Genomic DNA, 288,358 nt, shown 5'->3' on the forward strand with positions numbered 1-288,358 from the left:
GCACTCGGGAAGCTGGCACCCCCCCACCCCTTTGGCATCGCCGGCACCTCTATATCTGCACAGACGCACAAGCATCGCCAGACAAGCGCCCTGCATGACAATGGAGAGGGCTGAATTCTGAGGCAGTGTTAAAAGTTCACACGTTGACCGCTGTGTAACCCACAACACTATCTCAGAGATGCGTTCTCGTGCTGACGTTTTTATTGGTGGGCCTTTCTTTATCCCAGTCTGGAGAGCAGCGAGACAGAGAGGGGGTTAGGGCTTTGTGTGCGGCAGGGCAGATGGTGTTCGAGATAAAGGTTTGATGCTGGTTGATGTGGATTTTCCATTCTTTCCCTCCGGGCACATTTACATACTGACGAGGCAAGGTGAGGCTGTATATGTGAGCAGTTACACACAGCATTTAGACGGCAAACCTCGCCGATGTATCCCGTTGCTCGAGCTAAGAAAGCCAGTACTCGCCTCGATTCAACTCTTCCTACACTCATTTAAATAATTGTGGCTTAAAAATAAACAAACAAGCTAAACACACCACACAGTACACTGGTCCTGAGAAAAACTACTCTCTCAGTCCAGGACATCTGCTAGTGGGGAAGTGAAGCTCACAATATCCCCGAGAGATCTGCGATAACCTCCCTGCCCGTTTGAGGATTTCCAGATTAGAGAACGCAGCTCACGAGAGGAGGAAAAGCCCAGGCACTAAACAGTAATGGGATCTTCATCCCGGCCTCGGCTCAGAAGCCCAAGGCGAGGATCTGGATGGAAATGAAGTCTGAGCCCCCTTATCATCCCTGTAATGAAGCCCCCTGTAAGGCACTACACAGGACAGGTTGTGGTTCGCTGCTGCCCTCGGTGAACCTCGCCCAGTGATTCCTGCAATCTGGTTCATTACCCACAAGGAAAGCACCTTGCAGCGTCACAAACACCTCTGGAAGGCCAGAATCAATTAGGTCAGGCATTAAAGCCTTCCCTAGCTGGGACAGACCAACGACACAGATCTAATCTTTTTTTTGCATTGGAAATTAGTTATTTTTCCAAGTCTGTTTTGCCATATCCGAGAATTCCTATTTCATACATCATTTGGTTCCGATCCCTCCCGTTTCTCTCTCTGACTCCATCTTTTGACTATTTGTAGCTTATTTTATGTGTCATAAGTACCGAACATTATTTAGTGCATCTATAAAACCAGTAAAATCTGGGTTCACGACCAACTGAACTTTCCGTATAAACAGCTGGAGTTTTGCAGCATTAGGACAAGGCGAGTCCTGCCAAGAATACTGCACTCCGAAAACATCTTCAAGGTAATCGTTTTACCATCCACTCCCAGTACGCTCTTCTCCTCGCCTGCCTGGGAGCTTCTCAGGTCTAGTTTATTCGCCTTAGTCACTCAGATATTTCTGCTCAGGCCCCAATGTATCCATTTCATAAAAAAAAAAAATGTAATCTCTCGTCTTTTCCAGAGCTGTGAATATTCCTTGAAGTAGAATTTAACAACTTGCATTTCGGTGTCTGTGCTTCAAAAACCCTTAAAGAATGAGGAGAAGGCCTTGGACAGGTCAATGCTATAGAGTGCGGTCATTCAGTCAGTATATAAGGAGACTTTCCTTTTAAAATTGAGTGTTGGATTTAAACATTTAACTGCATTTCTTAACTGGCACTGAACAGTTATTTGACACCAGTGGGGTTCTGCTCTGGAAAATACATTTCACACACGTGCATTATAACATCACACTGACTGCAATAAAATAAATATATATAATAATGATTAAAAAAGGCAGAGAATGCACCCACCCTGGCAGAGATGGCCATCACCTCGCCGATGCCAGCGAGAGTCTGAGTGGGGGGCGCACCCGCGGGGGTCCGGCAGCTGCTTGGAGCTCCAGGGAGCAGCCATCCGCAGCAGGCAGCCGGCCCCTGACCTAGTCCCCCGGAGCCAAGAAAGTGACTCTGGGTTTATTTGTCGGGCCGTTTCCTTCCATAACATTTCCCCTCCGCTATATTTAACTGCCTTCGTGGTTCCATTGTTCCTGCGCGTCCACGGGCGAGTCCTGTTCTCAGAGCCCAGCCGGGGCCTCGCTCAGCCTCAGCGCTTGGCCCCGTGGGATTGTTAGAGGGAGACCTGGGGTGGTTATAATTAGCCCGACTCAGGAGGGCAAAGGCAGGGATGCAGTTTCTCGCAGTTCATGGAACTAGTAGCTTCCTTTGCTACCAGATGGCCTTCAGTCCAGTCCAGAGGGGTCCACTGCACATTCACACTAGATAAGGCACTTTATTATTATTTGAAGTTAATGCTGCAAGATAATCAATTATTCCGATCACTATCAGTAGCACAGTAATCACTGACTCTACTGTCATTGCTATTGTTTTGCTCAACTGAGCCTGGACCTCTAGAAGGGACAGGAAATAAGATTAAGTCACTGTTACTGCTTATTTCAGCTGCCGTTGCGTGCCGAGGGCTAGAGGAAGCATTTTTATATTATTATTATTCTGTACAGATTCATGGCATAAGCTGCACATCAGAGTGGCGTGACTGTGCCATCCTCCCCGTCCCCGGTCTGACTTCTGTCAGGCGTGCATGTGGTCTCAATGTGCACAGGAACGGGTTACACTGCTGTGCATTTGTGAGACTGTCAGCAAACAGCGCTTAAAAATGATTCATCAAGTACAAGCCTCTGAAGGCCAGGGCTGCGAGTCTCATTCCAGCCAGCAGGGGGAGCTGGGTGTAAATGGAGATTGATTGTATCCGATGAAGAGTGCGATGCGTGTGAATCTGCTTAGATATGTGCAACCTGCTGCAGCTTTTAACTTGCTGTATATTTAGAAAACAACAGCAGCACTTATTCAGTAACTCCAAAACTGATCCTTCTGTGCCACTAAACTTTACAGCCTCAAAATGCGCATTTACGCCAATTGAGGCGTTTGTTTGCTCACAAGAACAACACGGCTGGATTAAGGCTCGGGGGGGAAGACGTTATCATGAGCTCTCTCACACTCATGGAGCACGTCAAATAAGTTTGAAAATCAATGGGGGTGTTTATGCTTCTGCGGCAGCACGAGATGTGGTTTTGTCGTGGTTTTACACGCAGCATAATTAATCAGGGATGTGGGAATTACACTACATCCGAAAAGTGTCATTTTAAAAATATTATTTGTTGGTTTCATCTCTGCGGATGAGGCTCCCGGCTGACACACTGGGCCGCGTGCGTCTCAGATCTGCCCACCGCCCTGGTCGCCTGCACTGGATGCCTTCAGCCACATTTTAACGACGCCTAATTAGAAACAATAGTGGATGGACCGGTTTTCTGCCTCCTGCGCTGCAACTGTCAAGCATGCAATTACCGCCTGCATGCTCCGCATCAAAGCAGAGGGTGGACGGGGATTCTGCGACTCTGAGACCAGGATCTGAAACCAGCTTAACACAGCTCTTCCAGACCTTAACAGTAGCTCATTAAAAAATATAAATATTTATATATACACACATACATATCCTTTGCTCTGAGTGTCACGCTATCACGCTATTGCCAGACGCAATCGGCTATTTTTGAAGGCATTTCACAAGAGCGAAACTGGCTTCCTGTGCCCTGACTTTCTTCTGCTCAAGTGCAGCTCAGCTGGATTGAACAAGCAGCCACCTCTCTCAGGTCCCGGTGCAGCTGGCCTCGGGGGGGTGGTGGTAATAACAGGGCAGAGGAGAGAGCACTGCAGTTTAGGAACAGAGGTGCTGAGCACGGGAACCACATCAAAGACCCCCCGCCCGGCTCCCCAGCACTTCCCCTGCCTGGTTTCAGCAACCAGGGGTTTACAAGCTATACGAGCCAGTGTCATTGCTCCTCTATATTCCCATTCACAGACCTGAGCTTTTTAACACAATGGTGGAAAGGTAAGTATCGATAGAAGTAATCAATGCAGCAATCACAGCACACTACCACTACAGTTCGGCTCTGGTAATGGAGCCGGTCTCTTCTGGCACGTCAGACACTCTAGCCAGATGGAGGACAATCAGTCCGCAGCTGCCCTCTGTGATGTCCGAGCGATGGCGGGACCCCCCCCCCCGGGTCCAGATCATCTGTTTTAGCTATAAGCTAAATTTAATTGTGCCGACTCATTTCCCAAAAGCATTTCAGTAGAAATGTTTGTGTAACAGTTAGAAAAATCCCCAACAAAACTTTCCACAAGATTATCTTTTTAAAAAGAGCTGTGCAACAGATTGCAAAACTCGCAGTTTGCAGAGCTCCACACTCACCTCTTTGCACATTTTGGCCTTTTATACATTTATAATGCAAGTCACCTTGAACAGAACCATAAATAAAATGAACGATACAATCCAGAGTCCTTCATTGTGTACTGTGATTTTGGAGCCTTGGTGTCGGTCCTGAGAGTTCACTGTGACGTGTGCATCGCTGTTTGACTGGCGCTCTGGCCGTGTTTGCTTAGCTGGGGATGACGATGTTTGAACAGTCAGTGGAAACACTGCTCCTACATCACAGACAAGTGTGACGTTTGCAGAAGTGCGATTAACGAATCAGAAATACTCACTGCTGGCAGGAGGAAAGGGGCAGCGCCTCCGTATCAGCACTGCGGCTGCACAACCCCGGCCCTCGCATCTCCCCCGATCGGCTCGGCAGAGGCCGGCTTGGCAGGCTGCATGATTCCGACTCTTTGAAACGGACGAGCACACTGCGCTCCTTTCATAATCGCTGCTTTATCACCTCGGCTCCTCAAAGGAAAGTCAGATCAGATGGTTGGACGACTTCCATGGTAAAGAAAAACAAAAAAAACAAGATAAAATACATTATAATAGAAAGAAGAAAGGAAAGTGTCTTTAAGATTAATTAAATATATCCAATAAATCTTGTGCCTCATCTCATTCCTGTGTCAAATGTTTGAGGATGCGTCCTCGGGTCGGCCTACAGAACAGGTCTTGCAGGAAACTTTCAAACGTGAAATGCAAAGAAATCACCTTAAACTCCTCCACCCCCCCATCCCCTTTTCTGTAATCTGGGGCCTTTACACTAATCAGGAACCATTTCTTTATCCTTTATTCCAGATGTAACGCATCACTGTTCGGAATTTACTGGCCCCCATCCCCTTGCTGTTAGGTCACATGTCAGCACGGGCCATCTCAGGTGAAAAGATACCATTTACGGTCAAACACGGAGAGGCTCAGAGAGGTTGTGATGGTGGAGAATAATGTGGTGCGATGTTTACATTCCTGAGAGGCCCGAGATGAGCAGCATCGAGACGGGCAGCAGAGAGAGCTTAGGCAGCCGACCCACGTGGTTTCAATTACAGAGGGTCTGTACGGGAGGGCTGGAGAACGGAGGGGAGGGTGGGGGGGTTTGGCAGAGATGTGGAGCCTGTGGGGCAGCTAGCGAGGTCCAACGGTGGAGATCGGGGATGGAAACTAAACCAGGGAAAGGAGTGTGAATAGAAATCACCTCTCACCCTCCCCCAGAGAGCAATAACAACCAAACAAAAGAATAAACCCATCAACTACAAATACTTTTAAATTTATATATGAGATGCGATTTAACTGTTGCAAAATCCACACTTAAACCTCGCTGAAATTACAGCGCTTTAAACTTCACATGTTCTGGAAAAACAAGAGATAAAGATTAAATTGAATAACAAGGGTGAATGATTGGATGAAGCTTTCCTTGGGGAGATGTTCAAATCCACTTCCTGATCAATCCCCAGCCACCCACGCCGATTGGGATTTGAAATTAATCACTCAAATATCTGGAGGCATCACCCGTTTTATATATCCCCTCTTGCCTGGTTGGCGTCGAGCGCTGGAACATCGCTGGAACGTCCCATTTGATAATTAGGTGTGTGCGGCCATGGTGTCCTCCGAGCGGTGCCCCGTGTGCCAGATTAAGAGTCATCCTGTTTACATGTGGTCTATTTCAGGAAGAATCTCATTGTTTCTGGAAATCCTCACTCTGTTCGCAATCTTTTAATAAAACTGGAACGCAGATAAGTCTCAGAATAAGAGCCCGAGGGAACCGGAAGCGCAGAGCAGCGTGACGCAAGCCCGCGCCGCCCACACCTTGATCTGGATGATATTAGGAAGGAGTTATCACCAAAGAGGAGCATTTCCCATACCACTCCTTGTTTCACTTTTGCAAAATAGGCATGTTCTTGGAAAGTCTCCAATCTCTGCTGGCTAGAACCAGTGGGTACTGGAATATGCCCATAAAGAACATAATTTCATTAATGACAATAGTAGGAAATGGATGGTGGGCAGTTTGCTGGTATTGTAGCTGAGGGTGGTGATGCTCACTGATTAGGAAGAGGTTTTACTCACATCTCTGTGTTCAGGACAGAGCAATCAGGAGGGAGGAGGACCTCGGCCTAGTCAAGTCTGTCTCTCATCTGCTGGATGTCGTTTGGTGCTCCACTCTCACACGCTCAGCAGGAACATAGTCTGGGGGGACTTTTGCAGCCCCATCCTAGATATTCTGAACTGGGGGATTTCCGGTAGCTCCGGTACTGGAGAGACCCTGGCACCCTTCTGGTGTTGTTTTCTGCTCCAGCTCAGTGCTAAACTTAATTAGACCAATTAACAGTTTAATTAGTAGTACACGTCTCAGTGAACACTGGAAACTGTCTGTGCTGTTCTACAGAGGCATGACATCATGGCAGTGTATCACCAATTACATATGACCATATATTACCCTATAGACCCCTAATTACATATGACCAAGTACATCCATGATCAGGATAATCCAGGCACAACAGTCTATTTGTATTTTTGTAAAGATGCATATGATGAATTCTACATGAACCTTTTTAAAATGTATTTTAAAGAAGTTGGTTGAGTTGCCCAGTGTGGGGCAATCCCTTTGTCATGTGAGGGCAGGCTGGGGGGGGCTGTGCCTGCTTGGACCCCGCCGACCCCGGCCTGTTTATTCAGCCTCTTTATGAGACCGACAGCTGGAGACGCTGGATTTTACATTACGGCGCTTTGTTAGTGTTTTTGTCTTGGTGAAAGTTTAAAAATTCTTTCAAACGCTTTTTGGTCCAAATCCCCCCAAGCCCGGGCCCAAGCAGAGGCGCTCTCCTGCCAAAGCAGAAATCCAGTTGTGACAATAATTCAGGATCCCATGTGGCGCGCCAGGATGGAACAGTCCAACAGAGGGAACGGACAAAACAAAATGTTCCTTCACCGGGGCCATTAAAAAGCAGGTTCTCTTCAACTTAAGCGTCAGTCTTTCCCTCCAACCTATCCACAGCCCAGGGCAGTTAAAACACTATCTCTGGCTGCAGGACTTTTGGAAACACTTACCCACCTCCAATTCGTCATATCCCAATCAATCATTCCCAACGCCCCTGATGCACACTCTGAATTTGCAGAAGACACTAATCTTTCTCTCTCTGGCTCTCACTCTCTCTCCCCACCCCACACACAGTTGGGACAGTCAGACTACATTCCTGCTTCCTGACTCTGTCCTTCTCCCCCCTCGTCCCGTAAGAAGGTGGGATGCTACTGTCGTGCAGCTGAAGCCGAAAGTCTACACCGTACAAACCAACAGAGAGGTGGTCTAATGTTTACACCCCACCTTCGTCTTAACTCAATCAATCAAGATTGCGGAGCGCGGTTCTTAAGAGGGTTTTTTAATGATTATTTGGGTGGACCTCTGTGCGTCAGATCCTGATGTGATTCGGTTTGACTTGGATTATATTTGGATTAGTCTCCTGTGAGAGGTAGGGCAAGATTGCAGAGTGCGGTTCTCTCATCACGACAAGAATATACCGTCACGTCCGCACGGACTTACACAATTGTTGCGGTCTATGAACTAGAGCATAAATATAATTGAGGAAATATATACTATATATATTTAACGAATATTTATAGCCTTTGGATAGGAAACATTCCCAAAGGTCTAAAGACCACAGAACTAAACAATTATGCTCCACAATAAGTCTGGATGTAATAGAAGTCTAATTCATCGCTGGAGAGCGCTACGGCGCATCTTCCCTGCCCCATTCATCACGTCCCATTGACGACTGCAGAAATGTCACGGTGATGCAAAACATTCCCGTCTGAGCGGCGCTGCGCAACGCTGATTTCTCCACGGACTGCATGTGCCGATTAGGGAGTCGATTGCATATAATGAGATCCCATTGTAATTACTGGAATCAATCTGGGCTTTTGCTACATTTGCCTGATACAGAAAACAAACCCGACAACACAAGCTGATGAATTTGCGACTTACACGTGAGCCGGAGGCATTTGCGTTCATGGCCTCTTCTGCGTGCACAGCACTCGGCACAAGTCCGGTCTAGGTTTTGCATACTTTGACAATTGAGTGTCGGGGTGAGAAAAAGCGTTCTGGTCTCAATCTGTGAATCCATGGATTTTTTTTTTTTTTCAATTTCTATCGGTTTATACAGGTTTTCAATAAGAGCACTCAAATCTCAAAGCTCTTTCCAAAGACCGTACAATTAAATAAACCTGCAATACAGGAGTAAGGAAAATTCCACTGTGGATAATGAACTCCAGCAGCTTCCGGGGGGGGCAGTACAGTGGTACAGTACCGTGTGTACTAACCTGAACCTACACTACAATTAGCAAGGTCAGGAGTCGGCGCTTACCGAGCACATGATCTGGGTTTAGCCATCAGGAGGCGAACAGGCCCAGAATCACACGGTATCGGGGGGGAGGGCACGGCTCTTAATCAAGGGATCTGTAATTTAAATGCTGTTGCGATGTGGTGGGAGAAATAATGGATGTTTATTATAATTTTCTATTTAGGTGGGTATTTTTTATCACCTGCATGGAGGCCTCCCTGAAGAATGTGTAAAATGTGGATTCGACTGAGAGAAACGAGCCGAGGCCTGGGCGAGCCGCCGCCGCCTCCTCCTCCCCACCCTTCCCTGCGCCCTGACCCCGGCCCCCCGGGTGTCAGCCCCAATCCATCAAGGGCCCCTCCCCTCCGAATGGGAGTGACAGCTGATGGCGAGGGGCTGCCGATGGCTGCTCAATGCCCCCTGAAGGGTGTTCGGTGGGCTGGCAGGTCCGCTCTCAATGCCCAGACAACAACATCCCGAGAAAAACTGATCCACATGTTCAGACACCATTCAAAAAGTCAGAAAAAGTCTATCGGTTAGGCATGTAAATCTTATAGACTTCATATATGTAGACCAAAGCACATTTACTAACATGACTTATCTGGGAAATACAGCACGGAAACTACTACAACTACTGCCACTAGTACTACACAACTACTACTATTAATAATTATAATAATAATAAAGGTTAGTGCAGCAAAATGATATACAGCTGAGTATAAATGTGTGTGTAATGCATACAGATAGATAGGTCGAACACAGGGAAACGTTTCAGAATCGCGCACACAACCCCGATTGTTCACAATGAAACTCGCAGTACTGCAGAACCAATTGGGATTCCAGTAACCGCACGGAGCTACTCGAGATTCCAGAACGAGCCATCTGTTTCTGATATGTATACAAAATATCTTGTCTCTCAATTCATATTTTTTGGACATTCGCACCGAGCGAGCGCAGTGCAGGATTTCATGTTGCATAACCGTTTGGCTGGATGGGAGGATTTTTTTTCCCTCTTAAACAGAATGATGCTTTGTTCTCAGTGTTTAGGGTTTTAAAAAAGCAGAAGTTAAACTCTTCAAAAACAAGGACGTGATTTGTGGTACTAAACCTTAATCCCACTTTAACCTAATTTGAACTGTTGGCCTTTAAAGAGTAAGACTATAATGTTATGGGTGGTAAGAGCTGGGAGTAACAAACTTGTCATTTAATCTTTGCATGGTTAACATCCTGATAATTGGTTCTAGTAAAAGGCTCGATCAGACTTTCGTGTTTTTCGTCAGGAGGAAAAAGTCACAATTCCATAAATCCTTTTTGTTAAAGCCAAAAAACAACCGTTAATTTACCGTTCCCGCGGAAGAGTTCAAAAGGTCACCACAGAGGGTTAGCCCATCCAAAACTGTGCATGGGCTGAGATATTGCAAACCTTTTATTGTGCCTAGATATATTATATACATCTCTGTGCTTGTATGCTTATAAAAAGTCAGGATGTTAACGAGGGAGAGAAACATTTGTTGGATGACTTAAACAGCTGTTGCAACATCTGGAGGATCTAGAACACTACTCTGGAACCTGCATGGCGTGCCTGTGCCTTTAAATCATTCCCTGGGTGCTCGGTCCTAAAAGGGCTCAATTATATTTCACTGTGTTATTTGCCAAAAGGTTCTCAGAGGAGAATATTCTCTTTAACAGCAGGCGGTCCCCGCAAAACAGGTGGGTTAAAGAAAAAATAAGACCATCCTTTCACAAAGCAGGCCCTGATAGGTCACATTTCATCGACACCCTCCCGAAGACTGTATCCGTTTAACCACAAAATCCCGCTTGTCTCGGCCCAGATCTGTGGGATACCAGCTGTGCCGACTCACTCACAAACACACGGAGAGGGAGAGAGATCCATATTGTTTTAACATGCTTTTCGGCCTTCATTGTTTGCGTGTCCTCGTCGGGTCATCAGCATTTGTGCAGGCTGTTGTTTTTAATACCGCGGGTGTCTGAACCGACGTCACGCGCCAAGAGAAATACATATGAACATAAACAAACATCATTGTGCGCTTTTGACTGAAGCATCGCTACATTAAAACCTCCAAACGCACAGTGCTGGGAGCTAGGAGGTAAATGCACTTAATTTCATAAACTCTGCACTCAAAATTTCAAAACCTCATTATCTTGAGCAAACGGCAAATTCGCTCAGGTCTGATTGAAGCTGAACTCTCAGCCGAGAGCCACAGAAACAGATGGGACTCTCGAGAAATTAATCACTTTGCTTTCACTAAACTATTGCCACGTGGACAGAACTATAAAATATGAAGCTGTGCATACGGTACGAGTTAGCAGTGTTACCATGTGATAAAATATCACGGTCCTCCTGAAATACACTCTGCATACTTGGCCCTTAATTGGGAAAAACATTAAGAGCAAATGTTCTGGTTTTATAGACTCTCTCTCTTGCTTCTCTTTGCCTTTTTTAGCTATGTGTTGTTATTTAAAGGCAGCCAATAACTTCCGACAACAAAGAGCGGCAGTGGTAGGTTACGAGAGACGATGAGACGCAACACGAGGCTTGGCCTACAGCAGTTTATTAGCAACGCCCTCCTCTTTTTATGGCCGTAGCAAAGGAAAGCTACTTTGGTCGTCACCTTTCAACCTGTGGCAGAGAACTACGATGTCATCCGTTTGTCTGAAGACAGCGGAGGACAGGAAAAGTGCCCAGGATGGTCCGAATGTCACTGCAGTTTCCGTTGCGGCTCACAGCCCCAGCCTCAGTGTGATCCCAGCGACTCTTGGAAAACGCTCGCCTTCTCCCTCCACCCCCGGGCTTCCGCTGACCTGACCATTAAGGATGTGGAGATTGAGTAGCAGCTCCCATTCGACACGGTGAATATAATCTCGGTTAACGAGCTCCAATTTGACAGCACCCAGCCGTTCATCTCGGACTAAAGAGCTCTTTTTTTTTTTTGGGACTCAGATGGAAAGTACATTGAATGGCATTCGAAGAGGAAATTCAAGACGGGGCGATCACAGGTTATCCAAACAGTCCGCCGAGCTCGAGTCTGCCCAGTTAGCGGGAGGGTCCCAAGCAATCCAATACATTTTCAAGCTGTGAAATGGGATTATATCACTCACTTGTCAGGAGTTATCTTTGAAACTCATATTGTACATATTAGCGTTGACATTTCAGTTGAAAATAAACACGTAACAGCCACACCATTCTTCTCGGCTTATAATAAAAATGGATGATTAATTTAATGTTCTTTGGTTCGTTTGTCTTTTGAACAGTGGATATCGTTATGTTTTAGGCCAGAGAGAGAGCGAGACGCCAAAGAAACAAACAAACATAACCAAACTCCCAAACCGGTCTTCAGAAAACATCACTTTCCATGGGGGCCCATTTACCCGTCCCAAACCGCAGTGTCGTTACAGAGATGATTAACGGATTCTGTTCCATGTAAAGTGCGTTTGGGTTTAATTTGTTATGTAATAAATATGTATCTCATCCTGGCGTTCTGTATTTAGTCTGGAGAGTCTCACTGCTCCATCTATGTTGTGTCCTACAGAGATAACTCAGTTTATCCGGGCCTCGGATTGATCTTCAGAGCCAAAACCACACCCAGCGAACCTCAGCAAGTACGACTCTGTATATCACTGTTTCACAGCTTCAAACAATTACCAAAATAAAATACATTAATAAATAAAAACCTCTATAATTTCTCTAAAAAAAGAGCTTCCCAGTACAATCCAAAACGATCCAGCACTGAAATATTACCAGTGTGACACACATTAGACTTGCCTCAGGCTTCCATCCCTCATAAATACGGGAATTACAATGTCTGAATGTGTCTGAACGTCCCGTAAAACCGTGACAGTTTAGGAAGTATAATATAGCGAGAGGAAGGCAGCCGGGGATGCAGGCTATCAGGATCTCCACCATGTCTGCTGTGTGCGGCCGAATGACAGGACGAGTGGGAAAAACCAAAAGTGACGGGCTGTGGGTTCATGAACTCGTGAGTGGTTTGCGAGTCGGGAAGATTATAGGGTGCCTTAGTGTGAACAAGCACAAATAAGGAAAAGTACCAAAAAAATGAAACAAAATCGCTTTCCCTGCTCAAATCCCTTGACTTTAGAGGCCTGTTTACTCGGGTCTCAGTCGTTTGGCTCCGAAGCAGCGCAGCTCACAGGGACGAACACAAATGAATGCCATATTTGTGCTGTTTTTCATGCATTTTCGTTGAACTCAGTAGGGTTACGCATACCCCCCGCCCCCGTCTCTTCTTCTTTATAATCACCCTCTTTATTCCCGCTTTGATGATCAGCGATGACTCCTGCCACTGAAAACTGTAATGACAAAAATCCCAGGGTCAAAAATCAGGTTCAAAGACATGCAAGTTACTGCTTAAGTAAGTTAGCTCTCAACCTTATAAGGGTCTTTCGACAAAATCACAACAAACGAGAAAACGGAACGAATTCCTGTAAATACCAGGACATAGCGGTTCTGTGGTCCGGCGTAGGAAACTCGACATGAACTGCAGATGAGAGAGAGCAGCCTGCAGGGCCCCCCCACATCTGAAACTCTGTGGGCTGTGAGTCTGAGGACCTTGCAATGGATTGCGAGGATTTAAAGAAGAAGCTCTTTATTGTGTTGTGCGTTAAAGTCCTGGCTGTGTGTTCTGTCACTGATGGATCGAGCGAAGTCAACGCACAGCTGGCAGGGGCAAAGCACTTCACACGAGACAACGATACTCTGTGATGCGTTCAGTTTCATACACGTTCAACCCCACCATATTATAATTTGTCGTTTGTCGAACGCTGAAGTCAGAGCTCTGGCATCCCTCAGCAGAACCAGAGGTCGAAAGCAGCTACAGAAGAGGAGAGAAATGAAGGGTAGGGAATGGTGGGGGGATTATACACCCAACTGCCACTAAAACCCGTTAGCTTTCATCTCTCCTTGTGGACCTCGCTCACAATGGTCTGGTTTATTTTTACTGTGGCGAGAAGAGAAGGTGTTCAGCACTCCCTTGGGACGCTGCAGACACCTCGTGCACATGAAAGCAGAAAGAGGCCCCAAGAGGAATAGCCATCGGGGGAAAAGCTTTAACCCAGGCCTGCCCTGTATGGAGAGCCCGGTGCTCAGCATCGCACCTGCACTGCCCGGAAACAGGCCGGGGCCAGGAATGGGGCACTGGGGTCTGTTCTGCCAGGCTGTGCGTCGCAGCTGCCACACCTGTGCCCCTCAATTACCTCCACAACCCGTTCTCAGGCCTGAGCCGAACTACAAAGAATAACGCAGCGGTGCGATCAAAGCTCTGCCGTTCCTGTTCTCACCTCCGCAATCCCCAGGGAACGGGCTTCGGCACAGGCAGTACAGGATACCACTCCAAATATCATATATAGATTCATATTCAATCAGAAGAGAAGAAATGCAGACCAGTGCTTGTGTGTGTGTGTGAGACACTGTCCGATATACAGCTGTGAAATTTACAGTCCTTTCCCATGGCCTGTAAGTTTTAAAATCACCGGTGGGTGTTAATTTCCAATGTAAGAAATGACCCGGTGTGAAATCCCCGGTATCAAACAGTACTGGAGCGGCAATTCACTGTTATTCACCATTAGCTCTCAGTTCTAGTGATGGAGCTGTGTGACGTTTGTGTTTATTTGTAATGAGAAGGCTAATAACACATCAGATGAACTGATGATAAAGCTGTAACACTTCCCCCAAAACACACACAAACACACATGGCACAGAGTCCTGTTGTTTTTGTCTTTTCACACAGTAATGGATGCAAACTCTCAACACCGCAGTTTACTGGTTCTTATTAAGTTAATAAGGGCAGGACCGATTTAGCTTTTTTTTTTTTTTAATATACATAAATAAAACCTTTTTCTTTCTTCAACATTAATGTTTACACTGTGTTTCCACATCCAGAAACCCAAGCAGGACTTCAATGGCAACATCACAAGGACCACAGTTGTATGTGGCACTGAAAACGAATTTATTTTTTACACAAACAATAAAAGAAGAAGGGGGATGACTTTGGGGGTCTCTTTTTAAACTGCACTCCAAAGTTCCCACAACTGTGGCGATCCTCACTGACAAGCAATATTAAAGAAACGGAATTAGTCTGGATAACGCAATTGAATGTGATTTCATAGGGACCACATCAAGTGAGGACGACATTATTGAATTACAGTTCCACAGAAACGCAACGGGTATGTTGTTGTCGGCTTGAATCTGGCGATGCGAGCGCAGCCCTCGTGACGGCCTAGTGAACTAAGAGCGATGCTGAGAACAGAGCCGAGGCTGAAGGGGAAACGGAACAACAACAAATAAAGGTCTTTTACCACTTGGTGGAGCAATGAATTCTGGGGGCAACGATAACTTTCTTGCCCAGTTTCATAGGAACAAACGCCCAGTGGCTCCACGGTCCCGTTAGCCTGGTCTCTTTTACAAGCCCAAGCATATATGAGCAGATAAAAGCAAGATGATCAGGATTAAAACAGCAAACCAAAGCTGGAGGAGGAAGCAAGAAAAAAAAAAAACGATCTGGTCTAAACACCCCAAGGTTTGTAGATAGAGAGAGAACTCCCAGTTGGCCTATGCTGGTTAAAGATGACACGAACATGAGCAAGAAGAGGAGACCAGCAGCTGCCGGCGATTACTGAAGTTCAAACAATCTCCTGTGCTCACATATGGTGAGAACATAGAAGCAGCCAAACAATGCCAGGGAGAAGCTGAAGACCACCTCACAGTTTGCGATGCGTTACATTAACTTGATCCCCCAGATGAGCTCCATCTCATGAACCATTATGACATCAGGTCTCCACCTTCTCATACTGTTGCGTTTTATTGGCACCACGAGCAGCTTTTGTCATGTGAAATAAACGCAGGATGGCGGGAGAGTTGCTTCTCACTGGGTGAAACACTTGGAAAGTGCTTCTTCACTCATTAAAGAAAGGAGGGGGGTGCAGAGTCTTGTGGACCATACACCAGCTGACCACTAAATCCAGAGGAATGTTGCACACAAGAGCCAGCTGTTGCACCAAATTATCCACGAATGATGGAATTACTCCCGTCAATTAGGTTAGAACTGAAAACCCTCAGCGGCGCAGGAATGTTTTCCCAGTGCCAACGATAGACCCAGTAAACAACGCGCTTAGCAGGAGAACAATCATCTGGTTCTCAGCGCCACCAAGAGCAACCAGAAGTATGCAAGTCTGAAGGATGCTGCTGCTCTGCATTTCACGAGCCTTCAAAAATAATCATAAAACCTGGAATATAGACAGTGTATTTTCAGTCCTAATTCACTGGACATAAAAGAGGAGCTTAAATTACTTGTATGGAAAGATATTTCAAACCATTCTCTCTTCTCTCGAGTAGCATGGTTTGCTGCTGCTGTTTGCAATAAAGGTCACAACATTAATTCACAGAACGTAGGAAACTTGGAAGAGGGACCCGGGCCGTGTCACTCCCGCACAGCACATTCTCTGGACATCAGGGGTTGAATTTCTCCCAATAAAACCGTTCGTGAAGGCGGAAGAGAACGAGGGAGAAGAATACATCCCCTTCTATGTGAAAAGTAGCTTAAGAGCACACACACCGAGCACTAATCTTCATGCATGGGGGACGAGAATAGAAACCCGAGTGGAGGCCTGCGGATTACGGGTCCGTGGCTCGAAACTCTCGACGCTCCAGGAATGCGTCTTTGAAACACAAACAACAAACTGGTAAACAGCTCGTTAAAGTGGCGAGAGGAGTCGACTCAAGCCAGGCCACAGTCTTAAAAAAAATAAGCCTGACCAACACCAAACCTTAAGGAAACCGCTCGCCTGACATTTACAGGTTTATGGCTTAAACTATCTAAACAAAGCGTTCTTTACAAAGCTGCCACTTGTGATGGGAGTGAGAGGAAAGGCGACAACTTCCTTCCTCACTAAGTAGGATCCAATACTTGTATCTTTAAAAGAACCAGGACCTTGGACCGGTGACAGGAAAGTTCTGAGCTCCATTAAAGTGAGAGTTTCACCTCAAGCACACCGAATCTCTGCGCAGCTGTGAAACCCCGGGTTTACGAGAGATTACACGCCAACCGTACTGTGCTGCGGACAGTAGCTGCAGCGCAGAATTCATCTGAGCCCCGACAAACACGTCTCCGCCAGATACAAGAGGGCATATTTATCCAACGCTGGGAACTCGACCGGAGCCGCAGATTAAAACACACATCTCCTCCTGTTTATTGTTCATAGTCAATTATGCGAAACCTGGCCGTAACTTCATGGTCTGCCAGGAGGATCACTCTTAAGTGCGGATTATAAACTGTACTCAAGGATGAAACTCTAAACTAATTCTGTGGGAAAGGGAAAAACTCTTCCAACTATATTGTACATTGTATTAATACATTTGGGATCTTAAATCTCCAACTACCATATTTTGTCTCTTCTAATTGGGGCCTTAATCTCCTTTTCTTTCTCTCCACTCAAAACCTCTGACTGTGCTTTATTTTAATTCTCCAGGAAGATCATATGGCATATTTGCAACAGCTGCATAGTGGCTGAGTAAGTGGCTTCTCTGTCATAATTACAGGGTGAGTTTGGACTTGTGAGACACAGAAGATCTGCACACCTGCAACATGAAGTGAATTATGCAGTAATTATTATATACATTTTTATTGACACACAATAACAATATAAACTTCTGACCGCCACCCCTCGGACTGACAGCGCTGGACACATGGCGAACACTTGTCCCCCTTTAAAGCAGGGGGAGGTTTCTGAAGACAAACTGTGGTCTGTTCTTCGAAACAACAACAATATAACATCATCTGCCTTTCATCCCCATCTGGTGACCCCCGACCCCTGACCTGCGGGGTCGGAGACTACACACTCTGCTGACAGCATGCAGACACGGAGACCCCTCTCCCGCCTGCGCCAGCACCGAGAGGCGTCCAGAACGACTCTGGAAGGAGCGTCTATACCGGCCCGTCCAGCACCGCAGAGTCACTGCCAACTGCAGCACTATTTTAAACACACAAAACTTAGCGTTTTAAATCACTTTTCTATAGAATCCTATAGGGCCACAGCAGCTGAAATGCACATGCAGAATGAAGTGTATGCAGAAATGCAGGAGGGCTACCACGGTAAGAGTTCCAGGCCGCAGTAAACGCTGCTCACATGACGGCTTCTATGCGCCGTTTTCAGTTTTTTCTTCAGCCTCCCAGACCTGCCACCTGCCCCAGTGGGGTCACAGCTGCAGTTTACGAGAGTTCGCAGCGGTTCCTGACACACAGTGCAGCCGCACCTTTAGCCCAATTAAACTCCAATCGAATTATTCACTTAACCACTCACCACGGCCCAGAGAGAGACAGAGAAAAAAAGGAAACGGAGCAAAACCCCCTCTATGAAGAACTGAGAGCAACACCTTATAAATTTCCACCTTGGCTTTCTTTGTAGTCCCGGCGTCTGTCTCTCTCACATACTCACACACACACGCACGCACGCACGCACGCACACACACGAATGTCCCTCTTTGAAGCAGTGAATACCCCAAACCACTCCAGCCCCACTTGTAATGCCACAAGGGATTATTCTGCTCTAGAGCGAAATGAAACAAGATCCCGGGATTATAATAAGGTGAATACACCGCAATCCGCTCTCGGCACACACACACACACACACACACACGAGGAGTGACGCACAACAATCAGTGGTCACTTCAGATGATCAGAGGAACACGCAAACATCCACTTAAACCCCTCTTCTGCAATAAAGAGCAATTAAAATCTCAGCGAGAACAATGAGGGGCAATCACATTAAGAACCCCCTGGGGCCGAGTGAATCAGTGTTTTTGCGGGAAGCGCTAGTTTTACTGGCAGGACACAGACTGGTTATAGTTACAAACCCTGGGAGAGTTTACAGGCCTCGATTATGAGGCTTGGGGGAATAAATCCCTCTCCCTGTGCTCTCGGGTGGCACACCCTCGGAGGAGTACGTTTCTGTCAACCACATCCGGAGGAATCGGTCAAATGGGACAGGTCTCACTTATTAACCAACTTCTGAAGCAGGTGCAACCCACAATGTCCAGAGTTTGACTACATTGAGCACGAGCAACATCAATTCACATTTCTGTGTCTTTCTGTGGGGGTTTTTTGTTTTTCCTGCTTCTCCCAGGGTGATGTCAACGGTCAGGAATGAAACTGGGAAGCATTCAATAAGCAAATCTGCCGACTCCCCCCAGTCACACACTGATTCCTCTCGATGTGCAATTTTTCTCGCTAGAAAAGCCGTCATTGATTCAGCTTAGCATTCAGCGGACGTCCGAGGCTCACAGCGAACCCTCCACACTTGTGACAAAAGGGCCCGTCGTTGCGACCCACAGTGCCCCGAGGGTTACCAATGTCTGCGCTATTCTCCCGAAGAGAGTTTTATTTTATTATGATTATTATGTTTTGTTAAAAAGCTCGAGTGACAGTGACTTCCTGCCCCCTAGGCTGCAGGCGGGGCTTATTCTGGGAAACTTCACTGGCATAAAATTGGGTTTTGTCACCAGCTTTCTCTCGGCCGAAACGAGCGTGAAATCCGCCGTGAAGCGAGTGGGTTCGGAGGGGGTTTCGCACAGCCCCCACAGAGATGTGCAAGAAATACTGATGCTCCAGCTGCGTCATATCACATGACCAGGAGACCGGCAGCGGAAGGGAGAGGAGCACGACTGCGAGTTTGTGTGTGTTGGTAAGCGTATGTCAGATGTTTCCCCCCGCTTATTGCGCCTCCCTCTCCCTGCCTGCTCGGACATTTGTGATTTGTGTGTCCATTGCTCTTATTTTTCCTGTGTTGATTTATTTCTGCTTCCTCCTCGTCCACACACTCTGGAGTTCTTGGAGAGGGTCTCCGGTGTGTTCAGCTGGCAGGATGAGTCGCCACGTTACTGAGAAAGACTCGGGACATCTGGAGAGGAGGAGGAGGAGGAGGAGGAGGAGAGAGAGAGAGAGAGGGACCAGCGCCAGGTTTGAGCTCGGAGGACGGCGAGACCTGAGTGGTCTTCTGCGCACAGACACCGGCAGTGATGTACAGGGATCCAGGGAGCCGAGCAGAGAACAAAAGATATCTGTGTGTGTATATATGTACACACACACGAACAGAATAGCTGGGCCTCCGTTCCGATGCATCATTAATTGAGATGAGATTAATATGTCCCTAAACGCATCATCTGGACACCTAACAGTAAGACATTCATGTGCCTGCAGGCCCGTTTGTGTCAATACAGAGTACATGATTTCAGTCTCTAAAGTTGTTCTGATTTCCACTAATAAAGCTCATTTTAAAGCACCTCCCCGGGTCACGGGAAGTTGTCCGCTGCGCACCTCGGATCGGGACCGCGGTGCATTCCTGCGCTCGGGGCCAGCGTCCTGTCATTAACGACGGTGTCTGTTAGACCTGCATCGCAACATCTGCACGACCTCAGTCTCAAGCTGTTGTGTTATTGTCCGAACGCTTCTTCTTGTGCTTGAAATGTTTCTCTATATTTTACTCCATTTGATAAGTAACACTTGACTTGCTTTTACGAGCTTTTAAAATGCGAGGAAGAGCAGACAAGAAAATCCTAATATCTCCCCCTCAGCTGACCCAATGGTGCAGCACAGGAAGCAACAGCAAGGGGCTCCTAATGGTGACGGGGTGGGGGGGGGCGTTAAGCAGCCGCACGGGGCTCCTAATGGGGGTTCGGGGGGGGCAGGAAGTAGCCGCACGGGGCTCCTAATGGTGACGGGATGGGGGGGGGGGGGGGGGGGGGGTGTTAAGCAGCCGCACGGGGCTCCAAATGGGGGTGGGGGGCAGGAAGTAGCCGCACGGGGCTCCTGATGGTGACAGGGTGGGGGGGCTCCTAATGGTGACGGGGTTGGGCGCAGGAAATAGCCGCACGGGGTTCCTAATGGTGACGGGGTGGGGGCAGGAAGTAGCCGCACAGGGCTCTTAATGGTGACGGGGTGGGGGCAGGAAGTAGCCGCACGGGACTCCTAATGGTGACGGGGGGGAGGGGGGGGCAGGAAGTAGCCGCACAGGGCTCCTAATGTTGACAGGGTGGGGGCAGGAAGTAGCCGCACAGGGCTCTTAATGGGGGTGGGTGGGGGGGCAGGAAGTAGCCGCACAGGGCTCCTAATGATGACAGGGTGGGGGGGGCTCCTAATGGTGACAGGGTGGGGGCGGGGCAGGAAGTAGCCACACGGGGCTCCTAATGGTGACGGGGTGGGGGCAGGAAGTAGCTGCACAGGGCTCTTAATGGTGACGGGGGCAGGAAGTAGCCGCACAGGGCTCCTAATGGTGACAGGGTGGGGGGGCTCCTAATGGTGACGGGGTGGGGGGGCAGGAAGTAGCCGCACAGGGCTCCTAATGTTGACAGGGTGGGGGCAGGAAGTAGCCGCACAGGGCTCTTAATGGTGACGGGGTGGGGGCAGGAAGTAGCTGCACAGGGCTCCTAATGGTGACAGGGTGGGGGGGCTCCTAATGTTGACGGGGTGGGGGGGCAGGAAGTAGCCGCACAGGGCTCCTAATGTTGACAGGGTGGGGGCAGGAAGTAGCCGCACAGGGCTCTTAATGGTGACGGGGTGGGGGCAGGAAGTAGCTGCACAGGGCTCTTAATGGTGACGGGGGCAGGAAGTAGCCGCACAGGGCTCCTAATGGTGACAGGGTGGGGGGGCTCCTAATGGTGACGGGGTGGGGGGGCAGGAAGTAGCCGCACAGGGCTCCTAATGTTGACAGGGTGGGGGCAGGAAGTAGCCGCACAGGGCTCTTAATGGTGACGGGGTGGGGGCAGGAAGTAGCTGCACAGGGCTCCTAATGGTGACAGGGTGGGGGGGCTCCTAATGTTGACGGGGTGGGGGGGCAGGAAGTAGCCGCACAGGGCTCCTAATGTTGACAGGGTGGGGGCAGGAAGTAGCCGCACAGGGCTCTTAATGGTAACGGGGTGGGGGCAGGAAGTAGCTGCACAGGGCTCTTAATGGTGACGGGGGCAGGAAGTAGCCGCACAGGGCTCCTAATGGTGACAGGGTGGGGGGGCTCCTAATGGTGACGGGGTGGGGGGGCAGGAAGTAGCTGCACAGGGCTCCTAATGGTGACAGGGTGGGGGGGCTCCTAATGGTGACGAGGTGGGGGGGCAGGAAATAGCCGCACGGGGCTACTAATGGTGACGGGGTGGGGGGGGGGGGTGTTAAGCAGTCGCACAGGGCTCCTAATGGGGGTGGGGGGGTAGGAAGTAGCCGCATGGGGCTCCTAATGGTGACAGGGTGGGGGGGGGGGCAGGAAGTAGCCGCACGGGGCTCCTAATGGTGACGGGGTGGGGGGGGGGGGGCGTTAAGCAGCCGCACGGGGCTCCTAATGGGGGTGTGGGGGGGTAGGAAGTAGCCACACAGGGCTCCTAATGGTGACGGGGTGGGGGGGGGCAGGAAGTAGCCGCACGGGGCTCATAATGGTGATGGGGGGTTCAGCGGTCAGTGAGGTGATTCTCTGCTGTCTGTCACTTGTGACTCTGAGCCCGTTTGACGCAGATTAGAGGATGAAGAACTGTGAACAGTCAGCAAAGGCCCCGTTAATCTCCGCCAAAATAAAAAAGCTGGACCACACTGAGAAGACAACCAGAGACTGATTGATATCTAGTTTCCTTGGCCCTTTTACGTAATGAGGATAAAAGAGAGGAAGGAATTTCAATTTTGTGGGGGAAACAAAAGATAGAAAATGACAAAAAGGTGAGAGATTAATGTTGGATACAGATCAGGTCAAAGGTCACCTGGAAGTGCGAGACGCATAACGATCACATGACTCATCTGGACCTCGTGCAGCATCTCCCTGTCAGAGTCCATTTATTCTGAGAAATGCTCCCACAATGCACCAGGGGACAGGCCCGACTCTCAGAGCCCGGTACTGGGGTGTCTCTGAAGCTGGACTGAACCATGACCGAACACCTGGACTGCGGGTCAGAGAATAAACCAGGGTCAGTCCGCCCCAACACAACGCCGGCCCAACTCTCACAGTCGCAGTGAGGGCCGCGTGTGTGTTTGGACCCGGCGAACGGGGAGGCGGGTCTCTACTCACAGAGTCCTGGGGGTCTGGCACAAACTTCCCAGCCTTGTAGCTGTAAGCCGGCGCTCTGGGTTCCATCAAGAAACAGCTGGATGGAATTCTGGGAATGATTAGCTACAGGAGAGAAAAAAAAGAAAAGAGAAAAAAATCTGAACTCGTTATATTTTTACACATTTGCGTAACTCTCTGGGAAGATAAAGAGCGGAGCGGGTTGGGAACCCGGGCTCAGATTCCACCGCAGAGAGGGGCGGCGGACCCGTCTCGGGCCGAGGGGACTGGGACACGGGGTGGACCGGGCCCTGAATGTGTCGGGAAGATGGCGGACTCCGTTTCATCGTTGTCTGGGATGCGGCGAGCAGAGACGGAGGACGGGACCGTGTGGACACGTCAGTCTTCTGTTCGGGGAATTAAACCTGGCTCATCGGCCCACTCCAGGGCCGAGAGCCTTGCGTCTTTATCGAGCCGGCAAACCACATTTACGCAAAACAGTGTAGAGATAATGTAGATGTGTCAATAATTATAATAGATCTGACTAAGCACACACAAAAACCCTCACTGGCGAGCTCACAGACCTTACAAACATGTGAAAATGACGGTCTATGACTTCCCCACATGCTGCTGCAGCCCCAGCGCTCCACACCTGCAATGTGCTTCCCACGGCTGACATCCCGAGACCTCTGTGGTTCGGGTTTCAGGCTGCAGCCTCCCTCTCTCTCGCCGTTTCTCAGATGTCTCCTCCGTGCCCTGTGCCCCATTGAGGACGAGTTTTCCACAGGCTCGAGCGGTCAGCATCCTCATTGCGGGTTTATATCTGTGTTTTACAGTTTGGGGATGTAGGGGGAAGATCATCTTGATTTTAGTTTTTGTTTTGTGTTTTCTTGTGTCAGGGCACACACCTCCCCCCACCCCCGTGTCCAGGAGTTTAACCACGCACAGATGTTATTGGACCCGACGCAGCGACACAGAGCACTGAGCATTTCCCTGAATCCCACAGCTTGATTCACATCTTTAAACCAACAGAAACGTCACCTAATTTATGGAGGAAAAAACCCAGTTCATTGACGAGACAGTTTTCGTCTTAGCATTGTTACAGTGACCTCAGGCAGTAGGAATGATGATAACTCAACTGAAACATAACGTAACGCGCAAGGCTGAAGATGGAGTTACCCCCCTGATTGCATAAAAACACACTTGGACGTCATTGTGCTGGTGTTAGTCAGTCCCGGCTACTGGTTCCCAACTGCAGTGGAGAGCGCCAGGCCTCTGCGTTTGGAAAACATTGCATTAAGACGCACATCTCTCTCTCTCTCTCACTCTCGGTTTTGCGTGAGCTGCCGAGCCCAGAGCCCTGGTTTTCATCTGGATGGCTTCCAGGAGATCATTAAATCTCCTTGTAAACCGAGCCTGCTCTCCGGTGAGCCCACATCTGGCGATGGGTGGGGGGGCGTGAGGGAAAGGGGGTGGCAGTGCAGGGGGGGAGGGCAGGCATCTGCAATTCCCGTCTCTCGTTCTCGATCCAATAAAACGACAAGTGTGAATAACTGGGCTGCGTCCTGCACTTCTTCGACCTGAGAAACGCTACATTTTTAATGGCTTCAGCAGGTCCGAGCTGCAGACTGGTTCTCACCGCGCCGGTTCCCACTGTCCTGTGCAGAGAGGAAACATTGCTGAGCTGGAAGGTTCACTGCTTTTAAGTCTCCGACTGGCTTATTAGTTTGGAGGTCCTCTATTTATTTTATGCGGTTTTGTTTTACGTATTTATTTATTTATTTATTTGCAGAAATGCACACTGTTTATTGAAACCACATTGCTGGCATTTCGCAAGACCACATTGAAAACATTACCTTCCACGTTGGCGTATCAGTCTACGGCACGCAGCGCTTTGCCACCCGGTACAATCTCATATTTGCTTTGTGTGAGAACGGAGTCCAAATAATTGTCATATTAGAGCATAGAAAATCACCAGCAAGCAACTACCAAGAGTCTTGGCCAACAAATAGATCAAATAAGATGGAGGTTAAACACCCAGTGAATTATTTATCCTGGTTTTCAATTACTATCTGCTCTGTACTCTCCAGATCCAAACGTATGGAGAGGCACAGTTAAAAGGACGGCCTGATCGATCGGCATTAAATATGCAGGAGAACGGAAGAGTCTAATGGAGAGAAAAGCATGCAGTTGCGCTACTAAATCAACAAAATGAGACCAACGAGTCGAGCGTCCCTTCCCCGGGACTCAGGCAGGCCTTAGCCTCCTGCATTGAGTGTGTACTTTACCTGAAACCCAGTCTTCAGGCATATATATTCAATGGGCCTGTTTGCACCAAAACAAACTCCCCCTGGGCCCGGGTTTTACACCGAAACACGTTGACTACTCTTTTTCTTGCAGCATTACGTTACCAAATGGCTCACTGATGCTCTTTGACACATTTTATGACTTCAGAGCCAGCTTATTCCGACAGACACGGCACAGCGCTGGCTTTTAGAGACGGCTGTTCTCGGCTTCACACGCCAGCTCACGCTACTGAGCGCCTCTACCAGAGCCAGGGCAAGAGACTCTGGGGGGGCTGGGGTCCCCCTGTGTGCGCCCGTGGACTGGTGAAGCTGACTGGAGCCCAGGCCTCCAGGACAGGGGGTCGAAGGTCATCTCCCCCCAGAGAGAGGCAGGCGGGGAGAGGTTGTGCGAGGGCCGAGTGGGAATAAGAGAAATTCAGACCCCGGGTTCAGGCAGAGTTGGCCTAATGCGCGCTGACAGGCCCGAGAGAGACAGCACGGCCTTTGCCCGCCGAATCAGGCCTGGCCGAGATTCTCGAACAGCACATAAGCCCGTCCTCCGCCACAGACACCCCCGAGCGCCGGCAGCTCGCATACACGCTGGCTGTTTATCCCACAGGACCCGCCCCAAAGCCACGCTGTCTAGCCAGGGCTCGGCTCACTATGCTGACCTGCCGACAACTAGAAACTTGTTGCGTTTGTTTTTCTCCCAACAAGGGCCACTAGGTCAGCTCTCAACTGATGCAGATATTTGGACCTTTTTTGTAGGGGGAGTTTTTTCCCTAAATCCACCTCCCCCTCCCCCATCAGAAGAATGTCAAAACAAGGAATCTGGCCTGACTTCAAATGGGCAGAGGTCTTCACAACACTTGACACTGCTATCTCGGGGGGGGATAGTGCCTTGTAAGCAATGAGGTTATTTTTCCACACGGGCTGAGAGATACTAAAACGCCAGCTGACTGTGTTACCGTCCTGATCTCTGGGTCTGTGGGTAACGGCCCAGCGCAGACCGTTCCCTCACCTTCCTCTCCTGCCGAGAGCCCCTTGTCTCACAGCCCAGAGACAGAAAGGCATTCCTTCTTTGCCTGCGCAGAAGAGGAGGCACAGAGAGTTGTGCACGTAGGGCTCTCTGCTGCCTTTGTCTACCCATAAAAGCTCTTTCAGTCTCAGTGTTGCAGAGCTGAAGTAAGACACAATCAAAGGCTGGAGCTCTGGCAGACCCGGGGCCCTGTGTTGAGCAACTTCCAGAGTCCAAGCAACTCCACTCAGAATTAATTACTATAGTTATCTGGAACGGTTTTACTTGGAGGAGCTCAAAGCGGAATAGCTTTGGGGGAGGGGTTAGGTATTTACTAGCCATTATTGAAGTAAGTGGTTGGGATCTTGTATAAAATAAAATAAAAATACTAAATCAAAATTAAAAAACATTTTTGCAAATAAGGACCAGCCAATAAATCCCCTAAATATGAAGAATTTGCATCATATCCTCTACTCTCCTGCTTCTCTCTCTCTCCACAGAGTAGGGTGAGAAGTTTACTCTTTATCTTTCCTCCGATCCTGTTGACGTACAGCGGGAAAATTCGATCGTCGCCCTGACAGGTCGGACTCTGGGCACCGTTTCCAGTCCACTAGCATCCACGGCCAGACACTGACCAGAGACCTTTAAAGGGAGCCGGGCTCAAGGCCTCGTCTGGGTTGTGTCAATCCAAGGTGTCGTCGGGGGGCTTCTCTGAACTAACCTGACCCCGTTATTGGGGCGAAGTTTGCGTCTCTCTGCTGACAGAAAGCATCTCTGCTCTCGTCAGGCTCCAGATCTCCCTTCAGTTCAAAACACACTCCAGTTCAACCAAGTCTAGACTTTTCACATTTATCTTATTTAACACTTACTCAGGAAATAAAGAATGTTCCCAAACAGCTGTTTTTCCACAAAAGGTTAAAGGAAAACAATAACTCAGAATAACGAAACAAACACATACAGATACATCCGGCACACAACATCAAATCAATTACTATAAACCGTGGTTAAAGTAACAAACAAAACCCTGCCCGTTCTGAATCTTCAAACATGCCAACACCCAAACCCGCCCCATGTCCCTCAGCGGCTCAAACACATGCAGTGTCCAGCTTTCACTTGCACCAAGCTCTCCCAGGGACAGGCATGGGAACAGGACAGAAAACAAGCCGAGAGTGGCGGAGAAATGTTACGAAAGACCAAAGTAAATAAACTGTGTCAACACATCGTCCAATACTGGTCCCTTGCAGAGAGGAAATCGCACATTTTAGGGTCCATTTACTACATTTCCTGTAGGACCCAGCGTGCAAGACAAGCGCTTTTTAATTCGGCTGGAGTGTTGTTCCGAACCCTTGGCTGCCACAGCGACTTGGCAAGCCTAAGAAAAACAAACGGACAATGTGTTTTGCGGCAGGATGTTTTGGAGATTACAGTGCCTGTTCACAGTGACCTGGACTGCATGCTGTTGACAGCCTCTCAAGAGGTTTAACTGCTATCCACTCCTCTGAGAGAGAGGGAGAGAGACAGTCCTGCTCGAGGTGGGGCAGGTGAGTGACACACCCTGGTTTCCCAAGCCAATACGTTTCTAGCCAAGCCAGTTCTTTCTAGAATCTGCCCAGTGTTCCACCACAGCTCTGTGCTCTAGATCTACTCTAGACAGCGCTCTAACCCTGGACTCAGGCATGCTTTCAGGGCCAGACTCAAACAAAGTGAGCCCCCCAATCACTACAAACACCCGTGAACCATACAAGAAAAAAGTGACCGGTGCAATTAGGATAAACACTCTGCAGTGCATTAATTTACAGCAATTACAGCGTTACCTTCCACGGGTCCCTGAACCCACCGGAGACGTGCTAATCGGCCCACACCGGTGAAGAGACAGAGCGAGGCCTTGTAGCTTCGCCACAACGAGACATTTTGTGAAAATCGAGAGCGGTTTGAATTTGCGCTGCCCGGTAGCAGTTTAGCACATCGTTCAGAGAACACCTGCTCACACCATCACTGCGAATCCGAGCGGTTGTCCTTGAGATAAAACGTTCTAAATCCCCCCCGATACTGAACCTCATCACCATCTGAACAAGAGGACCATGTGCGCCAAACCTGGACGCAGAAAACTGCTGTTTTGGTAGAGAAATGGAGAACAACTTTCCCTTTTCCCACGATCTGCCACGGAGCACCTGGGTGCCTCGCAGTGTCTGTTATGCCCATCAGTGAAGGGGGTGTCATGTTACAGAGGGAGACTGGCTTTCCATCTTCCTGGGGCTCCAGTAGGAACACATCCAGGCAGGTGGTGGAAACGTCGGGAGAACAGTTACTGAAGCCGCCCATAAAAATAAAGAATAAAAGAACAAACAAACAAAAACAACAACCCTATTTTGTTTCCACGCCTGAAGGCCTCCCATGCCCAGGACTGAAATGACTAAATAACAGGCCAGAACTCATTCCAGCAGCCTTGGAGGTAAACATGACCTTCGCAGGGAACCTGGACACAGAACAGCCATTTGGAAATAGATGACATAATCACCTGTGCGCCTGATTTAGCTTCGACATCTGCAAAGTTTATTAACCCCCCCACCACCAACTCCTTCCCGTGTTTGGCTGGTGCTGACTCTGTTTTTCGGTCTGTGTGGGTGAAAGGAGGATGGAAACTCTCTTACGGGGAGATTTATCTTTCTGCAGAAGATTTCCCAAAACAACGGCCTGCCAAAGGTACAAACCCTGGAGGAAACGTTCACCACGTGACCACAACTGCTGACATCTACCGAAACGACGTGCTGGAGAGATCGACCAGACACGTTGTGCATTTCTGGATCTGAAAAGGTTCACAAAGCCCCAAGCGTTCTTTTGACATGAGGCAATCAGCAGCACAAACACAACACAAAAAGAAAAGCATCCAACTTACAAGGCCAGTGTTGGCTCAGAGACCTTCTGTATTAGTACAGGGGCAAGACAAACCACACCAGAGTTAATATCTGCAGGAATCCTTTTAAAAGAAGTGCATCCCCTTGCCTCAGAGGGCTCTGAGTGTCTTGTTTAAATCAAGAATGTCAATGTTGAAGGCAAACAGACAGATTACACATGGAGCAGGCGGTTTCCTCAGTAAGCAACCCTTCACATTTGGAGCTGAGCCTTCGCTTAAGTTATGTTTTGGATCACAAAAGGCAAGATACATGTCAAACATTTTAAAGTGCTTTTATTTTAACGTGTCACATAAGATTGATGGCCTTTGTCATGTGCGTAGATTCCAAGACAAACAGAGCAAATGTAGATCGGTCTTCATTCCCCCAACTGCTGAGACTGCAAAACAAGCCCCCCTCCCACACTGTGTAAATACTGAACTGCTTATACCAATCCCATCAGGCTGCTATCTGGTGAGGTTTGCAAGCATACAGACAGAATTGAGCTGGTGCCTGAAGTAACCTTGCATGCGTGTCTGTTTCGACAACATGGCTGACTGGCTCGTTCCCATCTCCCACCGCCCTTTGTGTAAAGAACGGACGCTTTTTTCATATACTTAAATGGATCTCCTTATAAAATCTTAAAAAGGTGACCAGTTGAACAATGTGTTGGCGTACCCTTTCTACTGTTTCGGCACCCCTGCCTTAAAGCAACAGAGGCCCCATTTCTCCAGGGTGCATGCTGGGATTGTTTTCAGTTTTGACAAGACTGGGGCAATCCCATTCTGACAATAAATCCCATTCCTGCAACAGGATTAAAAACTGCCTAAAGCTCAGATAAATGTAATCAAAATTGTAATACACTGGAAATTAAAGAAAAGGTAGGTCAATCCAGTATTTCACAATTAAAATAATGTTCTAGGATTACCTTCTTGATGTATTAATACGAGCTGCAGCGCCGGTCCTACTTAACCGAGTATCACAGAGTTACGTGTCAAGCCCAGCAGAGTGAGATCGTTTCTGGTCATCAAACAGTAACTCATTTAAGTATCAGTAAGTAATGTATTGTTTTCAAATTCTACACTTAGCTTTGCATCTTTCAACAGACAAGTATAATAGTTGTTAATAACAGCATAAAACACTTATTTTATATATAGAAAAATATGAAATGTTGTTAACCCAGAAGGCAGTTTTGTTTTTTGTTAAAAAATGTGCCTACACCTGCATAGGCCAATCCTACCAAACTTAGCCGAGAGAAACACTAATGGTCAAACCATATTTTTAAACTTTTATACTTCCTTAAAATAAATAAATCGGCCCTGAATACTACCTGTGCATGAATGCAGCCATTAAAAAAGAGAAATCCCATGACATTACAGTGTGCATGTGTCCATACAAAGACACCTTTGTTGGGGGAGAGGTTAAAGCTAGGCTATCTTTGAGCAGAGACTCTGAGAATACCAGCAGCTTCCTTGTGACACGGAGGGGGGGACATGTTTTCTTTAGAATTTAATCAATATCACTTCCTTTTTAGTGCTAATTTCTTTCCCGCTATTTGCAGCTTTTCTGTTGTCTAAGCATCTTCCCCCCCCACTCTGAACGCAGAGCCCCACAGACGCACAGAAGGACCCAACGCCTGGCCTTGCTGGGGCTGTGAGGAATGTCTACAATTTCCCTTAAGGAAGTGTGTGGCCCTGCCCAGCCGCTCTCTGTTCCTGCGAGGGTCTGCGAGAGTGAAAAGTGGGAGTGAGGCTCCAGGCTGGGCCCGGCCAAACCCTTCCCAGAGGTCCAGCATTCGGTCCCACAGCCATGCACCGCGGGCCTGCTCCCCTTCCCTCCACAGGACCGGTCTTGTCCTCGGCACTGGGGTTGATGCAGCTGCTAACTCGTTCCCAAAGCAATAAGACATCCTCATCTTCTGCTGGGTTCAGAGCCGCTACGCACTTATTTAAACTCATCTCAGCACTCACTTTTTTATTATTTTTGCACTATATTAATGCCTTGTGCATGATAGACAGATAGATTAAAGGATGGACAGACGGACTAAAAAAGTAGAACGGACAATTTAATTTCACATTTTTTTCTCAAAAAGAAAACTGACAGATGAATTTGCTCTTCACACTCGATTGAGTAGCCAATTTCAGGTTTGTCCAGGCTAGCTGGTGTTCACACAGGGCAGCAGAACTCAATGACACCCGCCTCCTGTTTGCTGTACACAAACAGCGCACTGTAATCCTCCACGCAGACTTTAATGATCTGCTGTTTGTGTTGGACAGTGAGAATATACCCCACTTCATTTTCATAATATTGTTCCACAGAACGAATGAGATAAGCCCCAGGCTGCGCTCGTATTATCGGCGACAACACTCAAGGTTAACATCCACAGCTCCTTGTTTTCTCTCCTGTACTCGATTCCAGCCCTCAGCAGTTTGGATAGTAGATCGAAATTATGAAGCTCTTGGGTGGCTTTTCAAAAAGCACCGGCACTAGCGTCTTCTCATAATAGAATACTATACCCGGGACTGGGAGGATGTTTGTTGTTGCTTGCTGGATTCATTAAATGTTGTAATGGTGGAAGGGTTTGCAGAAACAGAACACACACACACACAACTTCTATACTGCAGAAATGTTGTTTATTTGGGACTTCTGCTGAACTAGTGCCGGCTCTTGTGGTCTGATGAAATAGCTCCTTCTCACGTGTGCATATTTACTAAAACCCCCCAAAAGTAAAAAAACTAAAACAAAGGACCCTGAGATTTAAACGCCTGTAACTGTCCCACCACTTTGTGTTGTTTTCCGAGCTCTCAGTCGAAGCTCATGACATAGAGCTAGTTTATTCCACGCAGAGTGCAATCTGGGAGAGTGCTCAACTAGTGCACTGGAGAAACTGACAGCATGCTTCCCCCCAAACTCACAGAAAAGCATGTTGTGTGTATTTATATCTGCATGTTTTTTTAATTAAGATCTGACAAATGTGAAGTCAATGATTCCTTGGCGTCTGCGTTTTAAATACAAGCATGTACAGCCTTGTGGTTTGCATGCTCATAAGAGTTTTATGTAAGTATGCATGCATGGATGTGTGTATATGTATGTTTTCACAAATGTGTGTGTATGTATGTATGTTTGCACAAATGTGTGTATGTATGTATATGTGTTTACACGAATGTATTATGTATGTATGTGTAAACAAGTATGCATGTTAGCATGCAGCTTATTTTATGTGTGGAGCTGTAAAGGCAGGGAGGGACGGCAGAAATAGTGGAAAGCAGGCCCTCATTATTAGTGACATAGTGACATGGCCCCTTGGCCAAGCAGCGCTGAACCCGTTTCACCAGCAACTGCGCTGCGCTGCGCAGGTGTAGACCGCAGACCCAGTCCCGTCGCAGGCGATATTTGCGCGATCTGCCCCGGGAAAATCAGTGACTCGCCATCGATTTCAGGCTAATACAATGGCAGCAGGTAGCTCAAGAAAGGCCAACTTTACAAAAGGTTTATGCGTTGAAGGATACATGTCAGGAGAGTGTTATAATAAAACAAATAGAGCGAAAATGCGTCGCTTAGTATATACAGAATACGTAATAAAACTGAAAATAAATGTTTTTTGTAAACGACACACACACATTTTATATATATATATATATATATATATATATAGCCTATATGCACAACAGCCATGCGAATAAAAACTCAAACTGGGCAAATCTGCAGTCATACATCCTTAATGGAAGCGCAATAGTGTTACAAGTGGCATAATACACTGGATGCTATGAAATCCGGGTTCAATCACAACAGGCTGTAAAGAGGCCAGATTCACCTGCATGCACTGATTTGCGCAAACTTTCCATGTTTTCTTCTGTAAACGTGCCTGGTGGATTTCTATACTGCGACCAATTTTATAAAGTAAAAGACTAAAGTCATACATGCTGTGTCATGCTGCTTTTCGCAATCGGTTATTTAGTTATTAAGTTTGATGAAGCCCGTGGGATGAGAGGCTTGCGTCGCTTATGAAACGGGGCCCAGGTCTGTTTATTTAGGAGCTTATTTTTTTATTTAAACACCAGATAAATCTGTTACGCTGCAGATCAATCGAACCTACAGACAAACGTATATAATTAAAGTGCCGGTTATTAGCTTGTAAACGGTATTAAGAATTGATCGGTCAAACTTTTTAAAACACGGATATTGATTAATTAAAAGCACTGGCGGCAGCACAAAGCATTATACAGTAATACCTCACTTAGCACGGTCTAGAATAATTCGTGTTGAGCAGCGTCATACATAATAATGATTATAAATAAAGAAATAATAAACTCACCGATTGTGCTGTTAACGAGCGGAGTTGCTGCCTCCGACTGACGCGCTTCCGCTTCGATTCTCCCGCCAAACGTTCACTTCCGGGTTGTTTGGTGTTCATTGTTATTATAATTTTTAATTGTAGATTTAATGTTTGTTTTTGGGAGTAAAATTGTGAAGATCTTTGCCAGACATATTGACAAGACTCGAATAATTATGGCTCGGTTTAGAAGCAGACATTGCCGATAAAGAACGAGTCCCCTTTCGCGCAGCCATTTTGGATTCTGACTGACTGACTTACAGGGTAAAACAACTTCCGGTATCTGGTCAGGAGCAGCTATAGCGGTAAGTACTCTTTCACTGTTGCCGGTTATTATTATTAATAATAATGTCATAATAAATTATAATTATATATAGCCATTCATAATACATTAATTTAGCTGACACCAATTAAAGATTGACATAGAGCTACACATTACATAGCTAAAGTTGGACTCTCCCGAGACAAGATGGCGGTGATGTTGGGTGTCGGCATTACGAGCGCATGTCCAGTGTGAACAGGGAGACTGTACACTATTTATACACTATATAGGATTATATACATATATGTCCGCAATACAGTTATATTTCTAAAGCAATGAGGGACCAGTAGGGCTTGTGTCACAGAAAGGTCATAAACATGCATACCGTAATTAGGACAATCGTGCTGCAACGCCACTAGAATGGTATATATAACATAATGTACCTAAAACGTGGTAACCCCTAAAACTGGGTTACTGCCCATCTGCGTGTGTGTGTATGCATGTATGCATGTATGCATGCATGTATGTATGTATGTATTTATGTATTAGTGGTGCATGTGCTGCACACAAGCAGCCTGGGAATAACTGAAGAAGTGCTTCTCAGTGCTGCCGTTATCTGTCCAGTGCAGGCCCTGCCCTGCGGGAGCCCTGGCTCGGGAACCCAGTGATAAGAGGAAGGGGACTGGCCTCTTCATCCTCTCTCTGGGAATATTGTCCCAGCTCCCAGGGCTCTGCACACTGAGCTCCCCAGGCACGAGGATAAGCACACACCGAAAGGACTCCATTCTTGGAGGAACACATTTTTAATACCACTATCTGTTTACTACATGCAAATAGTCTGTGCACTTGAGCGTGGGCGTGCAGTTCAGACCGATGTGCTCGGTTGTCAAGAGCAAATGTAATTGTACATGGCCTCAGAAAAGACATTTACAGTGTAAAATATGTCACAGTCAATAAAATAATAGATACAAAATGAAATAATAAAAGGTTTAGAAGGATTAGACTAAGGGGTTGTTTTTCCAAGCATCGGTTTAGGGAGAGCAGATAAAACTACTCAAAAATAATATCTAAAGGCTACATGCTGGAGAGGGCCTCTCTGAGTTAGTCTGATAAAATGTTGTAACCAAATGAAGGACTGGAATTAAAGTCCTCTTGGCAAACTATCTGAACTCCCCCAAACCCTCATTAATGACTGTTGAATGATGCCATTTAAGTGTGAGACTGCTGCCTGCTATACAGACTGCAGCCCAGCCTCACTAAACCTCAGGGCCAGCTTTGTGAACGTGTGAAAGGAAAAATAATTACAGATTCCTATTATTCGTTATATAAAAAAAGAGAACGAGTAAAAAGCATTGCCAATAAATCAGAACAGGTGCCTACAAGTAAAATAGACACTTTGGTCTGAGGACCACTTCTATGCAACAAATGACATTTGAAGTACAAAACTGTGTTTCTGAGAGAGCGGGGGGTTGTGTGCATTGTGTGCTCGTCAAAGGACAGTTTTCTCCAGCGGACAGAGAATGGGAGCACTGGAGACGTGTCGGCTCTGTGACGACACGGGCAGCAGTGGAGCGCTGCCAAAGCAAAGTTGTGATTAGCTGCGTCTCTCCCATGCTGAGGGGATGTAACCATATCAAAGCCATACGGCAGGGACGTTCCCCTCATTAATCATGGCTGGACTGCGGTGAGCTGGCCTGCCACCGTCACATCTCCGGGAAACACGCCGGGCTCCCCGCAATGCCTTTCTCTCCCCCAGATAACGCCTGAAAGGGCTGTGAGGTGAGGACTGTCCGGAAAACAACTGCATTCTTGCCCTTTACTTGGCAGAGGAGGCCTGTTCTGCAGATTTCGGGGCTCTAAAGCTTAGCTGGTGATGTCTATTTCCAAAATGGTCGGCTGCAGCCCTCCACCCCACTCTCACACACAGGGTCGGTGGGAGATGGAAAAGTTTTCTTGGGCTGAGGCATTTATCCCAGCATGCTCTGCTCTTCAATTTCAATCTTACCAATCCTCTATGAATATTATCTGATGGTCAATCATGCCTTCCAGTAATTGAGAACCTCATCATGAATAATTAAAAGAAGTGTCAGACAGACTGATTGATAAGAGAGATAATAACCCCATAAAAGCAAGGCAGTGAGAGACACCACAGTTCAATACATAAGACAAGAATGACAGATTTGTTGATAATGAGCTTTTTATTATTTAAAAGCACATGTATTATAGCTAAATACATTTAGCAGAAAAACATTTTTGCTAATATTTCTTTTGTACAAAAAGACAATACAAAAATACTACAAGTGATTTTAATACATTTGTAGGTGTAGGTTTTTTTTTTTTTTTTTACTTTTATTAAAAATGTACTATTACAAATCTACAATATTTAAGTTTACTACATACAAAAAATCTGTCAATCAATGCTTTTGTTTAAGCAGCACTTTGTAAATAACACAGGTCATGACACACAACTTTGTTTATTCATAGTGGATATAATAACTAAAAAAAAAAGTTTCAGAAATAATATTTTACATAGTTAATTTTTAGTGATCTATACATTATTTATATATTTATAAAAAAAATAAAACGGAGCTTGTTGTGATTGAAATGAAAGGACGGACTATACATTGAGAAGGATGTGCAACAGAGTGGAGGTTTTTATATCCACGGTTTTGTGTTTACTATACACTGTATGCTTTGTTTCGCAGTTTCCGTACAGCTCCCAGATTGTTAATAGCAGAAGTAACATTTAAAAAAAATGTTAAGATGCATTCATAGCAACGAAAATTCTTCATAAAATCCACAGTTTTTATAATTTTTTTAATATATATATATATATTCATATATATATTTTTCTAACAACAGTCGCTGGCTTATGCTTCGACACTGTTGTGACACGCAGTTCAGGAATTGCATGGGGAGTTCAACGCAAGCCATACGTCACAACCTGTGATCGAGCATCCGACTCCGGGAGTGTCTGCAGGCGGGGGCTTGTCTTTCGTACACCTGGAATGTACTCTGCTGCTGTCTGAGAGCGGGTGCGTCCGAGCTCCCAACCAGCAGGAACCAAACGACACCCGTGTGCCGGCAAACCCCCGGGACTCAACCCCAGGGACTGTCACACCTGACCCCCTACATCCTACGCCCCCCTTCCGACCCCCCAGCCCCCGAGCCCATCCCCGGCACTGTCGATCAGACTCCCGCATGGCACAGCCATGCTCGGACAGTACTGCTGGTGATGGGAGGTGGTGAGAAGAAACACAAAACAGAAACACAACTAAAAAAAAAAGCCTACAACGAAAACAACTACCAACAATAACAACAAGAATAACCCTTCTGATAATCTGCACAATTGTCGAACCCCCTCTCCCAGCCCCCCACCCCACTTGGTGAATTTTGCAACATCCCTCGGTGCTGAACCACTGTTTCTCGCTTGGCGTTTTATTTAAACTAGGATCCAAAATGGTGTCTCTTAAACATCAACAAGCTTTCTTAGCATGACTGCTTCTGGGTGAAAGTGTCGAAAGTGTTGACACTGAGTGTGGATATAGTGCTATAAGTTATTTTTATATTGTTAATATATCTGTGCTAGTAACACTGTAGATAAAAAATAATCCCCACAACTGAGGAATTTGTTGTCAAATATCAAGAAGGCCACAGAGAGAGAGAGGGAGGGAGAGAGAGAGAGAGAAACGGCTGTGTTCCAGATAAGAGACTGTAAACCAGCTGCACATGGGCACCACCGTACTTCATTATATTTAACATATATTCTGTTTTTGTGGTTCTCTCCATCTCTCTTTTTTGTTTTTTAAAAGTCCATTCCAAGTGGCGAGCAGTGGCCTCGAAACTCCACATGTTCAGACCTCATCCCTTGAGGGTGTGGATGAAAACAAACAAAATAAGAAAATAAAAAGAACGAACAAACAAATGAAAAAAAACTCTCTTCCCTACATTCTACTGTCAGATGAGAAAGAGGAGCAGCAGTGCGAGTCTGTTCACAGCCCCCGGGGTCGCTCCCTCACACCATGTTGTGGTGGTTGTTGCGGTCAATGATGTCCGACGACGGCAGCAGCTCCTTCTTGATGGGGGAGGACGGCGGGGTCACAGCCTTCAGTTTGGGTTTAAAGAGGTCCGACACATAGAAGACCTAAGGAGACACGAGCAGACACATGGCGTTAGAGTTGACATTTTCTCAGTTTCCCCTAGAAAATATCATTCCCCTTCTCCCTTTCTTCTGTTGTTTTTTAAAGGGTTTCGGTCGAGCACAAAAGAACCCACTCGACAAATAAAAACATCCCAAAAGATACCAAAAACAAACACACACATTCAACCCTCTGATTTGCTGTGAACATGCGATTCCCACTGCTTTTGGACGGGGAAGCACACTGGGGTTTGGCCGCCATCCAAGTCAGCTTTGTTGCTTCTTTTCCTTTCCTTACAACAGACCTCCAGAGCAGAGAGTAATTGTATATGAGATAAACATTGACGTTCCTTTAAAAGCACATGCTATGCCAGGCACTGTTCGCGCTTAGGGGGGGCCCGATGGTTGCGGACTTAAGTAGGAGAAAATTACACATTGCACTTGTTATCTGGGTGATATGTTATGGCATGGAAAGAAAAGTAAGCTATCTGTTCATATGGAAATACCCAGTGAGTCTTCTCCTATGACATAAATCCCAATATCAGCCCATACGGGGGTTTTGGCACACCAAGGGTATAACTATTCTGACATTATCGCACCCCTGAGCGATCTTCAGGAGGAAGTGGTCGCCCGTTTTCACCCCATGACACAACCTCGTCTGCCTGGGAAGGTCTGATACACTCACAGCTTCTGATTCACCCAATATCTGAGCATACAATATCAATTAGTCAGACCCTATTTATACATATATAATTATTATTCTCGCCTCTTTCCTACATTAAAATAATTAATAAATGGATAACGATAATGCCGTCACTTGGTCTCCCTGCTGAGACAGACTGGCAGGCTGTGGGAGCCGGGACCGGGGAGGGAGGCAGCGAGGAAGGGAGCTTTTTCCTGATAGCTCGATGACATCAGAGTCCGACAGGAAATGGGGGGGAGGCGAGGGTAGGTTACCTGGGAGTGTCGGACAGGAAGTAACCCCATGGAAACGACCTTTACAACTTCCTTCCCAGATACTTGAGAAACTCGACTCGTATCTTAAAGCCTGGCTTTTTTCCGGCTGTGTCCAATTGTGTGATTATTGAAGTATTAATAAGTCTGGGATAAGTCTATTTACGTATATATTATATATATCTGTGTGTGTGTGAGCTGTCAAGTGGATCAAGGCTAGTCAGGCACTGAAGTCAGTCAGTGGATCGGAACTTGCATGCTTTATAAAACAATTACACGTGTGGTCTGTGGTTCTGTGACTCATTTAATACCTACAGGATACACAGACCAACACGAGTGAGTGTGAGAAAGACCATAAAACATTCACACATCCTGCTCCCTTGTCTGGCATCTTGTTTTAAAGCAGGGATGCCCTTTGCACCAAACAGCTCTTCTCCTTCCCTGCTACCGAGACCGAGAAGGCAGCCTAGGGTCTCAGATCACGTGGGTACCAGGTAACCCCCGCCGTCTAGACCCCATGAAACCGCCCAGCTGTTGTCATGAGCAGCTGAACGTGTTTCAGTTCAGAACCACATAGTCACCAGCCCTGCGTGCCAGCAGCGGCCAGGCTTCAGCGCCCCAGGGACAGAGCGGAAACAATAACTATTCTGGTCAGATCGAGGTGTTGGTGTTAATGTGCCCCGAGCCACTTCCTGTTTCATCGTGGCACCGTGGCAGGTCGACAACCCAGCACGTCACACACGCAAGCTAAGAGAGGCGAGCTCGGAACTTCATCGAAGGTCGGGGCAGCGCGGTCACAGCTGCTGTCAGGGTGGGTTCAAATAGAAACTAAAATATGATTCAAGGATATGCCTACCCACACACTGGCAAATGAAATGCCTGATCTGTAGCTTCAGTTGGGAAGCTGTCTGCAACCTTTCTTTTTTCTTCTTCCTGTTTTCCTCTCTCTCAATACAATAAGAGCTTTAATAGACGCATGGGCAGCTGTTTATCTGAGATAGGGCGCTACCAGGGTCTTGCTCTCACAGTAGGTCATGCTGTTTTCTTGATGACCTTTTCTCTACGTTGTGACATTAGGAACCAGACATACAAGTTCTTTTCTCTGTCTCGATGAGTCACAGGGGGGCCCCCATTCCGGCCTAGAGGAAGGCACTTGTCTGTGAATCATTCCCGAACCCGCGGCCAGGACAGGAGAGCTGAGAGCAGCTGCGGTGTCCCTAGTTCATGAAGAGTAACGTCCTCTGGTGGGGCAGGATGTGCCGCCCTCCCCTCCCCCACAGCGCGGCACATGACAGCCAGGCCTGCAGACCCCCACTCACTCACTGCCGCTGTCACTGCAGCCTTATCGGAGTTGCCCTTCCTGAGTCACAGCTCTGACGGCACTAAATACGCAACACGCTGCCCCCCCCCAACCCCACTGTAGCCCATTGTGTTGGAAGTGCACCTTCAGCAGTGTGACCGGGAGCAGCTTGACACACTGTGCTGTGTCAGGGTCCAGCTGGACCCCCTGCACAGGACAATCCTGGAGTTTCAGTGGAGAGACCACACCACCAACCGGCTCTCTATGTCCTGGTTGTCAATGATGCAATATATAGGTGATTCAGGTTCTTCTGCTATCGAGTCCTCGGGCTTCTCCTCTTCAGAGCTTTCTCATAGTGTCCATGAGGCTCCAAGCACATTTTGAACAGATCAATCAGTCTGGTCACTAACGGACTCGCAGACCGAGACCGAGTGGGGCGGTGCACAGGAGCATCCACTGGCTGGGGTCTCTACCCTGTTACTAGTACTGGGAGGAGAACTAATGTGTTTTAAATTTTTTCGGAGGACCATTAAAAAGCCTCCCGTTGACGGATTTCAGAGGTTGAACAGAGAGCGCCTGGCAGATGGAAGTCTTTAAGAGTCAGGTTTTATGGCAGCTGATTCACAGAACAGTTGAGTCAGGCAGGAAATTACAGTGAAAACGAGCGGCTTTAGAGCCATGTTTGGTTTTACTTAAAAGTGTAAAAAAAAGGAGTAAAGCAAAAACATACACCTCTGCTACCCAAGCACAGCAAAGGGAGGAGGACGCTTGAGAAAATGCTTGTTAGATATAGTAAGCTTACAAGCCTGCCGTGCTTTAGGGAAAACAGTGGAGAAAGTCGACATTTGTAAATATTTAAACATCTCGGAGAATGCTTTCAAGATGGGTAATAAAAACCTGGCGCGATGTGAGAGGGGGTTCGACGGGGCTGCTAAGACCGGGGTTCGCGAAGTGAGAAAAGCTCGAGCGTTAGCATTTTCCGTGTTGTTCTTCTGGGCTGCGACTCTCCCTCCCCGGGTTCAGCAGATTCACGCCTGGTCTCGGAGCTGCGTGTGGGAAAGTGTTATCACAGTGAGCCCGAGCACATTGGCAATCCTCTCAAAGATTCGGCGCTGGCAAGTTGTAGGAGCGGAGAAGGAACCGTGCCGTATTTTAAGACATGCAGTTTAGCATCACAGGATTGAAAACTTATTACGTGTTTTGGTTCCAGCCCTTCCCCACCCGTGCTGCATGTTCTGTTTCTGAGTCGCTGTTCCTGGAGGAAAGTGTACAACGCAAAAGGGAAGAGGAGACAAAAGGCAGCCCTGATTGAGGAGGCTTTTAATCATTTAAGCACTTGAGATAGGATATCTTAACGACTGCTTTTCTTTGTGCCACGCCTGACCTCGAAATGCTCGAGCAGGCCTTATCTTGGGAGGAACCCGAACTTAGAACAGGATATTGACAATGACCCTTGCCCTCCCGAGGCATTGTGGGATGTACAAGGTCGGAAATGAAAAGAGAAAGAAAATGGGGAGGTTATTTTGCCTCTAGTCTGGTCAGAGGGGAAGAGCAGCTTAAGTCCACGTCCACACAGCTGTTTCCTTGTCTTGTACCGTGAGACCCAGGAAAATGGCGAGATCAGTCTGCACTCGCCCCTGCCCCCCGCCCAGGGCAATGCGGAGCTGTGCCACCAGCCTGCTAGAGGTGGGGGGGGCAATCCACTGCCAGGATGTAAAGGCTTTTTCTATCACAAAATAAAAACACAAAAACCCCACTGACACACACAGTACACTCAATTCCTCCTTGACTGATCCCCGTTGTTCAGCAGTGCGATGCTTAACACCACACCTATAGCCATCATAGGCCTTAGTTTTGGCACTACAGGGGCAAAATTATGCTCTACAGAGAGTAAAGCCCCTTGCCAGAGCAAACTGAGGAATACTGCTATGGCAATAAGAACCGAAAATGAGCCACTGAGCCACAGCAGCTCGATGGGTCATCTTTCAGAGCGACACATCCAGCAGTTCTCTCAAGCTCACCAAAGAGTGTGGAAAAGGGGGAGAATTATAATGAGTTGTTCGTCCATCGACTCCATGAGTAATCCCAATGCAACACACCTCAAAAAGATCTGACAGGAACGACATCCAAGTATGATGTATTGTACTTCAGCCCATGACTGGTGTTTTCTTTTCTTCTCCAAAAACACGGGCTATAGGATCTCCCCAAAGGCCACTTCTGAACCCGGGTTATTAAAGATATTTTAATTGCGCTCACTTAAGCGCTCACAGATGTGTCTTGCACATGTTTAAAGGGAGAAGTCAAAGCACTTCTAAGTGCTAGGAGGCACATTACAAGCCAACTGTGCCGCGCTGTGTCAGGGTTTCGCCGCTCTGTGGGTCGCTGCTTGTGGAAGAAAGGCCAGAGCAAAGAGCAGCGCTAATAGAGGACCAGATCAAAACAGAAAAGGCCTAATTTATTGAGCTGCAGTTCCCTGCCAAAACAAGCCTCAGCGTCCCCCGTCAGCCGCAGCAAAGTGTGCCCCTGTCCACCGGGGAGCGTGCATGTGTTGAGTGATGGGGGTTTTGTGCCACAGTAAAGGTGCTGTTAGGAATCAGCATCTCTTTTGGCAGTGATGCAGGGATCAGGACCACCAGTAAATAGTCAGGAATCCAGGTCTGTTTTCAATAATTGATAATAAAGTCTATTAAAATAAAAACAAGGTACAATTATTTACACGGAGACACACATCCACACAAACACAAGCATGGGGTTCTGGCCCATGAGGCTCATTACAGTCAGGACCCGGTTTCCACAACTGACCCATCTGAGACCCAATCTGGTGCAAGGGCCACAGTTACAAACCCGAGTGTGGCAGTCTATGGAGACAAGTGCGGCAGCGACTAAGGAGAATGTGTTTGTGTTTGTGTGTGTGTGTATGCACTGTATCAAGATGTCAGCAACATAACAGGAGCTGGGGTCCTTGCCATGGCAAACTAAGCCGAATGCTATTGTGACCTTAATTTGCTCAATAACATTATGTTTTGCTAGTTTTTTTTTTTCCTAAAACGTCTGTCAGGCAGAGAAACAAAAAGGGAACAATTGACTCAGAGCCAGGAGACCCCAGAAAACATCCTGGGGGGGCAGCAACCAGATGGGTGCCAGGCCCGGCCGGAGCGCAGGGGCTGCCGGAGCACTTAGCCTGCAACCACCAGTTTCCACATTTGTTTTGGCCCCCGTGAGAGTGGGCCATGCACGAGGGGCCGCTGCAGTCTGCCATGATGGGGATTTTACAGCTGTGAGAAGGATAGAGCCGCAAGGGTAATGGCTTAATTGTATTTCAGACCCATACAGCCATTTATTTATGTATGTATTGTGTTAAAACCAGAACAGGACAATCGGTCACACCGACTTAAAATCTAAACAGGAGTGAAGGAGTGTGTGTTTGGGGGGGTTTGTAGAATCAGCCCGTTCCGCACATGGACGGGGCCGGGGTCTCTGTGCTCCCCTGGGCTGCGGATTCGTTCCAGGCCAATCTGCAATTCATTATTGACGGATTTCGTTCTCTGAACTCAGCTGGCTTTAGGTTGACTTGATGCCAGTTTGTTTCACGGTTCGCTCTTGGACTCAGCCAGTGAGCAATCAGTAACACACTGTTCCCTGCTCCTATAAGGAAAATAAGTGACACAGCTCCTATTGAATCTGGTCATCATCCTCAGGCCTCGCTATCCCGTCTATAAGCAGGCCAGAGCATTCCCAGCTCCCCGGGAGAGGAAACGATCCCTGACAATCACTCCCAAACTGGGGCCAACTGACAGGGGCTCCAATACACAGTCGGTCCATAGTTCTCTTGTTGTTTATTTGTTTTCTTTATGAACTACATAAACTATGGATTCACAAAGACTTTCAGCCATCAATAAAATAAGTGACGCGAAAACAAAACCGAAGCAGCTGCAAACTTAAAAACATACAAGAAAAAATAAATAGGAAAGCAGTCAGTTTATATGATTTCATAGTTCATCTATGCCCTTGTCATCCCACTTCCAAATCAAAGAAAAAAGAAAGACCATGGTGATTATGCCAGCAGGTAACAACTGATTCGACTTAACAAAAAAATATATGAATCAGGTACACACACACACACACACACTTGGATATTGAGCGTTACGGTGCACTTACTATGCAGTATGCCACTACAGCTCCTTGCACAAAGCCCGCCAGGACGTCGGTGGGGTGGTGCTTGTGGTCGGAGACCCGGGACAGACCGGTGTAGAAAGCCATCATGATCAGGGTGAACTGCAGCAGTGGCCGGAGTAGACGAGCACCTCTCCACGTGAAGCGAGACTGCAGGTAGAACTGAGAGAGAGAGAGAGAGAGAGAGAGAGAAATTCAGCAGGGCAAAACACACACACACACACACACACGCGTAATGCACATACACCTGTTTAACAGGATGGATTACATTGGAGAAAGGAGAGGGAGGGAGATGTACGATGTAACGCTCGACACACATCTCGACAACACACACAACATCCCTTGGAACCAGTAGCAGACATATGTGTCAAAGCTAGCCCATTTCCTAGGTTTCTTCAGATACTTCAGTCCCTCGCGGATGTCTTCTGCCTGACTGTGGCGCTGCTGCCTCTCTCCTCAATCTGCACTCTTTAAGACAATGCAGCTGTTTACCCAGTGACAATACATGACACACAATGCAACTCGGTGGTGACTCCATACAAACTGAAATAAAAGAACACCAGCGCTGCCGCCTGCAGGGCCGAGAGATACACAGAGAGAGGCGGCTGTATTTACAGCGGCCCCAGAGGTACTGGGAACCACTGTAAAGAGAGAAATGGCTACTAGCCCCAGCACGGTGCCAGGCCAGACACACTCGATGGGCCCAGGGTGCCCGTGTTAGCCAATGAGGACCCACACAATCACAGCAGAGAGGCCAGGCAGGTGAGCAGACATGACAGTGCAGAGAGACAGGCCCGCATAACATGGGAGGTCTTGGGATTTATAACCCATGCTTAAATAACAAATAACAAGTGACAATTTGTGTTTTTGGCAAGAAATCGTCCATAGAGTTTTTTTTTTTTTTTTTTCTTTCCACCGCTTCCAACAAGCAGGTAAATTAAATTACTGAGATGGTTAAAGGTGCTAAAAATACAGCCCTTCTCCTTGAACATCACAGCAAGGAGTAGCCCAGGTAAAGTGGGTTAAAGTTGAGAAAACAATCCCAGCGGAAATGAAATTAATAAATAAAAGATATTAGGGACTACTGAGTCACATGCTGAGACGTACGCACTGCGCTCAGCGATGATCCGCTCAGGGAGTTACCTGACCTGCAGGACTTTGTTTAGCCTCTGCTTGTGCCAACATGCTAAAATTACAACTCCCCGTCAGATAACTAAACAGTAGCTTAATTCACAGACATCAAAGCTGATTTAGAAAGAGAGCGCCGTGAAAAATAGGCCTCATTGTTTGCTCATTCACCGTCTGCCAAGCCGCTCCAACCCACCTCTCCCTAGAAGAGATTTATGCTTTTGGCCGGAGAGCCAAGTCCTCTTATATGTGTGTAGATAGTTCACGACTGATAGTGAGGCTCTTGACGATAATCTCTTCACCTTCCTTCTCACGGATGCCTGGGTCTCATTACCTTGTTCCTTGTGGTTTACTTTAGTGGTATTGACATTGACAGAGTGAACACAATGATCCCCCCGCCTTAAAAAGCCACACAAAAATCATATCTTAACAATCACTCTCTCTCAAGATGTCTATGGATTTAATTTAAAACTCATCAGGGTGTCGACAGTGGCATGAATTAGACACAAGTCATTTAAACGGCTGAAGGAACGCGTTTGTCTTGTCTTAATTGTCTTGTATATTTCCACAGCTTGTTCTCCAGCCTGTCAGTCAAGTCGCTGTGGATTCAGGTTCCCAGCTGGCACCACTAGAAAGTTATGTTGTTATGATTACCCTCCAAAGACAAGTATGGTCAATGAAAGTTCCCACAGAAAGCAAAAAGCAAAAAAAATGCTGAAATTCACATGCTGTCCGGAAATCAAAGTTGCGCAAAACACAATGTGGTCGTGGGGTTTCTGTCATCCGTGTCTTTGCGTGTCTCAACTTGGGACTCTGAGGAGAGACGACTTCACCGTGCGTTCTCTCTTTATTTCACTTTTAAGATCATATCAACTCCCATCAGGGATGAGACAACCGCCACATACAGAGAAACAGGTCTCTACTGGACTCAAATATCCGCAAATCTCTGTGACACGCTTGGCAAGGACCTCAGCAATTAGAGGTAAACCAGAAGGGTGGGCATGGGCCAGGGGACGCCCCCACTGGAACACGCAGAACACTAGTGAATAACTAGCGATGTTTTACGTTTTTTCTTTTCCTAAATAAATAACACACCACAAGATAAACAAAGCTGCAAAAGCCTCAGAGTGAAATATGTTTACAAGGATTAATTTGACATTTTCCAATGGGGCTCCTAAGCACAGGGCAAGAGTGGGACAGAAGGAATGCTATGTAGTCGATAGGTATCGTTTTTCTGTGCGCTTTTGGCTGTCGCTCATGATAAACCGTTCATGGGAGAAATGAGTATTACGAAATTTCCATTTGCTTTCCATTATTGCTTAAGTGGAGCTGCATGCAAAGTATTATGATGCTTGTAAGACCATGAACTAGGATTGTTCGAAAAACAGCTGGATCAAGCGTATCATCTTCACGGGTCAGAAAGAGGAACTGGACTCGAGTTGTGCTAAATACTCAGACTCAGACACAAGGAAAAGGGTGATTATATTTTTGCCGAGTGGGCTGGACGTGTTCAAAGCCGATGGGAAAGATGTTTTCAGGTTCGATTATGACAGATTTTTTAAATGCAAGCACAGAAAACAACCCCGCAGCAGAAAAACAGCCCTCAAGCACGCGGAAACGGGTTTCTGTACGAGCGGAAGATGGCCGTGCAAATCCCGAGCTGCCGGAGAACAATGAGATGTTAACGCGGCTCAGTTTTCCAGCGCAGAGTGCAGGGGGTTAGGGCTGTTTGTGACTCACGAGAGGAATACATCCTAGAGAACCTGGGACAGTCTGCCTGCGATAAGGCCAACAACACAAAAGAGGAATGCAGCCAAGTATCACATCAGATCTAAAACCTACAGGATAGGAAACAGCCGTGTAGAAGTCTGGCACCCTCCGCGGCACAGTAACTAGCTATTGCCTATTTCAGGCTTTTCAGTGCGGGGGGGTGCATAGAGCCTGGCATTGGCAGCTCATAACAGAAATACTTGTATCTCATCTCGTGACATGTAAGACTGCAATAAAAAGCAGCATGTTGATGCCAAACGAGAGCAGCGGCTGCAGGAGTCATACTCAAGTGCTGTACAAAGTGCCCTGCCACCCCCCCACACCAATCCCTACCCCTACCTCTATCTACCCCCAGCCTTGGCATGCATCTGAGTCCTGCTGCCCTCCGCCCTCTACTGCAGACCGACCGAGGCAAGGAGCTTGTTGCTTTGTTCGCCGCCCATCATTTCCAGACAGAAAGAAAGGTTTTTCGCTTTCACACCTTTCCTCTGAATAACCAGACAAAAGCAAGCCGGAGCAACCCCTGCATCCTGATGTCATACGTAGCGAAAAAATATAATAAAAACAACAATCAGGCAACGAGCTCGAGGGTTTCTCCTGACGGCTGCTCTATCCGGAGACTGATAAGGAGGTGGAATTTGTGAGAATAATCGGACATGGAGAACGTCTGGTGTAATCTCTCCTAAACTGTACATGTTCTTCCCTTCAGCTTTATCATTCCTTTCTCTCTACTTCAAACAGCAAGTTTGAGGCCCCGTGCTAAGCGATGGTGAGACTGGGGTGGCTGTTGCTGGGGTGGCAGAGAGGAGTGGGTGACAGCTCTGGGGCAGCCTGGCTAATAACCTATCCCTCCTTCACACAAAAACCTCTGAGCCTTTTCGTAGCTCAAAGATATTAACAAACTTATGATTAAAACACAGAGACTCTCCTCTACATAGTTTACAGAGTTTACACCCTCACTGATTTGCTAAGTGTTACCTGCCCGGGGATTTGGTAACACTTCTGAAGACAGGCTGTAATTAACTCTGAAGAAACGCCACAGCAATATTACACGGGTGTCTGCTCTATTTCCCTTTCCCTCTTTGCTCCCAACGCCTTGAATCAACATGGAACTATACCAGGAACCCAAACGTACACTGTATTTGTGTGATGTAAAATCAGCGGGATGAAAGCTGCCCACCTAGAAGGATGCCACAACAATCACGGTAAACCAACCAGGGTCAACAAACGCAGCCCACGTCAACTGTGGAACCCAAAGCAGGGGACACCACAGAGAGGCCATAGGACCAGATGGCTGTCTGGTTTGCGATTGTCCCACCCTGCTGCTCCACGTTGGTTTTGTGCAAGGCCAGCGCTTCCCCACTCCCTGCTATTCGACACTCAGCTTCTGCCTCCCGACTGCAGATTGGAAAGATTGGCAAAAGCTTGCATGTCACTGTGCGGTCAAGGCACTTTCAAGACACCACAGCCAAACCATAAGACATCTGCTGTAATGGTGCGCTGTCTGGCTGGAGGTTTGCACCGGGGCTGGGAAATACCCATCATGCAAGGCTCAATTACCACAGTCATCTGACTGCACTCTTATCATGGTTACCGTAAACCCTACTTAGCAGAATAAGATCAGGGATTCCCACAGATGCAGTGCAAACACGAGTCCATTCCTACTTTCTTTTTCAGTCTTTACTTTCTATGTTATCTTCCTAGTCTGCCAGGTCTGGGAAAAGGAATGCCATATAAGTCATTCGATGAAGAAAAAGACCAGACATCAGCGCAGGCCTTGTTTCGGGACTTAAAATCTTCCAAAACGCCACCGATATTCCCTACAGGTATTCAGCCCCAGTCCACCCATCACGTCTTCCTTCATTCCTCCATTCACTGACTCTACCGATCCATTGTTCACTCACCCTCTCCTTCCTCACCAGGAAAATTAACTCATGAATAGTCCAATCTAATTGCATCTCGTCTGTGAAATTGAAACATGAAAGGAAGCAAGATGCACAGTCGCTGTCCGCGGATTCGATCATATCTTTCTCTCGGACAGCGGCTTTCTCCGTGTCGCTTTTGTCATTCAGTACCCCCTGTGTCAGCATCATATCCCACTCTCAGGGGCCCCCGCTTCGACTGACAGCCGTCGGCCCATTCGGAGGCACCAAGCGAATAATAATATCTTGTATATGGTATAGATTACAGTGCGGCCTTTATGTGGCATTGTACTGGGCCCGGCGCACTAAACAATGGCTTGTTTCATCCAGGCCCCATCCCCACAGAGCGGCCCGCGTCCCTCAGCCAGCAACGGGACGTTTGAGTTATTGCAGGCACTCCTGTCTCCTGGCCAGCGCGGCACTAGCGGGAGCTCTGACCTACTTTCGAGGGGAGAGGGTTTGTAAATCGCGTATTATAGGTTGTGTGAGTGTGTGTGCATGTCTGTGTGTGTGCTGTGGGGGTTCTCTCACAGGGAGTTTAACAGCCACCTTTGACACCACAAACCTCTTCCTGTCATCCCTTCATCACAGCGCTTCCACAGATCACGGAGTCTGTTAAAACAACAACAACAACAACAGCGGCAGCAAAAGTTGGACTGGGTTGTTTTTCTTGGGTTGATGAATAATGTTGAGTTTCAATGAAGAACAAACAGCTCTGCTGGCAAGGAAACCCAGAACACCACGAAGCTGAAACTGAACTCTAAGTTAATGTATTTTTGGACCCTTTAGGAGTTCAACAGCAACACGTACAGAGAAACATTCCTCTCCTTTATTTTTCTCAGGCCCTCTCTCTGTTTTAGCCAGCCGGGAGCGGGACTCTGGGGGTCTTACGTTACATTTCGATATTACTGATGTGCAGCTGTCCACATCTGGTTGCAAAACCTCCCCACCCCCCACCTGTGGCAGGGCGGACAATGACACTCATGCCGGGGGGTCCTGAGAGGTTTTTTTTCGGTGCAGGATTGTTTTGGCGGGAAGCGTGGGAGCCGGCTCTGCAAAGGCAAGGCCCAGGCTTCGGCTTCTTTTCCGCCGGCACTGAACCTCTGATTGAGTCACTAAAGCGCTAAAGAGCAGTGGGGCTAACGAGCGAGCGGCACGGTGCATAACAGAGTGAGAGGAGAGTGGCATTGGACCAAATTCTCATGAAGAGAGACATCTGACCTCCCTGTGCAGTGTGAAGGAGCACAGCCTCTTGCCCAGGGGTTTATTTATTCGTATTTTAGTATTTTCTTATAGAAACAATGCAGAGAAACTCAAAATCTCTGAATACAGCTCTTTAACTGCTATGTGTGAAACTCTACTACAAAAGCCAAGAGCCCTCCCTGTTCACCGTCTTCAAGCTTTCATCACGAGGAATTCCAGAGATACCTGCCAACAGAGCGGCTTTTCACCTCAGTGCCGACAGAAGGGCATCGCCTGCCAACCGAGCGATTTCTTGAGTTGCCAAGTGCCGTGACAAGCGCCGCGTCGGACAGGGGAAGGGAAAGGGGGGACGGGCAATGCTTTAGATGGCAGTGCGACATGTTGACAGATGAGAGCTGGTACTCACCGCCAGATACAGCATGGTGTACATGGAGAAGGAGGCGTGGCCCGAGAAGAAGGATTTTCTGGAAAATAGAAGAATAAAAATAAAAAATGAGAAGGAAACCGTCTTATACCGCTGGGCGTTGTTTTTCTGCTGTTACTCGTTTGCATGGATGGTTTTCATCAGTTTTTTTTAAACATATGAACAAACTATTTGTCTTTAAACAATGGGCACTGTTAGATGCTATTCCTACCTGGCCTCCTGGACTTTGCTGTCCTCTCCCAGACAGGTGTAGTTGGAGATGTAGCCCGACGAGCAGTCGATTTTGGTGTAGTCCGGCTTGCACACATCCAGGAAGTGAGGGCGCATGCGCCCCACTGACACCTTCGCGATGTCCGTGAAGGACTGGCTGATGGCACAGCCGAAGATGAAGACACCCACTTGCTTGTACAGGGTGGAGACGTAGGGGTTGGTGATGAAGGACTTGGACCCTTCATTCAGATAGTGAATTCTATAGCATTCCCCGAGGATTATCTGCAGCGAGGGGGGGATTAGAGAGAGAGAGAGAGAGAGAGAGAGAGAGAGAGAGAGAGAGGGGATCACAAAGAGCTATGTGTGAAGCCACCTCGATCGGGGCAGGATTACAATCTCACGTTATTTAGGGACACAGTGGACACTCACACATGGACACAGACACGGGCAGACAGAGACACATGCAGAGATGGACAGAGGGGTGACAATGGCCTGCCCTGCCTATTATTGAGCTTCCCTGGTTCTCTGTGGTTAGATGAGGGTTATTGGACATGTTCAGGTGCTGGCTAGTGTGGTGCCACAGTTAGGATCTTAGTTGTTAGTTGAAACAAATTAAAAAATAAATTTGTAGGGGGGAAAAAAAATCAAAAACTAATGTTCCAAATACATGATGTTCCCCCACAACAGATGTGTCATCGTAAATCAGTCTTGGCTGAGTGAAGGGAGTGGTCAACCTCAGGTTGGAGCGAGAGTGAGAGAGTGGGAGAGCAGGAGAGAGGGAGAGAGGGAAGGCTTAACATGCTGCTGTATGAATGAACAACCTGATCTATTAATAATGAAGCAAAAATAGCAGCCGAAGCAGATGGTCCGGTCCGGGTGAGCCGCGCTTTCTGAGCACTGAGGTGCACTGTTCGCATGAAAGGCTCGACCTGGGCCCATGGGCAACGCTGCTCAGAACAGGCCTGCGTCAATCAGGGGGTATCGCTCGGGACGCCACCCGCGGCAGAGACGGAGCCTCACAAAGCCTCAGTGTGCTGCAGGAGCGCGGGACCGGCCAGGGCTTATTTTGGAAACCCTCTCTGAGTGTTTCATGTTGAAACCCACCAGGACTTTTCTTTCAGTGCACACAATACTGCACTTTACTACGCTGGCAAGAGTTTTGTTTTAAAGTCTGTTGATACAGTTCATGTTTGTAACAGCAGGTAAAAGGTGCATTACGCTGCAAAACAGAATATCTTCCTTTCTTTCGTTCTCCCTCTATTTATTTTGTAATCTTTTAAAGGGATTGATAAAGCTCTGCTCCCCTGGACCTCGACCACAGGAGCGCGGACCTGCCGGGTCTACAGCAGGGAGCCAGTCAACGGGAACCAAACGGGTCTCTCCACCGAGAGGGGCTCGGATACAAGTGTGTTCTCCACAGCTGGGCCCAGAGTGGACCTGTCAGTCTCTATGTCAAGATCTCAGAGGAAAAGGAGAGCAGCTCCCCATGCCCCCCCCCCAAAATAAAACCCGCATGGGAAGCAGGGGACCGCATCAGGAGTCATTTTCTGTTTTGTTTTTCCTGCGGAGTTAAGCATCTTGGATTTCATCACAACCCACCCCTTGCTTTCTCCTTTTTGTCGTTCTTATTCCAGCAGGTTTAATCATTTCGAAAGCAAAGTAAAAATGAAAGAGAAAAATAAATATGAAAGGAAAGTCTCCATTTCTGTATTGTTTTCTTGTCTCTGGCACTGATATTATCATTAGTCTGTTCTCCAAGGGAACCCTGCGGGCCCTGGAGGTCTCGTGTGGCCGGCGGGAATCAATGACCGCCCAGCGATCTCGCCCTCACCGTTACAGCGAGAACAAAGGCAGCTCAGTGTCTGTCCTGGCGTAACCCATCGATCTGCCCGGGGCATATATGTGGGGGTCTGGGTTCAGTTCTATTAACGTGCTGTAATTGTGTTCGGGAATAGCTCAGTGGTGTAAATATTCTCTTCATCTGGTTTGTGTTTTCTGGTGGCAATGAAAATCGGCCCAGCACTGAAGCAGTGCCTGGTGGAAGGGCCCGTCTCCTCTTGGCAAAGCTCCTTTAAAATGAAGACTAAATATGTGGCAGGTACACTGTTCTCGGATGTACACTATCGCCCTGCTCTGAATCTGCCCTGTTTGTTTATGGCCACGCTAACAATTACTGTATCCGAGGAACATCCGGTACACTGCCCATAATTACACGGATCTCTTTGGCTCCCTCGCCAGGAAAGCCACATTCCTGTCATCTTCAGCGTCTGCTCCTCGCCTTAAAAGGAGTCCAGAGACGAGACACTGGGTTCGCCACAGCAAACGGGCCGTGCCCACAGAGCGCCATGGCTCTTAAATGTCATGGAGAGACTCCACAGGATCCCACGCTTCAAAGTTCACCCGGGCAAAGGGTGACTCTGGGTGGCACCTAGTGGGAACTCTGAGAGCTCTTCTTGTCCTCCAGTTGACCGTGGCGAAGTGTTTCCCATCTGATCTCTGCTAATTCGACTTGCGTAGCTCAGTGCGCCTCCAAGGCAGACAAATATTGCGTACTGTGTGTTTAATTAGCATTTGGATTCCCTACAGTAGGAGATATATACGATAGACCTGCGACGGAAAGTCATGAAATCAATCAGAGAGGAAATCAATCAGGGAGGACAGACAACACAGCATTGATCACAGGGAAGGCGAAAGGCAAAAGCAGGTGCAAAAGCAACCCACTCCCCACCCCTGACCACGATAGGAGACACTCAGAGACAGGCCAAGACGGAGACAGCATTTGGACGCACTTCAGAAAAGTAAAATCTTGTGGAAAAGTTTTTTCAAAATCATGGCGAATGTTTGGGGTGCGGTGTCTAATGATCACCAGTTTTCTGTGCATTTGAAAGATTAATCTAAGCATTGATTTTGTTATGAAAACCTGACAAATCATTTGGCCAGGATTTTTGGTGCTTTTTATCTGTTTTTTAATTTATTTATTTTTTTCCTGTCTGGGCAACTGTGTGCCGCTTTACAAAACTGTCATGGAAAATAAACAATAACATTTAAAATCTGTGGTTGTTATCTATTTATTTATTACCCCCCTCCCCCACCAATTGGTTTTCCGGCATTTCGAATGAAGGCCAGATCCCCTCAACAGGCTCAGAGGTGTTTCGTTGTGCATGCAAATGATGGAGAGAGAAAAACAAGGGGGTGGGGGGGTGAAATACATGGAGTAAAAGACTTACAGAAAGGATGGCAATAAGAATGCCGGCGGCACAAAGCACAGCATCGCTTATGGTGTCTCCGTTTTTGTACGGGTACTTGATAGACTCGTCGTTGCAGTAAAACCCTCGCTGGTATGGCTTGATAGTGCTAGTTTCAATAATCAGGAAGGGCAGGCCAGCTAGCAAGACAAGTGGAAGAGGGGAACAAGAACAGAGATCAATCAGTAACGAGGACACAAACGCAAGACCACAGAGGAGCACAGCGCAGCCGGAGCCGTGGGGGACGCGGGATGTTTTGCAGCTCCCTCTCCGCTAGCGTGTGCAGGGTCCCCTCGCAGGACAGACCCCGCTTCTAAACACCAGATTCACAGAACAAAATGCAATCCTGAGCGGAGACGTTCTCAGGCTTCTCACAGAGGTGTTCTAAGGCTGCCTCGCTTCATTCTGCAAAACATCCGCGCACCCATCGGCCCCCCGGGGCAGCTGCACTGTGGGGCACTTACGGAGGTGACCGGTACGATGAGGCCGGCGGCCAGCAGCACGGGTGAGGGCACCGTGCTCCTCTTAAAGGTGTACTTGATGCTGTCGTCGTCGCAGAAAAAGCCTCTCTGAAAGGGCAGCATGCCGGACTTGTTCAGCACTATCGATGGCAGCATGACTGTCGAACAGACAACACTGCGTCAGCCCTGCCGGGTCAACCCTCGGCCCATACCTACCTGGCAGGCCGGCACAGCGGCACAGGGGGCTCTTGGCTGGAGGAAATGTTTCACAACTCATGCAGCAAACACAACAACATGTAAACATTTATTTCCCCCTTTTCTTTTGTTGCTTTAGCTCAGGGAATCAAAACAATTTAAAACTGTGCACTCAATCACAGTACTGTATAAACTGGAGGCTCTGGTTCATTCTTCATTTGTGAAATACATACGTGAAGATACGTTTCAAAAAGCATATGTTTACCCCCTGCTGTCCTCCCTCAAAAAGCATCAGTCTGTCGAGTACAGTCCATAAAACGACTGACTTCAATGGAACCTCAAACAGAGGGATTTTGCCTTCCGCCGTTAATTCCTTTCTTGTGTTTGCAATGTCCTCGTAATGGATAACATACAGGGGGAACAAAAGCGGTGCTGCACGGCGCTCTGGGGTGTATAAACCCAATCTTCCCACAGCGCCCCGTGGCACTGGCTGGTGGGAACTGCTGCACAGCTGTCGGAGGGCGAGAGCAGTGATTGTGTGGCACAGCTGCAGATATATATGTTTCTCATCCAGCTAAACAGGAGGACCTACTTTGCCAAACCCAGTCTCTGGTCTCTCCTACGACCCTCGCAACATCTAAACCTCCCAGTGGCAGCTGGACTCAAACCCTCCGATCTCCACCAAGACCAGAGACACGCCCCCTCGATGTGTCCACACAGATATCTACACACCGGCATGCCTGGAAGAATCTGTGCGATGAAAAACCGTGTTTAATTTTCCTCTTCCCCTCTAGTGAGGAATTTGTGTAAAAATCAATATGTACCAGAAGGTGTGGTGGACTGTTAATGACATGAAGAGGAACATTTCATATCGGAGAGAAAGAAAGTGTCTCAAAGGCTTATTTCAACGAAGACTTGTCATGTGTCACGGATCTATCGTCACCAGCGCACGGAAAAATACAAACCGCTTTGCCAAAAACGTAACCCATGAAATCCAGAATGAATAAAGAAATAAATACCTAAAAAATACCACTCAGGCAAATCCAGCCACTAATAAGCAAAGTTAATTAGCCTTAATGGTAGTTCGGGAAAGTGAAAACCAAAAGCAGACTTGACAGTCTTTGCGTCAACATTTAAATATTTGTTCCCTGACTTCACTGAACTCTCTGTCAGCCCTGTCTTGCGGTTCCTAAGTTTTGTGTTGTTGTCATACATTTTGTGTTCGTTGTCTTTTCATCCACAGAGTGACATGGGAAGTTATTTTATTGTGAGTGTGTGTGTGTGGTGTAAAATAACATGGGTCAGCCCGGCATAGGTTACAGATAAAACTACAAATCAGAGAATGGCCCCCGCCCCCCGAGGCTTCACTTCGAAACCTCTCCTGGTCTTAACCCCTTATAGTACAAGACTTCAGTGAATGCACTTGGGTGGCAGTGTGTTTACCTGTGTGTTATTGTCTATAAACAAAAAAAAGTCCCAGGGGGAAAAGGGGTTTTAAAGATAAAGATAAAGGTAAAAAAACAAATAATCTAAATCTTACATTCCACGGCCTGTAAAACATGTGGCAGCCGTCACCTACTTCAGATCTCAGGGAAAATAAATACATTTCTTAAAAATCAAAGCTGGCAAAACTGGCGGCCGGCGCTGCAGTCACTACTTTGAAACCCTACACCCCGGGAGCTGCCGAACACTAAGAAAAACAGAGCTGCAGCGGCCACACGGCCTTTCAATCAAGACCCATCTTCTCAGAGGGCTTCTGTTTTGAGTTCAGTTCGCAATAACACGGGCCACCCGAGCCTCCGTCATGGAGCTCGGATCTCAGCCTCGTGGTAAAATTGACAGCCCGTGTTTTGGAGAGGCCTGGGGGACCCACAGCCGAGGCACAGGGCCGGTAGGTTACAGGGAGCGACGGGCACACAACACTGTACAGTGTGTAGTCCGGAAAGAGCCGCACCTTAACAGCCCAGGAAGTTCAACAATGAAGTCCAGAGGGAAGCAAACTCTCCCTCTCTCTCTCTCTCTCTCTCTCTCTCTCTCTCTCTCTCTCTCTAGTGTTTCTCTCTAAGTTACACTGTGAGATATAGATATTCTTTCAAATTACCCACACAAGCCCATATATTTTCCTCTTTATATTCTCCCGCAGTTCCTCACCTCCTCCCCACTCCTCCACAAGATATTTATTTTATCACGTTTCCTACATTCCTTCTCTGGAAAAAAGCAAACCTAAGACACATTTATAATGAGAAACGAAACACCCGGGTTGTTTAATTTCAATAATAAAGGCGCAGTAGCCGAGCGTGGCACAGCGTGATCCTTACAGCGCATTCCAGCACCGCCAGACGCGGGAGTGAGATACGGCACCCAAAGAGACATATTCCTGCTGCCTCAGGTATTCAGATACATGTGAAATTAACTCTCTGTTTTTCTATTTAAGACTGAACAGCTGGTTGGCATTTGCTTGCCCCCCACCCCTCTCTGACTCTCTCTGTAGTACAAGTCCTTCTAAACCGGTAAGACTCACCTAGACCAGAAGGCACACCTGCACAAACATGGGCCGGGGGAATATTTTCTTTCGTTGTTGTTTTAGTTGTTTTTGCAATGAGACCCAAGCCAAGAGAGCATGGGAATTCGAGCCAGTGTGTGTCCGTATCGCTCGCTGCGGACAGCTGGACGAGGACAGTAGCTGAGCTCACTTCACACAGCGGGCAGAGGGCTTCGAAGCGTGTATATTGCACATTCCCGCCTCGACTGAAGAGCAAGAAGCTTCTTCACTCTTTTTTCGGTGTCTAATTTCATAATTCTGCTTTTCCCACGTACACACACCGGGCCCCCACAGGAGTCCACACTGTGACTCTGAGGAGAAGAAAGTCAACACTGGTCTTTTTTGGCAAATCCTCTGCCCCAGCGTAAGTTCAGGTCGACGCTGATAGATTATGATGCAAATGAAGCGTCTGAAAGGAGCCTCAGTTTAGAGTTTTTTAGAGGAGCAGAAAACCAGGCCCTGACCTCCAGATTTCCCTTTTCTCTTGCCGTTTTGCTTTTCCTCTTTCTCTCTGGAAACCCGCGGTGTAAAAGGAACTTAATGAATTAACAGGGGGGGGTGGAAGAGGAGGCTGTGGCAGCGTTGGACACAATAAAGGGGGCTCAGAGCGGACCCTGTCTCTTTAAGATTTCAATGAAAGGCCAATTCCTACTTCCACGCAGAGCCCTCTCCCAACAACGAGAGGCTGAACAAAGACTGAAAAGACTGTCAAAGCCGTTGGAGGGAATGGCCGCCCTCTCTCCACATTGTGGTTCGCCTTTCACAAAAGCCTCGCTGTTTTTTTTTGTATTTGTTTTTTACCCCGCTCCCCGGAGCACGGCCGCCACAATGCCAGGCAGCGTGGTTTTATTCCCCTATGGCATTGCCATGAGAGCAGTCTGGGATTGTGGAGATGTCTTTTTTCTTTCTTTCTTACTCTCCAGAGAAAAAAACACGTTTCTTTGTGCGATTCACAGAAAGAAAGAATAAAACACACACAGACTTATGCAACAACACAAACACAGAGAGGAGGGAGGTGTGTGTGTGCGTGTCTCACATCTCAAAGGTTTTGGGGATTTAGAGAAGGCAGGATTTGCAAACAGGAGAGTAAGGAAGGGGGCAGGGAAGTTGGGTAAGTGTACTGGCAGCCATTTAAGCTCCATTTAAGCTTTATTTGAGTGAAAGGTTTCAAAACTCCCATGGGTGTTGAGAATCTGATTATTGATTGTGAAATGACTTAACGCAGACCTGCTGGAGGCGCTGAGCCCTTGGAGGTCTCTGTACTTGCTGTTCTAGCATATCTGTGCCAAGTCCAGGGCTTTGGAGCTATATAATTAAATACATGAATAAATAAAATACATGAAGGCAAGAAAGAAATGTCAACAGCTAAGATGAAGTCCAGACCTGAGAGCTGAGATGTTGGCTGGATTAGGAGGTTCACATTTCCCCCGTCCGCAGAACGACTAGTTCCTTTCACTCGCTTTTGTTCTCTGCTCTTCCTTTCTGTTTTTATGTGGCGCTAATTAATCAATCCTTTCACACCCGGGTTTGCGATTACATGAAAAGCTCCCCCCAAAAAAAGTTAATGCCAGTCTCAGACCTCAGTCAACATAAATACTGCACACAGGCAAGGGAATCCAAGTCTTTGGAGAGCCAAAAATGCGTCCAGCTCAGCTTTCTCAGGGGCATTGAGTTTACTTAGCATAAACACGTTCCTCTGCCTTCGAGGGTCCCGAAGGGGGTGGCGCGATTCAATTATAATGAAAAACAACTGAGGCCCCACTTTCAGAACCAATGCCAAGGATGCGAGACCGTGCTGGGAGCGAGTGGCAAATCTTGCAACGGTGCAGCATCTGAGTGATTTCTGCATTTGCTTATCAGATGCCGGGATGCAGCAGCCCCTTTGAGCGACCGTGACCCGTGGTGTCCCTGCTTTGCGAGACGTGTGATCTGGGGCTTCGTTTCAAAGCTGCAGACGTCCCCCAGCCATTAGGGTGTCACGCCTCCTTGGAAACACTAAATTCTGAGGCGGGGGGAACTCTTCAGAAATAATGAGGCAAATCAGCCTGGCTTTGGCAGGAATTTCTCGGGTGGAGTCCCGGTTTGGTATGCATGTGGTTCTGCGATATCTTGGAGACCTCCAGCACAATGTGACCCCCCCACCCCTGGCAGTGGACTGATGCGGACTGGGTTAAGATTGGGAGAATGTTGGTTACAGCACTGCTTTGGACGGACCCCAAGACTCGCTCCCCCTCCCCTCCCGAGCAGTCAAAAACCCCTTATAGCAGTTCAACTTATAATCAAAACGCTTATGTGGTAAATAAACCTTTTAGCGCCTTTAACTGAGACTGAAAGTGTCTGCTTCCAGGGATGTTCCGTTTAATCGGGGCGGACCACGTTGCCAAAATGGTGGCAAAGCTCTTTGACAGTTGCAGAGGAATACCCACGACTCGCACCAATCCCCTCTGGTTATTCTGGCCACAACGTGAAAGCCAGGCGCTCGGGAGTCCTCCGCGTAAACATCGCGGCTCAGAACGGGGACGCTGTGGAGTCTGCAGCCTTCACACTAATCCTGCCCCCATCACCACCCCGTCGCGAGGTGCTGAGAAGAGAGGCCATTACCCGGAGCCCTTTCTCTGGGAGTGTTAACGACAGCTCTTCACATTAAGCCACAACACACTGACGGACGGCACACAGAAGAATAATAAATAAAATTACAACGCGGGCCTCGAAAGCTGCCGGCATTATTCGATGATGATAATAAGAAAATAACTGAGTGACCGATTATACTGACGCTCCAATAATAATTATATACACCAGCCTACACAACAGATGGCAAAATACTGCAGACCCACGTGCAATGCTGTGCTGTGATATTAATGCTTGTGTTTATCTGTACCCGGTCCAGATCATTGTAGGGCTCGTGTTTGAGTTTCATGTTAAAAAAAACAAACAACCTGCCGGGATTGTTGTCTCATGAAGACAACAAGAAGAGGGAAGAGGGAATTCAGTTAACAATTAACCAAATGGCGTCCCTTCATTCACACCTCCTCACAGTCCTTCTGTTATGCAAAATCTCCACTACAGGCAAACCATTCCCAGCCTGCGCCGCATAGCTGAGCTACATTAACAAATTAATGACCTGTTTTCTGTGTTTATTTACCCAGGTTTCTATGTTTACTTACTTCACAGACTGGTTAGACTTCTATTGAGAGAATCTTGCCCAAAGCTATTCTGATCACTGCAGAGTTTGGTTCCCAGTTTGTGGGCCATCAGTGTGTGTGTGTTGATGCTGTAGTAGGAGGCACAGAGCGGTGGAGTCCTGCCTCCTCACCTCCGGCCGGCCCACACAATGACAGATTCGCCAGGTCAGAGGTCTGCCAGTGACCTCCTCGGCCTTACGAAGGGTGGGAGGTGAAAAGCTGCAGACTTGGCCAGATGTGTGTGTGTGTGGGACGGGGTAGTAGCCAGAGAGGTGTGCTGGGTTCGCGTCGGGGCTCACCCGAGTGTGGGGTGTCGAATCCCAGCTTGTCAGGATGTTTGTTTTGGCCATCTTGTACAATTTTGTAACAAAATATTTTTTAGTTTTTCTCCGTTTCCTGTAATCTTTCACAGAACAACAGTTTGAATTAGACACAACGGACAAACAGATCACCTCTGGGGCTTCAGCAGCGGCTCTTAGCTTGATTGGCGTTTTTTTTATTACTAACATTACAGGATATTTTCATTATTTTGCCAAGAACTACCACTGCGATGTCCAGGTGTCCTTTCTGTCCAAAATCAAGCTTCTGGGAAACGCTACGAGAGGACATCAGAGAGGGACATCCCCCACCATGCTGTGGATTCCTGGAATATTGGGAAGGTTCTGATACAGCTGGGCATTCTTCTTTATTTATTGTGTATGTATTCATGTTTTATATAAACTTCTGCAACCTGGCACTGGAACGAGCCCTTTATAAAGTGTCAAACGCTACACAGGCTGTCAGAGGCGGCAGGCACGGTTCACAAATACACTAACCAGCTGGCACTGGCAGGAATGTGCTGCTAACTGCAATATCGGACGCCTCTGCAAAAGGGCAGAGCGAGGCTCATCCGTCGTCTCTTGCATCGTTTCACAGGACGCCGAGCACAGCAGACTGGTTAGTGCAGGGGACACAGAGAGGATCTATATCGGTCGCTTGAGTATTTCTGTCCGCCTGCCTCCGAGGCTTTGAAGTCGCTCTCTAGGTTAGTATCTCTAGACGGTCCTCCCGGTACGAGACGTTGTAAGTTACCGCTAAATGTGACTCTCCACTCCGCTCGTTATTTCCAGTTCTCCTTCACACGCTTACTATTTCGGGTTCAACTGAACAGATTCCACTGATCTCTGGAGTAGGAGTTGTACAAGGAAGCACTAGATCTATAATAGCCAGCAACAAGGAAGAGAACAAAAAACAATCCACAAATAAATAAATAAAAAAACCTGCCTGTTTATACAAAACGTGTACACTCCACGCCATTCGAGTATTCATTTAGCCTATTAGACACTTTGTTGCGTTGTTTTCTTTGGTCCATTAATTACAGTTATCAGCAGCGATCTGGGCCTCAGTGGGAGGCCGGTGTCCGCCGCCGATAAGCCCAGGGAATTATTCTGCGCAGAATGAGTGGCAGGGTGCCAGGTTTCTTGTGCGTCTGTATTGTCAAGCCGCACCAACACAACCAAGACTGAACAAAGAGCGAGGCTATGGGAATGGAAGCGGGGAAATGTACATTAATTAGTAAACTTTTCCAGCCCCTATGAAGCAGCTTTGAGGGAGCGGGAGCTGCTAATTATCATATCACCGGGAGGCCTGACCGCAGGGCAATGGGCCGGCCTGGCGCGCCTCCCTCCAGAGGGGCACAGTGATGCTGGGAGTGAGGCCTGCACACTCACACACACACACACTATTGCTAAAACTGGCAGCCCCCCAAAAGTTCTGACAGCACCTTCTGGACACGAGGAAAAACCTGCTGAAACTAAATGGCTTGATATGCATCTTTACTTCTGCAGCCGTGGAGCCAATTTATATATATACATGCATACAGTGTATATAAATAAACAAACAAATCTCTATATGCATGCCTTTTTAACGCTCTGGCTACCTTGTGGTTATAGGAGGAATGTAAACAATTCTGCAGGAGATTCATTTGTGATGTTAAGGATGGCTGAAGGTGCTTTGGCTAAACACAATATGCATCTCAGAAGCTCCCAGCAGTGGACGCTATTGCACTGGGGTATTTTTAGACACTCATCGGACGGTGTTGTTCAGATATGTTCACAAGGTCACTTTCACGCTTGTTATTAGATTTTTCTGCCCCTCGAACACATGTGGCTCACAGCGGCAGGTCCCTGGTATGTCCCCCGGCGCTGGAGCGTGTGCAGAGCCAGCCTGGCACTCCTTCACAGGGGCCGCCCCCCCCGATGCATGTTACGAACATGTGTCATGCATCACATTCCACACGTCAGCTCCATGGTGACCCCCGCACCCCGGAGACTGTGCGGAGATTAAAGCCGCGCATGGAAAACTGATAGCAGCGGACCCATATCATGGAGATAAACGCCGCGGCGAGCCTGAACTCTCACCTTCGACCCGGCCAAGGGGAGATGTCAAGGATCTGTGTGAAGGTCGTTACAGCACTGGATCGCCTCAGATCTTGTTTTTGGTTCGGAGGTTAAGAACAGAAAAAAAGATTTAAAAACAAAACCAGCCAGGACAACTCTTCCTATACAAACACACTATAAGCATTCTGTCCTGCGGCAGAGGAATCAGCACAGTGTGAGGCTGTGCTGCAGAGCGGGGGGGCGCTGCAACGGTCCGGTCCGGTCCAGTCGCTCTGGGGTCTCTGCTCGGCCGCAGAGCTTTGTGTGAGCGCTGCTGATGTCAGCGGGCTGAGGGGACAGAGCCAATCCCTTCCTCTTTGATTCTCTCAATACATTAAACAGGATATGGGGCCAGGCGGCTCTGAAAACATGTGCTTACTCAGAGGATTTTTTAATAGAAATAGACGCTGCAGCCCCTCGCGCTCTCTCGCCTCCCCCCCAGGAGGGTCCACGCCGAGCGGCCGTGGCTTTTCAAGAGGAAAAATCTTCAATGCTTTTCATCCCCCTGTACTTTTTTTTTTACATTTACAAACGGCAGGCTTTATATTTTAGTTTTGGTTCCACAACATGCCAGCCCAGGCGAAGTCAGGAAAGCTTCAGAGAAACGTGAGAATAGATACCGTCCCCCCCCGGCATGGAGCTGCACACTGGCAGGAATAAGACGCTGACGGCAGGCAGACACAGCACGGGGGGGCACGGACACTTTCAAGATGAAGGAAAAGAAACGTGAACTGGGTGGGAGTTTGGGAGACACCTTTAAAGTAAAATCAATTAACTATCAGTAGTAGGAGTAACAGTGGAGTTGCAGTTGCAGTTGTTGACGTTGCTGAATTAGTTAGGAAGTGGGCCCTGTTCATTTAAGATAAATAAATAAACTGCCAAGTGCCTCCTTTAATGCCCCCCCACCTTCTGAGCGAAGCCTATGATCAGGCTCACATCTACGCACACGTTATAATATAGGTCTGTCGATGGTGATATAGACGCACTGTAAACGAGCTGCCCTGCTCTTGGCGGCTGCGCTGCACATTTACAGGCAGTGAAAGATGTCTTTGTTCATCCTTCCTGAAACCCCCCCTCCAGCTCCCTCTGCTACATGTGAACCCCTAACCTCTCGGATATCCCGGTCCCTCTGCAGCGGCACTATCCCCCCCCCGTGGGGCTGCAGCGTGAGAGGCTTTCTGGGGAATAAGACTCCTTTATTAAACAAAACACCAGCGAGACTTGGGCAGGGAGGATAGGGGGTGGGGGGGTGCTGTGATCGACAGCAGCGGCTCAAAATGCTCTTTCCCATCACGAGCACTGCAGAAGAATTTGTAACCTACAGGGAGTCTCAACTGCATTGCGTGGGTTGACATGCAACATCCCTGGGTTTTGCCACACCAAGTCTGAAGAATTGATCACTTATAAACAGTACACATGCAACACGCCCCCGAGAGACACAAAGAGGTCTTCCAAAATGGTTTTATATTGTTTAAGCTTTTAGATTTGCTCTCCTTTAACAATAAAACCACAGGTTGCAATACCTCGGAAGCAGTTGACTCAAGCCAGAATCAGTTATGCAAACCATCAAAACCAAAGGTGTTGAGTTAAGAGCCTATTAAAAAAAAAAAACACACACACAAGCTAGGTCAGATGAGGAGGTTTAACAGAGATTAACCGAGTTACCAGAGATTAACAGAGTCATAACCTCTACAGAACAGACGTCAAACCAACTACTGAGTAAATAAACATTCAAATGTCGCCACGAGACACAGCGAGCGACGGGGAGAGCCGTCTGCATCCTGAGGGGCCGAGGAGAGGCTGAATCGAAGACGAATTAAACCGAACTGTCAACAGAAACACAGAGGGCAGACTGAGGGGGTCTCATCTGGCTTTGATTGTGTTACAATTGTGAGTGAAAAAGTGCTATGATAACTGCTCTGTGCTTGTGTGTGCGAGGGGTGGTGGCAACCGGCCCCTAAAGGATCCTGGCCATTCCTTCAACGGGTGTTGAAATGTCCACAGCTATGGTGGGAGCACTTCTCGTGAGCGGTCAGACGCGGCCCGTGTCAGGTCGCAGACTGCACTGTTTTCCATCCGTCACGATGCCAATAAATCAGGCTGGCTTCAAAGCCCCCGGCTCTGACCCGCCTGCAGTTTCCAGGTAATGGATGCCTGCTAGCTTTCCTGCACTAAATCACCGCACAATATATCCGAGCGATTGAGGAAAGGAAAAAAATATAAAATACACCTTTTTAAATAAACAAAATTCCTTCTGATTTTAATATTCATGCCCGGTGCCGACTGATGATTCGTAGAAACTCAACAAAACTGTGTAAGTGTTGATATTGTTCCTTAAGAACTAAACCTCCTGCAAAGATTGATCGATTGGGCAAATAAAGCCGACACACCCAGGCCGCTGACCCCAGAGAACACCGTTCTTCTTCCTTTCTGTGCCCCCCATTCATTCTTCTCCTCTAAAGCGAACGGGATGTCCTGTCTGTGTCTGAGCGGAGACTGCGGTCCCGAGCCCATTGTCCTCGTCACGGACAGCGTAATCAGGGCCATTACCGATCGGGGGAAACGCAATCACTGGGACGACCAGCCCTGACAGAAACAGCATGACCCACAGGAACGGGAGAGGCTGGAGAAACTGGAGAAAATGACATCAGAAACAAACGCCAGGGCCTGAACTGGCGAAACGCTGCCGAGCTGCTCATCTCCAGCCAAGTTTGCGCTCATTATTTACAGTTTGGATGCGGTTCTGTTGACTGAAATGACTCAAGAGTTACTCCACAACCCCAGCACTGAGATCCCAAAACATGACACAATTCCCCTCTGCAGCATGGATTGACCGTAAACTCACAATACAGCCGTTTCTTCTCTTCAAGAGAAAGGCCGAGCTTGGCACGCTATGCGGCAAATCCCAGCACAGAGCTGCAGGCGAGGGGGAAAAACTAAAAAGAAAAGGCTTCAAGTACAGCAACGCCAGCAAAGCCACAGGGGGCCATTTGCACTTTGCGAGAGAAAGTCATTCAGTGCCTGCGACGCCACAAAAGGAGGCGTTGTGCCTGTCAGCGAGCCTCTCTCGGCGCCCCCAGCTGCTGTGTGGGACCCAGAATGAGCCCCCTGGGATGCAGACAGAGAGGATGTAGCCCAGCGATGCAGGAGAGCCACGCTGAACTTCATCTTCTCCGTGTGTGACCGAGCTCTGCGCGGCTCCTTCACAGATGAAGCATTATCTTAGATTTCTTCTCCCCAAAGGGATTAAAATAATAAATAAGTGCATAATTGGATTGTTAAACCTACAACACGTTAACCTTTGACTTCAATACACAGACCTGAAAAGACAACACGCGCGAGCCGCCCCCAATCAAGATGAGATCAATCAATCAATCGCCGCGAACTCCACAACAGGCCCCACTGTCGCTGGTAATTAAGAGATGCCTTCTCTGGGAGGGAGGTGTTTGCGGAGGGCTCCTCTCTCAGACGCTGGCTAATTAGACGAGGAATGCGGGGCTACCTGGACCTAATCCCACGTGTGTCACATCGGGGGTGAAGCCGGTGAGAGGCTCGGCCAACGCAGGCAAGACATCAAAACCTCTTTGTTAGGGAAAAGCAGAAACTGACCTCGGGTCACTGGTCAGAGGAGGTCAGTCTTCGATGTCCAAACAGAGGATCTTAGAGAATTCGCAAATGAATCAATCATGAGAAAACAGAAGTGAGAGACGAAGAGAGAAAGAGAGAGAGAGAGAGACAGATACAGAGATACAGAAAGAGGGAGAGAGAGAGAGAGATAAAGAGAATCCTAATAAACAGAAAGTGTTTTAAAATAAGACTTGACAGAAACTGCAAAATAACTAGCACAGAAGATGACCAAACCAAAAAAGTGCTGCTGTGAGTGAAACTGAAACCTCAGCAACAGCTGGCGGGGGGGGGGTGAAAGTGAGGCCACTGCGGTCGAGATGGACAGTGTTGGTACAGCAGACAAGAATGAGACCAGAGTCTCAGCGCAGGGCAACTCGACACAGCAGAAGACTTGTTATGCTACCAAAAAAAAAATCAAGCGCCTTCGCAAGATTAACATCGAGTCCCGTCTGAGGTGGAAACTACAAAAGCTGAAAGCACGTGCTGGCCGTGCTGGTGCAACGGTTCCAGGGCGCACACAAGATAACGCAGATCCAACAGACCCTCCGTACGTGACACAGGACGGCCACGTGGGCCCGAGCGACCCAAAACATACCGAGACTCCATATGGCTGCTGTAAATACCCGGTTAATTGGCATGTTAAGTAACTCTGTTCTCCCTCACAAACCTCATAGGTATATAATTTAGTCATTTAGTAACCAGCCTCAAAACCAGAAGGCGTGTTTAAACCGACACGCTGCGGACGGCATCTGTGTGAAACGGGCACATCGCTGGCACGGTCGTGAAAGGGGACTGTGCTATTCGGCCAGGGGGCTCCGGCTGGGTCTCATCCTCGGCCCAGCGACATGCAGTGTAGCGAGTTCCTGAGCCGCATCGGGGTGGGGGGGGGACACGTGGGGCCGTCACACACAATTGCCATTGGAAGAACACACGGAAAACTTTATTTTTAACTCCAGCCCCGCTCCACTTCACAACAGCGCCGATGTACACACGGCACATGAGTTTTACAAGGCAGGCCACGTGCGGCTCTGTGGCCGTGACTCTACAGGAAATTGTATAGTGGGAACGGGCCGATTACTACAGTGGAAAGACACGGCAATGTTTACTATCCGCTGTCCCTGCAGAGGAACTACATCCCCTTTACGGCTGCACAGGTCCACCGCAGGCCGGGCCGGGGGCTATACTCCCTCTACATTGCTGTACATCTTCCCTTACTTCAAAAATAAGAAGGGCCTTGCAGGGGTCTGGGCAATTATTTGCCGATTAAACACGCAAGGGAAACAGGCTGGGCTGGACGGCAGAGTGTCGCGTTTCTGAGCACCTCTCAACCCAGAGCAGACGTTTTATTTTCTCCTTTTTAACCTATTCCACCCTTTCCTGAACCCCACCCCCCCCACCTCTATGCATACACGTCCAAATTGCACCAGATGTCACATCAAGCAAGTTCCCTGCCCACTGGAGACGAGGAATGTCAGAAATCCTGGAAAATATTTATAGACCGGGGCGGCCAGAGTAGCTCGGAGGTAAAGGGAGAAGGGAAAGGGGCTGCACTGGATAAGGATGACTTTGTGGAAGTTGAACAGCCTTCATACCGACACACACACGCTGGGAAATTACTTTGAGGATGTATTTTTCAGCGGCTGAGGTTTCAGGGGGTGACGTTTCAAACGGACGACTCCATCCAACGAAAACAAACATCGATTAATTATCATCGTCGTGAAAACGTTCCTATCATGCCGACGGAGCCGTTGTGTGGGTTTAAGTGCCTCTTAAGCAGTTTGTGTGAGTTAGGAGGTTACTTTCACTCCTTTATTTTCATTGCCTCGTCTCATAGAGCTCTACGAGAGCCACGGTATTGAGGGTCACGGTATTAGATCTTAAGAGTGATGCTAGAGAAGACAGACACCCGTGTTTCAGGTCAGGTGAGCTAGATCCGAAGGGTCCAACCTTGACTTGAGTCCCGGCGCAGACTGAATCGCGTCTCCTGCAGATATCATAAACTTCGAACCCACTAAGCCTGCCTTCCGCTAGACTCTGACAGCCCCGATTCAACGCCCAAGTCCTCAACTGGAGATCGAATGTAAATACAATAATAAATAATCCCACAGGCAGGAATGAGGAGCTGACGGAGGGCAGAGAAACGATGACAAGCGCGCAGTGACCCGAGGAAGAGAAAAACTACCCCTTAAAACCTTTTTTATTGCATCCAGTAACATCATTATATTACAAATACAAATCAGATTTAATTAACAGCTACTGTTGCTCAAAATGCATCATGTATCTGAATTCTGGTTTAAGACCCATTTTTTAACAATTGAACATCTGCAGATGTGTTATTTTAGAAGTAAAACAATAAAATAATTTAAAAATGAAGATATTCCATCAGTCAACTTAAGTAGGTGTGATTTCAGGAGAGGGCATCCTAATAATCCTCAATTATCCCCCCACAAAAAAAAAATGGGGGACAGAGAGGGAAGAAAAGCAAAGCAAAAGAAAACGAAGCTACTAATGTGAAGCGCCGGGGCTCGGCTCCCCTAAGAACATAAACAGAAAGCTGTAATGTTTTGCCTTGTGAAACATCAGCCCCCCCGTAATGAGGACCAGATGCCTGGCCGAGAGACAGAGACCCAGCATTCGGGCCGTGTCCGAGACGGGGGTTTCACCCACAGCATCAATCGCTCGGCATTCGAGTCGGGTTCAGGGCAGGACATTTAGTAAAAATAAATATGAAAAAATAATAATAATAATCAAAGACTGACAGGACAAGGGGGGGGTCGTCTCTCTGAATGACAAGGACTGATTATTAGGATTCATCCATTTCATTATCTGATGGGAGGCTTAGCGCTCTTTGATTACAAGCGGGGGAAGTGGAGCTGAGAAAATGACCTAGAATCTCCTGAAATCCTCTTTATTACTGGGATGTAACCCAGACACGGATCTAAACCCTGTAATGTCTTTTTTTGTTAATGGGTGAGACTTTGCAAAGCCTAGAAAGATGCACATCCAATCAAGTCTGCAAAGAAAACAACAACGCAGAGATCCCTGTGAGTTTTTTTCCTCAATTACTGTTTCTAATGCTGGGAAAGGGAATGTTTTTGTAGTACAGGATATCACATGTTATTGCAATCACCTGATCGCTTTCTCAAACATCACCCCGTGCATCTGTCTGAATGCCCGCTGAATTAAAGACTTAGATCAAGTTTAGCCTGAAAACACTTGAGCTAATGTGTCCAGCATGGCCGTACCTACACCTGCTTACGCTTAAGGGTCCAGACCCCCAAAACTTAATCACTTTAAATTAATTTAATTATTCCTTTTTGCAGCTGCGAGGGTTTTCTCAAGGACTCTTAAACAGCAGTTTTGCAGGGGTCTTGTGTTTGCCCAGATGTTAATTAGCGTGAAGCTCACTGCCTCCTCTCGAATTCAGCGACTCTAACCAGGACCCCAGACAAGAACAGAACCAAAACACAACGGCACAACACAGGACCCGAAGCACGCAGCCGGGACAGAGAGAGACAGGTTTCCACAGCAAACACTTTGCCAGAGTAAAACTAAACTCTGCAGAGAGAATGTGAACACAAATTGTGAACGGATGTGTAATGCTGGCTGGTGTCTCTCAATCCCCTGCCGCCCTGCAGGGATCGGTGACCCAGCGCTGCTCCCCTGGAATGAGTTACGGGCAGAGAGCGATGCCAATGAAACCATCACCACCTCCCTTACCCCTGAATCACCCTGGAGCCCAGCCGTGCCCACGCATCTCGAGACCTGTGCCACATGACAGCCAACTATGCCTTTGATGCTGACGATGATGATGTTTGTGTTAGTGTTGCAAAATATTACAAATTGACATATTCCACAATCCTGCAAAGTGTTGCAGGTCTGCTGGCCAACACAAGCTGCTGTCACACCTCTGATGAACATAATTATAATGCTCTTAACACGCACAACTACTTTGTTTTGGCTCTTTGAATGAATAAATAAATAGATGGCAAACAGACCCTCTTTGCCCACACATGCAGCCGAATGACAGGGCAGAGACATACAGTCCCTATACATTAAACAAGGTGAACTAGACATTATGTGGCGGTGAGGACGGTGCTGGTTCTATTTAAAGGGCTTTAACAACTATTTAAAGACTCGGTGTCCAAACATTTCACCCCCCGGGGGATGCTAGGGCCCGCTGTATAACAGTAATCCAGTTGTTTGCATCCCGGGGGCAACAAACGTGTCTAGAGCTCGGGAGGGGCAAAGCTGCCACTTTTACACCCACCCGACAGCCCAGTACTGTATGTAAATATGTAGAAGAGACATATTGACTGACTGACGTCTCCCTGCTCCTAGTGGACAGACACTGGCTCAGAGACGGACTGCTACACCGGAGAGGTGCTAAGCCGGGTCTCCAGACTCTGTGGAGGAGGGGCAGCTGTGAGACACAATGTTGCATAAACCGAGATGCCCTGTTTCATGTGACCCGCTGCCATATCAGGGAGCCGGGCGGGGATGGCACCTCCGTGGCTCCAGCACAGATAAGACATGAAACGGCGTTATACTCTTGCTCTCAACTGATAATTAAAAAAGCAACTAAAAACCCCTGCGGGCCATTGAAGTTCAAGTGCCGAAATGATCAACACTGCGGGACAATCTGCCAAATGACTGGGGCTCCTGCAAAAGTGACAAACTGACCTGGTGTCCCCAAAAACAAACGGGGCAGATTCTTCACTGGTGAGGTGACATCAGACAACTTCATTTTATTGAGTTTTTTGTTTGCACTTTTGTCAATAAACGAACATATATATATAAACACACAACCACCAGCTGGCTTGTTTCAGTGACAACATACGTCCGCTGCCGCCTCCTGCGCCCTGGTCCACAGACTGAGCCTGCAAATCAGTGCAGCACCGGAGCGAACCTCATCAGCAAAACATCAGCATTTTCTGCTTTGCTGTCCCAGTGTCTGGCATTGCGGATACCAGGTCCCACGTACAACCTCGCCATCAGGGACAGACTGATTTCCCTGAGCTACATCCGTAGAAATGGGACTTTTAGGGGTTGTGTTTCCAATGCAGAAACTTATCTCCACAAGCCCGACCCGATTCATCACCCAGACTGCAACAGTTGCACTTTTGTACACATCGCAGTAACTTGACTGCAGTTGCATGTTGTCACATTAGGGAACCTATGTATCAATTATTATTATTATTATTATTATTATTATTATTATTGCATGTAGTTATCATCCTTTCTCAACATACTGCAAGCTATATGACACAAGAACACCAAAGTATATCCATTGCATGCACACGTCTCTATAGGGACATCAGGACACAATTCAACGGATACTCACCCAAAATCAAGCAGAAGAGGTCTAAACAGATGAGCATCTTCCTCTTGCTGTGGCCTCTGCCATTGTTGTTGTTGTTTAACGTGGCGTTGCCCCCGTTTCTGCTTTCTGGTGCCATCGCCTTCTCGTACAAGTACTTTTGCATCGGATATCTTTCTCTTTCTTGAGTTACAATCCAAGACTCAGCAGCGGAAAACGACACGGTCCCGAAAAGAGGCGTCTAAAGGCACCGCGAACCACGACACAAAAAGCCAAGTTTATCGCGACAAACGCGCAAAGCAAAGCGGCATAAAGTGAGCGCAGTGAGCTGCGGCGCCGGTGGAGCAGCCCGTGTGTGCGCAGTTTGGAGACGCGTCGGTGTTGATGCTGTTGGCCGGAGTGAAGGCTTTCAGTGCAATTCCCGTCCGTCCTAAAGGCTCAGAGTTGCTGCCAAGCTCTGCCCGACTGCGGCTGCTCTCCAGTTTTATGAATCCGTCTTCGTCCTCCTCCTCCTTTACTCTTAAAGTCACCCCCCAACTCCAGGCTCAGCCCCCTTCACCGCCCGGCTCCACCAGTCATCCTCGACTCCATATTAGAGGAAGGAAGGAAGGGAAAACCAAAAAAATGTCTCCTGATTTTGGGGGACAGACTTGGATAGTTCTCTAGCACTCCCACCGGCTGTGGCCAAGTACTAACAGCACAGGACTGGGTTATTACTGTTATTATTGATTGGAAATAATGAAGACAATGAACGAATACTGTTACTACTGTGATGATGATGGTTCATGATAATAATGTAATAACAACAGTAATGACATATTCATCATAATACAAATAATAATAACAAGAATAATGCAGGATAAAACAGAATCATATGCGTAAGAGTGTTTTCACTGTTTTTACTGTCATATTAGTACTCATATTTAGTTGTATCAATTTCTTAATTGTGTTTTTAAAATAACTTACATGCGCAGATGATCTGATATACCCTATTAGGTGACACATTAGAGCAACTACAAACATACAGAAATATGTCTGAAAATGACTATGACTACTATTTCCGATTTTACTATGCGGCTTATATGAATATCGCAGTTTATTAATAGTAGTAGTAGTAATAGTATTTCTTGGCAGACGCCCTTATCCAGGGCGACTTACAAAATATAAGCGCAATACAGAGTTCAAAAATACAGTTCAATGCATCAAACATTACACATTTACATTAAATTCAAAGCAATTCAGAGCATAATACATTTTTGCACTTATGTTGTAAGTCGCCCTGGATAAGGGCGTCTGCCAAGAAAGACAAATAATAATAATAATAATAATAATAATAATAATAATAATAATAATAATAATATTAATAATAATAATAATAATAATAATAATAATAATAATAATAATAATAATAATTTTACAAGTTTATACAATATCATGTCTCACATCCTGGACTGTGAAAGATATCAGGTCACAGTCAAAGGCGAGGGGAGAGGGGACAGCAAAATGATTACTAGTAACGCAGGACGTATGATAGTAATGTATTGCTGTAATGAATGGACTGGCACTTTTGCAAAATGAAGATGAAAACAGTTAAAATAACCGGACTTTGTGTTTGTTTGTGTGTTAGTTGTATCGACTAATTTGGTTATAATTACATTTACTTATTTACCACAAAGCTACTGTACTGTTGAAAAGTGCAACGCCTGCGTTCATCTCGGAGTATTTCTGTTTATTTATCGTCCTGAAAACGAACAAATGCACTTTTTTATTACTCAAAATTAATAAATGCCAATTAAAGTAAATATACCATCAATACTGCGTTTGTGTGCCTTCATTGGTTTTGATCACAGTGCTTTTTAACACATATGCTGATATCAAGGATACCTTTCCTGTCTCATGTTCGCATTTTGAAAAGTAGCCCCGATGCCGTCTTTGAAAGGGAAGCCAACAACAACGGAAAGTTATTACACATTTTACCAAGACCTGCTGTTATTTCTGATAACAAGTACACTGGACTCCATGAACCAATGAACACGCCGACTGCGCCCCCTAGCGGCACCGCGGACACCCTCACTCCGATCCGCCAGCGACCACAGTTGGGTCTGCTGTGCTGCTGCTGCGTGGCGCTATATTGTGTTTAGTGTCTGTGTATTTGGCAACACCGTCCATATTGGTGTAACACTGATCTTAAATATATAACTGCAGCACTGCGTAGCTTGTTTTTCATTCCTTCTTGAGTCTCAACCACTGTAAACTGAGCTGAAATAGAAGCCGCTCCTACTGTCTAGTGTGATATAACACACACACACAGACACACACATGCTTACATACACATACTCGAGCTTGCAGCACATACATATAGGTCTGGATGGTGACCACATTAAAGATGGTAAGATGAAATCATAAACTGGTGTGGAGACACCTTGGGCAGGCCTTCATCCAGCAGTGGGCTGATATGGGCTGATGGTGCTTTTCTAACGTACGGTACAGTAATGATTTATCTATAATCGATATAAATCCCCAGAAGCACCATACAATGTGTAATGAATAATATCTACATGCAGTGGTGGAAATGGGCTGGAAAACAACAGTATGCCATACCGGCACTTCTCAAAAAATGCCAAACATGCTGTACTTTGGCAAATTATATCTATTATTATAATAATAATTATTATTATTATTAATAATATATAACTAGAAGTTGCATGCAACTTTGAAGGCTTCCAAGCTACATCAGTAGGCTTCAGATTGTGGTGTGCATTTGTAGTTTAAATGCTTGTTATTAAATGTGTGGATTTCAATGTCAGTGTAGGGATGGATGCATGCCTGAAGTTGCATGCTTTTGTAATTTGAGGTGTGTATTTCAGTCTCTATGGACTTTAAAGTATTAAATAAAACACGTGATTCTTTCTCGGAGGTGGAACAGTTAACACGGGCTGCAGGAACAACAACCGTTTATTTTTCTTCCAGACCAGTACTTTGACATTTACATTTCAACCACTGTGTCATATATAATGCGTATACAACACTGTATAACTGTGTCATATACTGAAGAGCAGTGTGTAGTTACTATTACACTACACTATTACACTATTTACACTAAACCACACTACCGTAGGGAACATATATAGTCAGTGCTGAGCAAAAGGTCATGTTCCGGCAGAGCACAGTCCACAGTGCAGGAGTGAGCGTGCCATGGTAAACCAGAGTGAAGTGCGGACTGTGCCATGGTAAACCAGAGTGAAGTGTGGAGCGTGCCATGGTAAACCAGAGTGAAGTGCGGACTGTGCCATGGTAAACCAGAGTGAAGTGCGGACTGTGCCATGGTAAACCAGAGTGAAGTGCGGACTGTGCCATGGTAAACCAGAGTGAAGTGTGGAGCGTGCCATGGTAAACCAGAGTGAAGTGCGGACTGTGCCATGGTAAACCAGAGTGAAGTGTGGAGCGTGCCATGGTAAACCAGAGTGAAGTGCGGACTGTGCCATGGTAAACCAGAGTGAAGTGTGGACTGTGCCATGGTAAACCAGAGTGAAGTGTGGAGCGTGCCATGGTAAACCAGAGTGAAGTGCGGACTGTGCCATGGTAAACCAGAGTGAAGTGCGGACTGTGCCATGGTAAACCAGAGTGAAGTGCGGACTGTGCCATGGTAAACCAGAGTGAAGTGTGGAGCGTGCCATGGTAAACCAGAGTGAAGTGCGGACTGTGCCATGGTAAACCAGAGTGAAGTGTGGACTGTGCCATGGTAAACCAGAGTGAAGTGTGGTGTGTGCCATGGTAAACCAGAGTGAAGTGCGGACTGTGCCATGGTAAACCAGAGTGAAGTGCGGACTGTGCCATGGTAAACCAGAGTGAAGTGCGGACTGTGCCATGGTAAACCAGAGTGAAGTGCGGACTGTGCCATGGTAAACCAGAGTGAAGTGTGGAGCGTGCCATGGTAAACCAGAGTGAAGTGCGGACTGTGCCATGGTAAACCAGAGTGAAGTGTGGTGCGTGCCATGGTAAACCAGAGTGAAGTGTGGACTGTGCCATGGTAAACCAGAGTGAAGTGCGGACTGTGCCATGGTAAACCAGAGTGAAGTGTGGAGCGTGCCATGGTAAACCAGAGTGAAGTGTGGACTGTGCCATGGTAAACCAGAGTGAAGTGCGGACTGTGCCATGGTAAACCAGAGTGAAGTGTGGAGCGTGCCATGGTAAACCAGAGTGAAGTGCGGACTGTGCCATGGTAAACCAGAGTGAAGTGCGGACTGTGCCATGGTAAACCAGAGTGAAGTGCGGACTGTGCCATGGTAAACCAGAGTGAAGTGTGGACTGTGCCATGGTAAACCAGAGTGAAGTGTGGAGCGTGCCATGGTAAACTATACTTTACCACATGTTTAACAGCAGTGTCCCCCACCAGGGACGGACCCCCGACCCTCCAGAGTCCAGAGCGCTCCTGCACGCCGCTGCCATCCTGTCAGAGCTCACTGCTGCGCTGCACTCACCACGCTGTCCGGGTTGGTCGTGATCTGACTGTGCAGACGAGACTGGAAACCAGTCAGTGCGGCTTTTACCAGAACCTCACAACCCGAGCGTGTGGCGCCCTCTAGTGTCCGACCCAGGGACACACAGCCGGACTTCAGCCACAGCAGACCCCCGAAACAGCCTGCAGGACCCCCGAAAGCGAGCGGTGACGTCACAGACGCGTCTCAACATTAACACGGGTGTAACCAGCAAGTAACACGTCATCAACATGCGCTGCTAGTGCAACCAGTGCATTACACTAGATTATACTATATTATATTATATTATACTGTATTATATTATATTACTGGAAGTTCATTCTATCTCTCTCTTTATTGGCATGACATGTTCATACATGTATTGCCAAAGCATGTACGATACAGGTGTAAATACATTCAAAAACAACAACGACATATATATAAAGTAAAAATAAAATCAGTCTCTCTCTCCCTCTTTCTGGAAGACTGGAACTCCATACAGTGTCGCGCTGCGAAACCAACAGATGAATACATACATGTTGAAATAAACGAATAAATGAAGCCACAGGCTACACGTTCAGTAATGAAAGCCGTGCTGCGCGCACAATGCGGTGGCGCTGTTTCGCGGGGGTCGCGTCCCGCGTCAGAGGGTCTCGGTGCGGGACTCCCGCATCGCGGTGCACTCTGGGTAAAACAGAGCAGCTGCCCAAATGGGAAAATGGCTGAGAAGCAGAAGCACGAAGGCAGGGTTAAAATCGGACATTACCTCCTGGGAGACACGCTGGGCGTCGGCACCTTCGGCAAAGTGAAGAGTTAAGTGCCGTCGCGTCCTCCGGGCTGCGGGCGGGCGAGGGGCCGAGGGGCCGAGGGGCCGGAGAGCTCTCTATGGGGCACCGCGCTTCTGTGAGACGGGAGTAGCGGGGCGCTCGGTTACGCAGACGGCGTAGCGCGGTGTCCGCAGCGCGGGAGAGCGCAGCGCAAGTGCGCAAGTGCGGTGCAGAATGGCAGTGTTGTCGCGCCGGCAATGTCAGGTGTGCGCAGCGCCTCGCCAAGAGCCAAGGTTACTGGGACTGCTGGGGGCTGGGACTGGGACTGGGGCTGTGTGGCACTGGGATTGGGGGGTGTGTGGCACTGGGGGCTGTGTGGCACTGGGATTGGGGTTGTGTGGCACTGGGATTGGGAGGTGTGTGACACTGGGATTGGGAGGTGTGTGACACTGGGATTGGGGGGTGTGTGGCACTGGGATTGGGGGCTGTGTGGCACTGGGATTGGGGTTGTGTGGCACTGGGATTGGGAGGTGTGTGACACTGGGATTGGGGGCTGTGTGGCACTGGGATTGGGGGGTGTGTGGCACTGGGGGCTGTGTGGCACTGGGATTGGGGTTGTGTGGCACTGGGATTGGGAGGTGTGTGACACTGGGATTGGGGGGTGTGTGGCACTGGGATTGGGGGCTGTGTGGCACTGGGATTGGGAGGTGTGTGACACTGGGATTGGGGGGTGTGTGGCACTGGGATTGTGCAGCTCAGCCTCACAATGACAGAGCTGCCACTAACAAGCAGCAACAGCAAGACATTAAAAACTGTATAGTTAAAGTAATAACTACAATATTGATGCAATACACATAACCTGCCCCAGTCTTACAATGGTGATTATTATTATTATTGTTCTTATTATTACTCGTATTGTTATTGCTATTATTCTTGGTATCATTGCTATTATTGTTATTGCTATTATTATTAAGTCATATTAATTAGAAACCAGTGCTGTTGCCTGTTTGGCTCACATGCCCACCTTGATACTTTGTGTTTTCTGCGGCTTTATGCGATCCTACAATATGTGAATTATTCATGAAATTAATCTTATTGTTGTTGATTTAGCTTTTCCGTGGCTGTCACTCCTACAGTAAAAACAATATCCAGGTTTAAAATGTGAGAACCCTTACAAGCCGAATAAAACCCCATCCAGCTCCGTGTTCAGGTTCCACAGGCAGTTGTTGTGGTATGTTATACTCTGGCTTGTGTTTTGGTCAAGCACAAGAAAAGTGACTGAGAGATGACAATGATGTATGTGATTATTTATTAGGCAAAGGAACTTATAGGAGAGAAGGGAATAAACGACAGGAAGCGCGTTGGACACAAGCTTTAGTCAAAGTCACTGCAGCTTGACCTTGGGGAGAAACCTGAAGGAAACAGTGTCTGAGAATTAGTCAGGCATGTCCAGGGCTCTGAGTTTAGACTATAAACCTTTCTGTTTTGAATTAATATCAACAATAATACCGATAATAAATATGAAGACTTATAATAATAAATATAAGACTTAACCTTAATTCCATGCAATTGAAACTCTGAGCGCTGATGTCTTTTCACCGGGGCTCTTTCTTGATTTGATATCCCATGCTCATATCACAGTTTGTGCTTATCTTTACTCCCTGTAACTGTTGTATCTTGCTTCTGAGGTGTTCCTACTGTTTGTGAAAGTTTGATAACTGTAAATGTAATTATCATTATTGTTAAGTTAAAATAAACTCCAGGCAAGAATAAGAGAAACCTGTATAGACACTCATTTGCAATCAGAGCCACACATGAGCTTGTGTGTGGCAGGAAAGCTAGACTATAATTAGTAAATATAGTATAACTAGGAAATAGTAGAAACAGCCTATACCTCTGGGGCCCCTCTGGCCACAGCATAGCCGGAAACTCCGAGACAGAAGGAGAGAAGAGAGTGACGTCCCGGAGTTTTATTTATAGACTTCACTTGACTCTTCTGCGTTTGTGACAGTAAGCTGTGGACATCTGTAAAATGCTGCTGGAACAGGACTGAAAAAGAGGGCAGGCAGGGGGAAAAATAATCACCCCGTGTTCAAGACAACAGTTAATCCCGGGCAGCCTGCACAAGCAATTTAGTCAAATATAACTTTCCTATTTGTGTTTCAAACTGCATGTCAGTGTGTGAAAACAGAGTCCGCCGGCTCTTTCCCGAGGAGGCTGTACAGAGTATTGATCAGCGTCTGGAGGAAGGGCAATAGCTGTGCGTGTGCAAACTGGATGCCTCCTTCAAATACATACACACGGGCACACAACTTACGCATGCATATTGAAGCGTGTGCGGTGCATCTCTGTAACTGTGTCTCATGTGTGCGCCTGCTGTGAACCGTGGCACACGGGGGAAAACCAGGATTTGTTTCCTTCCCCGGCAGTCAGGGTTAACGGCAATAAACTGTCTACAACAGTCGCCGTGCCAAGCCACACTGCGCAGGATAACGAGCTCACGGAGGCTAAATTAACCCCCTCCACACACACACACTTTCACATGCTATCAGTAGGTGTGCAATAACTATTATTAGCTGCCCGAGTATGTTAAATCAGCTGCTGAGAAGAGAGGCCGAGATATTACTGGAAAATAATGTTCTTTTCAAAGATAATCCATGGAAAATTTACTGGTAAGCATTAGAACAAAAGACAGTCGAGAGGAGCCCATTCGCCCCATCGTGCTGGTTTGGTGTCCATTAATAACTGAGTGATCAAGGATCCTATCCAGTCTGTTTTTGAATGTTCCCAAATTGTCTCTTCAGCCACATCGCTGGGGAGTTTGTTCACATTGTGACGCCTCTCTGTGTGAAGAAGTGTCTCCTGTTTTCTGTCTTGAATGCCTTGAAGCCCAATTTCCATTTGTGTCCCGGGTGCGTGTGTCCCTGCTGATCTGGAAAAGCTCCTCTGGTTTGATGTGGTCAATGCCTTTCATGATTTTGAAGACTTGAATCAAGTCCACACGTAGTCCTCGCAATTAAAGTAATTGAAGTGCAGTTTGCTGGAGTTGAAGGGTGTCGGTACTGAAGTCGGTGCATTAGTGTCGGAGGAGATGAAGCGCTTAAAGCCGCCCTGTCTCAATGTTGCCGCTGCTCTGTTCCTGTCTGCATTTTTTATTATATATTTTAATCCAAAAAATCGTTGACGTGCCGTGAATTTTATTCAGAGCTGTAAGATGGGACTGGAAAAGCCGAAGAGTCTTGATTGAAACTGCAATTGAAAGTCAAGGTTGGCTGCATCAAGGAGGAGAACAAAAGTCATGTTTTGAGACACTATTTTTAGTTTAGTGTTTGTCTTTTACACAAAAGATGGTTAACCAAATGATTTGGCTCACAAAAAATAATTCTGTAGATAAAATGAAACCTTGTTGGGAAAAACACAAAGCAGGCCAGCTAAGAATCTACAAAAAACATTTCACACGAGCAGAGTGTCTTCTCTCTAGGCTTTAGTAACATTGTTAGCGATTCTCCACAGTTTTCACAGTGGCAATTCTTCGGTACATTAGTGCAACACATGGCATGAACTCTGGAGCAACGCTGGCAACATCTGACTACCTGTTCAAACAAAGCATCAGGCAACAAGCAAGAATGCAACAGTTGATCAGGTTTATTCCAGCAGCAGCTGAACAAGTTAATACCTGCGTCCGCCAGGTCATGTGAAGGAGTGTTGGATAAAAATAGAACTTATTTCTGAGATCTTAATTAATAAATTTATTAATAAATTAATAAAGTTTAACACACCGATGTCATGTAGCAGGAGCTGAGTTGTTAATATAAAGCACACGTCACTGTGTGGCAAATAGTTATGAGTATGAGATCTAGACTTTATCAAGTGAAGCCTTCAATCTCGTTCATTCAAATCAGTTTTGTTTGTTTGCTTATGTTTTGTTTAGTCTTGTCTGTTCTTTTACTGACTGGCCGTTCAGTACAAACACACATGGGGGGAAAAAAAAGACTTCCCAGCGAAATTCAGGAATTTTGAATTTTATTTATTAGGCAAAGGAACTGATCTGGAAAAGCTCCTCTGGTTTGATGTGGTCAATGCCTTTCATGATTTTGAAGACTTGAATCAAGTCCCCACGTAGTCCTCGCAATTAAAGTAATTGAAGTGCAGTTTGCTGGAGTTGAAGGGTGTCGGTACTGAAGTCGGTGCATTAGTGTCGGAGGAGATGAAGCGCTTAAAGCCGCCCTGTCTCAATGTTGCCGCTGCTCTGTGTGTTTGCCAGTTGGGGAGCACCAGCTGACCGGGCACAAAGTCGCGGTGAAGATCCTGAACCGACAGAGGATACGCAGCCTGGATGTGGTGGGCAAGATCAAACGGGAGATCCAGAACCTCAAGCTCTTCCGCCACCCTCACATCATTAAGCTGTGAGTAGCGCCGCACCCATGCCGAACTGGGAGGGGTTTTCCTTTTGCTTACTAGCCCGGGCCCTCAGTCCAGGTGCCAGGTGAACGATTAGACCTGGTTAAAGATTAGGAGTAATTCTCTCCTCTATAGAAGGTGTTGGAAGGCTTCCCAGGATTCCCCCGAGGCCTCTTTCTCAGGAGGATAATACCTTCACGCTGGGATATATTTAGACAGAACCCACACAGACAGAAAACCCTTCCCGGGCTGAGAGTGACGCCCAGAGTGCTGCTGGGTAAACAGAGTCAATGTCCCCCTGACTACTCATACCCCCCTCTCTTCCCTCCCCTCTATTTATACAGCCTCCTTCAAGAAACAGATTTATCTCAGAGCTGCAGTCAGCTGGTCTTATTTCCACCAATCAGAGGAGCTGGTTTGCTCCCTAGACTTCCTGACACAAACCAACCAAACAATCGGGGATAATAAGTTAAGTGTTAGGGTTACAGTATCTGAGTAGGCCTGGGTATGTGGTAGCAATATTGTAGATATGCCTTTGTGTTTTGAACCGAGTGGAGTTTTAATTCAGCTTTTTTCAGCGATGTTCTGTCGCCTCGGCCCGTGATCAGACTCTCTCTGTCGTAGGTACCAAGTCATCAGCACCCCCACAGACTTCTTCATGGTGATGGAGTACGTGTCGGGGGGGGAGCTGTTCGACTACATCTGCAAGAATGGACGGGTAGGAACCAGCGTCTGTGTTTTATTTATTCGAATTGTATGGATTTAAATTGTGTTCCAAAAGAATCGACTGTCTGGAATTGCTGGAGTTTATTTTGTTTGTTTTTCATTGAATGTAAGAGTTATTCATTACAGGATACAAAGTAATCACTTAAGCTAATAAATGTAACTGTTTCGATTGTATTTTGAAACGGGAAGGAGCTTGTTTCTTTGTCCTCATCTCTATAACAGATCAGGGATGGTCAACTCATCTGATCATCCCTGCCCGGCTGTTTTCATGGCCGTGTCTTCGCAGGTGGAGGACAGCGAGGCCTGCCGGCTCTTCCAGCAGATCATCTCGGCCGTGGACTACTGCCACCGGCACATGGTGGTCCACCGCGACCTCAAACCCGAGAACGTGCTTCTGGACGCCAACATGAACGCCAAGATCGCCGACTTCGGTACGAGCCCCGTGCCGGTGGGGGGGGGGGGTTGGGTACGAGATCGACGGTGGCTATGTGACGGCAGGGTGTGCATTCCGATCTGGCAAGTGGCGCGGTGTTAGAAGCACGCTCGCTCTCTCTCTCTCTCTCTCTCTCCGTTATCTGACACCCCTCAGTAAATCACCCCCCCCGCTCTGGGCCGGGTCCTCAGAGAGCAGGGGTGGACGAAACACGATACGACAGACCTGAACGAAAAACATATTTAACTAATCAGTTGCAAAAAAGGACAGAGGTGAACGAGAGGAGTGCAAGAGGACAGGGACAGTCACAATAGCTTTTTTGGTTTGATTACTATTTGTCAATTTTATTTTTAAATGAGGGAGGATTATAGGAGGGGGTTGCTGAGCTTTATTGTAATGTCTAGTTTTAATTCATTTTAAACAAGTTAAAGTCCTGATGAGAATCTGCTTCTGCACGCATCCTTGTCAGCCTGGGGGGTCGTGAGGCAGGTGAGGCTCAGATCGGGCTATATAACTCCTGCAGCCCCCCCATGCCGATGACCGAGTTGACAGTGACCCCACGGTGAGGGGGGTTCTCATCTTGTCCTCCGGGGAACCTGCCGTAAGGCTCGGGGCTGTGGCACGTGGGGTGGGTCGGAGCGGTGATGTGGCGGTCCGGTCAGTGGCTTCTCCGTCTTCACCACTAGGGCTGTCCAACATGATGTCGGACGGGGAGTTCCTCAGGACCAGCTGCGGCTCCCCGAACTACGCCGCCCCCGAGGTCATCTCTGGGAGGTGAGGAGGGCTGGGGTGGCGGTGGACGGGACGGGACCAGAAGGGGAACTAATTGGATGATGGTAAACTCGTTAAGGAGAACATGACCGGGCGTTTCTCCTGGGCAGACTCACAGGAGAGGTCACGGCCCAGTGCTTTAAACCCAGCGGTTTGTTTACATCGCTCCTGTGTAAAGCCAGTCCAATCAGATAAGACTGCCTGTCAGCTTCCGTTATAAGCCAGGCCTGTGCAGCACGGGCACTCAAATGGTTTGTTTTGTTTAAAAAACTATAACTTTGTTTAGAAAAGGAGTGTATTTATCTCCTGCTCTGGCAGTATGAGAGATTAGCATCACGTCAGTGTTCTCATTGTTTGGGTTTCGCTTTTTATTTTCATCACTGTCTGCCGTGGTGTTTTGTTACAACGTCTCGGACAGGCACTTGTAATCGATCCCAGATAGTAATAAAAAGGAGAACGACAACCACATCAGCAGTAGTTGACCGTGTGGCGTCCCCCTGCCCCCAGGCTCTACGCCGGCCCCGAGGTGGACATCTGGAGCTGCGGCGTGATCCTGTACGCCCTGCTGTGCGGCACACTGCCCTTTGACGACGAGCACGTGCCCACGCTGTTCAAGAAGATCCGCGGGGGTGTCTTCTACATCCCTGAGTACCTGAACCGCTCCGTGGCCAGCCTGCTGATGCTCATGTTGCAGGTGGACCCGCTGAAGAGGGCCACCATCAAGGACATCAGGTGAGGCGTCCGCGGTTAGATGAGTCGGGGCCTGATGGGACCAGGAGCATCTCTGCTTTGGAGCCCAAATTTGGCTGCCAGTCTAGCTGAGGAGTAGAAATGTCTGTAGGTGTCTTGTGGCTCTGGCAGATGTTGGTGGGTTCCCCGTGTGTCTGCATCGCAAATGATTCCTGCCTCGTTTCTGACATTGCCTCTCAGCCTCTTGATTTCCTTTCGATGGTCGTCTCCTCGCAGGGGCGGCTGCTGCGAGAGAAGCAGTTTACTGTCATTAAGTCATTATAGAGAGGCAGAAGGGCAGAAGAAGATAAGGCAGTCTGTAGATTAGAAGAGGACGTGCGTGTCTTGTCTTTCCTGAACTCGTGATCGGCAGGGTTGGGTTTTTTTGTCCTCCATTTTATCACAACCACTTCTGAGAGGTTATCGAGGACAACACGTAAAAATAATTAAATGAACTTGATGGATTCTTCAAACATGAACATCTGTTTCTAACGAAGAGCAGGGGAGCCAAGGATGCATCCGTGTTGCCGAGGGGTCCGACTGCTGTGGTCAGGTGGGCTTCAGGCTACGGGAGACCCCCAGCTAGCGCACAGTTGGGGGACGACACTTCCTTTTGCAATTGCCGTCGTGACCTGTTCCCACCACGGTGTTTGTCTTGCTCTGGCAGGGAGGACGAGTGGTTCAAGCGGGACCTGCCCGGTTACCTGTTCCCGGAGGACCCCTCGTACGACGCCAACGTGATCGACGAGGAGGCGGTGCGGGAGGTGTGCGAGAAGTTCGAGAGCACCGAGTCGGAGGTGACCAGCAGCCTGTACAGCGGCGACCCTCAGGACCAGCTGGCCGTGGCCTACCACCTCATCATCGACAACCGGCGCATCATGAACCAGGCCAGCGAGTTCTACCTGGCCTCCAGCCCCCCAACCAGCTCCTTCATGGACGACATGGTGAAACCGCACCCCGAGCGCATGCCCCCGCTCATGGCCGACAGCCCCAAGGCGCGCTGCCCCCTGGACGCCCTCAACACCACCAAGCCCAAGCCGCTGGCCGTGAAGAAGGCCAAGTGGCACCTGGGCATCCGCAGCCAGAGCAAGCCCTACGACATCATGGCCGAGGTGTACCGCGCCATGAAGCAGCTGGACTACGAGTGGAAGGTCAGGACGCCGGGCTCGGGAGTGCGGGGGGGTGAGGAGGATGATTAGCGTACCGTTAGCGTGTTGCTTGTAGTCTTTCTTGTTGTCGTTGTGATGAAGGAACATTTGATGACGCGTGTATCCCGCGGCCGGTGTCCTATGGTGCTGTGTAGTTAGGTCAGTGTGCTGTGCGTTGCAGGTGGTGAACCCCTATCACCTGAGGGTGAGGAGGAAGAACCCCGTCACGGGCAACTACGTGAAGATGAGCCTGCAGCTCTACCAGGTGGACAACCGCAGCTACTTGCTGGACTTCAAGAGCATCGACGGTAAGCAAAGCCTGCCCAGTGCCCGCTGTAGCCGGTTCTACTGCTGGTGGGCCGGTGGATTGCGGTGCGTCCCTGTGCCGGAGAGTTGGACGCCTCACTTTCTTCTTTTTCTCCCGTATGGTTCTGTTTTTTCTTTGATACCTTGTGAAGTTCAAGCCTCACTAACCTGTCCAGTGTGTGTGTTGGTGTAGTGTACACATCGCATTGGAGTACAGTGCGCTCTCCTCTCCCCTCTACACACACCCCTCTCTCCTCTCTTTTACACTCATCCCTCACCCCTCTCTCCTCTCCTCTTTCCTCACTCCTCACCCCTCTACACACACCCCTCTCTCCTCTCCACCCCTCTTTCATCTCTCCTCTACACTCACCCCTCTCCTTTCTTCACCCTTCTCTCCCCTCCCCTCACCCCTCTCTCCTACCCTCTCCTCTCCTCTCTTTCCTCTCTCCTCCCCCTTCTCTCCTCTCACCTCTCACCTCTCTCACTGCTCTCCACAGATGACGTGCTGGAGCAGAGGTCGGGCTCCTCCACCCCCCAGCGCTCCTCCTCGGTCGCCGGGCTGCACCGGCCCCGGCTCAGCATCGACTCGGCCGCCGCGGAGCTGCCCCTCCTCAGCAGCTCGCTCTCGGGCTCCCTGACCGGCAGCGCCCCGCTTGCCGCGCCCCGGCAGGGCAGCCACACCATGGACTTCTTCGAGATGTGCGCCTGCCTGATCACCACACTGGCGCGCTGAGAGGCCCTGGCGCCGGCTCGGTCCGTCTATGAGTCCCCGACACGATCCCTTCGAGTGCAGCGTCTGTTTTCTTTTATATATATATTTTTATTATGATTTTTTTTTTTAAAGAGAACACCAAAGTCGTTGTGTTCGCATTTTCAGGTATTAAATTATTCAGTTAATTAATGAATTAGTTTTGCTGTATAATAGAATATATCATCACTTCCTTACTTGCACTGGTAAATGACTTGTTTTAGGCGTTAAGAAAGTAAGCCAAAAATTAAGTGTATGCATAAAGGATATTGTTTTTTATTATTCTCTTCGGAGAGGTCACAGAATTATTATTTTTAAATTATTATTTTATAGTTTTGATCAAGTGATTCTCATGTTTTCTGAGCCGCCGTTTGTTCTGCTGAATCGAGACAAATCTGTCCGCATTACAGGGGTGGCCAGGCTGAACAAAACAGCCTTTGAACGGGTTCTCATCAAAAATAAACTGAGGAAAAGGAGACAGGTCAGTAATTGTCCATGAGACACGCTGTCAGTGTGCTGAGGACATTGAGAGAGAGAGAGAGAGATAGAGAGAGAGAGGGAGAGGCTTCCATCACCTTCACAGCATCCCGTGAGGATTGGAATTAAGGAATCTCTTTCAAGAGCTGTGTTTTCCAAAGCCTCTGTTTGATCAGTAGTCACTCTTGTAGCATCATGGGGAGACACTCTCAACCCCAGCCTTCACCAAATGCTTGTGAACCTGCAATAAATCCGATCTGTAGTGGTTTAAGGTCAGGAACTGTATTCTGACTCTCTGACCTGCTTTAACGACTCCCTCTGCATCGAACCCAAGCATGTGCGTGTCGGAGAGCAGTGCTGAACCGTTAAACCAGTCCGCGTTGGCGCACAGGGCTTTTGTGTTGTGCGCTTATAGAAATAAACCGACTCAGAATAGAAAATGTGAAATGAATTACTGTACTTGGCAAATTGATGTGGAAATCATGGAAAGCTGCTTATGGGATTAGGTTCTTTAGAATTTAGACGTGATTTTATAAACGTTGAATGTGGGTTTGTGACTGCCGTGTGCGCGGGGTGGGGGGGCGCAGGAGAGACATCGAGAGAGGAGTGAGGAGTCACTCACGTCTGGTCTTCCCTGTCTTCCTTAGTTCTTAGCCCGTTTACCAGAACGAGACAGTGGTTCCGTGTCACAGGCCGTGGTTCTCTCTAATCCCAGAGTGGTTAGTGTCATCGTGGCTTGGAAAGTCCTGGACGGACGATAGTTTGTGTCTGAAATTGCCTTAAAATCTGTCGTTTCTGTACTCATGTGCGCTCGACTTTAAACACTGTAGCCGACTCCTGTAAACTCACTGTAACACGTTTGATCGTCTGTCCAACATCTGGCAGTGCAAGTGACTTTTGTTCGATTGTGGGAACCCTGAAACAGACTTTAATGCTGCGATAATAGCAGACAGCCCCATAATGAAGCCATCCTGTCTCACGCAATCACTTTAATTAGCAATTTACGTTCATTACTGGAACTACATTTTCCTATTGATTTGTGCGTCACGCTGCTGTTAAAGGTGTTTAACACCAGCCTAACTTGATAAGAAGTGCCGTGAGGGTGATGTTCATTGTGCAGCCGTTGTGCATTTGGATTGTTTTGTGAAACCATCCTCAGTGACAATCAGTGTTCCTATGAATGTGATTCGATGCCCCCGCAGTCTGTAATAATGCCGATAACTGGCACGGCTGTGTGCGGCAAAGAAACAAATACTTGCATGTGAAATAATTGCAGATCTGATTATACAGTCGAAAATGAGTTTAATTCTGCACGCGAGTGTGGAAGACTTGAATAGCAGCAAATTAAGAGTTAAACGCTAAACGTGCTTTCGCTCAGAGACATTTGAACAAGAATGTAGCGTCTTACGTTTGAGCCGTGGTGCCCTCTACTGGCCGAACCCTGCGGCTCATTGGGGCAGGACGACCGTGGCAGAAAAAACAAGGCAATTCAAAGACAACCATATACAATTAAACGCACAAAGTATGATATGAAACATTATTTGCAATTTAGTAAAAATATGACTACTGAGCCCGGAACACTAAACAGATCCCCATTAATGTACTTCTCATTTATAACCACTGAACAGTAAAACATGGCCTACAGCACTTATGATTTATACATCTCTTGGACATCCATACCCACCCTGCGTAAGGATGTCCAAGAGACGCATCAGGGGTTCCCAACCCTAGTTTGGGACGTCATCTCGCCAGGTTTGGGAACCCCCACACTACACAAATCGGAAAAGAGCTTCAGTTTTGACATTGACAGGGCCCGCGTGGAGAGAATGTAGGATTCAGTGACCGTTCACGCGCTGGGAGCCACCGAGAACGCGCCTGCGGACCAGCTGACGGGCGCTATACTGCTTGTCCTTATGCAAGAAACGGACTGGCTGTAAATTACCGTGTTGGACCGTGCTCGATCGTCTGGAGCTGCTGAATGGGCCGCGGCGCCGTCACCCAACGACTCCTCAGTGTCACAGAAAGACGCACAAGCCGCAGTGCGTGGCGTTTGACCCCCGGGCGGCGCTCAGCTGCTGTGGAGCCCCAGGGTTTCAGACACTGGCCTCATGTGCGTTAAGCGACCGGCTCCGGCGGGCCACACGTCTCCGTTTTGTTTTTACGCTTGTTCTGCACTGCATGGTGTTGCTGTAATGATTTGCACTTTAATAAATATTTATTTATGAAATATGTTTTAAGAAGTGTTGATTGCAGTGAAATGTTAAAGTATTTGATAGTTTACTTCTGTCGTAACTGCCACAGATTCAGTCCACTAGAACAAAGACTTAAATTAAGACATTTATTGATTGGAATACAAATGACAGACATCTCAGAGCACAATTAATAATTTAATAAACAATAATCAACTTGGTGCTAGGAACACTGGACAATTTAATAAAGTTTTTCAACCATGATACTGAATGTTTTTAGGTGGTTGCAATATCTATGTTAACAGAACAGCACTGAAAAACATGTAGCTATGAAAGCTATTTCACAAACGCACACAAAAACCATATTCTTTGTTTAGCAGTATAACAGTTGCAACTAAGAGCTGAGAGAAATAAATCCATTTCACAGACTCATGTGAAGCGTGCTTTTCCATTTCCTTCATTTTGCTTTAATAAATCAGGAGTGTTCTTTTTATTTTGTCATCATTTTAACAAAGCCCCTCATTAGTGAGACACACGTGAAAGTGGCCAGCTACAGCGTGGAGTGGCAGGTGACCTCATGTGAGCTCCTCGTGAAAACGGCCAGCTCACTTTGTCCAAACCACAGATTGTGGCTAGATGTCCTCAGACCTGTACTGGAGAGAATCTTCCTCTGTGAAGTAAGTGGCAGCACAAACTAACTAGTGGTTAAAATCAAAGCAGAAAATGTAGGATTTTCTGCAGATCCATTATGCAAGCAATCCATTATGTCACCCCGTCCTTTTCTTTCATCTGAAGCGCTCTCTCTCCAGCACCGATACCGAGACCCAATCACAGCACCGATCACAAGGTCCTGGTCAGAGTAACGCTAACTGAATAAAGTGGGAGGGATAAAAATGTAAATAAACGTATGCACCATGAAGCAATTATTCGTGACAAAGACTTGATACAGAATACATTTGAACGAAGGTTGTTTTGCATTAAAATGTACATGTGTATGAAACACTAGTGTTCATAATATAACCTACATACATACATAAACATTGTGCCAACACTCACCTGAATATTAAGTTTTCAATTAATACACTGCCATCTGCAAAACAAGAGTCAAACAATCAGTCTCCTCACATTGATGTGAATGAGGGCGTTCTCCCAGTCGAAGGCACCGGGGAAGAACCGTAATCCTTTCGCGTCCAACAGGACAATGGGGAAATACCCAAGCACAGCATCGAGGGCTGTTGCCATGGAAAGCGGGCCGCACCGAGCTCTACTTACACTTCCCCGCCTTGTTCCTGCACAGCAGTTTGTTGTTGCCGGTCACGTCGATGACGTCCAGGGTCTCCCCGGGGTGGATGGGCAGGTCCCTGGCGTCGGGGAACTCCTGCGCGATGACGTCACTGACCACCGCCTGCCTCTGGACCTCGATGGGCTTGGTGTACTGAAACACACACACAGACAGACCGTCAACCAAACCAGATACACAACAGCATCTCAGATCACCCAGGTCAGAGACGCACACCACCTTTGTGAAGAGCACACCTTTGTAGTACTGAAAAATAACATTTGTATTCTGCAAACACAGAAAAACAGAAGAGCAGCTCTTTCCAGGTGACTGAGAAAGTCTGATCTCATCCTGCATTGACAGTGTCAGCAAGAACAGTCCGTCGAGAACGACACAGAGAGGATATTATAGCAGGGCTGCAGTGCAGAAACCCCTCATTACAAAGACAAATGCACATCTGAGAGTTCAGTGGGGCAAAACCAGTCTACAGAGATGAGAAGTGATCTGGTGAGAGGAGTCATCCTTCACCATATTCTCGACAAGTGGGCGAGTGCATGTGTGGGACACCAAGAGAACGGGACAGGCCTGACTGCTGGACCCCTACAGTGAGGGGGTCCGGAGGCTCCGTTATGCTGTGGGGGCATTTTCCTGGCATGGTTTGGGTCCACTTGTCCCCTTAGAGGGAAGGGTCACTACAAATCATGACAGTTATTCTGAGCGATCACCTTTAATCCTATGGTGACACATTTCTATCCTGATGGGAGTGTCTCTTCCAGGATGACAATGCCCATCCACAGGGCACGAGGGTCACTGAATGGTCTGATAAGTATGAAAATTATGCGACTCATATGCTATGGCCTTCAGTCACCAGATCTCAACCCAATTGAACAACTATGGGAGATTGTGGACCGACGTGTTAGACAGTGATCTCCACCACCATCAAAACCCCAAATGAGGGAATATCTTTTGGAAGAATGGTGTTCATCCCTCCAGTAGAGTCCAGAGACTCGTACAATCTGTGCCAAGAGCATTGAAGCTGTTCTGGAGCTTGTGGTGCCCAACACCTTACTGAGACACTGTATGTGGGTTTTCCTTTCATTTTTCACCCATCTGTATGTATGTATGTATTGTACACCCACCCACCGAATTATTTTAACTTCAGGGGAAAAGCTGACAGTTCACCTGAAACTTCTTCCTGAACTCCTTCTCCTCCTTGGTCCCTTTCTTGTTCTTGTTGCGCTTTGCTCGGTCTCCACTGCCGCGCTTGACTTTGAGTTCATCGTTCTCTCTGCGTTTATGAATGTAAAATAAATACATTAAGGAATAGAAAAGTACAGCAACATAGATATAGATGTGCCACTAGTCTGTCCTGTGCCTTTACATTTTGCATTGTACAGAAGATTTAAAGAACAAAGTAGTACTGGGACTGTTTTATGAACCCTAGACACACCAAGTTTAATACACAGTGACCAGCAAAGGTGTGTGAGGAGGATCGTACCTCTGAATGGACAAGAGGACATCGATGTAGGGATTCACTGTTTAAATACAAAAACAAAGTATATTCAGTAGGTTAAGAGTGACGTTAAGAGTAATGTTCAGAGGAATCCTGTGTGTTGAAAACACTTACCTATTTTGGTTGCAGGTCTTTGGGAACAAACACAGGAGACAAAAACAAATGAACAAGTTAGAGATGGACAAAGCACAGACCTACTCCTGATCACTGGATATATTCAGTCCGTTTAACTGAGGACGTTATCTTTAAAACAGTGAACACCTTGACTCACTGTTTGAATCTATAACTACAAATTAAACCACTTCCCACCCGAAGACACCGATATCTTAAACCCCATCTCAGCTAGCCAAGATCATTACAGATCTTCCTCTCACTCTGAGATTACACCGGCTATGATGGCACCGATGGACTGACCGTACCTCTGCCAGCTGTTGACCGGGAGAGCGTTGCCCACGTTCTCCTTCAGGTCCAGCGGTTTCTGAACAGGCTCTGGCTGCTGACTGACTTTTGTCTGCCACCTGAAGAGAAGGCACAAAGATGACTATCAACACAACCAGGACCGACACACAGACGGGCAAAGACACGGCACACTGACTGAAAACGACAGCCATCGCATAAACGCTGAAAAGTCTCGGCAACAAACACAATTAAAAAGGAATAAAAGCATCGTTACTGGTGACAGACGTCCGTTTTAACGGTAGAGGATGTTCCGTTACTTACTGGTCAGCGTCTTCCTCAGCGGGATGCAGAGCGCCTATCAAGACAAATGCATTTATATATTTTTATAATAGTCAGCTTGATTCACAAAGAAAATACTCCATCTAATTTCTTTTATCCGGTTTTCTTAAATTAAAACTGTTGTAAAATGTGGGCTTTGCAGTTTAACATCTCTACTTCATTGTGTTCATATTAACTTTCAATTAAAAACTCATTTATATTTCTTGAATAGTTTTAGCAGTAATAACACCCCCCGACCACGACTAGTGCAGAACCATAAGTCTGATTTTCTCCAGCAGAGTATTTCAGTTTACTCACTGTGTTGGTCTTCAGTTCTTCAGAAACAGATGGGGTGGTTGGCGATGAAAAAAAACAAAAGTTACACATTTAACTGAATAAATGATTTTCATTTATCTTGTGCACTTCCCTCCAAACACAGCCCGAGACCCACACCCCCTCCACGATGTCAGAGGTGTGGTCAAAAGGCACTAAAAAGGTTTTATGATGTCACTGCAATAACAAGTGCATTCACTGCACGAGTCCAACACCGTTCAAACCCAGCGGAAGAGATTCAGGGCTGTGTATAGTAACCCGACGATTACCAAACTAATCGTGTGTGTAGATACATTAGAGCACATTGAGCTATAGGACATAATAAAGGCCTCAAGTGTACACATCAGTGACAGTGATTGTCTCACACAGATGCATTGCTGTCACTCAGAACTGATCAGATTAAAAATAAGACGTGTTGACAGATCCCCTGCACTGAGGAATGGTACAGCACAGTACTGGGGAACGAGTCTTACTTTTCAAGACCCTCGTTGCCATTGTCTGCGTCCTCATTTGACTCCTTGCGACCTTGAAAGAAAATGGCAAGTTTCTGAAGAGCCTCGTTTTGCAACCTGGAGGGAGAAAGTAATTTGTCACCAAGTTTCCAAACACCGGGGGGTGGAAGATCTGGAAACATCTACTCAGGAAGGGAAATTCACTCCGGCTTAAAATCGATTACCTTCATAGAAGAGCCAAGGCTTTCATTCAACTGGTATCAATTCCAAAAACAAACACCTTGGCATCGGCACAGATTAACAGGCTTCCAACATGATATACACAGATGGGCGACACATACGTCTGCTGCTTTGCCCACTAGAGCATGACAAACATTTTTTATTTTCTGTGTTCCTTGTCAGCACAGATGGGATTTGTGGTTATTAAACTGAAATACTGTTTTCCAATCTAGAGTTATTGGACACTTTGGAACAGAGGCTTTAAAGGACAACCTTGACTAAGTATTGGTGAAATTTCCATTACAGACATTTCTTTACGAATAGGACAGCACTGCTCTCGGAATTAATAGCTTCACACTTACTGACTTCGACCGTCTTCCACGACGGCATCTTCATACAGACAATCGCCACTCATGTGTACATAGGCTGTCGAGATAACAAATACCAATTAATAACTTGTAATGTACAAGAGAACTTCCTTTAAACTGCTTAAAATAGACTTCAATCAAAACATGGATACAATACAAGCCTTTAATATGACTACATGTAATATAAACATGTTTATATGGCTCATGCACCCAAATCCCAAAAGGAACTCTTCCCATAACTTCAGATTACACATGTAACTCTTATAGAATAAATAAAGCATATGCAATACACATAGACAACTGGTAGAAAACATTCAATATTATCATGAAAACAGGAGTGATTGAAAGGAGAAATTCACCATAACCATCTTACTCACATGTTTCAGGCGCTGACGTAGCGTTAGAGTGTCCCCTGAAAACAAACAAAACTGTCTATAAACATGCAGGACAAAAGCACACAGAGGAGGCACCTCATCCCTATAGTGCTCCCACAGAGCCGGGTCTAATTGGGCTCCTCGGTTCCCACAAAACCACGGGAGAGCTGGTGCAAGTGTCTCGGCACGCCCCGACCCCCTGCACCTTCGACCAGGGGTATCTGGGGTGGTATTACAACCCCAGTGGTGAAATTAAATCCGCTATTGCACCCCCCCAGCCCCACACCACTACGATCTGCAGTCCCCCTTCACAGCGCTGGCAGTTTTCCAGCCACACACCTCTCTCTCCAACGTGCGGGACCCGGAATAACCAATCTCAGTCTGCGTCCGCCATAAAGAGTCAAGTTCTCCCCGGAGTCGCATCATACTTTACGATCCCAGCTGCCGCAGTGGCGTTCGGTTGATGGCCGATGTGGAAAACGAGCACTTCCAACCACCCGAGGATTTATCGCGTTGGCTACAGCTCCCGTGAGAACCTCCCTCCCCACCCCCACAATGGTGAATCCTTCACTTCACCCACCCCCACCTATTAATTCCCCGTCTGTACTCACTCATTTCCTGGGGGAGAAGGTGTGAGCTCATCATCACATGACCATTCCTCACTGTCATCTGTAACTGAGCGAATGCATACCACAGCAAGTCAGTCACTCACTCAGTCACTCACAAAAGACATCACACCAACACACCTCACTACACAAGGATGAGAAGAATGCACCTCGGGCTGCGACTATGGCGTATGCTGTATTGTGTTGCACTGGTATAGTCAGTTCATGGATAAAATGCAAATTAGATCGAAACACTCACAGCTGTCTATGGAAACGGGATAGACCACCGAAGACCTGCAAGAAAACCCACAAGATCAGGATTAAAACTCCACATTACCACACGAGAGCTTCTGGGGGAAATGCAACAACGTAACTACTGAAAACAACAACCCCCCCCCCCCCCCCTCCAAAAAAAAAAAAGCATACTGCATGACTGGCTACAGCAACAGAATCAGGAAATATGCACAGAATGAACAAAATGTGGCGAGACCACCTTCAATCTGCTTCAGGAAACTAATCCAGATTGGCGTTCAAATGGATGGCTGCTGGGAATGGTTATAGAAACTTCTCTGCAGTTCTCGTATTACATTACAGTATTTTTTATAGACTAATCATACAAGGCCTCCAAGGAGAAGATCACCTGAATTGTTCTTGCTATATTAATTACTCCTGTCTGATGTCGTACAGCATGCGTGCTAATTGATTTTTACCGTGTCTCTGCAAGTTTTTAATTGCCAAGCTTACAATTCAGACAGAATTAACTATTTACTTCTAAAAAGACTTGTCCATTTTGAGGAGGAAACCAGTTCTGCACTAGAGAAGTTTAACACCTGGGAGGGAGAAACATTCTGGCACATTTGCTCATCTTATTCTCATTTAAGCTGCCAAGTGAAAAGGGATCAATTTGACCCAGATTCTTTGGTTTGAAACAATACAGAGCACACCGAACCTGTCTGGCCGGGCTGGACAGAAAGCCGAGTACCTGCTCTCCATGCTGAACGTGTCCTCCTCCGCCACGCCACGCCCCTTCGCTTGAGACGCCCTCTTTCCCAGCTCGAGCATTTCTTGGATATCCAGCTGCAGAGCCTTGACCGAGATGTAGCCGTCTGTCATCGCCATCGACAGAGTGATGGAAAAGAATGCATGCGTCAAGAACAGGACAATAGCTTTTTGTTTTGTTTGGCAGCATCTGTCATTCAAGCACAAATGACTGGGATTAAAAGTAGGTCAGGTTAGGTTAGTAAAATCGTGCTCGGTCCCATACATTACAATCAATGCTCAATAAATTAGCCCGGTGGGAACTCACAGTTATAGTCGCAGTCTCTGGCCAGCCACTTCCCCTGTGGGCAGTTGTTGGCACGGATGATGCTCACGGTGTCCCCGACCTTCACCGGCAGGTCGTTTCTCCAGCTCTTGGTCGCCGAGATCACCTGGGCATGGTACAGAGGCTCCTCCAGACCAGTGAGCTACAAATGAGAAAAGCAGCCCTGATGTACAGTCCACCTCCAGGCACACTGTGGAGAATTCAAACGACCGCGGTAGAGACGTAGACAACATACGACCCGAGGCAGGCAGCGGCTTTGCCTCTGGAAACGCCGTTCCCTTCCCGCGCCGATGTCACCGGGCAGCGCTTACCTTAAACTTCCGCTGGAGCTCGTTCACTTTCTTGGCCCTCTCTCTCTGCTCCTTCCTCTCCTTCTGGAGGCGCTGGCGTTCCTTCTTCCGCTGCTCCTTGTCCCCGTGACTCCCGGGACTGTCCGAGCGATCGCTGAAGAGGAGGAGGTGCGGAGGACGGGACAGAAGGTTGGTGGAGGAGAAGGTTTTGACCGCACAGTAATAAAAATCACCCCCAAACCCATTTTTTTGTAAAGCACATTTCCTGTAAAGCAAACCCCCCATTGAACCCAGCATGCAACCACTAAGCTTGCTCTTTAATACTATTCTTAAGCCTGCATGAACACACTGTGCTCGACAATGGGGTGGCTCTTCAACACCTTTTAAAACCGGTGTATTACCCGAACAATTAGGTAACTGCTTAATAAACCTTTATCAGAACCACTATAAGGTAAGGGCTTGGAAAGAACAGTGAGACAAGCAGTCATTTATAACGCATTACCCTGTGATTTTATTGTATATAAAGGAAGAATTCAGAACTGCTTTTCAACAATAAGACTGTTTTACCTGTTGGCATTGCTGTTAGAGTGGATTTCCTCAGTGCTATCAGACCTGATGAATAAAATTAAATGGGTTGTGAAAGGTTTACTCGTATTTAGAGGAAAACATGTATATGAACAGATGTTTATGAATTTGTTTAATTTTATATAGAAGAGACCAAACCATCTGCAATTCTCCGTTTAAATATATTCAAATAAAACAACTATACTAAATTAGGAAAGCATCAAAAACATACCAAGGATTTCGAAACCACACGCTCTTCTTTGGGTCTTCGTTCTGTAAACGAAACAAGGAAAACAAGATTGTCCAAAATGCTGGATACTTGACATCTTACTGCTCTGGGGAATTCACTCAGTAACAATCCAGAAACCTCTTAAATAAAAAAAGTTAAAGTCTTGAGACTTAGATGGGAGCTGGTAATCCACAATTTGAAAGGTACGAAGTTGTAGAAAGTTGAATTAATGAACTAGAATAAACGTGAAGATCCATGTAGACAGTACTTGTAATATTAGTCCTCTATCCCTGCTAGATAGCACTTCAGTTTAATTATGCTTCTTGCATTCTTGATTGTTTTCCTCCGTGCTCCCTTTCCCATAACCCCCGACTGTGAACCTACATCTTGACAGCACTTAGCTTTCACCATCTAGGATGTAGGACCTCACTTACTGTACTTGCCTGTGTAGACTGGAAGTTGTAAAATGTATTATATTTTGAATTGCTCTGTCTTATGTAAATATAATTTGTAATGTTTGATGCCTTTACCTAACTATTTTTGCACTTTGTTTTGCACTTATGTTGTAAGTCGCCCTAGATAAGGGTGTCTGCCAAGAAAGAAATAAAATAATAATAATAATAATAATGGGAGAACGACTGTCAATCGAGGTAGCGTTTGCCATACTGTGGGGTATTTCGGTCAGTGCCGGGGTTCAAACCCATTCCCCATGGACAGAAATCCCAGGCAAGGAGGAGATCTGATGCATGAGCGCGTGGATGTGGACAGGATGGGCGCAGCCAACAATGCAAGGAAACAAAATGGAGGCCACCTTACCTTCAGCTGGCTTGCAGAATCCAGATCTGCTCAAGGAACAAAAAACAAAACAGAATGACTGATTACCTTCTGTATTTGCAGATTTAGCTAAATTGTGCAGAACCAGGTTTCTTTTGCGGTCAACATGGTTTTACAACAGCTCGGAGTCGTTAAGATCTGACGATTTCTGAGGCACGTTCCTAAGACTGATTGATAATGTAACCAGAACATGAGTCAAAATTAAATGTCAACAAAATACAGCAGCTACAACTACGAGTTTATCCAAGAGAAGTTTCCCCATTTAAATCTGAATAAGCATTAGAGCCTATTTCAGTCAGACCTCAGGACATGAGCATCAATCATTTTAATTTAATAGCTTTACAGTACGGCATCCGAATCATTTTAGAACAAGCATTTCAATAACCATGCGCTACACAGACAGACTTAATTCGGCACAGAAACCCCTCAGAGCTAAAGGCAATGTTTTGTCTTCTACAGCGAGCAAATGGACTCTCGTCACCCCTCACCGGTTTGGGCTCCTCCATCACTCTGGGCATTTTCACTCGATTGAATCTGCGTTACTCCAACTTCATCATAGATTTCGCAGGTCTCGTAAATGCTGCTCACAGACAGGACACTGGCGAGGCTAACGGAGGGAAGGGAATGGAAAAGGAATACATTCGGTCACAAGAGCTCAGACAACACACATTTAACCAAAACCCCCCTTGAAAGTGTGGCCCCCGTGGCCCTAATGTGCAGGAAGGTTCCTAGTGAGCACATTGGGCTGCAGAAGTCTCCAACTTTAAGCGATACAGAGAAGGTGAATAAATCAATAGTCCACGTTCTTCGTTCATTTATTTTGTTCCAAAACGGCAGTGCACGTGCCCACAGGGAATATATATACACATTTGATCAAAGATATCTTCGATATACCTAGATAACACCAAGGAACTACAAGATAAAAGGGACTTAAAAGATAAGACAGCATTTATTGATAAAAAACACACTTTCCTTGAACAAAGTAGGTAGTCTTAAACCATTAGTTTGGAGGTGTTGAAAGAAAAATACATAGCTTATCAGTTTGTGAAGACCGTTGTTTGAGACTTTACCTGGTCTTTGGGTCAATTTCGGAATCGCCAGGAGGGTTCGAGACCGAATCCGCAAGATCGTGTTCTGGGGAGAGGAAAAACAAATGGTCTGTAAGGCTTCAATGGGGGAGTTAACAGCAGTCAGTTCTCTAGGGTTTATAACGTCAACATGTTATGGGCTTTAAACTAGTGTGAAATCAAATCCAACTGTGCAGCGGCCAACCTCGGACCTGCAGGCTTTTCAAACGTTCGGACATCAGCCACAGAGCTCAGGAGAAAAGCCTCAACACTTGCCAAACGGGCAAAGCAATCTTTTCAGTTAGAGATACCAGGGGCTCGGGTACAACCAGCGGACCCTGCGCCTCCGGAGAACTGGGGCTGGTCTACTGTGCCATCGGATCTGCATAAGCAAATATTCAGTATCGCAGAGCAGTCATGTCTCCAGAAAGGAACCATTAAACCCCCCCACTGAGGGACAAAAGGCCCACGTCCTCCTAACAGGGCGGCAGAGATTAGTCTTTTTAGAAATTTTACACAAAGGGTGGGACAATGTGCCGGGTAAGTTTTCTCCCTCGGAATGCGAGACACAGAAGAGCCTGTATTTCAGAAGAGCCCCGAGGGAGGGCAGCCACCCTGCAGCTTCTCAATACCAACACAAATCAAGTTCAAGCGAGGAATTAAAAAAAACACAGAAATGGCACAAACTGACATCCGGAGCTCCCGAGACAGTTGTTACAGCACCCTAGTGACACACACAGCCCAGGGCTCGACAACCACAGCCACGACACCATCCGGGACTAGAGAACAAACTCCCTCCGATGTCTGTCCCCTCAGCGCAGACTGCTGAACGTCCCCATCGGTTTGGCAGCTACTAAAACCACAGGAGACCCGTCTGGAAACCTCTCTCAGCTGGGGTCTGCACAGTATGGAACTGCTTTTCAATTACCCCCCAACTCCCAACCCCATCTGCCTGTTTACACTTTTAAAATTATTTTAAAAAGGGTGAAAAAAAGGTGAACGCCGCCACATGACTAACAATATACGCAACGTTTTATTCTAAAAATACTGAATTCTAAAGAAGAGCGCCAGTCATGGTCTGACAATCTCTCACATGAGTTTAATAAGATTCTTCGCTGTGTTTCTCGCATGGCTTAAGTAAGCTCGAGGACTCCAGCTCCTCTTCTCTCTGTGCCGATCCAAATGAGAGCAATGACGACACACCGGACGAGGAGTACCTATCGTCTCTCTCGGAGCCTCCTGTCCGGCTGGGCAGTAGGCACTCAAGTCCACGGTCCTCGGCCTGGGGGGCTTCGTGGGAGGATTATTGGGGTCTGCTGGCTCGTGCAGGGCTCTTCTGACGGGGGACCGGTCAGCCTGCAGGTCTGGCTGCACATCACAAGGCTTGTCCTCACTGCCCGTCACGTCAGGCACACTGAGCCCTGCAATGACATTAAACCCAGTGTGATGCCACTTCTAAGGGTTTCTCTTTTTGGACCAGCACTTAAGAATTCACAGCAGCAAACAGACAGAATAATCATCGTACAGGGGAGATCATTATAGTCACTCTACTTCTGTCAGTTACATATTGATTTAATAAAATACAGAGTAAAAAATCTTCATGATTGAGGTTCGTCACACATTACTCTACCACACAACTTTCTGGAGAATGCCAGGTATTTTGGAAAGCGCAGGCACCATGGTATGCCGTGCATTTCTTGCATACCAGCACTGTTCACAAACCATTAATTACAGCCCGGCACAAAGCCCTGTGCACTTTATTACCATGACCCATTTCTCTCAATGTAAATTCCTGCAGAAAATCCACAGAATCAATTTTTCTACAGTGTCCCTAACATGTGCACTCATTATATCATGCATTTGCGTGTATAGGTTTCTCTAATCTATATTTAGATATAAAATCTCAAACTATATAGATCTATATTCACATGCATACATATACACACACATTGATAACAGACTTCTTGCAATCAGTGTGTATTTTCTTTGATAAGTTACTTCAAAGATGCATTAGTTCATCAGATGGCTTTTGGGACACTGTTGTTTCAGGGACGTCTCTCGACAGCCTGCCTGTGTGTTGAACCCAGTGGTCCGGCCTCGTAGAAGGGGCTCCACTAAGGCTTTTCCACCTCCGCACTTTGACCCCCTAGGCAGTTCCCCTTCTCAGCACACCATCCCCCCAGTGAGATGTTCCTGCAGACTCACCGTAAGGGGAGCCCTGGGTCGGGGAGACCGGCTCAGCACATGCTCCAGTCGGCCCGGGGGGAACCAGGGTGTGGTGCTTCTTGGAGTGACCCGTGTCCATCGCCAGGGGTCTCTCAGAGTGCAGGTAGTCCACCGGGGGGAGCCGAGGGAGAGGGAGACCGCTGCTCGGCGTTGGAGTCTCATCGGCGTCTCCTTGGGACACGCTGGGAAGTTTGTCTGGAGACGGGGGTGGAGTTGACTGCACTTTCGGCTTTGTGTTTTTGGACGCCCGGTGCCCGTGCAGGAGGGCGGCCAGTTTACCACCGGCCAGGGTGTGGCTTTCTGGTTTCACCGGCAACGGGGGGCGGAAAACAGGCCGGTTGTGTTTTAGCAGGTGAGGAGGTCCGCTCAGGCCAGTCTTGGGCGGGTTGTTTCTAGCGGTCTGGGACCAGTGTCCTGGTTTCGGGGCTGTGGGTGGGGGAACCGCAGATGGTCCAAACTTGGGCGACTGGGGGCGCAAACCTAGGTCTTGCTTTGGCAGGTTCCCATCGACGTGGGACAATTTCTCAGTTCTCTCAAACCTGGATGGAAGGACACGCGTCAGCTCGTCTTTCAAGGCTGTAGGTGAACTGGGCTTTGAAGAACCAGAGCTCGTCTCTTCAGATGCGTTTTGTGGATGCTCCTGAATGGACCGATTCTTCTTATTCCTGCCAGGGAGCGCGAGGGTCTTTTTAGCGGGGGAAACCGAGCTCGGCTTCTCTACCTTGTTATGCGACTCAGGCAGCACTTTCTTGTCTTTGAGGGCTTTCTTCACTCCCTGCCCTTCATTCTTCTTGTGCTTGTGGTCCCCAGTGGGGGAGATGGCCTCTGGAGAGCCGTGTCCGGGGGTCCCCGTGTTGTGCAATGGGTCGGGAAGGACAGTGTCGATTGTCGCCGGGAGCGAAAGCAGTCTCTTTGGGTCGGTTTCCCTGCCTTCTCCGAGGTTCACACACACGGCTCCCTTCTCTGGTGGGGCGATTGCTTTTGGTTTTTCAGCCGTTGGGGGTCTGTGGTGCATTCCATTCTTCAGAAAAGCAGGATTGTCCTGAAACTTGGCCAGTAATGATTTAAAGTCTCTTGCTTCCTCCTAGGACAGAGTGAAAAAGAAATGATCATCTTGAGACCAAACTCTGACATCTGGCACAGAACACCACAACTAGTAATGTTTTCAAACCCTAACCCCCGAAGTAAAATGAATAAATAGGCAATGCTTTTTTTTTTTGTTCTAGTTGGCATAAATAATATAATTAAAGTTAAAAGCAACGTTTTCAAAAGATGCTGCAACATACAGTTTAGCATGTTTGATTTCACGTGAATTGAGAGTGGCTACAAATTAACGCTATGTATGTTCAAATCAAACATCCCGAAGCAGTCTACCTATTTAACACAAGTGTGTCATTAACGCATGAAGTTTATTCGCCACTTGTTATAAAATTGCATTAACAAGACGCTTATTTTATTAATGAGTATATTGATAAATCATAACGTGACAGAAAGTTCTTTGCATTGAATAATACAGAAAGGTGCACAAACTTCGAGACCTTTTTAAACCAAACTAAAACGCCGACCCCAAACTGTTCAAGAATCAACAAAGCAATTGTCCAATACCGCAGTAATATTGTCTACAGGTTCAGGCTGGGCTAAAATCAATCACTGATCACCGATAAAACGTCACACACAATCAACAGATTCAAAGAAAGAAAAAAAAAAAGTATTTAAAACTTTACAAACTAGAAGGAAAAAAGCGCTTTACCTGCTCCATTGTGAATTGTGTTCGTCCCTCACGGTCGTTATAATGTTTCCATATGAGCTTTAAACGCAGTGGCTGCGCTGTCGGAGCTGCGCACCTGCGCACCTGGGCTGGGCGGGGCGCCTCTGGGGGCACAACAGGAATTGGGAAAAGACAAGCACATCCCCTCCCGATGATCCGGCCAAGCAAGTCCCGGGTCACGATCTCCTCCAGCGAGCTGTGCAGAGTGGACCCCCGAGTCACACCAACAGCCCAGGAATGCGGCTGGACTTGTTCCGGTACCCTGGGGTGCCAAAAGATAGATACCAGTATTTATTGTATTTATTTGTAAACTGTAGGCTAGTTATCGTGGTTTTATAGGAAAGTAATGCACGGCTCCTGACACACCAGCTTCAAAGTATGTGTGTGTTGTATGATAAGACATCTCCTCATTTCCCGCATGTCGGAATCAGCGCACACCCACAATGCAATACCTATTAGTAACCAGCTGATGGCAACAAACCCGTTGATTTGCCCTCCGTTTGCAGGAATCTTTCTCACAGCATCTCCCCTAGATAAGAGACAAACTGTGCATTTCGTTGACACATGAGTGCTTATGTTCTCTTGACTCCGTTTTTCTTTAAATAATTGGCCCCCAAGCCCTGCCAAAACAGTTCAATTAAGGGTTCAATTAAGCAATTAAGAGCTCAGTTGTGGAAACCAGCAAGCTGTCTTCCCAAGCCCCTCACTGCCTGGTCCGGCCTCCTCCCACGTCTGGGACGCAGTGGGACAGATCACGGAGGGTTTTATTTATAGTTGCGAATCAATTTTTATATCGTACTTTTATCAGTCTTGCTATTATCTTTATTTTATACGCTGGGCGTTGGTGGCAAACAGTTGGTGCGCTCTTAAGTTCCCGTATGATAAAACTCGCCTGCTGTGAAGTGTGGAGTGGGAACAGCATCATTAAACTGATCTCCCGGCTGATGACTGTCCATGAGCCTCCAGTTGGGATGCCCTATTCGCAGAAAGTCTCTGATTGGTCATTGTGTGTGTTTTTTAGAAGAGGAGAGGAGAGGGTTAAGTGTCCACCTTAATTGATCTTTTCTTTTGACCCCAAAATACTCCATTTAATCATGTGGTAACGAGCCAAACACAACACTTGATACTTTGAACCTTGTTGAAACCAACACAAAACAAACGCACCAGTGTTGCTCCAAAGCTGTGTTCCCAGTGTGGCTGAGATCCCAACACAGGGCCTGGTTACACAAACACAAGTCCGATCAAAGTCCCCCCAGCTGTGTGCTCCTATCCTGTCAGCCCCAAATGGACATCGCTGCTCTCCAGTGAACTGAGATGGGGGCGTTACAGCCGTGTGGGGATTGTCTGCTGGGTGATTCCCATTGCGGCAGTGCATTATTATTATTATTATTATTATTATTATTATTATTATTATTATTATTATTATTATTAGTAGTAGTAGTATTAGTAGTAGTAGTAGTAGCAGCAGCAGCACATTTAGGCTTCTTCTCTCATTGGTTTGAGCTTGCTACAGCAAACACTAATGTGTGATACAGTTTGGCCAGCAGCGTATCAGTATTAGTGGAAGAGCAGCCGTTGCCAGTGTTGACCTCCGATCAATGATTGACTCTGTCCGCCATCGATCGGCTCTGCTGGGACTGGCGGGTCATGCAGCCGGGACAGAGCTGCTCTGGTGTACAGGTGCCAGTCACTGCCATGATCCTGAGAGCGATGTGTTCCCCAGGGGGCTCCTTTTTTCTGCTGCTGTGCCTGAGTCAGTGGGTTTGGGTCCAGGCTGTTGACACCCTCTGCAGTCCAGCTGAAGGGAGGTACAGTACAGGCCTTTCCTTGGCTTTTAAATCAGTTTAGCTGCTCTCAGAGGGGGGTGTGTTGGGTGTCTATTGGGTGTGTGCAACAAAACCGCACAGTAACAGAGACTGGAAACCGAAGATTCATTAAAACGTCGTCTTTGCCGCAACGCATGACTTACAGGGTCAGATCGGATAAATAATCAAGTCTGTAACAGAGATATCATCCTCTCCTTCAACTCCCCCCACCTCCACGTCATGCTTTCCGAGGATTTTCCATTATTGTATATTTTAATGCTGTCTCAATTACAATATGCGTTTTACAATTTGTCTTTTTAATATATATTTTTATATGCGGGAGCCATTATTGCGCGCACAAGATGGGATTTTCACAATGTTGTGACTCAATTTCTTAATTGTTGGTTTCCAATTACTGTACCTGTAAATGTTCGCATAAAGATTGTACTAGATTTTCGGTATAAGGTTATAACTTATGGATTGCAGGGAAAGTAGGAACTTCAACTTCTTCCAATTCATATATATTCAACGTCCTAAAGTACATTTCTGAAACATCTTAATCAAAGGTAAATAGACATTAAATATCTCAAATCTCTTATTTGAAGATGCAAATAGTGGAGCAAGAAAAATAAACTTGCTTTCTGTACAATTTAATAGTTAACTGCATCATATTACCCCCCTAATTTAGATCTAAATGAAGCTTCACCCCTTTTTTAATGTCCATAAAATTGCATTCTTACTAATCATAATAAGCCGTTTAAATGTATGCAACTCATTTAGAGGTACACACTCTGTTTTAATACCATAATTGTGCAGTGCATTGCAAAAATGTTTTAATAAACTCTGCTTCAGTGTTGGCCAGCTATATAACCTCATTTAATTTCACCTGCACCCCCAGGGTCTTAACTGATTTATTTAATGAGCTAATTGGAAATCTGTGCGACGGGACCCTGGGCATCAGACTCCAGCACTTGAGGGCCTCGGGGGGGCGGCTGCTTTTCTTTGCGGCCTAAGCTCTCAGTTACTCAATCGATCTCATTATTTGCTAACCTGGAAATGTCCGTGATATCCGCTCCCCTGGATGTTTAGCAGCGGACGATTTGAGCAGATGCATTCAATTCAAGCTTGTTGCAGTATCTGGAAAACCGAGGCCTGAAGATGTGTTGGTTGTGCATTAACCCGGTCTGTTAGAGAGCCCGGCGTGGGTAGTTTGGTGCCCAAGAGGATAAGTTGGTAAATAAAATGCAAACAAACTAAAATATAACCAAAGGCACCGCTGGGTCTTCAGTTCGATGTAATCTGACAGCCTGTGCCTCCCCAGCAGACAGAACCACACCGGGAGGACACCGCGGTCAGTCGGCCGACCAGCTGCGGTGGACTGTAGTCTGGGCCAGTGGTCACCATGGACCATGTGTTCAGCCTGTGAAGGCAAGAAGGTACAAAACCTGTATCCCCATCTCTCTCTCTCTCTCTCTCTCTCTCTCTCTCTCTCTCTCTCTCGCTCTCTCTCTACTGTGTGCCTGGGTAGGTAGGGAGATCAATAGATAGATAGATAGATAGATAGATAGATAGATAGATAGATAGAGAGTGGGAAATATATAGATATACAGATAGATAGACTGTGGGATACATAGACATATAGGAGGAGAGCTTGATCTGTAGAGCAACAAACCCGCTACACCAAAGCCTGATCCCCCGATGGGGGGCGTGTGAACACTCTGCCACGTTCAGAGAGGGATGACGTCACCGCAATGAGCCCAGACACACAAAGACAGATGGACAGATAGAGACAGACAGGCTTGTAGAAAGTAAGGCACTTGATGTGATGTCCATGGAGTCGATTCCTCAAACCAAGTTTTCGATCCTTGTTTTCCCTCATAGTTGCCAGAAGTTTCCTCAGAGCGATCGCTTACATGCTGACTCACTTCAGCTCATCTGTCTTGCTGAGCACCAGAGCTTAATGAAATCGAATATGTGTCAATCCCGGGCCCCAGCACCCTCTGTTTGAAGTTTTAAGCAATTTCTTAGCGCCGGCGTGATGTTTCAGAAGATCGACACTGACGGATTGTACAGGGAGGTTAGGACCAGAACATTTCATAAAACACGTGGTGGCCGATACTTGCTACGAGCCTGAGCAGTACATTTGCTAAAATCACTTTTGTATCGATTTGGAAGAGGACTGCGCGCTTGTGACAGCGCCGGAGCGGCCGTGCCTCACTGTACCGTGCCTGGTGCACCACAGAGCCTTGAGTTTAAAGTGTTATTGATAGACAGACAGCGAATGCTTTAGTTAAGTCAGTGCATATAATCTTCAAGGTCCCGGCCGCGGTCTGGTTGGCTGGCGACTCTTCCCTCGAAGCTGCCCTGAATTTTAATCCTCCTGGTTTCTCTGGGCTGTAAAAGAAGAAAGGGCTGCTAATGTGTGCTGCTGCTCAAGTGAAACCGCGCTCTTAACCGCCTCTGCGCCCTGCTTGTTATTCACCGGGTTGCCGGGTCTCTTTGTTGTGTATTTGCGCAGCCTGCATTTACATGCACAAGGAGTGAATCGCTTTGAAGCTGATGTGTTGCTTTTGCAAACCCCACTTGAAACAGTTGTGTGATGGTTTACATGCTCTAATGATTCTGGGATCCAGAAAAGCAATTTACATATCAAAGCCCTGGGAATCCAAAACTTTCCCCTCCTGCTTCATCTCTCCCTGTTATGGCACAAAACAATCAGTGTTATATTAAGCAAAACCACAATAAACATAAATCTGATTAAACAGTGGGAGAGGGTCTTCTTCCAGAGGTTGCAAAGCAAAATGATTCCCCGAATCCTCTGCCTGTATTAATCCCATGCTATTCTTCAGGTGATATTTATAGACAATTGCATAAGAAAATGTGCTGCTTCCACTCGAATTACATTAATATGCGCTGTACACAAAGCCACGATTTGTTTATCAGCGGGGGGAATGGGTGTCAGCCACCTCCAGCCCCCTGATAGTTGTTAGACATGTTTACATGAAAAGGGAAGTGCAGGGGCACAGTAGAAATGTTAAGTTAAACCACAGCACATTATTCACGGCTGCAGGGTCATTGTTTACAGCGGAAACATCCGAGCATGTCTGATAGATGTGTGCCAACAACCCCAGCCCCGGATCCAACTGTACAACTATATTTTATATTCCCCTGTACACTATAGCCCTTCCCTTGTCAGCCATCACACCCTGCGCTGCATTACTGTGTTTATCTTGGCTTCTTCCTGTCCACATCCTCGTCTCCAGCACCAGTACCGGTCTCTGGAGCGGCCGGCCCAGTTCGGCGGTGCCCAGTGTGCAGGGGTGCAGTGGGCGGAGAGAGCCTGCACCGCGGACACACCATGCCAGCGCCAGGATGGGTGCGGGGACGCCTTCTCCTGCAAGGAGACAGGCAAGTTCAACTCTCTCAGTTTGTGGGGACAGGCTTCAAAATAGGACCAACAGCGGCCTTCTTCTCCTTTTATGTATTCTCCTTATTCTTTCTGCTTCTTATCATTCTTCCTTGTCTGCTCTTTCTTCTTCTACTCCTCCTCCTCCTCCTCGTTCTACTTCTCGTTTCCTGTGCCGCTTGTGCCGGGCGATTGGTGGCGTGTACAGCCTCCTTGGCATGTGTTGGCGGTGTGTGAGAGTGAGCGGGCGTGTCCCGTGCTTCCGCAGGGCGCTGTATCAGCCGCAGGTTGCTGTGTAACGGGGACCAGGACTGCCAGGACGGATCGGACGAGGATGACTGTGGAGACCCAGACGAGCAAGACAGCTTCTGCAAACGGCTGTTCCCCATCCCCGGCTCAGAGAGGGTCGTTCGAGGGTAATTAAGAGTGCAGCATAATGCAGCAATACAGAGTATGAGGTTTGGATATTGGCAGGGTTGGGGAACAGGGTCCGAGAGTTGTTCTTTGAATGGTGTGACTTTTACCCGATATATTAATCCTTTTCAATCCATACAGCGCAAACATTGACTGATTGTGTGTGTGAAGAGTTCATGGATCTCATTGTTATTTTTACTACTATTTATAATAATAAATACCATTAACATTAACGATCTTCCTGGAAGATTCCAAAGCACACAAAGGTTGGTACCGCCCACTCTGTTCGCACAGCAGAGAGATAATTAATTACCAGAAGCAAGTTAAGGATCTTAACTGCCCACATTTCCAAGGTGAAAAAAATGAATAATTAATAATAATCTTAAACTTTCACAGGTTTAAAAATGTCGGCAAATTTTACCTATAAAACCTTGAAATATGAATGCTATATTTATAACCAAACAAAAAATGCACTGAAAACATCCCTCTCTCATTTTGCAGTTATAATGTTTTAACCGAAGACTTCGTCCTCAACACCATGGACCCGGTTTACTACGGGGGGTTTTGTGAATACGTCTACAATGGCGATTGGAGGGAGCTGGTCTACGACGCTTTCTGTGAACACATCTACTACAACGACGACGAGAAGTATTATCGGAAGCCCTACAACTTCCTCTCCTACCGCTTCATGGTGAGTGTGAAGGCATGTCAGGTTGTGAGATCGGGAGCAGCTCGATCCTATTGGCCGTAACTTTTTGACGTCGTCTGAAGGCGAGAACTGGAAGCAAAACAGATCTGGATGCAAAACTGTGAGAAATGTGTGGGTCAGTTTACGGTTGGGCATTTCCGAACTGTTGTGCGTTTTCTCGCAGGCCCAGGTGGACTCCGGAAGCTCCTCCGAATTCTACGACGACGCCGTGAGCTTGTTGAGAGCGAGGAAGCAGGGGGATTCCTTCAAGATCGGATTCACCTTCGGAATCGAGAAGTTCGAACTTGGCGCTTCTTATCATCGGGATTCCGAGTCCCTGAGGAACCTTACGCGATACACCGATCAGGTAAAGTCCACCTCCTAGCAGTCCTGGGTCTGAGTTCTGTTCACGTTCTGGAGAAGTGCTTCATTTATCAAGAAGATAATTCATGCAGTCGTACTAAAACAAAAACCACAAAACCAAACCACAACCACAATACAACACACCACAAAAACAAGAGTTAGTCATGGCTGTGCAATTTTGTTCCAGAACATGGGATTTGTACGGATTTTGTCAAAAGTCCAAACTGCGCAGTTTCGGATGAAAAGCGATGGTTTGGTCCTGACTGAAGACATGCAGCAGGCTCTAGCAGAACTCCCAGATCAATACAACTATGGGATGTACTCCAAATTCATCAATAACTATGGGACCCACTATGTCACCTCTGGCACCATGGGGGGTGTTCTCGAGTACATCTTGGTTGTTGACAAGAAACACATGGAGCAAACCGGTATGTTTTAGCTTTCCCCAATCATTATCATGTTACAGTTGTTTTAGAGACCAGAGTGTATAGTTGGAGACGTACTGAAACTGTGGGACATAAGGGTCTCCATCTTCTTGCGTATTCAGTTTCAACAAGAAAGAAATAGGAGAGAGAGGTCAGGGGGTTTTCTGTTTTGGATATGTTGGTGGTATCGAAATCTATGAACGGTCAAGTGATGATCTGTCTTTTGTGTCGTGTTGCAGAGATCACAGCGGACCAGATCAGACACTGCGCTGCCTTGTCTCTAGGATTCAATATCAAAGCAGGACTTAAATTGTCTATCACGCCAAAGTATTGCAACGACAAAGCTTTCACGACCTCAGGTAGGTCTGCCTGCCTTCAGATTCACAGTAGATCCCTTTATGGATTGTATCCGGGGTTCGTTGTGTTCAGAAGCAGACCACACCCACAAATCGTTTGTTTTATGTGAAAAAGTAAAGAAATAACATCTCATTCCAAAGACGAGCCATTTTTCATGCATATTATAAGAAAGAAAATGTTTGTAAATCATTTTGATAAGAAGTAGTAATTTGTGTGTCTTCCAATACACCAAGCCATCGTTCTGCACTCAACCAGTAGGCGAAACTCACAAACTTTGTGTGTCCCTCTTATCAGCACCTGTCTTTAAATCCTGTCCTTTAGTAATACAAATCTCATCTACTTATACCAATATACATTTACTGTAGTATAACATGGTACCATCTGAGCAGACTGTGAGAGCATCGACACACCGCTGTCCCGTCTATGACCTGGGTCCCAGACTACGCTTTGTCTTCTGGCGATTTGTCCCAGCTTTGTCCTTGGTCACTTACCTCTTACTTGAATTCTCTACAATCATTTCACAACATACAATAATGCAAAAGGTCTAATTCAGCAAATTATAAATTCATTAGTTTAGGTCAAGTCAGTTAGAGCTCAGCTGGACGGTGATCAGATGTTGTTTTTTCTCCCTATTGAAACAGCGGGGACGTCGAGCAGCAGTTTAATTAAAGACGGCATCAGTCTGGTCCGGGGCGGAGACATGGGGAGCAGCGGGGGGTTGCTGGCCGCCTTCAATGAGAACACGTACAGGCACTGGGGCAAATCGCTCAAATACAACCCCACGCTCATTGAGTTTGAGGTAAGGGGACTCATCCCACTGAAGCCGACTGCATGTACACATAACGTTACAGATGATATGGGTTTGTGTGGTTTTAATTGTGGTTTTCTCGTGTTTCCACATCCCAGACGCTGCCGATATACGAGCTGGTCCGCGCCAGCACGGCCGTCGCACTGGGGGCCAAGGTGCAGCACCTGCGGCGGGCATGGGGGGAATACCTGCAGGAGTTCAGTGCCTGCCGCTGTCAGCCCTGCCGGAACAACGGGCAGCCCCTGCTCGACGGGCAGGCCTGCCGCTGTCTGTGTCCGCAGGGCTACGACGGAGCGGCCTGCCAGGAGACCCAGAGGACAGGTGATGGACAACGGACAGGGCATTCATATATAATTAATACTCAATGTCTTGGATACAGAGCACCTACAATATATTTATCATTAGTCAGTTATCATGATAACGATGCAGTATTGCAGATTAGCTCTGACTGTGAGGTAAAGCAAGGCGCTGTAGGGACACTAAAATATGAATTATCACTACCATGGGAAACCAGGGAATACTGTAGGGGCGAATATTATTAATAATCAGTCTCTGGGACAGGAAGGGACTCCTGCATATTCAACTACTGTTCTCCTACTTGGACAGGAAGTGAACAGAAAAAAAAGCAGGGCCAGTTTATTGTGCTTGAATGTTGATTGATTTCCACCTGCAGGCCCCACACACGGACAGTGGAGCTGCTGGAGCGGCTGGTCGTCCTGTCAGTCGGGACAGAGGACGCGCAGCAGAGAGTGTAACAACCCTGCCCCTCTTGCCGGGGGCCACCGCTGCCTGGGCAGGGCCTCGCAGACGCAGGGCTGTTAGGAGACGCTCTGGACTTTCAGCATTACCCCGGGGCAACTGACATGTACCTGTTACTGAATATTATTATTAATCACGGTTAATACTGACTCTAATAGTAATAAACAGACCGAAGCTTTGAAACACAAGTGACTTCCTTCATCTATAACCCTTCCTTTCCAGTGTGAATTGGTAAATCGGCCCCGGGACTCACTCACAGCCCTGGGGGCCGTCCTGTTATCTCATGTTATGACGCATCTGCATCAATAACCTACTGAAACACTTTAAGTCTTGTAGTGTTTTGTCTGTATTATAAAACACTAATGACGATGATGAAATCTACACGTTTTGAATGCAAAGTGTTGGAAACTGTGTCTTTCATCCTTTATTATGTTTGGTGTCAATGGCTACATGTGAGCACCATATCTGTCGATGGTGACTCTCTCTACGTCTTCTAGAAGAAAACAACCTGATGAAGGAAGCCTGGCAGTCAGAGAATAAGCTCAGCCGACACCGTCTGCAGGGACAAGCAGCTTTATTGGTGGACAGCAGCTGAAGGGCGAGAAGGCGAGAGTGCTTTGCTTTTGTCCGTGAATCACTTGCACGTCCCCGTCTCCTCCTGTATCCCCGAGCAGGCCACCCCCCCGTTCTGCGGGGCGGGGTTGGTGCAGGTGCGAGTCCGGCGCTGCGTCTGGCTGCTGCAGGCTGACCATGGAGACCAGCAACTCCAGCTGCCGTCCACCGCAACCCCTGCGAGGTCAAAGGCAGTTCAGGTCAAAATACCGCCCTCGCATGGGGAACAAACGCAGGGGCACAGGTAACAACACACAAGACAACTAACCAGTGGGGAAAACAAACACAACACCATCAAGTTGTAGGTTTATAATCTGCTGTAAGTTAACAGGTAGGTCAAAGCTGTGTGTTAACATCCAAGTTTGGCAACACATCTGTTCTGCCACCTTGATCAGACACTTCAAATCTGACGTCAGCTCCTCCCACATGGCTTTGCCTGCTCTTGTCACATTGAATGACAGTGAAGGACCGTCGATGGCAGCATCAGGTGTCAATAAACATGTGCCTACAACGATTATATTCTCTAAGCTTAATTTAACCCTTAGCATGGAGTTTGATCTATAGAAAGACTGTGTGTTTGCGTGTGTGTCTCAGTGTGAGTCTGTGTGTGTCTGTGTGAGAGAGAGAGAAAGATGAACCATGATGTGGGAACGATGCGATGGCTGGGGGATTGTGTGATTGGCGCAGACTGGGGGATCACCTGTTCTTTGTGTCACTTCACAGGCCTGGCCCTGGAACCCCACCGGACACACGCACTCGCACCTGGTGCCTGTGGGTAAAAACACACACACCCGCACACACACACACACACGCACACACACACACACACACGCTGTTTACAGAAGCAGGGTTCAAAACGTAGCACCTTACAGCTACTGTACAATGAACTGATTGTAAAGGTCTCTACGGTAACTCATGGGTACAGTGATTTCATAAATGAACAAAAAGGATCAATCACAACCCATCAGGTTACAAAAGAGACACATGTTGTAGTATTTCCATTGACTCATTCATATAAGAATCTCCGAACAGTCCACTAGGACAAACATTTCCATTTAAAATGCGTTTCCTTTGAGATTATGTCCACCAAAACAACATCAACACAAACGGGCTGTGAATGAACCCCACGTTAAGTGTGCAGGAGCCAGTTACCCTTCATGACTGCCAGGCCGTTATTGAGACAGGGGAGGCAACGGCAGCTGCTGCTCTCCGCCAGGTACTCCCCCAGGGCTTGGCGCAGGTTCCTCTTGAGGGTGATGGCATTGGCGAAATCGGAGGACTTCACCAGCTCGAACAAGGGCTCGATCTGCAGGGAAGAGGAAGGATGCCGAGTGTACGGATTTCACACCGCCGTCTGAGTCTGTCTGCGGGGGCGTATTGGCCACGGGACACCTACCTTGGTCTCGATGAAGTCTGGGTTGTACTGCACGGCGTCGCCCCACTCCTGCATTAGCTCGGGGGTGGGCAGCTTCTTGTATGCCAGCCTGGACGTGAACTCGCTGGCACCGCCCTTCACCACCACGATAAAGTCTTCGACAAACTTCTTCTGCGCGGTGCTGTCTGTAAAAAAACAAAAGGCAAAGGAAGAGGGCAAATGAGACTAATCCGTTTCATCATTACAAAGGAGAGGGAAAAATAGAAGAAAGGGATCTGGCATTTGTTTGGTTGCTTGGCAGGGCTAGTCCCGTGGTGGGGAATTGATCACTTCTGACAGAAATTCATCAGAATCGCTTGACAAAACGCTGGCCTCGCTGAACCCGGAGAAAATCTTGACAACTCTCTCCCGATGTTTGTGTCAGATTCAATAATAACTGCGTGCGGGAGACTTCAAAGGCATGCGGGCTCCGTCTTCCCTGGACTATTCCCAGGGAGCAGAAAGGAAGATTTGCATGACAGATAAAAGATTGTCCTTAATGGTACCCGTTCGTTTTCAATGAATGTAACAATCAGACTTCGTTTAGTGTTAACGTAACCTCTACCACATCAGCAACAGTTACCACCTGCGCCCGCTAATGCAGACGGAGACAGAGCTGCGGTCTGTGCGGTGAGACCGACTCTAGACTATCTTCTTGTGCGACAGAATAATTGACTCAACAGAGACGCAATCACTTAATTAATCGTATTGGAGAATTCAGGTTACTCTTAGAAGTGGGTTCTTAGAGAGAAAATCCCAGTCTAGGAGAGAGATAAAGCAATCGCAGTCTTAGTAAAGCCGCTGTGTCCAAAGGGAAGGAATCAGCGATGGCAATTACAGAGATAACATTGAAGAGGAAGAAACAAAAGTACGTATTTTAACTCCGGGGCCTTAAATCCAGCTTCCGAATCAACGGATTGTCTCGTATCAAATCTCCCACTTGGTCCTTGTACAAGTTTATGGTAGAACCAACTCCTTAATTGGATAATTGAATTAACCACTTCCCGATCGCACAAGTAGAGAGTTCTACAGAATTCAGAATTCCACAAAGACAGAATTCCACTATGGATTGCATAGGACGGCCCGATCCATTGAGTATCTCAGCTCTGAATGAGACCAGACCCAGGACGGGGTCTCTGATCTGCAGGGGAAATGGACGCCGCAGAGTGCCATGCCAGCCCACGGCTTCTTACCTCCCAGTTCCTTCAGCAGGCTGGGGCAGCTGCCACCCATCATTCCGAAGCTCACGTAGACACCCTTGATTTTGGCGCCCACCTTCACGCCGGCTTCCACACAGTTCTTGACATCACTCAGCTTGTACCCTGCAATGAGCCACACAGATAAAACTCAAAGCGTGCACAGCATCTCACTTCACTACCTCCAGTTGAGTCACAAGGAGAACTGGAAAGGAGAAGACATTTCATTACAAAAAAAGAAAAAAAAACATAATCGAGCGATGAAACACACACCACCAAAAGCAAAGATGCCTATCGATGTTGTGTTGCTGAGGAGGGGCCTCAAAATCTCTGAGATCCCTCTTTCTTTACAGGATATTGTCTGAAAATGTGAGGAAAGAAAAGAGATGATACCAAAACCATATTTTATTGCATTTTCCCCCCTGATTAGCATCTCGCACTGCCCCAGACGCAGCCCGAGGAACGATACCTAATGTGCTCAGCCAGAGCCGTGCCTAATTGATTCTGATCACTACTCATTTCCCAGCGATTTCTGGAGGCTGGGAGTTTGCAACGAGGGCTGGGAGTTCAAGTGGTGTTTGCTGGATATTTCCCACAGCCATATTTAAATCTCTCCCTCTTCCCTTCCAGCGAAATCGTTTCTCGGACAAGCCTGCTGATAATCGAAGCACACGGTCCTCGAACGCTGCCTCTCTCGCTCCAACCCGTGTCGGATATCTTCCTCACCACCGATCTCTTCTAACGAGGTCTGTCAGCCTTTTAGAGCTAAAGAGCCATGGCAATTATGTTTGGGAAAAAACAAAACAACAACAACAAACCTCAACATATATCTTCATTAAAATCGGAGGAGCGCCCTGTAGCAGGACTCACAACGACTGCTCCTCAGATGTGCATCATAGGCACAAGGAGACAAAGCGGACACAGAAATATGCTTTCATCCCGGTAATGTGGTGTGTTATTTTGTCTTGTTTCATCATCTCAATGTGGTTCTGTTTGTTTGTGCGTCTCTGACACAGCTCTCTTCTCTCACGCCATTAACTTCATATTCCTCTGTGTGAGCAGCTCTGCCTGCTAATGGAGACTCGGGGTGTACACAACACACTAGGCTTTAGCTCAATTATTACACAGATTACAGCACAAAATGACACCCGAGTTTTATGTGTCTCTAAAAATGTTCCTCGGCTGTGTGACATCCTAAATCATCAGGCACACTTATTTTCTCAGTGGTATTATCAGGCTTTGTAAAGGTTTGGTTTTGCCATCGAAGGACTGGTGGACACAGCCATTCGGACAATTGCCATTTTCCCGTTCACTGCAAGGCAAAGCTGGTGGTGTCGTTCCTGAGCAGTACCGGGTGTTGTGCCCATACCGTACCTAAATGCTCGATGTTCTCCTGGTTGACCACAACCGTGTACTCGTACTCGCCCCCCAGCGTGGCCTCGGTGATGTAGTGTGTGCCGTAGTCCCTGAAGATCTGCCGGTACTCCCCGTAGCTGTACTCCACCGGGAGGGCGCGGAGCCGACGGAAGAACTCGTAGTGCAACATCAGATCCCGGGACTTCAGCCTGTACTTGGCCACCTCCAGCTTGGAATAGGCACGGATGAAACTGTTTTTCTGCAAAAGAAACCAGACGAGGGTCTTTGCTTGAATCAGTTTGAATCACCTCCTTTCCAATTTTTTAAGAATTTGAAAGTGGTAGATTTGAAACGGACACGGATACTGCGTCCCACAGTCCTGTTTCATATCAAGCCTTCATCTTATATGCAGTGTCTCTGAGGTGTAGCTCTGAGGTTGCCAGGACTTTGCTACACAGCCATGTTGGGCGCTTCAACTGCACTTACTGTTCCGGAAAAGCGTCGTGTCTTCTCCACCGTCGTCCTGAATTTAGCGTCTTGGTAGTTGAACCCAAACTCGAAGACACCCGGAAATGAAATCCCGATGGAGACACTCTTCTGGGAGCTGTGTGCTGTCAGTGTGTCTTTCTCGTAACTGGAGTATGACTCGTATTCGTTCAGGACAAACTCGTGTGTTCCTTTTGTCTTACAACACAAACAGAAGATGTCTTATTAATCTGACATTTTTACAAAGAGCGATATTGTATTACTATTATTATTATTACTACACAAAATAATAGCAATTTAATAGTTACCTCAAGGATGTAGTCCTGCAAATTGAAGGGTTTTCTAAACCTTGTATTGTACATATACTGGGGTAAGCAGCTGCCAGCGTAGTATCTGTTATCAATAACTACGCCTTCCAAGTTACCGTTCAGTATATTTAACCTGTAGAAAAATGACAACCAGAATTACAATTGTGAGTACAAAACACAGCTTGACATTATCAGGTTTATATATGGTTACTAGCAGATCAATGACCATTCGAGCCCCAGTCAATCAATCTTGCATGGTGCAGCGTCACAGACGAGCAAGTGTGTGTGGGGGATGGGAGGCATGTTAGCGATGATGCTGGCGTGTGCATCTCTGTGTCCACATGTGGATTCGCACAGTCGGGGATGGGACTGACCCTTTGCCCAAGTTCTCGATGCCCCAGTACTCCTCCACCTCAGTCTTGCAGGCCTTGGACACTTTCCTGCAGTCCCGCTCGTCAGACTGATCCCCGCAATCATCGTCTCCATTGCACTTGAGCCACAGAGGGATGCACCGGCCTGGAAGACAAAGCACGGGCTGGTGGGGGCCAAAGGCTCAGGAGGGGATACGTCAATGCCTTCGCACTGTTACTGTCTTTGTGGCACATGTCGGTGTAGGAGTTTAGATGTGTGCTTGTCTTTTGAAGTTAGGGATAGGGTTAGGGGAGAGGTTTAGGATTAAGGTTATGGTTAAGATTTAGGTTTAGGAGCTGGGGTGAAGGTTTGGCACTGGTTTAAGTAACGAGTTTAGGGTACATCTTAGGATTTCTGATTAGGGTTAGTGTCAATGTGAAGGTTAGGGGTTAGGATTCATGTGGCGGAGATATCTTGGGAGAGGGTTGGGATCCAGGTGCGTTCGAACCTGTGACTGAGCAGACGAAACCCTCACACCGTGTGCGGTCCCTGCAGGAGGCCGTGGGGACGCAGGACTCCTCGTCTTGGCCGCTGCTGGTGCAGGGCTCCCCTCCGAACTGGGACAGCTGCTGCAGAGTGGTGTAACGGTACTGCACGAGGGGCAGGGAGGGCGGAAACGCAGAATGTAAAAAACACAACTGAGAGTAAAACCTTACCTTTGGCTGCTCTGCAGGCCCTCCTGTGAAGACTCGAGCAGCCTTGCCAAGATCGTACAGTTGATGGGCAGATCACTAATCGCAACACAATATCTTCGTGTTTCAGAATTTGTCACTATACTAGTTTAATTTGCATTGACCACACAACCACGCTCACAGGTGAACTATCTCAGCACTTGTCTGCCATGCTACTTCCATGTGATGGGAACGGGTCCTTCTAGGGCCAGTCGGTACTCACTCTCTTCTTCTGGCACGGGTCACAGCGGCTCCACTCAGACCACTCAGAGAGCTGGCAGTCCACAGGCTCGGGAGGAGATTCAGCTGACCGGGTCCAGCGCCCTTTGTACAGAGCCCTTCTGCTGGCGTTGTAAGGGTGCCCCTGGACCTCCTTGCTGTTGTTTGAGGAAAACAGAGGAGCACTGACAACACTGCGCCGAGCCGAGGAACCAATGGCTGTGCTAAAGCTCTGCAACATGTCTCCCTGGAAGAATACGCTTCACAGGACTGAGGAGAGATGACACTACGTCTGTTTAACAACATTTATCTACAGTGCAGCTATAGTGCAACTACCTATCATCTATTCTTCTTCTTCTTCTTCCTTCATGTCTGTTATTGTCTATCATCTTTTATTACCTGTTGTCTATTATTGCCCTTATTGGACTGAATGTGGTGTATGAATAATTCTGAATGAAAGCGAACGCAAACTCTCTCGGCACTAGAAAGCACTTGTGCCAGCGCTTCCCCGTGCTTTGAAAAAGAGATAAGAAAATAAAAGAATCAATCAACAATGTTATACAACTTGTATTGTCCTGACCGGTTCCCCCACCATAATGTTATCTTCCTCAGCGGAGACCACTTGACTTGTGAAATTGGACACTCATTCTCGAGATCTCACCAGAGGCCCCGATTGGAGGAAAAGGCCGCTCTCCGAGTCAGAGCGCTGCACCTCTGGGTCCCTCTGTTTGCATTAAATAATCATCAATCACACCAAACATGGGGGCACTTCGGTTTAAAACAGGTTTTTTTAAGACTCCTGTAATTAGAAATTATAAACGAAGGAGCTCCCTTTTAAGTCTAACCTTCATTAGTATGACAAGAGGATTACCTTGTAATAAAATTGCATCTTTCAAATAATTAGAAGCGACAATAGTGTTACTACAGTGCTTACTGTGAAGGGAATGTAAATCATTTATTTTTATATATATATAAAGTCACTGTGAGCTTGTGTGTAGAACCAGGCAAAGATAACGCAACTCTGGCATGGCTTTGAATTCAATGCAACCCGACGGCAAATGAGAATGATTAGATACAGAAAATGTGTTTTCCTTCTTTGCCCTAACCTTCACTGACAGAGACGTGGAATTATAAACATCCGTAGCAGATTGAAAATCACACAGTAAAGGTCTAGACCCACAGCTGCATTGATGCAGAAATAGAAAGAATAATCCGAGACAGAGATAGATGAGGACGCTGTAGTTTTGTTCTGCTGGGTAGCTGTGATTAAAATGGTACTGGAGTTAATGTTACTAAGGATTCACACACAGAGGAAAGTCATTTTTCAACGGACTTACCAGCAAGAGGTCAGATGTAGCAAATAAAGTAATGCCAAGAAGAAGATTGAGAGTTTCTTCAGAGAGATGTGCAGCACAGACATAGTGAATGGTAAACAGAATAACTGCTGGATGGGAACTACAGGGGCAGTGGGTTAGACCTGGACTGTTTGCACAATGGACACACAATCAATACATCTGCCTTTTAGCGATGTTAACCCTTTCCTGCAAACACACACAGGCTGAATTGTGTGATTTTTGGCAAAGAATCGTGGTAGAGAACCTGTGTAAACGTAATCATCTGCTCACGTTTTCATTTTTTAGTTTTAATAAACGCATATGCTCTCACAATATGTGTGTGTGTGTGTGTGTGTGTGTGTGTGTGTGGGACCGTTAATAAATGTGGCCTTCATTTGTCTCTCTGGATCACAAAGAATGCTCTCTCTGAAAGATACAAAAAGAAAACAGAAGAGAAAGACAAACAAAGCAAAGCGAAACGAGACCGGTGGCGTTCTTGTCTGGATGCAGAACATTTCCCAGCAGCTCTTATCGGTGATTTTCTGCTGCTATGTACTTTACGTCCTCGAAAAAAAAAAACTGTATTGAGCCCGGCTGGAAAGCAGAGGGATAAGTGTTGTCAAACTCGATCGGTCATTGAACTCAAGGCAAACATCGCTGCTGGACGTTACCTCACCTTCACCGCATGTGTCCTCATGTTCGCTACACAAACCCACATATCTTGAGCAGTTTTTAACTCTTTAATGACACAAGGATGACACAAGAGTCCGCAGCCTCATTTAGGATGTGTTTATTTGTAACAGTATTACATGGTGGGTTACATAAATCAAGAGAAAAGAAAAATTGTCTAAAAATCCACTGTTGAATGTTGTATTCATAAAGATAAAAATAATGTGTCAATCGACATTAACAAACTGTTAGCTGAGGTAAAGTTAAAACAGGTCTAGAAATTTACTCAAACAGTCATTTTTTCCCTTTATTTTCCAGTTTTTTACCCCCGATTTCTTCTTTTTATTTTTTTATTTTTTTAGGTTCTTAGTCCAAAAATTATTCAAATCAAAATGGGACTCTGGCCATAAAATAGGAAGTGGAGGTTTTTACGAGAAACAGATCGACCTTTGACACCTCAAAACAATTACAAGCCACACACACGATTCAGTATTTGTTTGGGAACAGGCCAAGTATATCTTCCTGTGAGTATTTTTGTGTTGTTTTGTTTCTTGTATCCTCCTCTGAATCTCAACCTGTAGTAGCGGATGGCAGGAGCTCCTGAAAGCCCCAGAGCGCATGTTCACAGCACTTACTGTCTCGCAGTTTGCATTGGCACTGAAATCAGTTTTAAAAACATAAAGGTTGCTGCTTGTGAGGACGCTGGCTGCACGGAAGTGCTCGTTAACTATGACACAGATTGGCGAGAGGAGGGTGTAAAAGCTGGGATTTGTTTGTGTGAGGAGGACACAGTGTATCGCAGGGCCAGACTCTCGATGCTCAGACAGGATGCTTTTATCCTTGAGAGTGAGCAGGAATCACATTTTCAGGACAGATACAAAAAACCAGCTAACTGTTTTTGCTGTAAGGCTATGAGAGTGTGCACGCACACACACACACACACACACACACACACACACACACACACGCTCTCAAACACTCTCACATGCTTTCACACGCTCTCACACACTCGAGTCAGGACAACACAAACATGTGGTTCTACGACTGATGGAGAATATATATGTTTATATATATGTTTTCCAGTCTGACTGTCCAGTTTAGAAGGTGCAGATTTAAATGCATCTGATTAATACAGAGTGGAAAAACAAACACAACTCCTGTCTCTCGTCTCTGGACACAGGTCTGCAAAAATGAAAACAGGAGCCTGTCATTCCCCTAATGAATCCCCCGCTCTGTGTGATTTCTCTCCCCACTGCTGCGTGCCTGACATCTGTTTCTCACCACGGCAGGTAAATCAGTGAAGGGGGAGTTGATTCGCTCTTACACACGACACAATACACATCGCAATATAGATCTTTATCTCAAGGCCGATGCATCTTGTCTTCCAGATGCATTAAAACCAATTAGAGAGATTGTCCTTACAGGGAGCGAGTCTCTGTGACTCAGAATGCAGTCGGCCTCCTCGGCCTGCTCTGACAGGAGGGAAGAAGCACTTTCCCAATGAGAGAAGCTCTTCCCTCTCTGTGCTCCACATGCAGTCAGAATGCAAAGTGGATAAACCACTGCACTCTCTGAATACATGTGTGTCCCTGCCGGGGCGAGGCGCAGGGATCTGGGACGTCTCTCTGAGAAGCACTTTAGTGTCACATCTACGAGTCACATCCCCCCCTATCCTCACATCAAACCCTCGGTTCAGCGAGCAAATCGTATTCTGGTTGCATCGTCTGGCAGGGGAGTGAAACGCGGCTGAAACAAAGTGATAAATAAATGATGAGGCGAGAACACTGGCAGGGGGAGGCTGGCTTTTCATGTCAATAGCTTTCTTCCAGATGGCAGGGGGGACAGACACAGGCTCAGATGGTGAAGACGCACTGGGGCCACACACTTGGGCCTACGCACTGTGGCCTTCCCACTGGTGCGTCTTAACAACACTCTCCCACAGGATGACTGTTCTGGCACTTCCTCTGACGAAGCCCCACTGTTGGCCACAGATGTGTTTAGGAGTGAGAGAAAGAGTCTTCATATTTTTTTTAACTAACGGTGGACAAAACAAGTTTTTGAGGGCCTGTGCAAACCAAAATACCAAAAACAGCGTGTTTGGAAACATACTTCAGGCAGAAGTGTTGGTAAATGCAAAGGAATTCATGCGGTGTGTTTCGAGAGACTCTAGGGACTTTATTAATGAAGCCAGGTTCTCTCTGAGGAGTTTCCATTGAAGACCCCCACACTGGCAGCCGGCCGCTCGCTCAGAGAGATTACCGGCCATTTTCAATGATGGCTATGGTGATCACAGCTAGAGAGTTGTTTGAAAAGACAGTTGTGTTGCTTCATACATGAGATTGGTGAAATAAAGAGAAGAAATAAAAACAACAAATGGGCACAGCTAACAAGCAAAAGAAAGTAATGTCGATATTGCTTGGGTTCCACGGACAGCTTGCATCATTTACACCTGCATATTTTATGGCAGCAGAGTCCAGGTGAGAGAATGAACACTATTATTTACAAAATAAATTTGGCAAACCAAAGTTCAGATGCCTTAAAGCCATTTACCCTAAAACACACACAGAGCTGACCCCAACGGCTGGATTGACTTATAAAATAAAAATTCCATTTCGATTTGTCTTTTTTTTCTTTTTAATTAGTATTGTACAAAAGCTATATGAATGAACAGTTCGATCACAGAATCAGTTCAGCAAAATCCATGCCCCTCAGTGTCCGACCGAACTCGCAATCCACCTCTTCTGAGTCTTTACACGAAGAGAAATTTGGCAAATAATTCCTTGTCTTCAGTAAGGGGCGCACAGAGCAAGTTTTATTGTTTTTTTTCTGCATAGCATTCTAGCAGCAGAAACTGAAACGAAAGAAAAATTAAAAAGAAAGATTCCTTTTCTCCCTTCCTTCTGAATGTATCTTACTCAAGGGGGATCATGTCGTCCAATAAAATAACGTATTACTCCACGGAAAAATCACATGTTTCGTCTGTGTCCTAATTGTCGCTGATTTGTATCGTATCTCATTACATTTTCATTCCTCTCGAATTCTGTCGCTTTACGGCCATATAATTATCTTTTTATTTTTTATTGTATTTAATCTGGAGGAGAGTGATATCGTTCTGCTTTATCTCCCACACGCCGCGATGCCATTCTCAATTTCGGCATACATACGCCAACAAATGAGCGCGGAGAGACTTCGGTAAGACCGGACATTTTCTGTCTAAATAAAGATGCTCAAAGCATGGAGGCTGTAGACACAGTTGTTTGTTTGTTTTCCTCTGGTTGGTTGTTTTTCATTCGAGAAAGGGAACAGTTTTGAGTGACAACAAAAAAGTAAAGGGAACAAAAATTTAAAGAAAAATAACAAAATCTCCCTTTTCTCCTGGAGTTCATGAGAACAACAGCACACAAGCGCACAGATCTGCTCAAGTGAAGAAGGGGCTAAAGGTGGAGACCATCCCAGTATGGAGAAGCCTTCGGCGGCGCAGTTTCACAGTACAGAGAGATAGAGCCCGAGGATCCCACAGAGACCAGCTGACAACAAGGCCGTTTAGATCCACAGCGCCAGTGAGACAGATTTTCCATGATACCTATTTCTTCCATTTGTTAATCTGGGCGTAGAGAGGATCTTTCTCCTGTGGACAAGTAAAGACAGCGTTAGCCCAGTGTCGACTCCCCGTGACCACAGACAATCTCCCAATGCCGTGTCAATCGGAACAGTGTCGGGACAGATATGATAGCCACTGTGCTCTTGAGCTTTCGTTTTCATCTGCGACAATACGGCGACACTGTAAACCCCCATTTAGAAAACAAACAGCACCCTCTTCTGTGCAGCGGCTGGAACCACATACAGATTGTGAGTAAATGCAGGAGAGAGAGACATGGAAAAGGAAAATAATACGCACAGCAGAGAGAGAGAGAGAATTAAAGAACAAGTGGAAAATACCCTAGAGATGAACATAAATGTGAGCTGCTTACTCTGACCTTTTCCAAGCTTCCTGATTCTCTTTCTATGACCTTCTGTACCGCCAGCACCGTCACATAGCCAGGTACTTCACATCAGAGAGGATTCTGGGTCATTCAGTGTTCACAGAGCACCCGACCCACGCTGAGCTGAGTGAGAGAACACTACCCGAGTATGTGTGCGTGTGTGTGCGTGTGTGTGTAAAACACTTGGGAAGAGCACACAGGTGAGCAAAGTAATCAGGATACACTTTTAGTCGGCACATTAACACCGGTGCTAAAAGCCTCTGTCGTGAACTGGACCTTTGAAAAGATTTACACGTCCTCTGTGGTCCCTCCTCCGATCGCCCGGGTCGAGTCCCTGACAAATTCTGGCACTTGTTGCCAAATTAATCTGGCCCCTTCACTCTGCCACTAAATTGAGCCTGTTACTCAGATGGCACGGCGGCCGGCTGCCAAGTGAGTTCACAGCTGCTCGGCAGGTCTACGACGGGAGATAATGACTCCGAGCCGATGGTATGTGGATGCCGAGAGTGCTCGGAGTCAAGGAGAAAGACATTAGGGAGAGTGGATGAAATCAGTGTTAATTACACGGGGGGAGGAAACGGTGCCGTCGCTCTCGTTGTGCTGACGACAGCACGGAAAACTGCAGGCGGATGGTCTGTCCTGTCTGATATCTAGCTGCCGAGATCTCACATATCTGCAGTGAGTTTAAACAAGGAGGGTCCCGGGACACCTCTCTGACACCTTTTCAGTGCAGCTGGACGTGTTCCTGAGGTGTGCGCCTTTGTCAATTTGCCCTGGTCCAAGTGGCCTGACAACACATGTATCTGTGTTTAAGATGAGGAAGTGTGTTGATTTGTTTTAATTCTTTACCTTTGGTAAACACTTGGTTGATGTAATGATTTAATAGAACAGTGTGTTCTTGTGCACAGTAGAGATTATCCTTTTATTAGCAGAAAGAGACTGAACATAAACAGTCATAGGTGGCCAGGGGTGTCAGATATCTTATTTAAAATGAGCAGGTAGGTTTGCTTTACTAAAAGTGTCCCCTCATCCTTTGACCCTAATGCATAAAATACATCAATAAAAACAAGCTTTAGTTTCCCTGTTGCTGAGGATAATTCACGTCTGCATCTGTTTCTGTGGTTACCGGAGGCGACACGTGACTGCAGGTCCCTGGCACACACACTAGATGGCAGTGCCATTCCCTCTGCCGATCGGATACTTGGTGACTGCTGGCTTTTGGTGGGCCGGCAGGTCGCATTTCCTCAACCCACCGTGGGTCAGGAGCCCATAAATCAAACCCAAGCACTGTTCGGCGCTTGAAAACACAATTAAAAAGAACAGTAAATATTTACAGCTCCGGTGCCACTGATAAACAAACTGGTGGACAAGTAAAGCAGTGTTAAACATGACTAATTTTCATTACTCCTTGACGGTGTTCTGTCTCTTGTGTCGGGGCACAGCTAGGACGGAGTCGTGGACGGCTGGCTGGTCCTTTCAACAATTTTGCTTGTTACCACACTTATCTTGTGAATGCTGACTGTAGCCATAGTCACCCATGCTAAGAGTGACAGAAACCCGGCGTCCCCCGTTTCGCGTGCATGAAGCACTGTCTGAAACGGACCGTGACGTTTTTATGACAGTCTCTTCCAGGAATCGGACGCCCTTTTTCCGCCTCCATTCGCCCTTCTGTCACTCACAAATCCTCCTCAGATCAACTAGCGATTCTCTCTCCCGGTATGAGAGGCAGTCTGCAGATGGGAGGGAGGAGGGAGGACTGCAGTGTTGGTGTGCGTGTGTGCGTGTGTGTGTGTGAGAGTGTGTGTTTGAGTTTATGTGCACGCGGGGAGGGTGGGAGGCAGAGAACACGGCCAGATGCACAGCAGAGGGATGGTGCCAAGTGCGCTAACAGCCCCATGCCAGAACTCACAGTGACAGCCAGCGAAAAGATAGCGACTCCAGTCACTTCAGATCATTTGTTTCTTAGGGACTGAGATGGGGGGGGTGCGGCCTCTTGTTTACACCGCTGTCCTGACGCTGCAGAACAGGAGGATTCGATCTGAGACATCATTGGTGGTTGTCGTTGGGGGGCACTTTAAGGCCCGGTTTACACAGAGAATGTTATGTTTTTATGGATCCAATCCAGGCCGCTCACATTGGCGTTATAAAGCAGCCCGTGATCCGTAAGTGATCCGAAACAACACACTCCCTCGGCTCCCTCAGGACTTCACTGTGTGTTCGGACAAATACATCGACTCCCGGAGCTGCAAACACACGTCACTGCGGATGACACTGTGCGGTCACTGATGCCCGGCTCACAGTCGCCTGGTCTGACAACGTTGTGCCGTTGTGTGGCTATTCCACCCATTTCCACCAGTGACCACTGTGCTGCAGAGACGGACACCCCCCACCCACCAGAGAACATGATTATGTATATATGTATTTATTTATTTATCTATCTATCTACACTGCCTGTGAAATCATATTTGACCTTTGCTAAGGGTCTGTGAGGTAGGAGCAGTTTTGTGATGACAAACGTGCCCAGGATGAAATATTTTGCGGAATTGGTCAAATATAATTCAATGAATAAATACATTAATGTGAAGTTGTTGTGTTTCCAGCCCTGGCTGAGAGGCTGTCTGCCGCGCACTGGGGTTCTGGCTGAATCTGAGCTATAAAACACACCCCGGCCCAAGACTGTAATCAAATAAACAGACGGTGTTTAAATTCGGCGGCGGACAAACTGGAACACTGACTGGCACACGAACAGCCGGGGAAAAAGCCCTGACAGGCTGCCGAACATGGGGCTGGACCTTCTTGAAGGGTTCGTGGTTTGAGAACCACCGCCTGACCCGGTGGGTCGAGGTGTGCCATCGATCGATGTGTGTGGAGTAGCGCTGTCTCTCCTGCTCTCTGAAACAATGGGCTTTTTAGGGACAGAGGACTTGAGGATTCCCACTGCAGCACAACAACAGACAATGACTGTGATGCACCTTCAGCACTGAGCGATTTCATATATCTCCCCCCTTTGTTATGACCTATATAATTACCATGTTCCACCAGAACGTATAATTATTTAGATCAAAACTAATCACCATTAGCGTTGGCCTGACAGACAAGGCACTTGCACTGAGACCTGGCTTCCCATCCCATCAATGTTTCAGAATAAGGTAACAGCCAATCGCAGTAGAGCAGCAAACATTGGGCACGAGAGACACAGCTCTCCCCATTGTATAACATCCCCGGCCAACTGAGTTATGTGTGTGTGTGTACGGGGTGACCCTGGCTGTGGTAAAGCACCCCTTCTGATCGACAGTGCTGTGAACGGGACTGGTCCGAGAGCATCGCACCACTTTAACCCACTGGACAAACGGTGGCATTCAAACCCACGGGGCGTCCCTGAAGGAGGACTGCTCCAGATCTTTAACCTTGTGTAACTGCAGCACGTGGCACTCTTTTAGTAGTGGAATGGAAGCATGAAAAATAAATACTTTTATCACAGAGAGAGAGAGAGAGAGAGAGAGAGAGAAAGCAGAAGATGAATCCCTATTGGCAGCAGTGACAATCTCATTACAACATGTTCAATAAAGCAGAGATACTCACACGTTTCTGGTAGCTTGAAATAAAACTTAAAAAAGCCCAACCCATCTAGGTACACTAGAGGACCATACCAGCAAACACACACTGTACACACACAGGTATCACACACACACACATGTCAAAGGGCACGCCGCAATTGCAAGCAGGAGCAGCAGGCAGGAAACGGGGTGAAATAAGGGGGAGAGCAATGAATCACACAAGGACAGACAGCGGCACCGTGGAGGGCAACAGAGGAAGGATGGGGGGGTGCAGTGTCAGCTGAAGGGGAGGGGGGTGGAGCAGGCCAACACCAAGAGGAGGAAAGAAGAAGGACAGATACCTACCCCGACCTGCGCTATCTAGCTACCGACCTGTGGACTGGGGCTATCGACAGGGGGCTCTGCGGGGGGTTCGCTGGAGGAAGAGGCCTGAGACCCACCGGCCTGGAAACAGAGGGAGAGAGAGAGGGAGAGAGAGAGCTAAGAAAGCAGAGAAGAGCGAACAGTGCGGGGACAGGGGACAGAGGACGAGGGCAGAAGGAAGAGGAGGAAAACAGCAACAAGCACAGCAACCAGGAGCAAAGAGACGCGGATTCGCTGAGAAGAACAGCTGACGTCCCAACAGTCTGTCCCCATTGGACACCACCCCCAGGGCTATACCTGTCTGATTCTCTGACTAACAACATGTCTTGACTGTCTTTTTTGTCTCCAATCTAATTCTGATTTATGTATTTATATATTTGAAAAAAAACTAATTACTTTCTTTGTGTCCAGGAAAAGCGTCTGGCGGCTCATTGCCATGACATTTAGGCCCCGTCAACAAGTGCCATTTCCCATCGTACGTTTCTAATCAATGTTGTGTGAGAGCAATACATTTGGGTGCTGGTGTCCACCCAGTCGTTTTAATCATTTACAGTCTGTTAGCGAATCACATTTAATCTCTTGCAAATAAAGAGCACAAAATCGTAGGGCGGCCGCAGACCCCCTGGCTCGGGTTTCTGTGGGAGGGTCTCTGTGTCAGGCGTTTGATTGGCAGCTCATCGTCACAATCCCACCTCTCCGCTCATTAATATACATCATGAAAATTCTATAGAAAGCACATGCTCCTCTATAGCAGAACCTGTGTGACTATTTATGATGCATAACGCAGCCGCTGTTACTAATAGGCTGCCGTCACAGTGAACGCCTCCTGTTTCTGCAGGACACAGATAAATAGAGAGTGTTTTGGGGGTTTTTGGTTTGCAGAACAGAAGATATCTTCATGCAATCCTCTCCCTCCTGTGCTACAATAGCTACTGTTTAAATCTTTACAAATCCAAACACCTTGTGTTCCCTCTCAAAAGAAAAAACATCTCTGTGTGCAGCTAGTTGTGTTATTCACAATTCGATACAGTTCTGACCAGAAATAAATACAAAAAATAACTGGCTATTGCAAAACTCAAGCAATTATAGAAAAGCTTAAAACAAAAAACAATCAAAACAAACAAACAAACAGTCAACTGTCCTCTGTGGGCTGCAGGGGATGCCTCTCGGGGCCCCGTTGTCTCGCTCCGCATACTCACAACGTCCTCCTCCCCGCTCTGGCTGGGGCTGCCCTCCGCCTCCCCGAAGGAGTCGTCCATGGCCGGGTCGCTGGCCGGGTCGCTGGCGTGGGACGCTGAGGATTTGGAGGGAGAGCTCTGCCGGGGCGCCGGGGTGGGAGCTGCGTGGAGACAGAGACACGGAAACTTGATCTCACCTGACTGTGGTTTAAAGAGGTGAAAACCACTAAAAATCTATAATTCCCAAGACGCGCTAAATGCTTTGTATTGGAGAGGTTGGTTAGAACAAAAACCAGCAGGGTATGGGCTCCTCGCGGACCAGGGCTGGGACCCCCTGCACGATACTGTCACACTGCCATGCCGAGGGAACTGTCGTGGCCAGATATGTATTAAACCTGAGACACATCCTCCCAGTTTACTCCTGCTCGTGCACGGGACTAAACAAACTCACACTGACTTAGCGCAACTTTGAGGAACACCTAATCTGACAATTACAGGCAAAACACAGAAGGAGAAAACATAAGCTCTCTCTGGAAGACACTAAACATAATCTGGCTGCTTTCTTCAGATTTATCCTGCTTCCAGACAGCTGCTCTTTGGGCGACGCCGACTCTCACATCTCATCCCCACTCCTCTCCCGTGTCTCGGCCGCCTCATCGCGCCGGCTCTCAAACTGAGCCTCTGGGCTGCGGTTTCACACCCCTGAACTGAACAGCCACTCTTGTCTGGCAACGGCGGTTTGAAAAGAGCTTCTCTGGGTTTGAGTGTGTCTTAGTATTTCAGATTCATTTTCCATCGGAAAAGGGAGCTAATTGGCTGTGATCACAGGCCAGCGATGACGGACGCTTTAAAACTAGAACAAAACACTACACTGGAAGCATTGTGCGACTGTCACTCTGCGGCGGTGTTGGGGGTTCTCACACCGGCCGGCCTGCGCAGCTTGGTGCCCCCCCGAGTGAATGCCAACAATTACAACACGGCTACTAAGTTCTCGCCTCCTCCTACTTTAATTTACACGCGAGGAAGGGCATCCTGACAGCCTATCGCTTTCCCCAACAACAATTAGCACAACACGAGCTGATGAAATGACTCCGGTCTCGCAGGATTGAGGATAATTAAACGATCCTAAATACCTCACAGGGGAAGGTGGCACAGAATTCCTCATGACACTAAACAAAAGCAATACATCTCTCTCTCTCTCTCTCTCTCTCTCTCTCTATATATATATATATATATACACATATACACATATACACATACACACACACACACACATATATATATATACAGTGAAGGAAAAAAGTATTTTGATTTATGATGATTTTGTATGTTTGCCCACTGACAAAGAAATGATCAGTCTATAATTTTAATGGTGGGTGTATTTTAAAAGTGAGAGACAGAATAACAACAAAAAAATCCAGAAAAACGCATTTCAAAATCAGCCAGGGCATTGAAAATGGGTCGTGGATGGGTATTCCAGCATGACAATGACCCAAAACACACAGCCAAGGCAACAAAGGAGTGGCTCAAGAAGAAGCACATTAAGGTCCTGGAGTGGCCTAGCCAGTCTCCAGACCTTAATCCCATAGAAAATCTGTGGAGGGAGCTGAAGGTTCGAGTTGCCAAACGTCGGCCTCGAAACCTTAATGACTTGGAGAGGATCTGCAAAGAGGAGTGGGACAAAATCCCTCCTGAGATGTGTGCAAACCTGGTGGCCAACTACAAGAAACGTCTGAGCTCTGTGATTGCCAACAAGGGTTTTGCCACCAAGTACTAAGTCGAAGGGGTCAAATACTTATTTCCCTCATTAACATGCAAATCAATTTATAACTTTTTTGAAATGCGTTTTTCTGGATTTTTTTGTTGTTATTCTGTCTCTCACTGTTAAAATACACCTACCATTAAAATTATAGACTGATCATTTCTTTGTCAGTGGGCAAACATACAAAATCAGCAGGGGATCAAATACTTTTTTCCCTCACTGTATATAGGAAAAAAATAAGAGACCACTTAACATTGATTTCTGAATTTGGAGTGGTCTAAATTCTTTCCAGAGCTGTATATATACACTCACCTAAAGGATTATTAGGAACACCTGTTCAATTTCTCATTAATGCAATTATCTAACCAACCAATCACATGGCAGTTGCTTCAATGCATTTAGGGGTGTGGTCCTGGTCAAGACAATCTCCTGAACTCCAAACTGAATGTCTGAATGGGAAAGAAAGGTGATTTAAGCAATTTTGAGCGTGGCATGGTTGTTGGTGCCAGACGGGCCGGTCTGAGTATTTCACAATCTGCTCAGTTACTGGGATTTTCACGCACAACCATTTCTAGGGTTTACAATGAATGGTGTGAAAAGGGAAAAACATCCAGTATGCGGCAGTCCTGTGGGCGAAAATGCCTTGTTGATGCTAGAGGTCAGAGGAGAATGGGCCGACTGATTCAAGCTGATAGAAGAGCAACTTTGACTGAAATAACCACTCGTTACAACCGAGGTATGCAGCAAAGCATTTGTGAAGCCACAACACGTACAACCTTGAGGCGGATGGGCTACAACAGCAGAAGACCCCACCGGGTACCACTCATCTCCACTACAAATAGGAAAAAGAGGCTACAATTTGCACAAGTTCACCAAAATTGGACAGTTGAAGACTGGAAAAATGTTGCCTGGTCTGATGAGTCTCGATTTCTGTTGAGACATTCAGATGGTAGAGTCAGAATTTGGCGTAAACAGAATGAGAACATGGATCCATCATGCCTTGTTACCACTGTGCAGGCTGGTGGTGGTGGTGTAATGGTGTGGGGGATGTTTTCTTGGCACACTTTAGGCCCCTTAGTGCCAATTGGGCATCGTTTAAATGCCACGGCCTACCTGAGCATTGTTTCTGACCATGTCCATCCCTTTATGACCACCATGTACCCATCCTCTGATGGCTACTTCCAGCAGGATAATGCACCATGTCACAAAGGTCGAATCATTTCAAATTGGTTTCTTGAACATGACAATGAGTTCACTGTACTAAACTGGCCCCCACAGTCACCAGATCTCAACCCAATAGAGCATCTTTAGGATGTGGTGGAACGGGAGCTTCGTGCCCTGGATGTGCATCCCACAAATCTCCATCAACTGCAAGATGCTATCCTATCAATATGGGCCAACATTTCTAAAGAATGCTTTCAGCACCTTGTTGAATCAATGCCACGTAGAATTAAGGCAGTTCTGAAGGCGAAAGGGGGTCAAACACAGTATTAGTATGGTGTTCCTAATAATCCTTTAGGTGAGGGTATATACATATGAGCCAAGTTGCCTTTCTTGACAAAATGCATCCTGATTTCTCTGCATTAGATTACAATCTGTTCTTGCTCCACAGGGACCCCGACAGCACTGCTGTGACTCCATGCCGGACCCCCAGAGCATCGCTACCTGTCTCCCGCAGAGACGAGCGGCCCACAACAGGTTCGCACCGAAGCAGCACATGACAGGTTGAATCACAATCACACGAGGCAGAAGTGAATACACACAAAAAACGCACCGGATAAGTAGGGCACAAAATGTTTCTAGGACAAAGCGCAGTGGAGAAAGGGCGCTTCGAGAAACAAGGAGAAGAGAAAGCAGAGGCAGGGGAAAGGGATGAGAAAGAGAGGGAATCAAGGAGGAAGAGGAGAGAAGGTTCATTGCCTTGATTGGACAAGCAGCTTTTGTGCCATTTCTGCCTTAAGCAAGAGAGAAAGGCGTTGGTTGGACACAATGCCTCCTCAGTGGGGGGGATTATTCTTAAGCCAACGTTACATTTTATTCCTGGCGTGTTTGGCTTGTTTGTTATGTTTGGGAGGACCCTCATGGTGCACGTTTGAGCCATTCTGTCTTGTAAATAAGCGGTGGGAGCCAATTTGCATTTACATAAGCACGTTTTGATTAAATTACAACTGCATTTGATTAATGGAAAGTTAGCATGAGCCACTACATGACACTGGACATGCAGTGCTTCATAATAAAGTATTTTCAGTCCAATGGCACAGACAGAAAAGTAGAGCTTAACACCAAACTATTTGATTTTAATGTTCTGATCGGTACCATTCAAACAGCCTGGAACCACAGCACCAGGGAAAGGCTCAATCTGCATTGCCCCAGCAGCCTGGCTTCGGTCAGACGGGCAAAAAGCCATGGAGGGGGATGGGGGGGATGGGGGGACTCACGCGAGTTGGTGGAGGGCGTGGTGGAGGTCACAGGCGTCAGGGTCATCTGGGAGATGTCGTAGTCGTCGCAGTCGTCCGTGTCCTGCGCCATGCCCACGCGGCTGAAGTAGGAGGAGAAGGCCTCCGAGGTGCAGGCCAGGCCCGACTGGTCGCTCTTCCGTGTCGGCACGGCCGGCGGCTTGGCCATCTGGAAATCCTTGAACATCTCCTTGCTCATCTTTTGCCGGGACCGGTCCCCCTGCTGGGGGCTGGACACGGCCGGGGGCTCGCAGGAGGGCGGCACGGCGGCCACTGGAGCCGCCGCCGCTGCTGCCGCTATGCTCTGGAACATGGCGGCCGGCATGGGGGCAACAGTTTGCGTCGGCATGAAGGCAGCGGGTGGGAATGCACCTGCCATGGCAGCCCATTGCTGCTGGGTGGCAGGGAAAAGGTTGGCTTGGCCCCAAATCATTGGCTGGGCTCCTGGGATGACCTGAGCGACGGGCATGCCCGGCTGCACCCCGAAGGCCATGGGCTGCTGGGCGGCAAACGCCTGCTGTCCCCAGTGGGCCGGCTGGACAGCTCCCATTGTGACATAACCTGCAAAGGATAAAGAGCAAAGGTCAAGGGTGAGAGGCGCACTCCACCGAGAGCAGGCCGCGGCATTGCCTGACAGTCCTCTCACCACCGGCGGGTGAGTTGTGCTGATTATCAAGTGAAACTGAGAAAAGGGTCACAGTACCGTCCGACAGCTAAATTTACAGCTAAATTACACTTGCTTTTGTACTTGAAAGCTGACTGTATTTCAAATCATCTTGTATGAGCAGCTGTACAAGCTGTACAAATGACAGAAAAATCATATCCCTCAACTCACATTTCTGTTCACTTTTCCATGCGATCAGTGGGACTGTGGAGTGGCAGAGATTTCGGCGGTGTTCGAGCACCGAGTAAATAACTCTCCCTTCAGGATCTCACCTTGCACAGAAAAACAGGCGGGGGAATAATCTAGACTAATCAGACTGCTGGGGAGACGGAATCGGTGAAGAAAGCGTCAGGACAGTACAGTAAGGAATACAGTTATTTATTATTATTGGTGTATTTACCAACGCAACGGGGAACTCTTGCATGTTTGGAGAGGTAGACAGCAGAACAGCGAGTAGGAATGGTTTTGAAAACAACAACTTGATGTTGAAGTTGTCTGACCTACAGAAGTGAGACCTCAAAACCAACGGCAGACATTCTCTTTCTCTCCATTCTCAGCAAGGATGTGAATGGAGATTAGCAGATCAATCAAGACATCAAAGAAGCTTAGTGGCGCAATCATTACTTCCTCAGAAAGGTTTGGCTGTTTACAATTAAAACAAAACGAATGGCATCGAACGAATCCCTGGTTCGGAATCTAAAATGGTCACCATCCTTCCCGAGCACAATCCGGGGGTGTGAAATCCAGCGCGGGCAACAGAGAGGCACATTGTGTTGGCGAAATGAGAAACAAACCTGTGTTGTCTTACATTCTGCCACAATGCGCACTAAAAACTGTGGAAATTAAATCCCTCCATTAAATGTGAATGTTGCAAATTCGACTGCCAAGGCAGAGGGAGAATTATTCACAACTAACTTAAATTAAGTCCCAGAATTCAATAGCCAGCTACTTTGAATATATTAAAGATAATCATGTTATGGAAAACGGCCTATAAAACATTCATTTGGGCAGGTAGGCTGTTGCTGAGCACACATTTACTATTCCGAGTTTACTAACAATCGTATTAGTACCCAGAATTCAGCGGACATGCTTGTAAGTGCTCGTGTGACTCGGTGCATTTCAATGAAAGACTGTTTACATTTATAGTGCCAGTCAATCTGTCACCTCCAGATGTCGGCAGAATCGGCAATTACCAAGAAACTGAATATGCATGCGTGTTCACACTGCACACACTCGATCGTCGGTGGGAAACTTTCTCGGGCTCCCTGGCTTTCATATTTATCCTATAATCCAATTCCAATAAGATAAGTCGTTCTTAAATATAACTGCTGGTCTCTGGGTCTCAGCATCGCTCACCTATCGCTTTCCCGAGAGGATAATTAAGTGCTGTTTACCCAGAAATGAAGTGGGATTAACACATTTTAACAGAGGCACATCATACGCAGTTTACAAGACATATTGCCACTGTGTGCATCTGTGCCACACGTTTTCCCGCATGACAAACCCACGGAAGTCTTTATTTCTACATGATAACGCATGTCTTTCACCCAGTATAGGTTAAGAATGATATTGTATAGATACGCAGGCACTCACACGCTTGATAAGGGTTGGAGTGAGAGGAAGGGAGTGATAAGGCCAAGGGATTTGAGTAAAATCAATCCAAACAATAATTATTTGACAAATATTAATAGTTAAAACAGGCTCAGCTGCCCAAATTAAAAGAATATACACTTAATCACTTGGAAATATAAATCTGCATGTTTCAAAAGGCTTGGGTTTGTCTAAATAACCTCTACCCACCCTATCAGATTTGTCGTATTGTATTCTCAGTGATTCGACATTTCACAGTAAGCGTTTCATTGTCACGCGCCGGGCGGCACAGACGGTCTCCGGATGGCGCCGGTGCTCGGTTTTCAATTTGAGACTTGCCGGGTCTGCCCATTATGAAAAGGGAATTTCAATGCGACATGAAAAGGTTAATTAATGACTCCGCAAAGCACACCCTGGAGTGCTGATCAGCTGCAGATAGATACCACACTGTAGCATTAGATAAAGACTGATTGAATCTCCTCTCTGCTCAGCCAAGGGTATATTTTATTACCTCACCCAGGAGCAATATATGGGAAGTTAATCACCGAGGACCTGGCGCACCGCGGTGGTATGCCGGCAGAGAACTCAATCAGAAGTTTCATATTGATTTGATTGCTAATACAGTCGTGTCTGCAAGACGTATTCCTGACTGCGAGGTTCATTATAACCAATTGTGTCGGTGGGACGTCGCTTCCGTCCACCTTGCTGGAGAAAAGCATTTGAGTCATTGAGACGCAAGCTCGCCGTTTTACTCCTCATTGCAAAGGAGAACAAGAGGAGGAGAGAGCAGTTCTCTTCTTTTATACATGCACTCAGATATCATCAGTAACCTCTTACATTTACTGGGATATACACTCACCTAAAGGATTATTAGGAACACCATACTAATACTGTGTTTGACCCCCTTTCGCCTTCAGAACTGCCTTAATTCTACGTGGCATTGATTCAACAAGGTGCTGAAAGCATTCTTTAGAAATGTTGGCCCATATTGATAGGATAGCATCTTGCAGTTGATGGAGATTTGTGGGATGCACATCCAGGGCACGAAGCTCCCGTTCCACCACATCCCAAAGATGCTCTATTGGGTTGAGATCTGGTGACTGTGGGGGCCAGTTTAGTACAGTGAACTCATTGTCATGTTCAAGAAACCAATTTGAAATGATTCGACCTTTGTGACATGGTGCATTATCCTGCTGGAAGTAGCCATCAGAGGATGGGTACATGGTGGTCATAAAGGGATGGACATGGTCAGAAACAATGCTCAGGAAGGCCGTGGCATTTAAACGATGCCCAATTGGCACTAAGGGGCCTAAAGTGTGCCAAGAAACATCCCCCACACCATTACACCACCACCACCAGCCTGCACAGTGGTAACAAGGCATGATGGATCCATGTTCTCATTCTGTTTACGCCAAATTCTGACTCTACCATCTGAATGTCTCAACAGAAATCGAGACTCATCAGACCAGGCAACATTTTTCCAGTCTTCAACTGTCCAATTTTGGTGAGCTTGTGCAAATTGTAGCCTCTTTTTCCTATTTGTAGTAGAGATGAGTGGTACCCGGTGGGGTCTTCTGCTGTTGTAGCCCATCCGCCTCAAGGTTGTACGTGTTGTGGCTTCACAAATGCTTTGCTGCATACCTCGGTTGTAACGAGTGGTTATTTCAGTCAAAGTTGCTCTTCTATCAGCTTGAATCAGTCGGCCCATTCTCCTCTGACCTCTAGCATCAACAAGGCATATTCGCCCACAGGACTGCCGCATACTGGATGTTTTTCCCTTTTCACACCATTCTTTGTAAACCCTAGAAATGGTTGTGCGTGAAAATCCCAGTAACTGAGCAGATTGTGAAATACTCAGACCGGCCCGTCTGGCACCAACAACCATGCCACGCTCAAAATTGCTTAAATCACCTTTCTTTCCCATTCAGACATTCAGTTTGGAGTTCAGGAGATTGTCTTGACCAGGACTACACCCCTAAATGCATTGAAGCAACTGTCATGTAATTGGTTGGTTTGATAATTGCATTAATGAGAAATTGAACAGGTGTTCCTAATAATCCTTTAGGTGAGTGTATATTCCAGGTATTTCAGTGCTGGTGTTTTGGATATCTAGTCCAAACCTCACACATACCGACAAACAGTTATTCGAGTGGCCAATTGACCGCAGGATCTGTGCATTTTAAACCTGTTTCACTGTGGTTTCTACCGTAGTTTTAAGATGGTGTCCACTGGAACCCGTTGATAACTCACTGCCTTCAAGACCTACCCTGCCTTCCCCCCATATGGTTGATCTAAACTGGGAGACAGCACCTCTTGATCCCCCGACAGACCTGCGGACCCAGGGCTCATCTCAGTCGCTTACCTGAGGGCACAGACGCGGGGTTGAAGGGGGCGAACATCTCTGAAGGGGGCTGATGGACCAGGCTGGGGTCCAGCGTGTTGGCCGGAGAGGCAGGAGTCTGAAGGAAAAGGCAGAATATCTCAGGGACAGCTCCCTTTTCCCCCAAAATGTATGTTTGAGAAAATGCCAGGGCTCTAATCTGTTTGCTTTGTTCATGAGCTGGTTTGACTGTCTGTTTCTTTCTCACTGTCTTCGTTTATTGATCTTTCTTTCTAATTTATTTTTAAATCACTTTTTAAGAAACTAAAATGTGATGGTATGATTCTCACAATCGAGTCAAAGACCGGAGGCCACGGAGGCTCAGTTACTCACAGATGGGGAGGTGATGTCGGGAGGAGTGGACATGTCCCCAAACAGCTCCAACTGGTTGATGTTCTGGAAGGAGAGAGAGGTTTTACTGCCAAAAACCACCAACGAGAAACAAGGCAAGGAAAGAAAACGGTTCTAGCTTTTAACCAGCCTCACTTCACACGGTACATACCTGCCACCCACGGCTCATAACACGCAAGCCACACGGGTGAAATGGACACGCTCGTGCCGTGATGCGAGATGGGACACGGTGTGGGACAGAGGTTAGGGGATGGACAATGATATGTCGATGGGGTGTTAAACTCATGGGTCGTGACATACCTACCCACAATGCCCCATGGCCTCTGAGAGAGAGGCGAGGACGGGCAACTCCTTTCTTTGGGAGAGTTGTGGAAATACAATACGTTCTCTGCTCACTAATTGATTTTGTGTTTGTTTTCCTTAGCTATCACGTCTCTGTAACAGGTAGGGAACTCGTTCGCCATACTGTTAAACGATTCCCCTGTACAGAAATACGGGAGAGAAGAGAAAAATCTATATAATGCATAGTGGTCTATATTTCAAGCCTCACATATCTGATCAAAGATTTGCATAAATTGAGGCAAATTTCTGAGATCAGTGCATTTCTGAGAAGAGCCGAGTCTATTTCATATCAGTCCACGAATTGTATGTTAATGTACTGTGTCGTCCGTGACCCTATTATTTCCTTATCAGAAAATGTATCTAAAACCGTGAGTTATACAGTCTATTCTACTGCATGAAAATCAAGCATTTTAAAAGAAATTAGACCTAATAAGACTTTCAAATGTATTCATAATGTCTGCCAGTGAGGCCCATTGCTCACATTGGTTATTAAGCTTGAAATGCTTTTATTTCTCTTTAAAATCAGTTTCTATCCAATTCCGTTTGGAAAAGCAATTAGTTTCCACGGCTCCGTGTTGTTGTAGCGGCGCTGCAGTGTGTGCTGTCGACTGCATACGATTATAACGGCCCTCGTTACATAAGCTGTTGTCAAACCACGTGCCCCGTGCTGTGCGTCGTGTTACGAGAGTGGCACGTCCTCAACACACACTACAGCGAAGGTGAAAGGGTTGCTCTTCGGAAATTAAATGTCACTTTATATTAAGTGCCCTCAATTAAAGTAGGCCTGATCTGTATTAGACTGTATCGGTTATCATTACAAATATAAATATTTTTTTTTATGCAAACAGGCTAAATGAGTCACAGTTCACGGCCTGCGACTCAACTGTATCAAAGCTGACGGTACGGTGATCGGATTCAATTAGCAGCCACTGCCGGACCACTACAGCTCCTCGGCGAGAAACTGTCTGTTCCGATCCGTCTGTGCGGTCGGTCCATAGGAAATTCAGCCTCCGAGGCGTGCCTGAGGGTATATGTGAGGGAGAAGCGCCTGTGGGCAGAACACATGGTGGAGCTATAACTGGGGTTCGGACCCCCGGGAGATTCAGCGACACGCCGTCTAATATGCATGAAACACGGCGGCTTCGTTCCCCTGTTGATTAATGACAGCGTCCATATGAATCTGTTCCGAGACCACCATGATGGTACTGAGGTAAAATAAAGAAAGGAACAAACCAAATAGACAGAGGAACGATCCACAGCACACATGTGTGTAAATACAGACATGGTGAGCACAGGTGACAGGGATGAGACGGTCCTGAAGGCTTGTGACCAAGGGAAACGCGCTTTGGACATCTCAATCAAAAGCAGACGCGCACTTAGCGTGGAGTTCAGATCTCATCAACCACCGCCCTCCCCCCCTGCCACGTCTGATTGGGCCCAACACAGTCTGGTTCGACTCCTCTGAGCGCAGCCGCCCCGCCTCCCTCTCCGCGTCCTCGCGCCGCCCTTACCTGCGTGACCTTGCACAGGTCCTCGTCGATCTCCACCAGCCGCTGCCCACTCTGCAACGGTAAAGCGGTGTTTAATGGGCGGTGGGGGGGTGGTGAGAGAGGATGGGGGGGCAGGGACCACCGGGGCCAGAGTCCCGCTGGATGGCTGGACGGATCTGGGTCAGGTCCGGCTGCCGGGGGTTGGGTTGAGTGGGTGGGTGAAGATGAGGATGGTCAATGAACGATACCTATATGCTCTCATATATATATATAGAAGTGTGTGTGTGTGTGTGTGTGTGTATCTAAATAAACACACACACACACACATAGTTGTACAAATATACATATATGAAAAAAAACAGATCCTTTTATGGCCGGTACTCTGTTAAGCCTTCTCCCTCACGCTCGATTATAAACTCTTCTCCGTAAGGAGGTAAACAGTGCCAGTATTCATGATGATGGCATTCAGCTCATCCATGAAAGACCAGTTTTGTGAAAATGTTTCCTGCGCTCGAGACAACCGTGTTTTAAGATGTCAGGGTTGCTATTTCGGACGCACTGTAATTTTCCCTCACAGTCGGGAGAAGGCGAGTGTAGGAAGGCCATAAAACTGATCTGTTTTTGTTTATTTATTTATGTATTCATTTATTTCCAAACCTCCCTCAGTCTGACAGTTTTTTTGAGTTTTTTTTCATGTCCGTACAAGAATCCGTGACTGGGGAAATGTAATATGGAAATATAAGCAACAATTAAAAATGAACTCATTATGCACATATCCCAATCAAACACACACACACACACACAATACATCAGAACAAATATGTACATTGAAGAAACAAAAGCAATACGCAGCCCTGTCACATGTGTCAAGCCCCACTAATCCGCAGACAATTAAAATACTGATTTTAACTCCATTCCCTGGTGTTAGAAGAAAGCATGTCATGAGAATGAATGGAAAGGATGCAATTAAGTGATGTCATTGTACAGCGATAAGGATTAATTCTGGGAGTAATTAAAAATAAAATAAAAGGAAGCGATGGACATGCGGTTGCCGTCACAGACTACGGGAAGGGGTTGAGAGATCGCCGGAGGAGAATGGCTCGCTTCAGAGCGACACGTGGGAAACACAAAGGGAAAGAAAAAAAATAAACGTGTTTGATTAAAACAACCAGAACTACCCTGCCTGGCATCTCTAAAAATACTGTTGCCTATTTCAACCTTGACTGGATACAAAATAAATGAATCAATTAACAAAAATGTGATGATTCAATTTAAATGTTACGTCTGGATGTCCGCCAAAATTAAAAACTAACAATAAAATTAAAAGCTATACAAAAATAAAACTACACCACAGAAAAGCCATGATTTATTAGTCCATGTACTGGCCGGTATATTCGGGCCATGCGTGAGGGAAATGGCTGCTCTGAATTTGTTATCCTACGGCTACATCTCCTGGAAATCCCCAGGACGACGTGGTGTTAAGCGTGATTTTCAAGAGGTGCCAAAGCTGAGGCCCCGTGGTGTCGGGACGTTTCCAAAAACTCACATGTCCCTTGATAAAACTCCTTTCAAAGGGTTTATATAAAATGGATCACATGAACAACACAATTAAAAACGGACACATGAAAGGGGTCCTGTTACTGAAAGGGGGGGGTTACAAATCACTTCTCGTCTTGGCCCCTGAAAATCGTGCAGGTTTATCTTCAATGCAATGTATGTTTTCTAGGATTGTAGTTGCCTAGAACTATAATAATCTCCATGATAATTAACCATCACAAGTCCCTCACTCTGGTAGGATACATCACAGCCATCACCCTGAAAATGGCCTGCCGAATCAGAACTCTGAACCATATTACAAACCTGCACCCGATCACGAGTGTCAAAAAGTGATTTCTGACAAATTAATCCGTGCCAGGGTACGCGCTCGGGATTTGCGATTCGAAGAAAGGGGAATGGTTTGCGGTGGTCCAAGCCACAGCCGTTCTGTATGTAAGACACTCTCTGTCTGTCTGCCTAATTGCAGGGATTTATTATTACTATTATCATTATCATCATCATCATTATAATTATTATTATTAGTCCCCATTCCTCCCCCCACAGCCTCTCTTGCTCTTCTTGTGCACCGGGCCGATCCTCTGCACCGCCACGCCTACACCTCCATTTGCCCTCCTGTGGGAACCGTGTAATTATTCATGTGCATGTGTTTTGCATACATTAATGCAGCCCAGGTCGTTAACACTGCTTCCCCAGTCTCCAATTGTGAGGTCTGATCATGCCAATGAATTTATTCGGAGAAATAAAGTGGCAGTATATATAATAATACATGCTTGTGAAGGTGTTTGCAACCCGTGCTGTGTTTTAGATACGGGGGAAGGGCTGGTCTGCCAACCCCAGGTTTTGTGTGTATATTTTACTGTATATCACCTTGGATAAGGGCTTCTTCAAATAAATAAACAGACAGACATAAATAAATTAAAATATATAATATTAACGAGGTATTGTGTCACATTAATGCAAGAGAAACTCAGCATCCCAGCAGATGCTAAAGCATTCTGAAGGTCCTGAGATGTTCAAGTTTTTAACAGCGTGATAATGCTGTAAAACAGGCCCTTTCTATTCCAGTCTCTTAATACCGTATTGATTTATGGCACGAGAGAGACAGGCCCTGGCGCATCGTCTCACTGCCGCAGGAGTCCCTGTGACCCCACAGACAGGCCCGCTGAACAATATGATCAGAAGATGGGTGTTTCTGAAACATGTGAGGACTGGGGGTGAACTGAAAGCTGATCAGATAATAAAGTGATGAATGCAGAAGTGTCTGTGTGTTCTCTGAAGAAACACGCTTGATCTTTTGCTTTAACCACAGTCATGTGGTCCTACAGATGTCTGAGAAGTGTTGTGATGGCTGCCTTTTTCTCTTGTCTTGATTTCACAAAGCTCATCTGTGATTTTGCTAATGTATTATTCAATGCTAGGCTTGCTGGGGGTGTGGGGTGGCACTAGTAAACATATTTGATCATTTGTGTTTCCTACTTTAACTGTAGGCTACCACGATTATGGTGAATGTGTGGCTCTGGGCTGAGGAGATTGGAGTAATGTGCTTTGGAAAGGTTTGTGAATGAGTTGACTATGACTTTCTGCTGCATGGCTCTGCTTTTACACTACCAGTCAAAAGCTTTAGAACACCTACATTTTTCCAGTTTTTGTTGAAATTTACACAGTTTAATGTCACAGTGAACTCTTAAAATTAAAGCATTGAACAAATAAACAACTGGAGATAAAAAAATCAATAATTGAACGGTTTTGTTTAACAAAATTTAAGCCCTTAAACTGACCCCTCTGGTACCCTTAAAAGGGATTCTATTTAATCTCATGTGCACTCTTCACTGTTGTGTTGTTTCCCAAGTGTTTGGTATCCCGTGAAAGGTGAGACTCTCAGCTTTCTAATGATGTAAAGCATTCTCTGATGTAAAAAAAACGTTTTTTATACCACCCTCGCAATTACGCCCCCCCCTCCGCATTCTGAAATGGGGGGGTGGGTGGATACTTGGTCTGAGTAGGAATACAAAATCTCAGAAAATATTGACAATTATGACATATTCTGGAACCAGACCGTCTACTGATCAAAACAAGAGCATCCACGTTTTGGTAGAAGCAACACACACCCGTAGAGAGCTCAAAATGTCAAGATGGAAAACTGTTTAAAGTTTACTAATACACAACAATTTTACATCATTGGATCTCCTCTGTATTTAATAGAACATCAAATAGTATACTCTAGATTAATTTTTAGGATGTTCTGAACAAAACAAGCCTATTTGCAAAAAATTCCGATCGAAACTGAGTGATCTGTGACCGTCTGAATGAGACCCCCCTGGAGCAGACTGCGCGTTTACCCACAGGGCTCTGAATGATGGCGGGCAACACGGACACTGTGAATCGGATGTGTTTGAGAATGAAACGCACTGGTAACCAAGAGAATGAGCTTTCAAACAATGTGCGCATTGTAGGAATACAGTGTAACTTCTGTGCACAGGAGCTGCGCGTAACACTGCCAAATAATGCTTAAGAGGTTGTGGTAACAGTGTATAACTCTGAAATCTACATTATTTTTCAGTTTTTGGTAACCTAAACTTTTTTTTTAACCTCTGACAGTTTACCGCTTACCTTTGTACCATTTCAGGTTATTCACTGGACTTGAACTGCTTACATTTCAATACAAACTGGAAACATGGGGGTGTTCTAAAACTTTTGACCGGTAATGTACTTCAAGCTTAAAAATGCTAACAAAGACCAACAAACAAACAAACTGAAAAATAGAGACATAACAAATTTAAAGATCCTATTTAACCAAAGGTATGCATGCAGAGTGCAGAAACTGCCCGGGTGCAGAAACACGATTGGCTGAAAGAACATGATCAAAATCCCTTCCATAGTCTCCCTGTTTCATATCTGAGCATCTGAAGATGTTCTAGGAATGTGAATCTCTCTCTCTTTACGAGCAATTGTCATGAAACTGATGCACTATGCAGCTTTCTGGGGAGGGGGGGACAGGACAAGAAAACAATGGATGACTGAGCTGCGTGATGGGCAGACAGTAACAAAGGAAGGAACACGGAGTAGCGACACAAGTACGTTGCAAGATAAAAAATAAAAGCTGGTAACAAATATTAAATAAATAAATAAATAAAATAAAATAAAAGCATTGTGGGGTGTGCTGAGGAGTGATAATACTAGATCACGTCAATCTCGTACGCCTCTTTACATTGCGCCTGATAACATGACAGGTTTGTAAGCCGCTCTCTGCCCACAAACTCCACAGACTATATTTTAACATGCGCACCGGAGGAACGCACGGATCTGTGGCTCGTCCGTGCGCCACCTTGGCCGGACAATACGTGGGCGAGGAGACCTCAGCCCGACACGCACGGCGGGGATAGGGAGCTATAAGCACTCAACAAGCTCCGACTGAATGAACAGACCAGCAGTAACACCCAAGGAATGGAACCAAGCCAGTGATTTTGTACCCATTTCAAGAGAGATAGCAAGCTTCGCTGTGATGACCAACGAGGGCAACAGGAGGTTTGGCAGACCAGAGAACATGGGAGCGACCAGGAGTTAGAGAAAGCCCTCTGCCTTTTCTTTTGCTTCCATTTCATTTTCTTCCAATAGACAATTCAGATGTTTTTCCCCAAGTCAATCAGGCTGTTGAAGATTTGGCGTGCCAACACACCGCAGCCAACACACTTCACTTTTTATAGACAGTTTGGATGGAATCGTTGAATTGGCAGCCGCATTCAAACCCCTCCATCTCCACACGCTAATTTGATAGTTTTTTTAACTGCATCACTGATCGAAGACTTACTCTCTCCTTTAAGAATGGTTAGACCTACCCAGACAGAAAGAAATATATTTTCTGTTTTCTTTTTCGTCATATGGTTCATGTTTTTGATTTTTGTTACCCTTCTCATAGATAAGGCACCTTGGTCTCCATGGAGAACCTCAATTTGAAAACCGGATGTGTAGCTTCCTGGCTTTTCGAGAAGTAGAAAGATCATCAAACAGCACAGCTCTGATGAAAATATATTTCCTATCCATGTGAGTGGTGCGGAAATCATGCATTTGTCACCAGACGGGCACACGGCATGCAGCTATGCCAAGCAAGGGTCTCCCCAGGCAAACCTCTCAATGCTCTTAATCGCCCATAAGAACTGTTAAGAAAACACAGAACACTTTTTATTGGGAGGTGCAACTGACCAGTGGTGTAAGGATAAAGACAGGGTTCTTACTGGGGAAGAAATTGCAAGAAATGATTCAATCTTTCAGCCGGAACGTAGTAGTTTCCCGCAAATTTTTAAACCTGTAAAGACACAATTGTGTTTTCTCTCTCTATCAATTCTTTATCCTTGCACTCCTTGCTCATCGCAACAGCTGAACATTTCCATGTCCCGCATAAAAAATGTAAGCCCCCTCCGCCCCTAATTGCCCCGTTCTCCTGACAGACCAGGTGCGTTTGGCTTCCTCTAGTGTTCCATTTGCTCGAGCGCCAAACCCACCTCCGAAATTATCCAGGAGCCAAGTGTTTTCGGAGAACAAAAGACAACACCAACAACAAACACAGACTCCACAACCGCTTCCTCTGCGGGGAGGCACCAGAGAACTGCAGCAGCTGAATGGACAGACCCCCTCGGTAAGCGTGGGGGGCCCGGCGTCCCCCCGGGGAGGGCGCTTTCGAACAAAAGCCTGGCGCCACACCAACATGGGCAAGTGGAGGAATCCCACACGGAGCATAAAACAAGACAGGAAGAAAGAGGGAAGGAGAGAGCTGTCGCTGCGGGGTTTGTTTGTTTTTCTTCCATGTGAATTTGAAAAGGACTGAGAGGTTTGCCTGAGGTTTGCAAAGAACAAAAGTACAAACACCTACACTCACTGGTTGTCGTTTGGGAACATCATAGACCCCTTCCTTCTGATGACTGGTAGGGACCTAGATTGGCAGTCGGTCAAGCCAAAAATAAGTAAACAGCAAATTATCTTGTGGCAAATGAACACCTATAACCTTCAGCGGACAAACTGCTACTGGGGGGCTGGGGGGTGGTGTAGAAGGCTGTATTTTACCACCACTGCAAGTTAGGCTTACTTTAGTTCATAGTGTTTTACCAAATGTAATATGCCTAAACATGATCGCCACGCTGTCTCAAATGCGTCACATGTGACTGGAAACAAACAGAACAAAGAAACAGACGCACAAACACGCAGGTCTTTTGCATTTTCTCCCGTCGAGATGCTGTACTGCTTCCGGACGCCGTCGGTCCCTTGTACGGATACGTAGAAGGGGCGCGATGAGCGGTCGAACCATATCCAAGGCGCTGCAGTTTTAATTCCACTTTGAGTGTATCATGCGAGTAACGCTGTTTATAAAACATAGTTTACACCGCCTTTAAAGCGATCCCTGCGTATCAGCACGATTATAAGGAATAAGACTACACGGGATCCATATAAGAACATAAGCTGCAGCTTTCAGATCTTAAACTGCTGATGTTGTTCAATGCTTTTCCTCTTATTTACTGGTTGCTATATTTATTCATTCGTGGTGATTATGATTACACTCTCCCCTTCTCTCCTGCCTATTGACATTCAGTCACGTTTCCATTTGAACACATTCCTATGCTCTGTTATTTAAAGATCAAACAGTGTCGCTGGTGATTAATCTTTCTCCTGCTTTCATCTGCGAAGGAGGAGGAGGAGAAGCGCGGTGCTTACTCACAAGCCCGGAATAAATCAGGATCACAATGCTGCAGCGGAGGTCAGCCGCCTCCCCGTGCGGCTGTGGCGATGGTGGCGGTCGCACCGGAGCATAGTCCGGACGTGGATCGTTCCCGTTATTAAAAAATGCTGGCAATTAAAAGCGACTATCTTGCAATTGCATTTGTTTCCCTCTAATCTACACTTGGCAATTGATTCCTGGCCATATTGCTCGCCACGTCAGGGCCATTCGAGATCCTGTGCGCCGACAGATTTGTCCCACTGACCTTGAGTGCCTCGACTGAAAACAGAAGAGAGTACTTAGGTTCGCACATGATAATAAATATCAACAGACCCTCCCCTGTACTCCCCCTGCAATATTGCGAGCCGACTTTGCCATGATGGTGCGCTGGGCGATCTGCCTGTCACCAATTACTGGCTCTGCTAATTGCCAAGTGGGATCCTGAGGAGGATTGGCCCCGGCAGCACACAGGGGCTCAGTCATTCACATTTAATTCCTTGTCTTTTGTGGAGAGCTTGTTAATCCACAGGGATTTAAGCCAAAAAGGTGTCCCATTAAGTATCTTAATTCTCAGTCGTAGTGGAATAGAAATTAGAAGATCCCGTGGCTTTCGATGGGTTTGGAGATTATTAACTTGCATGAAAATAATATAAATAAAGGGATTCCAGCATCAACCTGGATGCTTTATAATCACACAGATCAATCCTACCTCCCTGGAGGCTGAACAGCTCTGTGGGGGAGTTTCCAAATTGCCAAATACGGAGTCCTACAGGAGCTATTCAGAGGATCCGATCGGACAAAGCGTGGGAGACACCGGTCCAGAGACACCGTTCGAATCCCCCCCACCCACTCCCCTTCTCCCCAGCCACACACCCCCCAAATCGCCATCCCCCCGACCCCAGCAAGGGTCTGGCCGCCCGGGTGGAGTAGAAGGGATGTTTTAGTACCTGGTAAATGTTCTCCTCTGAGTGGGGCTCGCGGATGGGCTCGTGTCCGGCCTCAAACACAATGTACTAAACCATCGGCAGCAGAGAGAGGAAGAGGGCAGAGAGAGAAACAGTGGGAAAGCACAACAGTGATTGGTAAGCAAGGATCAGTACAGGCAGGGCCCGAGCGAGGCGCGTCAATCGTCAGCGTGGGGGCCCCACTGCCTCCTGGGAAACCACTCCTCCTCCCCGATTGGAGCTCCGGCATAATTCTCAGCCATGACGCCAATCTCTGACACGTTCAATTAAAACGGCGTTCTGCCTCCTACGTCATGTTAATGTGGTGGCACCAGATTCTGGGCATCTACACCCCTTTGACAAGTCACCTGTTGATTTTATAATATCTAGATAGCTTTATAATGAAATATGTATTGGTTTTTGCATGGCTGGAATGTGTTGCCCGCTCGCCACAGCTCAGTGCTCGAATCCCCGCGCTCAGCTGTGGTGATCAGAGCTCGGAGACGCCGGTATCCATCGCGGCACCACCGTGTGGGAGCTGCACGCCCCTGCCCCTCTCTGTGGCACCTGGACCGCCATGACATCATTCACCTGCGTCCGACAGCTGACGCCTACAGGAGCCACACCCCACTCCGCAGAGAAATGTATTTCAGCGCCCGTGCAGAGGACACAACCGCCAATCAGACACACAGACACCTGATACTGCGTCTCCATTGAGCATCAGTTTGAGAATGACTTGATTGTGTGTGTCTTAATGTGTGTATATACAGTATATATATACTTGATGCTATTGAAATATATTTCTCTGCTTCTGTAGGGATGTAGAACTGATCTCAGTACTGATTTTCCCTGCATGCAACATTCTGGACAACACTTTCAGCTTGCACTAGACAAAAGAGACGCTATCTGACATTGGGCAGGAATCCCAGCTTTGCTTTAGCACTAAGGGTTAAAGCTGTCTGTATTCAGTGAGAGCTACAGAGCATCGTACTCAATAAAGCGGGGGGATGAGAGGAGTGATCATCGAGGCCTGGCCTTCGTAAAAAAGGAAATCAAAACAAATACAAACAAAAGAAGGGTGCCACACTGCACTGGTAATAAAACTGGAACAGTCGATTACTGCAAATGAACCTCTATGCATTAAGGATAAAGAAAGGATGAGGTCAATGGCATATTAATTTTGGAAGAGAGAAGGAAAACAATAAAAGGCGGGGTGGAGTTATTCATCGGTGCGTCTGAGATTAAACACCTGTGACTAAGAAGGGAACTCGTCTAGCGTTCGTTCAAAGCAAAGCGTCTGGAGAAAGACCAAATTCAGGATCCGCGCGCAGAGTTACCTGGTACACCGGGTCCTCTACGTCCTCCTCCAAAATCGTCTAAGTGAGCGATTGAGAGGCGGAAGCACAGAGACGAGCGCAGCAGGAGAGAGGGAGGAAAGGAAGGAGGAGAGGATTAAGACTCACAGGCAGGCAAATCAGCAGATCCGACAGGCGCTCGATGAATTTTTCAACATGCGATTATTCAAATTTAATTCTTCGCAGGAGCGAGTGTCACGTCCCCCCCCACACGCCAGATGTGGCTGCCGGACAGATTTTTGTCATTTAATCGTAAAAGCTGCCTGAAACGTATCGCCCGGTGAGATCTCAGTGCCGAGATACAACCGGGCTCAGGGGAAGCAGGACCAAATCCAGAGGGTCTCAACACGGCCCTTGATCTCTTTAATGACAAGCTTAATGATGCCATCTGCTGCCATGGACGCCTCTGTCTGGAGACTCTGCCCAAGACTTTGTTTATTCCTTCTTTTAGTTTTTAGTTGTTTTTTTTGGGGGGGGGGTATACATTTTGAATAACCAGGGTTTGAAGAGAAGAACAAACACCAAATAAGGGCCCATTCACATCTGACAGAGCTGAGACTGACCTAGGGCCAGTTAGACACATTTCTAACGACACTAACCTGTAGATGCTTTCTTTCAATATTTCTTTCTCTTTCTCTCTCTCTTTCTCTCTCATTCTTTCTTTTGTTCTTTTTCTCTCTCTCTCATCCGTTCTCTTATTATTATTATTTTTAATTCTCTTTTTTCTTTCTTTCTCTCTTTCTCTCTCGTTCTCTCATTCTTTCATTCTTTCCATTGTTCTTTCATTCTTTTATTTCATTTTTTCTTTCTCTCTCTCATTCTTTCTTTCTCTATCTCTCTTATTCTCTCTCTTTCTCTCTCTCTCACATTCTCTCATTCTCTTTCCCTTTCCTTCTTTATTTCATTCTGTCTGTCTTTCTCACTCATAAGCTCATAATGACTACACTCAAGCCCTGGCTGCTCCAGTGAGAGACCCTGCATCCCTGCACTCCATCCGTCAGTCCCCCCCCCAGCTTTCACCGCGGTTCCTCTGCTCCGCTGCTGATCGGACCTTTCGGTACCGGTGGGTTTACCTGGTACACGGCCTGTTCGCACTGTTTGTCCTTCTGCGCTTTCTTCTCCATCTCTTCTCGCTGCTTTATCTCGTAGATGAGTTGAAAGAGATCTCGCAGGTCCAGGATCACGGGCTCGGCCTGGAGGACGAGAGAAACGGCGAGACGGGGGTTTAGCCGCATTCCCTCTCCCAATCCCACATTTCACACAAACCAACCACTAAATCCCTAATTTAAAACACACATCCAAATCAAACATAAGAGCGATTTGAACACAGACAGAGATGGCTGCTGAGGGGGGGTGGAGAATGAACAATGATGACGCAGTGTTTTATACCGAAGAGAACCATTCCTCACACTGGCAGACTGATGCCGGGGGTGTGGCCTGCCTGCCCCAATAACCCCGCCCCTGCTCTACCTGTCATTCAGACTGACCGGCCTGGACTGGACTGTTCGAGGCAGCAGACAAGGACAGCCTGGGGTGCTAAGGACAGGAGTGCCCCAAATCCCGGCACACTGCAGATGTTCGAAGGACATATCTGTGCAACCTGTGACACACGACACACCGCAGGACGAGGCTGGGCGAGAGGAGCAGCAGCGACTGAGCGACGAACGCGCCCCACATGGATGCAGACCGACCGCTCGAGTCGAGAGATCTCTGTGGAAGTGAGGCGTCTCGGTCGAGGGCCTGTCATGCATCCATCTTATAAATAAACCCTCCTCGCTTGGTGCGTCTCTTCCAGGTCGAAGCCCCCGTCCTCCCTCCGCAGTGGGGGGTCGCTGCTCTCCGCCACTCACCGGCTCCAGAGACTCGCTGCGTACATGACTTCTTTACCCAGGAGCTCGGAGCATTGTGTAAGCATTAAAGAATTATACGACTCAAATCAGGTCATTACTCTAAAAATAACCACATCAAAAATGCATTTCTTCTGTCATTATTTCCTCACACTGACTGCACATGCTGCCGAATCAGCAGAGCTATTAGTTGGATTTATGTATTTCTAGACAGCTAGTGGGTCTTCAGAAGCCGAGTCGTTTGCTCAGATCACACTGTGTGGTTTGTGTAATTCCCACGGCCGGTGGTCCGAACCTTGACGTGCAAATCTATTAATCCAAACAGTATTCCAGCAAACTGATCAGGAAAACATCTGGGCATCTGTGTGGCCTGGTTTTATTCCGAGCTGGATTGTTTATTCCGAGCACTGACTTCCTACAAAACAAAGCCCTCATTGAAGGGAAGAATTTAAAATCTCTGCCTTGAATTCACGCTAATGTCAATGTACAAAATAATAATGCTGGGAGGAGCTGGACGGTACTCACAGACTGCGCTGTCTTGATGGCCACAAATCTATGGTTGCCCTCCTTCCCACAGACATATCCGAAGGCGCGGTGGTCCGTGATGTCCTTGGCAATGTAGGAAATCTCGTGGACAGCGTGGTGGTGCTGGAGGACCTGTGGGCCAGAATGGGAATCACTGTCAGCAACTCCCAGAATGCAATGCTTCTTTTGTGGGAAAGGAGGGCTAACGGTCGGTTGGAAAGTTATTTCTGAAACCTGTAAGCAATCATGTAACTTTTGCAACTTTAAACATGCATATGAAGCGGTTTGCTCTCACTTTATGAGCATTGTCTCCTCTTAGACACTTTGGAGAATCATGCTCTAAGTTTTAGTGTATTTGTGTTGTATTTGTTTGTTTCGTTTGTTTTAATTGCTGTTGGCAATCTCTCTCTCCTTCTCTCTCCACCTCTCTCTCTCCGTCTCTCTCCATCTCTCTCTCTCTCTTGGATCACTGTGTGAGTATGACCGGAGCCTCCAATCTCAGGCGGTAGAATTTCAGATCTGTGATGACTATAAGGCGATCTGATCTTAAATCTAATACCCTTAAATTCCTGGTATTAATCTTACAGGGCTTAATAAAACACATACAGAAAACCCCACACGAATCCCCTGTTCCCTGGGGACTCGTTATCTGAGTAACACCGCCCCCACACACCTCCCCAGATAATCACTCATCTTCTGACCCTCCATGAAGACCGGTACCGACTGGGTAGTGGTCTCCAGTCCAGCTCCCGGAGAGACACAATCCCCCACAATGCACCAGCACCAGCCAGTGGCTACAGATGACCTTAATCCTGATTGATTAAACCCACTAATTGGTTCAATTATATTACTGAGAGCTCGGTGGGAAACCCTGGGGCCAGAGAGACCCCTGCTGGACAGGGTTTGAAATGAGCTGCTGATGAAATCGAGTTGTTGTTCATCACCTCCCTCCCTTCCCATTTCTGCTCCAGCATTTATTTCTCATTACATGTGCTTTTCACAGAGCGTCTGTGAGTCATGGCAGTGAAGCTTAAAGTGATACTTATCTCTGAGATCAGCCAAAATATGGCAGCCGAGGAGAATCGGGGCCTGGAGGTGCATACCTCTATCGGCTGAAAACCCAGGAGGGGACGATACGGGTGGGGGGGATATCAAACATCTTGTGGTGTTTGTAGTGAGGAGGCAGGTGAACATCAAACAGGTAGGAAATCTGTATATTAATAAATAAGTACAATGTCACGCTGGGGGGAGGTGTGAGTGTGACGTTGGGGGAGAAAAGCTACACATTAGGAACCGAAATCCAATGCCAAATTCACAGGTGTTGTCTGTCAGGCTAGAGGGAGTATTACACAACTACACACGCACACAAACACAGCTCCGAACCTCAGCAGGGTCCGGGAGTGTGTCACAAATAGTGTGTCCTTTTGTTTTGTGTGTGTGAGAGTGAGTGAGCGTGTGTAACTGTGTGTGTTTGCTACTGTACAGGAGACGGACTGTGGCACCAGATTAGGATTCTTCCACAGGAGACCGGAGACCCACTGCAATCACCAGCCCAGGTCAGTCCCCCGTCAGTGCCTCTCACAGTCCTCCGATATAGTCCCGAGTCATAATTTTAATTTCCGCCGCGCTGTTTGTCACAGCTCTCGCAGTGGGTCACCACGATCTCCGAGAGTGTTGTGAAAACAGCGATCCCCCCCGCACAGCCACTCACAGCCCTGCCGCCTGTTGGGGACAGCTGAGCACTTTCAGAGGAAGCTGCATTAATTACAGAGTCACAAGGAGCATGGGGGGTGGGGGGGCTCTGGCTTCCATGGGTGTATGTGTTGGGGGGGGGGGCGGCACGTTGTGAAAAGGCGGCTTGATCGTAAAGAAAAGGTCACGGCAAATGAGGGCACGGGCTTCTCATCAGGTTCGAGGCCGGCCGGCTGACAAAATCTGTGATCCGGCACAATCTACAATCCCTGAGAGCGAGCGTGCTGAACAGAGCTCTGACCGACTGTCAGCTGTGCCTGAAAATAGCCTCTCTCTCTCTCTCTCTCTCTCTCTCTCTCTCTCTCTCTCTCTCTCTCTCTCTCTCTCTCTCTCTCTTTCTCTCTCTCTCTCTCCATCTTGCCACTGCGATCTGCTCGAGTTGAAAGGAGAGAGCCCCATTCAGCATGTCATGCGCAAGGAAATGCGATTTCACCTGGTGTGTAACGGTCCAGAGTCACGCTGTGCACCCCTTTCACCGAGTGACGACCTACTCGTTCTGACCGGTGGCGCTTGGGTGGCGTCCATCATTGCGCAGCGTGTCCGTCACTGAAATGAGTTGTCGTCAGCACAGGTGGAGTGAGAGGCACGCGCAGGGATGTGGCACGTCATTTGTATCCGGTTGTAAAGCGACCCAAGAGAGGGGCGTGGGACGGCAAACCCAGATGGTGCCGCCCAGGAAGCCAGTCCCCCACGTGCTTCTGAGAGGCCGACCTGGATGTTAATCAGAACACTTTCACCGTTCAATGATTGCAGTACGGTGGCGCGCGACCATGTCTAACCACAGTACTTTTGCAGCAACTATAGATTTACCCTGAGGTATTAACTGCATTAGTCTTAGCGTTGTAAATGCACACACAACACTCCTCTCGGTGCCGTCCTGGGAATATGTACGGGTCATTAGGAAAGAGACGGTCCTTTTACATGTCTGTAGGTGCGGATTTGTTCTGTTGGTTGGTTTTCTGTACGTTTCTGTTTTTCTTTTGACGCGGCTCTCTGGGGTGGGACGGCCCGTCTCCCAGCGGAGGGGGGGCCGCATCCCTTTATCCCTTAATGGATTACCTTGAGCACCTCCCTCCCGGGACCCTCTCCTCCGCTCCTGGGTGCCGTGCGGCGCGTCGAGAGCCAAAAGAAGCCAAAGCCCCCGAACGTGTGTCTCCTAAATCCGCTTACAGAACAGAAACCCCCTTTATTGTTTTTATATGAATGCACTACTTACAAAAATTAAAAATAAAAAGAACTTCAAACAGAAACAGGGTGACTCTCTCTCTCTCTTTCCCTCCCTCTCTCCCTCTCCCTCTCCCTGATGTCTGCTCTCAGAGGACCACCGGTACAGTGAGAGAGAGCGCCCCCCGCAGTGTGAGATCACCTCTGCTTCGTTGCCGGCATCACATGCTCCCTGCTCAAATGCACAGAAAGTCTGCATCTCGTTTGCTGTGTTTGGTCTCTCTGTATCACCCAGCGAAAGAGAAATGCACATTCGATCTATGCGGCATCACAATCCATCGCACCCTTTGGTCTCGGCAACGTCAGCAGAAAATCCGCCTGGAATAAACGCTCCTATGTGTCAAAGGTTTGCTGATCAGAGGAGTGAGTTAATTCTACAAAATGGGAGCGCACAATTGCACACAGTCCCCTCTCTTTACACAGACAGCGTTTCTTACGCAAGACTAAACTGCCTTCGAATCCCAGTGCATTACTGCACATTAGACAGCGTGTTTTGACATCTCGAATCCAATTACACACGGGAACACCACGCTGACATTAGCTCCCACTTAGTCCCTTAAAACCTGTGTAACTCCCTGTGGTGGCAAACCTCAGTCTCTCTGTGCTCACATCACTCCATTAAGAGCTTGAAATCACCAGGAGTTCGTAATCCCCTGACAGGAAGACAGTGTGCAGAGAACAGAGGGGACAGGACGTGTCTTTGCAGGGTGTCGAATAGCTGTCAATGTCTTTAAGGGATCATAAAAATCCCCTCACCTCCATAAAGAGGATTGTAAACAAACAAACACACACACACACACACACACACACACACACAAAGAAGCACACATATTTCAACTATTGAACAGAAGTTCACTCTTTTATTCCAGATCTGAAGGGAAAGTCCCACTGAGAGACTGAGGAACTGAACCTTTTCACCCTGGAACAGAGGAGACTACGTGGGGACTTGATCCAAGTCTTCAAAATCATGAAAGGCATCGAGCACATCAAACCAGAGGAGCTTTTCCAGATCAGCAGAGACACGCACCCGGGGACACAAATGGAAATTGGGCTTCAAGGCATTCGAGAGGCGTCACAATCTGAACAAACTCCCCAGCGATGTGGCTGAAGAGACAATTTGGGAACATTCAGAAACAGACTGGATAGGATCCTTGATCACTTAGATATTAATGGACACCAAACGAGCACGATGGGGCGAATGGCCTCCTCTCGACTGGACACTGTCTTATGTTGTTACAGTTTAATGAATAATATTTATTAAACCAAATGGATTCCTGAGCAATAATATTTCAAAGGAAGGGTGTAAATACTCTACAGTTGTGCATTATATACAGAAAAAAGTGTTCTGTTCGTTAATTCCCTGATTAGTGAACTTTTTAGTGACTAATTAAGATGTTAAACAGTGTTTTACAGCGGGTTTGTGTTTACAACCTGGCTGTATTTATCACACTGCTAAGACACACACACACAACAATATATAGTGGGTTATTGCTAATTGTGATAAAGTCGAATTGGGTTACATTGAGAACGTCCTGAAATCCAGTACGGCAGCAAATTAAATCATTAACAAAGCAGGAGTGCAGCCCGGCGGGATTCAAATGCAATTTATAGATAGTTGAGTGTGTGGCTCAGAAGATCATTTTAAAGATGTCTGTATGCATTAGTCTAAAATCCCCCAAATCCATTCACTCTGAGTGTGTAAATCTCACCGGGTTCAATTTCCTAGAAGCATTGCGTTTCACAACCAATATATGTTTTAAAGCGAGCTGAGCGAAGTCTAGATTTCTGCAGCAAAGCTGTATCGATGTGGATTGCAGCTTAAGAGACGCCACTAATAAAAAAACAATATACTGTACATACAAACATATATATAAGTTGATGCATTTTAGAAATAAGTCTTAAGAAAGAATCAGCCATCTCTTTGAATTACACTAGTTGCATATAACCCTGGCTGCGTCTCTCTGACTCTCTGTGTCTCTGACTCTGTGTGTGTGTGTGCGTGTACAGGTGTGTGTGTGTGTGTATGTGAATGGGTGTACAGGTGTGTGTGCGTGTACAGGCGTGTGTGTGTGTGTGTGTGAGTGGGTGTACAGGTGTGTGTGAGTATGTGTGCAGGCGTGCGTGTGTGTATAAGTGTGTGTGTATGTACAGGCGTGTATATGAGTGACTGTGTTTGTGTACAGGCATTTGCGTGTGTGAGTGCGTGTACAGGCGTGTGTATGTATGAGTGCGTGTACAGGCGTGTGTGTGTGCGTGTACAGGCGTGTGTGTGTGCGTGTACAGGCATGTGTGTGTGTATAAGTGTGTGTGCGTGTACAGGCATGTGTGTATGCGTGTACAGGGGTGTGTGTGTGTGTATGCATGTACAGGCGTGTGTGGGTGTGAGTGTACAGGCATGTGTGCATGTGTGTGAGTGTGTGTATAGGCGTGTGTGTGTGTGTGTGTGTGTGTGAGTGAGTGAGTGCATGTACAGGCATGTACATGTGTACTTGTGGGACTTCTAAACTGTTGTGAAAAGAAGGGAGACAAAGTCCTGCAGTAACACGTGATCGGCGCCGCAGGTTCGTTGTCACGCTGATGCGCCGATACGGATTCACAGCGAATCACACAGGACTGAGATGCAGTCACCCACAGAGAGGCCACAGCACAGAGAACCGCACAACAGTGACGCTCAAACACCATGCGCTCCGAAGCGTCACCAGCAGAATTCACACTATATATTCATCGTTGGGCTTTTGTTTGGGTGGGGGGCGATGTTGATTAAAGTTGCCTGCTGCAGCTATAGCCAGGGCTTCAGCTGCGAAGGAGGGAGGGCAGGACGCTCTCGCACTTGGCCGGCTGTGTAACCACCCTCTTTCCCGGCGCTAATGGGAAGTCTCGGTGACCTCGACCTTTCGACCTCAGTCTTCTGCGACCGCCGAATCTCATTAACGGGCTTTAGGATGATTTATGGCCTTGCTAACCCACCTCCCTCAGCAGAGAGCTCTCCTCCGCTCCCCACCTCTCCTCTGCTCTCTTCCCTCCCTCCCTCCCTGCCTCCCTTCTCCGACGGGAAGAGAGCACTGCACCCCGTGCCTCTGCAGATGGGTGAGGAGGGCTGCTGTGCCAGGACTCCTCTGCATCGTCGGCATCGTAAACAGAGCCCCGCCTGACTGCCCCGCTGACTCACAGTCACGCCCCCTGAGATGCCAATACCAGGAAATTCACGACTGCCCTCCTGGCAGGGCAAGGCACTGAGAGCATCAATATTATGACTCATGGAGAGAGAGAGAGAGAGAGAGAGAGAGAGAGAGAGAGAGAGAGAGAGAAAGAGAAAGAGAGAGGGGACTTGGTGGGGAGGTGTTATGTCATTCATTGGGAAGCAGGGAGAGATAGATGCAGAATTTACAAAGGCGGAGAGACAGAGAGAGAGATATGGAGGGAGAGAGAGAGAGAGAGAGAGAGAGAGAGAGACAGGTTACCAGTTTGGAAGATACAACAGCACTGTAGAAAGGAAGACTAGCATATTATGAGGGTAAAAAATTACTTAATGAGCAGATTGTTGTTGTTTTTATAAATGATTGTGATTACGGTCATTTAAGGTGTTCAATCTGCAGAACAAATACAACAAAACTGAACAGATGAGACAAGAGAGGAGGGGACAGTTCCTCATTACTGGTGACAAATTACTTTATTCCCATTGTTTAAAGGTTTGAATGTGTGACACCGTCTGGTTTAAGAGGCCGCGTAGCTTTCGAAAGACCGGACGCACAGAGGGTTACAAGCTTGTCCACAGTTCCTACATCGTCCGACAAACACGGGTAACACACAGTTAATAAGCACAACCGCGGTGTAATATGCATGTCGTAACACACAACTAATGCCATGTCAAATCGCACAACCAGTCTTCCATTGTTGGGCAGTTGTAATGTTAGTATAACGCAGAGTATTAAAAAGAAACACTTATATCCTAAAATCATCTGAATTCACGTCTGTTTAGCACCGCTGATTACTACAGCCAATTGATCTGGTGGGGGTTGTAAATTACTCTATCGAACCCACAGCTGTGACTGCGGGAATCGCTGACTAATTAGCCGGTACTGATGGTGCTGATTAGAGCAGGAGGAACTCGGAGCAGGGCATTGTATTTCAGGAGAAACAGTTGTGGATTGATCCTGTGATATTGGTGCATCCATGGAGGAAACAAAAAACACACATATATATATATATATATATATATATATATATATATATATATATATATATATATTAAAGAACCATAAATGTCACCATACCATAACCATAATATGACACAAATAATAATAACAATAATGATCATAATAATGCATAAAACATTTTAGGACACTATCTTCTCCTCTCCTGGGAGAGACAGATTGGGCCCTTAGCCTTCGGAGGCAACCTGTCTGTCATCGCTGCTTTCTGGGCACTTTTCTTCCTAACCTGCCCCCGCATCGCGCGACAGTTAATAAAGCAGAGGCCCATGCTGGCAGGCCTCCAGACTCCCGACACAATGAGATTAGCCGAGTCGAAGCAGTGCATCCTGCGGTATGTTTGTGTTGTAATGAAGTCATGAGGTCACTTCTACTCAACACAAACCAGGTCTGGAGCAGCACAGAAACACCGGCTACCGACAACCCAAATGAGAGGTGTGGCGATAATAAATCACAGCCTTTCCAAATAAGAAGCAGAAGCAGAAGAAAATCAGAGAAAGTCATTACGAATGCAAGACGTATCGGCGCATTTGCATTCCTCGGTTCTGAGAATTGACGAAACAAGACTCAACAGCTGTTTTTTGTTTATGTATTTATTCATGTTTGAAGGAACTGCCAGCTTGTCAGGTCTTGAAAACTAGCTAAAAGTCCCATTTAAATATTTAAAACGGTGCACGATACTTTTAATTTCCTCGTAAGAAAGTTTTGTCAATGTTGTCAAGGATGTTTTACTTTCATGTCTCTCCAAACCTTATTGTTTTCCACTTTTATTTCTCTTTCTTCCACCGATTTGCAGATGATACTAAAATAGGTGGCTCAGCAGATCTCGGCAGCACAGGCTATTCAGAGGGACTTAGATAATATTCATTTGTAGGCCGACACCTGGCAGATGAAATTCAATGTGGACAAGTGCAAGGTAATACATGCAGGTAACAAAAATGTCCACTATAATTACACTATGGGAGGAATAGAACTAGATGAAGTAACGCATGAGAAAGACCTAGGAGTCTATGTGGACTCCTCTCTTTCTCCAGCCAAACAATGTGGGGAAGCAATAAAAAAGACAAACAAAATGCTAGGGTATATTGTCAAAAGTGTAGAACTGAGAACAAGGGCAGTGATGTTCAGACTGTGCAATGCACTAGTTAGAGCTCATCTGGATACTGTGGACAGTTCTGGGCTCCACACTTCAAGAAAGATATCGCTGCTCTAGAGGCAGTTCAGAGGAGAGCAACCAGACTTATTCCAGGTCTGAAGGGAATGTCCTACTGAGAGACTGAGGAACTGAACCTTTTCACCCTGGAACAGAGGAGACTACGTGGGGACTTGATCCAAGTCTTCAACATCATGAAGGGCATCGACCACATCAAACCAGAGGAGCTTTTCCAGATCAGCAGGGACACACGCACCCGGGGACACAAATGGAAATTGGGCTTCAAGGCATTCAAGACAGAAAACAGGAGACACTTCTTCACACAGAGAGGCATCACAATCTGAACAAACTCCCCAGCGATGTGGCTGAAGAGACAATTTGGGAACATTCAAAAACAGACTGGATAGGATCCTTGATCACTTAGTTATTAATGGACACCAAACGAGCACGACGGGGCGGATGGCCTCCTCTCGATTGGACACTGTCTTATGTTCTTAAGAATAACACTAGAGCTGCCGCATGGCGACAATCTGTCAACGGTCTGGGGTTCGGCGAGGCGGTTGTGCAAGAGCAGGAAGTGAAAATGGAAACGTCAGTCACTCCCAGCCTCCACCTCCACCAGAACAGAGCGACGCACCGTTGCCAGGGCCTCGGAGGAGAGGAATCAGTTTCCATGGAAACGCGACTCCTCCTATAGGGGGCCAGTGTGTGAGCAAAACATCTGGAATTGTTTTAACATAGTTCAGCATTTTAAAGTAATGTACTGCTGTGGGCTACATTAATATGGAGTCTCTTGCTTTATACTCGACCAATGAAAGTATTGAAGGCAGTTTTAACTGGTTGTTATTCACGGTGTAGAAAGATTCCCAGGTTTGGCTTTCTGGCGCTTAATTATGATGTCACTGATGTGCCCTACGGTGGTATTAACAGTTTTATCTTATGAGACGATACTCAAGTCAAATATGTGAAATCCTGCTTTCATTTCATAACAACAATTCCACACCGGGCGCAGACAGATTATTAGTGAAAACAATAATAATGGTGAATGAGGAACAGACAGTTCCTTGAGAGATGAACTGTGTTGCAGGGCAGAGGTCTCCGGTCGCCACAGCCGCTGTCGGCGTCGGTGTTGATCACAGCCGCGGTGGCGAACTCTCTCTCAGGTGCCCGGAGATTAATGGCCCGTCTGGCGTTTCCATTTTGCGCGGCTCAATCGCTCACCCTGCCCATCTCTGGAATGACCTTCCCACCGCACGTGATTGAAAGAGGGAATCTCATCACAGACGCGGCTCGAGAGGCGACGGCCACGGAGGACACTCCATCCATCCCAAAGCAGCACGGCAGCGCGCAAAACCTCAGCACCGATAACCGGGGATCGCGGGATCGCACTGTAGGGTGGGCAAACAGATGTGTACATGAAAATGAGAGTGTGTGTTTGTGTGTGTGTGTGTGCGTGTGCGTGTGCGTGTGCGTGTGTGTGTTTGTTTGTACGCTGGCGCTTTAATTTCCAGGCTGCACTGCGGAGCTCGATACAGATCTCTCTCTCCTTTCCCTGTTTTCCCACTGTAAGCACACCTGTATAATTTGGCGCCGAGAGGGACCGATGGCGCCACTTGTGAGTCCCGTCAGCTCCGGCCCATCCGACACTCCCCGAGCTTCCCGCGTTACCCCGGCTCTGCCCTTTGTCACTGGCTCATCTGCAGTCAGAGCCAGGCCGGTGCATCCCATTGTAAGGCGGTGCACACGCTTCACGCGCGGCGCAGCACATGTTCCCCCGCAGATGAACACGAGGAGGGATTCGCAATGGAGTGGGGGAAGAGAACGAGACGAATAGCGACTGCCTGATCATCGTGAGACGCTCCCCTCCTTGTCTTATTTCTTCTGTTTCTCACAGTCTAATGCGACATAACAACACAACGGAAAGGAAGCAAGGAAACCAACAACTGGCCTTCATATGATTACGCTCCAATCCCCCGCAGTCCTAAGGGGGTTAACCACTGAGAGAAGCGCCCGAGAACTTGGCGAAAGGTGCCAAATCCATCCAGACTGTCATGTGGACCCCGTGTGGGCGGCCCTGACAGCCCCAGACCCATTTAATGAGCACTGGCCTTGATTTACAGGCCGGGGTTTTCCATCACCGGGAACCATTCGCATGCTGCCACACGCTCCGTGAGTCAGGGGAGGTAAATCCTGAGATTACCACCTCAACAGCAGTAAAACCCGAATAACAGATTTCTCTTTCGCTGGCCTTATCTGGGCAGGATTAATTCTGAGATATATATATCTGCCAAGGCTTTGGGGGGGAAACCAGTCTCAGGAAAACAGACTGTGTCTCCAGCCACCTGTAACTCAACCTCTCTGCTTATGAGCACCTGAGGCAAGTGATGAAGCCGGGACACTTTTTATAGAGTGGAACTTTTTAAATACTCTGTAGTTTGTAAAGCAGCTATTACTCCATATGAGTTATGGATATGAATTAATAGATACATATTAAGAGTGGAGGAAGGTGGTCAGGTCACACAAACACTCACAAGAGCAGACAATAAACCAGACCGAAAACATAGGCTGTTAAAAACGTGAAAGATGCTGCGTCGGTAGAGAACCTGTGTGTGTGTGGAGACGGTGTTTGAAAGACCCGTGTAGTCATGTGCATATGTGTGTATGTGTGTGTGAGAGAGAGAGCCACTATTAAACTACTGTGGTTGACTGTACAATCCCCTGAAATGGATGGGATTAAACCCCAAGGTGAGCGTGGCGCGGTTGGCAGGGTATGTCCGCAGCACCATGCGCTCCGCTCGGCACTGCCACCGAGATCCGGGGGGCGATTTTTACATAACGCACTGCCATGCCGACCCGGGGGGGTTTTCGCAGAGTGTGGTTAATAATATCCAGCTCATTCGGTACACGTTTTTGTGTGTGTGTGTGTGTGTGTGTGTGTATGTTCTTCCCCCTCTCTCTTGCCATAGGCTAGGTGCTGATTAAAACCTCTCTCCCCCAGGAACGCTAGCTCAGAATTACTGCTACAACGAAAGGTCAGAGGAGGCCCGGCAGCCAGCGAGTCACAGATCTGCATTGATTAAGAGGCTGTCAGCGGCGCTGGTAATTCAGTGGCATCGAAAAAAAAAACACAAAACAAGTCAGATTGGACTCCAACCGGGTGAAGGAGCGAGACACATTATCATTTGCTTAAAAATCCCTAAAAATATCCCTTGAATCAGTACTGATGCATAGAACTGTGCAGCTTTATTCCTTATAATAATACATCTTTTTTTAGTATAGTATATAGCTAGAGCTCTGCTCTTCTGATAGTATGCTGCCATCACTCTTCATCAGATACAGGAAGCCGAAACTCATGCCAGCACAGATTACACATTTTATGATGCACAGTATAACACATTGTCCAACACCATCATACTGAAAAGTAGGGATATCTGCGGAGGGCTCTTGTGATTTCCCCTGAGCGCCCCTCTTCTTTACAAGAGCTTCATTATCTCCGAGTTGCTCAATTCCCAAGCCACAAACTTTTTCTACTACATTCATTTTCCCTTTCATAGCAGAGAAACAAAACACTGGATTTATCCTCCGTTCCCATTAGATGTAAGAGAAAGCTAAGTGATATAGAGGATGCTGCTCACATCCATCCACTCACTCGAGAAAACGTCGGCCGCATTTATTCTGCTACAGAGCAGCGCTGACTGCAGTCCTTCAGGGCCACAAGCCCGCAGATTGCATAGGCCTCTTTGAAACGGCTAAAGACTCGGGGAAACTGTCTAACTGCTTCAATTAATCACGTAATTAGTTCAATTAGCTAATTAGGAGCTCAGCTGGGAAGGAAGCCGAGAATGCCTCGCGGCCCTCCAGCACTGGAGTCGTCCGCCCCCGGTAAAGAGATACCACACAGAAGGGACCCCATAATCGTCAGGCCCCACTCCTTTACTTTCTGAAAGCAGGTTCAAGACCCGAGAGGCTCCTACGTCTCACACGACAGGAAGCACTGCTGCATTCTGGGAGAAATAGACGCCACTGAGGCTCAATGGAAGCAAAGGACAGTGACAGTCAGCGGAGGACAAAGACTGGAGCACGGCAATAAATACAGCAAATGAATTACGAACCACACAGAACTGCTTTAAACCAGATCATTTTAACGCCTTCATTTACACCCTTTAAACTTGAGAGAATAAGCACAACAGAGTGTGGCGTCATTTCAGCTGCTGATTTACAATATTCTTTTCCTATTATTTAGCAATTTTGCCCCAGTGTTGGGCTTATTCAAGTCCTGCAATAAAAAAAAATATATATATATACACTGTATTGTATGTGTTCCACTTCCTGAACCATTCAAAACATGTCAAGGAAACCTGGAAACCTGCTTTCTTTTCTCTTCTCTTCTTTCTTTTCTTTCTTTTTTTATTAGGACATCCAGGCAGAGAAAAATGCCTCTGCAGCTTCATCACTAAGACTGATGTCTCTCTCTACCTGTCTCTTAATCTTCCCCAGGCAGCGGAGTGACACACAACATAATCCCCCCCGCTCTCCCGGCCCCTGCGGAGACGCTCCCCCTGGGTGGCGGGGGTCCTTGGGCGGGGGAGAGTCAATATCACTCACACTCACCCCACTCTTCTCATCGAAGATTTTGATCCCTCCGAACGAGACGGTTAAAAAGACTTTCTGCTTGTGCTCTCCTTTCGAACGGGCTGCGGCAGCAATTCCCTGCAGGACAAAGGAAAACAACAACAACGGAGAATTAAATCAAGACCCCCTCGCCCCGCTCACCATCTTTTCTTCTTCTTCACCCCTTCCCTCGGGCTGACAGGTGTTATGTAAAGCCAGAGATGTGATTCCGTAGCATTTTCTTTTCTCCGCGTCTCTGGAAAGTCAGGATGTGATGAAAGGAAACTCGTGGCCTGTGAATTAACCCTGCGGAGCCTGATGTGCCGAACGAGCCAGATCACTGACATCTCTCCTGTAAACGGTGTGCGAATGAACCTCTCTCTCTCCTTACCTGCCTCCCTCCGTATCCCTCGTTTATTGTGTAATCCCCCCAACCGCCTCGCTCCCCATCTCGGCCCAAACCCGGCATCTAGTCACTAAAGAGTAGGAGATCAGTTTAAGCTCCTGAAACTCGACCAGATTTTGGGGAGGCTGGGAAACGGGAGGCTGCGGCTGAGAGTTATCAGTCTCTCTCCATCGATGATCCACCCTGTCTTTAGAGATTCGGGCTTCAGAAAGATGGTCGATGGTGAGCTCTGACCCACAGTTATTGATTAAGACATTTCTCTAGCTGTGGCCCAGGGTGGGGGGTGGGTACGGTCAGGCCGAAAGCCACTCACTCAGCATGGCCGTGAGACTCTTACAGAGGCGTCTTCTCCTCCCCGGCACGGTGATCTTCGTTCCTGCCGCGTGATAGGGGACACGGCGTCCTCCCATCAGCCGGGGATTAATGTGATTAGAAATAATAATGCTGAAACACATGTTTACTAACTAGGAAGGGTTTCCGTTGAATATGCATATGGATTTCCTGTCACGATGACGGAGGATGTGAAGAGATAGGTCATTCGCCAAGCCGAGACGCCGGGTTTAATTGGGTTTCCAGTTCTCGTCATGTGGAGGAGTTTAAGATTAGCAGAAACGGGGGGCGAGATTTCCTCCAGAAGTGCCCACTCGACAGACAACACAAGAGACAAGTGGGTCTGTCTGTGTCCAAACCAGGGGCTTTATTTGGTAAAGAACATGGCTGTTTAATCGGTTGGTTTTGGGTTTAAGAAGTGCTTGGAAGTTGCTGATTTACTGTCTTTGTCAGGGATAATTAATTCCAGTCTATGACCCTCAGACTTCATGGCACTGGATGCATATTCATGGTGGACCCGGTGTCTGAAGCCAAGGCCCGATCAGGGTAGGTAATGGTACGGCCGTGGCACCGATTGTGAAACTGACTGTAAATTGATTTGTTCCTCAGCAAATTCTTTCATGGGTTGATTGTTCACATGATAAGTCAGGCGGTGTGTAACATTTCTTCAGAGGACTCACATTTTTCACGCCCCAAAAAATTGCAAATCCTACAGGTGATTTATTTTTCTCATTTGGTTATTTCTTTCTTTTTTTCACTTGCATCTGTGGCCATTAAGTAATGCTAAACCTCTCGCTTCCTCAGTGACTTCCTGATAGCTCTGTCTGGGGCTGCGGGGGCGAGGTTAAGAGAGACGCCTACCTTGAGCTTCATCATGGAGTCCTGGCATAGCTTGTCCCCCCGTGCAGCGGTGACGTCATCTATCCCAATCAGCTTGGCCTTGTATCGGATACCATCCCCCTTGAAGCGCTTGATCAGCCCCGCCTCGCTGCGATCCTGGCCTGCGGGGGGGAGACGCACAGAGGACAGCGTTGAGCGAACATTCAGATATATATAAACACCAGCAAGACAGCGATAGATTAACCGTGACTTTTCCGCCAGAATTTTAGAGGAAAACAATAAAACAAGAATTATAGTGAATACATGTTCCCTAACAAATTGATTCGGTATGATTTGGGAAATATTAGAGTTAATTTTCTACTGCGGACCCCCCTATCCCATGCAACCTCTGGACCTCGGCCCTCCATCACCGAACACTGGGAGCCCTTTTCTTGGGTCTCAGCTCGAGTGGACTGGGCCTATTCTCCCCGTGGGTCTGCCCTGAGATACACTGGCGCCCCGTCCGGGTTGTACCCTGCTTTGCGCCGTGTCTAGGCTCCGGATCACTGTAACCCTGAACTGGATCAAGCGGTTGTTGAAAGTGAACAGATGGACTGAAGGAAGGATAGATGGATGGATGATTTTTCTACCACTCATTTGTGTTCATCCATTTTCTGGCACTGTTCTTTACCGAATGAAAACAAGCATCTAATGCCGCAGCCTGGAGCCAGAGTGGAACAGGGGTTGTGAGGTGTGTTGCCACATCACAGAGCGAGCTCCCACGTGGAATGGATCCTAAACCAGTGCTGCCTGACTGGGGCCCACTGCGGGAGTGACCGGAGCGCAGGTCAGATCTGCCACCGCACTGAGGACTTGAGCCCGGTGGTGCCCAGCCCTAACCCTCACCTCTCACCCTCGAAGCCCGACTATTCACCGGGGCATTGCTCTAACGCACTGTGATTAATCCGAGCTCCTGCTTGCTTATGTGTTGTGAGCATGTCTTTCACTTTACTGTGACTTCTCCTACCCCTGCCTCATGATCACAATAACTGCAGCGCTTGAAGAAGCAACAGCTGTGTTTTTCACATCCCTGGGGAGGTGTGACCCCTCCTTACACAGAGCATGGCTGCCGGGGGGCACAGAGTCCCGGCAGACACTGCCACTCCCTGGCAGTGCTGACTAACTCTCTGATGGTTGTGTCTGTTTCTGACAGGGTTTGATCTCTCCGATTGTGGCATCCGCCGACACGGATAAGTGACAGGCCAGACGGCGGGGGGGGACAGGAAGGGCAGAAGTCAGCCAGAGCGCCGGTGCAGCTGATTCAGCAAAGCCGTCTCCACAGGGACCGGGGCCGCGGTCGAGAGAAGTCACTGGATCATCTCTGCCAGAGCTCGAGTCCCGGTACAACCCCGGGGTGCCCCGCTTCGGCATGGCGGCTGCTGCAGTTTAACTGTCCTGTCACTTTGATTCTCACGGCACGCTCAGACGGGCCAGCGCTGGAGCCGGAGCCACGCCAAGAGATCTGTCACCGCAGGAGGGCTGGGAGAGCTGCCGACTCTGAACTCCGAATTCAGCCACGGCGCACTCGGCGATCGTGGTGGAAGTGGGCTCTCACACGCTGAACGTTAGGTATTATTTATTTCAGTTTAGTTTCTTTCATTCCTCAATGAAGCCACAACGGTGGGCAAGAATGGGATCAGGACAAGGCCGGGAGGAAGTGGTTTAGAGGCTGTTCTTGTGCAAAGCCGCCTCAGGTGCTGATTCACCCTCTACCCCCACCGCCGAGCGGTGCCAGAGCATTGCGTCACCCTGAGTTTAATTCTACTAATTGCTTTCTGTTGAAGCATCACCCACTGCTGCCCTGTGCCTCCCACCCCCCCCTCTCTCTCGCTGCTGTTGCTGTGCATTGCATCACTGAGTGACTGAATCCACAATCTTATTTTCTACATTTCTGTTCGACCACAATACACATGCAATGCAGTCCTATGTTTGACTGATGATGTGTCGGGCATCGTTGAAATAAGTAGTAGTAGTATAATAATAATAATAATAATAATAATAATAATAATAATAATAATAATAATAATAATAATAATACTCTCTCTCTCCCTCCCTCCATCTCTCTCCTTCTCCTTCCCTCTCGCTCCCTCCTTTCTCTCTCTCTATAAATTTTACATATTATTATTACCACTACTACTACTAATAATATTAATACATATTTCAGATGACAGTCACATGCAGACACTTTCTCTGCACACTATGGGACGGGACACACGTCTGGCAAGTCTCGGAGGGCCCAGAGGACACAGAGCCAGGCGGCTTTCCTTCCCCGCCAATTTCAGAGGTGAAGTATTAACACAGCCCGCTCTTACGATGCCAAACCTGTAATCTGCCGATAGGGGGATGAAAGCTGGTTCACTTTCACTGCAGCCACATCAAAGCGCCCCCTTTCCGCGTCGGCTTTCAAAGAGCCGTCTTCTCCCCCCCATCCATCATGATTTACTCCCGAAACCTCGCCTGGCGCTGAACGGGCATCAAGATAAATAGCTCTTTGTGATAAAGTGAAATTAACGAGGTGCCGGGTAAGAGAGTGGCACGGCTCCGCGGCACGGGCCCTATTCATGTCACCTGGCAAAGCAAGAAGGATGAAGCTCTCTCCGAATCACGATCATTAACCCCTCTGTCAGAGAACGCAGCCAACTGCGCAGCGCGGCGCTTAATTGAAAAGCCCCGTCCGGAGGTATGAGAGACCGGTGGAGAGAACGGTGTGGAATCGGAAACTGCCGGAAAAGCTAATTACAGGTACAAGATAAAGTCGAGTTTCTCGGGGTCATCGAAAACTTTGAAATGCAAAGTTGGGAGTGAATTTATATGCGAGCCGGTTTAAAAGGGCACAGTTACAGCCATATGTTTGCAAAGTCATTCGCATTGGGAAGCTCTGAGGCCGAGGCACGGCAAGGAGGAACGGGTGACGGTGACGCAAGTTTCAAGCAGTGCAGAACAACACGGCGACTGTGTCAGTGCAGCCATATGTTATAGAGTAATGCATCGTGCAGAAGAGAATAAATACATATTAAATAGTAGGAAGACACTGTTTTCCTGACAATAATTAACTATATTTAAACCTCGATCTTTGACCGCACCATATGTTTACTTGTCGTTATTTTCTGTATTTGTTTTGTACAGCACAGAAAAACCTCCCACGCCCCCCCAGATTTCTTGAAGGTGCGAATGCTCTGATTGCTCATGAATAGAGCTATTCCACATGGCGTCGTGGCAGCGACATGTGAACTATCCACAGCCACGGGCACGCAGTTCAAGGCGTACCCCAGCCCAGGTTACTTCCGTCATTGTGAAGATGTTGACTCGAATGACAGAGCTCTCACTGCCTCCCAGGGCCCCCGTCTGTGCAAACAAACCCTGCGTGAAAGGCTGCCATTGAGAGTCACCGCAGGCGTGTAATTGCGGCATCATTCCGGTCAATAGCTCGCCTGCGGTCAGCAATCCCCCGAGGGACGCGGAAGCCATTGTGGGCCGTCCCTCTCACCATGCTGTCCTCCCTGTCACATCTCTATGACAGCGTGACATTCCTGCCTTGTCTCACCACACTCTCTGTACGCTTCCTCATCGCCTGCTGTCCGTAGCTCTCGGGGGCAGCAGGGGGTTGAGATCAGACCCGAATCGCTCTTAACTTATATGTAAAACACTCTCACTGTCTTGGCTACACATGCATGTTGGGCACAATTTTGATGTCGTTATTGATTGCTGTTGATTGGCTTGTCTCAGATATCTGGATGTGAAGACCAGACCAAACGATCCCTCATCTCAAACTGCATTTCAAGATAACTTTACTTATTTTAAGACATATCTATTATTGTCCCTCTTCTCCGAATCCTGCAACAATGTTGTGCGTTTTACTCACAATACCACCTAGAGTCCCTCATCTCCTGCCAGCCTGTTCTTTGCCAACCGTCAGGTGTGACAGAAGCTAATGTGAGATGAGCCCAGCCTCTCCGAGCACCGCTTCATCTCGGAAACCCATAAACGCTTTCCCCGCACGTACCCTCCAGAGAGAGGCATGTTCACCACACCCCGACATAAACAGCAGCCTTGTTCTGAAAGAAAGATATCAAAAAGCCCAACGAGGAAGAGAAGAATGGGTATTGAAGTGTGGCAGGCTTTGCGGTGTCTCCATCTTTGATCCTGTATGTGTTTCGACACCCTTTCAAAATGGGAGGGGAGAAAAAAAAAACCTGAGGAACGCAAGAACATCTCTCATCAGTCAGAGGCAATCTTCATCGTAACACGGACCTGACACCACTTCAAACGCACCTGTGTGTCGACACGGGGAAAGAAAGGACTCCCTGATATGCTCGGCAACATCTAAGCGCGAAACATGTACAGAGAAATTTCACAGTACTATATATATATATATATATATATATATATATATATATATATATATATAGAGAGAGAGAGAGAGAGAGAGAGAGAGAGAGAGAGAGAACGAAACCTGGAATACTGAATAAACTTTGAGGAGAACCACAAACCAACTGGGTTCAAACAATACCTCGCTGGACTGGAAAACTGAGGTCATTTCCAAGAATGAGGGAGGAAAGAGGAAGAGAAAAGTCAATGCCTTGAATGAGGATGAGGGTTAAAGCAAAGAAAACACACAAACAAACATAAATAAATAAAATGTATTCTCTGTACAGGTCTATGTGTCAGAGCAAGACAATCTTTTCCAGGGATGCTGAGGACATCCAGCACAGTGACATGGTGCCGAGAGCTACAGAGGTTTCACCCCCCGCACCCCTCAGGCCATTTCTGGCAGGTAGCAGACGCTGTGAAACAGACACCGTAATCACCCGGCCACCGCAGACAGCTGCCAGCACTGTGTGGGAGAAATAACGGGCCGTGGAAATGGTTTTCTAAGCAGGCACTTTCTTTTCTTCCCTCCGTGAAGCCAAGCTCACCTACAGAGAACAAAGTCCATCTCAGAGGCAGGTCTCTCGCACGTGCCGAACACCGTGGGATGCCCAAAAGCCCTCAAAGAAGAGAAGCTTATTCCCGCGCACGGCACCTGGACGGGGAATTCTCCACATGCGCGGCCAGAGATTCTCATCTGGCATTAGAGCCCGTGTGGTAAACGAGAGAAGGATGAAATAGAAGCAGAACAATCGTATTTTTCCATGCTAGTTTGGCTCTGTTCAGGCTGCTGTGGTTTGTTTTAACCCCGAGTTTCCTAGGGGCTGAAATCCTGGCATCGGAAACGCAGAACATGTTCCAATCCCACGGCAGTGATCAACACATCTATGATACGATGAGGTCAAAGTCGATGGGTTTTCTGGGTGTTCCTTGGCCTGTTCTCCATCATAAATTGATGTAAAACAAACACCATCCGAAACATGATATAAAATAATAATTATAAAAACCCAAAGTACTGATGTAGTGTGTTTTATATTATCCTACAGATATTGACGGGCAATGCTGCCATTTTACCAGCACGGTAGAGGAGTGACAGAGTCAGAGACAGGTTTCCTTAAATCATATTAAGCTCTTGCCAGTAACTACTCAGGAATCAAAGCTCCGCCATGTTTCTTTGCCTATAACTGAGGATAAAGAAGGAGATTGAAAGGGGAGAATTTCCTGCAGTAATTTATGAGCCCAGCAGCATCGAAAGGGTCTGAAAACCCCGCTCTGAGAAGGAGGGGAGACGGAGGATAAACACGCTTCTCAATGTCCTGAATGACAGGACAATTTAAGGCGGTGAAACAGTACAAAGGGTCCAGGGGAGCCACGCGCCCGCTCTGCAGCACAGAGACCCATTAAATCATGTCACCGCGTATCAAAGGCTGTTCTCAATAACGGCGGCAGCCTCATACCGCCGGTAATATAGTGGTGTGACCCGAGCGATGCGACAAAATAACTCAGTGTATTAAATAAAGCAAACGGAGAAGCACTCATCACACTACCCGACATTTCCCCCGAGAGATCGTTCTGTAATCTATATCCCAGGAAGAACTCGATCCCAAATCCAGACGACCCGGAAGCCACTGAGGCCCAGAGTGAGGGTTCGAGCCCAGAGCACCTATTGATCGTGTCAGTAAGAGGCCTCTGATATTTCAGGGGGAGGGTTGGATTGATGCAGGTGCATGGCTCTGCATCACTTTACTGTGCATATTGATGTGAGAAAACAACATACAAACAAACAAACAAACTAAATAAATAAGTAAACACAAGGGAAAAGGAGATCGGTGTCCCTGAGCTCCACATTTACTCCTTCTTCATCCATTTCCCGACACGCCAGCCACAGGCAGACCAGTAGAGACACGCCCAGCAGCCCAGAGAATTCCCCGTGCCGTTGTACGCCAAAACATCACCTCACTAAACCAAACAGCTCTACGGCAAGCACCACGCTTTGGATCTCGATCGCTGCCGCTTCCCGGCACCCCCTGTTTCTCGCAGACGCCCCTGCTGAAGAACAGCTGGCCGACTTTCCTCTGGTTTCCCAATGCGACACCATCTCCTATTTACGTAGTTGTTTTGTTTTCGCCACATCAGTTATCTGAGACACCGAATCCAAACCCGCCGCCCTTGAAGGGATAGATCAGATTTTTTGTGTTTATTTTTTCCCCTCATTGTGCTCCTCTTTGTTGCCTTTGAATTATTAATGTTGAATCAATGGGTAATTAATTCCCCATGGGGTAGAAGTCCCCAGGGATTCATATGCAATTTAAACACACTGTTATTTATAGCTGGCGCTGTGTAGATCATTAGAGTTTGTGTAATTGTTGTGGACGCACGCACCGCTCTCCAGTCCACATCGTGGGTAATTTTCAATATATATGATAATGCCGTGTCATGGAGTTAAGAACGCGTACACAAATTAAAAGCAAAGATTAAATAAACACATTTGATTATAATGAGCTATACTTTATCGTTGTACTTCCTGCATCAATAACAGTAAACAACGTCAGAACATCATTTCCCAATTCGTCTAATAACAAAAGGCATCTTTTCGCAACAACATACTTCTTGTCCCACCATTACTGTGATTAAAGGCTTCCTAGTACCAGAATGGTTACAGATAAAACGCGGAAAGGTAGAGAGAAGTGTTATGCACATATTTCCCACAGAAACCTTCAACCCAGTGGCCGCGTTCCCCTCGGCACATTATTGTGATTGGTGTGGTGGAAAACAGCAACGCACAGGTATTAATCCACTCTGGTTGTAGAGCGGGAATGTGATGCATTTGTGCTCGAGATGCGTCCGAGTCGCCATAAATCTACGGTTTTGGAGGATATAGTCGGGCCAGGAGAACGATTTCTCTCCTCCTGTCACCGTGTCTCCGTCTGCACCCGACAGAGCAATTAAGTAAGTGTGTCCTTCTATCCATTTCTCGTCTTCACTCGGAGGGGACGGATGCGACACACTGATAGGTCTGCGGGGGGGAGGGCGGGGGTGCACACAGGGAAGACTGCCCTCGATTCACAAGGCCAGGATCGCACTGCGGCTGAGTCTGATGAGCCGCGGGAGGGACATGTCGAGTTGAGGTCTCAGGACCTTAGATCCCACTCAGCTCAGCTGTTGTCCCCCTAGTGAAATTAGGTTTCCATTTGGGTGACATTTTGACTCGCGCGTTTCAATTTCAATTCATCAGAGCAACAGCAGCTGTCTGGGGGAATTGAGAGTGAAACGTGACGGAGGAGACACTGCTGAACACTTCAGAGCAATAAGAAACATAAAGAAACAGCTGAAGGTTTTAAATGTACCTGTATATGTGTGTGTATAATTTCACTAATGGGAAATGGAAAATACATTTTGAAATGCCTTTTTAATGAAATGTCTATAAATCTACCTACTTACCTACCTACTAACCCATCTGTCCATATGAGAGAGACAAAGCCACTTTGTGTAGATGGCACTGGAATATCACTCTTTATTACAACAAGCAAAACACGATAAGAGCGCATCTGTATTTCAGGGCTAGAGGGCATCATATTTCTCGCAGCTAAATCAATAGACAGAACGATTCTGGTGCCATTCACTGCCGGTCCAGCGCGCATGAAAGGATTAAAAACACATTTGTGTGTGTTGCTGTTAGGCAACATTGACAACTACACAGACACCACCACACACACATACAACAAATGACACAATACAGCAAATCTAACTGTCATGTAAAGGTACTCAAACTGTGCCAGATTATCTTCCCTGTCCGTGTGGCACCCCTGCGCCTGTGAGTTTTCCCCAGTCCACTGTGCGTTTGTCTCGGTGCACCTGTACAGCAGTGGACGGACAGGTGATGCCCTGAAGCCCTTGCATGTGCCAGACTGGACCATCCCTCACCCGCTGCGGCGTGTGCTGCCCCCCGGAGGACGGCAAGGTGTGCGCCATTTGTCAGCGATGATTGAAAACAGCTTACACCAAATTAATCTCCTCGACTCAAGCCGGCACAGAGGATATAATTAAAAAGACTTAAACAGCGGGATTGAATTATTTCTTCCCGGCGCCCTGTTTACAGTCTACTGATCTCCACTGCTGCTGATTCACAACAACACAAATAATAACACTAAGAGGGGAAAAAAATAAAGTTTTATTGCTGTGGGATGAGTCACAAGGATACGTTACTCATGGGTAATAAATCGTTAGTTTCCGGTGCTCTCTCCCTCCTTCCTCGTTTCTTTCTATTTCTCCGCATGATGTGCTTGTTCACTCTTACGTGATCAAGCTCTGAGAAGGCAGCTGTAGAACAAATTGGCCTTCTGTGAAGCTGCAGAAAATGTCCCGTTATCTTTCTAACAAAACAATCATTTATCAGATCATTTTATCAATGGTCCATGATTGGCATCCTTTATGAGACGTGAATAACTGTGGCAGTGCTGTCTCTTAGAGTTCATCCCTGCGCACATATAATATGCAAGAACATGTATGGGATAGCAGTTGTGCGGAGGAAATGGTTAGACTACATGCATGACCTCTCCGCTTCTGCACCGATGAGTGTCGGCGAGTCCTTGAGCATCTTGTATGCATCTACATCATCCACACATGAGCCCCTGTCTTTTACTGCAGCGTCTGGCAACCGCGTGTTCACCTAGGAGTTCAGGAACGCTCCCGGCAGCCACTGGCCTGGACATGGACCCAGCGGGAAAAGTGTGTTAAGTGTCGTTCTAGTAAAGCACCCTGGGAAAACAAAAGAAATGGAACACAGGAAACCAAACTGGCACACGGACCCAATAGCTAACACAACTACCTGTGTCGGCTCTTTCATGCCACTCCCCTGGACGAGTCACAGCTCAGGGAGAACGGTCTTTCGGTGTTGTGGGGTCCATCGGTTATTTATGGGGGTGTGGATCAGGTTTGCAGGAGACAGAAAGGGTCGAATCCGACACCGTAGGACAAGGACACGAGGAATAGCTGGGCATATATTTGTATATATATTCAAGCCAATGTAGCATTTCTAGAAAGATGCAAATATAACCGTCCTGAATTCGCAATCTGCAACTGTGGCAAAAGACGGCGTTTAAAATGCTGTTTGTGGCGGGGCATTAAAAAACAAACAAAATGAATGAATAAACAAACAAAAAATAAACTCCACTCCCTTAGATGTAGTGAGCGGCAGAAGTGAAGGACTTGGGGATGAAAGCGGCACGCGTCCGGGAAGAGCGCTGTTCGGTATTCCTGTGACGTGCTGGTACGGCGGAGTTTATTCATCAGAGGACTCTGTCGGCTGCAATTCTGCCAACGCTGCTGAAGGATGCGTTTCAGATTCAGGAGCCGTGTGAATTATTTATTTCTGGTTTTGTCTATTTGTGCGCTCATCCGTTCTCCTCCCTCCCCAATTTTGAAGCCTTTTGTGCTTCATTCCCTGTTTCGATCGGTTCCCCCTCACTTTCTTCTGATGAAACTGATGGGGAATGGATCGAAACAGTTTCCTGAATGTCTCCTTGAAAATCCCAATCCCAATCTCTCTCTCTCACACTCTCTTTCTCTCTCTCTCTCTCTCTGCTTTGGCTAAGGCGCCAAGGTCTGTAAAGTAATCTCCAAAACAATCCAGTGGACATCGAGAGAGGCGGAATTTGGGGCCAGTTCTTCATTTACATCTGAAAGAAAGAGCAAGAGAAACAAGGGAGATGAAATTGGTCTCGGGGTGGCAGGGCTTCCCAAAGAGGATTACACAGCCGTCCCGGGGCAATAGGACACGCTGTGCAGGCGCTTTGGCGCTGATTGGACCACCTGCGCACGGGACGGGTACAACTACAGGGGTTTAGCAGGGTGGTCACGGCCTGTCACTCACCGTCAGTCGGCACAGCGGACAGAATTACATCACACACCAAGTCACTATCTCAACTTGTTTGTCAGGGAAGACAAGAACACACAGACGGGCAGACAAAGGGGGGACACCATGCTTAATTGCTGCGGATTAATTCCGGCTCATGGTCTGCTTTCAGGCTCGCTCGACCGCAGTTTATTAAACAACATGCCGATCACTCTCCGGCACAGTGACGTGGCAACTGATGTGTCACCCTGACATGGAAGTGATGCCCATTTAATTCCTCTGTTTGGAGAGACGACCCCTCAGTGGACACACGCGCGTGCCCAGGCTTTATAGAGAAGTTAATTTAATGAGTGAGTAAAGATCGGTGTGTACAGAGTGATCAATGATTGGGTGGCTCTGGAAGCACCATTGATATGCATATTCAGGCTCAAGAGCTCAATTATCTTGCGGATGTGAGCAGTGCTAAATATTTAAACACAGATGGATAGAATTATGGATTTGTGTGCCCCTGCTCTCCCTGAGGGCAACACAGAGGTGTGTGTGTGTGTGGGGGGGGGGAGGGGGGGTGGCTGTGGCGTCCTGAGGACATCACAAGGACCCAGGGGAGAGGATGGGGTCTAACAAGAGATAGGGAACGTAGTACATTTAATTTCTATCCCCAAGTCTGGGCACTTATTTCTGAAATTATTTTATTTTATTTCTAAACATTTCTAAACACTCTGTCTGCCACCTCTTCCTCACATCATAAAAACGGTTTCTTCTGCTGTCGCTACGTGTGGACTTCCCTGCAGACCTGAGTGATGTCTACACTACTAGAAGCAGGGCGTCCTCGTATGTGGACTGACACAACGATACAGATCCAGGTCATTGTCACCGTCCACCACTATCCCCACACCCGAAGAGAGTCTGCTTTGTTTTTCAACATTTAACATCCACACTGCTGGCTTCACCACAACCTCCTAATCTCCTTCAGCACACAGATGAGTCCAACAGGTCATCGTGGTAAAGCTTCTTCACACGACGGTTGGCCGCTGAAGGGCACATCCAATCTCTAAAGGTGAATGCAGTTCCTACATTAACTCCGAGAGAACATGGTCCGAAGACTGCGCTCAGACTTCATGTTTTAGCCGAGTAAACATCGAGACGATGTCCGATTTGATTAGATAAATCCTTTGTTAAGGCGCGGCGCTCTGGCGTAGATGGATTGAAGCGGAGCTGAATGCACAATTAATATTTAATCAGCCAGATCAGCTGCTTCCAGCTAATGAATTTTTATCTATCCTATTATACAGATTTTTCTTCTTCTTCTTCTCCGCATTACAGCAGGGAGGAACACGGAGGAACATGACGACCAAGGTGTGAAATAAAGGCAAGGCTTTTGGGGTAACAATCGTTCTGCTGAAGCTGAGAGATTCTCCTGCCGCCCGGACGACAACAAGATGTGAAAGACTTTGATTAATAAATATACGTATTAAAAAAGCAATTATCTGTCAGGAGGCAGGGCTGCATTCTATTCAGTAAAGATCATTTAAACACAGAAAACAGACTCTGCTGAATTATTATCTTATTCATCATATATTTTTCATGGCAATATTAATTCTCCGGACTGCACAACGCCAGCGCCGGCAGGGTGGCGGTCCAGATGGAGGCAGAATCAGAGTTTCAGCACCGCAGCGGGAGCGTTTTGTTCTCCCACATCAAGGTCACTTTTGAAGCCTTGAGGGATTTCACTGAACTCCTGAGCGAACTCCATGGGGGGTGGGCATTAATACCTTTCAACCTGCTCTGAACAGTTAGCCATGTAACACAATGATAAAGTACAGGTTTAGATTGATCAGACTGAGCTTTGAGGCTGCTTTTGTCTTGCTACGACTGTTATCATTAACATTATAGTAGTCTTTTTACTAAAGTGACTGTGCATGGGGGCAACTGTCATGGTGTCGGGGGCTTCATGAAGGTCTACCAAGCACTGGTCTCGAAAAACTCTCCCGAAATATCATTCCAAACACTAAAGGATCTGTAGGGAAAACACAGAGATCATACGTGCGCAGAACTGCAGTAGAACCGGGCAGCTGAGGGAGAAATGTACGCAGTGAGACCTATAGGTACGGCACACAGACACACTAAAAGATGAATGCACTTCCACTAACTGCTAACTTCCCTAACAAATGATGTCAAAGGTTTACACGACCGGTACATTCACAGCACACCCGGACGAGTGAAGACAGGTGACACGGGCAGGATGTGTTTAAGTGTGAAGCACATTTACATTGCCAAGTCTTGCACTGATAAAGAAACAAGTGCACCCGTGTCACTACAATTACTGCAGACTCGATCAAGCCCCGATCTGGATGTGCGGAGCTAATGGTTAACAGCTGCATTCGCTGGCCGCTTTTACGAACAACGGGAGTGAAAGATGTTCTCACACATAACCGCGGTGAAACACACACTCAGACAGTGGAGACCTGGCCTGGTTTCAGATTTTCACAATGGAAGCTCAGCTACCTTTATTTTAATAGTGGTTTTAGAAAAGTTGGTTATTCTTCAAAACCTTTGATGCCAGCCAGAGGAATGACCATAGATATTAACCAGCAATGAGGTCAATCCTGACATGAGGAGACCGATGTCCTAGTTCAGTGGATCTCAATCCTGGTCCTGGCTGAACACTGACCCTGCTGGTTTTTGTTCCAACTGAGATCTCAGCTACTTAATTGAATCTTTAATTGAAGTAATTTGATTACATTTGAATCTTTAAATTGTGTAACTGATAAAAAGTTGGTTCCTTAATAAGACGATTATTTCCTTAAACAATTGTATACTTCACTTTAAACCCTTACTGTTAAAATAATTTAAAGGCTCTGATTTAGGACATTATTACTTTTACTTTTTTTTTTTTACTAATTATTAGAAAATAAACATTTATGTAAACAAGTGTCTTTTAGTTTGCAATCCTATCTGCCAATATGGCTACGAGAGAGAAATCAAACCGGTGTCGATACCCTCTCAGAGACCCTATTTATCAGGTCACGGGAGCACAGACCAGGCCTAATAAGATCTGAAATGCTAATGACACAATTAACGAGGAGAAGGGCCACTGCGGACACACCTGCCCAGAGCCCGGAGCGAGGGAATATCCGATTCTCTGGAAAACAATACTCCAGACGAACACACAGCATGGGCCATTCAGATGACAGGAATGCGAGACTTTGGTCTGCATCTAGTGTTTTACTAAGGAAATATTAATTTTGCTTCGTCTTTTAAAACTGCCGTCTTTGTGTCAGCAACCATGAATATTTCACTGCTATGTCTGACAAACCCGAAGTGCACTTTGTGACACAGATAGAGAGCAGGACATGAAATAGCTGCAAACAGCAGGAAGCCAAGGTCCCTGGCGTCGATTTTCTGCTTTTCAAAGCACTAAAGAAAGATACTGATAAGTAGAGATTATTTCCCCGCAATAAAATACGATAGAATGTTATATTGAGGAGATTTTGCCAAAGCATGTGAGGTGAGGTCTACTGCCACTGAAATATATATATATATATATATATATATATATATAAGTGTCTAAATTCATCATGATTGTCCTTCCTTCGAACACAGTTCCACCACGTGGCGAGAGGTCAACGGCCTTGCCATTTCCACACGTCCTCCCCGCTATCTGTGTTTTGCAGACCCCTATTACCCAAGCGGCCGAGCTCCCTGCGTCAAGAAAGGAAAAATAATTAATCCTGCACATTTCTCTCTCTCTATCGCTTTCTCTTGCAGGGCTATCAAATCCCCTCCACATCCCGCCACAGATAAGATAAAGGAGCGAGACGCAGAGTGACTCATAAAGGGTAGCCGTGCAAAAACAATCAAGATGTTGAGTTATACCTTGCCTGCTCAGAGCACCGCGGGAGCTCATTAGCCGGCTGGCTCTTCTTTGTTAACAAATGGGTGCGTCAGCGCGCCGGGCGATGACACCCCTGGGAGAGAGCATTGCGGGCTCACCTCGCCCGGCTTGTCTGTCCCGGGCCACGCAGTGCCATTCACACGCACCGACACACGCGTGTTATCGGCTCCATCTCAGAGTGGATTGTGAAACCATCACGGATCCGTGTGAACGAGTCTCTCATGCTCTGTGTGATATGTTTCTCATGATGGGTAATTAATCAGCTGGTCCATTTCTTTTTTTTCATATCCATTTTTTTATTTTAATCTGTACCTTACATTCTGTTGATGACAATCGTATAAGAGGGGTGGAAGGCAGACGTGAGAAGCACAAAGCATGGGTTTTAATTCGCTTTATTGAGATCCGTGGCTCCTCCCAGTTGGTGTTGTCTCCTCAGTTTTGGGGGTCATCTTTACAGCACAGTACAGCACTGGAAAAATTGCAGAAATGGCCTTGTGCACTGTTGGCCTCTGCTGGGCTCTACAGTGTGGGCAGCCGAGCTATCACAGTGTCCTACCCCCTTAATTGGGAGCTGAGTGGCTGAGGTTCTGCAAACCCAAAAGAGCCCAGGTCCCTCAGAGGAGCAGGCAGCTTGGTATGGTTTTAAAGTGTGCGATTAATACTTTGTTATCATACTTATCAACACCTAACACACGTATAGATGTTTTTATCGGCAACCACTTTGCTAAAATACTACCACAGGCTATTCCAATATTATAGACATCTTAGGTCTTGTTCATTCAGTGGGGCAATGACTTCTCTCTCTCATTCTCCAGTACCACTATCTTGCTAACCGTTGTGGTTTATCCGTTTCCCTCGCGCAACGCAGAGGATTTTCCCCGCCTAGAAAGACTGAGCCACTCTCAAGTGTCCTGAATTATAGATGAATGAGCGGGCCTAGTTCCTTGACTCAGAGATGTCCCCATCTGGCCAGCTGTGAATGTCAGGCCTGTTTTACTTAATCTTTGCCGATTTCTACACACTCCGGCACGATGCCTTGATGTGAGCCAAGTGAACCGGACCCTGACTGGAGAGCGGGCGGGCGACGCGTTGTTACATGCTCAAGCAGACAAGCAGACGTTCCTGCCCAGAATAAATCTGCCTCTCATTCTGCTCTGCGTGTTCGGGACTTCAGTTACAATCGCCTCTCGTGCCGTCGGGCGCCGGGAGATCAGGACTGTGTACTCGGCGACAGACATACACGGATATGAAGGCCAACAGCCAGGGCCATGTCTACTGAGCTGTGTCAAGCAGGTTTAAAAAATCATATTCTCCCAATTTGCTAATCCTTCCCTCAACCTCCACTCCTATTGTTGATGATGTTGAATAGTATTCTGCCATCTCTGCTCATTTGCATGCTATAGCAATGGGAAACTCCGATATCTTTGGGAACAAGCAGACGCCACGGCTAAGCCCTCGTGCTTATGATACCTTATGTTAACTTATGTAAACACGCTACAGTCAAGTGCTAATTTATTTGTGTGGAAAGCCAAATAAACTGCAAACTGAGAAGCAATAAATGCAATTAGGCGTCATATGTTACAAATATAACACTAAAGCGGATTTAATAAGGGTTTATTGAGTTAAATACAATGTTCGTATGCATGCACGGGACATTGCGTCCCTCGGCAGAAGACGATGCTGGGATGAAATCAGTGGAGAGATGGGAACGACCACGCTGAGAATGGGGAGAGAGAAATAAACCACGAGTAAGATGCCTCTGAAAGACACAACCAGGATGACGTCACCGGAAATGGGAAAAAAAATCGTAATTACGCTGAATTTCTTGGTTTATAGTTCTTTTTACAGCCACGCCTCTGCCAGACTCTTCCAACAGCAGAGAAGGGGACAGGTGGCACTAGGTGGTATATAATTGGCCCTCCAGAAATTAATCTGGCACAAGCCAGTGCTCTGCGGCGTGCCATCCCGAGACCACAACATGTCAGCCTCTCCGCTCTGTCCACAGAATTGGGCACACGCCTCACAGTGCTCCGAAATGAGGATGGGGGGTGCTGACGGACAGAGGGGCAGTTATTAATATGTAGCGGCATGTTTTCACACCATAATATGCAGGTGGGAGGTGTTTCCTATTAAGCTGTAATAATTAATCATGATTGCGCAGGGCTAATTCATGAGAATACTAATGGGAAATCATCTGTGTGCCTGTCTCTGCCTGTTGTAATATTACGTATATATAATAACAGACACATATATACTCAACATATACTCATACTATCTCGTCTGTTTTTTCTCCTTATGAATCCTGTCACCTTGGGGTCTGCATGGTACAACAGAGAGCTGCTCCATCTCCATCTGTGACCATACAGACGCTTCACAGTATATTCCAGAAACCCTGCAATCACTTCATAGCATTCCCTTGTCTAGGTAAGCAATTTAAATTATATATATGTATATGCTTAGTCAAATTTCTTTTGAATCAGGAAGATAATCAGGGCTTTGGTTCAAAAACGGTGATAATTCAACCGTCATAATTGTTACGGCATGGACGCAGCTTTCAGTTGGTTCCTGTCCAGCAGTCCTCCGCAAGACCAAACTGTTGTGGCTCATCGACATCAGAATCCAACGCCGCCAAACAAAACTGTGTTTGCCTCTTAATCTGTTGTGAGGAATTATATTAATTAAGGCAATTAGGCCGGTAGACAAAGGGGAACAAACCAGCGTCATGTTTACAGGGTGTAGAGGACACGGGGTCTTCAGATCCTTTACCTCTATTTATTTAGTTATTTATTCCATCGCTGCGTTAAATTAGAGCCCGGTTCATATTTGCATTTCCATTTGCCTGGGCGCCCCGAGTGTCTTGTGGAGGTATCTATTTCATTTCCAGACTGACACGAGATCAGACAGAATGGCTTGTAAACAGGCCCTAAGGACCGATCCGTACAGAATTGTAAATGATTCCCCCGGCCGCCTCATCTGTCTAGGACCCACAAAGACACTCAGGCAAACAATTACACGGGCCGCGCTACAGCACATGTTCTGTTGATTAAGGAGTAAATCAAAACCACGCGTGTTCCGTTTTTTTAATTCGCGTTGTGTTATTAATATCGCTCGCAGTCCGGTGTGGTTTTCCACAGCGGCGTCTTTCGTTTCCCCGTTTCTCTTCCCTTTCCTTGCGATGTGTTCGAGCCTGTGTTGCACTCGGGAATTAGAGAGGCAAACAAACACCAAGACCGAATCCTCTTACGATTTACGTGTTATATCTCCATCCATCTTCTGAGACGCCCTCACACCAGCCAAAGCATCAAAGCTGGGGCGCAAGATGCTCACACAGGCCTTTCACTGGGAACAGTTCTTCTGGGAGTTTGGACACAGTAAAGCAGGTTTGGTTTGACACAAAATGAGTCAGATCTGAGTTCGCAAGAGCAGAAACTGTGCTACTTATATTAAGTGTATTATTTCCTAGAAGGTACTCATGCCTACTGACATGAATACATAAAAAAGACACACACACCAACACTGCAGTCTTTGTGGTAAAAAACAGATTATCAAGTACAGGAACCAGTTAAAGCACTTTAAAGATGGGTTTCAAACTTCAAAGAACAAAGAAAGACTCAGCCGTGCTGCCCCTCTGCTTTGCGCTTTTGATCAGCCACAATAATGTACATATTTGTTTCTTCCTTCAAGCTTTTGTGTTTTAAGGAGCAGCGGCATAGCAATGCATGAAGTAAAGACACCAAGAGGGCAAATCTGTTCTCGCCATCTGCCTCCTTCTCTGCATGTATGCTAATAGCATTTACACACATTTTAAATCAAGACTGTTAATTACTGTGCGAGAGCTGTGCTTGGAACCCTCCGACAAAATAAAGGCTGGTCTAATGATGGCACCAATTACAGAGTCAGTGTACACTAAGCAGTGGTAAACACAATTAGAGATATCTGATTAACTGGCATCAATAAATGTTGGGGTTTGAATACATTTGGAACACACTGTGGCGAGGGGAAAAAAGCAATTGCTCCACCAGCCCCCGATCTGATGGATGATTGCTAACCTCAGACGGAAAAGAGAAAGGTCGCAGGAACTACATTAAATTTGAATGCGGACACTACGGCAGAGAACATGCTTTCCGCCTTGATTGCTACAACAGTATTTCCTCAGGAGAAAAAATATATATTAATTTAGAGGAAAAACAAGAGATTTTGCAGAGTTGCAGCGTACGGATCGCGCTCGGACGTGAAACCCGATCCCGGACGAGAGAGGCGGAACAAATACGGAGAGACATATCATCAGTTGAATAATTAGCACGATCTCAGGGGCTCTCTCACCCCAACGGAGGAACACACGCAAGAATGTGCAACAATGCCGCAGCGATAATTACAAGGACAACGTAATAGATATTGGGGAATGAGATGCAGGGAGATCAGAGTCTCACAGTCATTTGCATCTACACAATTAAGGAGTGTTTAAAAAACGAAGAGGGGAAGGGGAATTTTCTCCGAAGCTCCCGTTTGACGACACCTGCAGCTGAGAGGCCATGAAGTGAAATGTGTAAATCCGTCTTTTTAAACTGCATTGGTTAGAGTTCAAAGGTAGTCATGATATAAAGCATTTTTAAGGGACTGGAAGATGGAAAGAATATATAACACTATTATAAAATACGATACAGTATTTGCTATTATATATAATATAATCTATAAGACTTAGTTTGGAACCAAGTTCACAGTTTTAGAAACTAGCTGTAAAAGGTTACACACACAAGAGTACTTTATATACATATATATACATATGCAAGTCTCATCAAGGAACAGCTGTTGTTTCTGCTGTCGAAATGTTCGCAAAGAAAATGCAAATGTGTGTTTCTTGTGAGAGCTCGTGTGTGTGTGAGGGAGCAAGCCTGCTTTTCTGTGCGTGAAAGGACTGTTGGGGAGAAGCAACAGTTGCTATGGAGACCAGAGTTAGCGATGCAGTCAAAAATCCCATCAATAGGCTGAAGGAGACCTTTATGGTGACGAACAAGAATGGTGGAGCACACAGAGGCTGGGAGACGTGATTGAAAAGATAAAGAAAAACACACAGGAGAAGAAAACTAAAAAGAAAAAAAACTAAACTTTGAGGTCCTCTGGAGGTGTTTACTGACACGTCCATTGTGAGATTATCCTGAATTCCCTGTGAGTGCCCAATTCCCGGGGGTCTACCATACAATGGATACAATGCATACAATACCAAAGTGCACTTTAAAGATACCCTCCAAATCTGGAGTTCTACGGCAGGTTTAAACTCTCCCCACATCTGCAACTCATTCACAATGAAGTCCCTGCAAAGCATGATGTGAGGAGACCAAAGTGAACAGCTTCAGATTTCAGCTCTGAGGACCTGGGTTTGAACTGGAAGCTGTACACACTTCCCAGGTTTATATTCATCCTCAGGTGGACAGCATTTCATGTTCTCAAACACACCTGCAGACGGAGAAGAACTACTGCAAATGGCCAGGTGGGTGAGATTAAAAGCAGACGTGATCAAGTTTCTGATGATTTCTTCCTTTGACATGCTGTACCTACTACATCCAAACTGCCCCAGCCTGGACCTTCACACCCAAGGGCTCGATGAATAAAAGATGCCGGCCACCGACCATCTTTCATGCTAATAGTTTATGGACTTTTACAGCGAGGTTCGCAGCCCACGGCAGAGTGGACACCTTGCCAATATCAACCCTTCATGATACTGCATTCAAAGCCTCTTAAAGACTTCACAGGAGGCCTTATGAAATTTTAAAATCTGCCCAGGTCTATCTGGGGCCAGCAGGGCTTATATTATATGAGAAAAAATACCAGCTTTCCCATATATCGCTCATGAAAATCCCACTTAGTTTTTTAAATACCAGTACGGTTAATCATTAGCACACCTTTTCATGCCTAAATGTGAAGTGGTTAGGCCAGGTTATCCTTTAAGTTTCATATTTTATCGAGGAGAAATAAAAGCAAAAAGTTCAGTAACTTCAGATTTCAAAGCATTAAATATCCAGCGATTTTTTTATTCTCCTTCTCTTCAGTAAGTGAGCTTTAATTAGCATGAGGGGATTGAGGTCTTTAGTCTTCCACATTTTTGCAAAGCAGAATGAAACCCCTTATCACAGGCGATACAGAAATCCTAAACCACCAGCTCTCATGCTTTTCCTTGCAAGTCACATTGTCTGAGTATAATTCGCGGCACGGCGGTTGCTCGGTCACCTGACTGCTTTTAAGACTGAACAGCAGCAATTTAACATTAATCGTGAACTTAGGGAGACATCCATCGTCCATAAAAGCATATTTTCTGTGCCTAGAGAGCTGTCCATCGTTACCGAGACAGGTGGTGTATTACACCTCCGGAGAAAGGACTGCATGCCCACAAATGTACACACAAAACACTTGAGTCAACTCACTCACACACACAATCAAGTACAATTTTATTTTCATGCTTATCTGGCTCCCAAAGCAATCTACCACAGAACCTGATTTCAGAATCGCTGGGAGAAGCCGGACGATAGCTGTTTCAGAACGCAAAGCCATTTCGATACCATGTCATATTAATACAGCCGCGAAAGTGGGGTTTTACGCCTCGGCGCCTTTTATTTACTGAGTTGCCATTCGGTGACACAATTCAATATGATACCGCGTGGACTGACAGGAACGTGATGGGAACTGTCATTCCAGGGGCCTGCGCAGGGTTCTCAGAGAGAAATGGAGAGTTGGGGGAGGGGAAGAAACTTTTTTCTTTTTTGGCATCACACTCCCTGACAAAAATGTCCCCCCAATTCAGCAGCCCCTCCACGAACACACCTTGACTCTCACAGGGTTGCTCTGGGATTTTAATCTGCTCTTTCACCAGTCGCCCCATTCAGAAACCACAGGCGATTTATAATAATGGCCCTGTGTTAAACAGAGACATACTTTTGAAAGTTATTCAAAGGTGAATTGCTTTTGTATCCAAGTGAAGCTGAGGACGTTAACAGAATGACCGCTGTGGGGGCTAGCGGTCCACCCTGGCTCATCCGTTTATCGAGCAGCACCGGGACGTTTACAACGGCCATGGAACTATGAAAACATGGCAGACAGCCTTAGCTACACATCTGGGTGAACACATCTGTGCTACTGTATCGTAGGTGGAAGATACTCAGCAGAACTCCTCATTCCAACTCAGCCCTATAAATTAGAGCGATCTCCAGAAGCGCAGTCAATTAACTAATTACAGCCCTGGCTGGATCGAAGCCCCGCAGTGCAGGTCCAGAGGTGTCCTGTCCCAGGTTCAACGATCTGCTCTCGGAGGTAATGCATCTGCTGGCGAGGCTCCTCAGGCATGTGCCGCGCCCGAGCGCAGGCGGTGCCGACTGGTGCCGGCGCAGGAGGCAGCTGCGACTTGTTTGTGCACAGAGCACGTCGCACAACGCGCAACTTCATTAGGGCGGATCATTACCAAAGCTATATTAAGGACGTCTGAGCCGGAGCAATCATGCAAATGTCAGACTGTTTTTATTTTTTCACTCCTCGCCGTGCGTCTTGTTGATAGTGTATCACTTCCCACCAAACGTTAATTAAAATTTCCGAGCCGTGTTCTTCTAAGACAATGCATACTTGCTTAATTTTTCCTGGCAAGCTCGTGTTGCTTACACAGTACCACCCCCCCACCCCCAACCTGCGCTCCAGATCCTTTAATTAAGCCGAAGCCGTTTGGACTTTATTAATTACACATTTAAAACATCCATTGCGACCCAAGTCTGGCATACTGGATTAGCCACGGCACAGTTTAAAGTGTTTGGAAACACGTATTTGGATTCTCCAGACACACAACGCATCCCTGCTCTGCTGTCCACTCCCCCCCGACACCCTGAGACATGGTACACCCTAACACACTGCACTGGCCCCTGCGTGCTCTCTCTCTCTCTCTGTCTGCACCTATGCATTGCTGTGGGTGAAACGTAATTAGTATCTTAATGTTTCACTGTATGTTTCATTGGTGGTTCACAGGGAGACAGGACATTAATAAGAGTTCCTGCTCTGCAGATCAGTGGGGGGGACCTCACTCGTCTTCCTGATATCTACCTGTGTTTTAACTGCAGCCCTGTTTGACCTTTCCTTTTCAACAAAGACATTCAAGTAAGAGGATCTAAGATCACATGACAGACACCGGACACACACACACACACACACACACACAGCAGTTCACACAGACACACCAGCATGGGGTGAACGCTGGCCGGAGTTCATTGCGAAGGTGCTGGCGTTATAATCTAGATGTAATCTACGTACGTTTCCACCGACAGAACCGCTCTTCATTTCTCGATGGCTGTTTGTGCCACGGCGGGGGGATTGAGGCCGTTATCTGACTCAATTGCAGGTCGCACCAGAGTATCAAGACAGCAGGAGAGGGAGAATGAAAGCCATTACTTGCCTGAATAACACGTTTGGCCTTTAATGCATTTGAAAGACCCTCAGTAAATATTCTCGGCTTAAGCCAATATAAGGTGTCCAGACGTCTCAGTCGGGTAACAACTGCATTATTCAATGAAGCCTTTAGCCTCCAGCCCGGTATAAATCATCGCTGTGTGAGGAAAGGGAGGGCCCTGCGTATGAAATGGTTGGCCTGTATCTATTACCAGTAACAATGTGTCTTGTGACCAACGGAGAAGCACTTCCAGTGTTCAAAGTAGGGGGGAAATTAATAATAAAAAAGACCAAAAATGAACAGGAGAATAAACGCCTCCAGCAAAAACCTCTTAGAATCATAATTACAGCGCAGTCGAGATGAAGGATGGTAATTAGTTCTGGCTTCTGATTAGATGTTGGAGACTTGCTTACTGGGATGACCCTACCTGGGATCTGTAGCCGTGCTGCGGACCCTGAGATGTCCAATTCCACACGGTCCTGCCCTCCACGCCGAAACACACGCAGTATGACCCACACATGGGCAAATGTGTGTTTAAACCCAGAGAGGTGCACACAAACACACCAGAAAGTTCCTGTAACCGCCCAAGATTTTTTTAAATATATATACGTTAAGTGTCCATGTACAAAATAAAATCGTGTGTCCCGGTTTTTCATGGTCCTGTGTTTTATTACGATGTTGTCAATGCTGGTCACCGCAACACAAAGAACGTCTTCAGCTGAAACGGAGCTGTCATTGGTCAGGTGAAGTTCTGGAACAACCAATCACATGCTCGGCTGATTATTATGATTTTTATTGCATATATTCATGAATACTCCAGGTAAGAATTGACTCTACCCTGGTTACACACCCTGGCATTGAAATTGCTCACACACGACATCACAATCACAATGAAGAAACACTATTACGGACCGGGATTTAAAGCGGTGCCAAAATTGCCCTTTCAGGTGGTGATCGGAAAGATAACGAGGCCAAGATTTGTTTTTAATCTGTCTGTGGGAACCGGAAGCAGAAGAACAGTGTGGCCCCTGGCTCCTCACCGCAGGAGTGAGGTGTACCGACACCTATGAGACGCATCAGCAAACCTGCACTCGAAGGCCATCTCCACGGACGCGGGGCTGCTGCTCGACCCCGGGTTCAGCACTCTCCAGAATCGCTCCTCCATGCTCTCCCCCAGCCTCGCTCCTCTGGACGGACTGGGCGCACTAAGCAGCTTAAGTCTCGCTCAAAGGGGGGGGGGCTCCGTAAATCACTGAGCCGCAGCTGAAAAGTCGAAAGGGGGCCGCGTGTTGGAGCATGGATGCAGCTCATCAGAGAGCGAGAGGAATTCATAAAGGAAGAACCAGCGCAGAATTCGCCTCTAAGAGCATCGAGACGGATCCTCGATGGCCGCTTTTCACACACCTATTAATAGAACCCGCCACCGTTTAATGATAAAATATTCTGCAAAGTACAGTATTCAAGATTTTATAGTGTGGGTATTAGTATTATAGCTACAGGATAGACGGGTGAGATAGGAGAGTAATCCCACTCAGCATTAAATTACTTTCTTTCTTCCTTTCAATATATATATCTTTAAAACTATATACTTTACGCACTGGTTTTCATTGCCTGCAAGGATAAAACAAGAACAGACATCAGTCAACCCAAGAGCTCGATCCTCGCCTGTTGGTACATGCGTGACACATGTTGTTTTGGAATGTTTTAGCATGTGTTACTATTCTTAATCTTGGAGATGATTATGTGTTTCGGGAGCCCTGACAGCACTCCAGTTAGCCATAGACTGAAACAACCTGCAAGGAGAACATACCACACAGAGTCCCTAGCCCTTATGTAGACACCGTCTCTGGGCAAACAAGGGTCTCTTGATCTTTCTGATAAATAGGTTCCCTCCTGCACACGAGGCAACAGGCAATTCATACCCCACACTCTCACATCAACATCACACACACACGCAAATATATGTATATGCGCACTTATGCACACATGCAGTGACACACTTCCACCCTCCATCCCTCCATCGCTGAATACATACGATCACTTCCTTCAGTCCAACAGCCATCCAGTAATTAATTTCTCCTGTTACATTACAAACTCCCGGTTCTACACTGTTCTGCAGGATTCAAGTCCCCTCCCGTTCCACTGCATTTGGTGAAACTAACACAAAATCAGGCAAGACCAACTCAGAGCCGGACTCCGAATGCCAGCCTCTTGCAGACTGCAGGGCAGCCCCCATAATGAAATAAAGCAATCAATTCATGTACTCAGTAATGGCGTACATTGCTTCATTAAGGCCCACTTTATCTCCATAGCGCGCCCCACTCTGCAGACGTGTGCGCGGCGAACACAATATGATAAATTCACGAGGACGGAGGACAGAAATGCGTGCTGGAGAATCCATTACTGTAATCTCAATTTGCCTTACAAGCGACTCCATTTGGGAGAACTTCAAAGCTTTCAGCAGCGGGGAAATTATTGCTTGTTATCGCCTTTTTACTCATGGACGGTAAACAATTAGGGCCTGGTTTCTTAAAACATTGTGTGACATTTGTCGAGAGAAAAAACACACAAAAAAACTGCTTTGAAGAGGTAAGAGATTGTTTTTCAAAGGCATTTTGTAGTGCAACTGCTTTTATAATAATTGGATGTACTTGATTCTTGTTTTGGCCTGCAGCGCTCACAGTATGTTTATTGCACTCCTTTCAGACTCTATTGCCCAAGGGGTTCCACAAGGTACAGTATGAGGTCCAATGTTTGTTTGTGCATATGTATATATATGTGTGTATATAAAGAGAGAGAGAGAGATTATCAAAAGGGTTAGTAATTTCATGATCATGCAAAAATAGTAGGTGTTTATGTTTAGTTTTATTAAGTACAATCTATTTCTGAAATACTATGACTGCTGTCTTTAAAACGCCCCAAAATAAACTTAAAATAAATAAATCCTGATGTCTTGAATGTCTTGATCTCACAATTACAAACGTTTCCACTGACACCACACATCTGTTCTTGGTTTATTTAATATAGTTTTGATCATGAAAGAACACACAATATGTATCATCAACAAACAAAGTATACATGGAGCTGTGTTGATATATAAGCATATTAACAACAACCTATGGGGAGCAGTGCGGATGGCAGCTCATCATTTCGACTGTGGGCAAGGTTGAACAGTTTTACTAATGAATCATTATGCGAAGGCAATGTGTCTGTCCCAGCAGGTACTGTACAATTATACCTGACCCCCACATATGAATAATGTAGTAATGAATAAGAAAAATGAATGGGCTTATTGGAGACGTCTATAAGTAATGCAGTTCAGGGTAACGATGAAACGCCAGACGTGGGTCTCCTTTAGCAACAGCAGAAAGGACTAATAGGGGCTGATCCTTTCTACCAAATTCCTTAATAAAAGGCTTCCTGTCTGAATTTACTCCAGGACTGATGTTAGTCATCTCCAACTAGAGAGCAGTGTGTCATTGACAGGACGTACAGCTGTGAATCAATCTCCTTTCAATTTCACATCAGGCCGTCCACCGCCAGCAACCTCTGACCTCTGCCATTACCCGGCTCGCGCTGTTGAGCCGCTGAGGGGGAGGGGGCAGGAGGCACAACGAGCTTCTGAGCTCCTACCCGACTCCTAATCAGTGCCTAGTGCGAGGCTGTCCTCCTGTAAACCTGCAGCCGCACGGGACTGAGGGGGAGTCAAAGGCACATCCACCAGTGGCAACAGCAAAACTGTGGAAACTAGTGCCGATTTCTAGTCATGGCTAAAATACATAAATACACAAATCAGTGGAGCGACGGTTTAAAACTGGAACAACATATTGATAAATGGCACAAAGCTGCAGTGATCTGTTTCTGTCCCTGCGCAGTTTCATCTGGACTGGGACCGAACGCGCGGCTCCAAAGTGTGCAGGAGAGACAGAATTACAGAGACGGCGTTTCTTCTGCACCTGAGAGGTTTGACTCTCGCTCAGACCTCAGGACGAAGGTAAAGGTATATTTATGGGGTGCAGAGAATATCACTGCCAGGTAGAAAGGCGTGGTGTCACCTCAGACCCCCAGAACTCGTCCCACACAATAAGGTACAGTCATTTAGTCAGTCAGGAAGCTATTTACTCCTCGTAATTAAAAAGCCAGGTCAATAGGCACTCAGCAAACGCCTCGTCCTTTCGTCACGGCATCTCTGAATACATTAGTCCTTTCACAGTTTAATATGCGTTAATGATATCCGTATTCATTAACCGCAGTCCCACGAGTGTCCGTCCTGCCCCGCTCAAATCATATTCCAATCTTGTACTCATTATTCGCCCTCCTTGGGCCTGCTGACACAATTTCCCCCATAAAGGGTTTATTAATTATTACAATTGATTCGGTTGAATGTTGAATCCCCATTAAAGCACAATCGATGACGTGTAATTAAGGATGCACACCAATGAGACACGCATGTACAAGATTATTGACCCCAGCTGTGCAGATTGAATTTTTATAACATATCTATATTCATATATTTATTGCTGCACAAGAGAATATCGGTGTTGTGAGTGACAGAGACTGTTCAGGCCAATATGGACTGTTCAGGCCAATGTGATCCAACGCCAGGTCAAGCTGTGAGGCACAACTCTCGAGAAGAAGATTAGAAAACAATAAACAAACAAACAAATGAATCACTAAATAAACCTTAGCTGATCGGCAGCGCTTTATATTAATAGAAAATACCAATTACAGAAGCATTATGACCGTGTTACCTCTCTGACACGCTCAGCACCGAAACATCGGTCTGAATTAAGGGAGATTAGGCTATTCAATGTGTCCAAACACTATGTATGTACCATACTGTGTGTGTGTGTGTGTGTGTGTGTGTCTGTGTTTCCCCATCTTGTGCGACACGTTCTCATGTTTTAGATGAATGTCCTTTCAGGAGAAGCACTTTGAAAACAGGAGTCTCCTTTTATCTTTGAGATAAAGAAATGCAGAAGGAAGGGAATGTTATTAACACATGGAAACGTTATTACAGTGTAATAAAGGGATACACTTTGGTAAAGTAACAGTAAAAGGATGCAGCAGATGGGGAGATGAGATGAGAGAACACCCCTGCATGTCAACACGTCTTGGGAAGTTACTTATTGATATGCAAACGTCATCTGCCACAGGTGCCATGCGTGTGTGTGCATGCGTGTGTGTGTGTGTGTGTGTGTGTGTATTTATCTATTTACACACATCAGCGTTGCCATCAGTGACTGCACAAAACAGGGTCGTTAGTGAGGAAAAGGGGCTCCTACCTTTCTTCTTGGATTCCTTTCTCGCGCTGGGTCTCACAGCTGTCTGGAGCTCCGTCTCTGTTGACATCCTATTCAGTCCTTGGTCCTTTTCAACTCGGGTCCAGTAGCGCTCACGGGCTCATCTAGCGCGGCTCTCCCAACCGACTGCGAATCAGCGCCTTGGAGACTCTAGCCCTGACAGAGCATCACAGTCACTCCCGCTGAGGGCTGTGGGACGAGAAACAGACACAGGTTAAGCACATTATTTAGATAATATTCAGTTGTAGGCCGACACCTGGCAAATGAAATTCAATGTGGACAAGTGCAAGGTATTACATGCAGGTATCAAAAATGTCCACTATAATTACACTATGGGAGGAATAGAACTAGATGAAGTAACGCATGAGAAAGACCTAGGAGTCTATGTGGACTCCTCACTTTCTCCATCCAAACAATGTGGGGAAGCAATAAAAAAGACAAACAAAATTCTAGGGTATATTGTCAAAAGTGTAGAATTGAGAACAAGGGCAGTGATGTTCAGACTGTACAATGCACTAGTTAGAGCTCATCTGGATACTGTGGACAGTTCTGGGCTCCACACTTCAAGAAAGATAATCGCTGCTTCGTAATCCCCCGACAGGAAGACAGTGTGCAGAGAACAGAGGGGACAGGACGTGTCTTTGCAGGGTGTCGAATAGCTGTCAATGTCTTTAAGGGATCATAAAAATCCCCTCACCTCCATAAAGAGGATTGTAAACAAACAAACACACACACACACACACAAAGAAGCACACATATTTCAACTATTGAACAGAAGTTCACTCTTTTATTCCAGGTCTGAAGGGAAAGTCCCACTGAGAGACTGAGGACCTGAACCTTTTCACCCTGGAACAGAGGAGACTACGTGGGGACTTGATCCAAGTCTTCAAAATCATGAAAGGCATCGACCACATCAAACCAGAGGAGCTTTTCCAGATCAGCAGGGACACACGCACCCGGGACACAAATGGAAATTGGGCTTCAAGGCATTCAAGACAGAAAACAGGAGACACTTCTTCACACAGAGAGTTGTTACAGGACTGTGTGTGTGTGTACACTTCATCTCTCTCCTGGAGCTCAAGCTGTCTTCAGACGGGTGCCCCCCCACACGCAGCTCCAGCGTCTGTTGTCACCTTTCATGTGCTAATTGGCCTCACTTGAAATCTACATCATTCCAGTGCCAGTTGATTCTCGGGTTCAAACAACGTGAACTTTATAAATAATAAAGCGCGGCGGATGCCACACATTAAAGGCAGGCTGGTGTTTGCCTTTGTGTCACGTTTTTTTGTGTGCGTCGCTGATTATTTATATTGACACCGCCGAGATAAACAGAGCCCGACTGTCAGTCAGGTTAACGCGGCGCATAATCGTAGTGCCTCGACTGCCAGCGTTAAGACTCTCCGGCTTTTAATTATTAATTGTGTTTGCCGAGCTCGTTTCTCAGGGTTGAACTGGTCGTTTTGTTTTCTGAGAGATTTCTCAGAAATTAGTGCAGCTATGTGGGTAGAAAGAGAGAGACAGAGAGAGAGAGATGTGATAGATGTGTGTGTATATATCATAATATTAATGAATGAACACAGGTTATAACAGTAAGTTTATAACAATATACTTTCAGACATGAAAACAAGAAAACGTCTTAAAATCCACGAGGGACTCCTGACACTGGGCCCGGTGACAGCAGCGAGTCTGCGGTGGTCCTGGCGCCAGTGTGTGCCGTGGAGAATCCCCCCCCACCCCAATCCCGTTCATAAGCTATCAAAAGGCTGACGGCTCTCTTCAACTGAAAATCACCCCCTTCATCGTTTATTTTCACACATTGGGCGTAAATAAGTCCATCAAGCGCTGACACACACATTGCTGTCATGTGCTGCACATGCACAGTGTTGTGTTGAGAAGCGTGTGTCAGAGTGTGTGTGTGTGTGGGAGGTATACAGTTTTTGCTTAGACAGTTCTTCGCTGGTGCTGCCCACGTGGAACAGACACTGTGAAAACTGAAGCTTCGAGAGAGAGAGAGCAGGACATGGAAACGGTGCTAATTCAGAGTGAAAGCTGCTCCTCGGTTCTCCGTGTTGGAGGTGTGGGTGTGCAGTAGTTATTCATTTCTCATCATCCCTCCCCCCATTTCCATATATATCTGTCATCTGTCACACACTACGACTTGTGCACAAATATCACCCTCCCTCCAAATAAAACAACAACAAACTATTCATATCGTTACCTACACTGCAGTTTCCTATTCCTGTTTAGTCACTTGAGCACTTGGGGGAGTGGGGAAGCATCGTATATGACATCCAGTTTGGATTCACATCACAGCACTGGCTTATACCCTGTAACACACACATGACAATTTAATTTCAGAAACCTCTCTTTGGAAAGGATATCGCCGCATTATGCAGAGGCAGGTCTGTCCTCATCTCTCCTCTCTGCCTGTTTACCCTCTCAGTCAAAATGACTTATCCGACGTGCCACATTTGTTTTTTCATACAGAATCTCTTTCCACCTCACGCTTCTCCGCCAAATATTTCAATCCTCTTTCAATCCTCCGAATCTTCCCTGTCCAGGAAGAGACCCTGACCCGGTCCTTGAAAGCTGATTTTTAAATATATGCTAACTGTCCCTGCGGCAGAATCCACACTTTCAGCAAAAAAATCCTTCTCCTCATTTCACCCAGAAATCAACGGCTCTGTTCAGGTCCTGCTCGGGAGGAACAGTGACTAACTGTTAACTGTACAGAGCAGTTTAAAGGTACAACGCCTTCGAAATAGAGCGCTGCTCTCTCTCTGACCATGCGTCATCACGGCGCTGTGATTTGATTCATCTTGCTGTTGTTCCCCCCCCACACCCCCCGCTGTACCGTTTCATAAAAGATTATACTTTGCTGGAATTACTGCTCCTATTTTGGTCGATGCCCTGCAGCCTCGATGGGGAGGAAGGCTTGTGGGCTGAGCCTCGCTCGGCTGCTCTCGAACAGCGCCAACACATCCCATGGTTTCTTGTGTTTTTAATTATCTGCTTGAGATGCAGACAAAGGTTGAATTAGCTCACTCGAGTCGTTTAAAACAAGACACTGAAATGAAGGATGGGGTGGTAGAGGGACCGGTCTGTGCTCCTGTCTCTAGCATGTTTTCTCATTTCTCAAACCAGATCCTGACATGACTGGGTTTGGGGGTCTGGTATGAGAAAGACATGTTTCCACGTGCTCCCTGGGAGTCCATGGATTAGGACCGCAGGTGGCCGTAACCAGAGAGAGGAGGTTAGATGTTGTGATGGTGCAGGGCAATGTTTAAAGCTGTACTGACATAACAGGATGCTGAGGAAGGTGTCACAAGACATGAAACACAAGCAGGACGACCCCCACAAAGAAGAGAAGAGGATGAGATGAGAAGCTTTCTGGAGAAACCTGGAGGCAGGGGGAGAAATTTTGGGGAGGATCAACAGACATTGCTACTGCTGACAACAGATACACACACACACACACACACACACACTTTTTGTTCACATTAAATGCATAAATAAAATGCACATGATCAGCCAGCAATGTAGTCATTATTCTCCTATTAGAGTAATGAAGCGGAGGAAATACATAGATAGAGAGTGAGAGAGAGAGATAGACAGAGACAGACAGATAGAAAGATAGATAGCTAGAGGAATGCTTCATATTCTTGTTTTATTTACTGTGTGAAAAGAATCAGCTGTAAACTGGGAGTCGGTGAGCAGGATTGTGGCAGAGAGCGGCTTAATCCGAGTAAATCATATGTCACTAAGAGCGGGGCTCTGCCAGGGCGACTCGGAGACGCGGGGTTCGTTATTCGCACACAGCCCTCAGACCGTCCTGCAGGACAAAGGCAAGATGGGCACAATGACGGAGACGCAGCTGGTCCATCTTCCAAACCCAGGCCACCACAACCCCATCACGAGGGGGGGAACTTTCCCACGGTCACTCGACCATCTGCGTCCAAAACATTTCTCTCCATCTTGCGGTTAACATATGCTGATGACTGGAGTCGGGTGCATATTTATAGAAGTAAAGTAACAGCAACATTAATGATGGATAGAGATGGCGTGGGTGGAGGGGGTCTTTTTTACGTGGGTTGCGATTTCCTTTGCGTAGAATTTTCCTTTCATATGAAACATCTGCAGATCTCTTCACTTATTGATACGCACCGAATAAATTATCTCAAACCTGTTTTCTTTGCCTTTTTTATTCTAGGACAGATTTTTTTAGGACCCCGTTCTCTCTACTCCTTAAACATCTCATCATCACCCTGCCTGTGAAGATACACATTAACTGACACCTTTCTGAAGGATTGGACTAAACCGAGAATTGTTCAACCTCAATGTATGACTCACATGTGAAAAACAGTTACAATGGCTGCATATTAAACAAAAACAATACAAGGGAAGACAAGGCGAAGATAGAAAGTAACTCAACTGATGCTGAAGGCTGATAGTGTCCATATTGATTAAAAATCCAACCAATCCCTCTGCAGTTTCTAAGCATGTAGATCTGGAGAAGCTACTGTACGCAATCCATCTCCTCAGAGAAGGTACCCAAGTAATAGGCTTTCTTTTATGCCACGGAAACAATTGCAATTTAATTTCCATTACAATGCAGCGAGATATGCTTCCCTTTATTGTATTAGGCAGCCAAGCAAGCAAATCTTCTGTACGCCTGTTCTTCAAATCGCTGGTATCTAGGTCACTGTGGCTCTCAAGCTGTTCTTTGCTTTAACAGCTTTGATTGTCTCATTTAATTTAGGTCAGAGTTAATAAACACTACACATCCTGCCAGCTACTGTAAGAAAGTGCAGAAATCAGTTCATCAAGGCCGGGCTGGGGAAACCAGTAGCGTCAGGTTAATTGTCTGCTGTTATGCGCACGTACAAACAAACACACAAAACATGGAAAGTGTGGTTCGTATTGGACAACCACCTCCCCAAATCTCCTAAGCAACACAGGCGCCATCATTTACAGCCACCAAATCCGTGGTACATTTTCCTCCTCAGCTCTGGAGCTGCGGTAGTGATTTGTAAGTGTGCGTGTTTCCCATTATTTCCTGTGGATCGGGCTGTCTCTGCCTGGCTTAGCAGAGCGAGATGACATTGCTCTGCTGTAAAGCATCTGTCAGAGGCAGGGAACACATAACAAAGCAGTGCCCTGATCCTGCCGGATAGTGGCTCCCCTGATGTCACCCTCGGAGGAGATGCGGACGCCGCTGTAGCGCTGCAAGTTCACCAGCTCCTCCGCAATGAGCCCGGGATGACCAATTGCCCTCCCCGGTGACAGAAGCGACGCTTGATAAATAAACTTGCGTGTACATATGTGTGTGCACGTGTACAGGGTGCAAATCATGTATGGGAGTACGTTCATCAGCAAAAACTTATGAAAGACAGATACGTAAGGCAGATACTCCTACTTTTCTTCTTTTCCTCTCTTTTCCAGCACCGTATTGCCGTGTTCTTGTGTTTGGTTTAGTCAATTATGGATGAGAACATCGCAAACTTCCCCATGCAACGCTGATCTGTTTGCAGTTGCAGCACAAAGGCACCCCATGTCAAGTTTGGTCATGTTCTGTGTAGAAGCAGGAGATCGAAGAATCGGCAACACTTCCACTAAAACAAACACAGTAGCCCACACAACAGTTATCCCGATATCTGCCGTTCAGGTAAAATGAAGGATTGAATAAAACTAATTCCACACGAGCCCACCCTGCTTGGCATTCATCTAATAGGAGGAAAAGGAGCGAGGCATCCAGGCCCGCACCGATATCTACATTCTCTCTGTGCTTTTAAGCCCGTCTTGGAGAGAAAGAGAGATCCCCAGTTTTGGACCCTTGCCCTTTGGCAGAGCATGCCCAGCCATGGCACCACTGACCTGTGAAGGGGGTGAACATGGCCTGGCATCCAGGATGTCTTTATGAAATCGCTCCCAGCTCTGGGTACCAGCTGCGCTCTCACAACAGAGGTAAACTGAGCCACTTCTCTCCTGCCTGCAGTCCCTGCTGCTCCGCACTATTGGTTTGTATTGTCTAAACTACGAGTGTTACGTATTCAAAACACCGACAGACACATAGTGGCCAATATCCCTGCGAATGGGTGATTATAATATTTCAGGAACTTGTAACCTAATAAATGTACATATATATTCCCTTATTGTCAGGTACAAAGGAAGGTGTTTGGTATCAACCATTGGTGTTTCATGACACGTACCCAGATAGATAAATAAGTATTTGAACTGCACAATGCTCCATTCTCATATGGGGTAACATTTTCTCCTGCTCCTGTGGAATTACAACCCCAGAGTCGTATGGACAGAGAACCACGAATCAACCCCTGAGCGACTGATTCAGCCTGTGAACAATTATTTTTTCTTTCCCTTTTAAAACTATAGGTTCTGATCTGGACTGAGCCTCTAAATCAGACAGCACTGAGAGTCCGCTGCACGGATATTGTGGGTGCGCCCGTGATAAACTCTCCCTTTGCCCATCGTTGGAAGAGTATGCATGGTAATAAAAAAATTAATCTTGACCATACCTTCGAATACCGTGATGGGAGCCTATTATCTGCCCCTGGTAGGATATAGCATTTTGCAAAGAATGAGTCTCGGTTGCAGTCCATTTGTGCTGCTCCTTGCTAGAACGTGCTTCATAAGATCACGCTGCGCTTGGTATTTCGTATTTCTCTCCACTCCTCTCCATCCTGCTGCAATCCCCACTCTAGCTGTCAGTCACAGTGCAATGAAGCAAGGTCTGTGCGTCCAATGTCTAATGCCCATCACCGTTATTTCACTGGAACACAAAGACACTGTCGAAGCAATTAAAAGGATCTTGTGTTTGCCGCAACTATAAGGGGTTGTAAAAGTATTGATTTGCATTCAGCTCAGCATATTCCAGATCAGTAAACAGGGTTTTATTAGTTAGGACTGTTTTCATTAGCTGTGGGAATGCAAACTGTAAGTGACTTTGATGTGAGGGTTTCACAGCGAAACACATTTATTTAACAGGTAGCTATTGATGTTCTTCTCCAGGTAACAAACAGCCTGACTCAGACAATCACATGCAAGGAAAAACAACCCTTCCACAGATCTCCCTCTCTCTCTGTCTCTTTGTCTCTCTCTCTGTCATTATCTATCACTTCTTATTGTCCAAAAAATAAATGCTCACCAAGATGGCAATAAGCTGGACCCAGGTGGAGCTAAGAATCAATAATCTATAATTTAGTATTGTTACTATCGGTAGTAATCACATTCACAAAAGTAGTAAGAGCAATATGACTGTAGCTGTAGTCAGTATAATGGTGTTGGTAGAAGAAAACGCTGCAAATCCGTATAAAATACCACCTAGTGCCACTTGAGCAAATAGTCTTTATGATGTCAGGTTAACAAGATGACTCTGTCTCCTCAAATTAGTGTCTGCTAAGCACAAGCTGCAATACTCACTTTTGTCAAAACAAAGCACAGCAGAGCAGACACCAGCATTACAGTTTTTACATTACCTGACAGCTTTGGTCTCTGGATTTGAGGGAGGGAATGAAATCAGATTCCTATGCCTTGTTTTGTGCGGTACAGACACGGGACGAGAGGCCGGGAGATTGTGGTGCTGGTGAAGACAGGGAGGGAGAGAGCAAAGTTGAAGCGCAACGGCAATTAGGAGACGGCTAAATTATTCCACACTCAGAAATCGCTAACCGTGAGATAACGCGGGTCAGACACACAGAGCACTTCCACATCTAACTAGCAGCGTGAGTCTAAAAAGCACTGTTCAAGCACAATTGTTCAAGCAGAGCAAACACCAAAGGACAGTATTGTGGGATCAAAGTACTGCCGATACACCCAAAGCACAACAACTCTGCAGGTAGTAAATTGACTGGTGTTTTAACTTGAGACAGAGAAGTTCAGAGCTCACAGCTGTCTTGCGTAAGACTCGCATCATAAAAGCTCTGCAAACGTGATGTTAGCGTTCAGGGATCATTCCTATCAGAAGAGTTCAGTCATTACAAGACAGACTTTGAGCTGATTCCTGTACCGTGCATGTGAATCAAGTGGCCACGCCCAGGCAAAGAAAGGAACCAGTCCAGGTTTGAAGATACAGGTGACCGACTGGGCGTCTCAATGAAAATTTCTACACTTTCAGTCAGGTGGTGGAGAACAGGGACCAGAGCCCAGATTAAACCACAACTTCCACTCACAACGGCGTTCGCAAAAACCTCGATGGTCTGTTGCCGATTTATTGCGGTGCAGTTGCTACACAGTACTGGGTTGGGCATTTGCAATTTCATTTGAACTCAAGCAGACTTATAAATAACCAAATAGTTTCATTAGTGTGAATATCGAGAACATTGCTTAGGTAATAACATCTTGAATCCAGTAAAAAGTCTGTTTCTTTTCCGGTTGACAAAATTGCGTTTCACATATGACGGTTGAGGTTCATGGCCAACTTGCCGTCACATGCTATTCACACATCCATGTTTGTTAGAGTTAATCGTGCTGTAAACAACAAATTAAAATTAGTCCTTTAAGTCTGAGCTTAGAGAGGCTTTCTGCAAATAAGCGAGCCGGTCCCCCGACGCTGAGAACAGCACTCCTTTACAAGAGAGAGCAAAACCACTGCCTTTAACCTCGTGGGGTTTAAAATTTTCATATTTTTGGGGGGGAAGAAGAGGATGGAGAACAAGAAAAACAGCCGAGCAAATGTATTCTAGTCTCCCGTGTCCCAATCCAGTAGCTTGTTACTTCTGCTTAAATGTAAATTGGACTTTGTTCACCCCTTATTTTCCCGTGGTTTTCTGAAAAAAGACGACTCTTCTGACTGCGTGCCAGCAGACACCTAAATTAGTATTTTCTCCCGCTCCACTGCTTTGTCTTTTAAATATTTCCATTATTCATTGGCCGGCATGTCGCTTAGTTTGCAGAATTTGAATGATAAAGGATGTCTAAGGTTAAAAAGATATTTTGTTGTGGATTTTCCTAGCAGGATGGATTTTGAGAGCGAGTTCACCTTGGTTTCCCAACAGATGTATTACAATCGACTGTGAGGCGTCGAGGGTAAAAACTAACATTATTCAAATCAGTCGTTCTTAAAAACGGCCTTTGCGACGAATGAATAAATAAAAAAGCACGAGAGCAGAAAACGGAGATTTAATGATGGAGGTAATCATCTGTAATTCAAGGCACTAAATCTTCTCATCACAAACGGCTGTCTGGTAAACAAATCTCCTGACAAAATGATTTTCTTCCTTTACCAGGAGCGTACTTTAAATGGTTTTACTTCCTCCCAACGTTCACGTGATTTTGTTTATGAAACTCCAGAGGAACAGCTGCATCTTTGTCTAATCCTTTCCGAATTATGTTTTCTGATCAATAAGGGAAATTTGCTGCTACTTTGTGCTTTGGCATCTTGCAAGGACCCGTGGGAAAAGTCTATTCATGTTCTGCTTTCAAAGATAATACCTTAAGCGTGTGCTAAACACGGCAGAACGACGTGCTACAAAGTCATGTTTCTCCCCCCCCCCCAGATCCTTCGCCTCCTTGTCTTCTACTGGTTTTATTTCGTTTTATTGATTTATATTGAATCACTACAGCAGCTACCTGTGAAAAAGATCTTGATAAGAAATACAGGACAGAGAAGGGTTGATACACAACCACTAAGGATCCAAGGATCATCTTCAGGGGCTTGAAGACCAGGACCTAGCAGCTTAGTTGTAAACCTAATATGAGGTGGTTAAACTTTGTACTTGTTAGAAGCAGGATTGCCACTCCAGGTGGTTAAATCGTTAACCCTTACCCCAGAGAGCAATCATTACAGAGAACTAAACACTATAAATTCTTGCAACGTCATTCACTGAGAACGGCTATAAATCTTCATGTACATGAATTAAAAATATATATGTATATGTAAAGAGGTTTCTTTCTTCTTCTTTTTTGAAGAATTTGAACTCTGAAAGCAACTGCATTAATTTGCGGTCTCGGAAACCATTATAAAAACCCACGGGCTACTTTCCTTCACTTGATTCCCATGTTTAAAAGAGAAAGGAATCACATTGCTCGTTTCAGCTTGCCGTGGAAAATTAAAGCTCTCTGACGGCTCTAATTAGGTTTCCAAGCTTTCATTTTGTGCTTCGCTTTGTGCAACAAGTTCAAAAGTGAGACTGTGTCGCCATGCTGTCGAATTTGGTTCCTGCTCCCCTCTCACTGTGTTTCAAACACCCCATCTGCCCCACACTACATCCAGGGAGGCATGTAGTTATGCCTCCTGGTACAGATTTTTACAATTACAGACCTAAATTAAAGTATATAACCACTGTAGTGCACGTTTCAAAGTCTACACGACATGCAGTGAATAGACAGACGTCCAAGAAAGATCACATGGTTGGCTTTGTAGTTTTTCTTGTCTCTGATTGTGGGAGACAGAACAACCTTGTCAGAGAGGTTATATTTCCACCAGCAGTGATGGACAACTAGATTATGCACCATATTTATCTGTCCAGTCACAGCTCCTAATGCCAAAACATTTAATTTTCTGACACCTGGTGCCGGGAGCACAGACGAGTTATTTCTCTGTGACCAACGCGTGGTTCGAGGCCCCGCAAGAGGACACTTACTGAGACAGAGAGAGGAGGGCAAAAGAGATGTATTTCAAAGCTTAATTCTCCATCTAACTACACACATGTGTTTCAGTGCGTTTTAACGATCCACTACGGGACTATCTGTCATGCTGTTGAAAGGCTATTCTCCTCTGTGCATGTTGTTGCCGTGAACACAGAAAAAGACAAGACAAAGGAAATGGAGTTGAGGTCAGCGCGGGGGCGAGACGCACGGGAGATTTCAATTACAGCCCCCTTGATTGGAAAGACCCGTGAAAGACTGTCGGCGCTTTAATGCCGGCGTCCCCCACTCCCTGGCGGAAAGACCAGAGTGCTGCCAGCGGGGGAGCGGGACAGGGAGAGCGATCTCTGAAGCCTCCTCTTCCCTCCATACTCATCAGTTTAGCATAATGATGATAACAACAGCAGGGGGGCCCCTCTGTATTTGTGCAACAGCCAATTTGCGGAGCGTCTCTTCACCAGACGAGAGCCACTTCCCGTGAGATATTCCCAGCGCACTTTTCCGGCGGGCGCTGTGATTTTGCCATGATTGAAATTGTGCTGAAAAGGCGCGTGGCGTTAAAAGGGCCCTGATCGGTACAAGCTGGGTATCTGATGGATTGTGCCTTCCCAGCATGGGCCGTCTGCCTGACTGCTGATCTCATCTCTCCAGCTGACGCGTCTGCATTGCTAACCCGAGACACACACGCCAATTTGAGTTCAGCAAGTGGTTATCAGCTCCATTTGAGTCGCGTGTGTCTCTGATTATTTATTTTTTAATGTGGTAAAAACCCTGCCTTTCCTACACACTCAAAGCCTCGCTCGTATGTCCTTCTCCTCTCATGCACATCGAAGCGCGTTGCACAAAACATGTTGTCACTTAAAATATTAATTGTGTTTCCCCACACACACTTGAACCGGAGTGAAAGTGATTCTGCAAGATCCTCGGCAAAGCACCGTGCGGTGAGATGATATCGGTTGGCGCTAACTTGCTTGAACAGAATTGGGATGCGTCTGCTTTCCGACGCCTGCTGCTGTCCCGTCGTCAGCTCCTCCCAAGTCTCGGCTCATTAATAAATGTACACAAAGTATCCACAACGACGGGCGCACATGAATCACGAACGCTGAGCTCTCATGTGATTAGTTATATCATGAATGGTACCCATGCAATGTCATATATATGTATGCCAATGTTTGGTAGATAAAGATGTCAGCTAAATAACTAGATAATAATAATAATAATTGATATAGTTTTAATCATGATTACTTCCCCAGGTCCACTGCAGTGCTGATATTGTATCCTTGCTTTTAGCTAATTTGTCCAGCCTTCCTCCAGCAGGAAAATATTCTGCTGATCAATCCAGTGACCCTCTGTTGTCCCTGGCTAAATAGCGTGCATTAGCAGCTCCATCCATCTTCAGCCCCGGACAGCACCTGCACTGAGCGCCGGGCCCTGGCGCTCATTAGCCCGGCACATCCATCTCAGAAATACAGTAAGTACATCTGCGCAGCGATAAATCCCAGAGAAATGCCGCCCTCCCCCCCGACACATGCCTGGGGAACGGGCCTCTGCCACACATGTTAAAAATGCTCAAAATATTATTAGCAGCCCTGTGCGATGGTCTGCATGTTTTCTTTAATCACAGCCTTGCACTAAAATGCTGTAGTTTAGGCTCATTACAATCCATTTCTCTGAGAGCTACTGAGATAGAGCGGGAGGATTCAGTTGCTATAATTCCCTTTGCTGAGAGCATCGGAAGAGAACGGACTCGTGCCGACGGACAGAGACGCCATGAAGTGAAACGGATTCACCAAAAGTCCTCAGTCTAGCCGTGTTCAGTCCTCAAATGCAAGTTCCTTTTTTTCGGTAGGATTTTTTGAAAGCCTTTTAGAGATTACGCTCGATGATTACTCTCGTAATGATTGACCTCTTTGCTCCAGTGAGAGAAAAAAATCTATCTCAGGAGACGCGTCAAAACCTATTTCATGGGACACAGACTCCCGGAACGTGACCCTGCTTTCAAAGGTCAAACCCTCGGCGTTCAGGTCGTCAGAAGCAGCGCATCGCCAGAGCTGGAAGGCAGGAGGGTGGGCTGAGGACCTGCTCACCGACAATACCAAGACACAGTATCCACTACTCTCGGCTTTACATGACAGCGACTGGACCTATCAGTGTCCCCCGTCACCACAGTGGATAAATGGTCTGCATCCCGCACCAGCCTGACACTGCCCAGCGGGAGACCTGGGCCCAGGCTGGCATCTTCAGAGCAGGGGCAGCAGGGTAAAAGGGCTATTAAAAAGCTGCTGAGTTATAATGCCGCTCAAAAAATACAAATCCATGTGTGCAAAATGTGAAACCTTATTTACAGTGTGTGTGTGTGTGTGTGTGTTGTGGTGAAGGTTAATTAATAATCTTTTCAGATTCCTTGGTTTTAGCCAAACAAGCTCAAGACTGACTTTACTAGCAATCTAAAAGACAATAATTAAACCCGTGAAGGATTGACATGGCCTCGTCTGTCTGTGCGGCTTGTGGCAAGACAGACAACACTCGCACAATCACCAGTACTCCCCACAAATATATTTATTCAACACAAATCCAGGTCAAGGATTGATCGCAACGTTGACCTGGATGTGGGCTGAATAAATATATCGGTGGGGAATATAAGTGAGTGGGCGAGTTCAATCTATTCTTCCACGATTGCATCGGTACTCAGCGCCTCACCAAAGACCTTGGAGTGTGTGGTCTCTCTGTCACGGGGACGGACAATGGCACAAAATGGTGTGGACAATAATTTAAACACTACGGCAAGTGCTCTCCTCGCGGCTGACATTTTTAATTAAGCCCCACACCGAACGGATTTCCAGGGCCGCGGAGGTTAAAATAGTCTGTCTAAAACTCTCTCAAGTGTTATTCCATTAGTTTGTGCATTAGCACAGTAAAGGTCAAGTGCTGTGATAATGTTTTTCCTGCGACGGAAATGATTTCAGCGCCTCGAACGAAACCGCGCTGTGGAGTGAACTGCAGCTCTTGTCCCCTGATCCGAGATTACAAAGAAAACAATAATAATTCCCCCTAATTGGAGGTGAAAGAAATTACGTGGCCACTTTTGAGCTGGGAAAAACATCAGCAATTTCGTTGTGAGCTGCTGGAAAAAAATAATAATCCTTCGCCAGCACTGCATTGTTGTGCTGATGCTAAAGCCAAGCAGAAGACTGGATTTTTACTGCTCTGCTATCCGGGGTGAATGCCTGAACCCAAAGCACTGCAATAATCAAGGTCCTGGAAAATCAGTCCCTGGCGTATCGATCGTGTTCAAACCCTGCGTGTCGATACGGTTCGCTCTCACCGCTCGGCTACTCTGTAGAGAGAAACTAACAGCCTGCTCGGCTTTTATTATTGCACTGCTCACCCCAGTCGCACTATCTGATAAGCAGTTTTAACCATTTTCACAGCAACCTTCCCTCCAAGGATTGAAGGAGGGTGTTCGTGTCCAATTTGTAAAATTGCCAGCCTATGCGTCAATAAAAGGGGTACATCTGTAGTCACCCTCGCGGCTAAGAACCCATTCCGAAGGCAACAAAAGGCTGTATTGTCAAACAAGGATAAAGACACATGCTACAATACTCTGGAAATGGTGTTAACACACACAACAAAGGCTGTGGAGATGGAATGTCAACCTTTCAATAGAGACCTGAAACAGGAAGGTTGATTGTCCCTCTATTTGAGCACTAATGATGTCACTCAAACATCCCAGTTTTCTGCCAATGCCCCCAGATCGACGGCAACACAAACTGTGGGATAAACTGACCCACTTCCAGCTTCTTTACTCCCTCCTTCCTTCACACTTCACTCTGTCTCTGCTTCTCCCTTCTCCCCCTGCTAAAATACGACAGAGAACAGGCACCCGAGCGTGCAACTAATTATTAATATTCCTCCTCCATCTGTAACGAGGTTGTGTTGTGCGAGAGCCAGCCCGGCCCTGGGAGGCTGCTGAAGAAGCTTTTCCCAACTTCGCAGGGAAGAGGCACCTTGACCCATCAATCATGCTTTGTGTGCTAATGATGGACTCATGCATAAGAGCCACCGTAAGCAGCGAGAGGCAGGGAGCATGAAAAGGAGTGAATCAACTGTCGACAGTGTCCGCGTCAGGGAGGGTGGCTCTGTGCTCTGAATCCTCAATCAGGACTCTGTGCTCGGCTACAGAGAGCGCCAGGAGAGGGTTCTGACCCGCCTGGTGCGACCCAGAGATACCAGGCCCGCACCCCGGAACTGAAGGAACGCCATCCCACAAGGAATGCTGTGAATTATGTTTACACTCTAGAACTCTGAGCAGTGTGACATCACAGGGCACGTTCATTGATACTGATGTCATGTCTCCCGTCGCTGTCATGGTTATGTTTAAACATTTTAACATCCAGGATTCTCTTAAACCAACTTGAGAAACTTTAGGAATAAATGTTAAGCAGGAAATATATGTTTTAAGCTTGTGACTAACTGCTTGCTTGATGTTTTAGATTCTCAGCTTTGTACTTCTTTTCAGCTCCGGAACTGTAGTGTAACCCATCATCCTTAAGGTGTTAAGGTGTGTGTTACAGCAGCCATACACACAAACAAAAAAATATGAAAACAAACACTGAGACACTACCGTCTTTAAGTGGTGTAAATCAAAAGTGAACGATGCTAAAGTGATGCAGTATGGTCCTGAAATTATGATTCCTATAGGAGTTACTCTTCCCAGGAAAGCCTAGCCTGGCTTTTGAACATGATTAAACAATACCAGCCTTTCAGATGAGAGAAGCAACTTTGGCAAACTTTGAGGTTGGTTCTCAGATCGGTAAGAACTTGGGGCCCCCAGGATCTCTGGGTTATTGTCTCTAAAGGGTTAAAGTGAAGGCATGTGGAGAATTAAAAACCACAGGTGACCCGGCAGCCTTTTATGTGAGGATCCGGTGGGGCTTTAAACAGTCCCAAAAGCAGAGCTGGCCAATCAGGTAAGACGGAGGAAGGAAAATTCCTAGAATACGTGGAATGAGAAAAACAAACAGAAGGAAGCTGTATCTGATTTCCTCCCTTGCTCCTTTAAATATTGTTATGGTATGCTAATCAAAGCAGAAGGAGGAGATTAAGACGCCAGCCTTGCAGGCGAGAGAGATAAGGGCAGGTTTCATGTGAGCAGAGGATTAATTAAAGAGTTAAAGAATCTCTAATCTTTAAATTCTCGCTCTCTTAGCCCAGACCTCATGGAAAATGAAAGCAGGCACTTTGGGTTATGCTTAACCGTGCCCCGAGGAGAGAGTTAGACCGACTTCCACACTTCAGTCTGACACGAGCCCCCCACCACTCAGCCGGGCTCAGCGATGGGCTTCGCGTTTGCAGGAATAATAACAAACAGCAGGAATAATACGGCGCTCAGGAGTCCTGTCAACGCCATTCGCTCCCCCATCAGAGATCCCGAAAAGAACAAACGCCTCACAATGCAACAGAACCGTCAGTAGATCTGAAACGCAGTTATGTCATTTCAATTTCTCGCACCCGAGTCCTGTATTACTTATTAATTAATGTATTTATTATTCCATGAAAAGATGTGAAGCTGTGAGAGAGATTGCATTTACTTCAGGAGGAAGACTGGACTCCAATAAAAGGCAAATTATTTGATCGTCGCCCACATTTTCATTCACATCCTATCGAAAGAGGAGAGAGAGGCCATGCAAATGTTCGAGCAGGATATCACCTGCCTGGGAAAGCGGTGCGGATCTGAATGGGACTCAGACAGAAGGTGGTGGGACTCTCTGGTCTTTGGAGATGGCGATCTGGGACACTGTGGCACGCCTGCCAAAGTGGAAGCTCGACTGGTCCGAGGGCACCCCGAGAGATGAACCTGCCCGCAGTGAAACCCTCCCCTGACTGAGCGATTCGCAGTCCTATAAAGACGGTCGCTGTGATTGAATTGTTAAGCTCTCCGGGCCACAGAGAAGCAGCCAGGTGATTGAATTTTAACAGACGAAGGCTGCAAAATGATCAGAGAGGCTGAGTCTTGAACTCAAGGTCTTTAAAAGGGAGAGGGTCCAAGTGCTGTCTAACAACACCACCCAGAGAGTCGCAGGAGTCGGTTACAGAGGCGATGTCTTTAAATCTGGGCGTCAGTGAGCAGAAACTCACTAAAGGTGGGCTGCTCTCTGAAGCGGGATTCATCTCTACTGAAACACATCAGACTCAAAACTAACTAAAATGAAGCAGAACCCTTTTAAAAAGGCTCCTCAATTACAGAAGGCAGGAGAGGTCGTCCTCCAGTCCTTGGTGAACAGCTCTCTCTGCCTTTATTACGGGTTATGATGTTTCATGTGGTTGGTTTTGCTCCATTGAAGAACAGTTGAATTTGCTCGAGTGAGTGTGTGTTTGTGTGTGTGTTACGTGCCGGCCCGTGACTGCGGATAAACCCAGATAGATGTATCACTTAAGGTGGCCGCGTCCCCCCAGGATTCGGAGCAGCAATGCAGACAATGCGGAGCAGGTGCTTCGGGGGGGAGATCCCCCAAACCGCTGAGTGTCTCGCATTACAGCGTCGTCCCTGGCTATTCCCTCGCCTTCTCGCCATCTGGAGCAGCGACAGGTGCATGGAGTCGAGATCACCTGTAGCGGTGCCTGCCATGCGTCTGCGCTCAGGACGGCTCGAGGGAGTCGTGATGTGGGGGGGGGGTCCACAGGGTTTCAAAGGACAGGGTGTTGTGTTGGGTGTCTTTAGCGATTCTAAAAAAATCATGTTACTTTCTTCATTTTGGATCGTCTGACTCAGAGTAATCCATCTTTCTTTTCTAATTTGACACTAATATGAGGCAGGAGGAAATTTTCCCATGAACAATATTAAACACAATAATAAAACCACAATAATGAATTGCTTGAAATACCGGTGGCTACCCAGGACAGGGGGAACAGAGGGAGGAGGGAAAAGACAGATTCCTGCATTCAGACACACTGGGGCTGTGCTGCCAATTTAATTAGTCCCACCTGAGTGTGTCTTCTGTGCAGTTTGTCTAGCTAATTTCACATGTGAGTAATTAAACTCACTGCAACACCTGGAACTCTGTTCGGAGAGAAATGTGCCGGGGTTCTGGTGGTCTCTGGCTGTTCGGTAGCCCCTGGAGAACGCTGTGCTCAATTGTCACGTCAGCCAGACAGGATCTGAGCACGACGACCAGATCTCATGTGATCTTTATGGACACCAAACACGGGACCTTCAAATGCAAATGCAGGTTTAAATTATGACTGTAATATAATAAATAAATACAGACGGGTGACAAGGTAAAACCTGAATAAATGAGTGGAGGAACATAACGAAGGCAGATGCCTCCAAACAGGTGTACTGCATGATACAATTAAGCAATTAACATCCTGTCATGCTCTGTGGCATGTATACAAATGCTGAGCAGGTCCAGTTGACCTCGGTTTTGGATCAAGATGGCAAGAGGAAAGGATCTAAGTGACTGTGAAAGAGGGGTCATTATTGGGGCACGAATGGCAGGAGCTTCAGTCACACAGATGCTCAACTGGCTCGTGTTCTAGACAAGTGGGCGAGTGCATGTGTGGGACACCAAGAGAACGGGACAGGCCTGACTGCTGGACCCCTACAGTGAGGGGGTCCAGAGGCTCTGTTATGCTGTGGGGGGCATTTTCCTGGCATGGGTTGGGTCCACTTGTCCCCTTAGAGGGAAGGGTCACTGCAAATCATGACAGTCATTCTGAGTGATCACCTTTATCCTATGGAGAAACATTTCTATCCTGATGGGAGTGGTCTCTTCCAGGATGACAGTGCCCCATCCACAGGGCACGAGGGCTCACTTAATGGTTTGATGAGTATGAAAATGACGTGAATCATATGCTGTGGCCTTCGCAGTCACCAGATCTCAATCCAATTGAACACCTATGGGAGATTGTGGACCGACGTGTTAGACAGCGCTCTCCACCACCATCATCAAAACACCAAATGAGGGAATATCTTTTGGAAGAATGGAGTTCATCCCTCCAGTAGAGTACAGAGACTCGCAGAATCTGCCAAGGGCATTGGAACTGTTCTGGGGCTTGTGGTGCCCAACACCTTACTGAGACACTTTATGTTGGTTTTTTCTTTAATTTGTCACCTGTCTATAGATGGCAATGCAAAAATCCATTAAAGGAAGGACTGGGACCAGTACATTCACTTCTCATGTTTGTACTGAAGGACCCAGAGGATGGCTGGGCCTCTTTCGACAACCCACGCATGGACAAAAGGTGAAAAACAGAAAATGTCCTGTATATCGCCTTGCATTCATCCTGCAAACGGCCTGTGTGTTAGATTGAATGTGTGATTAGGTCCATCTAGGATCCCCTGAGACGATCCCTGTCATTTCAACCATTTAAACGGTTTTGAGTCCATTTAGCAAAGGGCCTAATTATTCATCCCCCCCCCTAGTCATCATTTAACCATGAAGCCCTGGATTGGCTGCCAAGATACTCTTCATTTACTGTCGAGATACTTGCTTACTGCCCCGTGACTTTGTGGTAATTTGCTGAATTGACATCAATCCCACACAGAGAGTTATAAATTGCATGGCAGACTTTGGGATAATGTTCTGCTGCTTTCCCAAACGTCCTATCGAAGCAGGGACCTTCAAACCTCCTCCCATAACTCCTCGTCTGTGTCTCTGAGTTCACACAGAGTGCCATTCAGTGACAGATCCACGGTGCCAACCCGGCGTTTCGCTGCTGAGAAACCAACCAGGTGTTGCTTTTCATTATCAAACATTCCTGCTTTTCTGGAGACAAATCTAACGTGGCAGTCAGATCCAAACTGAGGTTTGTACTCCTCCACAAGTTTCAGTGCCTATAAACAGGCTTGTCACAAACCGCGTGGGAGTTTTTGAGGTTTCCGAAAAAGGGAACACGGATTTTTTGTTGTTGTTGTCACTTCGTACCGTGTTCAGAGAGAAACTGCAGTGCATACATGGATAGGGTTGTGGAAAAGATCTGTCTCAGCCCACCTGGCATCAGGGGACTTTTTAAATCACAGGAGGGTGGGTCCCGAGGGTCCGACCCAGCCCAGTCCTGGACAGACCCTCGCTCTCGGAAACAGGAAGGTCAGCTCCCCTCCAGCAGTCTGGGAAAATGACGCAGCGCAGAGAGAGAGAGAGAGAGAGAGAGAGAGAGAGAAAAAAGAAAAAGAGAGGGGTGGGGGGAAGCAAGGAGAGAAGAGAAGAGCTTTCTAATGGGAGGCTACATGGCACACATCCCAATCAGCCTCCCAGCGAGGCGGCACGGTCCTGCCGGCACATTGGTATTCACCGCAGACCGTGGCGCGCTGTATTAGTGCCTTAAATTACATTACGTACAGAGAGCCAGCAGAAAGCAAAACACGAGAGAGAGAGAGAGAGAGAGGGAATAACACGAAACCTCTCTCCCCATGTGAAGCTGGCATATATCACCGATCTCATATATACCACGCCGTGTCAGAATCGGATTTATTTTAAAAAGCACTCGTGCCTCGGGGGCGCTGTGGCGCTGTGTAAACCTCATTTTCTCCTGGAGCGCCCTGGCTGTTTTGTTCATATTGATTTATTCCGACACCCGTTTAAGCCTCTCTCGTCTGGGCTTTTCATTATTATTATTACTATTATTACTATTACTGTTATTATTGTTTTTTTTCTCTCAAGGTATGGTGCTGAAAAGGAGCTATAAAGGGACTCTAAGTTAGGCAGCGGGGGAAAGAAACTAATTCCTCTGTCATCCTGGGTACCTGGCGGGTTGTGTGTCTGACGGCATCTTGCAGGGAGAGTCGGCTTCCTCTGCTGATGGTGACAGAGTGTGTGTGTGTGTGTGCGTGTGCGTGTGCGTGTATGCGGGGGCTACATGGGGGAGTCGCAGTGGATTAATAATGGAGTGGCCTTCGCAAACTAAGCCACCGGTCCTTCAAGTCCCCTCTGTCCCTCCTCCCCAGCGTGGCCGTATATATCTCCCCGGCGCCGTTCTCATATTTTACAACACGTTCTTTCAAGGAAATGCATTTGAACTTTGAAACCAACCAGAACAAATTTCCGAACGCGAGCAGCGCCTCTGTACGGGGGAGCGGAGACTCGAGCGCCTGAGAGGAGATACTGTGAATCCGAGGCACTTGTGAATCACCCCCCTCTACATCAAGACCCCCATCCAACACACACACACACACGCGCACACACTGTTTCTAATCCATCCAGTGCTTAATAATTGATTGTAAAAGCTACACTCCTTTACAATTTGCATGTCCCAGTTTCAGCAGCAAACTGGGAATCGTGGGTGATTTATATCCAGTGTAAAGCCGAGCAGAGATTGCAATGAATGGCTCGGCGCTCGGCGCTCGGTGGCTGGACTGTAGGGAGAGCTGGATAGAGCCGGTCGGAGTGAAGGGACTGAACCGAGTTGGATGGGGCACATTCTTTATTTCATTCACCTCGGGATCCCTGGGGGGCCGCGGACAGAAACAGACGGTGCTGCTTGTAGTCCTTATTTATGTATGAGTTTGTTTGTTTGTTTACAAGGTCACAACAGCAACACGTTCAAAAAGTTAACCACGTTTGTATTCTCCACTGTGCTCATGTTTGGTTTTCTTTTGTCTATCAGCTCAGACAGCTTCCCCTCAAAGCAGAAGCTAAAGAAGTTCAAAAGGTAAATGCAGCAAGAAAACGGACAGAACACTTGAATTGATCTGCCCGGCTGAATGGCAGACGAGCAGGTCAGTGGCTCTCTGACTGCTCTCCCCTGCCTCCACCTGAAAGAAAACCGAAGCTCTCTCAACTCCTGCGGTAACGGCCCTCGGGTCCCTCAGAGCGTGACAAACCCAATCTGCATCCGGCGGTGCGTGTTTATGTTCGTGGGGAAGAGGAGAAAATTAGACAACGTTCCTCCGCTGTCAAACGGACCCGGCTGGGAGCGAGAGCAGCGGGGTCCAGTATGAATAGTTGAGCATTGGGGCTCCCTGCGGCTCGGTGGCCCTTCCTTCGTAGCACAGCCGGAGGCAGAGGAGGCCAGATGGAGAGGCTTCCTATAAATCATGCATGCAATCATATCCTGCTCCATAAGAATTTATTTCACAGCGCAGAGATAATTGCAAGTCCTCCACTACCTCCAGCTGCACCAGTGAGAGTCCTGTTCTTAGGTTATCTTCTCTGGGCACATTTTCTCTCCCGCACTGAACACACTCGCCATATCTGCACCTATTCATTATAGATGAGGGACTCGAGTCGTCCTGCTCTCTCTTGTTCTCGATGAGCTGCAGACTTACTCGGCGATTCTCGGCTCATCCCATTCACTGTGCCAGTGGTTTACAGGAGCGCCGACACGCTTTGGGGCCAGACCCTGAGTGGCACGACGGTGGATGTAGTAATTGAGCGTCGTATTTTCTGCATTGTGTCTCCTGATGTGCTCCGGAGACTGTTGTGCATCTCAAATGCAAGATGAATGGGTTGGCAGATATTAGACTGACCGGCTACACAACATCAGTCACCCCTGTTGTGGGAAGAAGACATTCAACCCAGTATAACATTTGTGCATTTGTGCACATCATCAACCGACACAGAGAGGTCAAAACCAGCTGCATCTGGAGACATTTGAGTCAAGAATGAGGACGGGAAATATTTGACAGATTTTGGTAACAAACTCATCTGAACACACTACACTCATCTAACGGGATCAAAGACGCCACTGCACACCGCTCTGGAGTGTGAGAGGCACCCCTTGGGGTTACGTTTTCATTTCGCAGGTGGCGGCCCCTCGAAGCGGTGCAGTTCTTTATCCTACATGCCCCCTCCCCATCCCCACACTCTGAACAGCCTCTGAATGCACCGCAGAGCGAGAACAACCTTCTCCTTTGTGCGTTCAATTAGACGCCCCTTATCTCTCCACGTTGGAGCACCTTCTGCGGCTACAGCCCGTGAAGGATGGGCGACACGAAGAACAGATTTGGGCCCATTATGGCTGCCTTGTTCTTCCAGCAGCTCAAATTAAACCCGACGCGCCTCAGGTTTGTTCGAGGTGAATGCCAAGGTGACTGCAGAGATATTGGACCCCTTGTCACCCTTTCCAAACACCCCTCGTTAGCAGACACTCAGACGACACCGGATGCGGAGCAGAAGATATTCATAAGAAAGAGCACTGAGAACATCCCGGAGATTAAGCACCAACAGGAGGAAATCGGCGCATTGTTTGGTATGTTTCTGACGTGCGTTTTGACACGATTGTGCACTTTGAGCTACACAGCGCTCTGATGTCTATTCACGTGGGCACACAGTACACAATCACAGCAGGCATTAGGCGAGGAGGCACTGTGATTCATTTGGATTTCTTTTAAATAGATAGATAGAAGAGATCAAAGATGAAAAAGACGTAATTAGGGCCTCTTTTGGCTGCAGAAACGGAGGGAACAAAACAAATTACAGCACAGGAAACGCGCTCCACAGAACAGCCCTTTCAATCAGCTTGCCTGTACAAAGAGCTGACAGAAAGAGTCTTCTGTGGGCTCCACACCCGCGCCCAGCTGCCTCCCTCAGAGAGACGCGGCTCATATTCAAACAGAGAGAGAGAAAAGATGGAAGAATAATAGAAGGAAGAAGAAAAGGTGTTTAATTCAACACTTTTAAAACAACTCTCTCTCCTTTGCGGTCTGGTTTGAAGTAAGAGGTCAGTCTATCTGTGGCACAGACACGTCCAGGGCATGATTAAGGGGGCTGGCACAGATCTCTAGTCTAGATCCCCCCCATGAGGCAAGACCCCTGTCTTCCCTCGACCCCGCTAGGTGGAAATGATAGCATCTCTCCACCAGGTCTGGTCCTGTCTCCTCTATGAGTATGCCTGGTGTTTTGAAGAGAAGTTACAGAGATAAATAAACTCAGAGATAAACTGAGTTCAGTGACCATTGTTTCAAATAAGCGTCTAATGGATGCCATCGATTGTGAGGTGAGACTGCATACGTGGGGGGAGTTTAACGCACTAGCGCCGGCAATGGCTTAACCGGGCTGCTGGACTTCTTCTATGGACGACAACATGCCCGAGGAGGCAGAGTGCTCTGCAGAGGGCGGCTGAACCTGAGAGATTGAGCTTAAATCGAAGATCACATGTTATCACTCTGAAGTGGCAGGCATTTAACTGCGTCGCCCTTTTTTTATTCACTTCCGACCAGAGCAATAACTGTTCCTGTTCCAGCAGGAGATAAGAGAAATAGATTTATGGATGAATTTTGCTCAGCCAAGGCTAGAAAAATGTCATTTTCCATCTGCAGGAAAAAAAAAAAAAAAATCTATCGTTCTTTAAAGGGGACCGACTGCATTTTGTTTTTACCAAATCACATGGTCTGCTCTGTGAACTCACAGCTGAAGATGTTTTTATCAAAGAATACTATTCACAAGTCATCTGAGGATGTATTGCACATGTTTTCAACTTCACACTATTTATTTTATGAGAAATGTGTTGATTTTGTTTCTAATTAGAAATGTGGGGCATACACAGGGGTCCATGTGGAATATTTGTTTACTACTTAAAGGTTTGTGAATTTAAAATGCGCCATCTCTTGATTTATTTTTCCTTCCAAGGGATGAGAAATGAAAAGTGACTAATTCTCTGTGTTGTGTCACATTGTGCCGGCAATCCCTGCTCTCAGAGATGGGTTCCCAATTTATTGAGTGATTTAAAATGTAAAATTTCTGATTATAATTTTTCAAATTTAAGATGCCAATTTCTCCATATCTCCAACCACTAGAAGTTGACTGGTTAATAGGGTTGACTTTACTCACAACATGACACACATGCCACCGAATCTGCAGAATGCACAACCATGGAGGATGAGTCAAAAATGAGTATTGTGTAGCGCTGGGGACAGTGACCTCATGAGATAAGTCTCACCTTGGACATCAAGTGAGCAAAACCATGAATGCATAAGTCCAGTGCCCTAACCGCTTTCCCACACTGCCGTCACCCCAGTCCACCCACGATGCTTTGAACAAGTTAACTATCAGAAAAACAAGAAAACTGACCCAGCCGACAGAGGAGAAAGATGCATTTCATCAGCTATTCAACAGGAACAGAGTTAAGAATGCAGAGTGGGATCTCTCCCCGTCCCGCGTTGCTATAATTACCTCACGCCGCCTCGGAATTAATTTCCCCAGTTCTCAGGGTCTTCGTTAATTTGGGTTGTTACGAGAGGAAGAAATGGAGCCGCATACGAGCTTTGCTGTTGAGTTCAGGACAACAAAGGAGGCAGGACCGGAGGAGACTTAACAAGCTTTCCCTTCGAGAGACAATTGCAGTGATTCCGACACTGCTACCATAAAGGACAGGAGTAAAGATAGTAAAATACATCAGGTACTGAGGTCGGTGGATTGTGCTGGGCTTTCGTTCAAGGCATGGAGCCCCGACATCTAGGCTCTCACTTCAGAAGTTGTCAAATTCACTGTGACTTGCCCTAAATGAGTCAAGCCCTCTCACCTGCTTTTGTGAGCCTCTCGATTCATTGCCCATGCTGCCCTGCCCATCAGAGAGCCATCAACTCAGCGATCGGTTTACGTAAAATTCGTCCCTAATGGGTCCATTCGATTTGGCTCTCTATTTCAGTGCCCCACAGTCACCTAAAACAGTGATTGTGTGTGTGTATGTGTAAGTGTGTGAGTGGATCTTCAGAGCTGAGATCAAGCTGCTGCGGTTAATGTATCCATGGGAAAATATGTTGCTTCTGAGTTACAGATGTAAAACATGTGGTTGATGGCGGTGGCAACTGTCAAGTGTAATAACTAGGGGAGCCCACAAACCAAAGCCCGTTAATAGCGTTTAATTCCTGTGAGTTTCCCCTGTCTTTGCTTCTCCAGGATCACGGCAACACAAAAGGCACAAACAAAAGGCACGCCACGTTTCGTCGGCATCCAAAGTAGAACACAAGTGGGAAATGTACGGCAACAAGCGTCCCCGGGTGCATACAAAACCAAGAGCTTTAATTTGCCTTTGTGTTTGCCGGATAAAAGAGTTGCATGAAAGGAAGCCGTTGCTCCTTTAGCTAAGACAACAATGGAGAGAGGAGAAGAAACGTTATGAGTTAAAATTTAATTTATGATGCTTTACTGCACTGCGCCGCTATTCTTGTCAAATGTCAGATGAATCCCAAATATCCATTGGGAGCCACAGAGCACCAGAATAATCTGACATGAATGTGAGCCACCTTTCTCTGTGGCGTGTCCCCACGGGAAGCTTGGTGTGTGTGTGCGTGTGTGCGTGTGTGTGTGTGTGTGTGTGTGTGTGTGTGGAAAACATACGAACACAGATTAATTTAAGTGTTAATGCGCTGTGACTCTAGCATCAGACTTCATCCCTAACGCCTGTGTGCACCATGCAAGTCTCAGCACCGACGAAGACAAGTGATTAACATACATTCCCAACCTCCTCTGTGGGTTAATTCATATGACACCCCAATACCGCACACTGTAATTACACACACGAGCCAAGCTGTGTTCACCTAGATGTTACATTTGCCCCCTTCATGGGTAAAATATGATTTAAATGTGCTGACAAAACCTGTCAAATATATTCGGAGTCCAACACGCTACACAGAGCTCGAAACACTCACAACTCGTAACGGGGAAACAGTACAAACTTGGGCTCACAGGGTAACGATTACAGAGGGGCCACAAACTCTCAACGTACTCTGGGAAAAAAACCTCGAAACCCATCAAATCCTTCTGTCAACATGTCACCCCTCCCCGATGATGATTGTTATAATTGTTGTGAGTCATTAGCATTTTTAGACCAGGATTTTCCTTAGCTTTTCTCTCGTTCACGCAAAGCATCTCAAGGCCGCAGTCTCACGGTCTTTATTTTGTATTTAATTTTTCTAACATGAGATGATGATAAAAAAAGGGGCACTGGCAGATTGTGCTTCTTTTAAGCAGATTTGATGATGGATTAGTGCCGCGTACCTCTGCCTGCTTTTACCCATGTACTTACACCGGCTGATTTCCCGAAATTAAATGTGCCGCGCGGCTTGATACGGCACGGCGGAGAACCGGCGGATTCACTGCAATACCACAATGATGAGTTCAAACTTAACTCAGGTTATCCAAATATAATCACGCAGGGTGCCATGAACTCCGCGATTCGTTTTAATTGAATTCTTTGATTTTCCAAAAAGGCGGTCAGATAATGAGGGATGAATCTGACAATAAGCCCGGCTGTGTGTTATTTTCATCAGATGAAATTTATTTTTATTTATTTAAGGTGTAATTCACCAAGGGAAGATCCGGCACTTTTGTCATTTTGTTCAGGGCCAATCGGTGGCTGTGTATTTGGCATAATTATATTCTGCCCATCCCTGTGAGAATGTCATCTGTTCCATCAAGTAAGCATTCCAGCAATAACTCCCAGAAAATTAACGCCACACAAAAAGATATGATGGAGGCCTGTAGTTATTACATCACCGATGACCTCACAATATTGGCACAACCCTGGGTAACTATTCCTGTATTTTTCCAAGGGATCCATTTTTTTTTCCCAAGGGACTCTCCCCGCCGAATATAAAGTCGAGTTTACACAATGGCGGGATCCCAGCGTGACGTGAGAAATCGATGCGGCACAAACAATGCACTTGCGTAGGTGTTCTATCGGATTAGCCTTGATGTGACAACTTTAAATCCTCGCAGATTTGCACTTAAAGGATTAGCCGAGCGAGAGTCAATGGGTTTCCACGCTGACCCACTGAAAGAGAAGACGGGAGGATGAACAGGGACTCATTTTTTGACAGCCCAGCAACGTTTCTTGCTGATTACAGTGTGTGTGTGTGTGTGTGTGTGTGTGTGTGTGTGTGTGTGTTGGGGGCGGGGGACCATCCTTTAGTCAAGTTAACCTCTCGGAAGTGGCGCATCAGAAGTTTGGGAAGATTTTCCTCCAGACAGAAGCTCCCTGGTGCTCCTTTATGCGACTCCGAGCACAGAAAGCACAATGAATAAGTGAGTGAATGAGAGAGCGAAACAATGTGTCCTTTGTGGCTTTACACACAGTGTTAGTGGTTTCCATGGAGACGCGCTGAGGCTCGCCGGGCTCACACCGGCCGTGGCGAATGGCCTTTCCGCGCTGCGAGCCGTGGACGGGGAAGGCGTGGGTTGAATGGGGGCCGACACGCAAGGCTGGACGCGGTTCGACCAGAGAAGCCCAGGCGACGGATGAGGGGAGCTCAACAAACACACACAGGGCTGCTTGTGAGGAACTGAACCACTTTGAGATGAAGGCAGAAACCCCAGGGTGGTGCTTACAACAGAAGAAGCAGCCTTTTCAGCTTAATTTGATTTCATATAAATTAATTTGTTTACTTTTGCACGGCCTTCTTGGGAAAAGGCTGGGGTTTTGAAGTAGATTTCTATTCGCAGAACGGATAAACGAGGGCAGGACGGGATTTAGTGTAGTATTTTTCCTCAAACACTTGGCTGACTACCCAAGACATTTCTGTCCCTGAGACGCGGCCGGGCTGAGGCCTGGGGTCTCCGCCGGGCTGGGGGTCTCGTGGGGATGGGTGGGATCTCGAGCTGCTGAGCCTCAGCTGACAGGGAACGAATTGCTCATCCTATCGAACAGCAGGATTGTCCGTTGCAGGTTTAGCTAGCTGCAGGATCCAGAGGCTGCTTGCCACATGACTAGTTACCTTATTTTTCAATATATTTGCGTAGCTGGAGATGTGCAGTGCGAACATCACTCCCTAAGATTGCTTTGCTGTCTCTTCAGAACAATTTGAAGGGCCTCCCATCTGAAACGGATCAAATAACGACAGTCATATTCCCATCCCTGTGGTTGTCCAATATTTCATACGCCAACAAAACACAACGTCATTTTAATAATGTAATGGTTTTGTTAGTCGAGTGAGTGAAGCTGTAGATGACTAGGGTCAGATCACAGCCAGAGAGGAGGGAGGCGCTACACACGGATGTGTTTAAACATGTGTTGCTAAAGCAACAGACATGATGAGCAAGCGTGTGAGTGGATGAGGTTGTGCATGACTGTCACACTGAGCTCCAGCACCATGAACACAACCATGTCCTGCAGAGAGCGAGACGCCAACAGAGCAGAGCTGAGCAATTAACTTAATTGTAAAGAACAAATTCACACAATACTTGATCAAACTGTTTTCTCTCCCAAATTCCTGATTGAAAAGTTTCAACAACCAAAGAGATTTCACAGCATCTGTCCCACATTCCTTCACATGATCATGCATCTCAAACTGATGGAATAGCAAAGGGAGTGAGTGAGGAACCACTTTATTTATCTGATATATATATACACACACACAGAAACACACTCTCTCTCTCACACAAACACTCTCTCTCTCTCTCTCTCTCTCTCTCTCTCTCTCTCTTGTCATCTTGTCAGAATCTTGTCAACAGGAAAAAACACAACCACCAATATTTAAACCCCATCTCTCCTCATATAGAGGGGTCCGGGCCAGTCACTGTAGGAAACCCTGAGAGCCGCATCTAAAACACCCCGCATGAACAAGTGGAGCTGCAGACCCCCCCCCCATGCCCCCCCCACCCGCTGCTCCTGCGCAGTTTTGGCAGACAGGGGGTTAATAATGACCGCGCTCGGCCTTGGACACAAATCACCTCTAACACGCCTCTCCAGCGCTCGGCAGGATCGAGCGTCACCCACAGAGACGGGGAGTCACTCGGCCGTCCGGCAGGGCGACCCGGGACGCCTCTCCCCCCATCGCAGGGGCCGGACCCGAGCCCGACACACAACACAGTACGCAACACAGGGCAGATATCAGGGTCGTCTCTGAGGGGGGTGTGGACCTGTCATCATGCCCTGAATTCAGCAGTGCTCTGAAACTCTCTCTCCTGACAGAAAGGTGGCTTTAAAAGCTTGCCTGGTGTCATGAAACCCCTGCCCTCTTCAAATGCACCGGAGGAAATGACCCCCAAGAGAAGCGCCGGGGAGAGCTCTTATCCTACAGCCAGCGGCGAGCCGGAGAGCGTTAATGAGAAGCGCCAGTCACAGACGCAGGGGCTCCAGCGGACCCCAGTGCCTTCACAGAGTGGGCTTGTTCACGATTGCCTTCTTAGCATAACCATTGTCCACATATTGTTACTGAATTACAAAGCAGCGTATTCGACAGGCATCACATGAGCCACTGCTGCCCTCCAGTCCAGAACAGCTTCTCATCTGAATATGCATTCATTCAATTAATGAATTCTGCAGCAGCAGCATCTTTACCTCTGAAAGACCCTGGATTATTTTTTTAAATCTTGCACATAAACAACACATTTCCCTTGCAAGGTCCCCAGCTGAGAAACGCACAAACACACAGCATTTGTGTGCAGTTGTGCTAGTGAAAATGCACTCTGTAGCAGCTGGGGAGGAAGCATGGCTTGGATCAATTCATTTTCTGTTTCTCATGCACCAATTCCAGGAGACACACACACACCTCACAGCGATGTACACAATCGTACGGCAATGATAAACACCACAATGACGAGAGCACGTTGAATCTCTGCAGAAGGACTTTTTTTCTGCAGCAGAGATTACTCCACAGACTCCGGTAACTCACTCCAACTTACACACACATACACACGTGAAATACACAATTCCTCCCAATGCCCACCTCTCGCAGGTGCTCTCTCCGCTGCCCCACAACCACACAACACACATATCCCACACGAAGGATGATTTCAACTTCTGCTTCCAGCCAATCTGCTCTGACACCTTCCCTGGCCAAATCAGACATCTGAGAGTGCCACGGCTGGGGACCCTCAGCAGAGCCAAGCAGGCCAACAGAAGTGGCACATCAACATGTAATAAACACGCATACATGCATCAATAAAGTACGAACAGATCCGAGTGCAGCCTGGAACCACGGGCAGCACACGAAGAACACAGCAGCCTCGGCACTGACCTTTTTACTGATCTGTGGTGCTCTGTCTCCCATGCTTCTAGACGTTAAAACCCAATTATCTCCTGCTGGGGAAGTCTGCGAAGGTCCATGCTGTGTCTAAAACAAGGGTAATCCCGTTTCCCGTCCCAGGAACACGCTGTAATCTGGACTACATCCTTCCCATCGCTACACCGCGCGAGGATTTGAGTGCCTGTGCTGCTCCAGCTGAAGTTGCCTAGTTACCTCTCTCTCCCAGGGCGGCTCAAACCACCGACACGGCAGCCAATCAGACGCCGGGCTGGGGATTAACTCTTTCCTCTCCCATTGTCCTGCTTTTCGGGGGAAGAGATGAGGCGAGGGGGCGGAGAGAGTCCCTGGACCAGCGCACCAGCGAGAGAGAGAGAGGGATGGGAGGAGAGAGAGAGAGAGAGAGAGAGAGCGGGAGAGAAGAGAGAGAGAGTGAGGAGTGTGGGGGGCGGGGGGTGAGATAGAAGTCAAGAAATAAAAAGGAGTGAGGGAGAGATAAATGGATAGGTGGATAGATACAGAGAGAGAGAGAGAGATAGGTTCTAAAAGAATGTCTAAATCTTCTAAGCCCCTGCTTCTCATCACCCTCTCTCTTCGGGTGACATTACATTTTAACCCTCTAAATCGCCTCATCACGCGTTCTATTGAGAGAGAGAGAGAGAGAGAGAGAGAGAGCGGGAGAAAAGAGAGATTGAGGAGTGTGTAGAAGGGCAGGGGGGAGATAGAAGTCAAGAAATAAAAAGGAGTGAGGGAGAGATAGGTGGATAGATTGAGAGAGCAATAGATAGATAGATAGATAGGTGGATGGATATTGAGAGAGATAGATACATAGATTCTAAAAGAAGCCCCTGCTTCTCATCCCCCTTTCTCTTCGGGTGACTTTAAATTTTAACCCTCTAAGTCGCCTCATCACACGTTCTATTGATTCCAATCACACAGAAGAAGCCTCTGTCAGATTTAATCACTGTCAGTGGGTGAAGGATGACCCCTTCTCCCCGGCTGCGGTCCTACACGTGTGTCAGAGGGGTCGGGGGGGTTTCAGGTCCGAGTCAGTGTCCGTGACGTTGGCCTGGAGGAGCAGGGGAGTCCAGGCTGGACACTGGGGGTCTTCAGAGCCTGCCCTGTCTCACGGAGGTGGGGGTAGATCTCAGCAGGGGCTACACACGGTCCGGTATTGATCGCATTCCCAAGGCGTGCCTGCGATCTCAGCCGCATCTCTTCACCAGGGGAAACAGAATGAACTCTTTCCTCGACCGGGGAAGAGGGGACACGGCCTGAATCGGGGCGCTGGAGCGAATAGTGTACAGACTCAGATGCCCTGGCATTCGGCGCACACCATGTGGCGCGGCCCTGCAATGCTGTAATCCCCGTGGTACCACAGATGGGCGCCGGTCACCGCAGTGTCTGCCATTTCAGACCCGCACATCTTGCTGTGCTCCCACACTTTGTTTATGAGCGGCTCTGTTATTTAATCCCTCAACCCCCTTCCCCCTCGTTCCATCCCCCCATCCCCCGACTTGCTCCCCCACTGTTCCCCTTTAACGCCTTCCACTGTAGACAGGGAAACACACACACTTTCTCTCTCTCTCTGTCACACACACACACTGACACACACACTCTATCTCTCGCTCTCACACACACACTCACACACACCCGCACACGCTCACATACACTCTCTCTCTCACAAACTCACTCTCACACACACTCACACCCCCCAACACACACACACACACTCACGCACACGCATACACCCCCCACACACTCTCTCTCTCTCTCACACACACACACACACACACACACACAAAACGGGTCATTTAAACTAAAAGGATAAAGCACGCCTTTTCATTTGCATCTGGCTTTCCATAATGCCAGATTATGCAGCTTCCAGAGGACTTACAGACGGGCTTCATCGTGGTGAGCGGAGCAAAAGCATCCTCTCTCCTTCCCTCTCTCTCTCTCTCTCTCTAAGCCCGCTGCAGACATCTCTCCCCGCAGTGGGATTTGGTCCTTGCTCCAGTTCCCCGAGCAGAAGGCTTGACATTTCTGCTGGAGCCACCCTTCTCACATTGACCGCGCGTTTAAGGGATAAATGCTGCTTGAGGGGTTCATAATATACCAGCGAAATCGATACATTCTCTTATGAATCAACAGGCCAAAACTGATCTTCTCTGGCTTCTGAATTCGATAGGATGCGTTTAAAAAGTGCCGGGCCTAAACCCTGACCTCACGTTGACAACGATCGTTCTAGAAGGACTGAGGGGTTGAATAAGGGGTGGTGAGGACAAGGAGATGGACCAGACAAATCCATCTCCACTTCCACCTCCACCTCCATCTCACACACTCCAGGTACCTTCACTCAGCTCAGGCTGCAAGTGTAGTCTAGTCTCGTCAGAACACAAACTACACTCGGAAACAGCTCCGCGAACACAAACCCACAACGTTGTCCCAGAAATGAAAGACAAGAAGGTGCCAGACTCATGCAAGTCACGTCCAGAGATAATTACAAAACAACTAATGGAGAAATTAACTCATCCCACTGGTGGCCATGAGGCAGTGAGACAAGAGGAAGAATAACCAGAAGAAGAAGAGAAACGCAGAAACTCATCACTGATATGACTCAAGTCTCTTGAGTTTCAGGCAGAGTAGTGTAGTAGAGTAGAGGGGGTCAAGGCCACTACTGCCGCTCGCTGGGAACGCATACCAAGTTGTTACAGAAACGATGATGCATTTGAAGCCGGTAGAACAAAACCGCGACTTGGCCACCGGGGAGGCTCGGCGGGTCTGCCGGGCGTGTGAGTGATGTGCGGATGTGAGTGTGTTTTAGAAACGTTCCCTCTCTCTTTCATTTCTAAATGAAGCGGCACCGAGGAGACCCCCGTCCCCCCGACACACATGAAAAGGAATCACAATGACCTTACAAGGTGAACCGCGAGTTCTGCACACAAACCCATCCGATGCCTTGCGGCGCTGACGAGAGAGACTGAAAACGAGCTGCGCCTCGGCATCGCGGACCCTCTGTCTAATTTAACACGGCCCGCAATTAAACCAAAATGCTTTATTTGATTTATCAACACTTAGGAAACAATAAAGCCGTGAAACAAACACCGATGCGGGTTTCTGCCATTTGAGAAGCTCGACAAGAGCACAAGAAACACACAGGCACCGGGAAAGTAAAACGTGCTGCCGAGAATGTTGCACATGTTTATTATTTTATTAAGATGTTGCTCTCTGGAATAATGCCCTGGAGATAATCCTTCTGATTTAATTAAAGCAATCAGCAGATATCTACTCCTCCGGAGCGTAAGCAGCAGCAACAGCTTTAGTCCTAGATCCTACACCCTTACGGAGGAGAGAGATCTCCGCGGTGGCACCGGGACGAGGCAGGGAGGCAGAAGGGGACCCCATGAAGTGAAGTGCCCGATGAAGAAGACACCAAATGAGACTGTTCTCAGCCGTGACAACTGTGCTAAACATCACCGCGGACCTCTGGCCCAAACTGTCAGGATGGCTGGATGCTGTGTAAATACTGAGGAACGTGGCTATTTCAGAATCCACGGCCCCAGGATGTGTTGGTGACATTATTCTGAAGTGACACACGCACCGCACTTCTCTTTTGTGGTCTTGCCATCGTGTTTAGCCCGGCTGCAGCGAGTGTCTCGGCTCTGAAGGCCACCAGGACAACTTGGGGATGGCTCTTGCTTCCCCAGCCCGGCGTCCCGATGAACACAGATGCGTTGCTCTCTGACACAAGGATGTTTTCCCTGGTTAATTATTAAACAAATCATTTCTTATGCATGTTGTCCTCATTCATTTTTAACCATGGCAATTAGATGGCACTTTCCTACCTCTAATGAACTGAACCCTCATTGTGCATCGTGGATTACGCTAAACCCTCGCATTTTTCAGCGGCAGCCACACCTCGACCCCAGAATCTAGTGCCCGAAGGCTGGGGTAACTGAGAGCAGGGGCAGAGCCAGCGGTTAAAACAGGGAAAGCACACCACTTACCTTAACTTGGCCGTGGTTGGAGTCCATATCAGGGCAGTCCTTACAGCTGGAAATCACCTAGAAAGACAAACAGACAAGAAAAGACTTTATGAGGCGAACAGTTTCAGTTCAGTTCCCGTGTCTGACTTTCAAATGTGCAGGTGATGGACGCCGTTGATGCCCATCCATCGCAGAAGAGAAAAGGCTCCCACTTTACATATGACAGATGTTGAATGCCTCCCTTGATTAACAGATACATTAGATGAAGACAGAACCTGAAGGAGGCTGGGAGGTCAGTAGAAAACAAACATTTAAATGGAAAGAACCACTCCAATCGAGCACAGACAAGACGACACACTATGAAGAGAGAAACCCAAGCAATGACCACTGGCTGATTCGTTTCAAAGAGTGCATTTTCCTCTCTCTCTCCTTTTTCCAACAGCTCTTTATTAAATATGCTGTTTTAAACTGTGTAGCGTGGAATTAGGTCAGAGGAGCTGGATATCAAGCTGTCTGTCCCTAATTAACTCAAATATTTTTTTCAACAGAGCATCGCCAAATTAGCAGATAAAACCTCCGTCGTGCTGGATATTGTGCTTCAAGATAAAGGCTAATAACCACACTTGTTACACATTTGGGGATGCTTGAAGCTCGGCATACGGGGAAAGTTCAGCAAACAGTGAAAAGCAGAGTTTGAGGAGAAGAAAGAGGAGGAGGTATGTTCTTGATGAATTCTCACAGAAATGAGAATGAGTATCAAAACCCCACATCTCAAATAGAAGGGTTTATTCATCAAAGAAACAGTAAAATTGCTTTCTTACTTTCTTACACATGATCTTTGTATTCTGTTTTAATTTCCACATGGTCTTAATATGTTTTGTATATTCATATATATTGAGTCATTTTATGAGTATATAAAATTGTATACACCTGGAAAAACTAAAATAAAACACAATTCAAATAGACAACAAACCACCTGGGAACATTTAAACTCCTGCATTTGCATCACAGACAGTATACACTTCATTACAAATATATACATTTTCTGTATATATACTGTAGGACCAGACAATGAATCAAAACAGATTGCGATCATACGCCATACCGCAACAGTGTACAAAAACAGTAGCAATGATGCTTTTCAAAATGACAACAGAAAGAAATATCAACATGGGTGTTGAAAATATCATTCAGGGACTTGTTAGTAAACGCTGGTGATATTTCACTCTTTGAAATCCCGAGCCGTGTGTCCTGATGTAACTAAAGAATCAGGGAATCGTTCTCCTTAATGAGACGCAAACAGCGAGACGCATTTTACTTCAGCATTTCCTACCAGTTTTAATTAATGGCACCGTTTAATTTTGTGTTATAAGCGATAACCAATTAAACAGGTGTTTCTCTTTTACCCCCTTATTAGGAATGAACAGCTCTAATAACACTTAGGTGAATTGGGCTCGCAAAATATGGCGGAAACCGCGAAAATCGCCGGTGACGGATTACTTTGATTTAACACAACGCGGATACGATGTGGATAACGAGGCTCCGGGAATCTGTCAGCATGGCAAGAGAGGAGACGGAGGCACGTCAGCCCACCTCCCGCGCTGTGCATCACGACAAACAGCCACCTTATTAATGCGCGTTCCCCCAGTGCCGGAGCTTAAAAAGCCGTTTGCGGTGGTGATGAGTCTCCATTTGCCTCCCGGAGGCTCTTAATTCCGGGCGATGAGTCTTCTGAGCGCGGTGAGGCAAATCCACACACAGCTTCTCATTGGCTGGGGGAAGGTGACGCAAACCCAATTAAAATTCCAATTAAGGTTGAACTGTGTGGCTTTCATGGTTAATTAGGGCACTTTCACACCCAGTTCACCTGCAAAACATTCAAATCTGTAAAATGAAACAGCCACCGTTTTCTTCTTGCGTTTTTGTCCATGATTAATTTACAAGTCCTTTTTCTCCCCCCCAGGAGAAATGAAACCAACATCTAGCCTTTCAACATGTCTTCAGGGACTCTTAAGTGAGCATCTTGAAATATTTACAACTCTATTGTGTAAAAATAAATAAACGTGTGTGTATGTGCGAGTGGGGGGCAGGTGTGAATGATTGTGCGGTGGTGGGGTGTTTAATAAATGTGGCCCCTTCTTTAGCTCTTAAAAAGACTCTCTTCTGCTCTGCCGATGCGAGTCTGGACTCCTGCCAAGCAACGGCTGAACACAGAGTCCTGAAACTTTAATGACGCTGGATTAGGAAAGAGGCTGCTTCCCAAACGGTTAATACGACTAAGTAATGATAATTTGTCTCTTTTTCTGTTACCTAATTGAAATAATTGTGTTAAATTAGTCAGAGATGGTGCCAAGAGAGAGGGAGAGCGTGTGGTTCTACATGGAGAAGCAGCCTTTTAATTTAGTCCTCACCAATGTTTATGACACGCAAAATGAAAACAAGAGAGCCTCCAGGAGTCGTAAAACAAGACATTTAATTAATTATTTAATCGCAAGGATGAAGAACAGTGTTTGAGAGAGTCTCCTATTTAAATATGCCCTATTTTGTTGTTGTTGTTGTTGTTGTTGTTGTTGTTTCCTTGATGAGACTCACATCTGTAATGTTTCTCTGTGTTTAACAAGGAAAGACACATTGTAACATGTAGGCTATTATGGAGGGCTGTTTTCGACACCAGTTGCGTGGTTGACTTCCCTGTTGTCGGAACACTATACTGGTAATCTTTAAAAGGGTCACAAACATGGAAAACAAGTCCTATATCACTACGACACCCTTGGGAAAAACGAAGAGAAACAGGAACCTCCTTTGCTTTTAGTTTAAGTAAGATGTGATCGGATGTAATTTACTTAGCGCACAGCTGTTTATTTATTCATGTGTTCATTCTCTTATTTATCTGCGGCTCAATCAAGCGTCTGTGAATTGTGTAGGGATTTAATTTCCCTTCTCTGATGAACATGAATCCTGGGGCCTTCTCTGTTGTTTGGAGCCTTTCCTATAAAAGTTTTATGGCGACAACAATGAAATGCTTTCTCTAATACAGAGTTGACCTAATAACTCCCAAAACATTGAGGCAAATTCTGCTCTCCCTTGAACGGCAAGGTGTTTTCAGCAGTGAATCTTTGCACGGTGACAACCCCTGAGGGATGTGGACAGTATTGGTGCTGAAACTCTGTTGGAGATCCCAGCCTAACCGAAATCAGTGCTGAACAACAAAGTGTTCCTCTCGTCTGTGATCTAGCTACACAAACCCATGCACACATAGACTGGGCGGCCTCTGAAGGTAACTGATTTACTCCATTTAAAGAGAAAACACAATTAAACGAGAAAGTAATAATACAAGTGATAAAAGCCCCGTAAGGACATGTTATTTAGCAACTGAGGGACTGTTGTGCTGTCCGTCACACCACTACCTCTCGGTCTAATTGACTGTGGGGAAAGTGTGTCCTGCTGACCGGGGGGGAGGGGAGAGAACAAAATACATGCACTGGCCTGTGCATCTGCTGCATTAGGCTGCAAATTAAGCTGATGGTGTTAAATGGCACAGAGAGAAAGCTGTCTATCGGACGAGTCGCTCCTTGCCAATTGTGTCTCTGCCGCCATTCCCCCACAGCTGCTCGAAATGGCTTGGAGAGAGACGCACAGTTATACTGATATAAATCCCCACATTCATCTGGGATTTCGTCTTGAAGGACCCCAATCTGCTCACGTATGTGGACGGCACAGGCTGCGTCAAGCTCGGCTGTGTGTGTCGTTCTGCTGTGCTGTGTGTTGCTGTTGTCCCCTCATGAGGCAGCGGAGTCCCACCCTGTCTGTACGCCTTGGCATCATGCTGTCGAACTGCCTGTGGATGCAGAGATGTCCAGCTGTCTCCCAGTCCCGCCCGGCCGCTGCAACAATCGCTGCAGGAATTACTGAAGGCAGACGGGGAAAGTCAAACCATGCAACAAACAATTAATCACTAAATAACTCGCCCTACATATCTCTGCTGATATGGCACGTTACTTTGTGCAATAAAGCGCTTCAAGAAACAACAGCAAAAACCACGAAAGTCCCTCTCAAACGGACAGGCACTGGAAAATGAAATAAAAGAAACACAAACAATGAGGCTGAATCTCACAGTAATTAGTAAAAACGGGGACAGATCTGTCTGTGTACGAAGTTTACTTATTTATTCAGATTCATTTAACAAGTTTTGCATTTAGTTAGACATCAATAATTAATCTAATGATTAAACAACATTTAAAGTGCCAGAGTGCTAACACAGCGTATAGTAGTGTACTTATTCTTATACTGTACTGTACTGTACTGTACTGTGTAGCACTTGTTTCATTTTCTGAATTATTCAGAGTGTGTACACACACTCCCTGGGATGGGCTGTTAAACGGGTCACTGGCCAGGCTATTGAAACGCATGTCATTAGTACAGCGGCACTCCCAGGAGCCCATGTTATACTGCTGCAGACTCTGTGCTATACTGCTGCAGACTCTGCTATACTGCTAGAGACTCTGTGCTATACTGCTGCAGACTCTGTGCTATACTGCTGCAGACTATGCTATACTGCTAGAGACTTTGTGCTATACTGCTGCAGACTCTGCTATACTGCTAGAGACTCTGTGCTATACTGCTGCAGACTCTGCTATACTGCTAGAGACTTTGTGCTATACTGCTGCAGACTCTGCTATACTGCTAGAGACTCTGTGCTATACTGCTGCAGACTCTGTGCTATACTGCTGCAGACTCTGTGCTATACTGCTGCAGACTCTGCTATACTGCTAGAGACTCTGTGCTATACTGCTAGAGACTCTGTGCTATACTGCTGCAGACTCTGCTATACTGCTAGAGACTTTGTGCTATACTGCTGCAGACTCTGCTATACTGCTAGAGACTCTGTGCTATACTGCTAGATACTCTGTGCTATACTGCTAGAGGCTCTGTGCTATACTGCTGCAGACTCTGTGCTATACTGCTGCAGACTCTGCTATACTGCTAGAGACTCTGTGCTATACTGCTAGAGACTCTGTGCTATACTGCTAGAGGCTCTGTGCTATACTGCTGCAGACTCTGCTATACTGCTAGAGACTTTGTGCTATACTGCTGCAGACTCTGCTATACTGCTAGAGACTCTGTGCTATACTGCTAGATACTCTGTGCTATACTGCTAGAGACTCTGTGCTATACTGCTGCAGACTCTGCTATACTGCTAGAGACTCTGTGCTATACTGCTGCAGACTCTGTGCTATACTGCTAGAGACTCTGTGCTATACTGCTAGAGACTCTGTGCTATACTGCTGCAGACTCTGCTATACTGCTAGAGACTCTGTGCTATACTGCTGCAGACTCTGTGCTATACTGCTAGAGACTCTGTGCTATACTGCTGCAGACTCTGTGCTATACTGCTGCAGACTCTGTGCTATACTGCTAGAGACTCTGTGCTATACTGCTAGAGACTCTGTGCTATACTGCTGCAGAAATCCCACTTCAGTGAGCCTCCAGCTCCTTCCACAGCAGCTCCAGATGCCTCACAGCGCCGGCCCATCAATCGCGCTGCTCTCCCTCGGCTGTATATTGCGCTGTGCAGGCAGAAGCGCCGGCATATTCTAATTTATAACAGGCTCCTGTGGTCCCAGCTATCGGCACTCGTTCACATTTACCTCTTCATCAATAGCGTGTAATAAACAGCCCGAGCTCTGGCGTAATTCATGCTAGGACTCGAGCCGCCCCCCCTCTCCTGTGCTCGGCTATCGAGGCCAAGCCGGTGTGATGACCTTCATTAAACTGGGCTTTGTGCGGCCGCTGCGGAGGGGCCCTGCCATCGCATCTGTTCCACTGCGCTCGGCCGGCTCCGGCACGCTGGGCTCCCCGAGATCGTCCCAACCTCATTAAAAGCACCTGCGAACAATTCATTATTATAATTTAACCGCGGGGGCCGATGAGGGGAGGCTCATAAAGTGGGCCACCGAACAGCTTTGCCTGCTGGCTGCGTTTCTATCCGGCAGACGAATGTTGTTGCGGTAGATGCGGTTCTTGGAGACGCCATTTGGACTGGCACAGCACCGCGGCGCACCTGTCTGTGCTCTCTTTCTCTTGGCTGGCAGACGCAGCCCGGCAGGGACATTGGACACATCAGTGCAGTCCTCCGCCCAGCCCCCGGTATCTGCTTCTCGTCCCGGCACACCTCCACACCGACATGGCACGGGCCGAGGAGTGGGGGGAAGGTAACACACTGAGGATGTGCTAAATTAAACAGCCAGCAACACAATACACTCTCTCTTATTCAGCTTCCCTATAAAAGTGTCGCACACACAATGATGAAACGGTCACCCCCGTCTCACCCCGTGGGAAATTCATGTTTCCACAATCGGGTTGTCGGTGAACACATCGCGCCTCGTGCGGCGGTGAGATAAAACTGTGCTGATAACGTTCACATTGTGCCACTAATCACACGACAATCACACACACAATCACGGCAGAAACGCACAGCCGTCCACCCATGAGCTCACGGCAACCACACACAACTGCATGTGCATCGGCACCCTAATTACAATGTTAATAGCGCTGTGATTAAAAGCTCTACAACATTCAAATGGCCTGCAAACCTGGCTGTCAGTCAGAACGCCCTGGCTGTAAATCAAGCCACTGTGATGAAACAGATCTAAGGAATAAATAAGTCGTTCACAGATCAAATGCGGATTAATTACAGCAATAAAGAGCATCAATTGTGGCCCTTTAATTCTTGTGGCTGTTCTGCTTTTAATAAGTCTAGCTTAACTACAACAGACTTGTGCGAAATTGCCAAACAAACAAATTAATAGATGATTGAATACATACATACATACGAACTCAAATAAATACATAAGACACCATCCTCTCCAGAATGAGAACAAAACAGGAACCCAGGAAACAGTGGAATATAGTTTTCTGAAGAATTCATAGAGATCTAGGTTGTACTTCTTCTGCCAAAGGCTTTTCACAGTAATAAATAAAATTACCAAAATTACATCAAATGATAAAATACTGTATTGCAAGCATGTATGGATGAATATGCACTGTATAGGAGTTGAACAAGAGCCGTGTCTGGGTTCAATGGAGACTGACCCTGCTAGTTGGGGTGTGAGGTTCATTAACTTCATTATCCTTTAGTGTAACAAGGTTGAAATGGCTTGATTGGTCAGTTACTTCGAGGTCAGTCACCTGTGAAATCAGCAGGACGTTCATCATGGATAACAAAGCAAAGGAGACACATAACCCATTGTGTCTGTTATTGTTCAAAGCCCTTTAGAGACGTTCAGCTGGGATTTCTCTCTTCCACGATTGATGAACGTGTGAAACGTCTCCACCCTGTCTAAAAATACACAGCTGTGGATTTTATATATGTGTGGTTTAGATATTCACTTACTTACTCCGATGCTAATGTAGGTGTTTACAGCGCAAGCAGGCATACAGGATATAAAGGCCCAGGTCCCTCACACTGCGCTCGGTCATTACTAGAGCCTGCTGTGAACTGAAACAGGCCATTTACATCTCAATCAGGGCCGGCCTTTTCACACACAACCTCTGCCCTGCCTACACAAGTGCGCTGTGATAACGACTTGCCACTGGGGCCGGGGACCTCGTTTGTGTGACAAGTGTTGGTGTTTGGCGGCGCTGTTTAACACACATTCATCTCCCAGGATGCTTGTCTGAGGGTCTCCAGGGGAAGAGTGCGAGATAAACCAGCTGAGGTCTCCTCCTCGGATGCCAGCCTTTGCCCCCCGGCTCAAAGGACGGCTTGCTAATTGGGCGTTTCAGTTGCATATCAATAGGGCCCCTACGCCATGAACAAAAAAAGGTGAATAATTCCTGACATATATCGTGTACATTCAATGCAATTAAGGCCTTATAGAGACTGCTTTTGATTGTGCTTGTTTAGCCTGAAACTCGTTGGTGTGATTGTTCTCTTCTGTGCATGCTTTGGTCTCCGCTACCAGAGCATCACTGTGTGTTAGTATCCACCTCGCTGCCATGCCCTGTGGAAGGAAGTTGAACGGCTCCTCTGGATATCCAATTTGGGACATCATTTAAAAAGTCAAACTGCAAGTCAAACCAAGTGAAAGGTTTTTGAAACACACACACGCTGACTAATGCACACAGACACACGGTGTGCACAGACTGGAGCCGAATCTTTCCGGACATTCCTACATCACATTTCTGTCATCCACTGCAATTTCCATTCCTTCTCATTCTCCAGGACAGCTGACTGCAGCCGCGCGTGTGAAGACACACACACAAGCCACCGGGGGCTGGAGAGCGGCTTGTCTGTGGCCGGTCTTTCCCGCCTGCCTCTGTCACTCAGCGACTGATGAAACAGACTCGGCCAAGCCCAGCGCTGCAGCAGAGCCAGTCGTAGAGCCAGATAAGCGCGGTGTTGAACCCGTTCAACAGTTCATCGGCATGTGCGCCTCTCCCTTTTCTGCCCACTCAGCAACTCCACGGCAGGCCAGGATGCTTGCTGCCATGGCAACCGCCTCAGGACCGTGCGATTGGCTGAAGCCAGGCTCCCGCTCAGCTGCCGGCACCAGAGGCACTTTTTGAATGGGTTTATGAGATGCAAATACCCCCCCCCACACACACCAAACCTGAACCCCTCAGAAAACAGATTTCCTCGATTATCCACGGTGAGAGAGTTTCAAACCTAACCTGAAGGCTGTTATTAAAGAGAGTTATGGTTGCATTATTAATATTAGTTTAGGACTTTTCTTCCTCAAAATAAAATTAAAAAAACTCTCCACGTTGCCTTTTAAAAGAAAACGACCTTGCATTAATGATTAAACACACAACACGGTGCTAACAAGTGCAAGAACAGAGACCCACATTAATTACGCACCAAAAGTATTAAGCGCTATATTTATTTTTTAATTATCTCTGAAATCCAACACATAATTAAAAATATGCAAATGTTCTTCCTACATACATCTGAATCATTCCGATGGTCAAAGGCAAATATTAGCGAAGGGACATAATGAAACAATTTCAGTTACAATAGTAAATCCAGTTACAATAACTACACATCACTGAGAGTCACTGGAACTGCCGATCGGACTTAATTTCACAATAATACGAGTCAAGTGTTTGATGTGGAGGCTCTTGCGATCATAAAAGGCATATGGAGGCTGAATAATATTACCAAATATTGTAAATGGCCCTGGCTGCTTTGCAATAGACGGCGTCCACGTGTCCCACTGAGACAATTAGAGTCCTGCGGTCACTCTCAGGTTCTGGACAAGAACACGTGAATTACACTCAGACAGTTCGTGTCCAGCAACCCCTCTCCATCCAGCTCGGGCCCCTCAGGAGATAAAATGACTTTTTCTTTCCCCCTCTCATCCTCAGCTCGCTTGGCAGTTGCTTGCCGGACGCCGCAGTGTTTATCCACAGGTCCTGGCAGCACCAGTGTTTTCCACAGGCGGACCCGTCTGTTTAGTTCCTCGCACACCTGCGCCACCTCATCCTCAGAGCGCCAGACCGGCCGCCTTCCAAGAAACACCGTCCGCGGTGCGCTGGCTCGGCACTGAGTCTCACACAGACGGGCGCCTCTCTGTGCAAACAGGACAGAGGCCAGATCCCCCCCTGCCCCAGCTCTCCCAAGCGTTCCTGCGGTGGACAGAGATAAACAATCCCTAAGAGTTCGACAGACAGAGTGATTTAGACATCACATAGGGGAGAAATACGGTGGCCCTGAAGTGCAACTGCTGGAAAAATAAAGGAGTGTGTGAAACATTTACAGTAGCGGCCCTGAAGTGCAACTGCTGAAAAAGAAAGCAGCGGCTGCAACATTTTCAGAAGCAATTACGGAAAGGGAGGGTACATCGTAAAATATATTTGACTTTTGCCATTGGACATCAAGCAAGTCATGTCGGCCAAGCCTGCTTCTCTGGAAGAAAATGTCCAACCATGTGCATATTAGTGCCAAGAGCCGACACCAGAGAGATCGCCTGCTATAGGAAGCAGACCACCACTAAGGAGATGCCAACATGGCCCCATAGAGGTCCCGCACACCTGAAATCAGGGTCTTCCAAGCCAGAGAGGGAGACACTGATGACGCCTCCCCGAGAAGCGCCAGTGAATCACAACATTTATTCTTCACAACGACAGCCTTGCAATCATTGACCCTGTGCTAGTTTGACAGTAACGCCCTACTGTACACCTGTACAGTCACAGCACTGTCCTCCAGTCAGCAGACCATGCAGTTTAGCTCTATAGTGCCTCCGATGATGAACAAAACCCCCAAAAAAGGAACACAGCTAAGGAATAGCTACTTCCTGGATATGCATGTACACACATAGATACTTCCTGCTGTAAAGTTTCTCTCTGACGCGCTCAACAACTTCAGTCATACCTTATCTTGTATGCCGGAAATATTTAAAGCAAATTTTATCTCTGCATTGTCCTGCACTCCACTGGACTCAGTTTGACTCGCTCTGAAACCATACGGATTTATTGGTAACGTAATGCTAAAGTCATCTACAGCTATGGAAGAAAAACAAGGATGTGCTGTTGTCTCAGATGGTGCCCGAGCAGAACGGCCATCTTCTACCCCTGCATAGGGCCCTATCTGTGATCTGAGAAAAGAGCAAAATAAACTGGAAGAACCTACAGCTCTTCCACTGTTCACTCAAAGAAAACCAACAGACCATTAAAACTCTAACATCTCCAATCAGAACCCATACTGACTACCCGGCAATCTGTAAACCATCTTCTAATCTGATTTTCATTACTGTTAACATTCATGTTTAATAAGCACAATCGATTGACCCGTATTTATCTATTTCAGATATACTCTGCCCACCACCTTTCTTTTGATAGGTACTACGTCTTCATGTCTGTAATGATGCCACCCACGTCTTCAGAGTCTCCTGACAGATTACGGTTAATCGCACCCCCCAGCACAGTGAATTAAGCACAATAAAACAAAATACCGGGCGATGTTTGTTTTAATTGCTCCCAGGCCTTGTAAACGTGTCACTTTTACACTGAGATCATTCTTCTCCAGCCAAGGCTCTGTATTTGTTTAGTTCTTAGTGAACAGCTGTGCAAAGTATTAAGTCACTACGTTTAGCATTTCTCCTCATCCACTCCAGTTGGTTTGTTAATGGTTCTTAGACATTGTAAATACTCTTTTTCATTTCATATTAGCCAAAAATCGTGAAGTCTAGACCTAATTAGGATGTTTTTCCCACCCAATCTCGAACTGTGTGTCCTTTTCGAAGGGTTGAGCCATTTCACCAGGCTACCACGTGTCCCCAAACATAATTCACCCTCTTGCCCCAAAGAAAATCATCCACAATTCCACAAATACCCCTCACCCCCGACAAATAACCTAAATTGCATACAATATTGCATGTATCCTTTTACACCGATGTATTTATTTATCAGAATGTACTCCCACTAAACACACTCATTATACCGCAATGAAAGGCACTATAGAAACTCAAGCTGATTGTGTGTCGCTCTCATATATTTTATAACACAAACAAAGAAGTCTTTCAAACTCAAATGTGACCCTTTCACTCTGCAAATCTACTCCCACTACAGCAGATGGTAGCTTTTTTATTTGCCATTTCTTTGCTTTTCTTTACAGCCTTCTCGCAAAACGTTGATGGGAATAAGCGATAACCGTACCCTCCAAGCATCTCATGGTACATTCGATGGGATTATAATGATTAAATTAAACGTCCGACCACAGCCCTCAGAGAGACTTGTACACCTCCCTGCTCTTTATTGCCCCGTGCAAATCTATGATTGTGACTGTCTGTAAAGGAATGAAAAAAGCTACCATTCTGACACAATTTTCTGTCTGCCGACTGCAGCTGTAAGCAATTTGGCAAAGCATCTGCATACATTGTGTTTCAGAATTAGCCTTTTCTCTCTGCTGCAAATCCAAAGTCGAAAGTAAAACCCAAAACAGGACTCCCAGAGGTACAGAGACCCCCGTCAGAGTAACATCGATTTCCCTGCATCCCCCTCCGCAGCTCCACCAGCTCTCAGATGGAGAACGGAGGCAAATAAGAAATAAACCGCATTTCCAATTCGCTGGGAGGATTTATAATGTATTGAGCAATTTTCGACAAATTAGGAAGTCTATTAAATACACAGCAATCCTGTTGATTTTGCATTAATCCCTTCAGCTGGAATCTATACCACAACACGTAGACATATGGGCACGAAACACTGCGGCAAAAACACTCAGGAAGCTGTAAGAACCAAGTCAATCACACTGAGGACCCAGCAGGGGCAGATTGGACCGAAACATCTCTGATCTGTGAGGCGGGGTCTTCTGCGTACCACCGAGGCTCTTAGAGGTGGCTGTTTGGGGGGGTCACTACATTTCTCTCAGCCTTTCCACAGACCTGTCCACTACAGTTCTGACTTGACTGTGCTTATTTGATTCGGTTGTGGAGGTCTGAGGAGCAGGGTGGCGCCTCTCAGGAAGTGAACCCTCTTTCCGCTGAATCACCAAGGTTGCTGTTTTACATTTTAATGGGAGATGCACTTTCCCTGTGACGAAGCGCCGTAATTAAAGGCGCCCTTTTCATCATTCAGAGTGGAATCACAGCGAAGTAAAGGCAGCCAGGGGTGGCGAGTTGAAATCGCGCTTTAGATAAAGATGTATGCAAGACTATATTGTACTCAGTCATCTGTGGGAGATATTATTTTTGAAGCAGCGCACTGTGATTCAGGCCTTTAAATACAGGCATTAATTCATACCCAGAGGGCTTTTTGCTGCTTGTTTTGCAGGCGCATCAAGGGGGTACGGAGACAGAGCCACTCGGATTTCATTCAGACCTTCAGAGCTCATTTTGTGGCGTTTTATTCGTTCTCAGCAGATCCTCAAGGTCAAGAAGATTCACGACTTCCTGAATCACGTTGAAAGAAGAAGGTTTTATGGAAAACTATTGGGATATCATGACCCCAGCTCAATCGATCAATCAAAGCGTCTCTCCTTATTGATAGGTTCTGAGATTTAGCCCAGCACAAGCCAACAGGTGCAAATCTCTCATCCCCTGACCTGTGTCCACCTCCACTTCTACTGAGGAACCAGAACTTCTTCCTGCCATGCCTGAACATCGCCAATGGAGGGCCAGACACGCATGTATTACACCAGTCCCTCCATATGAAATGAGTCTGACAACACGGATAGTATGTTCTTACAGCTACAACCCTTCGTAGGAATCTGCACATCTATGTTGTGTCACCCTGTCATTGGTACCACATCCTGTCTGAAGATGGATTGCGTTATTGTGCCATGCTCTGTTGTTGTTGGTTCCTTTAAGAGAAAAGCAAAACTAATTAAACTGATTGGCTTTGACAATATTCCAGTTTAGTGTCTTCAGTGATCACAAGCTCCGATCGCCCAAATCCCAGTCCTGAAGCCCCCCGAGTCTCCCCATTGCCTCCAAAACTGCAGCGAGACTCTCTGTGAGTCCGACACTGATCAGAGGGAATCTGACCTTTGAGAGCTGCTGCAGAGACAGAGAGAGAGCTGGGCCTCCTCTGAACATATAATGAAACGTTGGCGCAACTCCCCCTCTGGTAGCACAGCAGACTATGACACTGAAACGCAGGTGACTCCTGGGCTGCCAGGCATCATCCACGCAACACACTCAGTCACAGGTCTACTGCTCTGCCCCAGCTCGTCCCTGCGCACCTGAAACCAGCCTCCGTCTCCGTCTCCGAGAAAGGTCAGGGGTGCTGTTTCACATTTGCTCAACACGCGGAGACGCTAGCGCCCTGCGGAGCGGCGGCCCTGTTCCCCTGGTCGCTTGAGCCGTGCGCGAGACCGGGGAGACGGCAGCTGGAGAGCCCAGGGGACGCGGCACGGCTCGGCATCCACTCTAATGAGAAGCGACATGGCATGGCACACGGCACCCTGCTGGATTTCAGGGTGAAAGGAAAAAAAGAAAAACCCCTTTACGAGACCCACGGATACTCTAGGTCTGTATGAGCGTAGAGCGACTGGAATTCAAGGTCTTCACTCTACATAACAGACACACACATATCCTCAAAAAGGCTGTACATGTCAGATGGTTCTGTTTGGAAATACAGTATTATTATATGACAGTGGAACTCTTTTGCCAACATGGACAGCACTGAAGTACCAAAGAGAACGGATGCCGAAGATTTAATATTTCCCCTTAGTGGAGAGTCCTGGACGGGCTGGAGACAACCCACGAGCCGACAGACAGACCGAACCCATACCAGTGGATGAGAGTAACGCACACCCCCGGACTCTCAGAGAGCCGAAACCATGCCAACTTCACCAAGCACAGCGCAACGCCCCTCACATCCGATTACTGCAATTAACTCAACAGCCTCCTTCCTGGCTGTGCCAGTCGAACGCCAGAGATGGGTTACAGATGCGGGACGTTCGTGTTCTTTGTGGCGAGGCACGACTCCGAAGATGTTTGTTGTAGGTAACAGTGCCAAGACAGTAGCACAGCGAAACTTGACTCTATCTAGTGACCTGTGCCACTCTGTGCTCTTACACCCTGGGCTCTGTGCCTCTCTGCCCCCTATGTGCACACATCCTGGGTACCTGTCACTTCCCATCTCAGTAAGCAGTCAATATATTAGCTGTTACCCGGAGCACATGGCCATTTCGGAGATGAAAATAATGTAATCAGACCATCAGGGGCTAATTTAGCACGGGGAATTCTGCTACACTTTCTTTTGTTTGTTTGTTTATTTGTGTTTGTTTGTTTGTTTGGCCTGAAGGAACTCCAGTATTTGAACACGGCACTACAGGTAAACAACAAGCACACAGGAAGAGCACGGGTGAATCGGCACGGATCAGGAGAGGCAAGAACAAAACGCTGAGGACTTTAATCTGACAAATTAAAAAGCAACTCGGTCAGAAATGCCAAATCCTTCCGCATATCCCACTAAGCATCTTCGATTTCAACCCATACAATCCCAAACCATCTTCCTAGAAAGGGAAGTGAATGTTTCTCCTGTGTGTTTGTTGTGTAAGGGTAAATAATGCACAACGGCTGGGATCTCGATGACACAGAAGTACACAAATTACTCTGTCCTCCAGTATAATCAGGGAATCTGGGCCAGCAGCTTGGATCAGCTCTGACTGAATCAATGCAGATGTGCGGACCATGATCTGGTCAGGAAGACTCGGTGTCTGATCCCGACCAGCTGTTCAGTCCATCCCACTCTCTCTCTCTCTCCCCTTTCCGATAAGCCAGTTGTGATGAACTGACAATTTGCAGACGATCGAGACGGTTGTGTACACAAGTAAGCTGTGCGAGCTCACATAGCAGCCAGTGGTGATTAAATCCTCTCCAATTCCAATTATGTCTGCAGCACCCCAGAGCAAACTTTGCTTTGTGTTCAGAAAGCTGTGGGTTTAGGAATCTGTGCCATGTCGGATCCAAATTCGGAGCTAACAGGCTCTGGCAAATTCAAATAGGAAGTAGATCTAAAGTTGCTTTTTGCTTATTTTATTCGACACCAGGAACTCGAGGAAAAATGCAATAGTGTAACCGTGACATTATACAACACAAAGCAGGGCGTTGCTAAAATCAGCATTTCGGTTTGAGTACACAAAGCAATGAAACTGCTCAGTATGACCCAAATTATTGGCACAGTCCTCCCTCCGCCAGTGATTGTGCTTAAAGGGTGTGCTTTCAAGAAGCAGCTGTATTTGGTGGAATGGTTATGCTTGGAAACAACACATTTACCAGCACGGAAAAGTCTTCTGTCGGATTGCAGCGGCCATTAAAGCGAAGCCCGTGCCATGTTAAAACGCTGCAAACAGCTGTCTTTTGACACTGAGTTGGTCGTCCCTGTTTTTGGGAACGGGGAGAACATTCTAGCTGTTGGGCAGGAGGGGGGGAGGAAACGACAGAAAACCTGCAACGAGAAAGAGAGGTTGTCACTGTGAAATCTGAATTAAATGCATCTCATTGTGCATGTAAAGAAGAAACTTCTGAAACCAAACCATGGCACAAAAGCAAGTGAAACAGCAAAAAGCACTTTGTGAGTCGTCTCATGGGTGGATGAATGATTGAGGGTTCAATGAAATTATCATGAAACCAAATGAAAAAAAAACCCATATGCTAATATCACAGGATGCCTGGTCATTTTTTTTCACCGTTTTTTCCCATAATCACCGGCATCTCTGTAGCTCCTCCAGTGACGGGATTGACTGTAGAGTAACTCGTTTTACAAGCCTTGATGGAAAACCACTTAAAAGTGCTCCTGACCTGGGATCAGCGCCTAATTGATTTGCTCTCTTATTTATTAGGAATATAACCTTATTGTATCGCATGATCGCGATGTGAAATCCTGATTAATGGTCTGAAATGGCACCACATTTGTACCACGGAGGGACCGGCGACGGGTAATGGACTGTGCCGTAACTCTGACGTAACCGGTCGGCGAGAGATTCTACAATATTTTGAGGAAGAAGAAAGGAAATAAATGTTCCCGCCATGCAGGGTGGCCCTCGGTTATCCCCCCCTCACTTCCTGTGTGATGGATATGTGATGGTGTAAAACGCACACGACTCGTCTGCGCTTTCAGGAGTGCAGCTCATTAAACACCAGGGCTGCCGTGACAGGCACCACGCTACCCCACCAGCTCTCGCCGCGGAGGGAAATTGCCAGCACACATCCAACCGGCGTGCGGAGCCGGCGTAATTGGCATTTAATGCTCTCCCGGCACCTGATAGCTTGTGCCTCTGTTGTCGAGCAGCAGCGCTGTGTGGGTGTGAGTGGCCGTGTGTGGGTGTGCGTCTGCCGTCTCATCTCACATCTGATATCTCAACACCGTGGGCTGCTTTAAATTCGCAGTGTAGTATTCCAGTTTCTCACGGATGCACTTGAATCGGTGACTAAAGCGTGTGACGGTGGGGATGCATTTGGGAACATATGGGGGCATCAGATTCACTTGCTTTTAACTTAAAACATCATTAATGCTTCCCTCTGAATGACAGTGCCACAGCCACGGAAATACGGGACGATTTTTGGTGCTTAAAAACAACCAGGTCCCTCTGTGAACTAACGCACTCTGTCACAACTGCTCTCAGCACCGAACAGCAGCAAATCACATCAACATTTCACATAGTTGGTTATAAAATCCAAAGGCTGTAGCATCACTGAGGTTTAAAAGAGAAGGGAAAGGCAGAAAAAGACAAAAGTACAAACATATGTTACACAATAAAGTGTTTAATCCACTTCACATCCACCTTGTTTTTGCTGGTGTACAATTGCCTGGATTATATCAATATGATGGCATGTTGGTAGAAATATTTTTCTTTTTTTGTCTTTGCAGATACGATAATTTCTATGTTTGACATGGTTGGACTTGTGACTCAGAACAAAGGGTACGGCATGCTGTGGGGGGAATCGGCAGCACAGCGACATGCCACTAGGAATCGAGGGCTAAAATAACAGGCTGGCGGTTAGGAGACAGGCCTTGACGTTCATTTGTACATGTTTCGAGCTCTGCTTTTCCCTTTTTCATAGGTTTAAGAGACACTTAACTTCTGTCACTTGCCATTATGTCCTACCGGCCGTATTAAGAATGGGCTTTAAAGGCCGGGGGCTTTTAGATAATTGATTTCCACTGTCGTCCAGATTGACACGGGGGGGGGCCTCCGACGTCTAATGAGAAACATGCAATTTTCCATATTACGACGCAAAGCTAACAGGCTCAAAGCAAAGGCAGAAATTAGCGGAGGAATCCGTCTCGCTGACAGTTCTCCGAGGAGACGAAGGGGGTCTCTTTTTGTTGTGTCGAGAGCAATTATGCGTCTGCGCATTGGGGGCGCCGCCGGGAGTGATGGATCTCCTCACTGCCGAATTGTGTCACTTCGTACACAGTTCAGCACAAGCGCGCAGGGTTTTTATTGATAGATGTCTCAGTTAAGCGACCAATAAATACGATTAATCTCCGGAAAGAGTGAGTGAGTGGGTGTGTGAGAGCGTGTGAGTCTTCGAATGACTTCTCCACTTCTTTTAACTCCAAAAGTGATCAGAATATATATATATAGCTCGGGAAAGTGTGTGTATTTTATGGAACCTGTCAAGAGTGTATTTTATCTTGTCGGCTGACAAACCGAACCCAGCTGGCAGTAGCTTAGCAACCAGCAGAGGTGAGAGGTCAAAGGAGAACATGCAGTGAACTCCTTTAGAGAGTCCTTTACTGTAAGCACGGAGCCGCCAATTACTGACTGCCGACAGTTTCAAAGCACCGCACAATTACCACACAGGTGTTTGCAGAGGTGCCGAGTGTCATGTTAGCAGCGAGTAATATACGGGAACCTTGACACGCAAGCTTCAGATCAACTGTGCCTTTGCAGAAACAAATCTACGAGCTGGAATTGAACCTGACGCCGAACATCGCTTCACTGCCGCCACTTTTAAAACGACAAAGGAAACTAAATCAGTCGCATCAGGTGGTCTGACTTGAATACAATTTTTTTAATCAAGACATGAGTGCTTTAAACAAAATCAAAAACACTCTGGTATGAAGATAAACACTTGACTGCTATTGAACACTCTCCAAAAGTACAAACATCCTTCGAGCATTATGTTCTCTCAAACCTCTGACATCTTTTTCTTTGTATATCATTACTTTGTAGACGATTCACAAACCTTTGGATCATTTTTATAACAGATTCCTTCACATTTGTGTGTGGTAGATATTGCTGGAAAAGAATGAAAGTGGAACAACTCCATGGATATGAAATTCACTTTAATTCACAGTTTGGGGGCTTTCAATGTGATCAAGCATTTGATGGATTTTCAATCCTCAAAATGCTATGATTTGTGGGTTTAGAAAAAAGGAGGGAAGATTGAAGCAATCACTAATTGTATTGGACATCTTTAGATTTTTGGTGTCACTGAATTGACCTATAATTGTCCAGAAGTGGTTACCTGCGGTTACGGCAAAATAATAATAATAATAAATCCAAAACTCAATTTAAACAAAACCAGGACATTATATTGTGTATACTTCCACGGTGTTATACATGGCAGTTGGTTATGAAATTGAGAACATTTATTGTGGTCTGTGGAGTGATTTATTAGTGTGATTGGACTCACTGGCCCCAGAATATGCTAACACACAGTCACATGATGCCGTTATCCAATCAGCGGCTGTGATTTTTCCAAGCTGTTTTATGTTGCGAAGCTGGTAATAAATTGGCGGTTTATCTCCACGGCGAGATGCATCAGATCAGATTCTCTGTAAACGCCACTGAACGGCTGCCGGCTATTCTGAGCAACCGCCTATTTAACACCATGGGGGGTCTGCTTACTTCAGAGCATCGCCGTGTTGGGCATCGCTCCCTTTCCAGGGGTTGTGAGCTGTTAAAGCAGGACTAATCTGCCGGGAAGTCAATCACAGCTTTCAAGGGCTGAAATAAGTAGATTTGTGAAGAGAACAGTGGCAAAGCCGCTTCGATGTTGAGTATTAAAGGCAGGTGCGAGATTAAATTGTGAATGGGAGTTTTTCGGCGTACAGTCCAAGGGCAGCCAATTCGACTCTGATAACACGGCTTCCATAGGGCAAAAAGAAAGAATAAAGAACAAGAAAGGGAGAGAAAGAAGGAGAAATGGGAAGAGGTATGTCACTCCTAGTTTCCTACTCCTTGAAATATGTTTTTCTGTTTGTTTTGTATCTTTCCTTTCATGCAAAATCTCTCTCTCTCTCTCACACACACACACAGCTATTTGATTCCTCACATTGCGCAGGTATGACTGACGTGAACGCTATGATGCCGTACGATTCTCAGGACATTAATAATTCAAAACATTCACAACAAACAGGATTTGTGCGGCGTTAACCGTCACCGGGTTCTCTCTCTTTTCCCTTCTGAAAACCAGTCTGGCATCACCATACGACTCTGTTACCTTGAGATGAACGCGGATGTGCCGTCTATGAGTTCTGCGACTCCAACGGGAGAAGGCAACTCCTTTTCATGTCAAGACTAAACAAAACAAGACAAAAAAACATGAAGAAAACAATGTGTTTCATCCTTGCCACATCCTAGTGAGCGCAGGTGCACGGGAGACCCAGGGGTGACACAATCAGTCTCCACGTCACTAAACCGCCACGTGCTTCGGCACCGACTTCAAACCCGCTCCAGACTCTGCGTCTCCCGCTGTCTCCTCGGAGCTCCTCTAGGTGTGTAGCTGCGGGGCTGCTGCAGGCGCTCGCTCCTTTCTGAGCAGCGTTACAGATCCACCTGTCAGTGCATGGCCCTCCCCACGGCCCGACCCCTCCAGGAACAGACTGGGCTCCTGCACAGTAACATCTGGGCCGACTACTCTTTGAGCTGATTTGTTTTTAGATAGTTTTGTTGTTGTTGTACGGTAAAAGTATGAAACATGTTTTCTGTTAGTTCTGTGTCTTATAATGGTTAGCAACCCCGGTCCTGACGGAGCCCCAACCCCTGTTCCAACCGAGCTCTCAATTACTTAATTGAACCCTTAATTGAAATAATAATTCCATAAATCAGATCCTTTTAATTTTAAACAGTAGGGATTTTTAGTTAAGTATAGAATTGTATAAGGAACTTTTTTTTTTTAATACACAATTTAAAAAGTCATAAATCTGAGCAGACTGCTACTTCAATTAAGTTTAAATAAAGTAATTGAGAGCTTGGTTGGAACAAAACCAAGTGGGAAGGGGGTCCTCCAGGACCCGGGTGGGAACAGCTGTTATAAGGAACTTTAAAAACTGAACACACACAGGAGCTTTTGGAAAGGGTCATCGTTCAACCCAGAGAAACACCAGCTTGTCGGAACTGGTCTAAATCCACTCCATCACACACCCTCACTTCCTGAGCACAGAAGACAGATCCACGTGGGTCGAACCCCAGATATTCCTCTCTGCCTCGTTCCTTTACTCGATCGCAGTGAGAGATCTGTGCTGGATAAATTTCACTTTAGGCCTAGTTGCAGGATGCAGTAAATTAGTAGCTGCACAGCTTTTGTAAACATCTTCATAGCAGCAATATCAGGAAGTGCAGAATTATTATTCAATCTGTTCAGAAACCAGGTCCTGGAAAAATGGATAAAGCCTAGCGTTACAAAACAGTTAATCGTGACTCTGGCAAATTAAGAAGCGCTGGCTCTGAACCCTCCGAAATGCCATTTACTGTCAATGCTCTGATCTGCTGCATTGTGTCGAAGGGTTAATAAAGCTTAGCACTTTTTTTTTTGGAAACCTTTAATTAGCAATTCAAATAGAAGTAATTTCAGTAGAAGCAGCCTGGATTCTCATTTTTGCTTTCCAGGCATTTTGACAAAATTTTCGCTAAGCATCATTTCTCCCACACACTTCCCTAACGAGGCCGGGCAGGCGGCGAGGACCCGAGCCAACACGCTTGTTTAGCAAACAGCATTTGCATAGGACTAATACGGATAGCGTAGTGTGTCACACTCGTTTTCATATATTTGCATAAAATTAACGCCCCTTCCTACATCGGCCACATTTCCCAGACTCGAAAATAAATAAATAAATACGTAAATACGCAAATAAATAAATTAACACAGAAGTATACAAATTCAACCAAAATAATTGACAAAATTGTCCTCCAGACTCAGATGCTCTTTCCTGCACCACGTCTGTTTCCGTGCGACTCGACAGCGCGCCTTCTGGAGGACTGGGCTGCCGACTGCCATATAATCACCGGCATCTCTCTGCACATAGGAACAGCCACTCCATTCATCACCAGCTGCCTGTTTAGAGTACTGAGCCTCTCTCTCCAAACCTGTGAATCCCATCACCATGATCAGATCCAGACCGACAGACACAGACGCGTTGCTGTTTTCCTGCCCTGTGCCATGGAGCCCATGTGATAGACCACTTAACATTGATTTCTGAACTTGGAGTGGTCTCTTAATTTTTTCCAGAGCTGTAGATATATATATACCGATCAGCCATAACATTATGACCACTGACAGGTGAAGTGAATAACACTGATAATCTCGTTATCATGGCACCTGTCAGTGGGTGGGATATATTAGGCAGCAAGTGAACATTTTGTCCTCAAAGTTGATGTGTTAGAAGCAGGAAAAATGGGCAGCGTAATGATCTGAGCGACTTTGACAAGGGCCACATTGTGATGGCTAGACGACTGGGTCAGAGCATCTCCAGAACTGCAGCTCTTGTGGGGTGTTCCCGGTCTGCAGTGGTCAGCACCTATCAAAAGTGTCCAAGGAAGGAAAAGCGGTGAACCGGCGACAGGGTCATGGACGGCCAAGGCTCATTGATGCACATGGGGAGAGAAGGCTGGCCCTTGTGGTCCGATCCAACAGACGAGCTACTGTAGCTCAAATTGCTGAAAAAGTGAATGCTGGTTCTGATAGAAAGGTGTCAGAACACACAGTGCGTCGCAGTTTGTTGCGTATGGGGCTGCGTAGCCACAGACCAGTCAGGGTGCCCATGCTGACCCCTGTCCACTGCCGAAAGCGCCTACAATGGGCACGTGAGCATCAGAACTGGACCACGGAGCAATGGAAGAAGGTGGTCTGGTCTGATGAATCACGAGTTCAAGGTGTTGACTTGGCCTCCAAATTCCCCAGATCTCAATCCAATCGAGCATCTGTGGGATGTGCTGGACAAACAAGTCCGATCCATGGAGGCCCCACCTCGCAACTTACAGGACTTAAAGGATCTGCTGCTAACGTCTTGGTGCCAGATACCACAGCACACCTTCAGAGGTCTAGTGGAGTCCATGCCTCGACGGGTCAGGGCTGTTTGGCAGATGTAAACAGAAGTCTACTTGTTCAGAAGCCACAGATATGTTCACCTGAAAACAGCACTGTGATGAACATGTCCAATTCTTTGAGTCCCCAAAGAAATAACGCCTTGGAATCTGAAATTGCCAAGTCATACAGGACACTTTAAAGACATCTGAGTTGATGGCCAGGTGTCTGTGAATCTAAAACCAGTTATGAAGCTTATATTTCAGTGTCATCTGTGAGTTTATAATTACCAACAAATGACATTAAACAGAACTCGTTATCTCAGAGAGGGTTAGCGATCAGGATTACTGAGTTCCTGGCTCCTTGCTAATACATATGCATTTAACTCCGAATCCACTGCTGGAACTGGTTTTAATATAAATAATGGAGAGAGAAAGAAAGAAAGAAAGAAAGAAAGAAAGAAAAAGAAAAAGAGAGAAGGGAGAGAGAAAGAAAGAAAGAAAAAAGAAAAAGAGAGAAGGGAGAGAGAAAGAAACAAACAAACAAAGAAAGAAAAAGAAAAGAACACGATTCTAATGTGAGAGTTAATTGGCAGGACTCTAATTGGCCTCAGATTGCCGTGTGATTCAGAAGAGTGACTGTAAATAAACAGGTTCACAATGAGTGCGATGGCAGCGGGACGCCTCCACAGCACTGATCCTCACAGATCCCCCCCGTCTCTCTGACCCCCTGCCATCCCGAATCAAATGTATTATTTAGTATTAATTTACCCAAAACCGTCTTGACTTTGAGCTGCACATTTCCATCCCCTCTCTTGTTGTAGCCGAGTTAATAAATCCTTTTGCATTATAAATGCACTCATTAAACATTCATCCTCCCTCATTTGCATACTCAAAATGTCAAATTTAACTCGTGTGTTTATTGAAAATCCATTCTGAATTATATATATTAAATAATACAAAAGGGCCCGTATTTTATGGCTCTGATTCTGAAGAATGATAGGATGATGTCTTGAAAGACATTCTTAACCAGATAGAAACCTTGCTCCAGAGAAAGACCCCCGCTTCATTACTGATTAATCAGCCTCGTGGGGGGGTCCCAGTGCCAAGAGGGGGGAAGAAAGATCTCATAGAAGCTGCTTTACTACAGGTACGATGGACAAAGGCAGGATGAAAACGGGTCAGAATCAGGTTCACACTGCGTTGCTCCAGCTCCAGATGTTTCCATCTCTCTAATAGATGATCCAAAAAAAGAGCCTGAGAGATGAAGCAAAAACAAAGAAACCACCGGTTGGATTGAAATTAAACTGAAAATGTGCGTTTCATTGCAAATACACTGACACACATGACAACACGCCTCTCCTGGGAGTCCACAAGCTTCCCCGAGCCTGATCGAGTTCACTCAGCGCTAACCTAGAGGCGCTGCTCTAAAGGCAGTTCAGAGGAGAGCAACCAGACTTATTCCAGGTCTGAAGGGAACGTCCTACTGAGAGACTGAGGACCTGAACCTTTTCACCCTGGAACAGAGGAGACTACGTGGGGACTTGATCCAAGTCTTCAAAATCATGAAAGGCATCGACCACATCAAACCAGAGGAGCTTTTCCAGATCAGCAGAGACACACGCACCCGGGGACACAAATAGAAATTGGGCTTCAAGGCATTCAAGACAGAAAACAGGAGACACTTCTTCACACAGAGAGGCGTCACAATCTGAACAAACTCCGCAGCGATGTGGCTGAAGAGACAATTTGGGAACATTCAAAAACAGACTGGATAGGATCCTTGATCACTCAGTTATTAATGGACACCAAACGAGCAGGATGGGGCGAATGGCCTCCTCTCGATTGGACACTTTCTTATGTTCTAATGTTCTACCTGTCCTGAGCCCAGGTACGCTGTGGATAATCACAGACACACGACCTCATGTGAAGGGTATGAAGGGATTTCCTTCCCTCTGAACCGAACATGAACCGTATTTGGTGCACACGGTGCTTCAGCCTCAATCCCCATGCAGTCCATCCCTCTCGTTGCCATGGCAGTGCTACAGGCTGGATGAATAGTGCCTCCTCACCCCCCCTGGGGACAGACCTCCAGTAAGGCAGACAGAAAACTCTCCCTCGTTTTTCAGGCTGAGTTCAGGAGGTAGGATTGCTCTGCTGAGTCACACATTAGGTATGCACCACTCTCTCCCTCTCCCTATCTCTCTTTCCTTCTCTCTCTCGCTCTCTCTTTCTCTTACACACACACACAACACATGCCATCTATCCATCTCCGTCTATTTCTGTATTCTCCTGTTTAGTCTTTACTTTATCAGTTCTGCGCTCTGTGTTGCTGTTTGGGTTTGGGAGCAATCATTCTGGTGGGAAATAAAGGCAAAAGAGTGACCTGCATTTCAATTTAAAATGGAAATGTAGAACTCAAGTAACAACAGTGAAAGGATTTATTCAAAGAGGGAGCCGGGAATCCTGGGATCTGGCTCTTCCCTGGGAGAACCAGGCTCTGAAACCATCAGTGGCATTACTCGATTAATCCCGAATCAGGAGCCAAAAGAACGGGGGGGCAATGTGAGGCTCCTATTCGCAGATACGGCGGCTTTGGGTTCAGACATACGATTTGTGTTTCTGCAAAGTGAGCATAAAGAGGGTGCGGGGAAAATTAAAAATGCATCGCTTTATAAAGGTTGCCTTTGGGCTATAATCCAGCTTCAGTAGGTTTATATTAAAGCATGGGGGGAAAAAAGAGTCTAATATGACAGATGCTCTCCACTTATGCATTTTTTTTATTCCACAGATTTCATTACTGGGAGAGAGAGAGAGGAGTGGAATACAAAAGATGACATCCTTTCTGCTTTTTACACAGACTGCTGCACAACCCACCTGTGTGCGTTCAGAGATATTCCTGCCCCATGTCAGCAGACCACAAAACTCTGGACCGGAAAGCATCATCTATATCTGTTCATCAGCTCAGTTTATATACTGCACAGAAATAAATCAACTACGTCTACCACTACATATGTTAATATTCTTTAATTCATCCATCCGTCCATTCATTCACTCACTCTACCTCTTCTGTTTGTAAAGGGTCGCATTATTCAAATTCGGCCCCGTCTGTGTATCAGAGAGAGCAAGCAAAAGATAACGAGGGAGCAGGAAAATGAGGTCTGTTGTGCGGTTTAGACTAATTACCCGAAGGTGAAGAGCTGGGGACCCTTGGCACTTACGGCACAGCGTCCGCCCGCTGCATTTCGGCGCCAGATATAATTACGGACAGCGCTGTGAAGACAAGGGGAGCTGAGGAAAAACTTAATGAACACCAAGATCGGAGCGCCTTTCCAGACCCGAACTGCTTTGAAACCCTTAGGAAGGAGCTGCCGGGGAGATAAAGAGATGTAATCTGGGAAAACGTGCAATAGGAGGGAATATAATCTATAAATAGAGCACAAATAAACAGCGTCACACAAAGAGTTAAATCTGAGTCGCAGAGATATGGCGCCTGAGCTGGGAGACGCAGGGATCTGATTGGCTAAGCTGATAATACTGCCTCGGAGAGATTGTATCACTCGAAAGTGGAAATAATTTCCTGAACACAGGAGGACGAGTAAAACAAAGAGATAAAATTGTGTATTTATTTGTATTGGGAGAATATTATACAGCTGAGGAACCAAACAGGAAGCAAACCTTGCAGGAAGTGCCTGAGAAAACCTGCAGGTTCCTGTTCAGACCGGACTCTGAAGTCGAGGCCGGCCCTTTGACGGGACCTCAGAAATCACTCTCAGAAATTACCCAGAACCCCCCGCTCCCGCTCAAATGCGAAGCCGCACTCCCCACTCCGGCACTGCAGGGCTGGTGTGATTGCATTAGAGAGGCTCAGTCTTTTCATCTCTGAAGTTGCTGTTTATCGCCACCTGAATATCAAAATATCCAGATCAAGAGATTGCCTGTGGAGGCCGGGGGGGTTGAGGTGCAGCGAGGAGGCAGGTAATACTTCCATCTGAAGGAAATGAAAACAAATTCTTTATGGGAAACTCCTAGCATCTGTGATGGTCGAGTCGCCGGCAGATGTTTCTAACAAATCCTACCGCGGTCCGAAACATATCAGCATTTTACTAGAGCACCTAGAAAAGATTATATTTATATACACAAATACATACACATTTCCTATTCTTCTTCTCTGCTCATCAGTGCCAACAAATCAACAGCTTGTCCCCAAATGTACACAGCTGCTGAAAAGACCCCGCTTTCCAAGATTCAAGGTTGATGGGAATGTGGATTGATGTGCCGGTTAGACGGATGATGGGTTTGTGGGATTTGCGCTGTGTGGACGGATACATGTGTGTAGTGGCACAGTCCCGGAAAACAGGCAAAGAGCAGGATTTCCTGAGATTACATTTAAGCCTGAGAATCTCTGTCCGTTTCCTCACAGCTCGGACGGCGTCTGAAGGGAGAGAGAGGATCCATCGCTATGTGTGGGAAGGTTTTGTGTCGAGCAAAATACCATTTCACACCAGCAGATAAGATAAGCATCCGCCAATATACCGCAGCATGCCAGTTTACTAAAGCTCCATAATGGCATCTTACATTCGGTCCCTGCTTCAAATCTCTAACCTCTGAGGCAAGATTATCACTGAATTGGTTGTTAATGACTGTCTGAAGAGCTCAAATGTCAGCTGGGTGGAACCGGTCTGCGCTGGATTCCCACAAAGGTCACCAGTGCACCTCGTGATGTCATTCCCAGCCGGCAGCCCTCGGCACGCCACGCTGACCGCGGCTCCGCAGCTCGTCTTGCACAGGGGAAGAGCGTGTTTTATGAGTAGGATGCTACTGTAGGCAGTCATGTGACACACAACCGCACAACGACATCAGGAATCAGCAACTCAAAGATCATGACCTTGCTTTGTCTGTTTGTGAGTTTATCCAGATTAACCAAAAGCACCAAACGCTGTGTTGTTACGTACTGGAGAAACGGAGACGGAGGGGTTGTTGGCCAGACGGGAGGCAAACCCCTGTACAACATGGTTTAGCGGAGAGAGGACAGTAGAGAGTGAGCTTTCAGACTGTAACCTTTTGACAGGGGCAGTGTGGCACAGAAGAGTAATTCATTAGCCTGGGAGGACACTCATCTCCAGGGGACAGATTATAATCCAGCTCAGGCTACAAATGACATGAGATTTGTGTTTTACACGCAGCCAAAAAAAAACAGGATATTAGTCTATATCGCAACATGGCAACAACGAGGCCAGGCTGATGTTCAGAGAGTCCACGTCTGGATGGCCAGGGGCCGAGTCAAGGTATCTCGCAGTCGAAAACAACACAAAGAACGACGGCGTTGTTGTTTCGCACAATGTTGCTCTCTCAGTAAGCAGTCTCTCTGTGTGCTCAGGCTGAAACGCTCGAGATCGCACATTAATACATCACCCACCATCAAGCTTCACGACGGGAAAAAGCACACAGGAACATTAAACATCTTTAATCTCCTAAAACAGAGCAGTTAATGATCATATCTGCAGTCTGTGGGAAAAGAGGCAATGAGATGCCATACAGTAAGCACTGCACATGAATGTACTCACACGGGTAGTTTCTGTCTGGGATTAATTGGTATCCAAAAATAAATTGACTGGCATTCCCTCGGAGCAGACTAAATGAAACGTTGCCGTCAAATGTCAAACATTGTCAGTCACCGTTTTAAACGACAGACGCCCTTTACATGCTTTTCAAAACGTTGCAGATGGCTGACTGCCTTCGACTGCAGCTCTACCGCGAATTACAGTTAAGAAAAGTACGGGCATATCAAAGACAAGGCACTGACAAAACCCTCTTCATTTCATGTACCATGTTGAAGGAGATGAAGATTTTTTTCCGTAGGATCTCAAATGACTGTCGACCGCTTTCTGAGATTATCGTCATGTTTCCACACAAAGACAAAGTGTAAAAGCGTCCTTTACACCGAGACACGGACGGCATTAGACGAGCCATGTTTTAAGCCAGGGATTTACTGTGTTTTGCACATGAAGGTAATCCCCCCCGACAGAGAGCATCTCAATCTGAAAATGGTCTCCAGGAAGAATCGCGAGCGTCCGGGTTCGCAGCCTGAGAGATCCAGACAACTGAATAAAACGCGGTTGAGTTTTGTGCGATATCACTGCCGATGATTAAAGATTAGCACCAGGGCTCGGGCTCTCAGAGTTACAGGACTCTGGACTAACAGACTTTCCTTTTTTCCCTCTCTCTCACATTGATCAAAGTGACTCAGTGTAAATATGTGTGTGTGAGTGAGGCAGCACTATGGAAATGCAACACAAACACAATCCAACGCAAAGGAACACAATATCCCAGATAATGTAAACATTATATAAGAAAGGCTGAGTGTTCTGCACCCTTATATGACGTGAAAATAAATCACACAGATGAGTTTACACATTCAAACGTAGGGGCAGCGAAGTCTGAGAAGGCATGCATTGCTATTGATGATGTCAGAACCCGTTGTGGTCCGAAACCGCCAAAGGACAACACAAAGATTGTAAGAGAAAATCACAAAGAAACTCTAGACGTATATGACGGTTTTAAAAATGTGGGACTATAGATCTGAATTAATATGTTCTCTGTCTCTGTCTCTGTCTCTCTCTCTCTCTCTCTCTCTCTCTCTCTCTCTCTTCCAGTTCGTCTGGCATATCCTCGGTATATGACTATACCTTATCATCACTTTGCACAAATCAGTGTCTGTTTCAAGCCACGCGGGGTTCACACAACTGCCAACAGGCAGATCCACAAGACTCCTCTCACAGAGACAAGCAACAAGCAAAATTATTAATTTGGCAAAAGTGTTTCTCCGGACGCTGCAGAATGCATGTTAACACACTGAATCAATTTATCACCCCTCATACTGAGATTGAGTGTTTAAAGTAATGAAAGAAGGATGGCAGGTGTCCAATAATTTGTTCACACTAAAAATATAAAATTAGAGTTATAATCACAACCAGTATCAACATGGTCTCAATTTAAAAATGACATTTCCTCAAAAGTATGAAACTCTTCCCAAATTCCTTTCTAAATAAGGTCACCTGTAATGTTCCTTTCATATATCATATTGGTTATGAATCACCAAATATTTCTTCACTAATTACCTCTGCAGAGCATCGACAGCTGCTGCTCAAAGGAGCCGCCGGAGCCGGTTAACGCACCGGAATACCAATCAGCCGCGGAACGGTGTTCGAGGAAGGAGCCCGCTTTCGGTCGCCGAAGAGCACGCCGGCATAATCAATTTTAATTAGCATTGCTCATCATGTGAAGTGATAAGATATCAGTCATTGTAACTGCAGGTACTGACAATTAGTCAGGGCTGTTAACATCTCGGCAAGCGGGCTGATAAAGGGGCTATCGGTGAGCGCTGCGTTGGAGGAACGGACGAGTCCCCGAACAGAGCCACGGGAAAATCAATTCCCCAGACGGCACGGTGTGATGGCAGTGTGTGTGTGCGTGTGTGCGTGCTTGCGTGCATGTGTGTGTCTGTATGTGTGTGTGTGTTTGTGTGTGCGTATGTGCGTACGTGCATGCGTGCATGTGTGTGTTTGTTGGTGTCTGTCCCCTTCACCTGCATTGGAAATGTATTTGAGATGTAATGCATATGCAGGATGTTCGGGAAAGGGGCTGCGTGTTTAATCTGATACAGCGAAGCGGCGCACTCTTATGAATAATGCTCATGTGTCAGATTATCAGATTTCTCAGACGACACGGGACAGTGTTTGTGCCAGAGTAAACAACCTATTTATCACGGGTGTATTTCCACTTGATCCCCCCACCCAGCCCTCAACAGCTGTTAACTCCGATCACGTGCGGAGATGGAAGGCAGAGGGTCCAGCAGAGAGGATCCTGGGAAAACGTGCTGGATTGCAGGCTTCACTGACCCCCCGATACCAGGCAGGCGAGCAGGATGTGCCCGACAGCCCTCCCAGACCTGTCCACGGGGCTCTGCTGGCTTTGCTAAAGACACATGATGGCACAGGAAGGCCATGATGTTTCTTCCCTTTCAGGCCCGTCTTGCGTCAGAGCACCGCGAGGCTGTGGCGTCCCGAGGGTCAACCCATCTTTTCACGGCCCATGTTTTCTTGCCAACCAGAAAGGGCAGACGAGCGGCCCACACACGACCCCGCGCTGCCTCGGCTGACCAGCGTGAACCAGAGCCAAAAGCCAAGGCAGGGGAGAGTGGAGATGAAAAGATGGATATAGATGGATGAAGCCAATTGAGACGAGACCTGTATTTCACATCCACTAAGACAAAGACTCCAGACTCAAAGCAGAGACAGAATGCAATAATGCACCTCAGATGATTATTGCTATTATTATTCAAGGTCTGCCTTCACACTCACACAGAGCATGTTTTAAGGTCACCGAAAAAAGCAGGAAAAGATTCTTCCTCTCTCAGCAGAGTCCGGCACCTCCCCGACACACATGGGTATTTATATAATAGAGATCAATTAGAAACGCCAAGCTGTGATTCATCACTGGGGGAGCCGGCCTCATGCCCTGGGGCCACAGAAATAATAACTGAAATCGTAAATGAAATCCGCCCTTAATAACCAGAGCCTAACTTGCATCCATCAAAACACAACCGTGTGGCTAAACTGCCCTTTACCGCGTTAACCTTGTACTTCCAGTGTAAATAACAGGGGGCATGGGGCACTAATCAATACAGGCTGCGAAAACACAATTTAACACATTTTCCCTTTTAAAGCTGAGGCCACACTTGTATTAAAACATTTAAAATGAATCAACGCAGAGCCCTAATAGAATCCACACAAAATATCCTCACTCAATCGCTGGAATAACAAACAGACCGTCTTCGGCATGTTCAGATACGGACCTGAATATGCGGCGTGATTTCGATATTCTGCGAGGTGCGCTAATGCCTTTGCACTTTGAAGTTAAAGACACATTAAGCTGACAGTTACTTGAATAGCTGCTCGCGCCTAATTCGGTGTAAGCTTTTCCACAAACCATGTAAGTCTGGTATTAGAGCAACAGGCTTGCGCCAGGGGAGGGTGCCGTTTTTCCTACGCAGTATGCGCTCGTGAATACAGAGGTCTGGCGTCTCACAGTGTCCACACGGTGCAGCACTGTGGGGACAGGGACAGGTCCTTGTGATGGATCAGGAAACATCAGCAGCTGCGCGCGTCTCTGCAACATGAGTGGAAAGGCACCGTAGCTGCTTACTTGTGCTATGACTTGGTGTTTATCAGAGAGACGGCTGCTGTCACGCACGGCTACAGCTCAGGGTGAAGGAAATAGCTTCCTGCACTGAACTGCTGACTGAGGAGAAAATTTCCAAAGGAATGTTTTGCCCCGGGCAGAAAAACCAGCCCCCCACATGAGAAAACAAACGTGCAGAGATAGTGCACTAACGTATCGCAGCAGAGCCGAAATAAACATAGAATGGTAACTGCATAGGCCCTGCACCCTCATGGTAGTAATCATGACCTGAAAGACAACCTGTATCACTCCCCAGGAAAGAAATAAAACAACGGTGCTGCTGGTGGTTTTAGTGAAGTTATGAGTTTGAACAAAATGACCTTTGTGTCGATGGAGACAAGAGCGCGAAAGCATCTATTTGGAGCGACTGACAGAAAGGATAAAAAAAGCACAATTTCCCCCCAAACCGCAGCTCTTTCAGCGTGGCCCACGGGTCCAACGAGCCGCACTCCTGTCAGCCTGATCTAATGAAGCCGAGAGCGAAATCCCTACGGCGGCACCGAGAGCAAATGGTAACTTCCGTCTCCAAGGATGCAGCTTGAAAGAGCTCCACCGAGAGGAACCGAGCGCAGGGAGATTCGCCGGCCTCTGTGAGAGGAGCAGTTAGTAACCCCCCCAAATTGCCGAATCCATTATCGAGAGCTTGAATGATTAAAAATTAAGATGACAGGGTGATCCGCACCGAAAGTATTTGGGGCCATAATGACTGATAAAAAGGAAAAGAAACAATAAAAAAGGCACCTTCCTCCACTCAGGCACAACTCACACAGATTCAAACACACACAGGGCAAGTGGTCTGGAGTTCAGATCTAGGGCTTCGGTACAGGGCCGCCCTCAGAGAGAGATCCCTTTTTGACCCCGTCGTCAGTCACGTTGAGCACTTGCATGCTTCTAACTGACGCAGAGCCATGGCTGCCATGCTGTGTGGACATGTATGTGTTCTTCAAAGCGTCGTTCAGTATGTTGGCTTTTCTTTTTTTTCCTCCCGATCCCCCGAGGACCCGGTGTATTCGCCGTACGGGACTGTGATGCGGTTGTGAAGCACTGCAGTCCCAGCCCAGTCATCCATCTTCCCTCCTGTCAGCCCCTCTGTCTCCCATCCTCCTCCTCTCTCGCACGGGACCGGTCAGACCCTTCACACTTGCTATTCTGCTCACAGACGAACGCGGGACGAGATTAGAGCCGACAGGGAAAAAAACAAACTGAGCTCACCGCCATCTACCGGCCTGCCTGCACTGGGGGGGGCTCCTACCTCCAGCGCGTCATTAACTGAGCACGTGCCTCCCCAGCCCGGCACACAGGCTGCAGTGTCTCTCCCATCCCTCCCTCGCTCAGCAGCAGTGTATGTTTGTTTTAAACTGTGTAGACCCTCAGTGACAAAGTGTTACCTTGTGATGTTCACATTCCCTGACTTTGAGGAGAGAGATTGGGCATGATTTCAGAGGGAGCTCAGTTGTCCAGACACTCGACGCTCCTCCTGTCTGACCTGTTGAAATACGCTCATCTTTTGACTGAGTAGCTGAGGAATAAGCAATGCTATTATCATCCCGAGGAGCGTAGTTTACAGTCTGTAAAAGAGCCGCCTTTAAAAGCTGATAAACACTCGGTCCCCCAGGGCCGAGCACCCTTTCACAAAGCGAGGAGTGTAATGAATGTGGCTTCTGTCTCAGCAAGGAACTCCGGCGCTCCGATAACAAACCCCCGCTCTCTGGCAATTAGACTCGGTGAGAAAATGAGGATGCAAAACTTGTGAGCCTCCTGTTGTCAGAAGCAGACAAATCAAAGGCTTTTTTTTAAGCCAACAAGCTGCCAAACAAGAGGCACAATCAAATCCTGTGAGATAGCCCTCTCTTTGGGTATAGCTGAGTTTTCTTCACCACCCCAACCCTGACCCTAAACCCACACAGACCAGTAACCAGGTTCACCACTTCACCGTGTCCCTTGGGAGATTTGAATTCCCGTTAGGAAACCTGAGAGGAGACGGAGTCGATTGTGCGTTTGTGTTTAACGACTCCTCTCGTGTTAATGAAACTGCCGGAAACTACAAAGATCTCGGACTGAAAGGGACAGCGGTGACCTCTGGCAGCTCACTGTACCGTGTTTTGTGTACAAGTGCCGGAACGAGCGGATTTGATTAAAGGGTCAGAAACACAGGGAGGAGAATAAAAATAGCAGGAGATAACCCCGGTCACTCTTAAAGAAATACATACTTTGCTGCCCACTGCTTCTCCCGTTTCTGATAAGAGCTACAACGCAGTGCTTTGAGTGAACCACCGGGTGTTTGAAGGAGATATGTACAAGAAGGAGTGTGTGTGTGTGTGTGTGTGTGTGTATTTGTCTGTGTTGAGGGGAGTTTAGTATCTACACTCTAACCTGTAGCTTCTTACTCCAAACATACTTCAACCCCCAGCCTTTCTCTTAGGCCTAAACACATGTATCTCCAGGCTAGCATCGTCCCATCGCAGCCCAGCCTAATCAATCCTCAACACCGCTGCCAATCAGAATAATTATCGAAAGTCAACACTGCCTTCTTTAGGATTCGATACCCGCTCCAGTTTGATATATATTACTGCACTTGGCTGCCTGTTTGGTGCAGCACAAAGCACCAACAGGAAAAGTAATCAATGTCCTGCAGCTCGTTAAGAACCCCGGTTGTCAATAACGATTGTTGGTTCGTTTGATCAGGAGACCCAACAGCTACAGCGATGCACAAGTGGCGCCCTTCACCAGCGGACACACAGATGACGCCAAACAGATATCCCAAGCAGCCACGGCGCAAACTGAGCACAAGTCAAATAGACAAATAAACGAAACCAAAATGGCTGCCACAGATATTTCCCCTTGTGCACAAATTAATATTCTATATTTCCGATTTACATGAAGTATGAGGCAGATATATACAGTGCCATCGCACAACACACATCACTATGCATCTTCGGACTAGCAGAAGCATCCGGTTGCCTTGGGTGCCAATAACTGGACAGAGACACTCCTCCTCGTCTTACAGGGTGATGAGGTTTCACACTGTGGAATGAAGACACTCGCGCCTCCTTAAAAACACGGCCAGCGAACAGCGCAGCGGTGACCTCGGCACATAAAGCTGATTGTTTGCGACCCCTGACAAATGTAAAAGTTCCCATTGGAGTGGGGGGGGGGGTCCACTACAATCCATTGGCACCAGCCTTCTCTCTGCCTGCTCTGCAATCATCTAGCAGTGGAGAAAGCAGCGACGGAGAACGTCTTTCCTCTGTGGATTTGGAGAAAAGGGGCCTGCTGGCTTGAGTCATTTGAAGGTCTTGCGTTGCTGTTGTCTTTTGTTTTAACACGGTTAGGACACAACACAATCGATAACCTTGTCTGCAGGGAGGCACTGTCCTGTACTGGTAAATAGGAAAATAATGACTTTTTTCCCAATCACTTTAACTAGTAAGACCCTGTAGAAGATATAAGATGTGTTTTGCTATTTTCATCTGGACAAAATCCTCATCCAGGTCTCGAACAAACCCTCCCCCTCGTGTGCAACGCCTTCCCGGCTCACTGAGAGGTTTATCTGGGTCTGTGGAGAAGAACGGAGAAACGGTTTAATTTATCACGTGGATTTACCTCTCATGTGGAATAAACACAGGTGAATTCTTTGTGCCGACACCTGCACTGCATTCATTCAGCGAGCCGGTGCGCAGAATGGCCCTGGCACAAACTCCGCCACAAACAGAACGATCTCCACTCGTGTGTTATTGCTGTTCACCGGGAGGCTACATCCCCAGCTGATATAATTAGATCCCTGTCAATTTCAATCCCTTTCATTACAAAACATACAACATGGGAGGGGGTGGGGGTGCTGCGGAGAAATCTCAACCTCCTGCCCCCCCACCCTCTTCCTCCGTCTCCAAGGGCAGGGAGACGCAGTGAGCATTTAAAAGAAGGCATCCATTCGGGAATCCTGTCACATTCTAATGACACGGCGGGTTTTAAACGACTGCTGTCAAACACGGCCTCCGCCCCCCCCCCCCCCGTCGCCCCAATCAGGAGCAGCTGTGTGTGTCTGATGGGCTTCGGTTTCAATCACGTCAAGGGCGCTGGGCTCCCCGTCAGTCCCCCGAGAAGGATTTACACATTATTTATTCCCCCCCAATCTTTTATTACTTTAAATAAAATGCAAAATTCATCCCCGGTCCTTCCCGTGTCCATAAACCTGAGCATTAGTGACCTTTGTGGTTTATATGGAAGTTAAGACGTCCGCGTTGCACCGGGCAGGATGCTCTCAAGTATTACAGGGGGTTTAATGGTCTGCGGTTCACGTAGCTGCGCAGCGGAAGGCAGGAAGAGAGCAGCAGCATCTCACCGTGCACTCCGTTTATCTTCTGGAAACGGCCAAAGCTAGGCAGATTGTTATTTGGGGGGATTCTGACAGACCTGTGCGAAGTCTGCAAGTAAAAGCATCTTTGGGAGTCTTTGCTCACCATTTTTGTTTATTTAAACGTGTCAGTTTCCTCTGCAGCATTACTATACCTCACTGTGACCTGATTTCATAAAGCATTTTGAGATTGAGAGTACTGCCCTCGAATCGAAAGCCTTGTTTGAACCAACTGACGCAGTAAAGAAAATACATTTTTTAGTATCATGTCAACACTAAAGTACTAAGGGCACTAAAAAGAGTTTAGTTTTATATCCGTATATAATAGACGATACATCTTTTGGAATTTGGAAACTCTGCATATATTATCCTTAAAAATAATTGAATTGGACCCAAGCAAATGAGGAATGTTGTCCCTAGGAATAAGTAGCGAAGCCGCGAGTCCTTAATGCCCTGCTGCCGTGGCTCTGGGTATCCACAGCCCTTCCCTGCGATTTCACCGCTACGCCATGACGGGGTGATCTGTTTCCCAGTGCACCATTTGACTCAGACCTCCGGTTTGTATCAGCAGCCCTTGCCATGATAAATACAGGCCATAAATCAGGGGATCTGGGGCCGCGGCACGCACCGCCGGGCTGGGGGTCAAGGTTCGCGTCTCCGCGGGCGAGTGCTGGGGGTGGCGGTAATTCATCCGTAAACAGCAGCAGAGGATGAGCTGAGAAGGAAAACTTTTTCTCCCAGTAAGACAAGACGAGCTCGTGAATGAGGGATGAAGGTAGAAGGTGGAACAGGGATGCCTTCACATTGCGGGACATTAATACTGTTAAAACCGTGAGGCGTTCTCTCGGCATCTCTGGCAGCGCAGTTCCCATTATCCAATTAGACAATTACTTCTGCTCTCCCTGAACCGCTAATCAAGTTAGTGTAATACTCTGATATGTTCCGTTTTAATTACTCTGCTCCACCGAAACACATCTGTATGAAAGTAAAAGCGTTGCTGCCCTTACACAGTAGTTAAAGCATGGAGGTGGAGGCTCGCGAATGTGCATCATGGCACAGAGAGAAGTGTCACATTAGTGGTCCATTAACCACTCTCCCCGAATATTCCCAAAGATGTGGTCTGTGATTGTGTGCTTGTGCTGGAGAAGGAGATCAAAACACTCTCCACAGTCTGTTGCCTTGCATTGGTAACTACCTGGGTGGGCGTTAATGCCAAAGGCCTCAGAGAAAGCAGCTTCTCCACTCGCAGGGAGTGGGTGGACGATATCCACTCCTCCACCGCCGAACCAGATAGAGCAGACCTTGGCTTCTGGGTTCACCGAGCTGATAATTAAGAACTTACGAACAGATACAACTTGCACAGCTGGAAAAACTGCCCAATGAACCAAGAAAACATCATCTCATCAACTCTTATCAACCCCCAACCTACAGATGTCCTCTTTTTTAAATAGCATAGAATAGTTCACATGGAGTGGCTTTCCATGCATCTGTACCATACGGGACGTACCTTCTCCGTAGCCACACCCATCGTTATTTTGTTTCAGCGGACAGTTACACAGTTACACAAAGGCTCACAGGACTGATTCGCTTGCACGCCTCACTGTCTCAAGTGGACGTTAACAGCTTGTTTTTGTACCACTCTATTGTCTCAGGAATCTCCAGGCCAGTCCAAGCTGCCCACTGGCTTTTCAAAGGGGCCATATTGTAGCGCTGTGTACAGCAGAGGCGTCCTGGCGTTTGTTAGTCCGCGCACACAACACACTGCTCTCTGCCCGGCTCTGTGTCTGCTCTGCATCCTTGTGCTCGGGCGCCCAGAGGGAGCAGGTTAAACAGATATTGCAACTGGGAGAGCAGAGTGAGATAGCTGAGCCCCACAGCCTGCGTAGGAGTATTCCCCCCCAACACAAACACACACCTTCATACAGCGCTGTGTTCGCAATCCTAATTCGAATTCTGTGCTCCAGCGGAAGACAATGAAAGGAGACAGATGTTGTCTCTTTGAGAAAAACAGACGCCTCTCATAGAGCAGGCTGGAGGTTGACCGAGTCCCAGACACACTCCGGACTTGTGTAGCGGTCTCCCTCATCCCAAAACACACAGTGCCAACAATGAGGCGCACAAGTAAAGGCATGACTTCACACTCACTGCTCGTACACGCTGCCGAGGAAGGGAAAAAACTAAAAGACACAACAAACAGCCCCATTGAATTCCCTCAGCGTACTGCAGCAAATCCAAATGAATCAACCAGACAGTTGTAAAGCAGCCCTTGTGGGTTCCTTCAGTGTCAATAGCTGCTGGTCAATGGGGAAAAAAATAACATAATCAAAGTAGCGAACACAACTCTGTTTTCCTCTCTCTCATTCAAGAGGAATATTTAAGCACTTGGCGCTGGCGTGAAAAACAGAAACTCGAAATAGTGCATGAGAAACACAATGTTTTATTTTTGGAAGCTGTATTTCGGTGCCACCCTTTTAAACTGATGAGTCCCCAGTCTGGCACACTATCGTCAGCGTGGCACTGAGAGGATGTTATCAAGACAAACAACATAATGAACGCGCCATCAGGAATTCGAGAGCAACATCTGCAACGCACCGGCAGGCTGTGTGAACTTGAAGTGCTAAGACCTACCTCAACGCCTCCTTACTGCACAATGGGCTTGATTTATGGAGACATACGCACACACATCCCCCTTGACTTTTTGTGTCCTCGCACCTGCGCGTCTCCTTCATGCATTCAGTGCTTCTGAATTTTCCCCCCAGTGAGGAGAGAAATCAGTTTTACAGTCTTTATCGCAAATGATTTTCAGCCAGAGCAGCAGCTCCTTCCACAACACTTCACACTCAGACGGAGCCATGAGACCTCATCACACGGGTGTCTCAGGACATGACACACCATCACACGGGGGTCTCAGGACATGACACACCATCACACGGGGGTCTCAGGATATGACACACCATCACATGGGGGTCTCAACACAGAGCCATGAGACCTCAACACACATGGGTCTCAGAACATGACACGTCGATACATGGCATCTCAGAACGGAGCCATGAGACCTCAACACACATGGGTCTCAGAACATGACACGCCATCACATGGGGGTCTCAGAACTTCATCACATGGGGATTTCAGAACCTCCTAACACAGGGGTCTCAGGACAGAGCTGTGACACTCCATCACACAGGGGTCTCAGAACGGAGCCATAAGACCTCATCACACACACACACATCATTGCACAGAATGAGCTGGTGGTTGGAGGCCTATCAGAGTCAACTTCATATGAATGAGACACTGACTTAGCACAGAATTTGCACTTTTTGAGGGGCTGAGATGGGGATGAGGTCTTGGGGAGGTGGGAGAGAAAAGAAGAACCACCCTATAAATAGAGATCTGAATTGAGGAGAGACTATATGAGGACTGTGTGTATCACATGCAGACACACATTCGACACACAATCACACAGGAAGGGAACAGGAAAGGTTCTTGGAGAAAACAAACAATATGGATCTGTTTAGACAGCTCTCCCTGTCACAGACACACTTGATCAGAGCAGAAATGCAGTTTTCCTTCCTGTCAATTGGCAGCCTCAGCAGCCAATGCAGTCCCTGGGTCGCCCCGGACTTTGTACGCCAGAGGGAACGGCTTCAACCCATTATCTCCCTCGCCGAGGACCCCATTATACAGGTTAATGGGACTCGTAATCCCCACCCTCTCGTTTCACAATTTCCATCACTATTCACGAGGCAGGCCGATGAACTGCCACCGCGTTCATGCGAGAGCGGCTTCTCACTTCTCCCTGACAGTCCAAGAAACGTGTCGGCAATCTCGGTAAATAACCCTGAATAATTCAGCACGAGAGAGAGAGAGAGGGGGAGAGAGGGAGAGACGTCAGACCCAGCCACACGGTGCAGAGCGACACAGACGGCAGAGGAAAAATAAAACAGCAATGGTATTAATATTCACTGTCGGACACACGGGGCAGAGGGGGTCTTGTCAGTGATTAAACCAAAACAGATCTACAGCTTCAAAGAGAAGAGGGGGATTACTACATATTTTAATCATACAAGAAACGTCTTTAGAGATGTGTACGTTAATTAGACTCTTGATAAGATGATTTTACATCTAACTGTATGTCAATATACATACTGTACAGACACGTCAATTTAATCATTTTCAACCACGTGCATTTGTATTTTTTCAAGCTTGTATCTCTACGCAACCTGTGGAAAAAGGATTATTCTCTTTATTAACTCGACTGCCTTTCAAGTAAAATGGCATTATTTACAATGTAAGTAGAAAGTACGACCTTGATCCGGGTATTAAGCAGAGCTTTTTATTACAGGATTCTTATTAAATCCCCTTCACGTTCAAATAATCTCGCACTGCTCACATTATGAACATTGCATATTTGCACCCTACCTTAAATTGCACAGGCATGGAAATCTAATTTGAATGAGCAAAGCTATTTTTCAGAACAGTTGCTTACAATATTTACACAGTAATAAGTCCGATATTAGGTTTCAAAGCCGAGTTACTGTACTGAGCAAGACTTTTGACTCTGCACCTTAATAAAGCATGACTCAAGGGGAGGTTTAGTCAGAGCCCGTGAATTATATTGGCACGGCTTCGGCGGAGGCCCCGGCATTTCCATTCCCCGTTCCCGCGCAAGAATGCAATGCATCTTCTAATGTAATAATAGTTGTATCCTCTGAGATTTTAATAACACAAGGCCAAGGTTCCTGAGATAGATATAACCCGAGAATAGGACTAAAACTGGATATTGTCATGGAGAAATCATTGCAGGAGCCCATTGTACGGTTCAAACACGTGGGGAAAATCCGGGGGAACAGGTCGCCCATTTGTTTGTTTGTGTCTACGACTGGTCTACTGCCTCCTTCCAGTTACAGAAAAGGTCCCCTGAGATTGATGTTCACTACATATCACCGGTGTCGTGTTTTTCTTCGGTTACACATCACAATTCGATTCTAACTTCATTTAAAACAAAAAAAGAAACACCTTCCAATTGTCAGCTTACTTTCTTTTCTACGTGTCATTTATCTTCTTCAGCATCCTTCTGCATTCGGTCTGGCAGCACGGCTAAATGGATACCAAGCTTCATACTGTACGGGGGGTTTTAAGTTCCTTTCAATGTCAATACGGTCTTTTCGTGTGATTAAGTGACTCTGGAGGTAAAGATGAGAGACTGAACAAATGAACCCGTCCACAGCCCCATCCCACCTGGGAGTTTCATGACACTGCAGTTTGATTTACTGTTCAACGGGCGAGGCAACACGAACCCATGGCTGTTGTCATCAAATTGGCACCACAAACTTCAAGAACTGTTACCATAATGACACACTGGATTTGCCCGATGGGACGAGGGAAATACGTTTGTTGCAGGCAGCTTTTTGGCCCTTAGCCTGTCTTCTGTGGCTTCAAGGACTGTGTTGTCCCCACCGGGCCCCGTCACCGGTGGTCAGGGCAGTGTCAAATGAGATCCCCGTCGTCTGTAGCTTCGATTGTCTCCGTCAGGGCAGCTGTTGCACCCCACTCGCCGTGCCAAAACGCTCCGTTCACGATTCGTTTAGCTTTCCAATCTAACCCCCAGTCATTCGCCGTCCCACTTCACCGAGACGAAACGAGCGCTAATTTGTCCTAATGAGGGCCTGCAGTCAGTGCGTGCGCGTCGTCAGACAATGCTGTCATCCTTCACGTTTCGAATCCCGTGAATACCAAACGAACCTTTAAACAGGGCTCCGCTCTTAGCTGTGATACAAAAATGAAAAAAATATGACGTCTCCCTAGTGCTCCGTTTTATATAACACGAACGTCCTACACAAGCACTCCACCGTGCTGTTTTTCTTTTGCTTTGTTTGTTTTCGTTACTGAAAAACAAACACGTCTCCTCGCACGGAGGTCGAATAATTTCCAAGACGGCGCTCTAAAGAGGTGAGCAGAGACGTCACGGAGGAGAAGAGTCTCTCGCAGATGTGGCTGATGGGGTTCTGAGTTCAACGCAATGCGAGACTCCAGATGGAGGCAGACGAGCTCGGCATCCTCCTCGCGTTCGCCTGCTCTCTCGTGTCCTTGTTATTTGAGATTGACACGGCGGGCTGGTGTTTAGGATCCGGTATTTGCATCCTGACAGCAGCTCGCAGATCCTAGATGTGATGACTTGAATATTGTGTCAACACAGGTCAATGAAACTGGTCCGTTTCAATGCGTCCAATGTCTGTGTTCAATGACGAAGAAAATCTATTATTATACCCGTATTATAAACTGGGTAGTTCAATTTTAAATGTTTGCAGCTGTTTAACCAAGTCGCCCAGTGAAATAAATGTTTGGCATCAAGTTTATTTATTTTAATTTGTTATTAATCAAAGGTCCTCCTCAAATCTTCTCCGCTCACACTTTCAAATAGCAGCGCATTGTCCTAAGGCAGAGACAAGGGACCTGGGTTGTTTAGAGTTTCTGTTTGTGATAGTGGACACAAATGCACTGCAACTAGATTTCACCTCCATTAACTATAACCCTAAAGAACCTCAAGACCAGTAAAGCAGTTTATGAACTTCTGTGTAAAATATCTGCATAATTATGGGGTTGCCTCTATAGTGAAACAAATTAAATCAATAAGATTTTCCAATAAGCCTTGAAACACAATAATCAAAACAGCTTCTTTACCATGGTATGAACTGTATTGGTCCCAGTGCTTTTTAACAGTGTTTTCATTGTCATATAGCGATTGCATAGAGTTCAAAGAAATCAATTGCTGACGCTCTGAAGCCTTTAGTTTCTCCGGCCGGCAAATAATAAGGAATTAACCAGAATTCCGATCTTTGTGTTTAAAGTTAATATAAACCCCACAGCCAGCCCTAAGCAGGGGCTTAGACAAACACACACACATATATGAGCATCAAATCTTATGTTACCTATTTGCTCAAAATCAGAAAATAAGATGAACTGCACTAACATGAAGGGAAGCAGATTTAATTTTTTTAAACCTGCATCCATCTCGGGACCCCCCACACACACCAGACCCCCACACACACAACAGACCCCCCCCACACACCAGACCACCACACACACCGGGACCCCGCAGATCTCTGGCACAGAGCGCAGAGAGCGACTCGAGGTTCCCGCCCTGCGCCACGGAGGGGAGGTTGTGCAATGCCACGTCTGAGGAGATCCTCGTAGGCCAGTTACAACATCTCTCTCTCGACTCATTACAGAGATTAATAAATCGCAAATGTTGTTGTCAGGAACACAAGCGTCGGCATGAGATGCAAAGCTTTAGCGCCAGAAAGCTATTATCCCCCGAGAGTGCCAGGCATCAGCTTTATCTTTTAATATTCCTGAAATGAAACGAAGGGGAGGATTGGGAGAGAGGGTGGTGGGGGGGGGAGTGTACATCAGAAATCAGCAAGAGGCATCCATTAATTAAAGGTCTAGTCTGTTAACCTTTTTATCATGTTTTTATTTAGTGTGCCTTGGCGCTTTAAAGCACTTTTGCGCAGTACTTTGTTTTGTTCCTTGTCTTTCAGTTTTTTTTCTTTTCTTTTCTGCCCTGAGGTAGAGCAGCTATTAGTAAGCACTTCATTCAGGCATAAAATTTTACCCGCGGGGCTCATAAACAATACAGAGCTTTGGAGAGATTAAATCAGTGTGTACAGCTGAGAGAAAGCCCATTAAGACATATTATAAACTACTGTCAGGCCCACTGGTCCTGAAGAGCCGCTATCTGCCGTGCGTCATGGTGATGTCATTGCCACAGCTGCCCGGCAGGGTCCAGCCTGGTGCCCCACTTCTCACCTCGGTGGCAAAGTTTCTTCTCGAGGTAAACGCGGCCGTTACCCTCGATGAGTGGAATTACACGGCACCCGTGACGAGACGAGGGAAATGACATGGCACCCGGAATGAGACGAGGGGAAATGACACGGCACCCGGAATGAGACGAGGGGAAATGACACGGCACCCGGAATGAGACCTCCTGTCAGTCCATTCCTCCAAATATTTGGGAAGAAATAGTTTTAGGGACCCATCAGGCGCAACGACAACAACAACTAGCAAATTTAGCTGTAATCTCTCAGTGCCTCAAATGACAAGACCCTCAGTTTTGCCGCAGCGCTACACTGCGCCTCCCTCTGGATTCTGGGGGAAACCCGCCTTCCCGTGGGCGGACCTGTTCACTCAGCAGCGGCCCATTAGCACCAGGCTGATGCACTCTCTCCCTAATTGACCGTTCGCCTTCAGAAAGCTGACACGCTCTGGCCCTTCAGACAGCAACCTTACAGATACTTAATTGGGAAGGTTACTTAAATACAGGCTCTCATCCTCCCCAGCTCCAGCAAACATCTGCGAGCCCAGGCAGCAGCATATGCCATCCTGACTCACGCCCTCCCCCTCCACCACAATGCACCGCGTCTCCTAACGAGCTCTTAACGGCCTGGCAGAGCCGCTGTTTACCCACAGCCAGGCCTGATGGCTCCACTGTGGGCCACTGTTTGGATTGCATTAGCATCTGAACCCCTGGTCCGGAAACACACATTAGGCAAAGGTGTCATTGAAAAATGAGCTGAGCTCCAGGGGCCGGTTTTATTTAACTTGAAGCTGGATGAAGCTGTTGTGTCGTTATTTGTTTTTTTCTCTCCACGTACATTTGTAAAGTATATTCGCAGCACATTCATATGGAAAAGAAAAGTGTTGTGTTGAGAAAGAGAGAGATAGAGGGAGGGAGGGAGGGAGGGAGAGAGAAAGAGAGAGAGAGGGAGAGGCAGAGAGAGGGAGAACGAGAGAGAGGGGGAGAGGAGAGGGAGGGAGTGGAAGAGAGAGAGGGAGAGAGAGAGGGGAGAGCAAGGGAGAGGGGAGAGAAAGAGAGAGAGAGAGAGAGAGAGAGAGAGAGAGAGAGAGAGGAGAAAGAGAGGAGAGAGGGAGGGAGAAATCCATAAAAAACTTATGCGAGCCTTTGACAAGACACATGTATTTTCATACTGAATAAGTAATAAGAGCTGAAGAAATGCAAGACTACTAGTTTCTGTTGAGACACGGATTTTCTCGTCCGGTGCCGACAATTACAGATGAATCCACAGACTCATCTGAGGATAACGAACAAGAGAAAAGCAGCGTGCGAACCGATTGCTCCGAGTGGGAACAGGCTGTGCTTTGAGGCTGTCAGCTCTTTACACACAGGGCACATTCATGCAGTAGTTCTCCTGGATTCATTTCCCTGGACGTGTGTGTAGTGCGGTGAGAGGATTCCGAGGTTATGATGTCACTATAATGTGCTTGGGACAAAGCATGATGCAAAATAACCCTATTACATTGTCATAACATGTATTTTGTATGTTATTACACTGTATTGACCTATTTAATGCCACAAGGAACATTTACACTGCTATTCTGAATATCCAAAGCTAGTTCAGTGTCTACGTTGTCTGGTTTACCTCTGCGGTTGTACGAAAGCACAAAAAAACAAGGATGTTAATGAAGTCCACATCCCAGCAGAGCCGCAGCGACCACAACGGCAGCCTTCATATATTTCCCATTTCATACCCTGTCATCAAACGCTGTCGCCTTTGGTTTTACTTTGCAGATCAGCAAATCAAGCTCATGGCTGCACACAACCAGGCCAGGTTTAAGCGAAGCAATCTGTGCTCAAACTGCCCTGGCTTGGCTTAAAAGGGGTAAAAATAGGTTAAAGCATGTGTGAAATTGCCACAGCCACGCATGCAGATTCCGAGCCACTTCCACAAAGGAAATGCCGACCCATAAAAAGAGATCACCGGTATCGCTGAGGCTCGTGCGCACATTCAATTTAAATGCTATTTGTTGTAATACAATATCAATTCACCCTGAAAAGCTAAACCCTCAGTAGTGCAGCAAATGCAAACTGACAAGGTTTCTTTTCATAGGATGTGTTGTTTTGTTCCTAGTATGAAAAGACTACCTCTCACCAGTAAATTGGTACGAGGAACACGCGGATATATATTTAAATTCAGTGAGATATATATACATGTGTGTGTGTGTGTGTGCTTCTCGCGGGAATCAATTAATCTCAACCTTCTGAAGAAATATAAATCCCGATTACCATTCCTGTGTGCGAGATTAGCATTTTAGGTTGTATTATCGATCTTCTTATATAACTAGTTATAATCAGATGGCCAGCACAGCCGCAGAGTACTCGTACAGGTAATATTTCATTGAATTACTTAATCTGGAGCCGTAATTGAATTCGGTTCGTTTGGAGTGGCACACAGCAAGTATAATTAAGCTCTTCATTATCGAAGCTGAGCCGAGGACTTTCGCACATATCCTTCTTCATCACGTTGAAGCCGATGAAAGCATTTTATTAACAGCGCAGGTTTAATTTATTCGGTGTTGACTTAAACTGTCAAGTCGAAGTGGCTCAGGTGGCTCCCGTTCGCGTTCACAGTCTAACGCGCCTCCGGAAAACTTGCTGATTCTGTGAATAAACAGTTTTTATTGTCATTGTCAAAACTATTATTTTTTCCCCCCTACTTAACAACCCAGAACAAATAAACAGCTTCATCTTTCAATTAGCAAACAGGGCGCCGAAACATAATGTCACGTCGGCTATGAATATATAACGACCGCCCTGATGCGACACGCACTCTCCCATTGACAAATCCAAAATGTGTGTGTGTGTGTGTGAGAGAGAGAGAGAGAGCATTAAAGGGATGTTTCCAGAATTTCGCCCCAACCTTTAGAGTACAACATCTGGAAATGCTCACTCCAGATGTGCCGCTGGCTCAGTCCCACTATGAAAGCGACTGCAGTCTAGCGGTGTGCTGTCGCCTGTGGCATGTGTCTGCGCAAGGTGCCCTCTAGTGTTACAGGAACCGCACAGATGAAATCGCTCCTGGCCAGCTGACAAAACCACAGAGGGGAGAGGAGAGATGGAAGCTGGGGTCACGACCTTTAACAGCTATCGCTGCGCCAAAAGTGAAGAGTCTGCCAATTAAAAATGTCATATTGTGTGCAACTTAGTTTCTTTGTGTTTTGATTTATTTTAGATGTTCCATCCCTGCGTCGGTTGTGATAACGTGAAACGCACAATACTGAACTCTGCAGCCTTTTCATGCAGCTCGACTGGCGCCTCTGATTTGCCAGAAGGCTCCTCTGCATTATGCATGGATCGACGCAGTACGTCTGTGTATGGATACGACCAACACGTATGCCGTGTTTGTTTTCATACATTCAGATCAAGAGTCACAGCAGATGTTTTCTGAATTTTTCGTTCCCACAAAAGCCCCCGCAGGGCAAAATCATATAGCAATTAAAAAGATATACATCTCGGAAAAACATTCTGATAGAAAACAGGAGGGGAAAGAACAATAAAACACTAGATTGGTTCAGTGATTCACTCTCTGCGATCCACAGTGTATCCGATTTCTTCAGGCACTTCCGGTTAGCTTCCTTATTTCAGCTCTTCCCCAGTCAATCGCCTCTTGGTTATACAGCCTGTTCAAACACGCAAGATCAAACATACAAGGCACCCGAACCTTTCCCTGATCTCTGCGTCTCATGATCAGCTAACTTATTTGTTCTCGGTAACTCAGGGCTGTCCTGTCTGGCCGTTGTTTGCATTTCGCCTCTCAAAGATATCCGATGGATTCCCACATTTGTATGCAAGTCTCGGCCCCAGAAGGCAGACGTAGAGATCAGAGCAGAGGCTGAGCTAAAGAACCCGAATTACGATCCTTTGGAGATGTTGACGTGCCATTGTGGATAAGCCTGGATTTATAAAACTTGCTGTGCTTTACTGTCATGAAGAACAAAACTATATTTATATACATATACATATAGGGCAGCAGTGTGGAGTAGTGGTTAAGGCTCTGAAATGCAAAAATAATGTGATATGTTGAAACAATTGTAAGTCACCCTGGATAAGGGTGTCTGCTAAGAAATCGTGTAATAATAATATATATATATAGAACAAATCATCACTGGAGCCAAAGCAGTGGTCTTGCGACGCAATAAGCACACACCCTGCGGCGACGTCTCCACCTGTCAAGGAATCCGAGGCGCCCCATCTCGCTCGAGAAGCCATGAAATGAAAGACTCGGAGAGAAAGACTCTTGGAGCAAATACGATCTCGCCGAACATGAGTCGTGACCTTTCAAAGGAATCCGATCTCAAACATATCCTACACGTGTGCCGAAATAAAAAAATAAAAAATGTCTATTTGAGATGGGCAGCCCTTACCTCGGGGGTTTGGTTTATGTGTGGCATTAAAATTAAGAATATGATAATGGGAAAAAAAGATTGCAGGACCCAAAAAGGAATAAAAATGGTGCATATTAAATGTAGTCTGTCATTTCTGTATCTGAGCACGGTCGTATAAATTTGATGTACTGCCCCGAGATGCGAAATTCATTACTGCAGCCGTCGACTGCAGCCTGGTCAGACCTAATCAGCTGGTTTGTATTCAGGGCAGTGCGCTAGGAGTGTTTGATCTCACACCTTCCTTGGCCGCTATCGGGGGTGTGAATCACCGCACCAGATTGCCTGTCTGTCTATGTGCCTGTGAAGCCCCCGTCCCTCACACAGTTGAAATTCCAAGCGAGGATTTGCTCTTCTCTGGGAGAACCGAACACATCAGCACAAGAACACCAACTGCTCAGATGTTTCTCACTGAAGTCTTGCCAGGTCCGAATTCCCCTAAACAAAAATCACTTTCTTTTCTTAATATTGGATTTCTTTGTTCTACCAAACACACAGATCTGTCGGTGGCAAGAAACATTTCTCCGTTTTGTGTCTCGCCACCCTTCGCCCGCCCCGTACCGGGATTAAGCACTACTTGTGGGAGATGCTGGTTCAGATGTTTTTAATGGGTTTCGTCGATTTGTTTTTCTCTGCTACAATCCTGATTTGGAAACGTGCCATTCGGCCCTGGCGGGAACACAGAAGAGATGTAAACAGCTGAGCACATCTCCTGAAATCTGCACCATCTCGCCACTAGCTTCTTTCCCACGAAACACACAGCAGGCCTGGCTAATCCAGCCCCAACCACTGAGGCCAAAGAAAGTCACAGAGTCACCTGTGTCCAGCCCACCCAAGCTGGACAGTGCTGGGGTCAGTGACACAGCACCCTTAGGCCAATCCCAAGGGTCACAGTCAGCCATGATGACACCCCAGATGTCTGTCTCCACCTGAGCTGCGGGAACCGGTTGTAACCAGCTGACCATCGATATCAATGATTTCTCTGCAACCTTCTGCTCTGTAAATCAAGTTGTCATTGTCAGCATCCAGCACAACCATACTCTGGACATCAATGCAAAACAGTGTTCACTTCAAGGGATGTTATGCTGGCAATGAAATGGCATTTACACACTTTTTAGTGTTTGTGTGATAAAAGGATTTTGTCAGAAATGGCCATAAAACCAACAATTAAACCCAGTGTGTTAGAGGAAACAGTTAAAGACCTTTTTACATTTGTTAACAGTGGCCTAAGACAAATAACTCGGAGGAAACTTGCTACTACTACTACTACTACTACTATTATTACTCGACTGCTACTACTGCTCAACTACAACTACTACTACTATTTCTCAACTTCTATTACTACTGCTATTACTTGACTACTACTACTATTACTACTACTGCTACTACAACAACAACTAACACTACTACTACCACCAATAATAACCAAAATCATAATTATAATAACTGCATCCTCCTGCCCAGACGCACACGCCTCTCACACGCCTCTCGCTCAGACACGTCTCCGTCTCTCTGGCCACCTAAAGTCAGACTAATGAAAGCAGAGTCTCTTCCAATCTCTCCTCCTAATCCCATAACAACAACTTAAGCGGCTCTCGGTGGTGAATGTCAAACAGAAGGATCGATTCTCGGCGAGGCCGTGGGAGCAGAGGCATGGCTGTATCGGAGGAAATTAGCTGCGATTGGAAGTTATTAAAAAGTGAACACGAGGGGAATCAAAGCAACGTCCCTTTTCCCTTTAAGTCCCACTCTAGCTTGAGCCAGTGCGCCGTGGTTCCACCGATCCTGACAAACTAAGTACACAGACCGCAAAGACACAACAGCAACCTTTCTAACTGTAAGGTATCAGCTTTAGGATTGAAATGGGTGTCATCTGAATTGTAGTATAAACACTGGAGCTATAAGAGCCAAGCTCCATTAGTGGGGCACGGGACAGAACTAAACTCAACTTGTTCCATCAGGCACAGATTTCATCCCATTAGTGGAGCAAGTCCAACGGAGCAGGTCATACAACGTGGAGGCGAACAAATGCAACTCCAAGGCTCATTTGGAAAGAAATTAAAAGCGAAACACTGTGGCAGGGAGCAAACCGCACACAGATCCGCCCAGCGACGTGCCGGGGCTGAGCGAAACACTCAAGAGCTGCCAGTGCTGTCGGCGGGCCACGGTAAGCACTCCAGCATCGCCTCCCCAGAGCTTCCCTCCGAGTCAACCACTGCACCGAATCACAATTAAGACCGGCACAAACAATGATGTTGTGTCACCTCCTTGACACAAACGGAACAAAAGAAATGACACGCGCGTGACAAATCGTCCCTCAGATACAATTTGCATCACTATCATCATCTGGATGTCTCACAACGTTAGAAGTGGATATCAAAGTGGTGTTAAGGTAGTGTTTAGTTCCCCCCAACCCTCACACTTTCAAAAGCCTCACAGTGCACTACACAAAGGTAAGCGCTGAGGAAGGCGTACCAGGATTTTACTATTTTTGTCCTATTTTTTATCTAGAACATAACAAATGAAACCAGTCTGCCTGCACTTGACAGCTGTATGAAGAGATATATGTACCCCGGTGTCACTCGCTCCGACGATCGCACAATCCAGCCCTGCAGATTGATCCCCTGCTGGGGCGGTGGCTACAGCAAGAGTAATGATGGTAATTAAAATTATGCTGCATAGACACAAGACAGGGAGACAGATTGAAGCAGGACCCGAACTCGAAACTGCGGTGAGGGTGTCCGCCGGGCTCAGACGGACAGAGACAAGATTCCTATGAACAGATCAAGTACACAAAGCCTGGATTGTCGTCTGTACAAAATAAATGGTTTCAGCTTGAAATGTACGACTTAGGTTTGAGGGGGGGAGGCACAAGAAGTATAAGACACAGAATAAATTATTGATCTCAACCTATTCCCCCACTGAACCCAATCCAGACATGCTTTGCTTTTAGTTATTTTTTAATCTCAGTCTAAATGTAGGATGAAATAAACTCATTACAACCATATATCCATTTAATTAAGTCTCCTTCATCTATCAAATGCAGCTCCACACTGGGCTTTGCTGGGAGATTTCTTACTACCTTTCATTTTTCCCTCAAGGAAAACACTCCTCAGAAAGGAAGCAACAAATGCACCAGTCCGGCAGGGAGTTGCGTTGGGATGGAGGGAGGCAATTGGATTTGTCTGTGTCCGTCAGGCAGGTGGGGGGTATCGCGCTGGTGAACAAGTAAGGAAACCTGGGAGCTGCGCCCTTCCTTACAGTGTGATCATGTGACCACACACGTGACCGCTAAATCTTCAGTATTGATTTTCTATTCGTGGTACCTTTGACCTTGGTTCTAGGCAAACTTTACTGTACTCAGTGGGAGGTTGTGTACATCAACAATACAAATAAATAAATAAATAACTACACAATCATACTGATATATTGTGACATTCAAAGCCCAAAAAATTACTTATTGTTGTCATTATTTAATTTGCTTGTTTGCACTTGAGAAACGGTTCCAAACCCGGGCAATCATTATAGCTCCTGCATAATAACGATCCCTAATGTGACATGTATAAAATATCAACTGAATCACATTTCTTTATTTATTTATTTTATTTAACTTATTGAACTGCTATCATTTGCAATTTTAATAGCGCATTACAATATTTAACATGACTTATTAATACAAATCATCTTCCTGAGACAATTGGAGATGCACTCACTTTATTATTTTCAATTAAGCTCTGCATATTCATCTTCCTGATGTGAGACGGTTTGGATGAGCGTTGGGGATGTGTTTATGTTTAAACATGCGTAATTCCCCGGCAGGGCTGAGCACACACATGCGTACATGGCTGTTTTAAAGCCTGCATCTTCGGGATGGCGGGGGGGGAACATGAATCGTCCACAGCTTGAGACGCGCTGTCAGTTTGCAAAACCTTGTGAAATATTCTGCCTACTAATGTTTTATACATGACCCCCCCCTCGTCTTGTGATCACACTGACAATAAATACATTCATACATGAAACACGGCCCGTCTCTTTTGCACACACGCACCCTGTCGGATTCCCGGAGAACGGGATGAAAAATCGATCTGAGGCTTTTGTTTCAATTAATAAATTCCCTGCGTTTTTCCAAATAGGTAACGAGACGGTGTTTGTTGAACTGCGTGTGCATGATGTGAACTGCATGAATGCACAGCAGATACCGGCGGTAACTGTGTAAAACAAATGTGAGAGAGAAAGAACAGCTCATAGCAAATAACACCGCATCCAGAGAGCATATGAGATCTGTCTTACTAGAAAAAGGGACTGTCCCCCCGTCCACATCTATTCCCTGTCTTACTTTATATACATTTGTGTTCATCGGACATTCATTTCCTTTTTTCCGTCTTGATTCTTCATCTTACTGGTATTATTAGAAACCACTGCCTCTACAGATTTATTCCTCAGTGCTACCCATCTGCCAGGCTGAGCCGAGACATGGCTGCCTCAGGCCAAAGCTCCCGTGTCACAACCGCGACGGGCTCTGTGGTTTGGGGATTGATGTCGTGCACATGCACAGGTCCTCCCTACGTCTCGCAAATGAGGTCGGTTTTGGAGTCCAACTCAGACGAATGGCCTCTGAGGTCAGACTGAAAGAGAGGATTTAAAGACATAGCGCTCTCTCGCCACGCAGCTGGCTCACAATATACACGTATGTGGCCATGCGTGCATGTGCGTGTTCTGGGCGGTAAACTGTCAGGATTTCAAACGCCGAGCATCCGGTCTCTCGCTAATCACGACATCTGCACAGGAGGGAAATTTCAGCGGATCAACTCCTGTGGGTCACATAAACCGATTCTCCTTCCAATGCTAGATTTCAGCACCGAATAAGAACCCAGCACCCACCGACTCCGCTGTTAATCCACTCATGTGTTTATCTTGTCACACAAACATGCCGGATTGCATAGCCTTAAGCCTTTTGGGTGCAGCTTAATCCATCCACTGACACTTGTCCCTCCATGCCACCCTGATATGTTAATAAACCTGTGACAACCTGGCCGTGGTTTCTGTGTGAAAAGAGCACGCTCAGAAGAACCAGCCCTCTGGGTTTCCAATTAAACCTGGGCCCGGCCTCTCCGTCAGGACTGTTGACGAGCGGAGAGGTGGGCGTCTTTAATAAGTTTTATCTGTTTGCGTGCTTCCACTACACCCAGCCAGATCAAGAGCCGCGAGTCTCCGAGGAGTCCCCTTCACGCGGGCTGTTGATAGCAACACTGTGCTTCTCAATTAGATACATTTTAGCAACGTCTAATTGCACCCCCTGGGAGCCGCTCTTAATTATTTCAGCTGAAAACAGCCAGTGAAGCAGAGAAGCCGTGTGACACGAGGTGTGTGGAAAACGTCTTCAAGTGCTTAATTGTATTGGGCCGGTGTCTTTTCATCCTGAAAAACCGGCATTGATCTCCCTCCCTGCAGAACTTAACATAATGCTTAGCTGGAAAAAAAAGAAAGGCAAGAAAAATAACAGAAATGAGGGACGTGACTGGCCTTTCATGCACCTATTTAAATTACCCAGCAGGGAAAAAAAAACAAAAGGACATAAATATGTTTTTCTGCTGTATAATTCTATGAGGCTCAGAGAGATTTATTCTCCCACCTCCACCTCGCATTACAATTGACCGCAATGTGTGGATATATTTCCATGAGTTACATTAGAGAGCCCTTGTGGATATTTAAATGAGACTTCTATACCTGAGCTGGGAAGTCACTGGAGCTTAAAAAGAACAAGAAGAAGAAGGGGAAAGAAATAGTTCCCTTTAGGAGTCAATTTATCATCTAAAGATTAATTCCTGGAGATGTTTTAGCTCAGATATTCAGCCGCCACCTGACCAGACACATGGCCACACAGTCATGCCAACAGCAGGGGGATGGAGATGTCAAACTGTCTAATTTGCTATTCTCTCATATTAAATCTCTCTCTCTCTCTCTCTCTCTCTCTCTCTCTCTCTCTCTCTCCAGATCTAGAAGGACCTTGGAGCTTGCGAACCTGCAGTTTGTTCTTCTAAAGGCTATTTTCTCATCATCTGATCATATCCACGATATACCCATGTCCTCATGCAGATAAACACCACAGAATTCAACAGACATTATTTTCCACAAAACTTTTTTCTGCAGCAGATACGTCACAAACTAAATCAACACATTGGCCCTTCCTAATGTAGTCTGAAACACTCATACATGTTTATTGTCTTCATCTTGATGGATTAAGCCAATGAATGAACTCAACGGAGAGCTCAGGGGGAGTGATCTGAACACCACAGGACACCGTGGTTCTCCAGAACCAGGGCTGCAGATCCAGAGTGATTGTAAGATGCCCAGCAATTGGTGAGAATCCATCCTGTTTTGTTTTCCGGTATAAAAGCCCGGGCTGCACAGCTGCAAATGGTTAAGCCTTTCTATCCGGTCTTTTCAGCAGCCGGTTATTCAATGTCTTCAACTCCAGCTCTACTAAGACATGTATTTTTATTTTTTATTTTATTCCTAGTTGGTCCACTTGCTCTGGAAAAGATAAGACTGCACTAAATGCCAAGGTGTGATGTGTTATTTGATTAAATATCCTTAAAGTTGGCCTCTGCTCACCATTCAGTGACACCATTCAAAACAAAACACACAGTTAAGTGCTCAATAATGAATTAATGAAAACAAAGAAAGAATGAAAGAAAAAGGACAATAGGAAAGTAAGAGGGAAATAAAGTCTCCCAACTTGGTACAATCCTCTACGGAAAGGAAAATGTAATATATACATTTTCTCCATATTCACAAATACCTATATCTTGCAAATCAGGTCGATGTTATGAACACAATAATATATGATCGGTCTACCTGGTATTACTCACTATTCTGTGGTTTCAAAAGTATATATCGCACCACAATATGACTGGTCCTTATCACGGCTCTTCATCATCCGCCCAGCGATGCAGCACGGGGAAAAATGGGCTCCATTTATAACACTTTCACTTTTTAATACACTATGGGATTCTCCGTACGCAGTTATGAATCATAAGTTATGATACTCATCAAACTGGTTAATACTCCAGAAATACTGCAGTAGCCAATACAGATCTATTGGGGCAAATCCACACGAAGAAACACTGATCAATGCCCCCCAAGCATTTACCTTCCACAGGTGTGTGGATAGACTAAATATAGAAACACAATGAGGGGCTTAGATAGAAAGGTGAAGGGCTGGAAATCGGGCGAAATAAATGAAGGCGTGTCTTCATTTATTTCACACCAAGACCCCCGATTTGTCTTCACACCAAGACCCCCGATTGGCTCGTCAGACTACGACTGTTGGACACACAAGCTTTGAGCACAAGCTTTTATAACACCGGTGGAAGACGAAGAAGAAGAAGAAAAAGACATGACACAAAAATAAAAAACTGAATTACTTTCCCAGGCCATGTTGTTTTGTGCAGAATTATCCCGAGATTGAAAAGTGGAAAGCGCCGTGGAGAAATGGGGCCCATTTTACAGACAGACACACAATAACGGAGATAGATTGCACCACTCTACAAACATTTCAGTGTGTCCGGATGGCGTTGTGATAGAGTGCGCTTTGTGTCACGCATATCTCACAAGAGGAACATGAAAGTTTATAATGACAGCACAGTTTTTCCAGGATTTGAAAAATAAAAAGAATGAGAGAAAAGCAGAAGAAAGTGTACACGTGTGGCATACACAATCTACAGCTGAAGGGAGACTTTCCCAAACAATAGGACTTTACTGACTAGGACAATAATGCAGTAGATTCATTCTTTGGAGGAAAGCTGACTTTTTTTGCAGAAATTAGTTATTTACTTACCATTAAAACCTTCTAACTGTGTGCCAGGTATTTGTGCCCATCATTACACAAAGAGCTCAACCTATGAGCCCCGAAAGATGCCAGACGAAGGGTTAATTAAATATTAAGAATCTGCCCCCCAGTTCCTTACACTTGATGCTCCTCAACAAGGTTAAACTATTTATTACTGTTCCTCCGGCTCACACCAGCAGATAAATGGACCTGTCCCAGCTGCTTATTGACTGGGAGGAAGGAACCGCCCTCACACACAGAGGGGGAAAAAACCTAAAACACATCCCATGTGCTGGTATACAATTACATATTGTTCTATAGCGTGAAACCAATTGATATCTAATTAATCAGAGTTCAATATTTACACTTAATTCCAGTCATTACTTCTCCCTGGTACTAATCAGGTGTAGGATGGAGGTACGCGCTAGACGTATCTCACTGATGCCCCTGTGAGGAGGGAGACGCGGAGGGAAACTGACACCCCTTTGTGTGACGAGGGAGTGAGGGTGTGGATTGGGATGCAGCCTGAGAGTCTAGGGACTGTGACTCTCTCTCTCTCAGACAATCTCTCTCCTTCTGAGGAACTCCAGGGATCCCTTCTTCCCAGAAGCCCCTGCTCCCAACCGCAGCGATGGCTCCTGTTCCCTGGTAGGATCTTGACCAGAAGCTCAGTAACATGGGTCCGCTCTTTTTTCCCCTATTAGCCTCCAACCAGTCCTGTCCACAGATGGCAAGAAGTCACTGAGCCGTGGTGCCTCTCCTCTCAGACAACACGTAGATACTGCATAAAGAATAGAAACAGAAAATAAAGATAATACCTTTCAAAGGCACACTGCTGGATGTTTTGAGTGAGGGATGGGGCGACTTAAACTGAAAATCGCAGCCTCTAGAGTAAGTAACGGAGATTCAGAGATTGGTCTTTCCCTGCAAACGGGTCTGTTCAGAGCTTTATAAACCACTAACGAGAAAACAATATCACTTACACAGGATGCGGCCGTATTTGATTTTAATTAGGGCTTGATTTAAACCCTGCGGTTGCAACTCTGGAGTCGGCACTAAAGGCCGAGAGTAAATCTTTCTTCATTGCGTTATGATTCTCCATTTCTCCGCACAGCGCTGGGGAGAAAACCGTAGACAGGCGCAAGGAAATGCAAGGTCTTCCTCACAAGGACAGCAGTCTTTCCCACACCAGGTTCCCTCTGTGCCCGCAATCGCAACAACGGAGAACACAAAAAGCATGCAACAAATTGAGTATTAAAGCATTTTTTAATTTTAAAGCATTAGCATGTCTTGTTTTCTCCTCCCAAGGCAGAACGACACACCCGCGTTGTGTGGCGTTGACTGTTGACTTCTAATTAATCAGCCTGTGAACCTTCTCCAGGTACTAACGGAGATCGTCATTTAACAATCCCTCCGCTGCCGGCGTCACGATGAACATTAACACAACCAGACAGGCCATGTCAACGTTTTTATGATTTCCCTTTTAAAACAATTACGTCGGCTGTCAGTGGGGCTGTAAACACAGACGACGGCAGTCAGAAGCCACACGACAGACGGGAGGGTTTTTAATTTAATTGTCAAGACCGGGAAGTTTTTTAACAATTTAGGCTCTTGATTGATCAAACACTGCCATTAATCTTTTGTCCCCGGCTGTCACTCAACACAGCACTAGCATTTAACACACATCCAGGCGGCATATATTAAGAGCTTCACGTGTCACGAGTTCAGCAGTGGGACTGGATTTAAAGACAGCAAAATTGTCAAAATCACGCTCTGAGCATGTGCCGATACACGGCGAAGCAGTAGATGCAGGAATCACAAATCCGACGGTAACGAGATGTGAAAGAGAGAGCAGAGATCTCCATACAGGACTACAGAAGCACAGTGCAGTTCACAGAGCAATCATGGCTCGAAGCATGCGAGTCGGCGTCAGGGCCGCATGCTTTGTGTTTCAGAGAATCTTTCAGATGATATACATTTTCTCAGCGCCCGAGAAGGCAGTCACACAATCATCTCCTCTCTGTGGGTTTTCGAGAAGAGCGCATAATAAAAAAGTGCCGGTGTAATTGAAAAATGGCAAGAGCCTGAAAGTTCACTGTTAAAATAAACTGATTTGGCTTTCATGATGTCAGGCTGGAGTGTTCGCATGGAAATGGAGGATTTAAAATAAACAGATGGATAAATAAATAAATAAAACACCTGCCACTGCTAGTGTCGAGACTTGATGGCAGTGGTTTATATTCGGGCCGTGGTTTATGCTCCCCATCACAATATGAATGGCTGCGTCTCAGAGAGCAACTGAGGGCATTATAACCCGACCATTCATCTTGAGTGAACTCACCCCAGCGCCAGCCAATGCGGTAAAAATTGGTTTCTCAGACACATTGA

At 46.8% G+C, this 288,358-nt stretch overlaps 6 protein-coding genes and 1 long non-coding RNA gene across 14 annotated transcripts; 3 read left to right on the plus strand and 4 right to left on the minus strand.

The window, feature by feature from the left end:
* Positions 1-19,124: 19,124 nt before the first annotated feature.
* LOC136714795 (uncharacterized) lies at positions 19,125-19,885 on the plus strand. Its single transcript, XR_010805050.1, has 2 exons — positions 19,125-19,287; positions 19,431-19,885. It is a non-coding gene; the product is annotated as an uncharacterized LOC136714795 (long non-coding RNA).
* A 15,700-nt stretch (positions 19,886-35,585) lies between these two features.
* Positions 35,586-72,178, minus strand: plpp3 (phospholipid phosphatase 3). 2 transcript variants are annotated; one of them, XM_066691998.1, is made up of 6 exons: positions 71,642-72,178; positions 54,338-54,492; positions 50,630-50,910; positions 50,401-50,458; positions 43,957-44,133; positions 35,586-37,550 (listed from the first exon to the last, which is right to left on the minus strand). In XM_066691998.1, exons 1-6 carry the CDS (start codon positions 71,781-71,783, stop codon positions 37,422-37,424), a joined length of 942 nt encoding a protein of 313 aa, XP_066548095.1. In that variant the 5' UTR covers positions 71,784-72,178; the 3' UTR covers positions 35,586-37,421. The 2 variants fall into 2 exon arrangements, with proteins under 2 accessions (XP_066548095.1, XP_066548094.1); XM_066691997.1 differs by lacking the exon at positions 54,338-54,492 and adding an exon at positions 53,856-54,013 and having other exon boundaries at positions 71,642-72,172.
* A 4,582-nt stretch (positions 72,179-76,760) lies between these two features.
* On the plus strand, positions 76,761-88,828 carry prkaa2 (protein kinase, AMP-activated, alpha 2 catalytic subunit). The gene is made up of 9 exons (XM_066692000.1): positions 76,761-76,907; positions 81,127-81,268; positions 81,888-81,981; positions 82,276-82,420; positions 83,109-83,196; positions 83,701-83,925; positions 84,590-85,073; positions 85,252-85,378; positions 85,874-88,828. The coding sequence occupies exons 1-9, from the start codon at positions 76,814-76,816 to the stop codon at positions 86,107-86,109; spliced, it is 1,635 nt and encodes a 544-aa protein (XP_066548097.1). The 5' UTR covers positions 76,761-76,813; the 3' UTR covers positions 86,110-88,828.
* A 97-nt stretch (positions 88,829-88,925) lies between these two features.
* On the minus strand, positions 88,926-103,504 carry LOC136714477 (FYN-binding protein 1). The gene is made up of 26 exons (XM_066691999.1): positions 103,434-103,504; positions 102,935-103,214; positions 101,164-102,268; positions 100,176-100,379; positions 98,962-99,025; positions 98,380-98,498; positions 97,874-97,899; positions 97,061-97,101; positions 96,832-96,876; positions 96,286-96,418; positions 95,957-96,116; positions 95,633-95,756; positions 94,910-94,944; positions 94,657-94,720; positions 94,049-94,083; positions 93,666-93,729; positions 93,106-93,201; positions 92,618-92,634; positions 92,303-92,336; positions 92,002-92,100; positions 91,697-91,713; positions 91,568-91,604; positions 91,252-91,357; positions 90,063-90,225; positions 89,847-89,880; positions 88,926-89,659 (listed from the first exon to the last, which is right to left on the minus strand). Exons 2-26 carry the CDS (start codon positions 102,941-102,943, stop codon positions 89,656-89,658), a joined length of 2,835 nt encoding a protein of 944 aa, XP_066548096.1. The 5' UTR covers positions 102,944-103,214; positions 103,434-103,504; the 3' UTR covers positions 88,926-89,655.
* A 1,080-nt stretch (positions 103,505-104,584) lies between these two features.
* c8a (complement component 8, alpha polypeptide) lies at positions 104,585-112,165 on the plus strand. Of its 2 annotated transcripts, none has more exons than XM_066692661.1 (11): positions 104,585-104,760; positions 106,079-106,193; positions 108,021-108,165; positions 108,432-108,579; positions 109,079-109,268; positions 109,450-109,632; positions 109,816-110,056; positions 110,293-110,412; positions 111,052-111,209; positions 111,317-111,539; positions 111,892-112,165. In XM_066692661.1, the coding sequence occupies exons 1-11, from the start codon at positions 104,600-104,602 to the stop codon at positions 112,038-112,040; spliced, it is 1,833 nt and encodes a 610-aa protein (XP_066548758.1). In that variant the 5' UTR covers positions 104,585-104,599; the 3' UTR covers positions 112,041-112,165. The 2 variants fall into 2 exon arrangements, with proteins under 2 accessions (XP_066548758.1, XP_066548759.1); XM_066692662.1 differs by having other exon boundaries at positions 106,082-106,193.
* Positions 112,166-112,534: 369 nt separating this feature from the next.
* Positions 112,535-120,133, minus strand: c8b (complement component 8, beta polypeptide). The gene is made up of 12 exons (XM_066692663.1): positions 119,988-120,133; positions 118,655-118,808; positions 118,209-118,350; positions 117,724-117,865; positions 117,350-117,482; positions 117,042-117,239; positions 116,574-116,814; positions 115,197-115,325; positions 113,986-114,149; positions 113,742-113,895; positions 113,290-113,358; positions 112,535-112,766 (listed from the first exon to the last, which is right to left on the minus strand). The coding sequence occupies exons 1-12, from the start codon at positions 120,068-120,070 to the stop codon at positions 112,612-112,614; spliced, it is 1,764 nt and encodes a 587-aa protein (XP_066548760.1). The 5' UTR covers positions 120,071-120,133; the 3' UTR covers positions 112,535-112,611.
* Positions 120,134-120,758: 625 nt separating this feature from the next.
* LOC136715001 (disabled homolog 1) lies at positions 120,759-225,807 on the minus strand. 6 transcript variants are annotated; one of them, XM_066692669.1, is made up of 16 exons: positions 225,609-225,807; positions 195,092-195,298; positions 167,253-167,392; positions 165,656-165,754; positions 152,705-152,836; positions 151,406-151,525; positions 150,315-150,353; positions 148,981-149,046; positions 147,194-147,253; positions 140,791-140,841; positions 138,920-138,982; positions 138,569-138,665; positions 133,935-134,513; positions 129,759-129,895; positions 128,566-128,637; positions 120,759-124,281 (listed from the first exon to the last, which is right to left on the minus strand). In XM_066692669.1, exons 2-16 carry the CDS (start codon positions 195,156-195,158, stop codon positions 124,237-124,239), a joined length of 1,767 nt encoding a protein of 588 aa, XP_066548766.1. In that variant the 5' UTR covers positions 195,159-195,298; positions 225,609-225,807; the 3' UTR covers positions 120,759-124,236. The 6 variants fall into 6 exon arrangements, with proteins under 6 accessions (XP_066548766.1, XP_066548763.1, XP_066548762.1 ...); XM_066692665.1 differs by having other exon boundaries at positions 124,193-124,281; positions 128,539-128,637; positions 129,756-129,895; XM_066692664.1 differs by lacking the exon at positions 225,609-225,807 and adding an exon at positions 202,603-203,120 and having other exon boundaries at positions 124,193-124,281; positions 128,539-128,637; positions 129,756-129,895.
* Positions 225,808-288,358: the final 62,551 nt, after the last annotated feature.

This window comes from Amia ocellicauda, chromosome 19 (assembly GCF_036373705.1).
Source record: "Amia ocellicauda isolate fAmiCal2 chromosome 19, fAmiCal2.hap1, whole genome shotgun sequence".
Taxonomy (NCBI): domain Eukaryota; kingdom Metazoa; phylum Chordata; class Actinopteri; order Amiiformes; family Amiidae; genus Amia; species Amia ocellicauda.

Coding starts and splice junctions, on each gene's coding strand:
- LOC136714477 (XM_066691999.1), bottom strand. Junction 96,117..96,285: donor AGCTCCAGCGGAAGTTTAAG/GTAAGCGCTGCC, acceptor TCTCATTTGTAG/CTCACTGGTCTGGAGGAGCC. Junction 94,945..95,632: donor ACGTTCAGCATGGAGAGCAG/GTACTCGGCTTT, acceptor GTTTTCTTGCAG/GTCTTCGGTGGTCTATCCCG.
- c8b (XM_066692663.1), bottom strand. CDS start 120,070: ATGTCTGTGCTGCACATCTCTCTGAAGAAACTCTCAATCTTCTTCTTG. Junction 118,351..118,654: donor ACCCGTGCCAGAAGAAGAGA/GTGAGTACCGAC, acceptor CCCCTCGTGCAG/TACCGTTACACCACTCTGCA. Junction 117,866..118,208: donor TTTCGTCTGCTCAGTCACAG/GTTCGAACGCAC, acceptor TTTGTCTTCCAG/GCCGGTGCATCCCTCTGTGG.
- LOC136715001 (XM_066692669.1), bottom strand. CDS start 195,158: ATGTCAACAGAGACGGAGCTCCAGACAGCTGTGAGACCCAGCGCGAGA. Junction 138,666..138,919: donor CCGACATCACCTCCCCATCT/GTGAGTAACTGA, acceptor CTTTTCCTTCAG/ACTCCTGCCTCTCCGGCCAA. Junction 124,282..128,565: donor TCGATAGCCCCAGTCCACAG/GTCGGTAGCTAG, acceptor ACTTGTCCACAG/GAGAAAGATCCTCTCTACGC.
- plpp3 (XM_066691997.1), bottom strand. CDS start 71,783: ATGCAAAAGTACTTGTACGAGAAGGCGATGGCACCAGAAAGCAGAAAC. Junction 54,014..71,641: donor CCTCTTCTGCTTGATTTTGG/GTGAGTATCCGT, acceptor TTGTCTTGCTAG/CTGGCCTGCCCTTCCTGATT. Junction 44,134..50,400: donor ACACCATGCTGTATCTGGCG/GTGAGTACCAGC, acceptor TCTCTCTCTCAG/TTCTACCTGCAGTCTCGCTT.
- c8a (XM_066692661.1), top strand. CDS start 104,600: ATGCAGCCGGGACAGAGCTGCTCTGGTGTACAGGTGCCAGTCACTGCC. Junction 108,580..109,078: donor TCAGAGAGGGTCGTTCGAGG/GTAATTAAGAGT, acceptor CTCATTTTGCAG/TTATAATGTTTTAACCGAAG. Junction 109,633..109,815: donor TTACGCGATACACCGATCAG/GTAAAGTCCACC, acceptor ATTTTGTTCCAG/AACATGGGATTTGTACGGAT.
- prkaa2 (XM_066692000.1), top strand. CDS start 76,814: ATGGCTGAGAAGCAGAAGCACGAAGGCAGGGTTAAAATCGGACATTAC. Junction 81,269..81,887: donor CACCCTCACATCATTAAGCT/GTGAGTAGCGCC, acceptor TCTCTGTCGTAG/GTACCAAGTCATCAGCACCC. Junction 85,074..85,251: donor AGCTGGACTACGAGTGGAAG/GTCAGGACGCCG, acceptor TGTGCGTTGCAG/GTGGTGAACCCCTATCACCT.